The sequence below is a fragment of the Myiozetetes cayanensis genome, unplaced genomic scaffold, assembly GCF_022539395.1.
Source record: "Myiozetetes cayanensis isolate MyiCay16 unplaced genomic scaffold, myiCay2020 scf15, whole genome shotgun sequence".
NCBI lineage: Eukaryota > Metazoa > Chordata > Aves > Passeriformes > Tyrannidae > Myiozetetes > Myiozetetes cayanensis.
In genome coordinates, this window is record NW_026087159.1 from 63,093 (window position 1) to 348,523 (window position 285,431).

The following is a 285,431-nucleotide window of genomic DNA, read 5'->3' on the forward strand; positions in this document are numbered from 1 at the left end:
TCACCTTTTTGATGATTGCACTCTCAAGTGGGACCGGAGGCATCTGTATTTCTGCAAATATGTTTTCTCTCTCTCGCTTGCCTTTAATCAGCTCAGAGCCCTGGGGAGCTGCTGCTCACCCATTCCAATTTTATCCCTGGGGAGCTGCTGCTCACCCACCCCAGTTTTATCCCTAATTTCAAAGGGACTGTCCGAGATCTGGAGTCTGCAAAGGAGCAGCATTTGGCTAAATGCTCAAGTGTGCTCTCAAGTTCCCCTGGCTCTAACAGGTCCTAATTAATGACATGAAAGTGCCTTTTCTCCAGGACCCAGTGGGGATGTAAATTCAAGTGTCTGCTGCCAGGGTAAAGAAGTGCAGGATGAAAGGTGGATGTGTTCCTACCACATGGAGAGAAGATGGAGGGTGCCCAAGAGCCTCTCCAGGCCATGTCCTCCAGCAGCACTGGCACTGACAGCACAGTGGGAAGGACAGGGATGAGGGTCACACATCCCTCCCATGGCAAAATGGATCCATGCTGGGGGACCTGGAGGATCCATCTCGGAGAGCTGTGTGGAATGAAACACCTCCACGAGCCCTGCAGGACACTTCTCCTACCCCGTGCTCTCAGCCCCAGAAGATCCACCTGGAATTGCATCCAAGGGAAGGGGCAGGGATGCTCCTGACTCAGTCTCATGGAGAATACAGATCCTTTATGGAGAGTTACAGCTCCACAGGCCCTGGAACATGAGATTTTCAGTTCCTTCCAAAAGTCCTCTCTGTTTTATTGTAACCTGTGGATATTCTTGTTATTCCTGTAAATAATCTCCAGTTCCCAAGGGCACAGTGTAACTCACAATAAATCAGGACACAGGTTTTTATTCTTTATTTGATCGATGTTCAGTCTCTACTTAAAGTCAAATTTATTACTTGATGTGTGGCAGAGATTGGAAAATAATGCTTGACTGGGACCAGCCACATTTTGGGATTAATGCTGTATTTACAAACACAACATTATAGAGGGATTAGGTGCAGGTTTAAGACTCAAAACTCATATCAGAGTTTTGCTTTTATTTTCATTCATAACAGACAACAAATCAAGAACAGAACAAGCAATATCAAAAGCTGTTAAAATAACAAAAAGTCATGCTTTGACTTTCGTGAGACTTTGCTAAAAGTCAGACAACGTCATTTTCCCTGATTTTCCTGCTTTGGGTGTTTGTTCACAGAGCTCCCAGTGATACCAGTATGAAATGGTGGGCTGTGCTAAATGGTCTGTACAACTGTAAAAATGAACAAACCTGCTTTCTCATGCTGTTTCTTAGCAGTTTATCTCACTATTTTTATTAAAAAACAAACAAAAAAAAAAGAAGAAACTTCTGTTTTCCTTTGGGAGTCCTTATTTCCAAGCCTTCCCTCATCATCAGTGGTGACTGAATTCCCGTGGCAAATCCACTGCTGGCCCTGGACAGGCTTGTCCAGCTCCCTGTGGGCTGAGTGACCACGTCCCACCCCCAACATGTGGTTGTACTCTGGAAGGCTCTTCCAGCTCAGTCATGGATCCGTGCAAGGGGGAACTTCCAATTTTCCAAATCCTCGCGGTTGCGTCAGATATTCCAGAGTTGCTGGCCATGGGCTGCAACCCAGCAAACCAGTGGCTGGTTAAAAACGTGGCTGATAATGAATTGAATGGATGTTTTTAGTGTGGTGATCTGCTCCACCAGGAATGATGCTCTGCTGATTCCAGTGGAATTGGGTTGGGTTTCGAGGCGCCTTCGTGGGTCCTGTGGGATCGTGGGGTTTGCCACCCTTCCTGATCACAGCAGCTTGGAAAACACACCCAGAGCCTGGTCCCTGCACGGTATGAGCGTGTCCCATGGGTGCCACTCTTTGGATGCTCTTCAGGCAGACCCATAAATATCAATTTGTCCATACGAAAGGTCATCGTGGCTTGAGAGGCACTGTCTGATCCACATTATCTGAGGTTTATTTCCATTCCCTTTGCCTTTATCTCCTGGGTTTGTGCTTCCAAAAATCACTGCAACTAATGAGAAAGATGATGGTGGTGTTTTCAGGCATTTGTAGCTCTCTGTCCTGTGCCACTGTGGTCACCTCAGACCAGCCAAAGCTCACGGACCCACATTTTCCATACCCACAGAGATGATGTCAGCTGAATGGCTCACACTTCAACATAGATGATTTTATCTATTTGAGAAAAACTGTGCCCAAAACAGCAGATAATCTCCACACTACACTCTCAGGGTGCTTTGTAAAACAGCCATGGCAGGGAGGCGAGTGGCAGAACTTGAGAGAGGAAGACAGAGTAATAAATATTAGTTATTAAATGTGCAGCTGGGAGAACAGAGGGTGATATTTACAGCAGGATCATGTGCCTGTAAATACAATTACTCATGTGCTGCTTTGTATTTCCTCCCACAAACATTATTTGAAAACTTGTGGCAATTTTAAAGTCCCCAGTTCTTTGGGCTTAGTGGGCAAACACATTAGCCAGTGTTATGGTGCTATTTTTATATGGGAACAGGGGGGAAGTGATCAAAGGGGTTTTTTTAGAGATTCAACTTGCTAAACAAGCTCAGCTATTAGTCATTTGACTTTTCCCAAGAGGAGCTGGAAGTTATTTGGGAATATCTGACCCCATTTATAGCACTCAGCAAATAAAACTGGTCGTACCAAGGGCGTCATGTCCATACCCGGCGCCAGGATATGGGATGGAATCAGTGCTGAAACACTGGGGGTTGATCTAAAATCCAAGGAGACAAAAAAAAAGAAACCCCAGCAATAATGTTTTTAATCAAAGTGCAGTTTTACTCTCCAGTTTCACCCAAATTTAATACATCCATCGGGGGAGCCAAAGGCGTGGAGGGAGCGTCGGATGTCGCTGTTCCCGATCGAAGTGCCTCGGTTTGCATTCGATCTGCTGAGGTTTGGGCTGTAATTAGATGATAATTTGTATCACAATTATGCAAAGCAAACGAGGATTGGATGGCAAGATAGAGCAGAACAAATAAGCACCCAGACCATTTGAAATGCATCCAGTATGGAAACGATGTCCATGTGTGGCTGGGCCCGGGGACATGTTGTTCCAATAAAGCTGCAGAAAGGGAAAAGGCCGGTATCGGTTCCTACAAACGTTTCAAAAGCTCATGTTTACAAATTTGTATTGCACATTAATATGTAAACACACACTATTGGAACCAGATGAGTCTGCAATATTTACGTGTCCTTTCCTCTTAGTTCTGGGTGTCTGGTTGTCCCAAGGAATACACAAAATCTGTGGTGACTCTTCTAGAAAACGGCTCAGAAAGCTACAGGAGAGGTACAGATCATTGTAAAATCAGATCATGGTAAAATGATTGTGGCAGCTCTCTGAGCTCTGGATGGATTTTGGATTCTGGGTGCAGGGGGTGCATCCCCCAGTTCCTGCTGGGTTGTGGTCCGAGCACTTGGTGGCTGGGAACACATTTTGCAGTGCCACAAGTAATGCCTCCTTCCTTGGCATTCACACTCTGAAGGAATTTTATCATTATTGCTGTGTCACTTGGAGGCCTTGGAGCTGTGGCATTGCTTGGACCATGCAGCAATTCCATCTGTGCCCATTCCATGCTCCAGCCACCAGGTGCTGGGAAAAACACATATAAAACACCCAGAGGTACTTTTTACACAGTAATTTCAAAAAGGAAAAGGAAAACCATCTTCCTTGCAATGTGAATAAAGGCTTTGACTTGTTAATCACTTTGACTGATTTATTTGCATTTTGGGATGCAAGCTCCAGGCAACCCTTTCCACGGGACTCACTCTGATCCCAGGGAGTAAAAGCCAGTGGATGCAGCAGTTGGGGCTGTTGGGAATTCCACTGGCTGTGAGGACTTTGGCAGATGTTGGGTATTGCCCTACAAGCTGTTCGTGCTTAATAGAGCTCTGCTCTCCCTGAGCTCGTGGAGTTCCTGAATTTTGCAGTTATTTATAAACCCACTTCTCTGCCGTGTCCCTTCAGTGACATTCCCAAGAAGGGCCTGCTGTCTGCTTCCATACATCAAACAATTTCCTCCCAGATTGTTTCTCCTAAAGCACAAAGATTTCAGTTTATTGTAGCAATTAAGTACAAGAAGGAGTCCAGGTTTTGAGAAGGACCCCTTGAGCTTATAAATCAAATGACACAAACCAGTGAGTAGAAGTCAAGACCTTTCTGGAGAGGGAAACACCAGCAATAAGGGAGATACCCCTGGAAAAATTATATTTGCTGTCTAAGGAGGCAGATCCTGAACAAAAGCAGAGATGGGGCAGGGGCTGAGGATGGCTTCCGGCTCTCTGAAGTCTGAAGATATATTAGATGCACTTTTTTTCAGATATTTTCAGATATTTTCTCTTATTTCAAAAGCCTCACTCTTTCAGGTTTTAGAGAATGGCTTTTTGGATAAATTCACTTTTTCCTTCTTGGCACTGGCTCCAGATCTCACCTCAGAGCTGGGTCCCAGCTCCAACAATTTCCTCCGGGCCCTGCCCAGCAGCTGGGAGCACTTAGCAGCTCATCCACCCTCCACTCACCTGCCTGAGCCGGCCCTGACAGGTCCATCTGCTTCCAGTCAGGCCTGCAAATAAACGGGGCTCCAAGGGGAGGAAAAGAGTGATGGACTTGTGTGGTGAGTTACGGTTACCCTTGCAATTACTCAGATGATGCCCTGAGGATGGATGGTGCCTTCTGCTGTGGCCACTGGTCCAGCAAGCTGCTGCCTCCCTTCCCCAGGGACCTGCTGCCTGGAAAAGCAAACAGACCCTTTTTTAGTCAGGTTTGGGTGGGTTTTAAACAAGATTCTGCCCTGGCTGTGCCCACCTCACTGTGGGTAAGTGATCACTGAGTGCTGTTCCCAAGCACTCGGTGGTTTTAACCATCACCTTCCATCCTACTTTGCTTTGGACACACGGTGTGTTTAAGGCAGTTTGGTAAATTCTGAGGGTGGGATTTTGTTTCATGGGTGTGTTCAACACCAGGACAAGATGGAGCAATCCAGGAGGCTGGACTGGTTTGTCCTGAGTGGCACTACAATGTCCTCCTGCCATTTTAAACTTTAAAAAGAGCATAAATGCAGATACAGATCAACATTTCAAATGCTAAATGGTTCACATAGAGAAATATAGTGAATTAGTATTAATAATTAATATCAGGTAATGGAGCACAAGGAGTGAAGTCTCCAAAGCTGTGGGGACACTCAAAGGCACCTTCAAATGAGTCCAGTCCCCATCCTCTCACAGGACTTGAGATTTTGGGGCTGGAATTAGGGCTTTTTCTCCCTGTAGCAAAAGCATTTCAAGTGTCTTTCGCTATGAGTATTTACCATGGGCTTTACAACCACTGTCTGTGCACAATAAACAGATTTAATTGAAGTTTACAGTACCTGCATTTCTCGCAGCAAATCATTACATCTGAAAGTGTCAATAAACTTAAATAGGAGAACTAAAAGTCTTCATAAAATTTGATTACTGACTATTTTTTCTTCCATGGAGGACAAAAACATGTTCAATGTCCAGCTGCCCCGCTCAGGATGTGCAGGTACCTCAGGTCTCCATCCACCAACAACGCTTTCAGGTTCAGCCCTTTGCTGAATTCTTCTTTTATCTTCGTTAAAAGTCTCACTGTAAAATTAATCGAAGTTGATAAGCTATTTCCTGTATCGTATTTCTCCCAACGTTATCGATATTGCTAATAAAAACAGATTGAAACAGCATGTTGTAATGTCCAGGATATAAGCCAGATCCTGCTGCAGCTCAAATAAATATGAATTTGGCCTTTGGCTTTCATAAAAGCAGGATAATGTCTCTATCTGGGCTCTTCTAATGGATAACATCAGCCCCCTTTGCTTTGCTTCTCAAAACTACCAGAATTTGAGAATTTAGGCTGGTAGAAGAAATACAACTCTGTGTCCTGGAGATTTTTTGAGATTAAATCAAATCAAAGTACAGTAAATCCCTAAAATTCATTCCCAGCTGAAACAAAGCCCAACATTTCCAAAGCCCTTGTGCTTTGGATGTGCTGACACTTGCTGTGCTGGACCTTGGAATTGCAAATGAGAAGCTCTTGAGGGCTGTGATGGGAAGGAGAGGACAGGGCAGAGCCCACCTAGGTTTGAACAGGTCCAGGTGCTTGGTGCCATCCCTCCTTCCCAAGCTGATGTCCCCACTTCCTCAGATGGTTTTCAGTCAAATTATTGATCAAAGAATTAGGAAGAAATCCTTCCCTGTGAGGGTGGGGAGGCCCTGGCACAGGTTGGCCAGAGAAGCTGTGGCTGCCCCAGCTCTGGAAGTGTCCAAGGTCAGGTTGGACAGGGCTTGGAGCAACCTGGGCTAGTGGAAGGTGTCCCTGCCCATGGCAGGGGGTGGGACTGGATGAGCTTTAAGGTCCTTTCCCATTCAAACCATTCCATGAGTCCATGAAATGGGTTTGTGATGTGTTTGAGCCACATGTGCCAGTGAGGGTCTCTCCCCTCTGACCAGCTCTTCTCCCCATTTTGAGGATCCTGTGAAGAGCCAGGATTTCCTCAGTCCAGCATGTACAAACAGTCCATCTGGGAATGCATCATGTCAGCTCCTGATCCAAGCAGGGGAGTTGCCAGGGCTGGCTGGTGAGACAGCCAGAGCACCCTGCTCCAAACTGGAGCTCCCCAAAGGACCGGCAGACCACTTATTCCTAAATTGGTTTTGAGTATCATTCCTGCATCTGGATCCAGGAGCCATAATGAGCCATAAAAAGGAGGAATTTCACTGGGTAGGTCTCCTGGACACAGAACAGAGCAGAGGATGGGAATGAGATCCAGCTCTGCCCAAGCCAAAACTTTTCAGAGGAGCTGGCGATGCCTCTGTTGCCCATCCCGCCTCAGGTCTGTGGTGCAGGGATGCTCCTGCATCCACTGACGTCTCCCATCACCCCACATCAGATCCAAACTCTGCTCAGAGTCTCAGTGGAAAATTGCCTCCAAATCTTCTGGGGCTCCTTGGACTTGCATCCCCCACCAGAGCCACGGCTTGGAGACAGCAGGGATGGTCGATGTCCCACCGCTCTCCCCGTGGATTTGCTCCTCAGCAGGTGAAAACACAGAGCAGATTTTCAGGTAATTCGTCAGCCTTAAAGAAAAAGAATAATCAAAACATCCCCTGGGCTGGAGAAAGTGTTTTGTTTGGTGAAATTGGGCTTGGTCAGTTTTGATCCCGACATTCCTGCCCCGCCAGCCACGTGGCCCCTGCGCTTCCATTCTTCCTCCTTTTTCCTAAAATAGGACACACCTGTGAGGAAGGCGAGTTCCTTCAAGACATTCCTGATCTGGAGCGTATTAAAGCGATATTTTTGTTTTGTATTTTTGATGATTTGCTCCAGTGATAACATAATAGCATGAGATTCTGCCTGGGACTGATTAAAACATTTCTTTTGATCAGCGCAGCAGATTGGAACAGTTGTTTATTACTGGACAAAGCCCGGAGAGAAGGAATTAAAAGGAAAAAAGAGCAGAAGAAAGGCACGGCGCTGGGAGGCTGTTGGGGTTGGGAAAATCCTCTGTTCCAGCCGGGGTTTGGGAAGTGAGAGAAGGGAAGGATGATCCATCACGCTGATGGACAACGGCTGAAAAGCTGGGCCCTGGCTGTTAAACCACACGTGGGGGGAATAAAAGTCATTTCTCCCTCTCAGGACATACCAGTCGCCCAGATCGTCACTGATGAATTTCTAGATCCAAATTTACCATTTCCCAGAAGGAAATTTCTCAGCTACATCAATCACTGTGCGTTTCAAATCCACCTATGTTTTAAAATATGAGACCTAAGTTAAAAAAAGCCTCATTTTATTTAATTTATATTGTTTATATTTATATTATATTGTTACAAACCTACACCATCTGAATGTAAACGTGTTATTTTGCTTTAAATCCAGTTCCTCTAAAGGCTTTCAGGACTATAGATTTTAATTACGTGAATATTTTTAATAAAATCCCTTCTTTAACTGCTGGCAAGACTGTAAGGGAAAAAAACAATAATCTCTGGCTCTGTCTGTTTGACAGAATAATTCTTCAAGTTGCATTTGCCACATCGCTGCAGCTGCGACCAATAACCCTCTGTCTTTATGATTCTCCAACGATATGAAATGAAAATGAACTGGAAATGTTTATGCCACAAATGGTGTGCAACACATTAAACAGATAACACAGCAAAGGCTTTGCTTGAAACAGGGGGTTCCTCCTCCAGCAGAGCCCCTCTGGAACTCCATCTCCCTTCTCCCAGGCAGCAGAAAGCCCTGGACACATCCCAGTATCTTCATTAGAGAGGAATTACTCCCATCTCGCTGTCCCCAGGTGCCACTGGAAGCGGAGCTTTGTTTCATGTGGCCAGTTCCAATTCCTGTGTTTATAGCAGAGGATTCCTTGGCTTCCTGGGACATTCGGAGATAAATCTATTTTGGGGCTTGTTTGCTTCCCCCTGCCTCTCCCCGCAGCGTGTTTATAAGCTGCACATTAATTCCTCGCTCATGCCTTTGGAATTTTTCACCGCTTTCAATAAAATAACCATCTCAACCCGCCATGTTTCTGCTTGTTTGCTCCGATCGATGAATCGAGCTAAATCAGGTTCTCTCAGGTTGTTCATTCCGAGGGGCTCCATTCCCAGCGCCTGCACCTGCCCCGTGTTTTCCTTGCAAGGCGACACCCCTGCCCCGCTCCGCCGGGAAGTGCCGGGAGCGGCTCCTGACATCTGTCTGCAAATCCATCCCGGGATGGGGAGAGCCCGGGGAGGGCAGAGCTGCAATTTGGTAATTTGTTTCACGTGTCCCTCCATGTCCAGCCCGGCACCGTCAGCGCCTCGGGAGTGTAAAGAAACAGCTTGTTCCTAATTCGTGCGCTTTTCCAGTGCTCCCAACGCAACCCGCGGGATTTCACCCCCCTGCTGCTCCCCGGACACCAAAACCTCGGGGTGGGTTGGGCTGGTAGGGACCTTAAAGCTCATTTTGTTCCACCTCCTGTCCCCTTTACTAAACCAGCTCCAACCTGGCCTTGGACACTTCCAGGGATGGGGCAGCCACAGCTTCTCTGGGCAACCTGTGCCAGGACCTCCTCACCCTCACAGCCAGGAATTCCTTCCCAATATCCCATCTATCCCTGCCCTCTGGCAGTGGGAAGCCATTCCCCTTTGGCCTGTCCCCCCATCCCCTTGTCCCAAGTCCCTCTCCAGCTTTCTTGGAGCCCCTTTAGGCGCTGGAAGGGGCTCTGAGGTCTCCTCGGAGCCTTCCCTTCTCCTGGTGCTCCTGAACTGCAGATGGTCAGAACTGCCCAAAATCAGCCCCAGTGTGAGCAGAACTGAGCTAAAACACAGCAGTGTTGGCATTTCCTGCAGGGTGGAACTAGAAATCACCTGGGGCAGGCTTGGAAGAAACCCCTCCTTGTTTCCTTGATCTGAACATGTCATATTATTTCATCTCCTAATTCACTAAACTAGTAGAAGATTCAACACTCTGACTACTGGGAGTTATTAATTTTAAATTGCCTTCTTGTTTGACTCTTGCTGCCGACAGCAGGACACTCCTAAAGGCAGCAGCTCCATGAATCCTCTGATGAATCTCCTTTAGGAAGCTCTTCTGCCCTTTCCATCACAGCATATTGGCACCAAGCTGTCTATAATATATAATATATACACCCATAGAGTGCATCCCCAAGGGATTTTTTCTGCTCTGGAAGCCCCTGGAGGTTGTGCACAGTGTCCATGTCCTTCTGGCACCTCTAAATTGCACTTGGATAAGAAACCAAGAGCTGCTCACAGTGTTCCTCTGCCACCACCAGCCCAGGAGCTGCAGGAGACTCATCCCACACCAGGAACATTCCAATCCCACACCAGGAATATCCCAATATTGCCTGTCCTGGTCAACACTCAAATTTCTGAGCTGCTTGCTAATCACTTGTTCAGGAACATGCTTTGCTGCAGCTTGAGGAATGGAAAGTCCCATCAGCTTTGCTTGAATATTTCAAAATGTTGGGAATCATCACTAATCGTCCTCCAGAGAAACCCAGCCCCTCTGGATATCACCTGCAGAATAAAACAATTACATTTAAAGGAGCACATTGTCATTTGGGGGTGGTTTTTTTACTCCAGGCTGCTCTCAGAGCAGAGTTTATCTCCCACCCTCTGCCTGGCAGCGCAAATCTGGCCGGGGAGGGAAGGAAGGGAAGTGTGGTGGGAGCTGTCAGCACTCCCTGGGATCTGACAGGGCCCGGCAAAGGCTCCCCCCACCCTGACCCTGCCTGTCAATCAGCTTTTGGGGGGAGAAGCCCCTTCCCACCCTCCCCCTTGGCGAGGAGCAGCAGCTCCAATTGTGAGGAGCTGTCATTTATCATTATTTCGGGAGGAAGGGGCTGGGAGGGTTCTCCTTCACCCCCAAGGTGCGGGCAGAGCAGAATTTGAGATGATGGGTGGGGATTTCCCCCGGCACAGATGGGAATGAGACCCGGAGCTTTCCAGGCTGTACCAAAAATAGTGGCCCAATTTCAGTCTCAATTAGAGCCTGGTAACCCCAGAGTATAATTCAGGAGGCAGCTTCTAATATTTCAGTTCAGGATGAAGAATAATATCCCACTTCCCGCTCCGCAGCCCGAGCGATTTTCATTTCATAGGGGCTAATCCTGACTCCAACATGTGTTTGCTGAGATACTCAGGGATGTGAGGGTGCTAAAGAAAATATGGGAAAAAGCTGTGTGGGAATGGCTGTGTTGAGGTCTGTGGAGGAGTCAGCATAATAATCCAGCTCCTTGGAATCACACAATCGTGGAATGCTTTGGCTTGGAAGGGATCCTAAAGCTCATCCTAAAGCCATGGGCAGGGACACCTTCCACTAGACCAGGTCCAACCTGGCCTTGGACACTTCCAGGGATGGGGCAGCCACAGCTTCTCTGGGCAACCTGTGCCAGGGCCTCCCCACCCTCACAGGCGAGAATTTCTTCCCAATATCTCATCTAAACCTCTCCTTTTTTAGTTTGAAGCCAAATAATGCCTTTTATTTATTCTTTGGATGTCTCTATAACCACAAAGCCCCTCCCAACAGGCCTTATGGAGGGGGGGGGAAAAAGCAAAACCCCTCCCAGATTTATTCTTTATTTTGGAAAACACTCTCTTTCTGAGGCTTCTAGTATTATCATCCTAATAATAAATTCATTTCAGAATGAATATTTTTAAAAGGCTGCCTGAAGATTATTTTGAATTTTAGAAGAAAGTCTCTATCTGATTTCATTCTGATGACAAAGGAAATTGGCTTTAGCATTTAAATTAACATTATTATTTCATAAATATCATATTTATCAGTTACATGATTCACCTGTGAGCACTTTTTTAGCATTTAAAAGGACAAACTTGTACAAAGGGATTGATGCCTTGGGTAGAAAGAGAGGAATGCTAGAGGTGCAGGCCAGGCATGTGCTATTCCAACAGCAAAATACTGATTTTCTAGCCCTTTTTTAGCCTGTTACTGGAGATTCCTGGGGTAGAAAAGCTCCTTCAAGGTTTCTGTCCATCCATGACCCTTCCTGCAGCTTTGGCTCATCCCTCCAAGAGAGAGGGCTCATGGAGAAGTGCCCCTTCCCTGCACCACAGGCTTTCCCCCTTTGCCATAGGAATCATTTCTTTGTTACTTAATCATCTGTAATTATCTCCTGGAGTAAATTCTGTTGGTGCATCAATTTTCAAACACAACAGTCGTTTTTATCAGTCATGTTTATTTAATTTTAGCTGATTAGCACAGAACCTAACAAGTGGCTTAGACTAACAGTGTGTCACTGCCCAAGTATTTTGTAGGTAACAAGAAGACATGGAATAGTGCACATGTTGCTTTGTCTGCATTAATCTATTTACATTGTAATTCTTCAACTGTTTTTAATGGCTGGTTCAGCTGGAAGCAATTAGTTGTCTAAATTAAAGCCACATTTCTCACTTTGTGCGCTGGGAGGGGTTTTAGCCGTTGTCTTTCCCCTGCTTTTTGTTTCCCAAATCAAGACGGATCCCATTTGAAAATGCATGAAATCCTATTGAGGGGATTGAGCCGGGTGTTTGGAGCCCTGTTCCTGTGTGTTTGTCTGGAAGCCAAAGGCTTGGATGGGCCACAAAACGCCGTGTTTGAAGTTCAGCTCTGCTCAGGGCTGTCAGCAGGAGCCGACCCGGCAGCCGGGGCAGCTCCGAAAGGAGTGGAGGAAAGCCAGGAGGAGACAGAGCACTGGATGTTCTGGGCTGCCCTGCACAGGCTGTGGCCCTTTGTTTATATATTAATTACATTAAAAGATAGGTTTGTGTTAAGCACAACTTAATTCATACATGTTGGATCTCACCTTGTTTTTTAAGGAAAAAAAACAAGTCCCATTTTTAAAGCAGTCATGGAACACCTGGAGTCAGGTTGGTGGTGCTGCTGGTGCTCATCCCATCTCCACTCATCCCCCTGGCTCAGAATTTTCCAGGTCTGGCCTGAACACCACACTTTTCTCCCAGATATGTGTCAAATCTCACGAGAGACCTTCAGCTCGCTGTGGAGACTCACAAGGCACCCAGAGCTGTGGGATACGAAGGGCTGTCCAGCCCTGGCACAGCTGCTCAGGGAAGTGGTGGAGTCCCCATTCTTGGAGGGGTTTAACAGATGTTTGGATGTGGTACCTGGGGACATGGGGTGGCCTTGGCAGGACCCAATGAACTTACAAGTCTTTTTCAAACTAAACAATTCTATAATATTGCAATCCAATGTCTTCCATGCGGTTTAGACCCTCTGTGCAAGGTGAGAATTCTTCCTTAAAATGTACTATTTATTAGCATTTGTTAAAAAAAATAAAACAAAATGCTGTCCATGCAATGACTTTGAAATCAATGCATGAAGTCAATGATTTATGAGGGCAAGGAAAGAAGAGCCCCACTGTGCCCTCCACTGACTTCAGAACATCCTAGAAAGTGGTACCCCAGTGCACCAGCCTGGGAAGGGGACACCTCCAGAGAAAACCAGGATTTGAGTCTCTCTCTCCCGTGGCAATGCCTGCAGGGGCCATGGGGCAGGTTTCTGTAGGGGCTTCACTGAATTTGACACATTTTCTTTTCCTTTCAGCGACAGAAATTAATAAAACTCACAAGTGGCCCCATCCAAACTGAGTCTTCTCTTAAGTCAGTGTTAAATAAATCAGGTTTGGCCCAGATTTACTCCTGGGGAAGTGCTGAGCTGGTGGTCCAGCAGAACAGGGTGACAGGAGGGAAGGCCACCGCCCTGCTTGCTCCTCTTCCTGCCCAGCTCCAAACCCAAAGGCAGCAGCCCCAGTGTAGAGTTTTCTGCTGCCTTCTGCTTGTCCCAGCCTGAAAGTCCCTGGAACGTTTGTGTTCTCCCCTCTCCTCCCCGTCCCATCTGTCCCTCATTACATGCTCGGGCTGAGCCCTGCGCGGGGTCGGGTTGCGCCGAGGCAAAGGTCAGAGGAACCTCCAGCCCACATTTTGCCATCAGTTGATTATTCAGATAACAAACAACCTGAAGACTGAGAGGGCTTCAGACTGGACCCTGTCACTGCAGCAAAGGAAAAGACAATATCTAAATCCTCCTGGCTCCCTGCTACCCTGAATCTCCCAAAAATAATTAAGCAACCAGATGGTGTTTCGAGGAGCTGGTGCAGAGCTGCTGCCTGGCCGTAGACTTCTTGCTTTTAATATACTGCCCAGCATTAATCAAGCAGTTTAGGAGCATCTCCTGTATCAGTTGTGCAAACCAGAGCTTCAGTGATTTACTGTCAGATTCTTTCAGCTCCTGTTGGGCTCCTGTTTTCCTTTCATGTGGGGAGCAGGGTCAGCAGCAGCACAGTCCTGCTTTCACTTGGGCAACATTTGCTGCTGTCATTCCGGTCCCCGCCGTGTTCATGCTCCCAGCCCTGGATGCTAATTGATTTTAGGGAGCCCATCCATCAGTTAAATTTAGGAGATCACCCACCAGGTTTGCTGCTCACTGTCAAAGGTAATTCAATTAAAACTCCACAAGTGTGACTAACCAGGAGATGGGGAATATGTTCAGCAGCTGTGTTGCTGTGCCTTCTCCATCCTATTGTGTCTGTGCCCCAGCTCATATACCTTGGCTGGTTAATGTACACAACAGTAGAAAAAAATTAAGCCCAAATGGTGCCTTCAGGATGCAAAGGTCTGAATTTAAGAGCTTCAGTGAGGAGAAAACCCTCAGATGTGTTGAAAGGCAGCAGTGTTGCAAACGCTTGAATTAACTTGTTGCATCTATAGGGGCGTGGGGTTTTCAAAATGACCTTCAAAGGAGTCCAATTTAGATTCTAAAATACATTGCTTGTTTGGTTTCTCCTCATTCCTTCCCAGTTTCCCCTCAGCCCTCACTCAGAGTTGATATGAAAGGATCCAATGGTTTCCAATCATGGAAAGATGTTTCCATTAAACCCTCGAGGCTGAGTGAGGATCTTTGGGCTCCTCCTGTCTGACACCCGGGATTTGCCTCTCCTGCTGCTGCCATCGGCCACTCAGATGTGGTTTGGCAGTAATTAAGTGCATCGTTAACAATCCCACTGCCCACCGCGGGACAAAATGGTGTGTCTGCTTAAGAGATTACAGGAAAACATTCCCTGAAAAGCACAGGTAAACAAGACACTCATCCCTCAACCTTTCACCCTCAGAGACCAAGGTTCACATCCCACTGGAGCACAAATAAACAGGGTCTGGACTCCCCTGAGTCACTGCTGGGGGTTTGTGGTCATGGTGAGGCTATTTCAGAGCCCAGCAGAGTTGGGGATGGGAGAGGATGGGTGGGATGCAGGCTTGGAAGGGGCTGGGAGCAGAGAAACCCCTCAAATCCCTGCCTGCTCAGAAAGCAGCTTGGATTTACTCGCAGTAAACACAGCACTGACAGTGGCTCCCTACAAGTATTCTTATAAAATTAATTAGGCACCAGTGGGAGTTTCCAAGAGCTTCCCCTGCACAGGTCCCATTCCAGCAGCCCCTTCTGCATGAGTCAAACCCCACACAAACACTGGGGTTTCCGGCTGGTTGTAGAAAATAAATGAGCTCCAGTGAGTTCACAAACCCCTGTCCTTCCTGCACATCTTCACAGTATCAGTATCCTGGGAAAACATCCAAACTTCCCAAACATCCCCAGAAACCTTTATGAAGAGCTTGGGAATACCTGGCCTATTTATTACTCCAACCACAGGCTAAATGAAACTGTAAAACTTCCCAAAAGCATTAAATTTTGAAGAGGAAGCAGAATATTCTGTATTTGCTGCTTTAAACTTGCCAGACAACTCGGGGTTGGCAAGTATTTACCCTTATATTTTTCAGATATTTTGATGAAAAAACAGTGCTCTTGTTAAATGTAATAATTGCCACTAACATATTATCACTTCTGCTATCTGTACACGTAGAATTAGCCTGCAGAAAATGTTGTAATTACATATTTTGCATGGAAATACGAAGATTTTAAGCAATGTTCAAATACTTACAGCAACCTAACTGAGTGAGGAACTGCTTTGATATACAGCTGCTGCCAGGAATCCTCTTCTTCTTGTTGCTGTTGAATCTCTCCCTTCCTCTGGCATTAATAAATTAAGGCACCTGCTGTACAAATCAGCAGGAATCTGGAAAATCATTATCACTCCAACACGGAAGCGCTGCCCATCGGGACAGAACAAATGGGGTATGTGGCCTACATGGGACTGCAAAAAGGCTTCTATTTGTCAAATTACCAGAGGAAAAGCTGATCTTACTGTTATGGACTTTATCCACTTCCAGGTCATATCAATTAGTCACAGCAGGCTCGTGGAGACTGGAACTAATTTACAACACTCCGAGCGGGTCCCGCTTCTCCTCTGGATTTCCAGGCACATGTTGGGGCTTCCAGACAGAACCTGGGACTAAAAAGCCACCAGCAGCAGAAACTGAGCTTAACAATTCCAGTACTGACCCATTTTACAGCAAGAGAAGCAAAGCCCTGCCTGTGATAAAGTGAAACAGAGACTCCAGGATTATGTTTATCTAATCTTTGTTTAAAAAAAAGAAGTCTTAAAAAATGTAATTAAAAACCACTGAGTGCCTTTAACAGAAGTTTTTAAATGTTTTCCTATTCCTGACAGCTCATTTTGACAGAAATTGACAGTAATAAAGAATTATGAATCAGATAGCAGGGAAATTAAATTAAGCTGATTATTATCTTGTCAGATACACGTAGCAGTTGATACAGAATGTTCACTGCTTTAGACTTTCACACAAGGATCGCTTCATTCCGTAATAAATTCAGAATATCCTCAGCAATACACACAGGAAAACAGCTTTTAGGTTAGAAATATGCAATATGAAATATTTTTGTGGTCTGAAATCACCCTTATCCAGACAAGAGATGGTCCAAGTCCGGCTGCTCCTCACGGCGTCGGAAGACCTTGGGAAGCTTTTCCAAGAGCTGGGATCCTGCAGTGCAGTGGTGTCGTGTTTTGAACCGTGTAGCACAGCCCGAGATCCTTAATAAGGAGCAGCAAAGGGAAGCAAGAGCCGGCAAAAACTCCCTCCCTGCATCTTCTGCCGGGCTCAACCAGCCCAACCGGCACAGAAATGAGTTACAGATTGTTCGTGTCGGTCCTTTCCCTCCTGGAATGGTAATAGAGGGACCTGCTTCCGATACAAGCAAGGCCACTGACCCTTCCCAGGGCTTCAGTGGAAAAATATTGTTTGGAGAAAGAAAGTAGGGAGTGGAGTGCTGCTGTGAGCTCAAAATGGGCCCGATGAGAGGTGGAGGCTGAAAACTGCAATGAACTATAGAGAGATTTAAAATTATATAAACATATATATTATGCAAATATATATTTATACAATATCATTCAAATATATTAATATATAATAAATATAAATGTGAATATCTAGTGTCTGATTCATAATAAAATTATTCTACATTTCTATTACTACTCTATTTTATATAAAATATTATCTAAATATATTATCTGAATATTTAGAGTGTATATATATTTATATTATATATACACCATATAAATTATATATGATATATATCTAAATATATAAAATATCTAAATATATATTATCTAAAAATATAAACTAAATATATATCTAACTATATTATCTGAATATCTATTATCTAATTATATACGATCTAAATATATACGATCTAGATATATATGATCTAAATATATATGATCTACATTCATATTAAAATATAGATACTAGAAAATTGTCCCTTCCTTATGAAATTATAGTCAATACTTCATCAAATCAAAGCTCATCAAGCCTCCAATAAGAAAATTAATTTTACTAATAAAATATATTTCCGTCAGCACACAGTTGTTTACTTCTGCACAAACCAGAATTATCACAGGACAAAAGCAGAACGAGACAGTTCAAAAACGCACGGCTTGACTAAAAATGAAATTTAAAAGGAAGTTTAAAGCACAGAGTTACTCACTCTCACACTCCTAACGGATCTGGAAGACCCACATTAATGGCTACAGGCAGCATTTGAGGAGGGTTGAGTGACACGAATCAGCCCCTGCCAAGTGCTGTAAGGCTGGACCTGGGACAGCCCAGCAGTTTTTAGGCCGGGATTAAGGGCCCAACACAGGCACATCCTCCGGGAGTGGACACTGCCCAAAACAAAGGTCCCACAGGAGGCAGTTCCTTAAACCAGCCAGGTTCCTCAAGAATCCCAACCAGGAACTCCTGCAGGACCTGCGAGAGCAAAGCCTGAGGCTCCCTCTGCTGGTTCCCGAACAACAGTGGAAGGGAAACATTAAAATTTGAGAACTTTAGGTCTGGGAAGGACAAACCCAAACTCAAACCCACACCATCTCCTGCCGCTTTTCCACGTGACCCTTCATTCTGTATGTAAGCACAGAAAACCCTCTGAGATGTTTAAGCTCGAGGGATCACTCCATATCAGACTAAACATTTTAAAAAAAATCATTAAATTGTTAATAATTAGAGTTGATGTGGTTATACTTAATATTAATTACTCCCTAATTGTGCCAAATCTCTATCTCAGCAGTTCCCACTTTATTTTCTTCTTGTTTTTCTCCAGCAATATTTCGTTTTCTGGTTATCTTCTCAGAGGAATATCGTGGCATGTGCTTGTTTATCCCTGTAAGAGACCTGAAACAGCCACACACTCAAAATAAGTTGTCTGTACAATTTTATTTACCACCTGCAGTTACATTTACAAACTGTCCCATACAAGTAAAGCAGTTTTCAAAGTGAATTTCACCAGAGCTACAAAAGTTATTCTCTTCTCTATACACATCACCAGCTTCAGAATTTGTTTCTATGCACAACTGCTGATTATATTTAACAAAAAGTCGCTATTTTTTGGCTCTGAGGATCTCCACGAAGGCAACTGGGTCGTCTGATCCCATTGCAGTCATGAAATTAAAGTTCTTGTTCCGATTTTCCTTCCCTCTTCTTTCCTCTGAAGCTCTTCATGGCTTTGTTTTGGATTTCTAACAGAGACAAAACGTTACCACACACCAGCAGTAACAGAGGAAAAATGCTGAGCAAAACCATCCAGCAACATTTCAAGCAATGTTTCACTTTAGATGTTCCTGCTGGCCACATAAATACTGAAATATTAGCTGGGAATAAGTTCCATAAAAGCACATAAACTGATTTAACATGAAATGAACTCGTACAAACACAGACAATTTACAGGAGACAAAACAAGGTCGGAGTGAGGAGCCAGAGCTGCTCAGGGAAGAGAAATGTTTTGAGGAGCCTGAAAGGGAGGAAGGATGAAACTCAAATATTGCTCTAAGAGTAAATTTGTTTGAAGGATTTTCAAAAGACATGATAAAAATATACATATTTGAATATATAACTGTTAGAACTCGGTGAATGCAGCTCTCAGACACCACTTCCCCAGGAGAGGGCAGGAGATCTGTACGTAGGAGCTGCCAGGCCCCAAATCCTGGCTTGGCTGGAACACACTAAAATTCCTGGAGTGAAGCCAACAGGGCAAAAATTCCCTGTTTCAGACACCTATTTCTTCCCCAGGTCAGCCAAACCTGCCTGGCTCTTTGCATCACAGTCCCCCAGACTTAACCTTAATTAGAACGGACTTAATTAAGTCAGTCAAGCCTTTATATTTTAATTCCTCTAAAGGAACAACACTGGAAATCTATGGTTCACCAGCCTGGGATAAGATCAGAACTCCAAACCAGGCTGTGCATCACCAGTAAAATAATGAGTTTATTTAATATTTATCTTGCAGCAATCTCAGTCTCAGCTCTTTATTTTTAAATTCCTCCAAGGCTCAGAGGAACTCGGAAAACCAACCATGTGGGAGCTCAGTTCCAGAATGGCCCAAACCCAGCCTAAGAGCAGCATAATTTTTAACTTTAAAAAAAAAAAATTAACATAATTTTCAATTAAGCATCTTTAAAATAAGCCAGGCAAGGCAGCTGGAGCTGTCATACTGAACACTGAAACCCTCAGCACTTCAGGGACAGCTCCAACACACCACAAAGCTCAACCAACCACAAAGTAACTCTGGTGTGGGGTGATTCCACTGCAGGAAGTTTCTAACAATATCATGATATGAAGGAACTGAATGTATTAAAAAAAAAAAAAAGAAGTAAATCCAGCAAGGCAAAGGCACACACACAGTTACCTCAGCTGGGGGTAACCTGTTGCATAGATACACCATTTTCTGGTTACACTGTTCAGAAGAAAATGTAGTAAATAGTCCCTGTCCTAAAATGTTTTTGTTAATAATTTGAAGGGATTGTAGCAAAATTATGTGGTTTTTAAACATCTTCCAATTTCTCCTGTTTACAGGAGGAACACTCAAGGTGTTTACATTTATTTTCATTTACACAAGTGAAAAGATCACATTTTAAACTAGTTGTTTTAGTTCTGGCTGCCAGCGTGAGAGAGAATTCCACAACATTTTAGGTTGTTTTGTCTGTCTTATTTTCTTTATCTTATTTTCACAGTAGCCTTGATCACTTCAGTATGTAACACCCTGCTAAACCTTTGGAGTGAGTTGGGTAACACATTCCAACTAAAGTCTGAAACTGCTCTGAAATGTCTCATCATTTTTGCACGTTTTCACTGAAAAATCCTGCCTGAATAAAAAAGTGTTGGGTTTTTTTTTCCTCAAATATTTCCCCAACACTGGAAAACCCATGTGACCCTGAACACCAGGTGATTAAAAACCAATCCCAAGCCTGATGCTTCACACCTTCCCTCACCCCTACAAAGACAAAAACATAAAAATGAGCCCAATATATCAGGAAGATAATTTGAAGACACTGTTTATCACAACACATCACAAGTGGTCTCAGCTACAAATTTCTACAACCATTTTTTACTTTACAACTGCAGCAAGAGTTTGAAGCTCCTGAGAGCAGCCAGACTCTCCTTCTGTGCAGAAATAGAAATTGCTAAAATGGAGCTCCTCCATACAACTGGAATATTACAAATCATGGTATTTTATCTGCAGAGAGCAACAGACAAAGAGTCAAAAAATATATTTAAGTCCTTCTGTGTTCAAGTGATGCCACCACAAGTCCCCAGTTTATGAAACCAGCTTTTGGTAACTTTTTTTTGAATGGAACTATTAATTTTAGCACAATTACCTCACCTTTAAAAAACCTCAAAGTCCACTTATTTGTTTCAACAAGTGCATTTTCCACGAAATCCATGCTGTCCACCCCTGCGTGTTCCAGGAGCTTGGCTCTGTCGGAAAATTATCTGAACTGAACCATCAGTTCTCCAGCTGTAAACAGTTCCCTTAATTTTAAAAAATCACCTCTTAATTTAAAATATATCTCAATGACACTCTACTTGGCTTTTGAACTAGAATGTACCAACATCAGTGGCTGAATTGGAACATCGACTTGAATTTGTGAAAAAAAGCTCGCAAAAAATAGATCAACTTCCAAATGTACAGGAAAGGACATTAGAGCTGATATTTTTGGGTCACTCAATGTATTTTAGAAAGAGTAGCAAGCGAAGAGTGAAGTACCCTATATTACAGATATTCAAACACTAAGCCAGACTGTTGACACCTCCAGTGTAGTGCAGGGTTAGTTCCAGAAGGGAAGTTTGGAAGCAGGAACAAAGAACTGCAGCTTTGTTGAACTACACTTGATCCCGTAGGCGGGCGAGTCTCTGTGACAGCTCATCCTGCAGGACCATCAAACACAAAGAAAGCAGCCATCAGCAACATCAAAAACCAATCTCTGCCACCTCACGTCCAGCTGATATAAAATTCTTTCACGTTTTAACAAGATTTGCTGAAGGATGGCTGTGAGGGAGGAGTTACAGGCCACAGAACTATGAAAGAACGAGGCAAAAATACACCTGGACTTTCGTCACTGAGGAGACAAATATATCATTAAAATTATTTTGATAGCAAGGCTGTTGTAACTACTGTTTTTTGGGATAGCTGAAATAGAAATAGCATTCAGTAACAGTGCCTTGGCAGAGTGAAGCATTAATTCTCACAGCACTTCTCTAGAAAACACTGATCTCAGGCAAATCTGACATTTACCTGTTCTGCTGAGGCAACGCTTGTACCAACAGATTCTGTCTGTCCTTGAGGTAGTTCCATGTTCAGATCAAGACTAAGAGGAAAAACAGAACAAAAACCAAGTCAGGTATAGGTGGATAAAAGGGAAGAATAACTGACAAGCAGAGGAGGAAAACACTGGGGAATTCTGAGACAGCACCCCATGAACGCTGTACTCCAGCTCCTTAGACAAGCTGGTGAGTAATTTTGACTCACTACCAAGTCATACATGTCCAGAGGTGAAAGGAAAATGGTGTTTTAACTATGCTTCCAAGAGACAGACATAAAAAACAAGGGTAGCTGACCTTAAAGAAAACCAGGAAGGTTTGTGGGAACCAAGATTTAGTCAAGAAATTGTCACTCAAAATTTTACCTACCCCGCTTCATCTGCCATTTCCTGCAGCAGCATGTCCACCTGGTTCTGAGGGAAAACAAAAGGGATTGTTGCATTTGGAGTTTCTGACAACTGTTAAATCTTCTGAGAACAGGAATTATTTGAACAAAACTGATTTAAAGGGAAATTCCTTTTGCAGAGCAGTTTTGTGCTTGACCACCAGAAGGTATGAACCCAAAAATAAGGAGTAGAGGTGACATTAATTGAACTCTGGCTTGGGAAATGATGCTTCTAAAGAATTCAACTTCTCTGCAAAAAATCCCAAACATATGCCTGAGTGTTTCAAGTGCTGATTATGAGCTACTGTTTTGCACAACATGGAAAAAAGCCCATCTCCAATAGATTTGGTTTATAGGATCTGGGTTTAGGTTTATTTTATTTATCTCCAGTAAATTTATCTGACAAATGTTCTATTACAAAAGCACGTTTAGGTCCTTGTGGAACAGCACAAAGGGACAGTTGCTGGGAATTCTTAATAAGCATTGTTTAAAGATTTCTTTTAGTGAACACATGTCCATAAACTGGAAGTAGGTAATTACCAACCTCTCATTGCATATACCACTACTAATTTGGTGGTGACTCATGTAATTTTGTTAATATCAGTGAGTTAGAACTCACAGCATATTCTGCTTTGGCAATGCTGCAGTATTCTTTGGTGCAGAAGTTCATTAAGAACTCATGAAAATGCTGCTTATTCAGTAGGAAGGTTAAATTTTTCAAGATATAATATAAAATAAAGCCTGCAAAAACAGGCTAAAATACATCTTTGTGATCCTCTGCACTTGTAGCGACAATTTGAAACAGTCTCTTCATCACAAAGGAACACAAAGCAAAAAGGCTGCAGTGGCTTTCAGCAGGCAGAAAGAAGAGGATCAGACATTTCCATCCAGTTTAGACACGTAATTTCAGGTCACCTTGTTAAAGATATTTGACTATTCTTACCTGTGGTGTTGTTAACGTCGTAGTGTTGCTCATTGTGTCTTCCATCTGTTGTGTCTGAACATCCAGTGTTTCAAACTGATGCTCAAATTTGTCCATTAGTGCAGAGATCTATAAAAAAATATGAATCACATCAATAAGCTGCAGATAACAGAAGAAATATATCTCAACAAAAACAGAATTACACAACAAGGACAGGCAGCCTCTGGAGATCAAAAGCTTGCCCTCCCTTCCCTCCCAGGCTCACTGTGAAAACTTTTCTCTTGATGGAATTTTCCCTTTTTAAAACTTCGTGTCCATTGTTCTTTCTGCTTTGGATGTGCAGCTCTATTTACCTTTTCCAAGTTCATGCTCTTCAGTGTGGCATCCATGGACTTCACCACCCCTGCCATCGACTTTGTCACCTGAAATAAGGGCAGGGAAATTATTACAAAGAAAAATGAGAAGTTTGGGAAGAAATCCTACCCTGTGAGGGTGGGGAGGTCCTGGCACAGGTTGCCCAGAGAAGCTGGGGCTGCCCCATCCCTGGAAGTGTCCAAGGCCAGGTTGGACGAGGCTTGGAGCAACCTGGGCTAGTGGAAGGTGTCCCTGCTCGTGGCAGGGGGTGGGACTGGATGGGTTTTAAGGTCCCTTCCAACCCAAACCATTCTGGGGTTCCATGATTTCTTACCCAGCTCTCTTATCCACAGAGCTTTGGCAATACCAAATAGCAGGAATAGCTCCTGCCATTTCAAACTCTATACATTAACCACTTGAAATACACATCCTAAGGCAAAATCCACTAAAAACTGAGGTTTACATGCCATTAATTTTGGTGGACTTGAGACCTGTGAGTGCTAAGGGATACACTTGGTACATAGGTCACGTGGCACAATAAACTCTCAACACAGCAGTTTGCCCTAAACAAATATCTGTGTTAAGAAGGATCTCTGGAATCCCAAGCCCGACGCCACGACTTGATGTGCTGGGAAGGGAGAAACGTCTCAGCAAAACAACCTTCATCCAGAGAGCAGCTGCCAGAGAAATCCCAGTACCTGCTTTACTACTGGCCACACCTAAACCAAAACTGACAGTGCCCAGCTGGTTCTGGCCAGAGCCTGAAGCAGCTGAGGGGTGTCCCTGCGGGGAGGGCTGTACCTTGCCCATGGTGACAGCCGTCTGCACCCGGGCGGCCACGGCGTCCACGCGGGCGCTCATGCGCAGGAAGTTGATGGCCTGGTTCTTCTGGCGGATGGCGTTCTCCGCGTGGATCCGAGCCACCTCCATGTTCCCCTTCTGGATGGCCTGGGAAACGAGGAAAAGAGTGGGGGGAAAAAAAGAGAGCATTTTAGCCTTCCTTCCTCTTGCAAATACGGTTTCTGAGTAGCCTGTTCTGGTTTTGAAATAAAAGCGTTGATTTGTCACTATGTTGGTTTTTTTCCTATTAAAAGAGAAAATAAACCTTTCCCTCCTCCCCCAGACATTTTCAAGATGTGAATCCCTAATTTCTTTATCTAGAATGGTCATCAAACAGAGGGGTTTACAGAGCTACAGGAACATAACTTTCTATTCCTCAGACCCTTTTCAGTCTCAAGACCCAAACACACCAACTGTACACTCAAGATACAACCACACCAACTGTATCTCATGGACAAAAACAGAGTTCAATAAATTTCTTCTCTCTTCACTACCTCAGTGACTCAAAAGCTATTCTGAAGTTCCTCTCCATAAGCCCTTTTAATACAAGCTGAGGAACATGAAGTATTTTTAACTTTGAGAACAACAGTCTCTAACAAAATGCATACGAGACAACCCTCTTGGGATGCAAATTCCACAAGCTGTCCAGGAGGATACACAAGAATTTATCCTCATGTTTATTAATAAGCATGGGAAGATTTACAGTCATTACTTTAAATTCCAGACATTGACCACTTTATTATTAGCATGCACACCAGGGAAATGATAAAACAGATCTAAAAAGCTTGTTTCACACTTACCTTCTTAATTTTGGCTTTCTCAGCCTTTTCTTCTTTGTCACATTTTTTGGAGTTCCTGTTGAGCTCCTTTGCAGCAAACTTCAAATTAAACAGGTGTTCTGCAGTGCAAGTTAAGGCTCAAGAACATGATTGATTCTTCAGCTGTAGTATTTTCTCTCCTGTTTGAAGTGCTACCAAACCCTGCATATGCTGTGCTTCCCCATTAGTGATATTAAAACTTGGAAAATGTTATTTAAGCCCTTGAAATCTGCAGGACAAGGAGATCTACCAAGCTGCTTTACAGTGCCACTTAAATACCTTGATCCAAAATGTACAGCCATAAAAAAAGTTCAGAACCCAAAGTGGCTCCATTTAACAGCAGAGACCTCCTTCAGACTGATAAATACAACCAGTCAAACATCCTCTAAGAACTGAGAGTTCTTCTCTGCCGTTTACTTTCACTCACACACCCAGATCCTGTGACTCTCAGTGAAATGATGTGGTTTAGTGGCCGACCTGGAACGTCCCTATCCAAAAAACAAACCAAAACAAACAAACAAAGAAAAACAAAAAACCCACACCAAAGTCACTGAGGAACAGGACAAATGAACAGTTTAACAGCAAAGTAGCTCAGCTGGCCATGCCCAGGCACAGCCCAGCAGGCAGAGCTGCCCCTCCCAGCCACAGGAGGATCCCAGATTTAAATTGCTCATCCAGTTCCTTCCCAGCCCTGGGTCATGTGAACAGTCCTGGACTCCCTGACAACTCCATCATCTGACTTTTGGGCAGAGAATACTTAAGGCAGGAACAGAAACTTCTTAAAAAGAAAAGTCTGAGTCCTGCTTAAGCTGAGAGTTCTAAGGAAACAGTTAAGCCTTCAACATGACTTAGAATGACTGCATTAAATGTCACTGACAGAGCATAAAGTGTGTGCTGTAGATATAACAATTAAAAAACATTCTCTTAAAATACTGTCGATGAAAACTTCCAAATAATACTAGCCTTTCTCAAACAAAATGGAAGTAAAAAGCTTTGTAGGCTTCTTTGCTGCCACCTTTGCTACCCCAGGAGGAAGATGCAGCAGGTACTAAGATACTTAACAGTTAAGTGGAAGCACAGAAGCTGAAACATTACAAGTACTTGAGGCTTCTTCAATATTTCAAGTATATAAATTATTCCAGAGCTGTTCATTGCCTGTAGACATGAGGAATGTCTTTGATATCCTATAAACAATCAGGTAACAGATGATTTTGCATTTAGATTATCTATTAAGGTAGGTACCATAAAACTGCTACTTGTATTTATATTTGCTTTAAAACCCAGGTCACCTGAGCCACAGACCAGGTAATTACCAAGCAGGAAAGCACTTCTAGGTTGTTCACTCTGGTCAGAGACCAGAACCACCAGGCAAAACATGACATCACACTGATATAGCACTTCAGAGCAGCTTATTTTGAAGTAACTTCCTCAGTTACTCACTTGGGGCATTCAAACATCTCACCTGCCACCTCCTCAGCTCTCCCATTCCTGAGCAGCACATTCCTGCTCCTCCCTTGAAGTGTCTTTCTCAACGTGCCATAACCCAAGTGAAACACAACCTCCAGCAGGGTTTGTGACTCACAGTCACCTGCTCCAGCCTTCCCTCAGTCCCCACAGGACAACTGGCAACTCCAGCACTGCCTGCACATTCCACCCACACCAAGACCTCTGGGATCCACACAGAGACCCCTGTGATCTTTAAGGGGTTTCTGTCTCCCTGTCCATTAAGATGGTTCTGTACATCAAGGAAGTTTAAATCAGCCCACACAGTGTTTTCTCTGGGTGTAAACTCTTCCCAAGAGCAGGAAGCACAGCCAGGAGTGTCCACGGAGGCTGTAGCGGGGGACAGCCCTGTTGACACCACCCCAGTCTATACACACGTCTGGTGTCCCCGCTGCCCAATTTGTACTGTTTATATATAATTTATTATTATTATTATTTCCCACCACAGCCCTGGGAGCAGCAGCACGGCCTGCCCCTCCTCTGCGGAGCAGCTCAGGCCGTCTGGCCATGCCTTGGGAAGAGACACCGAACCTCCCACTCACTTCCTCGGCCCTCCAGGGCAGTCAAACCACAGGATCACAGGATGGCTGGGGCTGGAAGAGGCCTCTGGAGATCATCCAGTCCAAGCCCCCTGCCCAGGCAGGGTCACCTGGCACAGCTGGGTTTGGAATGTCGCCAGAGAGAGGGAGACTCCACACCCGCCCTGGGCAGCTCTGCCACCCTCGACATAAAGAAGCCCTTCCTCATCTTGAGGTGTTTTAGTTGTGTTTTCGTTTCTGGCCATTGCTCCCCGTCCTGTCGCTGGGCAGCACCGAACAGAGCCTGGCACCGTCCTCTGACACCGCTGGGAAACATCTGGATGGACTGATGAGACCCCTCTCAGCCGGCTCTTCCCCGGGGGAGAATTCAGAGAGCTCAGCTCCTGCCAGTGTCACACCCAGCCCTCCTCCTCCTCCTCCTCCTCATGCCCCTCGGACCCCGCGACCACCGACCTGAGGGGCTGCAATCGCCTCCTCCTTCCCCGGGGGCTCCTCCCGGGCAGGGAGGCCTCTCTCGCCGCGTCCCCCCGCGCCGTTCCCGTTCCCGTCCCCAGCCCCGGCCCGGCCCGCGGTGCCCCCGAGGATACTCTCCATGTTGGACATGCTGGCGGGGCGGAGCGGGACCGAACCGGGCTGGGGCAGCGCTGGGCCCGGGGCGGCGGCGGCTCCTGGGGCGGCTCCGGTTCCGGGCCCGTGACGCGCCGGGCGGGACAGGACGGGGCGGGCCCGGGGCGGGGCTGCGCCTGCGGCCTCGGGGGGGATCGCTCCATTCCTCCCCTGCCCCGCGCAGGAAACCTTCGTCTGTCTCAGGGTGCTCCGAGCCCCGTCCAGCCTGGCCTTGGACACTTCCAGGGATGGGGCAGCCACAGCTTCTCTGGGCAACCTGTGCCAGGGCCTGCCCACCCTCACAGGGAAGGATTCCTTCCCAGTATCCCGTGTAACCCTGCCCTCTGGCAGTGGGAAGCCATTCCCCCTTGTCCCTCTCCAGCTCTCCTGGAGCCCCTTTAGGCACTAGAAAGGGCTCTCAGGTGTCTCTGGAGCCTTTTCTTCTCCCAGCTCTCCCAGCCTGGCTCCAGAGCAGAGGGGCTGCAGCCCTTGGAGCAGCTCCGTGGCCTCCTCTGGACTCATCTACAGCATCTCCGTGTCCTTCTGCTGTTGTTCCCCAGGGCTGCAGGCAGCTCTGCCGGTGGGGTCTGACCTGCGGGGGCAGAGGGGCAGAATCTCCCCCTATCCTGCTGCCAGGCTGGGGATGAGCCCAGGGCACATGGGGGTTCTGGGCTGGGGCATCTCCAGCCTCTCACACACCATAATAAATACATAATGATATTTTCAGCACCTCATCAACCCTGCCAAGGTAGTGATGTATCTCTCTCAGCTGCTAGTTCCTCACAGGGAAGCTGCCTGTAGGAATTGTGGACAGGGTAATAACACAGGAGCGCACATAGCAAATAAATGCACGCTGCAGTAAGTGTGGCACAAGACTCTTGAGCCAAGCCAGTAACTTAATTATTCTTGCCTGTGTCTCAGGAGCCTGAATTCATGATGCTGAGGATCTCTGCTGAATCCCGGCTATAAAAGCTTTGAAACCCAACTGGTGACACCTCGGCGGTGACACACTCTGTGCGTGCAGTGGGAGAGGTCTGCAGGAAGGACCTTTTTTCCGAGGAGATGAGAAAAGATGAGATTTTCTGGACCTGATAATTCTCAGTATCACTGGTTCACAGAAGAAATGTTATTGTCTGTGGTTTTAAACAAAAGCTGTGGAGAGCTGTAGCAGATATTTCATGTATTTAATAGAGTCTGCTTCTGCTCGAACAGCCCTCCTGCATTCAGCCTCCTGGACACTTGCACAGTAATTCTCATGAGTAATAGTTCCTTAAATGAATAAGGTTTCCCAGGGTCAGAAACAGACACTAGATCATTGAATATCCACCTTTTTTTTACCTCTAATATTCCTGGAACTCTTTCATTAGGCCATGCTTTGGAGGTGGCAGTGATATTAGGTAGGAAGTATTGGAGTGATCATCTACTCTGAAAAATAATTATTTGTTTCAGTGCTGTCAAGGAGAAGTGAACCTGACCTAATTATCCACAACAATGTTAGAGAACAAAGCAGAAAAACCTGCTCAGAAGCAGGAGCATGTAATGTTTTACCCCAATTAAACCTGGAAAAGCATCAGCCAGGTTCACACTGGTGATACAGGAGGGAGAAAACTGGGCTGCAGCTGCTTAGGACATCAGCTCACAAATTCCAGCTGAAATCCCTCTTTCCTTTTGACTGCTGGGGAAATATCCTGGTGGTGCACCTTAAAAAACTACCTGAGCTAAACAAGAAATACACTTTATTGTTTGTTGGGTTCTTTTTCCTTGACAGGCATCACTGAATTTTCATGATTAAAAAAAAAAAGGAAAACGCAAAGAAATTTGGAAGGAACACATTACCAAGTAATTATCTTCAGCAACCTAAATTAAATATATTATCTGCTGTGGGTGCAGGTGTAGAGATACACCAAGATGTTGGCAAAGATTGCAATGAAACTCATGTAATTTCATAATTTAGAAATACTTTCATTACAATAACATCCTGAAAATACATTAGAACACAGAAATTGCATATTCTCTGCATCTTCCATTTGTAACTTGCTGTTTCCTGGAGGAGGGAATGAATATTGCAGAGCAAATTATATCAAAAAGAGATTTTTTTTTAAATGCTGCTCTTGCAGCGTGGGGGACTCTGCGAGTCACCCTGCAGTGCCACTGCCAGGGGATAATCCTGGTCTCATTCCACCTGGACAAGGGGCTTGGCATGGAGAAGGTTGAACCTGGCAGAGGTGTGGGAGGGGACTGGCCCTGCTTGGACACATTTTCCCCCAGCAGGAACGTCGTGTCTGTAACATTCCAAACCAACATTCCCGTGTCCTTGGGTTTCTCCAGCTCAGCCCCATCCCAGTCCCTCCTGAGCTGTGTTTTGGGGGCAGAGTGAGGCAGCACTCCCAGCAACTCAGTGCTAAGACCCTCTTGCCTCACGCAGGAGAAAGGGACAGGGATAAATGGCATTTGAGTCACTGTTCTTTGGCCTCTGAGTGATCAACATTTGGAAGTGAATAAACCTGTTGACTAATCCCTGAACTCTCAGTACAGACCTTCTGCCTCTAAAATGAGAAGGGCTTTGCTGTATCCCGAGTTCTGAAAGATGAAGATGCAGTTGTTGGCTTTTTCCAGCCAATAAAATTGTAAATAAATTGCTTTACCTTCTCTCAAACAATCGTAGATGTCCAGTGCTGGGCTGCTTATGTCTCATTAGGCTGAAATCACCTTTCACAGCCACACTTTTCTTCCTGCTTTTTGTACTTCAGTTCTTGATAAATCCGTTTTAGAAGCCTCAGCCATTTTGTACTAACTCTCAGTTCTCAAACCTCTCCCAAAAGCAGTAATTTCAAACCTGTCTCCTGCTTCCTCCTCTCACCTTCCCTCCTACACAATCTCCATCTCATCTTGGATGCAGAAAATATTTATTTTTCCTTAAATTTTATTGAGCTGTGGGTTATATGTTGCTCCTGTCGTAGCACTTTGGAGAAATAAAACTGATAAACTGAGCTGCACAAGGGGATGAGCTGAGAAAGAATTGAACTGAAAATATGAAAAAATCAGAATTATTAAATAAAAGTGCTGAAAACTCAGCAGAATTCAATTTCCAGGCACGATGGAGGTGTATGGATTTGCCAGTTTAATGTGAATACTTACAGGTGGTGATGGCTTTTAGGGCAGGAAGGAGGTGATGAGGCTGAAAATACTCATTACATAAAATTCTCTCTCTGTGTCTGTGGTGTTTCAGCTCAGTTTTTTTTTTTTCTTTTTCTTCCTCCATCATGCTCTTTTCTCTCTCCTTTTCCCTTTTCTGTGTGTTTTCCCAGGTATTGATCAGCACAGGAGTTGTCACAGGTTGGTTGATTTTAATGAGCTCTTCAGTGATGCCTTTCAGCCAAACCTACAGAAATATTCATCATGTTTTGTAAGAGGGTACAAAGATACATTTTATTTTCACAATACCTTAGATCCCATATTGCACAAACCTCCCAAACATTGTCTATATAATGGCATTTTTGCAATGCATTCAACCCCAAATATGACTTTGCCACGGGGTATAAAGTACACAGCTGGATTTTTATTCTCCTGATGATCAAATACTTTAATTTTGACATCATAGCAATAATTTTACTCTACTCAGTGAAATTCTTCCTGTCTGAAATGGTTCCAAGCCCAGGCCAAATGGGCTCGTGTGCCTCGGCTTGTGAGCGGTGACACCAGGAGAGCATCGTGGGGAGGATCAATTTTAATCACAATAATTGATCTGTTCCCTTAGTCATTCCTGGTGTCAGTCATGTGTGTTGTGCAGAAGACAGCAAATGTTAAATTCAGGGGGCAGAACATTGGAACAAGTAAACCCAGGTGAGATACAGCACTGCTGAGAGCTCTGATGCTGGGGGAACACTTGTAATTAAAACAAAGTTTTCTTAGTGCACTCCAAGTAAAAGCAAGACAAGGATTTGAGTCACATTGTCCTTAAAGTCTACATGTAGCAAAAAAGGAAATTAGAGTGATGAAGAGCTTAGGGGATATGGGATCTTGGCTACATCTGTGAAGCAGAAGCAGTTGGGAGGCAGGAGGATGTTCATCCGTGGGATGAGCCAGGCAGCTTGTCCTCCTCCCTGGTTTTGGATGTAGGAACTCTGGCACCAAAACGTGCACTTGTTGCCCACTGCCTGCTTTGCTCTTCTAATTGCAGCAAGATTCATTCCAGCAGGAGGGCCCTGAAACTCAGCATTACTGAGGGCTCAGAAGTGCTGGTGACACACCAGATTCCACTGCAAAGGGAACTGCAGAGTCCAGTTCAAAGAGGGAACGACAGATTAGCCCTGGCTCAGTGTGGAGACGTCACAAAATCTGTGTCTGCCCACTGTCTGTACTGGGTAAACAGAGGCATTCTGGCTATAAGGGGTCAGGGACCTGTGGGTGTAAGAAGACTGTTAATCCCAGCAGGTTTTTGTACATTGTGTGATTATATCCCAAAATGAGCATTTCCATGATTCCATGAATCACTGTGAGTGTGAGGCAACAGCAGGAGACAACAAGGTTGCCTGTGATGATGATTTAATCACAGAACCATAAAATGGTTTGGGTTGGAAGGGACCTTAAAGCCAATCCAGTTCCACCCCCTGCCATGGGCAGGGACACCTTCCCCTAGCCCAGGCTGCTCCAAACCCTGTCCAACCTGGCCTTGGACACTTCCAGGGATCCAAGGGCAGCCACAGCTACTCTGGGCCACTGAGTGTTGCTTCATCCAGAACTAAAATGCTGGTTGTTCTTTCACAGAGACAATTCAGTAATATTTTCACTTAAAAGATGCTACTGAAAGTGGACAAAACTAAGAGTTTCTGTTCCACAGAAAATTAACCAAAAATTGTTCTCATTTAGAGTGCACACCAGAAATTAAATTTTCCATGGAAAGGAGAGTCCAATAGTTAATGTTTTAGAAATAGCTCATTTTATGACTTTTTTTTTTAGTTTTTAATATTTTTTTCCCCAAAAAAACTCCTCTTAGTCATATTTCATGCTCTTTAAACATCATTGCCTTTAAAACCTTCTGGCTCTGCTTTGAAATGTCACTCTCTCCTTCAGAGTTTCTGTGGAAAGAAAAGTTCTTGCACTGTGGGCATTATTTATCTGAAATAGCAGTGGGATTTCTGTCTCTTCGTGGAACAATGAAGGAAAGCAGGACTGTAAAGCCTCTGTCCCTGGATGAAGTGTTGAGGAATTCAGAGTGAACCTGCCAGGATTTCAAAGGCAGCAGCCAGAGGGGATGAAAGAAATGGTTCAATAAAACCATTTAACTCTCCAATACCCTGTCAATGAGCTGATTCTGCACCTCTGAGCTCCCCCACATCGTGCCATTTCAGGAGAATTGGTGAAAATCTAAAGTTGGGTCTTTTCAAAAATAGTAGAGTGAACACCAAAGGGCTCCACATCACTGGGCTGATTTATTTTTAATAATAAATTTTCCCCTGCTCTATTACCATGGATTTCCTGAATAAGCTTCATTTCCAGCTTACCTCTGCCAGTAGCAGTGACACAACCTTCTACTGAGCTGTACTGGTTGTGTTCTGGAATGGGATGGGATGGGGGTGGTCAATTTAAAACAGGGACGTTGCATTTCACTCAAATCAAAACCAGATTGAAGTAAACAGGCTGCTAGTTCTGACAAAGATTTGAAAGTTGGGGGGTTTTTTGTAGTCCCTTGAATGCTTCATTTCTGTTCTTAAATAGATTAATATTTAGACTTTGAAAATACACTGCCAACCACTGAGCAAATGAGAAGTCTGGGACAGATTTAAGGCAAAAATTAAACTTAATGTGACAGAAAAGTGATTTTTCTTCTGAAAAGAAAAAGACTGGTGGAGAGAGGCAGTTAAAAGAACCTGCATGGAAATTAAAAATACAAAATTATTTGGGTTTTTTTTTAATAATCTCTTTTCAATAATAAATCAATACAATACCCAGGGATGGCTCTACCACTTGTTAAGGTTGTGTGGCTGTAGTTAAATTCAGCCCATGCCTTGGAGGAAGGCAAGGACCTCCAAAGGCTGATGGAGACTGCAGGACACAAAAGCTTTTTTATGGAACAGCAATTTTTTTAAAATTAAACCAGGATTTTTATGTTCTTGCTTTATATTTTTGCATTTAATTTCGGGGCACTTCTGGGAAATAGTCCTATGCAATATTATCAGGGTTTTTTTTTTTTCCCAGCTGAAATCATGTGAGGCCTAGCAGAGCCTCCCCTTCTCCTCTTCCAGCTTCTCCAGCCGTAGGACACAGCAGCTGCATCCTTAGTGCTCCTTGCTGTGCATTTTAGATCTCAGCAGGAACTGCCAAACTTGTCTGGGATTTAGGGCTGAGCTGGCAGTTTCCTTGTGCCACGAGGAGTCCCAGCACAGCTGGCACGGACAGCTCGGAGGTTGGGCTGGTGGGACAGGGAGGCACCGGAGCCTCCGTGACTGCTCCCTGCTCCAGGATTCAGGGTTCTGTGCTCTGCTGAGTATTTGAAATGTGTTTTCTCCATGATGAGCAAAACAATCTTTCCTCCCTGTAGAGGTGTTTACTGGAGTGGTTTATTCTCTAAAGGGATCGCTCCTGCTCTGCATTTGTCATTCTTTTTGATTGCTGCAATATTGCACAGCACAGTAAATAATAATACCAGGCTCCACTCCAGCTCTTTTCATACAGAGCACATGAATCCTACTCCAGAGCCTTGCTGCTTCCCTGATAAAAATACCATCAGATCTGATCTCAGCCTCTTCCACTTTGCAAATGTGGAAACTCCTCCTGTTCTGTTCTGTGCCCTGGTGACTCACACTGCTGCCGTCACACACGGAGCAGAGCCGAGCTCTGAGGTCAGTGTGTGCAGCCCAGCAGAGCTCTGAGGTCAGTGTGTGCAGCCCAGCCCACCCTCAGGTCTGTCCCCTCCTGATCTGTCACAGCACAGACACCCTGGCACCAGTGCCACTGTCACCCTCTGCTCTGGGGCTGGGACACAGGATGAGCCCCCAACTTCTGTCCCACTCCAGTGCTGCTGGTGAGGAAAAGCCATCTCAACTCTTTTCCTCCTTTCCTTACAAAGTTATCACATGTATTACTCAGGCAGCAGCAGATCTTGCTCCAAGTCATCTTCTAAATTAGCAAATTCTTCCTTCCTTACCATTCACCCTCCCTAATTTCTTGATGTGCCTTCCTATGCTCCTTGCCAGCTCTTACTGCTGCCTCTTTCAGGGCTGTGTCCTGTTCTCCTCCTCTGTCCTCCCATAAAGAGAAAAGTTTAAGAGGCTGCTCATCTCCAGAGTCACAGAATCACAGGATGGTTTGGGTTGGAAGGGACCTAAAAAACCACCCAGTTGAACACCCCTGACATGGGCAGGGACACCTTCCACTAGACCAGGTTTCTCCAAGCCTCATCCAGCCTGATCTTTCTTCACAAATCATCATCCTTGAGGTATTTTTACAGGACCTTTAGTCCCACTCCTAATCCTTGTGCCAGAGGACAGCCAAAGGTTGGCACGCTATGACAGCCTGCAGTGCTCAAGGATCTGTTTTGTTGCAGGAGAAATCTGTCAGTGGATAATGTGAATTTACAGGCAGTTGGTGCTGTTAAAACAGCACCAACAACTGCAACAAATCTACAGCAAGGTGTGCACCCAGGTGTGACCTCAGCTGGGGACGCTGCTGCTTTCAGAGGCAGCTGAAGTGCCTTGGCCAGGCAGCAGAAGGTCCCCAGGGTGGGAGCAGCCCCTAAAGAGGGACGCGGTGCTGCTGCAGTCCTTGCACTCCCCTCCTGGGATCTGGGATGGCTGGAAGAGCCCTCCAGCAGATCACAGAATGACAGAATCTTTGTGGTGGAAAAACCCTCCCAGCCCATCGAGCCCAACCTGTGCCCAATCCCCACCTTGTCCCCCAGCCCAGAGCACCGAGGGCCACGTCCAGTCATTCCTTGGACACCTCCAGGGATGGGGACTCCTGGACACCTGGAAACCTCCCTGGGCAGCCCCTTCCAATGCCTGACAAAAAAAGTGTGGAATGCTTCCCCAATTTGTGTGTCATCACCTGAGCCTAAGGGTGAGCTGCAGAAATTTCCTGATGTAGTTGGAGCACTGATGCAGGAAGGCATTTCAGCAGCTTCTCTGCTCATCTACAGTATTTCATTCTCATCCCTCAGGTGCTCCCGAGTGCCCTACACACACAATCAAATTACTGGGGCTTTACTAGGAGAGAAGATTGGATCAGGAGCTAAACAAACCAGATCAGGTTATAGATTTCTGTGCACTTTTATTTTCTTCCTACCACCACTGGGATATGTGTAAACAGGCACATGTATAAACCCACCAGCACATCTTCTTAAAGCAGCCACACATTTCTGAAGTGTAAACATTTTTATTTGGGATCTGATACAGGAGTCAGAGGTGAAGGGCACGTACAGAACTTGTCTTTCCTCCTGACCAGACAGGCAGGAAATAGAATTTTTCTGAGCTTCCCAGCTGTCCATCGATGACAAATTACTGCTTGTTCCCATTTAGCCCAGCTTCAGCTGGCCTGAATACATTCTATTTACGAGTGCCCTGGGATTAGTTCAAGTTGCTCCAGACTTCGGCGTGCTGACGTTGGAGGAGATTAACAGAAGTCATTTGCTGATTCACCATAACAATTTTCATAAAATATGAGTCAGGGTTTTCTTCTTTCATGTAAGGCTGAAATTAGGTTAACATGCTTTGCTGAGCACTGTGCTGTACTATGTGTGTTCCCAGCAGCATCTGATGTTCCTGGGGTATATTTTTGGAAGTATAACCAGATTTATGAGGCCATGTCTTTCCCTCAGCTTTCCAATAAACTGACCTTCACCAATCTGTGGCTTGAATTAGAGACCTCTTCTTCACTCCAATATAAAGTCGTGATGCCAAGTGCATTTTCTGCAGCCTCTCACCTGTTGGACTGCTAAAGCCCTGTTTAAATCCTGTGCTTATGTGAGCTCCTCCAAACCTGGACATCTGGAGCAAAGCTTGCTGAATGTTCATGGCAGGGGGCTTGGAATGTGATGATCTTCAAAAGGTCCTTTCCAACCCAAACCATGTCCCAGGATCCACCTCAAATTCCAGACTAGGGAGACACCTCTTCCCTCAGACTCTCATGTGGGAGCAGGGTCTTCTTGCCACCCCTTGCATGTCATCACCCCTTCAATGTGTCTCACAGTGTCTCTGCCACCCCACCATTAAACCTTCCCCTCCTCGTGCCTTTCTAGTTTCACACAGTTAAATTGAAGTGGTGACTGTAGAAAATGACATCAGCATTTAAATAGATTTCCTGAGGAAATGTTTTAATGGTCATTTTTAAAGCTTGTTTTGTGCTTTTTAACTTTTTCCTCTCTGGTCAAAATCAAGAAATCATTTCATACAGACCAGTACAGGAAAAGAGCTAATTCTGACTAATCTCAAGGGTTTGATTGTTTTGATTCATTTTCATTCTGAGCATCGATGGCAGAAAAAAGCCTGAATTTCTTTCTATCTTCAGAGAGTTTCTTTGGATGAATCAAAACATTCTCCACTCCTAGATTCAGGCAATACAAAAACTCAACAAGTCTCTTCACATTTAAGAGTAGAATTCCATAAATGGCAGCAGAATCTATAAGCCCCCTCACACCACTTTGGAATTTCTTGAAGAGAAGTTTACACGGCAAGTGGTTCTCAGCACTTTTATTCAGTGACATCTGACTTTCCCACTGGGGCTACTAAATTGGATATAAATTCCTTCTGAATCCTGTCAGGGGGCTCAATCCACGGTGCCTGGTGATGAGAGGAAGAGCTTCCAGTACTCTGACAGTCATGTGTGCAATCTGGATTCAGCCTGGTGGGCTGGAAAGGAAAATTCCATATCTTTCTCCTTGCGTTTGTGTGTGCAAAAGTGAACGCCCATTTCACATGGAAAATGCACTTTTACCCACCCTCATGTTTGTCTCAAAGCTCACGCTCAAAGTTAAGGCCGTGGGGAGTGCGTTTTCTGAGGTGATTTCCTCTGAGACAGAACATGCATCATTCATGACATGAAATTCTGGAGTTTGGGAAGGAAAACGCAGCCCTGAGCTGGAATTTTCCAAAGGTAAAGCTGATTTTCCTCCGCCTCGCTGAACTGCCGAGCGCAGAGCTGAATGCCCAGGGTATCTGAGATCTAAATACAAGTGAGAATTGGGGGAGTGTAGATCAGGATCTGACCTTTGCAGGTCCAAGCTCGGTAATCTTCAGCGTTTTACAACTGCCTTTATTGCTCTCAGAGTTTCAGCTTGTTCTGCACATCCAAATCCCTGGGAAATTTGATAAATTCTCCAAGCAGGGCCGGATCCTGTTGTCGCCCTGCAGGATTTAGGTGCTGCTATTCCAGCAAAACGTGACCTTGCATCGGGTTATCCACGGCATACGATGGACCTTGAGCTCTGCATTCATAAAACCTGGCAAAGGGCACAGTTCCAAGCTCTGTGAAAAATTGGCTGTGCTTCCACAATTTTATTCAGCAAGAAATCAGTGCTGTGCGTCACTGGTCAAAAGATGACTAAGCTCTGGTTATAAATGATAGAAATGATAAGGATTTACAGCCAGATTATGCCTTTTGACTCCTTTTGAGTAATACCTCACTTCTTCACCAATGAATTAGAGATAAGCAAATCTTTAAACTAGGTGTTTGCTCAAGAGCCTGGCTGGCTGGAAATGTATTTATGGATATATTAAGTGCTTTCTGGAATTAGGGCCAAAGCAGGAGGAGGCAGCAAGAGTCCAGGTTTAGGGAGCGTATCTTGTACACCAGCAGAGGACACCTGGCCTTAGAGGTTGCCTTTAAAACCCTCATTTCCAAACCAAACAAAGTGAGCTGGGTGAAATCCCAGCTTTACTGAACTCCGGAGCAGAAATCCCAGCAACCTCCGTGGCCCTGGGATGTCATCAGACAGATGTCCTTCTCCTTTCTCCACTTCTCCAAGTGGAGAATACAGTGCTGCCAGCCCTGTGCTGGTGTCCCTGACCTGCCCGTGGCCAGTCCCAGCAGCCTGGTGACATCACGATGGCACAGATTTGCATCTGCCTCCCTGAAAATACGCAAAGAGGTGAAGGCATAATTCCAAGAAAACCCAACCCTCCCTGCCTGACATTAAATTAGGTTTATCACCCATCAAACATGAGCTTTTCTATGTATATTAAACACTTATTCCCTCACCCAGCCGTGCCGTGGGGCTGCAGCTTCCTAAAGAGTGAAAAAAAAGCAAGATACATAGCTTTTCTGAAGTCATTCACTATTTTCCAAGTGCAGGAGGACCATTAACTAATTAATTTGCCCAATTAATCATTCAATGGCTATGTATAATGGTTGGGCAAGCCATGGGCTTCATCCTGGCACAGGCTGAGTGAGCAGCTCCCATCCTGTCCCTCTCTCCAGCAATTCTGTGTGCCCATGGCCACAGGGTTGCCTCTGTCTTGGCTGTGGTGGCCCAGGATCAGGAAACTGGGAAACACTCTCATTGGAGCTGAGAATTCATTTGTGTTGGAGTTTATGAGGATTTCAAAAGTCTCATTAACTCTTTTTCTTGATTTGTGAACTAGGAAGAAAAATTAATATAATAATAAACAAAGAAATAACAAACAAAAGAAATAATCAGCTAATATAACAGTATAAAGTAATTTAAATAGAAATACTTTTCACAGCTAGGACTATCAAGTACTAGAAACTAACTCGGTGTTTATGACATAAAATGAAGTCATCTCACAAGTTGGATTCTTTAATCATGAAGTGCTTTGTGATCGCTGCAATTGCTCCATCATAAAACTGTTCCCAAGAGGAAAGAGACACTGAAGATATTTTTAAGGGCCCTAAAGAATAACAGCTGGTTTGGGATTTTTATGTTCAACAAGGGTCGTATTTCCTTGCTGTGGATTCTTTTAGGATAAAAGGTTAAAATCCTGGTGTAATACCCCAGAGCCAGCCTAGAAGTACCTGGGTGCTGGAAGGTCAAGCACAGACATGGCTATTTAAGGTTATTATATATTTCCCTATGATAAAATGCAGTTTAAAATACTTTCATAACCTTTTTTTGCTCATTGTTATGAGTCACTGTAGTACTAAATCCTGACTTTTTTTCAGAAATAATCGTGGCTTACCCATGTGGCATATTTTCTCAGAACAGTTAAGTAAATTATCTCTCATTTTAGGTCTGTGTCTAAGCAAACTTAGACAACCCCGCAGCAGCAAATGTGAAGTGTTTAGTGTTACTGTGGAATGGAAATGACCAAAAATGGCACAAATGCCATAACCTCACCCTGGGCAGGGTTTTATTCCATCCATCCAGTGAAGTAATTGATCAAAGCTAATAATTTTTAGATACCCAGCCTGGTTTTCCAAGTCAGATGCTTAGAACCAGAACTGAGTCTGTGACATCACATGTTGCACATGAAGGAGCACAAGGAATGTTTCCAGCAGGACACTACAGTGGAGGAGATCCTGCTCCCAGAGCTGAAGTGACAGAGCAGCCAAGTGTCTCTCACTGTGAGAAGGGCTGTGCTGCAGGTGAGGCAGAATTTGGGGGGGGTTGAGTGACCAAACTGCAGGTGCTCGTGTCACCGTTAGGAGTTTAATCAGCTTAATCCTCAGTCTCAATCCTTACAATACTGAACACATCCCTGAAATGTAGATTTCCTTGTTTAGATTCCCTTGGCAATTGCATCCTGTGCCTGTGTCTTGCCCAGAAAAGCTGTGGCTGCTCCATCTCTGCAAGTGTCCAAGCCCAGGTTGGATGGGGCTTGGAGCAACCTGGGATAGTGGAAGGTGTCCCTGCCCACGGCAGGGGATGGGATGAACTGGGCTTTAAGGTCCCTTCCAACCCAAATCATTCCAGGATTCCATGAAATAGTGAGGCAAAAACCACAGACTATTTGTGCAGGAAGAATCTCAAAACCAAACAAGTTTAGTTCTGACTCTTCTTGGGATCTGAGAACTGGATCACCAGAAGATGAAACCATTTGGCACCAAATGAGTGTCACCCTCTTTGCCCAGGCTGACAGGACCTAAAGTTGCACTGGGGAAGGTTCAGGTTGGATATTAGGAAAAATGTCTTTGTGGAAACGTTTGTTAAAGTGTTGGAACAGACTGCCTAAGAGAGTGGTGGAATCATAGAATATGCTGAAGTTGGAAGGGACCCACAAGGATCCTCAAGTCCAACTCCTGGCCCTGCATGGGACACCCCAACAATCCCACCCTGTCTCTGAGAGCGTTGTCTAAACACTCCCTGAACTCAGTCCCCATCCCTGGGGGAATTTAACAGCCGTGTGGATGTGCAGCTGGGGACATGGGTTAGTGGTGGGCTTGGCAGCGCTGGGGCAACGGTTGGACTCGATGGTGACAGACAGCTTTTCCAGCTGAAACAATTCCACAATCCCTTGATTTCATGCTTCCCCCATGCCCTGATTTTATGATTCCCGCCATCCCCTGAGCCCAGGATGTCGTTATTCCACGATGCTATGACCCCACTGTTCCACGGTTCCATGCCCATCCTGCCGGGGCGGCGGCCGGGGGGGATGCTGCCGGTGAGGGCGGCGGCGGTGCCCGTCCCCTCGCCGTGCGGGAGCGCCGGCGGCCGCTCCGCTGTGACGAACGGCGGCCCCGGGGCAGGTCTGTGTGTCGGACCCTCCTCCGCGGGCCGTGCAGGGGATGCGGGCTCGGGGGGCTCTCCGTGGCGGTGCCCGTGAGGCGGCGGTGCCCGTGAGGCGGCGGTGCCCGTGAGGCGGCGGCGGGCGCGGCCCCCCCGCTGCCGTTGCCATGGCGGCCGCGTTGCGCTCCGCGGGGGCGGGCGGAGGGCGGGGCGGGGCGGCCGCTTCAGCACCAGCGCGGCCGCGGACAGCGGCGGCCCCGGCTCGGCGGCGGCCCCGGCTCGGCGGCGGCCCCGGCTCGGCGGCCCCGGCTCGGCGTGGGCAGCGCGGGGAGCGGCGCTCGGGGCTCCGCACGGTGAGTGTCGCCGTCGCTGCCCGGCTCCCCGCCCCATCCCCGCGGGTGCCCTCGGGCGGGGTCGCGGTGCCCGCGGTGCCCCCGGGAGCTGCGGGGCCGGGGCGGGCGGGGCCGTTGCGGGAGCGGTTGGTCTCGGTTAGGAAACTTGGCGAGCCCCGGAGCGCTCGGCTCGGGCCTTTCTCCTCTCCCCGTAAGGCGTTTTCCTCGCAAACTTCGGGGATAAACTTAGGGAAAGGGCGGTTCGGAGAGCCGGCGGTGCCGCGGGGGGTGCGTGTGTGTGTGTGTCTCGCTGCACGTGAGTTCGCTCTCGCTCGGGTGTTGCTTTGCACGAACCCTGAAAACTCCCTGGATTCGGGCAAGCCCTGCCTCGCCACATCCATAGTAGGAGTAGTAGGAACGTGGTATTCCCTACTCGCTGGTGGAAGCTCTGTCACCCCATGTAGAAGATGACAGCTCTGTCACCCCGCATAGAAGATGATAGCTTAGGTAGCTTAGGCCTTTTGTAGGTGTTCAGCAAGGACCACCGGCGTTTTTGGGGGAGGTCACAGCCTGGAGGTGACACTGACAGTGACAGCGAGCTTGGGATTCTCTGCCCTAAACGATTAGGAAGTGCCTGTGTGCAGTGCAACTCGGGGCTGGAATTCTGCGTCTTCCCACGCAGGAATCACTCTCCTGTGCTCCCTGCCTTCTCCCACAGGCGTCTCTGAAACATCTGTTAAGCTACTGCAAATCTTTAATGATATTTATTGTTCCCTCTCAAAGAGGAGGGCTGGCTCTGCAGGCTCACACACGTTGTGTTCCATGTGCTGCGTTAACAGAGACAGTCTGTCCGTGGCTCCCATAAAAAGCAGCAAGGTGGGTATGAATGGGGATGTGTTCAATTCTCCGCTAAAGGCCGAGCAATGAATAATAAATGAAAGTGACTGAGAGCAGGGACTCTCCCACACTTCATGCTCTTGAGTTCTCCCTCAACTAGAGTCAGATGTGTCTGTCCCATTCAGAAATATAAAAACCATCCCTGTGTCCTTTCATCCTCCGTGTGCTGTGCCTGCAGCATCCAGGAGTCAGGAATAAGGGCTTGATGTGTGGAGCGGGAGTAGCTACCTGCATTATACCTTCTATTCCTTATACCTTATCCCTCTTGCATTCCCACAGCTCAGTTCAAAGAGAACACTAATAACTCCTTTAATTTGCAGTGCTGCAGACCTTTGACCCCTGGGTAGTGTTGCCTGCACACCATCCCTGCCCAGCTGTGCATCCTGGGCATAACTTTACAGTAAATTTAGTTTTATTGCCTCATTAGGCGTTAGAAATACAGCTCTGGTGTGCTCTGTAATGATTCAGCTGCCACAAAGAGAGATGTCTACCGTTGACCCTTGTGAGCAAAGGCCTGACCCTAAATTCCTGCCCCTGGGTGTATCAGCAGCTCAAGTTCGGGAGTAGCTGCTGACACCGTGGAGTCCGGTAATTTATGAACTCACTATAAATCAGGGAGACATAAGTAGACCAAGTTCCTTGAAAGATCACATTGAGACTGAGTTATTTTGGAGAGTCAATTAAGCAGCATTTAGGCTGGCAGTGGAAATTCATTCATTAATTAATGCTGCTCGAAGGAATGAAATTCTACTCGTGTTTTCAAAACACTCCTAATCCGGAGCGGTTTTGTGGCCTTCCTGGTGCTGGGCTCTGATGATCAGACTCCAGGATGGGCTTGGGCTGAGCCATCGGTGCTTGGCCATGGCAAGGGGTGAAATGTTGGTCCCTCGTGCTCTGCTTTGCCTCTTTGGTTCGTGTTGGGGAGCCCTTGGTGGGTCACCCTGAGGTTATTGACAGTGTTGAGTTCCCAGTAGGCTGATGGTCGTCTGCATATGGGGATAGACCTTGTCTTATGGATTTAAGACATAGATATGTCTTGCACATCATATATATCTTACATGTCTCTGTTTAGCCCCTTGGTTTTAATGGGTGAAGGTCAAGGAACAGCTACAAGATTTGGAGGCAAATTCCAAATCAAATTTCACCACCAAACCGCAGGTAACATGGAGTGAGGGACAGTCCACATGGAGTGAAAATGAGCTCAGGTTTATCTTACAGAAGTCAGAAGCTCAGCCATGAATAGACCAGGCCAGTTCTGCTCTCATTTACACCAAAGCAATTCCTGGCCCTGGCACAGGCTGCCTGGAGAAGCTGTGGCTGCCCCATCCCTGGAGATGTCTCAGGCCAGGTTGGGCAGGGCTTGGAGCAACCTGGGCTAGTGGAAGGTGTCCCTGCCCATGGCAGGGGGTGGGACTTGATGGGCTTTAAGGTCCCTTCCCACCCAAACCGTTCCATAATTCTATGAATTTACGCCCTTGGGTTTCAAACCTTTTTTTAAAAAGAAGTATTTTGAAAGTTACAGTCTGGCATTTCCCTTTTGTCACCACGATATTCATGCAAAAATAATTATTCAGAGCATGAATACAGAATCTGAGATGCCACAGGGAATCAGCAACATACCTATTTCCCGAAATTAGTGTGGCACAGAAAGGGAGAACACAGAGAGCTGCAGAATTTGAGCACAATTCTGAACATGCTTGCTTCATGTTTCAGAATTGCTCACAGATCCTTTCAGTTCTTCCCTAGCCAAGATATTTTCGTGGCCCTAAAAACTGTTTCTTTCAGCGCTTATTACCAAAAGGAGGGTTTTCCTCCATGAACCACCACAAATGGGTACAGCAGATGCTGATTTATGTCAACATCAGCTGATTTTCTTCTCCATTACCCTTCCTGCTGGGTCTTTGCTTAGCGAGCAGGTCCTGTCGCCTTGACAGCCGGTGTCACGTTGGATGTTTTTGCACATTTGGGGAGAGCTTGACTCAGTCCTTCTCCCAAACTTGGTGTCGTCATGCGCATGATGGTCATTATGAATTATTGATAGTGATGGAAAAGTCACGAATACACAGCTTTGCTGCAGGGCCTCAGCCTCTTCCTTTGGTTTAATCATTGCTTTATCTCCTCTCCGTGTTTTACTAATAATGTCAACAGAGACATTTTGTGCTGCCTTCCCCACCAAAAAGTAGCAGTGCTGGTGCTGCAGCCACAATCCTTTTTGCTGATCTAGTTTGACTAGTTATGCAGTATTATTTTTTTTATATCTGCAAACTCTAGAAAAGATTTCAGTTATCAAAAAACTATTTTCCAGGGGAATCCTGGCTCTTACTGAGGCAGAATTAAGAGTAAACTCTTGTACAGCAAGTACTTTGAAGATAATGAATAATTCATTTATTTTTCCCCACTTTTGCAGTGTAACTCATAAAATTGGGAAAACAGCTATGAAATGAAACCCTGCTGCTGTATTGTGTAGTCAGAGAACAACTTTCTAATATAAGTATGGAAATTAATTCATAAAAATACGAATTCTGTATTAACATTATAAACACAAATAGTAATATCAATAAATAGTGGAAGACATAGTAATCTTTGAGTAGATTGGGAGACACATTCCTGTGGCAGTGCCAGCCCAGCTTGCCCCAGAAGTTTTTTTCCAACTCAATTTAAACTCCCCACTTGCTGTAGCAGCCAGGATGAGCCTTTATTTGAAAGGATCCTAAAATGCTTAATAAATCAACCTGGAGCCTGTGCCCAGAGCTCACAGCTTCTGCCATAAAATGAAAATACTCCTGGAGTGAAGCAGGATAATTGTCTAATAGCAAACACTTTTCTAAGACATGCAGAGCAGCGCAGGGGTGATGCAGAGGGGCCTTCATGGAACACCAGTTCCATTTGTCTCAGTTTTCTGGCTCCTCCCAAGGCAAACTCTCCCAATCCATTCTATTACTGTGTGAAAAATCAAAACCCACCCTCGATACTCCAATGGCTCAGCACTGGTTCAGAGAGGGGAAAAAAACTGATTGAAGGAATCGAATGCAGCTTCCAGCAAATGTGCTTTTTTGGGTATGATCAGTTAAAAAAGAGGAATCCATTCAATTTGCTGTGTGTGTTGTGTTGGAACCCTCTCCAAACACACATTAATGTGGTCCTGGAAGTGTCCTCTCCTGGTTTAGTGAGCAAGGCTGTCCCACAAGGCAGGTTCTTGGGGACATTAGATGGTTGTCCTTTGGTGTAGATGAGGGGAGGAAGGCTCTGCAGAGTTTCTGAGGAGAGCCTTGACTTTGTAATGCCCTTTTTCCCCTGGCTTAGCCCAGACTCAGGGCTGTGATGGCGCGTGGCATCCCTTATCCCTCCTCCTCTGGCATCTGAAGAGGAGAACGATTATGAAGGTGGTTAATAGATGGGAAAGGAGGATTGTTCCATTCTTTACCTTGCCTGCTTTTGCTGCAGTTTAGTCATAATAATGAGAGTTTTTGATAAGTGAGCTTTGGATTGAGTCACTGGGATCTCAAGTGAGTAAACAGATGTTGGATTAGTCTGAGGAGCTGAGCAGAGCAATCATGTGCTGCTCGGGGAAGCACACGGAGATGGGGGGAGGCAAGGATCTCTTGGATCCCTGGCTCTCATTCCTGCCAGTTTGGGGGCAATCACCTTGGAATGCCCTGGGTCAGCTGATGAGGTGTTGGAGCAACCTCCATGCTCAGCAAAGCCCGTGGGAGGTGTGGGCACTTGAGGGGTTTGAGGGTTGATCTTCCTGACGGTGGTACCTGGGAGTGGGGACGCCCAAAGGCAGTGACCAGCTGGGACCAGGCAGTGACCAGTGCTCCCAACCAGTGTTTGTGGCAGGGAGGGAAATCCTCAGAGCCACATGTCATCTCCCAGACCCTGCTGGATCTCAGGAGAGTCCTTTGCTTGTTAGGCACGAGGGGGGAAAAAAGCTTGGAAATGTGTTTGTTGTCACATCTCACAATTCACGTCTCAAATGCAGACACAGGAAAATACTACCTTTGAAACACAATTGTTGACACAGTAATTTTTATTTTTGTTTTTCCTTCAGTTGGAAAAATCATGGGAACCACAGGTGTAGGATAAGGGAATGATGCTCTTTTTCCTGTGATGACAGAGCCAGGCAGCAGTTGGGAAAAATGTCCCAGCAGCCAAAGCAGTCCATCAATCTCAGCTGCTGCTTCTATGAACATATTATATAATAATGGCTCTTCTTCTACAAAAAAAAGCCATAAAGGTCTCTCTTTTCTCTCCCTAAATATCACCAGAGGAAGCCATTAATTCTGCTCTAGAGTTAATCTGTTCCATCGTGGTGATATATCCATTAATGGATATCATCTATCCATTAAACCTTCCCCCCATGCACAGAAAGAAATAACAATATTTCATCGTTAAAAAGAATTTTGTATTTTGTGTTTTGCTGCAAAGTGACTGATTTGTCTGACTTTTCCAGACTCCACATGCTGAGACTTTTATCTAAGCAGTCCAGAACCTCTTTTCTTTGGCACTGAAGGCCTAACTGGGCTCTCCCTCTCAGACTGACCAAAGCTCAGCCCTTGCCAGACTTAACCCTGTATTCCCAGGTGCAAATACGAGCCATCACTGCATGGATTTGGGGAACAAGTCAGGGAACACACATTCATCCAATTAATAGCCCATCAGGAGTTGGAAAGCAAATGAAAGCTGCAGACAGGCCCTGGCACAGCAGCAGGGTCCCCACAGGGTGAGCAGAGCAAGTGCTGTGCTTCTGGCAGCAGTAAAATGGCATTTTCAGGGATGAAAATCTGCCTGCTGTAGCATGGAGGGAAAATCCATCTTATTCTGAATAAAATTAATAACACAGTGCATACCTGCTTGGGCTATAATTTCAGCTTTTCCTGCAGATTATGCAGATATTTACACTCAAATCATGCTTGCAAAGTTACCTTTAATCAGAACCACATATACTTGCATCATGAAAGCTGAGATTGTGGAACACAACTTATCAACAAGGAGTAAATTCACGTGGATATCAAACCATAGAGTGGACAGGGCCCTGCTTGGGATAGTCAAGCAACACTGTGTGGGTGTTGTGGACTTTGCAGGATGGGGTTCTGGAATGGGAGGTCTTTGAAGGAAAGCCTAAAAAAGGTTGCCTAGCTGTCAGCATGTCTTTGAAATGAGAAACAAATATAAGTGCCTTTATGGTAGCACAGGAAATGTAGAAATATATTTAATTCCAGCATAGCCAGTCAACAGGCCACTGGAACATGGAAATTCCAGCAGCAGGGATCTTGGGCTTACTGTAAATGAACCAACAACCTCTGAAACAAGACCTTCCTGTCATCTGCTGTTATAGAAGCAATAGAAAGCCACTACACGATTCATTGTGTTTCATTTTGCTGGGTTGTTATTCATTCTGGTTTTTAAATGATTCCACTACATCCCTGCTAATTTGCATGTCTATTAATAATATCGAATTCTCACTCAAAATCCCATAGAGGAAATGACAAGTCTGTTAATATCCTTGCAGGGGATTAAGTAGGACCTGAAACCCAGAGTCTTTATAAGCACTTTGGTGCCTTTCCACTGCTTTTACCTTATCATTCCCAACTTGAAAGGCTGCTGTTATTCCTGCAGGACTGCCAGGGCTGTAATGCATCATTTATTATGTACAGCAGGTGACTGGTAGTTAACATTGATCTCAAAATGAATGTTATTGTTTGTTGGGTTTTATTTCCTGCAGCTTTCCCGGGGAGCTTCGTGTTTCTGTCAGTGACAAGATGACAATTCATATTTTTACCAAATGATCCAGTGACTCATCCTATTAACTCCGCTGGAATACACACTTCCAGTCCTCCTGCCACGGTAAGTCCGTGGGATTTTGCATTCTTTCTGGAAATATTGCTCAGGAGTCAGTCCACAGTATGTATTTGGTAGAACAAATAACCTTTGCCTAAACCAGGAACTTCTCAGCGATGACCCCAAATAGACCAAATATTGCATGTGACACCTTTTTTATTTTTTAAAGTTATTAAAGTATTTTAGAGCAATTGAGAAGACTGTGCTTCATCCCATGTTATTTACAGGGCTTGGTTTGTTTGGACATGGAGGCCCTGTAAGAAGGAACATCGTGTGTTGTGGGAGTTGATGTAAACTCAAAAAATATCTGCCCTTGAAAATGCTGCCCTGTGAGGGGATCCCCATCCAGCTCAGAATGACTGTACCATGAGTCATGAGGCAAAATCTGTCATCCAAAACCCCCAAATATCCAGGATGAGATAATATGGATTATGTATTCATACTGCTTGCCCAAATTAAACTGCTCAGTTTGTCCCTCCTGAGAACTCCCAGCTCATCGAGCCCATATCCTGCAACATTCCAGGTGTTGGCTCCTCAGCTCCTTTTCCCAGTGTTCTACTGCAGGGTTGGGCTCTGCACATCCCTCCCAGTTGGGAGAAAGGGCATTGGAGGCTGGTACATGACTCTCCTGATTCTCATGGAAACATGGGATCACAGGATGGTTGGTGTTGGAAGGGACCTTAAAGACCACCTCATTCCATGGGCAGGGACTCCTTCCACTAGGCCAAGTTGCTCCAGCCTGGCCTTGGACACCACCAGTGTTGGGCAACCTGTGGCAGGGCCTCACCACCATCTTCCCAATATCCAAATTCCTTCCCAATATCCAATCTAAATCTGTCCTCTTTTCCTTAAAGCCATTCTCCCTGTTCCATGGGTTGGGGAAAAGTTAGAGCTTATTTTTGTTGATGGCGTCTCTTCCTCTGCTCACTTCTTCTGCCCCTGCAGGTGATATTCTGTGGCATGGTCCAAGCAAACTGCTTTTAAGTGCATTTTGCCCACCTTGCAGCCTTATCTCACCAGAGAGGAGCATCTGGCCCTGAGTTATCATTTGTTATTTCAGGGTAACTCGATGGCAACTGTACTGAAAACTGATGGCAACTCATGCGTGATCTGGCGATAACAGGATAAACAAACACCACCTTCCCACATGCATTAACAGTAATGGAAGGAAAAACTCGTGAAAAACACTGTCAAACCAGTTTAAATATTTCCCCATTTAGGTTCCCCAGATGCTTTACTGCTTCTACTTGTCTCGTACGCGTTTAAATTACGACTGGAACTCCTTCCGCGTTTGACGTTCCTGCCTCCGGAGCTTATGCCAGCTGCAGTCCTTAAGTGAGTGAGTGAAATACTTCCAAATGCCCGGCTGAACAGAGAAATGTAGCTTTGAATTTCAGGGAAGCTTCAGCAAGGGATCATGGGAGTCATTAGTGATGCATGTAATGTGTGTGCAAGGAAATCAGGGCAGGCATTGAGGGGACAATGGCAGAATTTCTGGGAGTGTTTCCGGAGTAACCCCCAAAACCAAGGCCACCACGGCAAGACATTTTGCTCCATCTCTTTTTAAGCCTTTGCTCCCAGGTAACAAGAGACAGGACGAGAGGAAACAGCCTCAAACTGCGCCAGGGGAGGGTCAGGTTGGACATCAGGAGGAATTTTTTTCCTGGAGGTGGTCAGGAGTTGGAAGGGGCTGCTCCCCTAGGGAGGTGGTGGAGTCCCCAACCCTGAAGGTGTCCAAGGAACACCTCTGGTTGAGTTGACAGGATGGGGATTGGACTCGATGATCTCTGAGGTCTTTTCCAACCTCAGTGATTCCATTATTCTGTGAAAGGTCCTCGTGAAACCAATTTCAAGTGCAAAGTAAAGAGAATTAGAGCAGTCAAGCATTCCCAATCTTTGCTGGAAAACAGGAAAACAGGGGAGCAGATCAAAGGGAAGAGGATGGAGCTACCACAGCTGCACAAAAACCCTCTCCAGTAAATTACAAATATTGATGAGGTGAGCTAAAAACCACCCTCTTTTGAGTTTCACTGATGTTTGTGCAGCCTCCATTTGCTCACGGACTGACTTTAAGGCAGGAAAACACTGAATGTGGAACACATGAAATGCTTTTGGTCCCTCCAGGGATCATGGAATCTCAGGATGGGTTGGGTTGGAAGGACCTTAAAGAACATCTGCTTCCACTTCTGCTATCCCAAGTTGCTCCAAGCCCTGTCCAACCTGGCCTTGGACACTTCCAGGGATCCAGGGGCAGCCACAGCTTCCCTGGGCAACCTGTGCCAGGGCCTCACTACCACCCTCACAGGGAAGAATTTCTCCCTAATCTAATCTAAATGAACTCTCCTTTAGTTTAAAACCATCCTCCCCATCCTATAATTATCTGTCCTTGTAAATGGATCATCCTCCATTGCAACCATCACCAGTTTCCAAGGAATAAAGTGATTTTCCAGCCTCTTTTCCCACTAACCAACCCAGCACTTGCTTGTGTCTGGCTTCATCCAACTGCTGTGGTGACGCAGTGAGGTTCCTTCCCTTCTTGTTTCACACAACACTTTAACTAATTTTAGTCTCAGTATGGATGCTGATTTATTGTAACTGAGGTTACTTACATTAATAATAACTCCTGACGTTGGCCTGAACACCTCAGTAAGTAAATTTGCCACAGCTTTGAGAAATCAGGTCCCTAATGAGTATAAAATTACCTGGAAATTGTTCTTGTTGCCAGACAAGATTGAGGAAAAGAGCAAGAGAAAACCCTTCTAGGAAAGTGCAGGGCTGTGTATTGGGTTACAAGCTGGATGCAAATTAGTAAATAATAATAATTAGTTTATTTAGGTTTAGCTGCAAATTAATTACATTCTTGAAAATTTAATTCCTGTTTTTCCTGGGATATTTTCCTTACTTGTCAAATTGGAGGTGTTGTTTCAGCACAGAATTCTTAGTATTTATCATAAAACATTAATGTTGAGGCTCTGAACTCCCAAAGCCTCCCCAGATTCTCCAGGAATCACTTTAGAGAAATGACATTTTGAGGTACATCTCTTCAACACAGATGAGAGATTTACTGACATTACCTTTTCCTGTCAATTTAAAATCTCAGTATATTGCAATAACATCTGAAATAACTAAAAACATGTAGCAATAAAGGAGGGATTTCTAAGCTTATTTAGGGATACTTCCATCTTCTGACTTTCCAAGTGTTTGAAGAGGGTTCCTCTGCTAAAAGAGGGGATTGAATTTCTCTGTGCCCTTTCTGTTACATCACAACATTAACCTCAAAAAGGTCAAAGTTTTGCAATATCAGACAAATTCCATCATAAAAAACTGCTTAGGCAACATTTCTGGCAACTGTAAGTTTTCTGGTGAGTCCATCATAACCTGACATATAAAAGGCTGGACTTGATGATCTTGGAAGTCTTTTCCAACCTTAACAATTCAACGATTCTATGAATGACACAGAGACAACAGGGCAGCAAAAATATTTGTACAAAATATTTTGCAACCTTCTTGCTCCACCCTGGCTTGTCCTATTTTCAAAATTCACCGTGGCTTTCTGTAACAGCTGGGTTTTTTTTAGGATTGACTTGTTGTTAAGGGATGTGGAAAAGGCTCTGAAGGATGGGTGCAAGTTTTTCGTGGTAATAGTTTTAAAGGAATGAGCATGGAGTTACAGTAGATATTTAAAGGTGAAATCGTAAGAGTGTAAAACTGGCAGTGCTACAGATGGCAGTTTGTCTCCTTTTTGGTTCAAAATGTCATGTTCTCTAAATTCCTGCAGGAATGTCCATGTTCCAGAGTACATGTGCAAACATACACGTGTTTGCATATTATGTAGGTGGAGTTATACGCTACATACACAGTGCCAGGAGCTACATGGGACTGATTCCAAGATTTTAAACCTTCACACTGCCAATTAAATTCCCAACTTAAGCCCTGCTTTAGCCGACTTTTAAAACATTCATCCAACTTCAAACATCCGGTTGGTTCCGTTCTTTGTAGCGAGGCCAGAAAGGTACCTGGAACTCCATATGCTCCTGATCAGTTTACTGGGAGATGAAATTATAGCAAAAGTATGTGAAATATAACTCTGTCATATTCCCAAGCCATTTGTCAGTTCACAAGTTACTTGAAATTACTAAAATGTTCCAGAATGTGGAATCTGAAGGCGAGGGAAGGAGAATACATGACAACGTACATATGTAATCACTGCTGATGAAGAAACAACAGTGTAGACTTTTCAGTGGTGTTATTACTCAGTAGGAATTTATTTTAATTTTTATTCTTGAGGTTTGGCTGAAAGAATCTGTTTGAGCCATCTGCCCGCAGAGACATTGCTGGTGTTTCAGTAGTAGCTTCTCAGTGTTGGCAGATTCCCAAAGACCCTTTTTCCACCCTGCTGGTGACTCACTGAGCCGGTTCACATCCCACCTGGATGCCACCTGAGTGTCACATCTCATTGCTATATATGAGGCTACTAAGTCAAAATATCATTTTAAACAAGTCAGAGCTTTCTCCTGTGTATTCCACAGGTGCTTCTTTACAGGCTTTCTTGGGAAATTGTTTCTCCACAAGACTGGAAGGGTTTTTCTCGTGGTTCTGCAAACCACAGTTTGCAGCACTGCTGCATTAATGTAGGAACACAGTTAATGGCTTAGAAGAAAATTTTTTGCCTCAGGAACACGGTGGAAACAGCTTAACCATGATCAGGTTCCTAAACCACATGTGATATTAAAGGATGTGTGTTTATAGATGATCCACAGGGACCAAAGTTCATCCAAGGCACTCACTGGATAAACAGTGAGTGTGTTCCTCACTCCTGCTTTTTACAAAAACTTCCTGCTCATTCAGTGATTTGAAGTATTCAAGTCACTGAAGATGAAGGAAGATTTCTAGACAGGACAGAAAGAACAAATTTGCTCATTTTAGCTCCTCACGGTGAAATTTATTTGGAGTTTCATTAGAACCACCAAGTATTTGGTGTTATTAACCTTTGAGTAGTTTTCAATTGGGTCTGGATGCTTTGCTGCATTTGCTTTGAGTCATGGGTTATACAATAACGTGATGGCTTCTCAGCAGGATTAAAACCTGGGTGCATTAAAATTCAATTAAAAGACTGCGACAAGTGCAGTGGTTGACTCAGACTATTAACTGGGATTGTGTCACTGGAAAATGAACTGGCTTTGTCAGTTCCTGCCAAGGCAGGAAGAGACAAGTTTGCTACAACCCAGTGAAATGCCTGACTCTCTGGTATTTCAGGAAGTTCTAACATTTGTCTCTAATTTTTCTTTCTCCCTGTTTAGCTCACTGACTTCACAATGACTGAGGAGGACTTAGACCACAGATTCAGTTGTCTCACCTGGGATCAGATTAAAATCCTGGATCAGGTTTTAGCTGAGCCCATACCTATTCATGGGAGAGGAAACTTTCCAACGCTGGATGTGAAGCCGAAGGATATCATTCATATGGTGAAGGACCAGCTCATTGAGAAGCAGATCCACGTCAGAGACATCCGCCTGAACGGCTCCACAGCCAGTCACATCCTGGTCAAGCAGAACGGAACCAGCTACAAGGACCTAGACATCATTTTTGGGGTGGAACTTCCCAGTGAACTGGAGTTCCAGATTGTTAAGGAAGCAGTCCTTAATTGCCTTTTGGACTTCCTGCCAAAATGTGTTAATAAGCAAAAAATCACGGCTCAGACCATGAAAGATGTGTACGTGCAGAAGATGGTCAAAGTCTCCACCGACCACGACCGCTGGAGTCTCATCTCGCTGTCCAACAACAGCGGCAAGAACGTGGAGCTGAAGTTTGTCAGCTCGCTCCGGCGGCAGTTCGAGTTCAGCGTGGACTCCTTCCAGATCGTCCTGGACTCCATCCTGGCGGTGTACAGAGCCTCGGACCGCCCGCTGGCAGAGGACTGTCACCCCACCGTCATCGCCGAGAGCATGTACGGGGACTTCAACGAGGCCATGGACCACCTGAAATACAAACTGATCTCCACCAGGAACCCCGAGGAGATCCGAGGAGGTGGCCTCCTGAAGTACAGCAACCTCCTGGTCCGTGACTTTAAGCCGGCAGATGAGGCTGAAATTAAATCCCTGGAACGCTACATGTGCTCCAGGTTCTTCATTGATTTTCCAGATGTTGCCGAGCAGCAGAGGAAAATCGAGTCCTATCTGCGCAACCACTTCATCGGGGAGGAGAAGAGCAAGTACGACTACCTGATGACCCTGCGTGGGGTGGTGAACAAGAGCACGGTCTGCCTCATGGGGCACGAGCGGCGGCAGACTCTGAACATGATCACAATCCTGGCTTTGAAAGTACTGGGAGAGCAGAACATCATCCCCAACGCGGCCAACGTGACGTGCTATTATCAGCCCGCTCCGTATATCAGTGACAGAAACTTCAGCAACTACTACATTGCTCATGGACAGCCCCCCGTGTTCTACCAGCCCTACCCATTCCACATACAGATCCAGAGCGGGATGGTTTAGGAACAACGCCGACCTCCGCAGCACCCACTTACACTCCTCCCTCTTCCCAGTTCTTAATAAAGGCCTCATTAAAGCGAGTTTTATCAGCACTTCTGAGTTAAGGACATATTTTTGTGCAAGTTGCCAAAGTTCTTTGGTTGATCAATGTCTAAAATCACCGATTCAGCACGTCGTGAAACAAGTGAAGCGTCCGTCATTCGTGTAGTGTTTATACCTTGGGCTGTATTTTTTTGCAATGAAAAGAGAAGGGTATAAATTGTTCTAATTTTATAAAATGAAATGCACTAAGTTCTGGGTTCTAAAAAAAAAAAAAAAAAAATTCTGAAGCAAAATTTAAATAGTGTAAATGAAAAATGAAGCCAATGAAATACCTCTCAGTAGAAACGCCTGATGTTAGAAGTGTTAGATCATCTCTCCGTTATATCCATGTGGTTCCAGCAACATTTACTTGCAGCACCTTTGAAAATACACATTGATGGGTTGTCTCTTGGTGGTGTGAGCTCTGCTTCACAGTCTGATCGTCCCTCAGGTGCAATCAGAGAGGTCCCTCTCCTCCCCAGAGTACTGGTTAGTGCTGGGGAGCAGGAAACACCCTCACCAAGAGCAGCCTCAGCACTTCCTGTGTCCAAAATTTCCACTGATCCGAGTGACAGATTTGGCTGCTCAAGTCATGCAGCATCAGATCCCGGGATCTGCCTCCCAGATAACGAGAGTTGTAAGAGATACAACTATTCTGATTAAATTGTTCTTGAAAACCAAGGCAACAGAATGAGAGAGAAGGTGAAAATTGAGCACACAGGGCTCGCTTTCTGTTGCTAATTTATTATCGATCTGAGCTGCTTTAATGCGCAACAGTCAGGAAAAAACCAAAAAGCCCAGGACTGCATTATTTTTAGGTGAATTAAAACAAATCCTTGGCAGTGGCATTTGAAAAAAATATTTCATATTAGCAGCATCCTGTGTGTGCTGAGATTCCTGCACACACACACCAGTAGCAAGTGAGGATTTAACGATCAGGAAGCAAAACATTAGTTACGAGGTTTATTTTTTGTGTGTGTGTGTGTCTGTGTGTGAGTGTTTACCAAAGATAAGTTTTAAACATGTCACATAAGTGCCTCCCTGTGCCAGTTGCTCCATGGAGGTTGTGGTGGTGTTGGAAATGGTGCCAGAGAGCCCCTGAATTAGGGAAAGGGAAACACACGCCCTTGGGTTGGAAAGTGTTTGTAGCAGAGGAGGTTGGAGAGGTGGGAAGTGTTTGCTCCGGGATGAGCAGGTTTGGGACAGGTGGATCTAAGGTGGTGTCACCAAAACTGAATCTGGGACAAGGAATAGCACGAAAAGGAGATTTAGAATTGGTGTGGATGTAAGATTGGAACAGCAAACTGGTAATGCAAAGCTGTAGAGTTTCTTACATCGATGCTTAACGTGTTGCTGTGTCATCCTGTGAGTCCCCTGTGGGTCCTGTACCATCCTCATCCTCATCCTGTTCAAAAGCAGTGGCTGCATTTTATTGATTTACTGAAGTGTCAGGTCTTGGAAGTTTCTTCTACTTGGGCATGAGCGCTTGATTGATTTTACTCACAAATACACTACATAAATGTGCTATTTTAAATCAAACATTTCTAAAATTTCTATGAAGTCCTACAGCCAGTGAAATGTAGCTTCCCTTTCCCCTCTGATATTCCTGTACAGTTGAACAAAGAGCTGTTCAAAGACAACTTTGCTGACCATCATCACTACAGTCAACTGTTTTCTGTAAAATATAGTGCAAAAATGATGTTTCTGCAACATAAGAAGGGTTTGCCAATGATGCTGATTCATTTTGTGATGCCTCTCATGAATATAGTACTGTTACTTTTGCTGATTTTTCAGGTATGTCCAGTTTTGTGTCTAAAAGCACACTTGGTTCCACTTCCACGAATATCTTTCCATTGGCTAAAGTCTATTTAATAAAATCATCAATCCTAATTGCTCTGTTATCAGCTGTGATAACACCATATTTGCATGAAAGCACTTCTAGGGAATTCCCCATCAGGAGCGAAATGGAGTGAAAATGGTGGTTTCATTTTACTTATTAATTGAACTCTTTGGATGATAAAGGGAACCTTTACATGTAGTTTGGTATTTGCCAAATTAAATAACACTGTGAAAAATCTTGTCAGAGCCTTACATGGGTCGTGTCCCTGTGCTCCAACGCTTGTGTGACCTGCAGGGAGGAGGAGCCAAGAGTTGGACTGGGGAATCTGTGGGAGTCAGGCATCCAAATACCTTGTGTTTCAGGAGGAATGGGGCTCCTAAACTCCCTGAATTGATTGGAAAATCTCAGTCCATCTGCACTGGCCTGTGACCTTCATGCAATGTAGCACATCAGTTCATTACTCCTCCACTCCTGGTTTCCGTGGTTGGTGGGTGGAGAAATGGGTTGATCTTCTCAAGAAGCAGGAAACAGGTCAGGCAGGAAGGAGCATTTTAAATGTGTCTGATCCATTACCCTGAGAAATACTTCAAAAAGTTGGTTTTAACCAACAGGTAGGAACACTTTTGAATCAGATATTGTGAAAACTATCAGGAATGGTGAAATCACTCTGGATTTGTGTAAACCAGCCTGTCCACTGGTACAGCAACTGTTTATTTAAATGTATATTATATTCTGTGAGGTCTCTGTTTATACATGCAGGTAAGGAAGGGCTCAGCCAAAGCCCATGGAGTTGGTGGGAAGAATCCACCCAACTGCAATGGGCTTTGTACCCCAGAAAAGAGCAAAGGACTTAGGTGAGGACCTACAGGTAAAGGTACAACAACATCAATATGCAAAAATCTCTCAGGTATCAATAAACCCTTTAAATTATTGAAAAAAAAAAGGTCTTATATTTCATGCCTAGAGGTAGTTAAGTTCTGAAGGTTCAGTGAGGTTTAGGATTCTGTATATGTAAGTATTTATATGTCATTTATTTATCCTTACATATATGAAATCTCGTGTTTCTACACCCACGGGGCAATTACCAAAACCTGATGGTTTTAATTATTTCCTTCCAGATGTTATATTGACACCTGGCAGCAGTATTTGACCTGGAGATTTTTTTTCAAGGTCATAGTGACTCTGTAAAGCAATTTTAAAAAGGGGATGATGAATTGACCGCTGCCTGCAAAACATTGATATCAGTGTGTGAGATGAAATATTGAAACATTGAAACCTCTTCTCCAGTTGTTACTGATTTTACCACGTGCAGATATAAATCTACAAAGAATTGAGAGTTTTCTCAGTCCCAGTCTCCTGAGCTTCATACCTGCATTATAATTATATCTCGTTGTTGCAATCTGTTCAATGATTATTATACCTGGAAATTGTAATGCTGATTTTATTTAATCACATAAAACTTAAGGTTTACGGCTTAAAATAATAGAATGTTTGTCAGGGCCTAAGTGTTACAGTTTCAAGTGCTTTCCTAAAAAATGTCATTTGAATTTTGTGTTACGTTGTAAAAGGTCTATTTGAAGCAAATACTTTATGGTAGTTCCTTTAAAATGTATTTTGTGAGCTTTATACTTGACATGTCACAATGGTCTTTGCAATGGGTAAAGGGAATGTAAAGTTGTCCTGAGTCGAGGTGTTCCCTCTCCTGTGGGTCTGTGGGTGATTTGACTGCTGTTGGAGGAGTTACAGCGACATAAATCGGGAATTACACAGGTGTGGGCTCAACATGGTTTGCAGAAATACCTGGAGGGAGGGCAGCAAAGAGAGCTGGGCGGGCCAGCACGATTTTCACAGCTCAGTCTCGGGCTGATTCTTCTGTTAAACAATCAAATGGAAGGGTGCTCAGGACAAAGCTGTGGCAGCTGAAATATTTCACTCAATGTACCACCTTGAAGCTGTTGAAAAAAATGTTGTAACGCCAAAAACGTGTGTGAATGCCACCAGGCTGTGGGTGGTTAGTCCTGTAGGGGGTGAGTGGTGCCTTTGGGTGTTTGGGGAGTGACCATTAAAACAACATTTGGTTTAACGGATGGTTTATCGGAATCCCTTCCTTACTCCAGCTGGACACCAACTGGAGCAGGGAGGTTTTGTCCAACAGCCCAACCTGGGGGGGGGGGGGTGCAACTGCAAGAGAGATACCAGTTTGGTTACATTTTCTTGGGTGGATAAACCACTGACTCCCAGTTCATCAGGGGTCCACTGTCTGACCCACACGGAAGGTTCCCGTGGATCTCCCGATACGCTGGAATGGCTCTGTCTAGTTGTCAACAGGCTTGTGTCAAATATTCCCATTTGAAGTGCCTAGATATATATATTTATATAATGAAAACATGACTGTCTGCTGGGTGAATAAAATTAATACTTAAATGACAAATGATTTGACTTTACATCTGCCTAAAAGTACATTTTACCTGCTCTGAATGCACATTGCCATAAATCTCATCATGTTTTTATCCAGGCTGTAGGATTTCTGTTGTACATGAACACGGCCAATGCTGGTGATTTTGGAGCAAATCCTACAAACTCAGAGTTTTCAGCTCATCACAGTTACATTTATGGTTGTTTACTTGGATTTTCTGGGTTTTTGGGGGGCTGGGTTTGGGATTTTTTGGTGGTTTGGGTTTTTTTGTTTCATGGACTGGGTTTGAGCTGCTGCTCATTAATTCAATCATAGTTTTTAAAAAGGACAAGACAATATTGTTCTTTGTCCCTGTGGCTGTCATATGCTGTTATATCCCATGGACCCTCCAGTGCCTTACAAGGAGGGGTGGGGACATGCCAGGGGTTTCAGCCCCACCTGAGAGCTTGGAAATTCCCGATTTGGCCTCTTTGTGTTGACTGTGCAGTAACAAGTGGTTCACATACAGCAAAGGTGCTGCCATTTGGTGGGAATGGGGAGGAAAACCAGGCTCAGAAATCCAAGGATGCTGGAGCGGGTCCCTCACCAGCCCCTCTGAGCTGTGCCCCAAAGCCCTTTGTTACCCAACACTGATGAGATTAATGGGATGGGAAGGGGGATCTGCAAATCTCCTCTCTGTTGACTCAAAATGGTGTTCAGTGTTTTCCCCCTTTGCTTCCCGGCTCCCTCAGCTCTTCCTTGAGCACCCAGTGCCATCCCAAGCTCTGGATGAGGGAGGGAGGCAAGACCCCCACACTCTGGGGAGTTCTTTCACCTGTTTTTCACAGTGAAATGGATTTTTTTTTTTAAAGTCTTCCCATTATTTTAACCAGTAAACACCATTCAATAATAATTTAATTTCCTGACCCTTTTCTTTTCTACAGCCAGATTTTTAGGAGTCTGCCTCTTAATAAAATGAAAAGTGGGGAAGTGGGAAGGCAGCCCACATAGGGGGCTTAATTTCCTCAAATATCCACCGGATGCTTTCCTGGGGAACTCAAAACCTGAGGAAATACATGAAGCTGAGGGAGAGCTGTTTTGTTCTAGTCCCTGCCACCCCCATTTTTTCTGCTCCATCAATCTCCATCATTAAATACTATTTCATAAGCAAGTGATTTTCTTCTTACCAGCTGCTTCCATATTCAGCTCCATTTCATCCTGTACCATTGCAGAACCTGAGCCTCGGAAATCACAATTAGTTACCATGGAAAGCAATTCAATACCGCAATAAATGCACTCCAAGGCTGCTCACCCTGCTACATATTACAAAATAAAAATAAAAATAAGTCCTCCCGAGAACTGGCTGCAGACCATGGGTGTCTGTGTTTGTGGGCAAGCGTGTGCTCCTGCACACACGGGGTAATGTTATTTTTAATGCAATTTTCCTCGTGTTTGGGTGTATGTGAAGAGCAAACCCCTCCACGATGCAGCCCTGCTCCTTCACGAGCCCAACCCTCCAGTATGAACCCCCTTTCCCCCCATCCTATAGTTCATTTTCCCGTAAATATTCCCATCCTGTTGTTGACACGAGTTTATTTCTCACTCGTTCTGTTTGCTCTCTGGAGCAGACGGGGACATGATGCCGCCCATATGTTCCTGTATTTCTGCACACACACAGCCAGTGGCATTTCAGTGTCCCCAGCAGCCTCCCGGTGCCTCTTTGCCACCCCCCGTTCCCTGAGGAGCAGCAGCGGTGTCGGGAGGACCACACGTCCCTTCTGGAGACGATGTGACCCCCTGGTGCTCCCACCACTAATGCCAACAATTCCTTCCTCCAGAGTTTTATCAGCTCCTGACATTTGCCAGACAAAAGGCTGAAATTGCAGCTCGTGGCTTCGCCTAAAAGATAAAACCAGATGCTGGAATATATCCCCTTTTATTGTATTGCAGTTCCCAGGTAATGACATTGTCCAAGGAGGGATCTGGATTCTCCACCTGCCTTGAATGGTTTATTTACCCCCCAGGGCAGGAGGAAGAGCTGGGAACTTCTTGTATTAAAGTACCAACAACTCGTTACGCTTCTCTAGAAGTTGATTAAACTGCAAGTTCCAGCCCAAACACTCAGTCATAGAATCATAGAATCGCTTAGGCTGGAAAAGACCTTTCAGATGATGATTTCAATCAAGAGGCAGAAGGATGTCCACGAGAAACAGCGTCACAGCTGTTGAACTTAATAGTGTGGGACAGGCACAGCTGCTCTAATACTGAGCACTAAATCATTTGTGGCACTGATCAGCTCTTTCAGGCAATGAATTTCTCAATTCTTATTGTGGGCAACCAGAGTGTCACAAGTCCTTCCACCCAAAGAGTGAGCTGGGCTTTCACTGGGGCTATCCCAGAGACACCTCCCAGACCACATTTATGTGCTTTTCTCAACTCAAATGGGATTTCTCCCAATGGTTTCTAAGTCAGGTCATAACAAGAAGACAGGACACAGTACAAAAACTAAGGAATACTGTGGGAGAGCGTGATGTAAGCAAAGCCCATCTGTGCTTCTGCGAATACACAAAGCAAGGGCTGCACAGCGCCTGTGGAAAGCCCAGGATGAAGGATCCCAGCCTGGAGCTGCTCCCTGTGTCAGGGTGAGGTTTGGTGACCTTGACTTTGGTGGTTTGGGAGGCAGAGTGGGAACTTTGGCCGTGTCCATCTCCTGCCCATTGACCAGGAAGGACCTTCTGTCCTGCTCCAGCCGGGCACGGCGGCTCTATGGAAACACTGCTGGACATCATTATTTATGGCACTTCAGTCACCCTGGAAACAAAGTAGATGCTACCAGACATGACTTTTAACACAGCTAATTATATCATTAGTGTCAGTGCCTCTTAACAACTGGCATATACCTTCCCTGGGCTGGTGCTGGCGGCGTTGCCACGGCAATGACCCCGCTCCGCACCCCGGAGGTGCAGGGATGTGCCAGGACCACGGTGAGGTGGCTCAGCTTTCTGCTGCTCCTCCCAGGGCAGGTTTGTTGCCTAATCCAAGTTTTGCATTGGCTAAAAAAGACCATTTGGAGGACAAGAAACGGCTGATGATGAATTCAGTCTGGTGTTGGGAATGCTCTGCCCTGAAACACTTCCCGTGCCGTCCCTACCCGTGGCACTTGAGCCTCTCGTTTCTCAGCTGTGCTCCCATCTCAAGATCCACTGAAGGAAAAGAATTCACTAAACAAAGTAATTAAAAGACAAAGAGCAAAGTGAAAGCTTTCCTCCCTCTTTCCCAGGACTTCCTGATTGGTCCCAGCAATGCTGATCAGCATTTTAAGGTTTCAGAATGACTCAGAGGAGATTTTGGTGGGTGTCCAAACCGTTCATCACCTGGCACAAGCCTCTGGCTCCATAGGGAATGTGACCACATCCAAGAGCCACGTCCAGCCAGGATATGCTGCAACCAGAGCCTGCCAGACTCCTGAGGTTCACAGGCCAGCAGGGAAAACGCTGCTTTTTTCCTCTTCAGTTGTACAGACCTGGGGCCAAATCACTGCTGAGGGGTTTTGGTGAAGTTTAACAGCACTTCAGCCACACACACAGTTTCTCAGTGAGAAGCAGACAGCTCTGAAAAGAGCTAATAAATGATGCTTGGAAGAAAAAACCCATTAAATTATTAAATCCCTGTCCCAAGGGCTGCACACATCAGCTCTGCAGCCTTACTGGGCTGCTTTGCCCCAGGAGCACCGTGACCGATGATGGGCTGGTGGGTCTTGGGCTGATCAGCAGCACCCAGCTGTTCCCCAGAGGTGTTGTCACCACAGCCCAGCCGTGCTTGGCAGCATTTTGGGGGTGATACATGTGTTTTGAGAGGCTGATCCCCCCTCAGAGCGGCGGGAGGTGGTTTCTGAATGAGGGGAAATAAGACGAGGTATGGATGGGGCTTTAAAGCTGAAAGCTGACAACGGTGTGTTTGTGGATTTAAAATCATTTAGAAAATAATGAAAATCACTGAACTGCCACTGAGAGCCACGTGTGCCTGCTCCCCCTCACCTGGGAGAGATGGATGGCTTCGTTAGCGGGTGATAATCGGCACATCCAGCACGGCCGGAGGCACAGCTTTAACCAGGGAATAGGGAAACTAGAGGGGAGATGGATGTTACAGGAATATGCCCAAGGCCCCAAGAATAAATCCAAGCCCAGTGGATGTTTTTCAGCAGAAGACAAATAGTGCAACTGGGGACTTGTTTTTCAGGGGATTGGGGGTTCAGCTCCACAGTTTAAATGCAATGGGAATGTTTTACTCTTTTGGCAATGATTAATATTTATCCCCTCTGCCCATAACCCAGCACCCCACATGGACACGTCCATGCACACACCTCTGACACTCTTTTACAATCACTGAAGTCCTTGAGGTTCCTGGGGCTGCTCTTTGCTGCAGCTGTTTCGTGATCTAAAGCAAAAAAATATTGGCAAAATGATGTGTCTTTGTAGAGGAAACAATGTCAAAATGACTCAGGGCTGGAAATAAAAGGAAGCAGGTGGCTCTTGACTGGAAACCCTGTACTGCAATCCCTGCTCCTGCCCCATCCCTTTCCACCCTGGCCCTGAGAAAGGAGGCAGGAGAGGAGGTTGGGCGCTGTCACCCCAGTCAGCAGAGTGGGTTTGGGCTCTTCTCCCTGATTCCTGTAGGGAAGTCTTCGGGGGGAAGATGGGGCTGAAGGGCTCCAACACAGCAGCAGAATGTGTTCATTATCATTGTCCTTCATGGACTAAAGGGAGTGGGGTGGGGAATGCTTTCCCACTGCCAGAGGGTAGGGTTTGGTGGGATACTGGGAAGGAATCCTTCCCTGGGAGGATGGTGAGGCCCTGGCACAGGTTGCCCAGAGAAGCTGTGGCTGCCCCAGCCCTGGAAGTGTCCAAGGCCAGGTTGGATGGGGCTTGGAGCAAGCTGAGATAGTGGAAGGTGTCCCTGCCCATAGCAGGGGGTAGAACTGGATGATCTTTAGTGTCCCTTCCAACCCCAGCCATCCTGTGATCCCATGGATGCTCAGTGCTGTGCCCAGGGTGACACTGGCACGGATTGAACCTGCCCCTGAGGGAGGAGTAAATCCAAGGACTCTTTGCAGTACCATCCCTGATCCCAAAATCCACTGGCAGACTCTGCCCCAGGTGTCAATCGGTTCAAACCTGACTCCAGCTGAAGAGCACCTGCTCATAAATATCCACAAATCCTCCCACATCCTGTTTGCATCATCCTCCCTGTACTTTGCTGGGAGAGAACATGAGTAAATGACTGACTCACAATGTCTTATTTCCCAAATTTCATGCAGTTTTTGAGTTTTCCTTGTATTTTGCATTAAGATGCTTTTATAACCTTCATTACACGGAACGAGCCCCAAATAGCTCTTGAATTCATAAATATGGAGCAATCAATGTATTTTATTTTGCAATTATTGCCATAAACAAATGGGATATTTCAGTGCTGCTCGAATGTGCTCTGTAAGTAATGCCTCTCATTGTCCTTTAATTGTAAGGATTTGGTAAATGAGCTTTAAGGGGTCTATTAGTATTCATTAGGCAGAAGCTGCCATACATTTGCTGCAAAATTAATGAAATATAACTGTTTCCTCTGATCATGACATAGCTGAGTTGCAGCCCAGCTCAATGCAGGTTTATTACAGGTATGTTTTACTGTTTCTTCCCAAATTCTGCTTAGGAAGGTCACAAAGTGGCTCTTTTCAGTTCCTGGCTGTGCCATGAACAAAGGTGTAGGCACTCACTAATTTTCTTATGATTTTCAAGCTGAAGTTCTCTGCCCAACTGGGAAAATGAGACTTGAAATCCAACTGAACCTTGCTGTTGGGGTTCTAAAAAACTTCTATGAGCATTACCAAGCTTTGGGATGTCCAGGTGCTCCATCAGCCCCGAGGTGCTGCCAGTGATGGGGCAGCAAAAGAGGTGTCCAGCCCCTGCATGGGAAGTGGATGGAGCTCAGTGGATCTTTTCCCCTCATTTTATTTTGCACTGTTTTACATCACATGCATTTAAAGGTTTGCAAATGTCAAAGTATTATTATTTTTGGGTTGGGGTTTGAAACTTGAAACCAAACATTTTATCTGAAAACTAAACCAACCTCAACAAAAAGCACAAAGCTGAGCTACACAAATGCAGAAGGTTTTATAAACCCACATGTTTACTGAGGGCATTTTTCCCAGCAAATGGATGGAAACTTGACTGAATGAGGACTTTTAGGAGTCTCACGTAGTGGAAGGAGGTGGAGAAGGTGAGCTGAGGCTGATCCAGGCTGTGCAAAGGGGTGAAAATGCCACCCCCAGCACACCCACCAGGCTCATGGATTCATGGTGGTGAAGAGGAAATTCTGGGAGAATCAGGAGCAGGAGGCAGCTCATGGCAAGAGTTGGATGCAACAGGCCATGGGAAGAAACCTGCTGGAAAAAATGCCCACTGCTTGGCAAGGTGGGGGGATACAATGTAATAAATATCTATATTTAATGGAGGATGTAAAAGAAAAACAACCCCAAACACGCATGGGGAGCTCTGCTTAGAGAATTATGGGCTTGTTGTGGAGATGCCAACTTGGATCCTGCCAAGTGATTAATAACCTGGAATTGAGAAGATCTATCACCCATTTTGAGGAGCTGAATGACAAATGAGCGAGGGCAGAGCAGGAGCTGAGGCTGCAGAACCCAGCAGGTCCCTTCAGACAGACGTGAAAAAAAATGACTGAGGGGAAGTGTAGTGAAAAAAAAACCCAACTCAAAACCAATCAGGAAAGCTATAAAAAAAGAAATCTATGAAAACATAATGAAGGCTGAGAAAATCAGAATATTACAATTTTCAGCTTCCCAAAAGGCCTATTAAATCAGCAGAGATGAGGAGCGTGGGCTCTCACTCCTGAAAGGCAACTCTTGTTTGAGTACAGATCCATCAGACAGTGGGAAAAGTTCATCACCAGGGGATTACTTATGGCAAAATATAATGCCACCCCTCAGCTCACAGCAAACTGTGGGATTTGGCTCTGAATCCCAAGGGAAGCGGAAGAAGCCACGTTCATTTAGCAGGATATGTTTAATAAAAGAGGGAACAAGTCTATTTAAATATTTAAATGGCAACAGAGCAGCCCCTCGAGGGTGTTGCCCAGGGGTTCAGGAGAAATAAACGAAATTGGCCTTTCCCACCTTGTCCTCTGTGAGTTGGTAAATATTTGGGGTGCTCAATCACAAATATTTTGGGAATAAACCCACACCATGCATGAAATTCAACAGCAAATAACTTCACGCTCCCGGACTTGGGGAGAAGAAATGATTGCTGGTTTCTGGTTAAGTCAGAATAATGAAGAATTTAGTTAATTTGTTGCTTAAAGGCATCTGAAATTGCAAATAAATTATGTAAACTGAAGTGTTATTGATCTTTTGATCCGTTCCAGGGTCAGGCGAGGACCAGCAGATACAAGTTGATGGCACGTGATGTTAATCGCACGGAAAGACAAACCTGAGCCTGCTTCTCCTGAAAGCACAGGAGGAACTCTGCTGGGTTTAATGGACTTTCAGGCATCTTGAGAATTCCATTTAGGAGCTAAGATGTGGTGTGTAGGTGAAGCATGAATGATTCAGGTGTTTTTCTCAGCTGGAGGAGGCACAAGCACCTCCTCTCTCCCTTCAAGGACAGAGCAAACTCAAGGAGTTTGCACATCTCCATTCAAGACAAAATCACTAAAATCCTGGTGTGAGTGTGTCTGTGAGCCCCAGCCAGAAATAGAAACACTCCTCAGAGAGCCTGAACTCGCTGTGCTTCCCCAGCCTTTGCCTCACGCAAGGGAAGGGCCACAGAATCATTGCATAACTGTGCTGGAGCAGGAGCTGATGGGCTGCAGGATCCCTGGAGAGGTGGGGCTGGCACAGGAGGGGATGAATTCCAACTGGAAATTTCCAAGTGAGCTGTCTGGGATTCAGGCTGGTGGCAGGAGTGAAGGGGAGCGTGGTCCAGGCCACGAGCTGGAAGTGCCCAAGGGGTTTCCCTAAAAAGCAGTTTTAAATGTTATAGTTTTAGACACAGTGCAAAATAAAAGTTGTTTCGTAAGATCATAGAATGGTTTGTGTTGGGAGGGACATTAAAGCCCATCCAGTCCCACCCCCTGCCATGGGCAGGGACACCTTCCACTAGCCCAGGCTGCTCCAATCCCCATCCAACCTGGCCTTGGACACTTCCAGGGATCCAGGGGCAGCCACAGCTTCTCTGGGCAACCTGTGCCAGGGCCTGCCCACCCTCCCAGGGAAGGATTCCTTCCTTCACAAGTCCCCCATTCCCCAAAATAGAGCCAAGTACAACCCGCTGTGACCTGGGTGGTAACAGCACAGGGAGAGAAAAAACACCTGGAAATGTAACTCCAGTGACTAAAACAAACCTCTGAATACACCCTCTGGCTAGACTGAGGCAACACTGCATCGAGCAGGTAGATCCATTTATCAAAGAACTAATATTGGGAATAATTTGTTGGGATCAGAATTTACCCCACTGGATAAGGCACCCGAGGTTTGGCAACAAAACTCCTTTTAAGTTCACTCCATGGTTCCACCCCCTCTCCTTGGAGACTGGATGGGGAATTACATACTATTGATTTAGATCCTGCAGCTTATTTCCATCAGAGGAGCTTTGCTAGTTCCAGTCAATTATCCATTTTAAGTCTCAATCAGAATTCCTTTTAGGGGTGGGAAGAAAAGGGGTTTGTATCACATTAATGATTTAAACGTGATCCTGGCTGCTGCCAGCAATGGTATCTCACCCATGGCCCTTCAAAAATGGAAATAAAATGGTGCCAAGCCCGGAAAAATAATCCTGAGAGTATCCACAGCTACAACAGGGTCTGGTTCCTCCCTTCCCAGGGCAGCCCTGCCTGGGCTGGCACAGTCAGGGGTGGATATGGGATGTGAGTAAAACAACTATGCATCTATAGTAATTGGGTGATATAGAAGATGAGATTTCTCCGAAAATGAGCCTTCCCAGCTCTATGACGTGTGTAAAAATTCACTCTGAATGGGAAAAAAAATAAAATATCAGCACTGTGAGTGCTGCTCAGAGACTCCTGCAAGAGCTCTCCCGAAATGCCACAGTTAGATGAGCACAATAATGTAATATTGATAAATGAACACAATAATGTAACGTCCCTGTGCAAAGCCTGGGAGCAGATACAAAGCATTTAAATGAGAAATAACTACTTGAGGTAAAACACTGCACAAGGTAAGTTTTTCATGCCAGTTGTACCAGGTCGGGTTGACAGGAGGTGACCGTGGCAGATAAATGTGTCCTCCCTGACCTGGCATGTGGTTCAAGATACTCTCTTGTGGCATTTAGGTGTGATGGGGGAATCAAATACACGGGTGGAGATGCTGAGTGGCACCCAGGAGGCATCTCCTGCCCCTGGTCTGGCCCCAGACTGAGTCCATCCTTGGTTCTCCTCACAGCCAAACTCAGCTCTGCCACCTGTGCTGCGAACATCGGGGTGGTTTTTCCCATTCCCCCTTTTGCCACCGCTGCCTGTTCTCAGGAACATCAAATCCTCCAAAGTTTTTATAGTTGGGTTAGCACACAACATTTACAAGGAGAAAAGTCCTGCACTCACCATGTAATTCTGTGAAATGTGCTGAGAGAGGAATGAAATGAATACAGGGGACTGCCTTTACAAAGGGGTAACAGAGAGCCTGGGAATCTTCTGTATTGAAGGAATTTGCACTGGGAAATTATTAGAAATCTCATGTTTCATAGTTTCAGGTGCTCACGTTGTGGGGTGTCTTTCACCCTGGAATAGCTCAGACCTGTCACACTTCCACCAGAGTCCAGGCAGGAGAATGAAGAGACAACTCCCCATCCCTTAGTGATTCACAATCAGGTGTCTGTAACAGCTGAAATGCTCCCCAAATTCTGGCTGGTTTGGCCAGAAATAGTTAATTTTCCAGTGTACGGGACCCAACCCTGCAGGTGGCAGCACCATGGGTTGTGACACTGGAAACAGGAGCTGCCTGGGATGACCCCGGGATCACCTCGGCCAGCCAGGGATAGTTTGGGGGCTGTTTCATCCCTTGAGGGGTATTTGCTGTTTGTCCTTTGCTTTAACTCCCCCTAAAAACCATTTCCTTGCCCAGATTTTGGGAGCTCTGGGCACTCAGAGGATTCAAAGGCAGCACGAGGGTTTGCATGCCATGGAGGAGGATGATTATTTGGATTATTTCTGCTCATTTAGAACTGGAATGAGGGGTTTTTTTCCCTCACCTGGAACACAGAGGTGTTTTTATCACCCCAAATGCGATGGGGTGCTGGGCAGGTGAGGGTTCCTTCCCCAGCCTCATCCTTCTGGCTGTGTTACCCTGACAGGTAACAGAGACAGACAAACATTAAGCATTTCCAGCTCTTTTAAGGTATCAAAGCTTCCTCCTGATTTCTTGAGCCTTTTTTTTTTTTTTTTTCCCCAAGGAAGAAACACCAGAAGATATTTAGTTCAGTTCAAATAAAAGAATTCCAGAGAAAAAAAAAAAAGAAAAGAACATCTGCCTGCAGACCCAGCCAGGAGACAACACTGCACCCAAGACACAGACAGGAAAAGTCTAATGAAATAATTATGATTTTCTCAAAGTTGAAAACAAAGAATCATCCCTACACCCTCTCGCTGAGAGCTTCACTCAGCTGCCCCTCCTGCCCTCTCTGCCAGCTCTGGGAAAGCTGAGAGCCGGCCCAGCCTCTCCTTTTATTTACTCAGAACACCTGGGAGCAATTTCTTGCAGAACATAATCAGCTTTTAATTAACAGGCAGGTCATTTTTCACCTGAACCTGCTGAGCAGCACAGGGGTGCTCGTCCACAGCGTGGAGCGTTCCGTCCTCGCTACTTAAGGGACCTTTGCTCCCGGGAGCTGAGGTTGTGTTTGAGGCACTACTTACTACTACAAAAAAAAAAAAAAAAAAAAAAAAAAAAAAAAGAGGTTTTAATTCAAACAGTGTTTGCGGGGCATTGAAAAGATTGTGGCCGTCCTTTGTCAGCTGTGCTGAGAGGTTATGAGTGGTGAAATAGGGGTAGTGCTGCTCCAGGTGGTAAAGTGAGGGTTGTCCGGGAGAAGATGGGTGTCTGTGGCACGGAGAGGGAATGTTGGGAGAGCTCTGCAGCCCCACCATCCCCTGCTCGGCCGGTTTGTCGGCTTATTGCGGGTGTGCCCACACGGTCTGAGCTCTGCGTGGAGCGGTAATTAAAGGAAATTCTGCTCCAAAAGCAGCCTCAACCAAGGGGAGGAGCGGGGGATGCTCATTCGGTTCTTTCTCACGGTTCCCTGGTGTGTCACAGGCGCGCAAGAGGCTCTGCCGGGCGCTTTTCCTGCCCTGCTGCACGGAGGGATTAGCTGGAAAACCAGGGCGTGGAGAGGAGCTCGGGGGAAGGGGCTGTTTTAAGGAAAGCTGTTTGTTAATCAGGGTGGAAACGTGCTGAGCAGAGGGGACCTGGGCACCACCGGCTGTGCGTTCCCAGGAGCCTGCTTGGAAAACACCCTCACAATCTGGGTTACAAATCCTGTACCATCTGATTCACACAAACACTTGAAAGCTTTTCTCTTCAGTGTTTGGAGGGGGGAGAGGGGGGGAAGCTGAGTAAGTATTGTATAGGATGGTTAGGAAGAGTAAATTTTATTAGGCAAGGGGTTTATTGCCTTCCTGTGGGGTGGCTCTCTAACAAACTGCCCTCTTCCAGAGCTCCTGAGCTCCTGCCCCAGGTGTGGGATCCCTCACAGGTCCAGACGGTGCAGGAGAAAAGAAAACACAAAAGTTACAGGAATGCCATGGAGAACTTTCTTCGTTGATAGCTCTGGGCAACAAAATGCTTGCTGACGTGTATTGACTCAGCAAAAGGTCTATGATATGTAATAATGCCACTTTGTCATTTTATATCCAATTATTTCTGCTCCACATCCTTGGGATTTCCCAGCTGAGCCTTATCAAGTGGACAGAGAGCAGCTTCACTTTCTTTCTGGCTTAAAATGTAGAGAGGAAGCTGATGCTGGAGTAGCTGCTGAAATTCTTCAGTTTAGGCTGGGCAAGAAGTCACCTCCAGTGGCCAAAATGCCCTTTGCTCACATCTGGGGTTCCCCTAAATGTGTTCTTCCCTAAATCTGCTCCCTGATTTTCCTGGTCTTTGCTCCTTTCTCCTTGCAGGAAGCTGAGCTGGAATGTACCCCAGGTTCCTCCCTGCAGCTCAGCACTGCATGACAACACACACCAGCCCCTGAAAACAGCCTCATGTGAGGGTTGAGGGCTCAGCCCCCTCAGGAAGGTCATTATTTGCTGCACAGATCATCATCATCATAGCCCTGAAATTCAGCTGCTCTGACCTGGAATAGCTGCAGTGACTCCGAAGTCTGAACTCCACACAAATAACCCACATAATAAGTTCTAAATGTGAATCATTATTGATGCTCAAAACCACTGCAGGGAGACCTTGTGCTTGTGACCATTGTTCCAATTAAAGTCTCCTGCTCCTACAATCTGAAACCTGAGTTAGATTAAAAAAATAAACAGTGGAGAAGACTCCTCACAGCACCCCGTGAGTTGTTCCTCGTGCAGCTGGACAGACGTGCTCTGCAAATGGTTTCAAGATGAAGAAGGGTAGATTTAGATTAGATATGAGGAGGAAACTCTTCCCTGTGAGGGTGGGCAGGCCCTGGCACAGGTTGCCCAGAGAAGCTGTGGCTGCCCCTGGATCCCTGGAAGTGTCCAAGGAGAGGTTGGATGGGGCTTGGAGCAACCTGAGCTAGTGGAAGGTGTCCCTGCCCATGGAACTGGATGGTCACTCAAACTGTCCTGTGAGTCTATGAAATAATAAGAGAAGGTCTGAGGTAAAGAACACCTGGAGCCATCTGGGGAAAATAGAGTGGCCCATCCAACATTCCCTTGTATTCCCTTTAACATTTCAGTCCTGTCAGCTGAAAATCCCAGACGCTGATCCTTGCACAGGACAGGTCACCTGCACCTCTGCACTTCCCTGCCATCCCACCTTTGGCCATATCCCATCCAAAGACAAAAATTCTACCATGCAGAACTTTCCCATTAGCCCATCTATTTATTTTCCCTTAATTGTTGCAATTATCACTTCTACAGCACGATGACTCCTCTGCTTTGGGCAGTCATTCACATGCAGAGCACGGGCTCTGGAGGAGCTGTTAACATTCATTAGCTCCTCGGGTCCTAAGGCAGAGCCAGCCTTGCCTGGGCTCACTGTCGTTCATGGGGATGACAGTGGTGGCACCAGGGACACGCCAGGAGCCGGGATCTGTGCGAATTCCTACGGAGGGTTGGCTGGGGCTCAGGGCTGACATCACAGCCTGCGTCACCGAGGTCCTTCACAGCTGTCCCTGGAGACAGGAGAAGGCTGGGGTGATAATTATTTAGATTCCACTTGATCTCCAGAGGTTTCTGAAGGATTTTTCCTTCGCTGTCCTGTGCAATCATGTTGTCATGGTGACCAGAGCAGGATGCTGGACACCAGCCTGGCTCCCCTCCTCAGAGGATGGGCTGGCTGGTGATGGAGCTGACGGTTTCCAGTGGAGTTTTGCCACACCTGAGAAGAGAGAAATGTTACAAAAATTAGGGACATATTTTCTAAAAGAGACTTGGGAATTTTTGCTTAACCAGAATGATCAGAAATTTGGATTTTCATTATTTTCTTGGAATCCTGGAACGGTTTGTATTGGAAGGGACCTTAATATCATCTACTTCCAAGCCCCCACCATGGGCAGGGACACCTTCCACTTTGTAGATTAAACACAAAGGTTGGAAGCCTAATCCTGGAACTGGACTAAAGGAGCAGTTCTGGAGCTGGCACTGGCCAAACCTGAGCTGGGGCTTCTTCATGCACTGATTGACCTCCCTACACAGCTGATCATCACTCCTGTGACAAGTTGTCTCAGCAGGGTTGAGGCTCTACAATGTGCTCCATGCACTGAGGGTGCAGAGGGAAGGTGTCACGCTCCCTCCACCCAGCTCTGCCATGCAGATCCGCTGTCATTTCCATGTGAAAACGCGATTCACCTTCCAAAAAAGGGCAGAACTTTCTGTTGCAGTGTCAGGTCTCTGACAGGGCCACGTGTCCTGCAGGGCTGCACCGAGGAGACGTTCTCAGTGGTGAGCAGGTGACCCTTTGTGACCCCTTTCCTTCAGAGCAGCTCAGCTGACGTCTTTCACTGAACACAGTGTCCAAACCCAGCTGTTTGTGGAGCCCAGTCACTGCACTCATTAAATACAAAGAAACTGGAAGAACATAAATTTTACATTATCTATTTACTCACATCTCCTGGGCTGACTGTTTATTTTGGTGGACTTCCAGTGTCCTGGGCAGGCAGGTCATTCGAGCCACTAATTATATTTCTTTCTCCTCTGCTCAGCCTATAATAATTATCTTCTTCTCCTTTTTTATCTCTTCTTCTCTGTAGTAGTAAATTTCTTATCCTTCAGTTGTACCTGAGGGTGTCTGACCTACAAGGGAGATGCCCAAGGGGATGAGTGGCCACCACAGGATGCGTCTCCAGGTGAATTTTTATGGGATGTTGCCAAGTCAACAACAAACCTGCTCTTTCTTGCTGGTCAGATGGAAACTTTCAGGCAAGGGGAGATGTCACATGATGGAGTGGGAAAGCAGGAGCAGTGCTGCACAGGGAAATCCTCTGGGGGCATTGGTGTCTCCTGGACTGTGCGAAGTGAGAGGAGATGGACCATGTTTGCAAAGTCTCACCCTTACTGGCAGGCTGACATTGTCCACATGGCCAAGTTTATAGGGTGGTGATCGTTGAAACACCTTTGTGTTGTCACATTTTGCTGTGTTTAGCTGTGGAGGGTGGAATGCCTGGAGAACACTTCCCTCTTGGCACATGTTGTCTCCTGTGCCACCCCCACATCAGCTACCACCATCAACCCCCTGCATGCCACAAGGCTTCAACAAACACCTTTTGCTCTCATCCAAAAGCCTCTCCAGCTCTGGGGTCTCTGTGTTGGTGCAGGAGCACCCTTGGAAGAGCCATCACTTCAGCTCCACTCCTGGTTTGCCCCTGGTCTGGAGTACCTCTTGCCGTGTTTCTGGGCTGCTTGGGATTCTCCTGTGCCTTCTGGGAAATGCTGAAAGCACCTGCTGAAGTGATGATCAGCCCAGGGTCACCTTCCTTTTCTGGATCCTGGACTACCCCAGGCTGCCAACTCCAGGGATGCCAGAGAGCTGAGGGCTTGTGCTCCATCACCCTCCAACCCCTGGTGCTCCATAAGCTCCAGGGCTTGACCTCAAAACACCCCAATCAATATCTCCTTGGATCTGTATTGCACAGAAAACAGACAAAATACCCCAAAGCTATAAAGGGTGTTTATCTAAGGGAAATTAGTGAAGGCCAAGTAGCTACTTTCGTGTTTTTCTACTACTAGACAGATGTTAATCCTTAATGAATTATGTTTGCCTGAATCCAGGAGCACCATTTATCCCATCTGACCTTTGCTGCCTTGAGTTATTAAGTGTTATAAATAACTACTCTTAATATGCAGTCAGTGCACAAGTGCCTTTCATAATGATTCAGGAACAATCACAAACTAATTCCCCGCAAATAATTCCTAAGATATCTGAATAAAAAGGAGACTGCATTTGCATATCTACCCAGAAGGAAGTAATCTCCCTGAAAAATATCCTGGTTTGCAAACTGCATTAGTCAATGGCTTTAGCACAGTCACTCTCATGAGAAATTATGCTAATCCATGTGGGAGATTTCATTTTCCTTAAAAAAAAAAAAAAAAAAAGGAAGTGCAGTAAGACAGAACAGCCCAAATGACTGCAGAGGGATAGACTGCCCTGAGAAATTGATTGCAGGATCTACTCAAATAAATCATGCTTTGTTAGGGAAAAAATATTAGGCAAGTTTAAATCAGATATAGCTGTAGCTTAGTCTTCAATAAACAAATAGCATTCAGGATTTAATTAAAATATGCATCCATTGTGTCACACACAGCAGGGACACCTGCAGGACTCGCTGGATTTGCTACTGAAAAATAACCACTTGGAAATACCCAAGAGAGAATCATGGACTCACAGGGTGGGTTGGGTTTGGTGGGGAGGGACTTTAAAGCTCATCCCATCCCACTCCCTGCCATGGGCAGGAACACCTTCCACTAGGCTGGGTTGCTCCAAGCCCCGTCCAATCAAAAGAGCTGGAAAACACCTTAAAATCTCATGGACTGTTTGGCCAAGCCACCCCACATATCCCTACAACCATCAGGGTGGAAAATAATGCAATAATCTCCAGGCCATCCATCCCAAAGCACTGGATTTTTTTTTTTTTTTTTATGTGTAAACATTTACACATCTGGGATCCAGCTCTGGCGTCCAACATCAGAAGGATGTGGAGCTGCTGGAGCGAGTCCAGAGGAGGCCACAGAGCTGCTCCCAGTGCTGGAGCCCCTTTGCTCTGGAGCCAGGCTGGGAGAGCTGGGGGGGTTCCCCTGGAGAAGAGAAGGATCCAGGGAGACCTGAGAGCCCCTTGCAGAGCCTAAAGGGGCTCCAGGAGAGCTGGAGAGGGACTTGGGATGAGGGATGGAGGGACAGGACACAGGGAATGGCTTCCCACTGCCAGAGGGCAGGGTTAGATGGGATATTGGGAAAGAATTCTCCTATGTGAGGGTGGGGAGGCCCTGGCACAGGTTGCCCAGAGAAGCTGTGGCTGCCCCAGCCCTGGAAGTGTCCAAAGGGTTGGACAGGGCTTGGAGCAACCTGTTCTAGTGGAAGGTGTCCCTGCCCATGGCAGGGGGTGGGACTGGATGAGCTTTAAGGTCCCTTCCAACCCAAACCATTTGAGGTGATTCTCAGATTTCTGGGCTATTTAATTTTGTATTCAATGGGGTGGACTTGGAAAACCAACATGCCCTGAGTGCCTGGTGCTGCTGCCCCATGAGCTCCACGTGGCTCCTCACAGAGCACTGGGGTGACCTGCAGAGCTCAAATCAGTGTTTACTCAGTGAGACAAACCCCAGTGTGAGCACCAAGTGCTGAATATTTCAGTGGTGGGGATGTGATGCCTTTGCCAAAATCCCGAGTTCTTAATTGCCAGCTTTGAATGTTGTATTTGTTTCAATAGGACCATCAAGCTGTGCTTCAAACCAGCTTTTTAGTCAAAGGAAGATACAAATATTGTCATGTCCACGAAGGATACCATTAACTGAAAAAAATCATGAGAAAGCCTCTCCTGAATGAAGCCTGGTCTGGTTTGTGAATCTTTCATATGCATTTCTGCAGCTCCTTTCAACACTCAGCAAATTCATATTCTCTCTGACAGAGCAGACATTTTCATGAAGTATTTATAGCAGCTGAGCAAAATAACCCTATTCCCTTCTTAACAGAGGGTTTGGGTGTCTGCTCCCAAATCCCAATCTCCCTTATTTACACATAAACAGCAAAGAGAATCAAATAATAAAATGGGAGTGCAATTAAACTGGTTTTCCAGGGGAGAATACCTTCTTTTGTAAGGATACACGTGTAAATTGTGGCTGTTCTGTACAACTCCACTGTTGATGAGCCAGGAGGATAAGTGAGAACAGGGAAGGGCTGAGGCAGGAGGAAAGGGCAAACCCGAACACATCCTCTGTCATCCAACACAGCCCATCCTCTGGGAATGCCCTCAATGTGCAGAGAATGGCTTGTTCTTCAGAAAAAAATGGCTTTAATCCATCAGTTGATAAAATTCACTCCATGCCACAACTGACAGACTCCTGTTTTTTCCTCAGCTCCATTCCTTTTGGCAATCCAGCAGTATTTAAGTGAAAGAAAGCACTACAGTAAGACACTATTAATGTATATTCCTGGTTATCAAGCATCATTTCCATTTTTTTTCAAATTTCTCTTGGCACTTCCCAAATGCAGATTTCTGAGTGGAAATGGCAACTGAAAATAATGGTCCATCTCCTTTTTCTCTGCCTGGTCTGCACAGACCTGTTCAAGGCAGGTTGACGTTTGGTTTCAGCCCAGCACCAGTTTTAGTTGCTGGTTTCAAGTGGTCACATCCCTCCTCAACATCCACCAAACCCACTTTATCCTGACACAAAGCCAGAATCAAATATTATTAATTGTCTCTGCACAGGCTCCTGCAAATGCCAACCCAGAATGGGTTTGGTGGTTTGGCTTTTTGATTTGTTGGTTTGGTTTTTTTCTTCCTCTTTGCTGACACAGAGGTTTGTTGTTTTGGTTTGGTTTGATTTGTTTTTAATTTATGTTTATTTTTTTTAGCCAACTCTGACTTTATCAGTGACTGTGTGTCACTTGAGCTCCTTGTGTGATGATCTTTGAACAGGATGGGGAGATGCTTGTGAAAAAACATGTTTTGCAGTGAAATCTGGTTTGTTTTTTTTTAAATGACAGAGGGCAGGGTTAGGTGGGATACTGGGAAGGAATCCTTCCCTGGGAGGATGGGGAGGCACAGGTTGCCCAGAGAAGCTGTGGCTGCCCCATCCCTGGAAGTGTCCAAGGCCAGCTTGGACAGGGTTTGGAGCAACCTGGGCTGGTGGAAGGTGTCCCTGCCCATGGCAGGGGGTGGGACTGGATGGGCTTTAAGGTCCCTCCCAACAGAAATCATTCCAGCATTCCATGATCCCTCAAGCTGCTGCCTCGTTAGCCACAGGGGCCTTTCAGGTAGCCATGGTGAGTGTTTTTCATGAGGTCTCTGTTATTTTTCACCTCTTGCTGACTAAACTAAGGAAAGTTTAATTGAACACATGCAGATTGAGGCCAGACTTTGTGTTTCAAGCCAGGCTGTGCAGCACCCACAAACACCACCCTGCCTCTGGCATTTCCAAGTCATTAACCCTGGTCTGTATTTTCCCGTGGCTCAAAGCCTGTTCTCTCCACTCCTCCAAAGGATGTCCCAGCAGAGACAACACAGACTCACAGTCCTTTCAGATGAGAATCATCACAATGGGTTATTTAAGGTCTGGTCCAAACTGCAGAGGGGAAACAACTGATGTTGGTGGTGTGAATTTTTTTGCTCTGTTGTTTTTTTTTTTGTGTGTGTGTGTGTGTGAAATTTTGCTCCCAACCACCAAGTATTTCAGGCTTTGGACTGATTTGCCCCATTTGCTGCAAGCTGATAGCTCACAGGGATGCCATTTGCTGCCATTAAAGTTGTTGGGCTTAACCAGTGGCAGAAAGATGAGATTCTACAAATGTGAATCCTCTGCCTCAGCTTCTGCGTTTTATAAGTCACTTGATATTTTTCATTTGAAATTACTCCAATAAATGTGTCTTGCTGGTCAATTTAGCAAGACAAGTGTTTCTGGTGAGCTCGGAGAAGACAAATAAGCAGGTTTCAGGAATATGACTCGTAATTTCATAGAAATTATTAAAAAATCATAAATGAGTGTTGCTTCCCACTAATTGCCTGTTTAGAGCCCTGTTCCCATTGCTTCCTTCAGGAGTTTCACCAGTCAGGCCTTTAAAAAATATACAGGGAGCTTAGAGAAGACATTTGCTATGATTGATTGGATGCAGACACCTATAAAGAATAGAATATGGGAAAAGAGGAGCAATATCTCTGAGTTTTCCTGGGTTTTATGGGCAGCAGAAGACCCAGCTCTGTCGTTACTGAAATACCCTGCCTGGAGGCAAAGATTTCCATTACCACTGAATCAGTCACATGGGCAGGGAAAGAGATAAAAATTGGTCCTTTGTACAATGTTCAGCCGAGGTAATTAATTGGGGATTGATTCGGGAGAAATCCAACTCATTTGAAGTCTGCAGTGCTAAAATCACGACAGATGGGGTGGAGCAGGAGAAACTTGGAGTGAGCTCTGGGAGGGGGCCGTGGTGGGAGCAGCCAGCCTGCCCCAAGGCTTTCCCAAGTGTTCCTAAGCATGGGAATTGTCTGTTCCCTGTGGATCCCGTGGCTGCTCCCACCATGAGGGCTGAGGTTGCAGCCTCGTGCCTGGTTCTGCTGGGATGAGACTCAGAAAGGGTAATTATTCATACAGCACTTTTATAAGCCACAGTTTTTTACTTTTTTTCCCATCACCACAATTTTTCCTGCTCTGAAAGACAATCCAATTAGTGCTGCTCCGTTCCCAGACTGTCCTGCCCCTGCCCATAATCCTCATGGAAAAATTGGTGCCATGTACTCCAGTTTTTCCAGCACAGCACCCCTGAGTGCTGAATTCCTCAGAGGATTATTGCTGAGTGTCTGCTCTGCCAGCTCAGCCCACTCCCTCTCTTCCTCTTTTCCACACAGCTTTGCTGATCTTCTAATTGGGAATTCCCCACTTCACACCATCCTTTTTCCCTCTTCCAAGCTACCTGGAGCTTCATCAGCCTGAAATATTCCCTTTCATACCCACTTTTGATCCAATCATGGATCAAGAGACCCGACAGGCAGAGCAGGAACCCTGCTGATGGTGCTGAATGGAGCAGACACCAGTGGGATGTCGGGCACCTGGACACACACCACTCATGTCCAGGACCATGGACCTGCACCTCATTTGGAACCTGGGGATGGAAAAGAGAGAAAAACCAGGCAATGAAGTCCTGCCACAGGATTTAATATTCCCATTGCCAGTTTTTTAAGGCCCTGGTGCAAAAATGTAGTTGTTTTCCGTGTTACTCCACAATGAAGAAGGATCAGGACTGAGCAGGAGCTGGGCTGGAGGTTCCCTTTTTGATTTCATGTGCAGCCTTGGCTGCTCAAAGTAACCCATTTCTTGTGAGTTAAATAAAATAATAAAAAAAAAAAAATTAAGTTTCGTGTTGGCTCCCAGGGGAAGTTGTGGTGGAAATGATGGATTTGTGTATTCCCTAAAACAGTGACACAGCACTGAAGGGAAGGGGCTGCCAGTGCAGTGACTGTTGCAAACCTGGCCCAGAATTCCCTGGGAAAACTCCCTGATTCCCTCCAGATACCCAGGAGAATTCCAGCCCAAATAATCCTGACTCCTGCATTTTATCTGACTGATATTTCTCCTTCACACTCAGATGTTTGGTGCATTTTGGTGCATCATCAGCTCCAGTGGCTCAGAGCTCAGGTTTTTCCAGGATGCAGGAATGTGATGTGTGGATAAAGGACAGCCTTTTAGAAAGTAAGTTTTTTGCCAAATCTTGGGAAAAACACATCAAGATAAGAGGGCAGCTCCTGCATCTGCAGCGTTGGGGGCGATGGAGGCTCTTCTGTGTAAGAAAAAAGAGGCTTTTTCAGTTCTGAGTTTAATTTGAATATAATTTGAGTTTGTGTTCCTGCATTTTGAATCGTACACGAAAACACAGAATATCAGCCTCCCTTTCAAATAATCACAATCCTCCCCCATGTGCTACCAAAGTAAAATACAGCCATTTTTGCAAGCAGAGAAGTGTTTTGCAGCTCTAGGTAATAAAAATACTTCAGCCAGAGTGAACTGCCTCTCTCCAGAGACAACAGAGTCATTACAACCCTCTAACTTTATAGGTTCTTATTTTCATTAGTTCTTTATTTAATGAAAGAATAAAACCCACTCCCTGGAGTGCTACAGCCCCCTCACACACAGTCAGTGCAGAGACAAAGCCCCAGGAAAGTCTGTTTTAAATAAGAAAAAAAAGTTAAATTTTGCAGCACAACCCTTCATCCCAGTCTTCCCAAAATCCTGCTCTGAATTACAGATTTCAGGTGGGATACTGTGGCTATGAGGAACTCAGGGTAGAAGATACTTTTATATATTAAATACTGTATTTTATCATATGATCACAGGGTGGTGTGGGTTGGAAGGGACCTTAAAGCCCATCCAGTTCAAACCCCATGGGCAAGGACACCTTTCACTAGCCCAGGATGCTCCAAGCCCTGTCCACTCTACCCTTGGACACTTCCAGGGATGGGGCATGTTATATATTGCATATATTTCTATATTAATCATAAATTATATACATAGTCCATGATTATAATCCATAACTGGAGATATCAGACACATTCCCCACAGTCATCATCCTCCCCCTTCTCCCTGGTGAGGTGTTTGGAAACATCAGTGGTTTCTGTGCTCCCTCTGGGAAGGTTTGGAGCCCTCTGGATGTCATGGAAGCCGGGCTGCTGATTTCCTTGTGTCCCATCTGAGCTCTCCTGGATGTGCATCCCTGGATGTGCTACAGCCCTGCCTCCCTCCTGGAAGCCACCACCAGGCTCAGTTAACACCTTGTCCCCTTCCCTGCCAGGATAACACTAATTTTAATTTTTAATTTTTATTTTTTAATTATTTTGATTAGAAAGTGGGATTTTCCTGGACATCTTGGATTTATCCATGCAGTAATGTCAGCATGGTGTAAAAGACTTCCCAAATATTTGCCTGGCACAGGCGACCCCACGACCTGGATTGCTCGATAAGAGAAGAATAAAATTACTTCCCCTTCTTATCAAGGTTGTCAGCAACGAGAGGAATCATTTGTGCGTTTTGAGTTGGCCTCTAATCTCATTTAATGGGCTGCAAAGGGCTCCTCTAATGGGAAATAAATAGATCAGGATCGAAGCCCTTCTCCAGTGCTCGGAACAAGAGAGCACCGAGCAGATTTTTACCCCTCAAATAGGAAACCATACCAAATAAAACAAGTTTCAGGGAGCCCCTTCCCCTCTGACCCCACAGCAGAAAGGTGGGTTTGGAGTTAAAAATAAGCCTCGTTTGGCCTAATTGTGCAAAGTGATGAGAAAGCTTTGACCTATCGATCCAGGGCTTTGATGTGCTGTGACGATCCATCTGGGGGCTCCAGGGCTGGGTGTGGAATTTAGGAAGCATTCAGCATCCTCACACTCCTCTGGAACTCTCCCTTCTTTCCAAAGTGTTTTCCTGGGTGTTTGTATGAATTGTGCCCGTTGTTTCCCTGCTAGAAAAACCCACGGAGCAAAAGTGGTCCCAACACGGAAATTATTTGCTGTTTTATGAACAAAATGATCTCCTTGTGTTCAGGGAGGGGTTCCAGTAAAAGGGCTTTTGCTGTAATTCTATCACTCTCCTTTTCCCCTCTTGCAGTGCACTTTTCATGGCTTTGTATCCCGGCTTTCTTCCCAGTGTTATCAGAGAGGAAAACACCCCCCAGGGCATAAATCCCAGCTCTGCCCTTCTGCAGAAGCACAACACAAACCCCGTTCTAAGGCTGTCCAGAAACAAACCTACTACCACCAAAAAAAGTACATTTTTGCCCCGTTTTGCTCCTGATATAAAGTTATTTTCCAAGAAAACCAGGAAATAGGAAGGAACAGCATCCAATATTACCGACCTCCTTCCTTCTGAAGAGAGGAAAAAGCATCTCCCATCAGCAAAATCTGCCTTTTTATTTTCCTTTTGCCTTCCTTAATGGTTCCTAAGTCACTTAAAAATAAAGTTTTGAGGGTAAAAATTTCTTCCTAAGCAAAGCAAAGACCATCACAGTTCTGAGGGAATGTTTATGACCGAGCTATAAAGTGGTGGTAATGGAAATGCTGACAATCCTTTTGCCACAGTGATCCCAGCTGGCCCCTCTGATAATAAATTTTATAAAATGAGGATTAAAAAGGACTTTCTGATTCACCAGAGGCAAAAACAAGTTGGATTTTCAGCCCTGTTATGTAGTTTGGGGTGGTTTTTTTTCCCCCAAGTTTTCATCGTGACCCAGTGGCTGGAATGTTTTAAATTAGTGTTGAGGGTGTGTTAAGATTTTATATTGTGAATATTTCAGCATATCTGAGTCTTTAATACTCTGCTCTTTAAACCTCTGCTCTGCTTAGCTCAGGAAATTGGAGAACTGATACAGTTGTCCTAAAAACATTGTGATTTGATGCACCAGCACAACAAACCAGCTTAAATTTGTCCTAGTGCTGGCTGAGCTCTTGGGATCAATTCAGCTTTGTACACGTGCAAAAATGCTCCCCTTGGGAATGGAGATATCAGATTTTCCCAATGCCTGTGAAGAGATCAATAGTGACCCAAACAAGCAGGCAGATGGATGTTTCACTGCACAGCCTGTAGAAATGGCCTCAATTGAAAACAAGTAAAAATGCTAAATGGCTAAACAAGTAAAAATGCTTGAATACCCTGAAAAAACTGTGGATCTCCCAGTTTTGGAGCAGCGGATCCCCAGGTTTGCTGGGCAGAGCCCGGCACAGCCAGGCAGTGACAGCCAGCCACGAGCCTCCCCACTTACAGCCTATGCTAATGAGCCTCGTTATTTAATAATGAACAGCGACATTTAATTAGCGCAACCATCGCTGCACACAACGCTCTGTGAGGAGGCTGAGGGCTGAGGGAATGAGGCAGTCCGGGAGAGGCTGGGTTTGCATTGGAATGTGGCCCCTGGCAAAGGCAGGGATGGGGTTTGCCCTCTGTGCTTTCGCTCCCTCGTTAATTGTTCACTGAAAACTCCTCCGGTTTGGGTTTCCTTGGCAGAAGGTGTCCCTGCTGCGGGGTAAGGAAGGTGTGTGGATGGCTCCAGCTGCCCTGGAAGCTGCCCAGGTTGTCTGTGACACCGCTGGGTTGCTGGGACAGGTCTGCACTCTGAATTCCAGAGCCAGGACTTCCCTTCACTCCCTGCAGGCAGAGCCTGCAGCCTCCCTGCAAACCACCCATGTGGCCCCAGTTCCTTCCTCTCCCTGGCGTGTTTTCTCTCCAAAATGCATCCTCAGACCTGCTCCTATTTTCAGCCAAGTCCTCTTTCCCACCTGAGGGGTTCTATCCACCTGCATGGGCTGCAACATCCCTGTGGAGCCACGCGGAGCCAGGAGGAGGCTCCAGCCTGCAGCTCCTCCAGCATCCCTTGCCCAAACAGTTGCTCCCCATCCTTGAGCCCAGGAGGTGTCTAAGGGAGGGATTTGTTGCTTTCTGGAGAGATCCTGTGAATCCACACACAAATAACACCCACTGGAGTCCCCAGAACCCACGTGGCAGATGGGCTGGAGGAGCCTCAGAAACGTCCTCAGAGCTGCCAAGCAGTGGCTTCATGTGCTGCCACTACAGGAGAGTAACTCTGGGTCACTGCGTGTCTGGCTGAAAAAGGGATGAGATGGTTTAACTGGGGTGGGATCACAGCTCGGAGTTTATCCCTCGGTGGATAAGTGGATGTGGGATGTGAACCCTGGGATGGAGCCACCAGAAAGCACCACGCGTGTTTTCCTTCATTCCAGAGCCTGTGCTTGTACATCCACCTGCCCTAAAATTGGCCCCCAACCCCAGGAGGATGTTTAAGTGCCCAGCAGTGAAAAGTATCTTCCAGCTTTGCTGATGTTTAAAAAAAAAATCAGTTAATCAAATATTTCATAGTTAATTTTATTTAGTACATTGCTTTTTTCAAGACTGTGTTTTAAAATTGTTGCAAACTTTTATTGTAGCCTTTTTCTAACTGAGAAGTCACCACTTAAAGAGTAAAACAACACCTCCAAATCAGCCCAAACCACATTCAGCCACAACATACATGTGAAAAAAACAGATTATGATGAAAATGCTTCAAAGAAATGGAACTTTTTAACTTTCTGATACGTGCCAGGGACATTTCAAGACATTAAAATGTTGGTGGAAGGAGAATTTAACACCTGCCAACCCCTCCTGGTGTCCAGAATTGGGGGAGATGGTGAAATGTCTGGATGGCCATGGTCCAATGTACCAGGTCCAAGGTGCCCCCAGCTCTGTCCTGACCCACCAGCTCTGCTGGTTCCTGCCTGGATGGAGACTGAGCAGGGGAGAAGAGGACATGGATTGTGCTCAGGGCTGTTGCACACCCATTAATTATAAGATTTTGGTGTCCAGGCTGCACATCCCAGCACAAGGACATGCTGGGCTGAGTGACTTCACCCACCTTCTGCTCCTCCAGCCTGAGTCATTTCCAACCCGAAGGATTCCATGCTAAGCTTTAAAAACACTGAAATAAATTCTAAGTGTCTGGTTTTATAACAAATCCATACTTTGCAAGCTGGAAAACTCGTGTTTCTCGTGGAGCACATTTTCTTCTGGAACTCTGTGCCTCTGCCTTTATTCATCAGAAGTGTTTTGGTCTTAATTTAACATTATTCTGTGGCTGCTTTATGGACGAGAACCACGTTTCCCCCTCCCCTCCTTGCATCTGCCACGGAGACAAAAAAGCTGATACTCTGCACCTGTCCCCGCTTCACAAGCAGCTGAAACGAGATGCAGGCGCTGAACAAAGTGCCAGCAATGACTCAGTATGGAAATAAGACTTGTTTCTTTTAGACTCAGTATGGAAATAAGACTTGTTCCTTTTAAACTCCATTATGTGGCGGCACAAGGCAGCAGGCACGCGTTCCGCCGGCGCTGCCGACCCGCCGGGCCCTGCTCACAATCTTCTGCCAGTGCCTCCTCAACAGCCCTGAGACAAAAGCAGAAAATACTGGTTTGTCTCTCTGAGGCTGATGCACATCTGCTCCCGTCCCTATTTACATTTTTTAACGTTAAAGTACAAGGAAATGGGGCAAAAATAGAGGAGATGTCGCGAATCCCAGGCTGCGTTTCAGTTTGCCAAGTATCCACCAAAATTTTGGTAGAAACTTGTTTAATAGACCCCCTGAGGGCTGATTTCCCAACATCCCTGAAGGTTGTTAAGATCTGGCTGAGCGAAGCCCCAGATGATGCTGGACTGGATGAGCCCTAAGGTCCCTTCCAGTCACCACAGCCAGGATTTGGATTACCTGGGGCTGCTGTTTTTAACAGGGTTGAATCCAAACCAGTGCTGTGAGTGTGGGTTATAAATACTGTGGTCCTCACGTGCTGCTGATGGTTTTGAGCCATCAAATCTTCCCTGGGAGGGTGAAGAGGCCCTGGCACAGATTGCCCAGAGAAGCTGTGGGTACCCCTGGATCCCTGGAAATGTTCAAGGCCAGGTTGAGCAACCTGGGCTAGTGGAAGGTATCCCTGCCCAGGGCAGGGGGTGCGAATGGGATGATCTTTAAAGTCCCTTCCAACCCAAACCACCCTGTGATTCTATACTGAACTAATGCATTTGGAAACATCTGAGGGAGGTGGGGCAAGAACTGTGAAAACTTTAAAAAACTCAGGAAAGTTCTGTAGCAAACTCACTGATATCTGCTGTCCACCCTAACCAGCCCAGCTTCCTTCTTCACTTGGATTATACTGTCACTAATTCAACAAAAGTTTAGTTTCCAAGTCTTTTATCTGTTCCCTGTCTTTAAAAAAAACCCTTTTCTTATGGTGAATAAACTCCATCCATTCCTCATCACAGTAAACACGGCAATTTTTTTGCAACTACAAAATCCAGCTCTTTAAAAAGTGCTAATTGCTCCTTTTGGAAAAAAGGGCCTGAATGTTCTTGTTCCAGCCCAGAAGGAGCAGCATGTGCATGGTGCTCTCAAGATTGTTTCTCTTCTCCGCTCCTCTATTCTTAATATTCTCCACTTCAGTTATTCTGAAGCCTGGCAGGCTCCATATAAAAAGAAAATGGGTAAATGATTTTAAAAGTAGCCATCTTAGAGTTGAGCTGAGTGTAAAACAGCGAGTGAAATATTCTTTTTATCACCATCCTAGTGTGCAAAGCCACGGAAAGACCTTGTACCCTCCTCAGCAGGTCATCTTCATCCCTCAGAGAGGCACTGACACGATTATTTCTGTCCCCATTTCTACAACATCAGAATTAAATGCAGAAATACCCAACTCCTGAAGGACACAGGGCAGGGAATAAAAGGCAGTGAAGGTCTGAGGACGTGGCTTTGCTGAGGTCCACAGAGTGTCATCCAGGAGAGGAGGGAGAGAATTGCTCTCGGAAACCACACTTCCAGTTTTCCAACCTGTTTGATTCACATCTCTGTCAAAAATTAAAGACAAGTAAAAGCTGCTCTTTGTGGCCCATAATTTAACAACCAGGATTTGTGCTATTGACTGCTCCTCTTTGGTGCTTTCTGCCACAATTTCATCTGAAATTCAGCACCAGCAGCTCCCTCGCCGTCAGCTGATGTCTCCAAAGCTTTCTGCAGGTTTATTGCCATCCTAATATTTGGAAAATAGGATTCAGTGAGGAGGAATATAAGGCAAATGATGTCACTTGCCCTATTTTTGTGAAGAGTAAAAAATACTGGGAGTTTCCTGGAGGAGAGACAGGCCACCTCCTTTTCCCATAAAACCAAGCACAGGGTACATCCTGGAGACAGGCTCCTCCAAGGCAGACAGCAATCTGAGCTCTAAAGCACTTTCTCATCCCCAGTGGCTTTGTGCCATTGCAAACAGGAAGTAAAACTCACTTTAAAGTGCATTTGATCCGACAAAGTTGAGTTTGACCCATTCACTGGTTTTGAACAGTCCAATTTCCCTCTCATTGTTAATTCAACCTGAAAAATTCCCTATTTAGAGTGAAAGGCTTTATTTGAGACTCCATGGAAAGGTTGGAGGGGTTGGCTACCTGGAGTGCATATGGATGGACAAAATTATTAGAACAAATCCCATTTTCAGTGACCCAGGTGTTGATCCAGGAGCACAGAGCGGAGGAAATGTCGTGTGAAACAGAGTCAAAAACTGCCTGTAAGGTGAGGATTGCACCAGGACTCTCATTTTGGGGCCATTTAAAACCTCCCCATCATGAGAGCTTTGCCCTCCTGGGCAGGCACAGCCTGTAAATTGTCCCCATTGAAGAACATCTGAGGCCTCTGCCTGGAAAAACAAAGATTTGTGCAAACAAGGTTTCAGGCTGCAGAGAACAGGAATTTCCAGTCAGAGCTGCCTGTCAGGCTGTTGGCACAATGGTTTGGCACAGAGTGACAGGACAAGGGGGAATGGCTTCCCACTGCCAGAGGGCAGGGTTAGATGGGATATTGGGAAGGAATTCTCCCCTGTGAGGGTGAGGCAGGCCCTGGCACAGGTTGCCAGAGAAGCTGTGGCTGCCCCTGGATCCCTGGAAGTGTCCAAGGCCAGGTTGGACAGGGCTTGGAGCAACCTGGAATAGTGGAAGTTGTCCCTGCCCATGGCAGGGGGTGAAACAAGATGAGCTCTAAGGTCCCTTCCCACCCAAACCATTCTGAGATTCTGTGATGATGAATTATTTCTGGTAGATTTTTCATTACTTGCCTGCAGGAAGAGACAGGGAGGTTAAGCTTCATCCCTCCCAGGGAAATCCAACAGCAATATTTTAGCCCTGGAAAACACAATTTATTTCATGCCTGGAGTGAAACAGCCTTAGAAAGGACCCAAAATTGAGATGGGACCTGCTCCACGCTGCCCACACGGATCAGGCTGCTGGGACACCAAAGACATCCAGTTGAAGCAAACACCCAAAACGAGCCCAGTTTGTTGACAAACCCAAGGATGGAGCTTTCCATGACAAGCAGTGTCTCCCCTGAATTTCCTGGCAGTGATCCCTCCTCCTGCAGAAAGGCTTGTGAGCCAGATCTCTGCGTTTTTCAGAGAGGCAGCAGCAGATATTTGATGAGCTCTGTGAATAGAGTTGTTGATTCACTGGAAAATACAGCAAAAACTGGGTAAAACCAAATCAAGTCAATTTAAACTGCTGACACATTCCTGGATTGGGGAGTGAAACATAAAAAGGGTTTGGAAGCGAAGCAATAACTTGGTAACCCACACAGAAGAATTAATTTCTGATTTGATATTAAGTATATTTGGAACAAAATTACTAAGTGTGATCTGAGAACTTAAAAAAAACCCTTTTTGAAAAATTTTTGGAGATGGAAATACTGAGTGATGGTTTTAAAAGGGAATAGTCTGAGAAAAATGAAAATATAATTTATTAAACCTCTCCTTTTGATTTCAAATATCTAAATACTTTTAATTAAGAATGTATCCTTGCTCTTTTGCAACTGGGCAATAAAAAAATGGAATTACAGTTCTAAACATTGATGCAACTTTTCCCATAGTTTTGCCAATAAATGTACATGTCCAGAGGTTCAGCCAAAGAGATGCTGCAAACTGGACAGAAATGGGGGGACTTAGTCCCTTTCCAACATTTAAAAAGCTGCATTTACAAGATATTATTCTGTTTGTGGGTGTTTGTTGTGACATGAAAAAACAGCAGCGTTGAAGGGATGGAAGTTCAGAGTTTGAGCTGGACATCATGAACCCTCCTGGGGTCCCTGAGCAGGAACTGTTGAGCTGTGATAACCCAGCTCACCTTAAAAACCAAGCTCTAGAGGGTGATTAATTTGGTCTGGAATTATTTACTTGTCTAAATGTCAGGAAAAGATTTTGTATTCTTAAAAATAAATGTATTTTCAGTGACATTTCGTCAACTGAAAGACTTTGCAAGTGCAAAGCAGCGTGTGCTGCCAGCACAGTTACAAAGGCCTTGGGCTTTTAATCCAGCTCCTTTTAATGCATTTTACTAAAAATTCCTCTTTCAGTGCCTCTCGTGTCAGCACAGAGCAGAGCTGAGGGGTTTGTGCAGCTGGATTTTTAACTTTGCCTCTCTCTTACTTTTCCCCTTAAATGTGAACTTCTTACATTTGTGATGCTCCTTTGGGACATAATTAAAACAGCCATTAGAATAGTCTTAGAAGGTCCTCCACCTTCATCATCTGCAGGAATATTCATGAAGCAAACGTGTTCCAGGTGAAGTCCCAGCCTTCACTGGGAAGAGAAAGGAACCTTCTCCATCCTGTTGAGCGTTCGTGCCCACATTACAATATTATTAATTATTTTGCCAGGCAGTAATTAGGTTCTGTCTGAGGCCAATATGTAGCGGAAGGACACCAAGCAGCAGAAAAAAAAAAAAAAAAAAAGCCACTGTTGGGAAGATCTGCTCTGAAGTGTAAAGTTTCTAATCTTCTCTTCCTTCTTTAACTCCTTAGAGGTCTTTGTGACACAAATTAGGGTTATTTTCCTGTTCATTCCATATGCAGGAAGACACCACTGGCTGGTGCAGCTGCTCCATGCCGGGCTCTGGAGGAGCTGTGCTCCATGAAATCCCCTGCAAATACATCCTGGCTGGAAGCACTGAGGGTAATACAGGGATTTTTTTCCCTGCACTTGATGGATAATCCCCTCTGGAGCAGCTCAGCCAGTTGGGTCAGTCGCTGCCCAGCCACCCAAGGCTCCAGGGAGCTGTTTGTGCAGGGAGTTGTTGTGAGGGTGATGCATGAAAGGTGGTTAAATATGTTTTACTGCTCTTGGATTTGTCACCTCCCGACCTCACTGAGGGTTATTTCCTTTCTCTCCATGTCCTGGGAGTCTGTAAAAAGCTTCAGTGCTTCCCAGGAGGCTTTTGCAGCCACACATTAAATGTGGGTTTCCATGCAAGATGCAGAGGGTGTTTCCAGTGGTCTGGAAAGTTGGGGGTTTTTTTAAAATGAAAATTAAATAAAGAGGTAACTTCTATTCATTAAGTTTTGAATGAAAAAATGATATTCATTTAGACCTCACAAACGTAAAACAAAGAATGAGGAAGAGGGCAGGAGCAGAGACTGCTCAGCCTGGATCCCCAGGAATCACAGCTCTTGCAGGGATGCACATTCCTGATTCCGGGGGGCTTCCCGAAAATATCCATACACGAAAAAGAAATGCACTCATCAGCCTGAAAATTAAGTTTTCTCAATTCCTAAGAATTTAATTCAATGAACATACCAAGAGGTCGTTCCCTTTCTGCTTTTCCTCAGCTTTGGGTCCCTGCAGAACCACGCACGTTGTGCCATCGAGCACGGTGGGCGTTGTCCTTACCCAAATTATACAAGGTGAGCCTGGTCCTTGAATGATCATACCTGGTCCTTCCATCATTGTCCAAGGTGTTCCTGGTCCTTCCATCACTGTCCAAGGTGTTCCTGGTCCCCGTGTTGCCAGGTGAGGTGTGCACGGTCCTTGCATCATCAAGCAAGGTGTGTACGGTCCTTGCATCACCAAACAAGCTGTGCACGGTTCCTGCATCATCAAGCCAGGTGTGCGCTGGTCCCTGTGCCCCCGTGCAAGGCGTGCATTGTCCTTACACCCTTAAACAAGGTGCCCGTGGTCCTTGCACCATCATACCGGGTGTGCATGGCCCCTGCAGCGCCGTGCAAGCAGCACAAGACAGCAGCAGCCTCCTGTGCCACCCTTCCTTGCCCAGAGCGGGGCACCCCCGGTGCACCCCGGGCTCAGCGGAAGCCCCGGGGGCCGGGCAGGCAGGGGCAGCAGCCGCAGAGCCCGAGGGCCGCGCTGAGCAGGGCCGAGAGCCGGGACGGGCGCTGGTACCGCTGGGCCCTCTTCACCTCGGCCTGCGCCGTGCAGTCGAGGGAGCGCAGCACGTGCTGCTCCACGCTGTCGGCCGCCCCGTGCTGCTGGGCCAGCAGCCCCTGCAGCTGCAGGAACAGCGCCCGCAGCTCCGCCATCTGCGCCTCCAGCTCCAGGAGCTGCCACTGGCGCACCTGGGCCACGCTGAGGTGCTGCTTGGCCTTGAGCTCCTCCAGGTCCTGCCCCACGATGCGCGGCCCCCCGGGGCTCTCGGCGAGCTGCTCCACGTCCTGGGCCCCCAGGGCGATGCCCGCCAGCTCCGCCTGCCTCTGGATCTGCTCCCTGAGGCGCTGGCGGTAGCGGCTCTCCCGGGCGTAGTGGCGGGCGAGGACGGCGCCGAACCTCCTGACCAGCAGCCAGAGCTGGGTCTGGCGCACGCGGGGCCCCGCTCGCCCCGAGCCCCCCGCCGGGCCCGCGGGCAGAGCGCCCAGCCGGGGCTGCAGGGCCGCGGCCTGGCGGGCGAAGGCTGCTCGGGCGGCACCCAGGCCTCGCTTCTCGCGGGCCATGCTCTGCTCCGAGGTGCAGCACAGCACCGTCTGCTGCGTCCTGTCGATGCTCTCCGACAGCTGCTCCAGCCGGTCCAGCGCCCGCCACAGCTCGGCCGCCTCCCGCAGCACCCGCCCCACGGGGCTGGCGTCGTCCCCGGCCAGCGCGGGGTTGTCGAAGCCCAGGGTGTCCTCGTGCGGGTCCCCCTCGGCCGCCACGCGCTGCCGCAGCTCCGCCAGACGGTCCCTCATGGCGCTCAGGGCCCTCCGGCACCGTCCGTGCGGAACATCGGCCTGGCAGGGCAGGCGTGAGGAGCCAGAGCTCCTGCGGCAACAGCAGCCGTCCGAGCCTTTCCCTCCCGGCACCCGAGCAAATATTGATGGAGGAGGGAAGGTGTCCTGCGTCAGCTCCGGGCAGGACGGGTTTGTCCACGAAGCCAAGTGGTGGGAAGGCCTGAGCGGGAGCACTGCCAGCAGCGCTGGCACCTGCGTCACGGGACAGGCTCTGCTGCCTCAGCACCTCACCCGAAGGCCTCACACAAAGACACTTTTGTTCACTCAGAAACAAAGACACACAAAGGTGCTGTCTGGGAGTAGGTGAGGGGGACACCTGCCCGGCTCCTGAAATGCCTTCACATGGCTCCAAAGGATAAAGGAGCACAACCACACCTCGGACCTCACAAGGTGCCCCCAAAACCCGCTCCCAGGGAGGAGGTTACAGCTGAAGGGCAAATAACACAGGATCACTCGGAGTATGCTGGGTTGGAAGGGACCCACGAGGATCATTGATTGAATCCCACCCTTAGCCCTGCACAGGACACCCCAAGAGTCACGCCACGTGCCTGAGACAATTGTCCAAACGCTTCTGAACTCAAATCATCCCACTCCAGTGCCTGTTGTGAACTGGAAAGGTGGGATGGAGGCAAAGCTTGGCCTCCCTCTCCTGCACAGGTCAGGAAGGTTCCAGGGGCCACCGACGGCACAGGCAGTGTGTGAAGCATTGTGATGGTGGATGGAAAAAGGTCCTTCAGGATTTTCCAGGCTGGAAATGAGCACTGGGTTGACCAGCTGTCCTGCACATTCAGGGAAGAGCAGGGTCTAGTCCATGTGCTGCTGAGATGTATAAAAATCACAATTAAATCTATAAAAATTTTCAATACAAATACTGCTGTAAAATGCATTTCTAAAGAGCACAGGAGGAATAACTGAATTGTTCTCTACCACTCTGGTATTTTATATCATGTATTTTAAAACATGTATAATCACATATGACCTAAAGCTGATTACATATATTATGTATATAATAATACCATACTATAATATCAACACAATATTGACAGAGGGACAGCAAAGGGGCATTTGACAAAGGTCAAGCAGCTCTAAAGGGAGCAGAATTCCTTCCCTCCAATGCCATCTGACGGATGTACATAATGAGGGGGCTCCAGTATCTCTGCAAAACAAGTTTAAATTTGTTCTCTGTAACCAACGTGGCCAAGAAGAAAAAAAAAAAAAAAAAAAAAGCCCTTTTGTTCCTGGGGCTTGAAGGATGAGTGTTGTGTTAAAAAGCAGATATTCATTCCCATCGGAGAGGAAATGCCACTGGAATCAGTGCAGCAAAGTGAAATGTCAAATAAGTCACAGGATTAAGGAGAAAAGCCAAAACAGACTCACAGAATCACAGAAACATTGAGGGTGGAAAAGAGCTCTGAGATCATCAAGTCTTATCTGTGCCCGATCCCCACCTTGTCCCCCAGCCCGGAGCACTGAGTGCCACGTCCTTGGGCACCACCAGGGATGGGGACTCCACCTCCTCCCTGGGGAGCTCCTTCCAGTGCCTGACAATCCTTTCCAGGCAGAAATTCCTCCCAGGTTTATTCGGTGTATTTGGTGTCAGCACCTGCCCTGGTCGAGCTCGGAGCCCCCACCGGCAGCTTTACACAAACCCAGCCCCACCCACCCCCAAAAATCCCTGGTTAAACAAGAGGGCAAGAACAGAGATGGAAAAGGAGTGATTGTTTTGCAAGAAATAGCCCTTAAAAAACAGGTAAAACCTCCTGAAGCTGAGTCTCACCCCCTGAACCCACCCTGGGTCCCACAGTGATCACATGGTCCAGGAGCCTCCTCCTCCTCCTCACCTGCTCATTTCATGGCATTTTTAGCCATTTCACAGCATTTTAAGGCATTTTTCACTTCTTCTTCCAAGAAATCGTTACTTGCTCCTCTCCTTTTTTCCCAGAAAAATGGTATTTTGGAGCCAGGTCAGGTGGTGATTGGGGTAACAGATTCCCAGTGAGCCCCCACGCTCACCTTTGGCTAAGGTGAGGGTCTCCATCCCATCCTGCTCCACACCTTCCCAGTTTTTAAAAGCTTCTAGATCTATTCCCTGAAAGTTTCTATATCCAGTTTATAAAACTTTGAAAAGCATAAAATCATTCAGTTGAATGAAAAAGCGATTTTCTTTTTACACTAAAAAACTTGATTTCACCTATTCCTTTATATCTTTTTAACGTCTCAACTATTCAGGAAACAATGCAAACCCAAAAATAAGAGTTTCTCTTTTTATTTTTTTTTTATTAAGACAATCCCACAGCTGGAAAATGAAACATCCTAGATTACATCAGTGACTTCAAAAAAACTCTAGAAAAAAATCTTTACAAATTTACATTTGTACAATACAAAAAACTAACAGCTCATTGCATATAAATATTACATTTGGTCTGCCAACACGTGGCATCAAAATCCCTGAAGTATTCATTAAAGGGACCTGAGATAGCAGATGTGAAGATATGGGCATAAATATTACCTGAAAAAAAAAATTAATATAGAAAGTAGACATAATTCTAATAGTTTTGTGCATTTTTTTGGAGTATTTTAAATCCAGAAAACGACCTGGAGAGCCTAAATCACGTGAATTCCATAGTATTTCTACATGAAATCTGCTCTAATGACTCATGGAGGAATGAAGAGCCTGAATTAATATTTCTACAGAACAAGGATCCTCAGACGTTGAGTTCTGAACACACACGAGCAGCCACTGCTCTGCCAGGAGGCATTTTAGGAAGAGAAACAGCGGATTTGGATTTTATTGGGAATATTCTGGCAGGATTTCACCCCCACTCCCCACCCAAGCAACAACTCTCCTACCTAAAAATCAGGAAGATCTGCAGCACTTGCCAATTAAACCCCCAAAACTGAGGAACTGCTCCAAAATGTCCCCTGGTTGAAATATCCCCCAAATATTTCCACGCTTCCCAGTTCTCCAGTGTGGCTCCAGTTACTAGCAGGAGTAGTAACTCCAAACACTGGCTTTCACTTGGAAATCTCACAAACTCGTCCCAGGGACCCACATCCCCTCACATCAAAGTATTTCAGCACCATTTTTCTAACACTAGAGTTAAGGCTGGGACAGCAATTCCACTGGGAATCTCATTTTTCAGGGATTCGTAAGTACAGTTGTGTAAATTCACCGTGGGCCCAACAGGACAGAGTAAAAATCTACAAGCTTCCAACAGGTCTTTGCATTTCTAAGACTAAAAAAAAAAGGTTTTAGACTAAATTTTGCAGGTTGTTACTTACTGTACAGAAAGGAGTTCTTTTTCCCTGTGTAAACCTTGGATACACTAAAGAGTTGGGAATTATGTCTCACTCATGCACAGGAATTTTCTATAATACACATTGCAAGAACACAATGACAGCTCCCTACCTACTAAATATAGATTAGCTTTGGGTGGTTAACTGCTCTTTTAGGAAATAATCAGAGTTTTATAAAACTCTGCAGGGTGGGTTTGAAAGAAAAAGATAAAATTAAGAAATGCAAACACACAGAGATATTTTTAACCCACTAAATCCATGACAGGACGCTCCAGGTCAGGACCTAAAACCTACAGTTGTTCACTTTTCCCTGTTGTTCTCCAGTCAAAGATGAAATATAATCAAGTTCTTATCAAAATTAACGATTTTTTAATCTGATTTTCTCACATTAATACTCTGATTTGGAGTGGTTGGTAAAAAACATTCCTGAGACAAGGTAGGAGAAGCTTTTCCAAATGCCTGGCAAGGTTCATCTTGTTTCTAGGGGTCAAGGGAGCCTCCAAATATTTTAATTTTTTAAAAGAATTAAAAACTCTCTACTACACAACCAGTGTCAGCTCTTTTCCAGTACTACTCAGTCCTTCCACTTCCATGCAGGAGAAGCAGCTGAGGTGGACATCAAGGAAAACATTCCAGGAAAACGAAACTACACAACAGGATGCAAAATTTTAAGTGGCCAAAGATCCTCCAAGAATTATTTCTCCATGATTTTGTTTAGCTTTTGTGTCTGCAGGGCAGTGGGGGTGGTTGGGATAACGGGACAGCCTCTGCTTGGCGATGGAGAAAGGAGTGATGGAAAGAGGGAGGAGGGATAAAACTGCCCAGGATCCATGGAAATTCAAGCACCAACACAAAGGTTGTTTAGAACAGGAATACCTGGAGAGGCTGGAAGCACAAGAATTCTACATGGGAGACATAAACCCAAGCCAGGACCACAGATATTCCAGGATCCCAAGTGGAACTGTGTTTTCCAAGGCTGAGGGAAGGATGTGCTGCCCCATCTGACCTGGCAGTGTCCCCACTCTGGGTATGGATGGCCACAGAGGTGCAGCCAAGAAGCCAATCCTCAAACTTTCCATCTTCATTAAATCTGCCTCCAGACATTTAGGAATGTTGCTGGTAAACACAAAAAGGCAGATATAAAAAAACATGGAAAGTCTTGGGGAAAAAGAGGGATAAAAGGATTAAACCTTCCAGCCAAGAAGTCCAGCCAAAATAAAATTCATCACATACATTTCCAAAAGAGAATCATAAATAGCTTACAAAGGGAAGCTAAAGGAGAGAGGTGGGGCATGGCAAAGAGGAAAATCAAAGGAAAATCAATAGAGAAAATAAAGAGCAAGCAAAATTTGGGCTGAATCATGGAATCATTAAGGTTGGAAAAGCCTTCCAAGATCACCTTCCAAGTCCAACCTTCGACTGAATCCCACCACAGCCACTGAACTGCATCACCAAGTGCCACATCTGCTCATTTCCTGAACACTTCCAGGGATAGTGGCTCCACCACAGCCCTGGGCAGCCCATTCTGATGCCTGACCACTCCTTCCATGAAGAAATCCTCCCTAATATCCAAGACAACAGCACATCACTACTGCAAAATAAGTTTTGTCATCCGTGCCCTGGTCTGGGCAAACAGGGGAGCACTGCAGGGACAGCAGATTGGAGCTGGGAGAGGCCAAGAGCAAAGACACAAGACTGCAGCCCTATCTGCAAGGAGAATGGAGTGTGTGGGGCTGAGGCTCCATTTTCCAAGGTGAAGTGCCCTGGAAGCTCAGGATCGGGATCATGCCAGCCTGACATCAAAGGGAACAGAACCACCAATGTCCAAACATCTACAACAGCAGAGGAGCCCTGGTCTGCCTGCACACCCCCAGCAATCCCATAAAAATCAGACCTTACATCCCATTCCTTAGGCAGAGTTTGGAGTTCTCTGTAAAGAGTGCAAGGAAAGGCATCAAATTCCTGACTCCACAGCCTGCCTGGAGCTCGGAACCTTCTGGAGCCGCTGCCTGAGCACCCAGGGCCTGGGCCAGGGAGACTCTGAGATGGTTTCAATCACTTCCCTGCTTCTGCTACACCTGATGGGCTCACCCTGAGTTTTCTACGACCTCCTGACAGGATTTGGGATTTGAGAGAAAGCATCCAAGGTCCTACAAAAGTGTAATTATTCCCTGGAACGAGGCTGCGAGGAATCAACTGCCTAGCTCGGAGGAAGAATGCAGACACAAACCAAGCAAAAAGAACAGTTCTAAACCCAAGTTATTTCTGTCATGCTTATAAAAGGTTCTCATGCACCAAAAAAAAAAAAAAAAAAAAAAATTTTTTTTTTCAATTTTTACACTAAATTCTGTTGTTCCAGCACATCCTGCTCTAGCTGGGAATCGTGGGACACATGGAGTAATACTTACGCCACAGCAAAGTGATGCTTCACTGGTATCTTCACAGGACATAGAAAAGATACAGTTAAGAACATATTTAATCTTACTCTAATTGCTTGCTAAAATACACCAGCTTATAAAATGGTTTCTCTGGAATCCCTGTGATTTATCTCTCCCCAAGCCTTACACAAAATAAATAAAGGAATAAGTGGATTTTCAACCAGTCAGAAAGAGAGGGGGAAAAAAAGCATTTGTTTTGCATTTCAAGCTTTACAGGCTTTAGGACAGAACCCCTAGTGTTTACATTAGCTCACAGGACTCATCTAAGGATATGATTTTGACTATGGACTGATGCATACATGCTATTCCTGGTTACCATATGTAAAAAGACCAATCAGTCAAACAAATAATACATTTCTTATAAATATAAATGCGTGTATATATATACAGATATATGAGAGAGATGATAGGACAGGTGTTTATACTTCAAAGCCCAGCACAGATCTAGGAGAGCCTTTGCACTTGTTTCCCCACCCCCACCCCCCCATCAAAACCAGAATCGAGTCCAGCAGTGGATTACGGCTGATTCCAGCCATTCCTTAAAAAATTAAAAGTGTGATTTTTGTACTGTACCATAAATTCATATTAATGAGCAATTTAGGATATACTCTCCTCCATCACAAAACTAAACCTCTGTTGGTTTTTTTTTTTCCCCAAGTCATTTTTGCATCTAACTAGAGTTGATTTTTTTTTTTTTTTTTTTTTGGAAAGCGAGATAAAATAGCTAGTGCTGAATATAGAAAGTCAAAAATTAAAATTCCTTCTGCATCTGAGAATATACATGGGTCACTCTTTGCTGCCTGAGGTTTTCCAGAATTATTGACCAAGCTGTGCACAGAAGAACTTAAGGATATTGGATGAAAGTTTCCAAAAAAAAAAAAAACCAACCAAAACTAAAAACTTTGAAAAACTCCAGCGGAACTTTGTAGCCTCTTTTTGTTTGTTCTCTCTGTGACCTGACTCACTCTCGGAGCTGTCAGATCCGTTTGGACAACGGGAGGAAATTGAAGTCCCATATATATTCCAGCCAGAGCCCAGGAAGGAAGGAAGAGGCCGCTCAGCTCCAGCTCAGCCCACGCCAAGCGCCCGGTTCAGCTCCCGCAGGAGCCACAGCACCAATCTCCTCACAAACTGCACCACCACTGCCCAAAGGGTTTCAAGTCAGCATTTCCCAGGATAACAAGAGTACAGTGCAACAGGAACACTCTTCTGGAAGCTTGAGATACGAGAGTCAGTCTGGAGGGTTCTGTACCAGCATCACCACAGGGAGCGGAGCTCCCCCAGCCCCTCATCCACACCCACATTTTCACGGATCAAGGGGCAGCAGGAAGGAGGGAGCCACTCAGCCCCTCTGCACAAACAAATCCCCACCTGCCCAGAACATGCTGCTTCTGAGAACTCTGGTAACGAATCAGTTGGTTTTCATGGTGACAACAGAACGAAGATACAGTTACTCTACAACTTCCACCCCTCAAGCTCCTTCTCGCCTCTTCAGCACGCACTGAATAACAGCATCTATTTTCTTTTCAGTTTCCAGTAGTTGTAAATAAGAGGTAGCTGAGCTACTATTAAAAATCACGTTATGCTTTGAAGAGGAGGAACCTTTCAAATGTTGAAGTCACCCCTTTAGCTGCACAATCTCAATTAATACTATAAAAATATGAGAGGACAAAAAGAAAATAGATGCAAGTAACTTTTGCATTTGGCACCTTTTGTCTAGATATTCATACTTCTCAAGTATTCTCTTTTTAATAAAGTTAATGCACACATAGGACACACCACATCAAAGGTTTGCTACATATTTACAAGGCACCAACCCTTTTGTCACTTTTTTACACGAATAAAGAACCGATAGAAAGCACATCAGGACCCCCAAAACTGTAGTATAGACATACTTCAGTTCAGCACAATTCCATCAACGTTTGGCCTGGGAAGATTAAAATAATCCAGATCCTTCTTACAATATAGAAACTGTAAACATTTTATAGCTGCCTTTAGGATTGGTGTATTGTGCAAAAGTTATAATTATTACTGTGTCTAAGGATTTATGGCAGAAACCACATAAAAACTCTGTAAGAAGGTGCTATTTCTATAATACAAAAACAAAACGAGGGAGAGAATTCATAAGCGTGACTCAAAAATGTCATGTTCTTACTGAGAAGCTGGAAGCCTCTTTAATGTGATGAACTCGTAGTGTGTGGGGAAGAATTTCTGTAATTTAAGGCCTAATGACTAAGGCTTGTTTTGACCAATGAAGTGTGGAGAGCTGAAGCTTTAAAACAAACACAGACTGACAGGATGGAAAAGCACCACTGTGAAAACGTGAGTGGAGTCCCCGCACAACTTGCTTGGTAGAATTTCTGGTAAAATCCCTGCAGTAGAAGGCCATTGAAGTTCTTTTAAAATTGTTCCAAAGTTTTCCACCTGTCAATAATTCCATCCCATGAGATGGCTGACCCTGGCTTTTTCTGTCATTTTCCGCACCCTGCCTGACCTGGAAGTACCGAGGTTCAACGGATCCTCGGTGTGCACGAAGGTGTCGTTGTCGGAGTCGTCGTTGTACAGGACAGTCCTCCTGCCCTCGTTCCTGGTTTTGATCCGAGGGGGGCGGCTGAACCTCCCCCCAAACACGTTCTCTCCAAACTGGCCCCCGAACAGGTTCTCAAACTCATCGTCGGCGATCCGGGCGCGTTTCGCTCTGGTGGCTCCTCGCGAGGCCCCTCGGCCTCCGCGGCCTCTCCTTCCTCCCCTGCCGCCGCCTCTGCCTCTGCCGCAGCCTCTTCCACCTCTCCCCCCTCTGCCCCCTCTGCTCCATCTCCCCCACCTGCCCCATCTCCCCCTCCTCCCCGTGCCCCTGCCCTGCCAATTCCGCTTCCCAGCGCTGAGTTTCCGTTTGATTTTCCGTTTGGGCTTTTTGGATTGCACCACTTTGCTGTAGTCGTGGTCTCCGTCAATGTAATCCTGATCTGTCCTGGAGGTTGATTCCGAGTCGGAATCAGAGCCACTCCTGCTTTCGGAGCTGGAGCTGGATCCCGATTCCCCACTTTCTGATGAAGACAAGCCAGACTTTTCCTTTAATTCTCTCTTCTTTTCCTCCTCCTCCTCCGCCTCCTCCAGGTGCTCGTCCTCCTCCGACGCGCTCAGTAACTTCCTCTTGACTCCTGCCCGAGGCTCTCTGCCATCTCCATTGGTGAGGGGTCCATCAGGAGAGTGATCTGAGCAAACACAAAAAAGCCCCATCAGCATCACACCTGAGCCAAACAGGACACAAAGAGTGGGATTGGCCTCAGCTGCCTCTGGGATTCTCCTCAGCTGCCTCAGGCGTGCTCTGGGGATGATCCACTGGGAGCTACTCACCCTTCACGTGCTGGGGACATAAACAGGTGCTCTAAGGGGAAAATTTATCAAAGTAAACATAGTTCTTATCTGGAAGCAACAACTTCAGACTCTCCTGACTAAGAGTTCAGTGAAAATCCAGGCAATAAAAGGAGCCCAGAGTGATAAGGTTGGACACAAACATCTAAAACTCAATCTGGTGAATCCTACCAAGGCAGGAAAACCTCTCAAATCCATTTCAAAGCTATATAAATGAAAATAACACTCTGCAAGAAGGATTTATTCCCCCTCAAATGCATGTTCTCAAAAGGCTGAGTCCAGGGAAGCATAATTCAGGAGAGTCAATAACCCAAGAAAGCTCACTAGGATTGCTGGGCATCTTAACTTAAAAATACATGAAGTATCTTGCTGGCATGGGACCGAAAATCCTACATGTTTTGAGAGTTAAGAATCTGACAATGATGATTAAATATCTTCTTTAACACGGGAAGAGCTCACCTGCAGCATCCAGCATGGCTACAGCACAGGGATGTGGATTTGGGAAAGGCTCCAGGGTTCAGGCAGTGCCCACCTCAGTGCAAACTCTGAGTGACATGTCCCAAAGACAACTCACCACAGCTTCAAGCAGTGCTTCCCTTCTAATCATAACCACTTTGTCTTCAGTAGGACAAAAATATTTACAATTTTTTGGGAAACTTGTTTTCATCTTTGGTTTCAACTTGATTAATAAAAGGAGGTTTTGGGGTGGGGATTCCTTTGGTTTGTTTGCTCTTTCCTGAAGGAACTGCAGGAGTTTAAGAGCAATCAAGCTTTTCCACCTGGAGAGATTTTAAAGGATCTCATGAGGAATCATGTGCATTCCACACCTCAGACAAGAGACCACAGAACTGTGAGGAGTAAAGTAAACTCCACTTTTCTTGTATGGTTTGGGAGTATATACAATGCTACACTCAGGCAATAATAGCATCAACATCAGAGAGAGGGAACATCTTTCATTTCTAGTGAAACCAGGCATTCAAATAACAGAATCTTATTATTTCTCACCTTGTTTCACTGGTGTGGATTTACTCCTGACTGGCCTGCTTTTCCCTGGATCTATGGCATTTCCACTTCGGTTCTGTGCATTGGAGCCTGAGGAAGATGGTTGACCCTCCAGCTCTTCACCAGTGGCTGAACCCAGAGGTTCTTCTGCTGTATCTGAAACTTTACACAGGACAGCACAAGGTGACAGTGATTTTTCTCCTCTGTTTACAGGGCTGGGGAGGTTTTGTATCACCTGAGTTAACAGCCCTAGTCAGGTTCATCTCACCAAGCTGCCTCTGCAGCCATGAAGAGACAGATTCCTTTTAGTGTAATCCAAAGTAAGATTAATTTATCCATAATTGCTGAATGAGAGAAGCCCATGTACAGGAAGCCCAGGCTCTGGTGACTAGGTTAATTCTCACTAAGGTTCCCAATTCCCTGATCCTCACCCATAACTTCCTAACAGCCAAGTTCAGCTAAAACAACCTACAGACAACACATTTCCGTGACCTTGCCACTTGCTCCCTCCACAGGTGTGTTTAGCATGTGCCTCAGGAACATCAGATCCAACCTGCACATACAAGTGGGTTGTATTTTAGAACATTCCTCCTCACCATGAGATGAGACTGAAGAGCTTGTCCTGGTCAGGGGCAGTGAGGTATTCTGGTTGGGTTTAGGTTGAATCTTCATTTGCTTCTGCTTCCCTTTGGGGCTGAAAACACAAACACCCCAAAGAGATGAAACTGTCAGCGCCAAAAGACTCAAAGACAAAACCAATTTCCCCTGCAAAATGCCTTGAATTTTGCAGTGAATTTATCCAAACAAATGTCTTCTCCCCAGTGCTTACACAGGTGTAATGACACTAAAAATAGTTACACCACCATGTGTCTGCTAAAGCAGATGAGTTTGCAGGAACAAGACTTTATGTCCTTTTTTAACCAATACTCAGTTTACTTAGATAATGTATCAGACAGAAGGCTGATATACAGGGTTACACAACACTTTTTTCAGCTAAACAAAGGTGAAGAGACAGTTGGTCTTTCATTTCCTCCAGAGGGAGTAATTGTAACCACACAGTCTTTCACTTACCAGAATTATGCACAAACTACACTTGAACATGATTTTCTCACCCAAAAGAGCAGCTGCAGCAGGAAATGAGCAATACTCTTGCTGTCTGGAATGCCACTGCCAGGCAGTCCCTCTATCCCACATTACCTGGATGCTCTGCTGGTTGAGGGGGAGCTGCTGCTGCTCCTCAGCCGTTTTCGGTACCGTGGCCTCCTCCTCTTCTGACACTGCATTGCTGCCTTGTACTCAGAGATGATGTTTTTCATGTGATTCTCAAACAAGGCAGAGAGTCGAAGGGTCATGCTGTAAATCTGGAGTGAGAAAGCACAGTCAGACTTAGCAGAAGTTGAATAACTTGGAAGAACAACCGAGAAAAGCAATCAGCAAGATGTCCAGACTTTGTAGCACAAAGGAAGAATTCACGGTGACATTTCACTATACGAGGTCCTTTGCAGATAATTTCCTTCTCTATTCTCACAACAGAAAAAAAGTGTTTTCATGAAAAGATTTACTTCCAGTACAGAATATTTCGAGAGTAAAAGGAAATTTGATATCTAAATTACTGGAATACAGCCTCCTTTGTCAACCCCAGAAAGCATGGAAGAAGCAACCCATAAGATAACTTGAATACCAAGGGAAAAACAAATGAATTTTGCTGTGCCCTCACCTTTGTTTTTTCCTTTAATTCCCTGGTGAAATGTCTTTATTCCACCCCTACACAGCAGCACTCAGAAGCCAACTACAATGTCCTCATTCCTAATTTCTGTAAACCAGATGACAAAATCTTTAAACCCTTTTCCTGCCCTCTCTCTAGGCCTTGTCTCTGTAGCCTCAGGCACAGTTCACTCCTGGCTGTTCCTCCATTGCAATTATTACAAATTTATGTCTGAAAACACGGTCAAAACTCTGTCTGCTTTTATACCATGAAGACACCGACCACTCTAAGTCTATTTTTGCACCAGCAGTGGTAAAATTGCATCTCATCCTGGTGTCACCTTGTGATTTTTTTGAGGATAAATATCATTAAAACACTTGAAAGTTTTAGAGTAATTTGATCATTTAACAGCTTAGGAAATGCTGACATAGGAACACAGATCAAACACAGCCATGTTTACACGTCAGTCACATACCAGTTGTCATTTTACTTTAGTTCATGCATAAATATCTATATTCCAACATTCTGATCTCCCTTTTCCCTCTTGCCATATCTTGCTTAGGGCTTCAATCCAATACATTTTTTATGCCTCTAAGTCCAAGCAGCAAAAGGCAGGATTAGCACCTGAGAAACACAGGCAACAGTGTGCAAAAGTACTGCCAAATGTTACAAGTCAACTAGAAAAAAATAAGTATCTCATCTCCTCTGGTAGTAGAAATATTGCATCATATTTCCATTAACAGCAAGATTTAAAAGGGAGCCTTTTGTAGATAAGATGGACAGAGATAAATATGCAGTTTTCAAGCTGATAGCCTTGTTTCCAGGAATAAATTATTGAAAAAAAAATAAAAGCAACTTGTGATCAGTTTTCTGCTGCAAATATTTAAAGAAACAGCTGCAACATCTCAGGAGTGTCAAGTTCAGAAAGTTCAGATGAGAATGAAAGTTTGAAGTGATCTGGGTGAGCAGAACAAAGCAAATTTATCAGCACAGGCCCCAGAACTGATGTACACTGGTTATTTTTATTACACCAAGCAATGCTTTGCTCTTCAGACCTTATTCCATGTGTTTTATTCATGTAGGGCCGAGGTCTTTGTGGAGAAAAAGGGCATTAAAATTTATTACTTACACGAGACTTTTTATTAGGAGTGTAAGCCTTAGAGTTGCAGAATATCAAACGAATGTCTTTGTAGAATTCCAAGGGACTGGTGTAGTTTCCTGCTTCCAAGGTTTCTTTCACAGTGCTGAAGTCCATGGGAGTGTCTACGATGTCTCGATAATCCTGGAAGAACAAGAAAACAGTAAAGGCTGAAGGAAACAGTAAAGGCTGTCAAATCCTACAGCAATAAAAGCTCCTCAGTGTTCATCCAGCAGCTCATGAAATTATTTTCCTTTAGAGTTCCTGCAGATAATTCTCTGCTCATAAAAGGAGAGCACAGCCATGCCCAGCACGGATGTTTTACCAGAGGATGAACCGTTCTGGATGTGGAAGCTGCACTTACAGGGTAAGAGAAGAGATCAACGGGCTGCCTGAAAGGCTCCGAGTCCTCCCGTTCATAAATCAGGTTCAGCAGCTGCTGGCACTGCTCCTTCCAGGCATCAGGACTGGCCTTCATGGGCTGCCTCTTCACTCGTCGTCTCACCTGTGGGGAAAGAGGAATTCCAGAAATTTATCAGGAAATTCTGATTTGCCCCTTCCATTTCCTATTAATTGCCCAGCGTTCTGATTCAAAGATCTCCACAACTTAAATCAGAAATCCAGGAAGATTCAAGCAAAGCTCTTGGCCCAAAATTTGGCTTTTCTGGTCCTATGTAACACTCAAACCCATGAGGAATTGCAATATTTCAGCCCCAGCCTCGCTATTTTTATCAGTTTTATCTAAACTTGACTGTTGTTGATGTTTTTCAAGTCTAATATTAAAAAAAACCAAAAGACCAAAGCAGAAGTTTTACTCACTCTTCTTTTCCCAGAGGAAGTTCCTGGAGCGTCTGAATCCACATCTACTTCTGCCACCTAAAGGCAAAGGGAATGATCACACACAGGGCCTTGGATGGACCCTCAGCCATGGAAAAAGGGTTAAAAACCCAGCCAACAACAACAACAACCATTTTAAACTACTCAAATGCAATGAATGGCTCAAGAAAAGCAGGAACTAATTTCAAACTAGAATTTACGTAACTCGATCCACCTGATTTTAAGCTGTCTCATACTTTTTCCAAGTTTGCTTCCATAAAAAGTGATATATAAAAACATGTGAGAAATAGGAATGGCTGATTTTCAGTCCTGAAGACTCAGCTAAGCTGCTGCCTCGCAGAGCTTCATTCCCCTGCCTCAGTTGTCATGCTCTGAGCAGCTGCACTGAGTTTACTCAGGTTTCATGAAGTGCTTTACTTACATCAGCTGGCTGTAATATTCTTTTCAGAACCTGGATTTAGGAATTACAACAAAAATTCCTTTGTACACAGCTTTTACCAGTAATTAAATATAAACAGTTTTTGAGAGGACTCCACTATCCCAAACTGCTCCATCCAACCTGGCCTGGGACGCTTCCACGGATTCAGGGGCAGCCACAGCTTCTCTGGGCAACCTGTGCCAGGGCCTCCCCACCCTCCCAGGGAAGGATTCCTTCCTAATATCTAAAAAAATATTTAAACTTTTAAAATATTATAAAGCAAAACATATTATAAACCAGCTCTTTGGAAGGCTGGAGAGAGGAGGGTGATATAGGGGGAATTTTGGTCACTTCTGAGATTCAAAACTGAGAGTAGAAGGTTGAGTTGGAAAAGGAGGGTCTGCTGTTTCACCATGGAAGTCTCTCACTTTCTTCAAAATACTTTTTTAATAGTCTGTAGAAACAGATGGTGTTATCCCAACTTCAGTTTTATAAAATAATGAAATTATTTCATTGTAGCACAGACTTCCATTTCAACACATACCCAAGACAGCAGCACCAGCCCCAAGCAAACAGGTGCTCAGGCAGCATCAAGTGTTAACTTCAGTATTTCCAATTTGCCACAAAGGAGAATGTCTTAGGGAAGAAACCTCCTCACTAAACCTTATACTACCTCATGAATTAGAAAGTAACACTGAAAAAGTAAACCCTGAGTGATTTAGGTTGTCACAGGTCACTTTGCAGCAGGAACTACAGCACATTTCAGACTGCATTGAAGGGCAGAAGGTGCAAGGAGGGAGAAAAAGTCAAGGAAGTGATATCTAACCTGGGCTCTACCTGTCATTTCACTCCAGGGAACAACGGATGGGAAATGACACAGAATTACACAGGAAAACCATCTCTGCTGCCTCGCTGGCAATGGGGAGTTGTCATCCTCTGACTGAGTAACAGCTCCACTTCTCAGTCCCCTAATCACTCATCCTTCCCCACACAACAAAACACCATGTACTGGGAGCAGATTAAAGACAGGCAGTTCCAAGAATCATTTTTAACTACTTAAGAGAGCTTATTGTCCCAGGTGAGCCCGAACAGGCTGATCTCAAAAAACTCGGTGCAATTACCCAGAAAATAAAGACTCAACACGAAGCAGATTTCTTGCACGTGTTGAACTTCAGAAGGCAGGAAAATGATCTTACCTCCTCTTCTTCATCAGTGCTGCTCAGGTCTTCTGCTTTCACCTTGTTGTAGATCTCTAAGATATCAGTACAGCTCTGGTCTCTGCAGGACAGTGACAAAAACCAAGATACACAATCAAATCTGTCAGGAACTCAAAGCTGTGGGGGCTGTGAAGTCCAAACCTACCCAATGAAGTGCAGTAGGACGTCTGTCACAATTTTGGCTGCTTTGACTATGGGGCTGTCTGGCTCGTTGAAGGTCCTGGCATTGTGTTCAATGTATCTGACCTCCCACATCAGTGCAGAGATTCTCCTAAAAATACAGAAAAATTAAAGAAATGGGATGGAGAAAAAAGTGTGGATTGTTCTCCTTCTGAGATCAGTAGGATTCTTCAGTAAAAAGAGGAATTGGGAATTCAGAGCGAGGCGAAACAGGTGGTCCTCAGAGGGGAAAGAAGAACAGGATGTTATTTATTCCCAAGTTGACTGGAAAAGCTGAGATTTCCTACTTTACAGCATTTAGCCCACTTCTGGCAACTGCAACACCAGCAAAACCTCTGGTTCAAAGGCAGCAGGGATGGAAACAAAGCAAATATGCTCTGCCTCCCACCACAGAGCGAGGCTCAGGACGTTAAACAAACACTCCAGATCCAGCCATACCAGCTTTTGCCTTGACAACCAAAAGGAATTTATTATTCAGGAAGACTCACTTTGCCCAAGGCCAAACAGAATCTGATCTTACGCTGTTGCTCACATTGCTGGAGGGGCATTACAGACTATTCAGCTCGAGATTGTTCTCCATGGGGCTGTAATAAATGTAGATTAGAAACAAATCGGAAGCCAACTGACCTATAAAACCTGTTTTCAAGTCTCCTCCTGATCGTGGTGAGGTCAGTTGGATAAGCAACGACAGTGCAATACATGGGATAGGCACTAAGGTCCACTGGGACTGCAAAGGGATTGGAAATGTCTGCAAGACAAAAGAGCAAAATCCTTCAGATGCCTCAACGAGATGTTACACGGTATCAGGATTTCTTTTAAGGCTTTCTGGGTTTTCTTTCTAAGAATTCAGCAAAAGCAACCCAGACCTACGGCTGGAAGTGTCATTACACAAAGGGTACAGTTCTTCCCCTTGTGCCATCTGTTACCACTCTTCAAAAAGCACTTTTTGGTTAAGAATCACGTCTGAGGTTTGCCTGTCAACAGCCTAATGTGCCACTGGAAAGAACATGCATATGCACTTACAACAGGAATACTACAGCATGTAATATAAATTAGGAATACAGACACGCCCTGGGTGTAAATATAGGCAGAAATTAAATCATAGTGTGCTATTAAGGGGCTACAAATCATTTACAAGGGATTTGTCGGTGAGGACGTTCAGTGAGGATTTGTTGGTTGGTTTTGAGGGGTTTAATTCAATGTTTTGCTCATTCACATTTCGATATGACCCACTGAGAACCCCCATTGAAAGAAATCAGGTGAACCCCAGGAAAAAAAAGGAATATAACTTAAAAGGAAATTGAAACATGAAATTTAAAAGGCTCTTTTCACTAATTTAGTTTACATTTCAAATACTCCACCACCAACTCCCAACACTCCATCCCACCTACTCTTCAGTCCTGTGCCACCACATGATATTCTGATATTAATATACTGATATTCTTAATCCTTCCACCCCTTCTCTCCAACCATACCAAGGGAAAGAAGCTGCTCAATCCCCCGGATCACTCGTTCACATTCTTCATCTCTGGAATGGGCCCCCCATTCTCCTTCCTGGGGTTTGTAGAGAAGAGCTGTCAGCTCCTCTGGAGTCACAGGAACTCCAGCACCAACCTCCTCTGGATAGGCAGCTGGAAAGGGAGAATTCCACAGGCAGTGAGTCCCAGCAGTGGGAAAAGCTGCTTACTTTGTGCAGGGACGTGAGTGCAACACTTACTTCCTTCTGGGATCGGTTCCATGTCCCATGGACTCATCCTCTCTCTTTCATTATTGTCCCAGCTATTGAAAACAATACATCCAAAATGCACAAGTTAGAGCTGAATATAACAATGCACCTTTTCTTTATCAGATTTACACCACGAAGGTCATCCCTGTTAGGAACAAGACCTGTCACTGATGACATTCCAACTCCTTATCTTCCTCTTGTATCCCCTATATAGGTCACTGCACTGCTGTTTACACCAGAAGTGTTGCTTTAGGAATAAATTCAGAACTAAACAGGTAAATCAAATGGCTGGTTATGTATTTAAATGGAAAAAGAGATGCTGGTGCCCGAGGTACACATTATAGTTGGATGTAAAACATGTAAAAACTCACTGGACACTGTAGCACTGGAAGGAACTATCAGGATACTCTGCCTGGAAAGGCTGCTGACTCTCCACAGTTCCAAACCACCAAGCATCATCTATTATACTGCGAAATCTATCCCCTGGAAGGCAAAAATATTCCATTCAGCACAAGAACCAACATGAATAATTATTAAATATTTCTTTTTAGAGATTCAACTCCATCTTTCATGAATGCACTACTTCAGTTTTTACACTTTGCACTAAAGGAATGGAATCCTAAAGGGAGGCCTTGGACAACTCTAGGAATTACCCACAGCTGATTCCATGCCTCAAATCACCACAGATCAGCAAATTCTCCTGCTCTCACAGGTTTGAGGACAGTTTCTCTTATGTATTTTTTTTTTCTGGTACAGGAATTGCAGCAAAAATCAGAAGTTTCCAACGACCTCTATAATATCATGGTGTGACTCTTGGGAAAGGTCCCGGGCAGGGCTAAGGGTTGGATTTGATGATCCTTTTGGGGTCCCTTCCATAATATCACCTGTGTATAGTCCTTTACATGATGTAATGAAGACCCTGTATCCCATTAAACAGCTGCAGAAATGGTGCAGAAAACATATGGAAGTGAGGAAAAAAACCCAAAAAACAAGGAGTCACCTATTTGCCAGTTCCTTTCTTTGGCTTCATTATAAAACTGGTGCAGCACAAGGAAGTCAATAACATCTGGCATATCATGGTACCTTCAGGAAATGAGACAAAGAAAGTTACTACTACCCAGAAATAAAATTCCACGTGCACAACACAGTCCCCAAATTCCACACATTTGGAAGGAGGAGGAGGGAGAAGCTTCTACACTGCAAAAAAAAAAACCCCAAAAAAATCTCTTGAAGGGTGTCATCAGCGTTCCAGTGACTTACTTTATGGAGAAGGATTCTCCTGTCATTTTGCCCGTGATTGGATCCAGGAATGCAAGCTTCAAGCAGCAGAGCGTGGGAGGCCCAACTTCGTATTTAATCCCTACAGTCTTCACAAATTCTTGTTCCTGTTTATCAGTAAATATGGAACAGCATTATTTTAACTTGCTGACCACAAAAACATCCACTTTAAGGGATGAAACATATTAATATAAACCAGTGTTTCTACTCTACAGCCCAGGCAATTTCACCCATAAATTTTAATTTTCCAAATACTAAAAATCAATCACTGACACCTTAAAAACAACAACAAGGAAGGTGTAAGATGCTCATTCCTTTGGTAGATTCGTGAATAAGATTCCCACAAATTACTTAAGAAGGTTCTAAGGAACAAACCCACTCTGGTTTTAACCACACTGATGGCACCAAAGTTTATCCCTGGCCTAATCCAGGGCCCCTCACTCTTGTATAGGGGCGGGAAAAGGAAATTCTTCCTCTTAACACAGAAGTTCCACAATAGCCTTTATGTTCACATCCTGTCAAACTCTATCCTAAGTGCAAATGCTGTTTCCTTTTCCTTACAAGCTGATGATGCCCTGGAAAATTACAGCTGGAATCACTGAACACTTCGGCCTAGTAACTGGGTAATGTTCCAGTTAAGCAATCATTTTCACATAATAGAACCACTGGCATACACATGTATGAAAATTAGCACATGTATGGACTCCTTTTTGATATAAAATTGGGAGTAAGGTGGGAAAAAATATGGCAACACTGTGGATTAAGTATTAGAGGACTCTGGTTCAAAGCAAGATCCAGTGTTTAAAAGAGCTTGTACACACATTTAGGTGTTTACACCATAATTTTTTCCTTCTTACCACAGCATTAAAAACAAGAACTAGAACTCAAATGTTCAGGTCATTGTAGAGCTGTGAGAGAACTATAAACAGCTTTGGAGTGGTGGGTTCTGAATGAATTAGTGTTAAATGAAAATATCTGTGGAAAGTGACTCCTGAGAACCAAGTCCAAAATCAGGAACTGAAGAGATGTAAAGACTTAATATTTACAATGTAAACTTTGATATTAACATTTTAAAGTAATTCTGGCTTCATATTTTCCATGCTGGTTTTTTGTGTCAGTTTAACATTACAGAGACACTCAGCTCTTTGAAGTGTTTCTTCAACTTACCCTGAGTTCCATTTTGTTCCATGGTTGTTTTTGCATGTTAATACTGTAAATTTTGGCTTTCCTTACTGCCCTCACGTAAGCTTCATGGCCTTGCCTAAAGTATATGATCTTAAAAGGGAAAAAAGAGAAAAGAGAGAAAAAAAGAGAATGTTATTTCACTGAGAGCTCTCTTCCCATTCGTTCTAAAATTTCTATGAACACACAAGGCCTCAGGGATGAGAACTTACTGCCCACTTATTTATTTCATTATAAAACACTCTTCTAGTTAAAAATACTTCTATCAGCCTCCCAAATTGGCACTTTCTCTGTGCTTTATAATTGGGATAATGAAGAAATGGCAGGTGAGGATGAACAACCAGCTCTTCCTGCTACTCCCCAGTCACCAAAGCAGAAAAAGAGATGCAGGACTATCTCCAAACAACAAACTGCCTGAGAATTATCCCAATTCAGCCTGGTTTGGGGCACAATTCACTGCTGGATATATAGTCCTGACCATCCCAAGCTCTCCAGCCCCTGTGGAATGTGGGAATTGCTGCAGGCACTACCTCATCTCCCATCTGTGGGACGAACGGGGAGCGCCGGGGAATGGTGTCCAGGATCCACTGAGGAGCAAGCCATTCCTCACTGGGCTCCCCTTCCAGGGACAGCAGGCCACTGGGCTTCTGAAATATTATTATATTTAGAATACAATTAATACAGTATTTAGAACACCTTTAATGTAATATTTAGAATGCAATTACTAAAATATTCAGAATACAATTAATTACTTTGGCAGAACACATGAAAAACTGACCACACGGCAGTTACTGCACATAAGAGATATAAAGCCAAGGAAATACTGGAATGTCAGCCTTCCCAAACCTCCTCTAAATAGTAGGGAATAAGACATGTCTATTATAAATATAATAGAAAATTAAAACATTCATAAATTCATCAAAATGCCCATGGAACAAGGGTGGACTTTAAGGTCCCTTCCAGCCCAAATCAGCCTGTGATTCTATGATAATAAAAAATAAAATAAAGAGATTGTACTTTTATAAATCTTCTAAACAGCTCTTTAAAAACAAAAAAATACCAGGAAAAAGAAACCTGGCAATGTAGTTACAATACAGATCCATAGTAATTTAAAAAAACCCAGACACTAAAATATTACAAATGCCAACCTTTTTTCTAGGCTGTTTAAGTTTCCTTCGCTTTGGCTCCAGTCCTTTTGTTCCCTTCATATTTTCATCTTCAGAACTACTACAGATTTTCCGAGCTGCCTGCCTGGTTTGTCTCTTTGGAGGCTGGAGATTAATTCCAGCATCTGCTGTCCAGTCTGAGTATTCACTTGATGAATCACTGGGAGATAAGAAAAAGTTGTAAGAAAGAGAACAGAAAACTTCAGTTTTCACACAATGGACTGAAAGGGCCCAAACATTCAACCTGTGCTCCTGTGGAGCAGACGTCAGGATTAGCATAGAATTTTATTATCACATGAATTTAGAGAATTTGTGATTTCAGCAAATTGTTTTATCAGTTTGAAACTCCCAGTAAAACTGCAGCTATGGCTGATAGCAATTTTCATACTCATCATCTTGCTGATTCATGGACTGATTTCAGAAGAACCAGCAGCAAAAAAATGCTTGAAAAACATAGGAAACCACAGCACTTCCCTAAAAATCCAGTTTTCACTTCTTGAATACCAAGTAACACACATACATGTGTGGATTTACATGGCAAACTGGCTTTGATTTTTTAGAGCAGTTCTTAATTAAAGACAATATTTTCTTACAAATGGTCTTTCAAACCTGCTTTTGACTGAAAAAAAAAAAAAACAACAAAAAAACCCACAACATGTTTCATGAAGAACTGGGGACCAGAAATCAGTCTTCAAAATGAATTCTGAGTATCACAACAACAAGTGTCTTAATTAAATTCCACAATAAACCAGTATTATCAATTCAGAGCCCAGTAAAGGTACCTGGAACTGCTTTCACTTTGCCAGGCTGCCACGGGATCATCCATGGAGGCATCACTTGTGCCAACAGTCTCATCTTCCTGTGTTAAAAACAGAAGGTTTCACTTTGGGGCCGAGGGTAAAATATGTCATTCCTGTTTGCAAGCAAGTTGTGTCACCTGAGGAAAACTTTGTATTTAAGGGTTGGTTTAGACTTTAATAAGTAGGTGCACAATTTCTTCCTGTATCTTAGGATGACACTGTATGATTTTGTAATCCCTACTTAAGTAGACAACTTCTTTCTATGTAGTAATCAATATTATACTTTGTCCTTTTTGTCCCTTATAGTTATATAACATAATATAAATAATATTATATGCTATAACTCCTATAGAAACAGATGTGAATTTTAATTCTATCAGAACCATAACATGAGTTCTTATTTAAGGGTTTGGTTAATAAATTTTAGTTGCCAAATGCCCAACTTTTTTAGCTATTCTGTACATACAGTGCATCTACAAAGCAACAATGTTCAGCCTCTTCCCAAAGGACAACAAGTTATATTTAATCTGGGGTATTTTAAGTTCTTCCCTTGCCAATATCAATGATTAATACCAATACTCCATCTCTTTCCACAGCAGTCCACAGATGCAGCTGAAATCAAAGCACTGCAAAACGAAATCAAAGCCCTGCCCCAAATCCACGTGCTCTGTGAGATCCCAAAATAGCAAGCGGTTTAACACAACCCAGTTAAATTTACTTAAAAACGTTTTGGGTTTCCAAAAATACATGAGCTGTCTCGAGCTCCTTTTGAACACTGTACTGGCACTGAGGGGAAAGATCCTTCACCCTCCCAGACCAACAGGCCCCAGATCCCAGGGAATCAACGAGCCGAGTGCTTGTCCCTGCACAGGGAAACTCGGGAGTGCTGCTGTGCTGGGAGATTTGGGAGCAGGGAGGCTGTTGGGGGGTGTCTGGGGGGTCAGACCTCAGAGGAGCTGTCGGATTGCTGGCGGGCACAGGGGTGGTGGGTGGCTCCCTGCGGGCTGTGCTCGATGGTGGAGCGGGTCTGGTAGGCGTGCTGCCGCCTCCGCTGGTTCCTGCGCAGGGATCTGCCGCTGCCAGCCTGGAATTCGCTCTGCCAAGGGGACAAACAGCACAGGATCCGGGAGTTAAGGGTGAGTTACACACTTAGAAGACGCCTTGTTAATGTGACTGAATGTTGTATTCCGATTACAAACAGGAAATTGCTGTAGGATTCTTGGAGGCATCGTGGCTCGTTTTAGGGCACTTCCAAACGTGGTTTTTGGTTCAAAACCAATTCTACTTTATGAAGTAGAAAGGAAGTTAGGGAAAATATAATTTTTTCTATAAAGTTCCTGAAATCTCTGCGTAAGGTAATTCCAGCCACTTCTAAAAGTGTGGCACCTCTAAAGTTTCTCTATTTCCACAGAATCACAGGATATGCTGAGTGGGAAGGGACCCACACAGGTCATCAAGTCCAACCCCCAGCCCTGCACAGGACCATCACCATTTTCCACAAGTGTTCTTTTTCTTTTCCAGCATCTTCCCACCACTGAAGCCTCAAGGATAAAGATTTACCACTATTTGCATATTATGGACAGACAAATCACAGTTACAGAAGGAAGACAGAGCCAGAGGAACAATTAGGAGTATCGATCTTCTAAATAATTTAATAAAATTGGTTTGGTTTTTTTGTTTCTTTTAGTGCTACAACTCACCCGTTGTAAGGTGTGGGACGGCTTTCTCTTCTTTTCAACAGTGTACAAACTAATTTCTATTTCACCTTTGGCAGCTCGACATTCTTCCTGGACCCTAATTATGCATAAGAAACATCCCTTTTATTCAGTAAATCCTCATATAACTCGACAGTCTCATTAATACACACATAGAAATACTTGTTCTGTTGCTATAAGGAATCTGTGCACAAGCAGCATCACTCCTGCAATCACAATTTAAGGAAGCCAACTCCTTAGCTGAGCATCCATAATTATTTCCAAGTAGACTGGAATGAATTAAAATTATTTTCACAGGATTTTTTTTTTTTTAAATAAAACTTCGAGGAAATGTGGTATTTGAACTACTGAAGAAAGACTGAATTGTGAAAAGAAGGAATTATTATTCTCAACTCCCCACCCCAATCCTAATATTCCAAACAACCCAATCAACCATCTCCCAAAGCCAATGCACTTCTGAAAAATCACTTCAAGGGGACTGATTAATTATTAAATATTATACAATGAGATTCCCTCCCCCCCCTCTGGTTCACTTAGCATCTTACTTGCTGACGCCTGGAGGGAGCTCATTGACCACCACCCTCCTGCTCCAGGCCATGAGGTCCCTCTCGGTGGCCATCTGGCTGCGGGGCGCGTTGTGGTGCATCTGCCGCACGCCCTCGATCTGCCCGCTCCGCCGCAGCCCCACGTTCGGCGGGGAGGCCACGTCCAGGGCCGGGCTGCGAAGGGCTGAGGGAGGCAAAAACAACCTCTTCACTTCCATAAACCGTCAGTGGAATCATGCAGTTGTGGCTGGGCTGGAAGGGAGCTTAAAGCTCATCCTGTTCCACCTCCCTGACACCTTCCACTAGCCCAGGGTGCTCCAACATGGCCTTGGACACTGCCAGGGATGGGGCAGCCACGGCTTCTCTGTGCCAGGGCCTCATCACCCTCACAGGGAGGGATTCCTTCCCAGGATCTAATCTAACATTTAAAGCTTAAGGACCACACAAAGATTCTTTTTTTGGCAATAATCAACACTTATTCTACGTGAAGAGGCTTTTCTTTTGCTCCAGGTGAACACTTGTGCGTGCTGGTCTTAGGGACATGTTTGCTGCTGCCTTGAGGTGCCTCAGAGATACCTGAGGCACACAGAGAATGTAATTCATGAGGAAAGTTTTAAGGGTGCTTAAGTGAACTTCAAATTAAAGTCTTTCAACTGCTTAAAGGCTCTAAAATCATCAATCTCAAATTCTGTGGAAGAAGACACAAGGTTGACATCTAAAATAACAGACTGCTGCAAGGTTTAAGTTTTCTGTTATATCATCTCCATTTGTTCTGTGGTTTTAAGTCTTATTTGCTGTGCCACAGGCACTGCTCTGCTCTGGCCTTCTCATCAGGTGGCCCAGCACAGTGAAAACACACACTTTAGGCAGCAAAGAGACACAAAAAGGCTGCTAATAATGGAATCACTGCCATCATTGTTCTTGTTTAGCTCACCAGCACGACTCCCACATGCTTAAATATGGTCAACCACATGAAAATACTGCAATTTATGGTTGTGCAAACCTGCATAAAAATATTTGGCTATTTAAAGGCTTTATACATACTCTAATTAGCTTACATCAACTGGGTGATCATGTAGCAAAGCCAGTGCTCAGTGCAAGTTCTAGAAGGGAACTGCTTTAATTTCCATACCATTCATACCTGGAAATTCCTTTGTACAACTACAGGGACACACAAATAAAATGGGAGCTGGGACTGCACAACACATCAGCCTATCCTATGATGCAGAAAAGACTGCATGTGAGTTGAAGGTGCCTTCTAGACACCCTTCCTGACATACCAATTTAGAGGAAAGCAAAAGTTTATTTTCAGCATTTTTCACTCATATTTTTCCTATTCCTTCTTGAATTTCAACACAAGCAAGTCCAAATCCTAATGAGCTTTTGTAGGAAACCTACTTCAAACATGTGTAATCAGTCACTTAACCTAGAACTAATTTATTAGCAGCTGTAGATTTCCCAGAGCTCAGGATGACTTGCAGCTCAGGTCCTCAGCATCTGCTCCCCTTCCATCAGCTGCACTCACTCAGCTCTTCACATCTGACTGAGTTACGTTTAAATTTTTAATCACTTGGTGTATTAAAAATAAAATCACAGTAGCAGAACATTTACCAGGAGAATAATCTCAAGCTTTCTAAGGAAACACTAAGGCAGAGCAACATGTTTATTTTATTACCACTGATGCTCAGCCTTCCGCTGCAGCAGGAAACCATTAGTCTGTCACAACACTATTCACTGACAACCTCTAATTATATGCTGTTATTTTGACATTATGCAGTTAGGAAGTATCATCTCTGCAGTGATATCAAGATAATACAGTGAATTTTACGTTTATTTTTCAGGAAAATGGTTTATAACAGGAATAGTTCCAGTCTAATAGCTTCAGGTAATCAGATACAGCCCAGTCAGACACTCTGTGCCCTCAGCTGCACCTTGAACTTTTAATTTCTCTGTTGGAATCCAGAGAACATCCAACTGCTCCCCACAGGTTAACAAGGGGTACAAACAGGAGAGAAAAGCATCCTCCAAGACACATGAACACATTTTGATCAGTACCTTCTGTGATTAAGGAAAGAACTGCTGGAGACAAGGCAGGACACTGACCTCCATTGACAGAGAGGGATCTGTTGAGTGGAGGGTTTGGAGGGGTTTCTCCTTCATTGATTAGTCTCAGATCTTGTTCCCTCTGGAGCTCCCTGATCATTCCATCAAGGATGCTCTCATCCTGGTCATTTGTTTGCTGCCCAATGACTTGCTCAACTACTTCACCATCACCTTGGCAAGAACAAAGCCACAAATACGAAATGATTAATTTCTGTTATAAATTAATCGCTCTTATAAAATGATTTCTGTTTTACTAAACACCACAGAAACAATCCCATTTAAAACTCTGCACTACTATTGGTCTGCCCTGCAGAACATCTGATCACCAGCTGGATTTCTGCTCTCATGGAATAAATGGAGGCAAAGTTTAGAAGAGAAGCTACAATAAAAACCTGAAACTCCAGAGCACATGTGAAACATAAACACAAACCCTTAGAACCAGCAGAAAAGAAATTATGTTTCAGTGGGTAATAATGGAAGGTCTTTTCTGGAGAATGGCATTTTGCAAAAATTTATGTCTGCAAGAAAGAAAACCCCTGTCTTAAAAAACAAAAGCTGTTTTTAACATGTCTTTCTCACCTTCCTGGTTCCTTCCTCACATAGGGAGTTGCACTGAGGTTAATGGGACAATGCTTTAAGCATGTGCCATATCTGGGAGAAGCCCACAGATTGTGGAATGTTCTTGTTTCCAGTCAAGTGGATTCCAGACACTTCCTTCATGCCACAAACTCCCTCTATCTCCTCTTCTACCTCTCTACTGAATTTAAACCATTAATTTATAAATCCTTCCATCACCACCCCCCAGAGCTGCTGCTCAATCCTGTGCCACACGTGTATTATTCAGGAGGTTCAGACACAATACCATTAGCTACATATCCCAGCTGAGGAATGAGCTGCTCATCCTTGCAATTCTCCCTCCCTGGGACCAGGCGCTGGAATCTCGTGGGATGAGGATTTCCATCAACATCCACCAGGAATGGAGGAGGCATCAGATGCGGAGCCTGTTGGGTCTGTTCATCCAACACGTAGTTATTGGCATCGCGGATCAGAGGCCTGTAATCCGTATGGAAGAACATCTGATCTGGAATCTGAAAAGAAAAGCAATTTAGGGGATGAATCAATGGCCATTTGCAGCTGTCTGGCTGCTCTGGAATTGCTCCATACCCATAAACCACAACTCCTGCACTCAGGAGCAGCAGCAGGAATGTTGTGACAGAGAACAGATTCCTCCACAAATGTGGTTTATTACCAAGGCCTGGTGCAGAAACTCAAGAGTAAAATAGGCCAAAAGAGGTGAACAGAGAGAAGGTAATGCTTTGTTCCCCTGCCTAAGATTCTCTTGTCTAAATCTTTTTGATTTAGGTAAAAAGCAACTGCTTCGTGATCTAATTATTATTTTGTGTGGGGCAGGGTGAGGGAAGAAATTGTAACACGAACACTTCTGAGACAAAATCAGGTCAAGACAGGGAAGAGTTTAAAATTCATTCAACCCACCTTCTCATAATATTTATTGCATCCAAAACCAAATAGTAGCAGATGTCCATGAGAGTCTGTGCAGGCAAAATGCTGCCCATCTGGTGAGAACTTGCAATCAAAAACAGCTCCGTGGCCTTGGCCCTCAATCTGGATCAAGCACAGAACATTCCCCTCACAACCATATATTCACTGTAAGAGTTTTTTTTACAAACATTTCACCTGAAACACGTGTTTCACACTCATTCTGTAACTTCTCACCTCACTCAAAGACTGATTTGCACTTTTGTGTATTAAAGTTAAACTGAACAATGCTGTAAAACTTCACATTTTCTCTTTGTTCTGAAATTTCAGCACAACTTTTTAAATGCATGTTCTGAAACAACCCCCTGGAAATCTGTGTTTTATCTCAATGGCAGACACCGGGCAAGCCCACGCCGAAAATCCCAGACCTGTGCTGGCTCTGTAGGTGTACAGTGAAATCTGCTTTCGTCTCAAGACCAGTTTTAAACAAATATGAAAATAAAACTCCCTCATCCTTCTTACCATGTTGAAGTAATTGCGAATTTTTGTTCCTTTGTCTATATCCCAAACAAAAATATTCCCATCGTGGCCCGCCGAAAGCACAATCCTTTGGTCAAAGGGATGAGCCTCCAGAACAAACACTTCATCATCATGACCCTACAACGACAGCAGGGGGTGAAAGGAACTTGTGTTTCTCCATGTGGTACCTCCAGGTGTGTTGGTATAGTGTGAGGACACGTCAGATCAGGGAGCAGCTCAGTGTTGGACAACACCCCTTGGTTGAATGGGGAAGAAGGAGAAATCAGGGCACAAATGGAGCCTTCAAAGGGCTCCTTGCCAGCCAGAAATCACCAGGAGTTTGGCCATCAGCTCCCTTCCCCAGGATACACCCTCCTCCCAACAGGCAGGGCACAGCTGGAGACTTCCAAGGCCAAACACTCCTCCTCAGGGGGAATGATGACGCAGTTTAGCCTCAAATCAGTCTCAGAGCTGAACTACATCCATTTGGGATTCCCCCCTGTTATGTTACTCACGGATAAGCTGTGGAGAAGCTGCCCTGTGGACGAGTTCCACACTTTGAGAAGGAAGTTGTTGACTGCAGTGATGACGGTGGCATCGTATCGATCCCAGGCCACCATGGTGACCTTCAGCTTAGTCACCTTGTCCTCCCCAGATGCCACATTGTTTCTACGGAAATCAATAAGTTAAAAAGGAATAAATCAGTGACTGCCTATGGAAACATCTCCCAGTGCTAATTCACTATGGAATTCAGGGAGGATGGATGTGACTGTGACTCTGGCTGAGGCAGGAGAAAGAAGGATGGCTCTGTGGTGGCATAAACAGGATACAGGAAATATTCAGTGCCACTGAGATTTATAGGTCTCTGTGTCCTTAAAAAGGACGTTTTCTCCTCTGTTCTGAAGCCACCACCCTCACCTACCCCAATTTTTCCTTCCAAGCTCTTCAGATCTATTAAGCTTTTTCCTACAAGGCATTTTTATCAGTCATCAATATCAGTAACTCCACAAAGAGCAAGAATCTATTAAATAAATCCAAATCACACCTCTGACAGCAAACACTGCAAATGTAACCATATGAAGCAGAGAATTCTGCCAAGCAAATGCCTAATGGGTTTCTGCTCTCTGTTGTTGTGCATATCCAATTACAAGGCACTTACAGAAGTCACTTGAGGATCTCAAAAAGGAAAACTCAAAACCCTAATTGAACCTGAGAACCAAAACACCACATTTCACCTCTTACTTGGAAAATTAAGGAAGAAATAGAATGTTAAGAAACATTCTGGATATATATATGTTTACTAGCATGTGATCAATGGGGTTCTACTAAAACCTCTTTTTGTGACATAAACTGTTTGACATTCTTACTACATATGTAAAATACTAAATATTCCCCAAGTATTAGGTAGGGAACCACCAATGTATTAATATTTTCTTTGGTGGGCTAATTAACTGCCTGTAAATTAACAGGCAGAGCCACAGCACTGTCAATAAAAAAAATGCACAGAAATTAATTCAAAATAGCAGTAAATAAACAGTTTTCGATAGGATGGAGGATTTAGTTTGCATGTAAATGTGGCCACGAGGTGTGTTCTGCTTGGTTTGCTTTACCCTGTCATTTTAGTAGCCATATCCAGGACCACACTCTTCCAATCATGCTGATGGTAGTGCCAGATCCTTGCTGTTCCATCTCTGCTTCCACTGACAAACCTTAAGCTGGGGGACAAAGAGGAAAAAAAGCCATGAAATTCCCACAAAGGACGGTGTAAAACCCCCATGTACACAAATACATATACTGGAAGTGTGTAGTTGTGTGCCACTGCTCCTCTTCCTTGCGTGGTTCCAATTTTCAGATCAGATATTGTACAGAAGAGTTTACAACATTAATTACATTTGGCTCCAGCAGGCAGATGGCCTTGGAATGACTTCAATGTCGTAATTCATCCGAGCTGCACGTTCCCTGTTTCATGACATCAGCAAATCCCTGGAGCAGCTCAGAGTGGCAGCAAAGAAAGAGCAACTGTGTGCCAGGAGTGTGGCATAAATTACAATACGTTAACTCGGGGAGGGGGTGAAGACAGGGAAAGCAAAGAGCCAAATTTACAAGTAGGTAGCTCTGACTGGGAAGCAGAACACGAATATTTTAATTTTTAAACTCCTCCTTGTTTAAAAATGTCAAGCATCCAGCACATGTATTTAACCACTTCAGAGTGTTTGGCCATCAGTGCCACAGAGATCACTTCTGTTGAGAAACTGGAAAAGAGCTCCTCAAGTAACACATTTTCACAGGATGGCCAACACCTTCAAAAGCATGTTCCATTTATACACAAAATTACACTTCAAAGGCAAATCTACTCAATTTTATTAAGTGATTGTTTGCCCCTTTTCAGTTTCCCTGAACTGAATCTTTTCGCTCTAAACGAAAAAGAGCTTTAAAATGCTTTTGACAAGTTTTATTTTCCTCTTATTTTTACTTCTTTATATTAAAATAAAAAGGAAACTACTTTTTCATTCAAAGCATCACTGTAGCATATAATTTTCAGTGATTATATGACCTAAACCCTCTGACATGGCTTAGAAGGAACTGGTGGCACAATTACAGCACCACATTCTCCCATAATTTCATGTGACAAAGATCTCCAAGTACAGGTGCAAAGCTGCAGTTTGGAAGGTTCCTGCTTCCACACATCCCTTAAAACTCCTGCCCAGCAAAATAAGGAAACAGAGAAAAAAGCTGGGAAAAAAATCTAAATTAAGTTCTAACTTTTGCTTCTAATTACAATTATTACAATGCTCTTATTATCATATTTTTTTATATATATATATTTTATAACTCCCTCCAGGGGAGTTACCTGGGAACTAAGACACTCTTACAGAAAAGGACACAAAATTTGTGTTCCAATTTACTGTTTTAAAGGAAAAAAAAAAACCAAATTAAAAGTATAATTACAGAATGTTTTTGTTGTTACAGCAGAGGACAACAAGCTGGGGCTTGTAGACATGACACACATCTTGCAACACACTTAAACAGTTTGTCCAGGATTAATCAGAGCCCACTGGCAGTTTTCCTGTTGTGCCAAATTTTCCATGAAATGTTCTTTGAGCAATTAAATATCAGCAGTCTCAAGTGCAAACCCCAGGGCAGCCACTCACCTGTCCCCGTTGTTACAGAACTGGACTGCAACCACCTTGTCCTGAAGAGGAAAACACAGCAGTAAGTGCTTTGTAAGCTGAAACACTCACCCTGAAAGTTCTTAATTAGTTGATTCTTGATTAGTTTTTATTTAGCAAACTGTATCTTTCCTACAACAGCCTTAAAAATTCACGTGCAGAGAAGTTGTATTTAAAGCTAAAACTTCCCCAGACTTGCTGTGTCAAACACTCAAACAGAAAACTTCAGAGAGGTGATGGTTTCCTGCAATTTTTAGACCTAATATTAAAGTGCATCAAAAAAATTTAATCCAAAAATTGAAAACCTTGGCTTTATTTCCACTTATAAACTCTTCAGAAACAAATATTATGTTTCAGACATGGGTTTGTCTTTTTTTTTTTTTAATTTGCTAAATACTTGTGTTTGCTCCTGGTACTTGTATCCTTACTCCCACTGGTGTCTCCAGCTCCTGATAACCCACCTGGGATTTGTTGTCCACAGGATTAAGAGTGGATTTCAAAAAATTAAAGGAATTACAGCTCCTTCCAACCCTGCTCCATACAGAAAACACTCTTTTGTGAGCAAAATACTTGTTAGATGGGTTGGTTTGGAGATTTAAGTGAACTCTCACTTCAGTTCAGTGAATGAATTTAGACTTCAGGCTTAATCCATAAAATGCTGTTAAGGTGGGAAGTTTGAATTTTTATGGGAGTCCTTCTGCCTTACCTGAAAAAAGATGCTTCTGAGCTTGATTTTCTAAAGGAAATTTCCATCATGATCCAAACACTGACTGCACACTCTAAAACCTGAATTACTTTGGGTTTTTTGTATGTAGGTTTGTGGTCACAACTGAAGTTAAATACTCAGCAGGAAATTTAATAGGAAAAGAATAACATGGTGCATTAAAACCGCTTTAATTCCTCCTTCCAACCCAGACTTTCTTCAGGAATATGGGAAAATCACCTGATCCCTCAGTTTTCTGGGAGAATAAAATATATAAAAACCTATTTTGCACCAACCTCTTGCCTCAGAGGGATTTAGAAACAACCAACCCCAAAATTTCCAGGCATTTAAACACCACAGTGTTGAGAGCCAAATACATTCTGGAGAGTTAATAAATCAAAAGAGATGTAAAAACCCAAGTTCCTGAAATCAGGTGAAGGGGGAGGAAAAAAGATTTGCTTCCTGATTTGCCTCTTACCGTGTGAGATTCCAGCTCAGCCATTTTCTCTGGAGATTCTGAGCCCAAATAATAAATTCTTATCACATGGTCAGTGCTGCCTGTTGCAATGAACATGCCACCTAAACAGAGGGTTTTCCAAGAGAAGAAAAGTCATCCAAGGAACAACTTCTTTGAACTCTGTTTATCTGAATTTGCTGCTTTCTTGTCGAAGCAGCAAAGTCGTTCGAAACAGAAAATTTCAATGTAAACCGGTAGATATAAAATAAAATATTTAAGTGCATCTTCCATTCTATTTGACACAAACCAGAGAAATTATTGCTGAATCAGGAGTCAGTGATTGCTGAGAAACTGGGAAAAAGCTCCTTATGTAATACATTTTCACAGGGTGGTCAACACCTTTTGAAAGTACATTCCATTTATATACAAAATTACATTTCAAAGCCAAACAAATTCAATTTTATTAAGTGACTGTTTGTCCTTTCCAGTTTCCCTAATCTGAATTTTCCCACTGTGATTAAAAAGTGTTTAAAAATGCTTGTGACAAACTTACACTCTTAGTCTCCCTTTTCTTGTAATTTCTTTACAGTATTGCCCCAAAAGGGCACTGTTGTGTGATTTACTGCATTTGAAATGGGTTTAGTTATTTCAGGAATTCTGGTTTGAAGAAAGGAACGTGGCTCTAGAAGAGCTCTCCATTTCAAAAAGGCAAATTTCATGAGAAATTTTCTTTGTAAAAATATAAAAAAGTATAAAAATATAACATATAAAACGTCTCTGATGTGCAAAACAAGAGGCTTTCAAGCCTTTGAGTTGGTCAAGATATTTTAGCTTAAATTACAGGAAAAAAGGGAAAAAGCAACTTGAGGCAGACACTTGGCATGGAAACTTTCAAACAATCCCAATGTGACAGAGCTAAAATTACCTGGAAAAAGGTTTAATAGTATTTGTATTTAAAGAGAAGTAGCAGAACTGTCACCAAAGTACCCAAGTCCATGGAATACCTGACAGGACACGTACCAGAACTGAAGGATGAACAGGAGATCTGAACACCAGGCCTGGACCTCTCTGCAAACTTTACAGGACGATCCCTACGTGCAACAACACAACATTTTTACTGTTCATTGCTCTAGTCAACAAAAACATCTCCTTGCACCTCAGGCTGGGGTCAGTATGCTCACCTTAAATCTCTTTTATATCACATATCTCTTTTATTCTCACCTAAGTTTCCTAGAACTTTTCATTTGAGGCATTTTTGTCCTTAGTTGAATAAGAAAACCATAATTTTCTAAATTGAAAGGAGTATTTAACTGATTTATCACGATACTCACCAATTCAAATCTATTTAAAACAGAACCTGCCAAACCACTTGTCTGATGGCATTTATTAAATATGGGTTTGGTGACATTTACATATGCATGTTCTTCTGATTAAAAGCAAATTATGTCTTCTGCCATTTTGGACAAGGATTCTATTCCTTAACAAAAGAGCTGGAAGTTCTTCCACAACTTTGCCTCGCAAGGCACAAAACCCCAGAAATAACAACCCCAATCTCTGCCTCCCCTCTGGGTTCCAACAGAATCCCTGCCCCCCACACCAGCTTACTGAGCAAGAAAACACCCTTATTTAATTATCTCAGCATTCCTCCTCAGGCCAAAACTCAAAATAAATCCCTCCTTGAGTCAAAATAATTATAATTATCTAAAGAGTCTTACTTAAATTTCATGGTGTTCGCATGCCACTGCCAGAAACAGATTGTTCCATCGGCACCAGTGGAGGTGAGGTATCGTGTTGTTCCTTTCCTTGCTGGAGAGAACTAAAAATAAAGTTGGAACAATTAAACCAGCTAATTTCTTTCTCTTCTTTCATGCTGGAAACCTGTAAAAGATTTTTTTTCACATTTTTTTTTCCCCAGGAGAACGGGGAGCAGGGATGGGCACAGAATCTGAACTTCCATACAAAACAAGCTGAGGAAATGGAAAACCCCCACATTTTGAGGAGGAATTCTTTATTTCTACCACACAAATGAGGGTAAATGGGAGAAATGAAACAAGCCCAGACCCTTTTAATGGGGTATCAAGATGAGGAAATAGTTCTTTTGAGGACAGAACTGGATCAAACATGGCAAAAATGATTCCTGCATCCCAAAGAAGAACAGCAGCACAGCAGGATCCCCACTCCCTCCCTCTTCCTGAATGTCTCCTCTGCCTCTCTAAGGAGCGGGAAAGCTTTTTATTCTTAATTTCATAATTGCAGAAATGCCTTTAATCCTCTGGCTACCTGGTAATTTGATAGAGGAATTGTTTCCTCTATTTGCATTGTTTGCACTGGTTCCTCAAAAAGCCACCACTGATTTTATTCTAAATGTATATGTATATATATATATATACACACAGAGATATGTAAAAAGTAATATACCAATTATAACAGCACGTTGCAAAATATGTTTCCAAAACAATCACCTTAATATGACTGAAATCAGACAAAATTGGAATTGTTTCTCCCCCTCTTCCCTACAAAGCTCCTGGGGACCACTGGCATAATGGAGAAGCCTGTGCTGAATCCAAGGAAGCACAGCTCCCAGAGAGAGGGATTCTGAGCCAAACAGCCCCCCTCACTCTCCCCTCTACATGCATCACCTGCCAAATTGCAGGGATTGGGGGTTTTTCATCCTGGAATTTTGATTTTTGGAGGTTTCTGGCAGCTGTGTTGTTTTTTAAAGAAAATCTGCGCTTTCTACAAAAGCCAGAACAGCTCCTTATGCTACAAGTTAAGGTAACAAAGAAACAAGAGACGTGGAATAAGGAGTTTTAGCTGATTCTTCCAAAAAATAAACGTCCTCCACAAACACAGGACTGTTGGCTCAGGTACCGTGCCAGGACCAGCACCAAAGATGCCAACCACGACTCCTCGGCTCATTGAGAGCACCAGATCTATCGTTTTCTCGACCCAAGGCAGCAGCAGTGGGGTCCCACAGCTAAAGGTCCGTGGAAGCAGCAGTGGGATCCCACAGCTAAAGGCCTGTGGAAGCAGCAGTGGGGTCCCACAGCTAAAGGCCCATGGAAGCAGCGGGATGAAGCAGCAGCGAATTTGCCAAGAAAAAACACCCTCGAGTCAGGACAAACCATTCCAGAGATGGAATGATGAATTTTATCTCGGATTGCCAACCTCGTATCACCATTTGAACCCAAACCCAACGGTCCCTCACCTGTATGGAAGTGATGGAAGCTGAGTGGCCCTGCAGGACGGCCAGGGGGGCGCAGGTGCGGAGGCACCACACCCGCACCACCTTGTCGCAGCTGCCCGCGGCCAGCAGCGTGTTCTCGTAGTTCACGGCCATGTCCGAGATCTCGGCCGAGTGCCCCCGCAGGGTGGACAGCAGGCGCCCGTCATCCGTCGCCCAGATCTTCACCAGACAGTCATCTGAGCCCTGGGAACACAAGACACTCCCAAAGATCGCCTCAATCCAGGCATGTCACCCACGTGGCACCGCGGGTGGGCAGGGACCTCCAGCACCGCGGCCGTGCTGGAAGCGCTTCAGTGGGACTGCACTGCTGTATTAGGAATAATTTCTTTACTGTGAGGGTGGATATTGGGAAGGATTTCTTGGCTGTGAGGGTGGGAGGCCCTGGCACAGGTTGCCCAGAGAAGCTGTGGCTGCCCCTGGATCCCTGGAAGTGTCCAAGGCCAGGTTGGATGGGGCTTGGAGCAACCTGGGCTGGTGGAAGTTGTCCCTGCCCACAGCAGGGAGTGGGACTGGATGGGCTTTCAGGTCCCTTCCAACCCAAACCAGAGGCACCTCCTGCCATGGGCAGGGACACCTTCCACTAGCCCAGGTTGCTCCAAGCACCATCCAGCCTGGCCTTGGACACTGCCAGGGATCCAGGGGCAGCCACAGCTTCTCTGGGCAACCTGTGCCAGGACTTCCCCACCCTCACAGCCAATAATTTCTTCCCAAAATCCCATCTAACCCTGCCCCCTTCACCTGAAGGCCATTCCCTTTTGTCCTGTCACTCCATGCACAGGGATTAACATTAACAGCTAAAAATGCAGCATTAATTTGAAAAATCTACTGATTTTTAAATATGCCCAACAAAAAGCAAGGGCAGTACCACAGAAATGGATAAATGGATGCTACTATATTCTGGAGAAAATCTGAAATTAACAGCCATGCATTCACTGACAGACCACAAATTCTGAAAGGTAAATTTAGTAGAAAACTAACTTGCAGCTGAATTAAGTTGTGTCTGCATCTTAATCAGTGAGGAAAGGCTGTTGAGGAACTCACGAAACAAGGAAATCAAACCAAGCAAAGCAATCTTCAAAAAAAAAAAAAATCCAATTTTTAAACTTACTGTAAAAATTCTCCTCCCACTGCGGTCAAAGGCGATACAATAAACAGATGAGAGGTGCCCCAAAATCCTCTTATGCATCTTCATGTGTTGGTAAGTGGATGTTGGGAACAAGTGGCTGAAACGGCCACATCCAGTTAACTGCCTGGCAGACAGGATGTGAACTGGGAGAGAGAAAAACAAAGCAGAACAAAAACTGAGACATGGATTTTGGACTAGAACTCAATGTAAATAAGTATTAAATCAAATACAACGTTCCTTAACAACTTTGTTGTTATAATCCGTAAATCTGAGCCTCTTCCACCTTATCAGAATGTTCTGGATGATGTTATAAAAAGAAATCCCACTCCTGATAAAGCCTTTCAATACACACCACACCCTGCACCTGCTTCCTCACCAAAAATTACAGCAAAATTAAAAGTTCCCACCACAAGTAGGAGTTGTTCCAATGTTCAATTCATGAACAGGTACAGATACACTTACTCTACATGGATTTGGGAAATCTGCTTTATGGAAATTAGATGTTACCAATAACAATTACAACACGTTTAGTTTTACAATATAGTAATTGTTTATTTTAAAGTGCTTTTTTGGTGATAAAAATCTTTCTTTGGAATGGCTTCTAGGTCATATGGGATGGTCAAAGGTCTTCCATGTGTTCAACATCAACATCACTGCATTCCTTATGGCTGTGGAATTGAAGAATAAGAAATATGTGGCACTGATGGAAAAGTCTCACTCAAAAGAATGGCAGGTACAAGAAATAAACTGCAATACCCAATCATTTCCCACTGCTACAGACAGAAATCCTTCCAAGAACAGCCTGAAATCTAAATCCACAAAAACACCAGGTAAAAAAGCCCATCTTTGATTTGATGCACAATTTTAGCTCATTTTGGGGGTATTTAAATTTCACCAACCCTCCATTATTACTATTTTCCCCGACCCATCCTCCTTCATAGCACTTGAACTTTGGGGTTTAAAGTTTGGAGAGGTTTTTCCAGTGGCACTTGAGGCTCCAACACTGCTGGGCTGGTGGGTTTGTGGAGCCCCTGCGATAGCAGATCCCCTGGAGAAACTCCTTATCTTGCCTCCTGCACCTTGAAGTAGGTTGGGCTTCACAGGAGCACCACCAAGATCCTTCGAGCCTTTCAACCCCTTAGTTTAAAACTACAGTGCAAAACTCAGCCCACTGCTTAATTGTCTCATTCCCAATCTCCAAAAAAAAAAAAAAGGAATACAGTAAAAAAATTAACCTACAAAGTCAAGAAGTTCCATTTCAAAGGGTTACAAATCCGTAAACTCACTTGTGTAAATTTGTACCACTGAAGCATCTATTAATAAATACACTTATTTCAGCTTTACAGAAAGTATTTTTGTCTCAAATTTGGAAACTTAGATTATTTTTAATCGCTCAATATACCTGAAACACAACCCATGAGGGAAAAAAGCTGCATAAAAGACACTTGCAAAAGCCATCAGGCTCCAGCGTAACCTCACCTTCAGTCAATATTTGCTTTGCATGTAAAAGCACATATTCAGCAGTACTAAAAAGCAAAACACACTGAAGCAAATTAGTTTACTATCTACCCACTACTGAGTTGCTGCCTGGCATTACACAGGGCTGTTAAACAAAACTGTCTCCTCAAGCAAAGTAAAACTGAATTTTTTTTAACCTTTTTTACACCTCTAACACAGAGATCCCACAGTGCTAAATGCTCTACAAAGGTGCCTCAGGTTTTCCTATACATTATTTTATTTACTATGTAAGTGTGACAGCTTAAAAGCCGAATTTTTAAAAATATTAAACCTCCCTGTCCCCCCACCCTGTGGACCCTCTGTGCCAATAGAGGGATGGAGTCATTCAGCAACCTGGCGATTCTGCTGTGCTTTTCAATGCTTAAAGCCTTTAAATACATATATATTTATAGATTTAAATACATAATAACAGTGTATCTGCCTTTAAGCAATTTCAAACAGCTCTGAATAATGTTTTAGCCACACAAAGAACTGTGTGAATCAAAAAGGTATATTCACATTTCAAAATATTCCCAATAATGGTGGTATTTTCTGTGTCTCCATGCAATCCTTCTGAACATTTTCCCCTGATTTTTGGTGTAAATCACATGAAGGAAACACTGAAAGGTATAAAGAATATTCAGGCACTTAAATCCCAGTCTTGGCACCTCACTTTTCCGGTGGATTCCCAGCCTTGCAATCAGTTCAGCTCCAGCGGATATGAAAGTGATTTCACTTTTTTTTTTTTCCTGTGTTTATTTCCCTATTTGCACAATGAGGACAAAACTCCTCAATCTCCCATGGATAATTACAAAATAAAAAGCCCTGTTTATGAAATGCTTCAATCAAGAGACACCCAGAACTTTGGTTGTGCCATGAGGAGCAACGAATTTATCAAAGCAACAGCATCTTTGGACAAAAAAAACCCTATCAGTGCTTCAAAGGGACAAAAAAACCATCCCCAATTCCAGTTCTTAGGAAGATTAATACACAATATCCAAATAGGGAATTACCCCCACATGACAAAAATCCCTGTGAAGTTTCCTTTCTTCAGTACAATGAAGTCCTTGTACTCCTAAGGCCCCAAAGCATTAAAAACCAACAATTCCCACCCGAAGAAAGAGCAACTTAGTAACCTTAAAAGATTTTAGGAACCTATCTAATTAACTGATGTATTTCATGCCATACTGGGTGTAAAAGATGCCAAGTCCACCCTCTCACTATTCCCTGCCAGGAAAGACTTTCCAGACAGTTATTTCACAAAAAAAGGGAGCAGATCTTGTCTTCTTGATAAGAAAAGTTAGCTTTGTCCTCAAACTGAGGGACCATCTAAGCTCCTCCAACTAACAACCTGTAAAATACAGGCATTTTTCTCTTTACGTTCCACAGTCCTTGGTCCTGGAAGATCACACCTTCAGGAAAATTAAGAGTTCTTAATGCAAGCCATATATGCTGTACAACAGCAACTCATTAACCACAATTTACCTCACGTTCTACCAGAGGTAACAGCACAAACGTAAAAACCCCTGTAAGAAAGTTCACCTAGGAAGGACAAACCCCAAACCCTGCAACAACAACCCACCAGTGTAAAGGAAGTTTAAAAACCAATCACCAGACAGCCCAAATTTCAAAGTTAAGTCACAATTTCAAGAGGAATTCAAGCGTTTCAGATGGCAAAGTCAGCGAGGCAGCACCTGCTCGAATTCTTCCTCTCCCTACAAACCCTTGTGCTGCTCCACTTTTTGCAAGGAAAACTAAGAAGACAGGAAACTGGTGCAAATGTTTGGTTTAAAACCAGTTTCTCAAGGGTGATGAGTTCACATCAGACTGTTTCACCCTCTGCAATAAGCACTGTAACTCTGGAATGAGGACTTAAATTTTGCTCTCATAGCAGGGCCAGAGTGAGCAAGGATCGGGTACCACTCACAGAGTGGGGGAGAAACACAGGTCAGGATCTCATAAGAGTGCTGGGAATTCAATACAGTTGGCTCACTCGAGGAAAATAGCATCTCAGAGTGGCCACAAAGAGAGCTGGACCCAGGAAAAGCACTGAAAGCACGATGTTCCAGCTCTGGGAGCCACTGACCTCATGGAACTCTTTTACAGCACGAGACACCATCGATTCCTGACCTCATCCCAGCGCTGCTCTCTGGCACGGCCAAGGTAGCTGGATCACCTTGACTGTGAATTTCCATCCAGCTCAAATGCTTGCTCACTGAGACTGTGCTTTCTGCTTCCAAATTCTGTGTTATTTTCACTAACAAGTTACCTACAGAAAGATTTTCATCCTCATGTTAGAGCAGCTCGTAAAGAGCGAAAATAACCTTCTTTCTGATCTGCATTGAGTTGCCTCCAAAAAACAAAGCTCTGACAAACTGAAGTAGCACCAAAAGCAGGGTTATCAAAGGGGAATAACTCCCAGTGCTGAGGTACTGCATGACCAGTCTTTCCACTTGCTGACTGGGAGAGCACAAACGGAGCCCTAAAAATCCCACAACTGCAAAACCTGCCCACAAAGGCTCCACCAGACCATCTCCAGGGTTCCCCAAGTTGTCCTGGCAGCAGGACATCCAGCCAGTGTTTCCCCTCCCTCTCCTCCCCCAGCAGATCCCCACAGACTCAACAGACAGACACCACATCCTTGGGAACAACTTCCACAGATCAGCACTTTCCCGGAGACTCCCCCAGGCAGAAGATTCCCAGCTCTGCACAAACACGCTGGGAAAAGGCAACACTGATTTCCTGCTCCAGTTCCACCAGACCTTTCATTTTCAAGTACAGACCCCAAGGTCCCATCCCAACCAACCCCAACCACATGGAAAGGCAAACCAACGCAGCTACCAGCTCTTCCAACTGGACCCTCCCTGTTGATCCCAGCTGGACAATCAGCGATCCTGTTCTCCCAGCAGAACAACACACTCATGGTGGAAATCTTAAATCCCTATCACTGGAAGGGCAATGATACAGGAAGACTTTCAGCTGCTCATTCTATACCTTATTTACCAGGTCACAGAGGTAACTGCTCAGTCTCACTCCTGAACACACATGACCATGGGTGTCTTTCCCTTCAGCCCAACTCCTTCAGCAAGTAATTCCAGAAAAATCCCTCTGACTGAGCCAGCACAGTGTGGGAATTCACAGTTATGCCAAAATCCCAAAGAGGTCAGACACTGCTCTTCATCTTGTATTTAAAACAAGACATGCTGACTGGCACTACTCAGGAGAGAAAAACACCCATTTTGCACAGATATATACAGAATTTTGTGACTTCAACTTCAGGATTAACAATGAGGAATCCAAAAACCAAACTGCTGCCTTAAATATAGCCAGCTCCTTGTTTTAATCTTCACACACATTTTCTTCTCTTACGAGTAGTTTATGTAGATACACCAAGCAGGGTTGTATTCCTGTATTCTTCCAGGAATCAATACTTATAGAAGTTAATTCCTGGCTATAAAAGACCCTTTTCCATATAATACCTTTGCATTTATTAAAAAAGCAATTAGGAAAACACCAAACACAAGAAATTATTCTGTTTTTTTAAGTCACTAAATAATCACCAAGCGAGCAGCAGAAACATTTGCCATGAAAACTTGATAAATGCTGAAGCCCAATCTGCCAGGTTGGTTCATTAATAATACCACATATTCCAAAAACACCCAGTCTGATGAAAGAACTGATCCAAGAATCCATACAGAAATACAGCTGTAGAAGTTGTGTGCAACAAATCTACAATCTAGGTTATTAGTAATCCATCAGCACAACTGCTCACACTAAAGGAACTGCAGAACCCACCTAAAATAATAAATACAAAGATATGGCAAAAAAAGAAAATTGCCATCCCTTTACCTCCAAAGGAAGGGAGTGTGCACATCTGAAAGGATTCCCTGACAAACCAGCAAAACATTTGCACAGAGATAAAATACTCCAAGAAGAACCAAACCAGGATCTACATTTATGCCTGCAAGAACCAAACTTGTTTGCTATAAAAATAGTTAACCAAAGCTCAGACCATACAAGGAAAACACTTCAGTTTAAATAAAACAGAGCAGCTCTGTGATGAGATGTCAGCTGAGAGCCCACATATTTTTACACAAGTTCTTTATCTGTGTGGACAACTGAGTCTGAAGTAACACAAATGTTGCTTTGGTGATTATTTCCTTTTTGGAGAGGGATGTTGCAAGCAGTCTGTTTTCTGTCATAATCAAACTAAAAGGAATTCTTGAGTCAAAAAAGCTCCCTGGGAGCCAGACACTTGGTTCTGGCTAAGATTCCTGTGATGATTCCAGGATTCCATGCTCCTGTGGCCGTGCCTATCCAATTTTATAAACAAATGTATATATTATGTAGGCGTATCATAAAAAGATACTCAAACCTGTTGCCCTCCAAACAAGTCAACGTGCAAACCTTGCAAAACATGTCTACACACACTGTGGGAGCTCCAAGCCTGAACAACACAAAAACCATTCTACTGTCAGGGAGAAATCTATTCTAGATTAATTCACGGTGTAACGTTAAAAAAAACCACATTAATTCAAACACACAGAAGTGTTTCAGTCAGTGAGAGCAACTTCCAGCAGGACAGGAATAAATGCAGTTCCAAACTCACCCACGTTTGGTGGCTTCCCGTAGTTCACGGGGAGTTCTGGGGGTCGGCCCCTGTGCAGAGCTGCGAAGGCAGAGCCTTTCCATAGCGTGTGTCTGAAGTCTGCACCACAAAGAGAATAGAAATCACCAGCAAATTAAATAATCAGGAGATCAAGCACCGCTCCCAGCACCCCAGAGTAAGATCTGCCTTGTTAAACAGTTTGCCAGAGATCTATCACTTAAAGCTACTCTGACTTCCAGTTCCTAAGCAATTATCACTGTAAATGGTTTCAACTTATTTTTGGTTAATTTGGGTGACTAGTGAGTCTAAATTAATGGAAAGAAAAAGAATTTAAAAAAACACTTTATACTGAGGCAGCACTGAGCTTTGCCATGTTTTCAGTCCTGCAATCCCAGCACTAAAAGCACCTCGCTTAGGAACCGTACATTTGAGAATACACAAACACACACACACACATTTGCTCCCTGCAAGTGGAGAAGTGAGTTTTTATCCAGTAAATCTGTTTTCTTGCAATTGGTGGCAACATGCCCTCCTTTCAGATTGTCCTCTGCACCCCAACCCCCCAAAAAAATCATTGTTTTAAAGTGAAGACTGCTTGCTTTAAAGACTCTCCAGCTCTCTGCTGCCAACTGGCCTCGGAGAGCCTCCTCTCTAGAACAATAGTGATTTTTCTGAGTGCCTCAGAAATTAGACCTGGATTTCTTCCATTTCTGGCCATCTGGAAGGAGAGAAATGAGCTTCCACGGTGTGTAAGTAGTGAAACTGAAGCACAGTGCCACAGGTTGGTGGGTCTGTGTAGCACCATCTACATCTCTGAACATCAAGAGCACAAGCTTAGGGGACTCAGAGCTCCCTGAGAGCACCTTCCTATTAAACCCCAAACTGCAGCCCAGAGTAACAAATGCTACTCATTAAAAACAGCACTCAAGACTTCCCAAAATAGATCAATACACCTCAGAAGTTCTGTCTCCCTGCATAAAAAAGTTTATTTTCTCTCCATGTTTCGCTGCTGCTTTCTGCAAACTGAGTGTGAAATGAAGGAATGTTTCTCCGCAAACCTGAAATTCTCCACCCAATTACAGCAAAAGCACAGGCAAAACAAGACTCAGTCCCAAAACTCTGGGTGTTTGCAAACAGCACATCCCTCCAGGAGACATCCAATGGATCAGCAGAAAGCCACAGTCCTCGTTAGCATCAGTGTGACTTCACAGGATGCAGGGAATTAAGTGCTCGATGCCACCCAAACAGGAAGGTCCTGCTGTCTCATCCATCCTCCTCTGCCAGGATGGTGCTCCTGTGTCACCTCCAGCCCTCTGATCCTTTTCCACCAACTCATTTAATGCACTACAACAAATTTTGCAACATTTCAGCTCCCTGAATCAGCACATTGCAGGATCAAGGAAGTTGTGGCTCCTCCAGGGAGGAAGTGTCAGGGGAATGGAGAGAGGAGGGAAGGGAGGAATCACTCTCCAATAGCAGATGGTTCTCAGATCTGTTTAGTTTTAACACAAAACCGCTCTCAGGATCATTCTCTCAAGCAGAGCAGTTTTTCAAAGGCAACAGGACTGTTCATGAAAGGACTGGGGGCTTTCAAATTCACTTTAAGCAAGGACAAGCAGGAATTGTCACTGAAGAATCAGCCTCACCTTCTCCCACGCCCTAAATGCTGCCCCAAATCCCACCTTGTCCTGTGTCTGCACAGCCAGGGAATCAAATAATGGAAGAAATAAGGCTCAAAAATTGCCCAGCAAAACACATCGACTGCTGGGTGATTTTAGACACAGGTGTGTGCAAATGTATATGAAAAAATGGCATTTTTCAGATGGATCAAAGCCCTAATCCAGTTCACATCATTTACACAACCACCAGTCCAACACAGTGGGGAGAGGAGGCAGAGAAAGCAAGTAACAAGATCAGGCAAGAACTGCTTAAAATGGCACTTTCAACCACAGAAAATACATCCAACAGGGCCAGCAACAACTGCATTTCAGCAACAAGAAAGCTGCCAAGCACAGGAGACAAAGCAGGGCTCATCAAACACACAGATAGCACAACTTGAATCGAAACAAGAGAGTTTTGATCATTAAAATGGAATTCAAACACAAAGAGATGGGGATTCTTACCTTTTGCTGCCCTCAGGAGAGACTGGCGCCCGACACCCAGCAAAGTCTGCACCCCTAAAACACTCTGGGGGATTTCCTTGTCTAAGAGGGGTCCAAGCCTCTCACAGATCCTAAGAAGATAATCCGGAGGGATGTGTGCATTGACAGCCACCTAAACACACGAACAAGGCAGACGTTGGAAAACTGGTTTGCTTTGGCTTCTCCTGGTATCTCTTTGGTTTTAGTCAAGCGTAAAGTTACTGAAATCAAGTCTAAAAACCCCTTCAAAATCAATTATACCAACTGTTAAAGTGATGTGGAGTGTTGAAAAAGTCAAACCAGAAACTCCAGGTTCTAGCAGCTGAATTGTAATTTAGGATATCCCTTAATAAGAAAAAAAGATCCCTGAAACTCAAGAGTTCCCAGTGCAATTCTCTGCTCAAGCAACTTTTTTTTTTAAGCCTTTTTTACCTTCCAGTTCATTCTTTTGCCATTTCTTGCTTAGCTGAAACACCCTTACACTGACATTACTGTATGAAGCACACGTGCTAAAACCTAAAAATCCTTAAGTCTTACCCTAAAAACCCTAAACATCACCCTAAAAGCAATATCCACTCTCCAGCTCCTGGGAAGAGGTGTGTTTAAGACCCACATGTGTAGGCTCCAAATTTGTCATCTTGAGAAAACATTCTTGTTTTTTCCTTTGTTTTCTACTGAGAGACAATAAAAAAACCCAACAGTATTTTTTATTAAAAAATTCAAACAAACAAACAAACACACACCCCCAATAAAAAAAAGTTTTTCCAACAGTCTGTTAACCAGAATGTCCTGCACTTGCCTGACTTTCATATTTACTAACTGGCAGGAAAAACTCCCCATCAGGGCTCATTTAGCTCCTTCAACGCAGGCCACACAGGTAAATCCACCTTCTTTTATGGATCAACAGCATCCTGCCTTCCCAGATCCCGAGGATATTCCCAGTTCCCACCCCACACACCTGAGGGAGCGGCAGGAATCGGGAAGGAGGAAAAGGTGTGTAATTCACTCAGCCCTGCTGCCAAAACACTGTTCACTCAACTGTGTCATCAAACATCATTAGCACACGGCACTGGGAATTTTTTCATTCCAATTGGGCAACAGCAGTGGAGATATAGGACACAACATGGCCAGGCAGGGGGTGGGTAATGTCACCACCTGCACCATGAGCAGGGACACCGCCATCCCAAAAATCAGATTTTAACCAAAAATAAAAAAAGAAAAGGAAGGCTTTTCTAACAATATATACAAATTATCATTTAACTAAGGCCAACTAAAAACTCTTCCAATGTGACTGAAACTCCTTGAGGCTTCTCCCTCCACGCATCCTTCAGTCACTGCAGGTTAAAGGATCATTTAGTGAATGCTCTCCTGCTCTGACAGGTTTCTCCAGCCATTGTAACTTCTTCTTCCCCAAAGTGGAGTTCCAAAATTATATTGGCACCTTCCCAACATAATACAGCCAGTGTGGTTCAGTGTATGAGCACGAGTTGCCTTCCATTGTAAATGACAGGATATAACAGAAGTCAAAATGAGATGAAAGAATTACCCCAAACTTTGATATTTGCCTCTTGTACTTACTCATCCCTGAAATACTTTAAATGTGTTAATGCCACAAAATATTTTATTACCCTCCACGAGCCTCCCTTCAGAGTGTAGGGGATCTGAAAGGGTCTGGAACAAGGGAAGTTCTAAAGAGAAAATCTTCAGCTAAGTAACATCTGAGTATGAAATCCTTATTTACATCTCTGCTAACCAGTAACAACCTTCCCAGTCACCAGCTGCCAATAGACAGCAATATATCAAGCTTAAGATTAAAAGATTAAAAGGAGTAACCAGCCCACAAGTGTGAAATTTTACTTCCAGGGTAAAAAATAAACCAAATCATAGCACTCTCTCTGGAAATACAACATTTCACGTAACAGTCCAACCCATTCTCCCAGTGTAACAGGACAAACACTCCTCTTTTCACCCCAGAGCTGGTCTGGGAGCATCACCAACATTCCATGTCAAGCCAAGCCAATATCCCACTGCAGAGACAGAGCACAAGTTACTCCACAAGCAGTCCTGACTAACTCCAAAATGGAAAAGGACTTCCTTTGTTGTTTAAGGATGAAGCCACAGTTTTATAGGGAACAGCAAAGAGGGAACACGGACACAGGGGCTGGGACAATGTTCCCAGAGGAGGGATGGCTGGAGCAGCCTCATGGAGCACAGGGCAGTCCTCTGCACATGCCTGGTGGGAATTTCCCTGGGATATCCAGAGGTCGAGCAGTTCAGGATACCAGACCTCTGCTTGATCACTGCCCAGACCAGAAAGGCTGGCAAATCCACCACAGAGCCACAGTTAAACAGGCACCCGTGAGCTGCTGAAGCTTCTACATTTTAGTGCAGTCTTACTGGATTGTAAACTTTCCTAAGGAATATTTAATGTGGAGCACATTGCCCAGACCAGGCATGTACCACAGCAACCAGTCCCTCTCCTCTGGATTTGCAATCCAAACCATGCCACAGCACAGAGAAGGCTCTATCACACTTCTTTCCCTGCACAATTCCATGTTTCTACGAGCCCCAACAGCCCAAGTAAGTGGCCCTTAATCTGAATATTATTACTGTTGTTACTACCAAACAGCTCCAAAGGCAGGCAGCAACACCAGCAAATTCTCCTGGAGGCTTTTTCCCCTAATAACTTCCAGATAAAATGCTTAAATCACAGCCCAGAGCTAAACAAGCAATTCAGTTTTCAGGTTTACAAAAGAACTTGAAACAAAAATCCTTCCTTTCGCCCTTGTGTGAGAAGCTGTAAATGGATTTTAAGTACTTTTCTAAAACATGAAGTTGCAAACATCCAGCTGAGAAAACCAGTCTCTCAGATCAGATTTCCCTTAAAAGAAGGATGGAAAAAAGCAAAGGTATAACCACACCTCTTAGTCTGTGCTTGTCCAAACCCTACATGGCAAAATGAGACAACAGCAAGGATGTTATCAGCTTCTCAAATATATTAGGAAAATATTTTTAGAATGCATGAAAATATTTTAGAAGATAATTAGAAAATTGGAAAAAATTAGAGATGAGTAATACAGGCCCAAACCAGGCATGTTAAAATAATGCAGAAGAACTGAAAATGTGCTAAGTGAGAACAAATGCTGCACCTTGGGATAAATTATAAAGACAAAGTGTTTTGTTGCCTGAAGATGTGAAAAACCCTATAAAAGTTAAAATGTGAGAGCACAAGAATACCACAGTACCATGGAAGAGTTCCCTGACACAGTAACCACACAGTTATAATGGATCTAAAAAATGAAGACTTGAGTAAAGTGAATCCATTCTTTACAAAAAAACTCTTTTTAAAAAAGTCCCCCAGTCCTGACTGCTTGAGTCAGGCTGCAGAGAAGTTGCTACAGTGATAAGCAGAGGAAAAGAACTGTAAGTGAAGTCATGTCAGGGTTGGGAGAAATTCAACCTCCAAACCTGTTCAAGGTTCCTGTGGTTGGAAGCATCAGAGTGTCACCTCAGAGACCATGAGCAAGGTGTCCTGTGATTCCCATCTGGACACCCCTCCCAGGCACAGGGTGGGATTTTGGGGTGTCCTGTGCAGGGTCAGGAGTTGGACTCGATCATCCTCGTGGGTCCCTTCCAACTCAGGGTATTCCATGACTGTGATTCTATGACTGCTGACAATTTCCCCTCCAAGGAAGGTTTCAGCAAACAGAACTCTTTGTGATGACTGCTCAGGATGTCTGTCTTCCCAGAAGTGGGAACCAGGGAGCTCAGAACCATCTCTCTTGGGAAGCCCAGGGAAACATCTCTTCCCAGCACAGATCTGAGGCAGGAGGTGCAGACTGAAGGGAGGCAGCAACGTGACCCTTCAGAGGCTCCTCTGCCCCATCCCACATTTCTATCCTCCAGGTAGTCCCTACAACACTTCTCTCATTCGGAAAATAACCATCAATTAAGAATCAATTGACAACTGTATCAAAAAGCAAAGGAGGAGGCCAAGAGGCCCAGGACAGCTGAGCAAGCAGGAAATTACTCACGACCTCAAAGAAGGAATCTCAGCAGAAGGAATCTCAGACACTGGACCTGCACAAGATGCCAACAATGTGCAAATAGACGTGGATTTAAAAAGCCTCTACCCACTTGGTTCCCCAGAGAGAACAGGTTGGAACGACCATGTTACCACATGACATTTTCCTGAGGTGACAAAACTGTAACATCTCTGCTCTGCTAATGCTGGGATTGGCAGGATCTATAAATACCAGCACCTCAGACTCAGGGCTAGTTTTAAATCAATGCAGATGGGCAAGGCAACAACTCAGAGCCAAATCCCATAAGCTGTTCCATACCAGCACAGCCGTTCATGGATGCAAATTCCCCACTGTCCAACAACAGCTGATTTTCTGTTTTGCCTGAAATTACACATATTTCAGCACAAAGACCAAAACAGGCTGAGCCAGAAGACACAGCCCATCAGAAATTTCTTAAAACCAGAGCAGAGCCAGTCACCTTTATCAGGAATAAACAAAGATAATGTGGAACAGCAGGTCACTGGAGACTGCACTGATAATCGGAGTCGTTCAGCCTGACTCATCTGTACAGCAGCTGAGTCCTCACCGAGGGCTGCTGCTCATTTAAAATCACAGCACTAATTACCTGCAAGTTGGACACACTTCAGGCCTTTGTAAGGCCAGGCTGGATGGGGCTGGAGCAACCTGCTCCAGCAGGAAGGTGGAAGGTGCCCCTGCCCATGCCAGGGGTGGAACGAGATGAGCCTTAAGGTGCCTTCCAACCCAAACCAGTCTGGGGTTCGATGATTCTGTGACCCTCCCCTTCACAAACACAGCTCATGTCTCAAGACCACCAGCAGCCAAAACCAGAGTAAAACCACTTTGGAGCACACCTGGATGATTCAGCTGGAGGAGACTGAGGGGAGACTCATCGGGGTCTGCAGCTCCTCCCGAGGGACAGCTCTGATCTCTGCTCTGTGTGACAGTGACAGGACCTGAGGGAGTGCCTGAAGTTGTGTCAGGGCAGGGTCAGGTTGGATCTCAGGCAAAGGTTCTTCCCCCAGAGGGTGGTTGGCACTGAACAGGCTCCCAGGGCAGAGGGCACAGCCCCAAGGCTGCCAGAGCTCCAGGAGGGTTTGGTCAACACTCTCAAGGACAGGAGGGGATGGCTGGGGTGTCTGTGCAGGGCCAGGGGTTGGACTGGATGATCCTGGTGGGTCCCTTCCAGCTCAGGAGATTCTGTGATCACCTAGACAGGCAGCCACATGTTGCACACAGAAAGTGCTCCAATGTGGAAATAAACAGGAAAGACAAAGGGAACACAAAGGCACATGAACTTGTATCCTCTGCGTGGTTTTGCTCACTAAGTACAATTCTTATTAGTGTGTCTTAAATTACTCTTCTGTCTTGTGGTACCTGACATTTAAAGTAAAATATTAACTTTAAAGAAAAAAGAAACAAAGAAATCTCAGAAAGAGTTTTCAGATCCTGACTAAAAACTCGAGCGAAGTGGGAGTAAACATTCCCCAGATAACAACCACGCAGTAGCCATGGGGTTGTTACATCCCTATCATTTCCAAAAGCCCAGGAGCAGTAACAACGTGCTTAATGGCCACAATTGGCATATTTTCTGAAAAACACCACTGCTGACCTGAACAGCCACACTGAGGATGGCAAACAAAGCTGAAACAGCAGAACCAGAAATACTCTGTAAGAATACTGAGCAAACAAACAAACAAATCAGACTTCTCCGGGTTGTAAACTCTCATCACTTCAATTACCTCAGGCCTGCCTGACCAGAGGAGTTGCAACACCCAGCTGAGATTGTAAATAATTTTGGTTTTCTGTCTGTAAGGGTTCAAAAAAGCAGAAATAGGTAGGAAAAAAACCTTTAGCACCGATTGCTGGCAACGAAAATTTAATTTTGGTTCATTACGCGCCTGAGATAATTAAAATGAAGGGCGGAGAGATCTGTGTCCTTCACAACCCTGGTCTGTCCTGAACATGGCATTCAGACATCCAGCCAGCCCTGCAGTCGAGGAGTTTGGGTTAATAAACAATCATATGGAGCCAAAGGTCCAAATTCCAAACAGAACAGACCCCAAGCACAGAGAGGGGGAAAAGCCTTCCTTCAGCATCCTCAACCCTCTGAGGATTAACAGAGAGAAGCTCAGCTCATTCCACCTGGCATCAACCTGTCTCACTGTAATGATTCATTTATAATCCTGTTCCTTCCTGTAAATCATGAGAAACAGTTAAATGATCCTAGAGAAAAGGGCAAACTAAAAGGCTCGGTTAGTGTTGATTAGTTTAAGACAGAGGAAAAAAATCTTAGGACTTAATTTTGATAATTTTATACAGAAAAAAGCAATTTTCCATGAACTCCAAAATTCACTCCAAAATGGTTTGTCTCCATTTCTGAAATTTTAAAGAAAAAGACATGGTTTCAACATGTAATATACACCCAAAAAAAAATGTTTTAAGGTTTTAAAGCTTTTCTATCTATACCATGTAGAATGAAAGGAAAAAATGTGTATGTTAAAAATGTATATGATTAGGCAAAACTAGTATGTCTGACACCAGACTTTACAGTGGCACTGCCAATATTCCTCTTGGATCCTGGGTGCAGTCACAGGCTACACCTGAGACAGCCTATAGCTAGATTTCAGATTCTCTGGGAAGAGAGAATCAGAATTTATTGAATGCAACACTTACTCTATGTCTGCTCACTCAATTTACAGTCCCAGAATTATCCACCAGAGGTGTGATGAAGCACTACTTCCCTGAAATTCTGATTATGCCTTGGAAAGGGAAAGGCAGCGGGTCCAAATGTGGACACAAGGAGCTCTCCTGCCTCCACCTGAGCTCCTACAACGTTGCTAAAGTGGGAAACCACGTCTTGAGCAAGGCACAGAGGGGCTTGAGCAACAGCCACGGGCAAATCCCACATCCCCAGTGCTCCGTGGGAGAGGCCGGGCCGTGCTTCCCATTCCTTCCCGGTGAGGTGACAGTGCTGATCACAGATACCGGTGCTGTGAGAGCTACTGGGGAAGTTCACAGCATTCCAACGGCAAAGCGCCGCACGGCATCACCCAGAGCTCCCAGAAACGACACCAAGGCCATCCGGACCCTTTGGAAACGCACTGGGACGGTTCGGGTTTGTCCATCCCACAGTGACACATCCCGGGGAGGGGGCGAAGGGGCACGGGCCACCCCCGGCCCTGCCGAGGGGCCTGACCTTCCTCAATGACACACATCCATACGTTTATATCTCAGCAAAACCCGCCGCTCCGTTTATTTCACCGGCATTTACGAGCCACAACACCCCCGTCCCCGACCACCCCCCCGCCCCTTCCGCGCTTCACAGCAGGCCCGACCGCCGCGCTGAGGGGCGGCTTTCGCGCAGGCCGCCGCAGGCCGGGAGTGCCTGACCCAGCCCGGCGGCACGTCCGGCACGTCCCCCCGCGGGGCTGCGGGGCCCGGGCGGAGCCCAGCGCGGTGCGGGCAGCCCCAAGGGCCCGGCTCGGCCCCGGCCCCGGGGGCTCCGGGGGGACCCGCGCCCCCCGCCCCGCCGCGGCGCCGCCGCAGCCAATCAGCCGCCGCCTCACATCGCGGCGCAGCGCTCCGCGCGATGTAAGGCGCGGCGCCATTGGTCGCGGCGGGCCCCGGAGCGTGCCCTCGGATAACCCCCGGCCCCACAATGGAGCCGGGCCGGGGGCGCTGCGGGCGGACTGGGGTCTCACCGGGTCCCCCCGGCCCCGCGGAGCCCACGCTGCCTCCCACGCGATCCCCTCCGCGCTCCCGGCCCGTCGCGGCCTCGGCGGGGCGCAGCCCGCAGCGCCGTGGGGGACACGCACGCACACACGCGCACACACACACACACATACACGGGGAGGGGGGGACGCGGCGCCCGGTGCGGCGGCGGCGGCGCGACGAGGGGGGGTGGATGGGAAGTTGCCGAGAAAGTCGGGAGCGAAAGTTGTCTCACCAGGTCCTCGAAGCTCCGGCGGTGCTCCTTGCCCTGCCAGTCCAGGCGCCGCGGGATCAGCTGCGGGAGGGACACGGGGCCAGGGGCGGCCGTCAGACCCCAGCGACCCCTCCCGGGAGCCCCGCCGGGGCCCGTCCGCCCCCGGGAGGAGCCCCCCCGGGCAGGAGCCCCCCGGCCCTGCCCCGGCCCCGCCGCGGAGCCCCCGCGCTCCTTGCCGGGTGTCCCGGGCGGAGATGGGCTGGGTTAGACGGGGCAGGGCAACCCCGACCCCCCCCGTCCCGAGGGCTTCCCCCGTCCCGCCGGGGCAGGCGCCTCACCTGGTGCTCCTCCAGCTCCTCCACCAGCACCTGGGGACAGACGGACACACAGACACACACACACAAAGGACGTGAGCCGGGCGCCCGCAGCGCAGCGGCTCCGCCGCCCCGTCCCGTCCCGTGGCCGCCCGCCCGGCCCGGCCGGCTCCGCTCACCTGGGCGGATTTCTTGCAGGGTCCGGACTGCAGGAACCGCGCGATCAGGTAGTAGAGCTCTGCGGAGGGGCGGGGGAGAGGGCGTTAGACACAGTAAGAGCGGGGGGTGGCGGAGGTGCTGGTGGTGGTGGTGGGGGACGCGGAGCGCAGCCCCCGCCGCCAGCGATACCCACCGGCTTCCAGCTGGGTCGGGGCGGCCGCCGCCGCCATCCTCCTCGGGAGGGGGGAGGGGAGGCGGCGGATGGCGGCCCGGGGGCACGGCGCTCCTAGAGCGGGCGCGGCCGCATGCCGGCGCGGCGGGGCGGGCGCGGGGCGCGGGTCCCGGTGCGGGTGCGGGCGCGGGTCCCGCCCGGGCTCATCGCGGCTCCCTCCGCGCACCGAGCGCCGCCGGCACCGCCCGCACCGCCCCCGCCCGCCGACGGGGGGCGCGCGCGGCCGCGCCGGGCGGGACGGGCGGGCAGGAAGGGCGGCGCCGGCTCGGGGCGGGCGGCGCTTCCGGCCCCGCAGGGACCGGGGCGAGGAGGAGGAAGAAGAAGGAGAAAGGGAAGGAGGGGAAGGGCCCGCTCCTGCGGGGCTGGGCCGGGGGGCTCTGAGCGCCGGCCCGGGGGCAGCGCTGAGCGGGGCTGCGCCTGAGGGGGGCACGGCCGCCGTTATGGGGGGAGCGCTCGCGGGCTCGGCCCTCGCGGCCTTCAGGGCCTCAGCGCTCCCGGCCATGGCCCTGCCGGACTCGGAGCTCCCCGGCCCGGCCCTTGGGCTCCAGCCCTTCCAGCCCTCACGGTTCAAGCCTTCGGCGCTCACCGCCGGCCCTCCCGGCCCTGCTGCTCCCGACCTCAGACACCCGCGGCCTCGGTGCGATCTCCTCCTGCCCACCAGCGCCTGGGAAATGGAGCCCCACCGCGGACCCAAAACCCATCAGTTTTATTTAAATGAGAACGCAGGGACTCAGGAATCTGATAACGTCCTGTCATGGGTAGGGGCTCGGAGCCCGTGGGTGTGCTGTGGAGGGGACACACCGCACGGGGGGAGCTGACAGCCCTCACTGGCTCCCGGGAAACAAGGCCTGGATGTAAGGAAAGGTCTCATGTTTGGGTGGCTTTAGGAGCCAGATTAAAAGTGTTTGCTCCCAGTGACAAGGAAATAAAAATATGATGGATACAGCACCTGTACTCCCCAAGGAAAAAAGGTTCAGTATCAATGTAGAGTTTTAATGGAAATAAATATTTTTCCATGGGAAGTATCTTGTCAGAGCTCGAGAATTCGGTGTCACTTCAGCAATAAGTTGCTAAAGCATGAAGTGAATTGACAGCATTCCTCACTGCAAAGTTGTGTTTTGTCACCTCGAGTACCTGACATTTGATGTTGGGACTCCAGAGCCTTGGCAATCTAACAACCACTGCACCACAGGGAATAACAAATGACAATCACCCTCATGCCTGGAATACCAGGAGCTGAATCACTGCGGATCGATGCTGTGGAAACATTAGGAATAAATCCAGTTTGAGCTTATATTTAAAGCAGCTGCTCAGGACTGGGCCTGCTGTGAAGTGCTGTCTCAGAGTTCCCTGCTGTGCAGTCCTTCCTGCTGGCAGCTCCTTGGGATGCTTCCAGGCACTCAGCCAGTCTCTCGAGAAGGATTTGGGGTTTTGACATTGAGCTGCTCCACATAATTCACCTCCACTCCCCTGTTCCTCATCCACAGGGGAAATTGTTTTGTGCCAGGAGCTTGGAATGACTGCGTGGTGTGTAGAGCCCACTTCTTCCTCATCCTCCAAAGTTCTTGAGCTGCCAGTGACAGTTCATAAAATTATGGAATGGTTTGGGATGGAAGGCACCTTAAAGTCTCACCCTCTCCCACGGGCAGGGACAACTTCCACTAGCCCAGGGTGTTCCAAGCCCCATCCAGCCTGGCCTTGGACACTTCCAGGGATTCAGGGGCAACCAGCTTCTCTGGGCAACCTGTGCCAGAGCCTCCCCACCCTCACAGGGAAAGATTCTTTCCCAATATCCCATCTAAATGTACCCTCCTTCAGCTTAAAGCCACTTCAGACCCTTGTAGAAACTCTCTCCACCTCTCTTGCAGGCTCCAAAACATTACTCTTGGAGTTTCTTCAGGGCATGTTCATTGCTCAGCTCATCAGTAGCAGACACGAGGTGCCACCTCACCAACTGCAAGTTCCAGTGGCTTCCCAATAGTAAGAGCTCTCCCAGCTTTCCAGCAGGACCCCAGAGCCTCTGGGGCTGGAGCACGGAGCTTCCTGGGAGAGAGACAGTGCAGCTCCCAGAATAAATCCCAGCCAGGAAAAGCACACACCGATCCCCCCTTGGAGAGGTCATGCTTCCCCCACCTGCCTTCAGAGCCCAGAACTGCAAGCTCATCTTTTGATGCATGATGGAAAGGCACAGGAAAAAACAGGGATGATGTTTTATAATGTGCCCTAGAGGTACAAATCCATCTTCCTGAGCTGAATAAAATTCCACGTCAGGGGATAAAAAGGCCCCACAAACACTGCACAGCGCCCGCCTCCTGGTGCATTCCGGTGCTAACATTCCCTAATATTCCCTGCTCAGGTAGGATCCCACCTGCAGTGCTGCCTCCAGCCATGGGGTCCTTGTCTTCCAGCACGGGAAGGACAAGGTGTCCAGAGGAGGCACCAAGATGACTGGAGGCTGGAACACCTCTGCTATGAGGAAAGGCTGGGAGATTTGGGATTGTTCAGCCTGGGAAAGGGAAGGCTCCAGGGAGACCTAATTGTGGCCTTCCAATATCTGAAGGGAGGCTACAGGAAAGGTGGAGGGGAATATTTACAATGTCATGGAGTGACAGACGAGGGGGAACGGCTTTAAACTGCCAGAGGGCAGGGTTAAATGGGATATTGGGAAGGAATTCTCCCCTGTGAGGGTGGGGAGGCCCTGGCACAGGTTGCCCAGAGAAGCTGTGGCTGCCCCTGAATCCCTGGAAATGTCCAAGGCCAGGTTGGCCGGGGCTTGGAGCAACCTGGGTTAGTGGAAGGTGTCCCTGCCCATGGCAGGGGGTGGGACTGGATGAGCCTGAAGGTGCCTTCCAACCCAAACCATTCTGGGATTGCACGATTCTGTATTTCTGTAGGAATGTGGCATTTTTCCTTGGCACCTTTTGATGTCTTACTGAGTCTCTCCACTCATGATTTGCTTTTCTGTGAGCGTGGGGGTGGCACAGGTGAAGCTGCAGCACCACCAGGCAGGACTGTTCCATTAGGGCCCATCAGGGGCCGATGGGGATTTTAAGCAGTAACTAAAACGAGCTCTCAAAAGCCTGGGATAGCAAATGCTCCCAGCATAAGCTCATTCACGCTTTGCTTGTGTCCTTCCCACAGCATTCCAGCTGCAAGCCCGGCCACATGCTCTTTGCTTAATGCCTATAGATCCACAGCCATGCTCCGCGTTGCTCCTCGTCGCGGCTCGGGTGGATTCGTGGATCGGGAGGAGAGGAGAGTGTTAGGAATGCCCCAGGTGTGCCCTGTGTGTGCTGCAGAGCACAGGGGTGCAGGTACCTGCACTGGGGGCAGGCACAACCAGTAGCCCTGGTTCCCAAACAGCCCTTGTGGATCATCCCCCGGCCCTGCTGGCACGGCCGTGGCTGTGCTGGGCTGTGCTCTGCTGGGCTGTGCTGCTCGGCAGTCGCTCCCGAGCCTCTCCCCAACATTCCCAGCTCCCTGGCAGCTCAGCTTCCTCCCCTTGCCATTCTCCCAGCTGCTTTATTACTCCCTACGCGTGCTACAAGCTCTGTGGTCGATACGTCTTCCCACCTGTCCCGGGTTTTCCCCTGCAGGAGTCCTGTCTGCTGAGTAATGCCCATCCTGTCATTCCCCGGGAGCTCCATTTCCCCGGCACACGCGGATCTTGCATCTCCGTGACTCATCTCTTTCCGGATCCTCTGCCTCCGAGCAGCAGCATGCTGGGGATGATAGTAAATCTGGGAGTGAAGGCAGGATTTCATGGATGTGCTGATTCATCTTTCCTCGGAGCAGAGCTCTGTTATGTAAATGCCAACGGCAGCCTCGGCAGAGAGGAGGGAGAACGGACTAATGAGCCAGAGAAAGATTCAGGAGCGGAGATGCTTTAAGGATTGGAACAGTTTCCTTCCATACTGTTCTTTAAATAAATAGAAATTGAAGGTTTTAAGGGATTTTAGGAAGTAACACTCAAATACCCATCACTTCACTCCGTTTGGTGTTGTAGGAAGATTTAGTCTGGGTTGTAGTTGAGAGGAAACACAATCCTCTGTTTAATTTGATTATGAAATTAAATCATCTTCCCCACAGTCAGCTTGGAACACCAGGTAAAGGTGTCTCTCTCGTATTTTATTTATGATTTAGTGTCCTGATGAATCAAATCCTGACCTCTGCTTTAACACGATTGTGGTTTGTCACAGCCAGAAATGTACATTTACAAATAATAAAAAAACCCAAACCAACAAAGTTTAGAGTGGAATTGTGCAGGTGTGGTGGATTGTACTTGGATTGTACCTTTCCAATAAATGTAGCTGGGGATGCATATGGCTGAATCCAGCTGGATTTAAACACTGGAACAAATTAAACATTTTCAGCTTTTTTTATAGAATATCCTGAGTTGGAAGGGACCCACAAGGACTTCTATCCTGCCCATGTGGAGCTAAATGGTAAACAAGGATAGTAATTAAATTAAATCCAAAGTTTTATTTTGCTGATAAAAAAAACCAGGAGGTGTTTAGAAGGAATTTAGAGGTTGGTGCCTTGAGCTGCACAACTGGGAGCAAATTGAAAAGTCATTGCTTTAAGATCTCTAAATACAACAAAATCAGATTTTGATATCATAGTTATTTATTCTAATAAATATATGAGGTGCAAATTAATTAGCACTAATTACAGTTGCTGGAGTGCAGGGCTGCTGTGTGCAAACCCACATCCTGTTTTGCAGGACAAATATCCGAATTCCTGCTTCTTCCTGGGGGTTTTCTCCCTCAGTAAGAGCTGTAAATAATAAATAAATAGCTGATAGATATTATACAAGACATGCTCTAGGGTTTTTTTGCACGTTTTAATAATTTAGTGTTTCATTTCCCTGCTGCATCATTCCAGCCATTCCTCTAGATGGTGCCCGATATCCAAGAGTTGGGTGTAACATTATCCTGTAGGAACGGCGATGGAGGAGCAGCCAGGACGCCGCTCGCCTTTGTTTCGGAATTCTGTCACATAATAGTTCATCTCCTTGATAAATTACTCGTTCTGCGTGATGCAAATAAGATGTTTCTGCCTTTTGAGAACCCTCAAATCCACTCAGCAGAGCCCAAATTCCCCGTGCCTGCCGCGGTGTCCTCCGGTGCTCTGTGGACGGATCCCTGTCTCCTGTTCCTTATGGCAGCCATTAGTGCGAGCTGGGAGCAGCTGGATGGGCTGGACAGCCCTGCTGCAGCTGGGGGGGCTAAACCCGCCTGCCTCGCAAAGAAATTACATTCCTGACTATTCCTGACACGTTTTCCCTGTCTCTGTTTTACCCAGAAATGCACAATTTCAGCTATGGATGAAACGCCCGGGAAAAGGGGCGGCTCTGCGCCCCTGTGCGCTCGGGGCTCTGCCAGCAGAAGGACCAGGGGAATAAACTCAGTGTCAGGTCCGTCCTCGGCATCTCAGAATTCCGACTTTGTCCCCCAAAAGTGCCTGGAACCCCCCCCGGTGTTACAGCAGGAAAATCACTCCTGGTTGTAAGCGATAAGGTGTGTTTTGTTCCTGTTGGTGTTACTGTTGCAGTCAGCACATCCCTGCCTGTCTCAGGGATTCTGACCCGTGTCCCCAGGAGCCCCTGGCTGGGATTAAGCTCCCTGTTCCCAACCTTTTCCAGCTTCTCCCGAGGTGCCCATGGCAGCTGCCAGGCCGGGGGTCCCCCGCACAGGGGTCTGATCCCAAAAATACCACCTGGTATCTCCTGCTGGGCTGACTCAGCAACTTCACGTCATGGTAAATGTTTGAAAATAAGCCTTACATGTTTGGTTCGTGATTTTTGTCAGTTTTAGAGCCAAATTCTGCATCTTTGACTTCTCCTGGAAGTGTGAGCACACAGTGCCCAACTGCGACTGGGAATCCATCACCTCTCTCCCTGAACATGCAAATTTTACTGCAACTCCCCCAGCCAGGTATATAATTTTAATAAAATTACATCCCTGTGTATTCCATACCCTTTCTTCATTAGGTTTTGAGGATTTTTATGTTTTAATTATATTTTTTGTTTTACAAAAGCATTAGAAATATTGGGAAGGGGCATGCCAGGGTTGGTTAAAATCCCTGCTTTTATTGTAATAAAAAGTTTTGAAACAGTTTGATGTATTTTTTTATATTTATTAATATCCCTAACATGCAGACATTGTAAATAAGCTCATTAATACTCTTCAAATACAGTCTCATAAAACTAAATATCAATTACTGCATGAGGTGATAGATTAGAAAGCTGAGCTAAGTTTTCCCAAAAGAAATGTGAGTTTATGATGATCTTTCTGAGTTATGAATCATGAAATCCCAGGATGGGATTTTGGAACATTTCTCAAAGTGCTGTCCCATACAGGCATTTTTCTTCCCATTATTTTTATATATTCAGTTTAAAGCCACTTCGAGTGATTCTAGTTTGAGGTGATTTCTCCCTCTTATCCCTCATTAAGGAAGGCTTTAACGTGGAAGCCTCCATAAATTCCTCTGTGGAAAAGAGACCCCCATTTTTCATTTAGTTCTTGCACTTCCATCATTTGCTGGACATTCACATCCCCCTGTGGCCTTCCAGCTTTGTATCTCTGGGAAAAGTCTTTCCCCTGATATCCTGAGTTTTCAGATTTCAGAATCCCTTTTCTATTTTTGGTCTTAAATTGTTGGGGTTTGAGGCATAACCTGCTAGAATATGTTTTCTGTCATCTCCATTTGGAGAGGACCTGAACTCTTGGAAGGCCCTTTAAAGGTTTTTTTTTTTTTGATAGAAGGACTAATTTAATTGAACCTCTGGTGAAATGGTTTCCAACACCTGCAAGTTCTTGCCTTGCTGGCTGTTCCCTTTCATTTCTTTTACACCAATAAAAGAGCTTTTATTTAGAGTTTGGGGAGTCCCCAGGTTCTGTGGGTTTAGTTTCTGGTGGAACCTGTGGGCCATAGGTGGGAGATGAAGCTCCCGGTGGCCATAAAATCAGAATTGTGCCGTTGGTCCTTATTTCCCTGAGGTGCTTCATTGTTCTCCCTGGGTTATAATAAGCATGGAATGCAATTTCACAGATTGTAGGGGTGGAAAAAGTCACCGCTTGATATTCTCCACATTGCCCTTGGAGTCTTGAGGGTCCTGCCATTTCCCATCGAGGATTCTCTTCTCTCCATGTGTTTCCTGCTGTCTCTCTGGACACTTTTGCCTCCTCTGTTCCTGTGGCCATCAGCAGATCTCAGTCTCTTCAAATACTTCCCTTTCTTTGCTCCTTCCTCCTGTTTGGTGACTGAATTTGTTACAGGTGACACCTTTCAGACCTTGAACTTTCTTCCAAACCCTCCTTCCCATCTTGACTTTGCTGTTCCCTGTGGACTATTCCAGCCCTCCATCCCCTTGTATTTGGATTTTTTTTTGTCCTTGCTGACTCCTGAGATGCTTCTGGAATGACTGGGGAGTCATTCCACGACTCTGGAATTTCCAGGGGAGATACAGTGCACCCTGAAATGGGGCCTGGAAAAATCCCGTGGGGAGCAATGCTGACCTCTTGGCACAGGTTTTCATTCACTGCTGGCTGAATGCATCAGGTTCCAGCAAACACTGGAGAAATCCTGGGAGCTGAGCACCAGCCAAGGAATTTCAGGAGAGCAGAGGCTCGTGAGGTGCTTTGATGCTCTTTAAACACTCGTTTTGTCTTTCTTGAGCATGTGGAAAGCAAGCCAGGCTGCAGCACTCCCTTGCTGGCGGGAGAAGGAAGCAGCAGGACAAAAACTCTTGCTGGAACTTCCCTCCTGCAGCACTTCCATCCCTCCCAGCCCAGGGGAGGTCGGGGTGAGCCGTGCCCACATCTGGGGGGATCCATCCTGGTGTTCCTGAGCTGGGGACTCTGCTTTGTTGCCTCAGTCCCGGCCGCCCCCTCAGCCAAAAATGCCATTTTTCCCCAACAGCAAAAGTCTCCTGCTCCTGTTTAGCATTATTTTGGCCGTTTCCAGCCAGACTCTGAGTTCCCTCATCCAGGAATCCGCGTGGCAGCGCCGAGCTCCAGCCCCATCTGGGTGACAGAGTTTTGTTTCCTTTGGCAACATGGATTTGAGTGCCCGCCCTGGGAACCGTTTCCCTCAAATAACTGCAAAATAAAGGATGGGCCGTTTTCCAGTGCAGAGCTGCAACCACCCAAAATGCCACTGTGAAATTCCCAGAGGCCACGCAGAGCCAGTGCATTAAGCAAGGCTTAGGGGGATTATGGAATTAAATTGGGAGCCCCTTCCACCCTTCCCCCAGTCAGGGACGGTCGGAAATAAAGACAAAAACGGGTGTGAAAACAGCACAATGGGCTTGGCTGAAACCTCTGAGAGCCAAGAACCTCGTGGTGGAGGCTGTTTCTGTGCTCTGGGCTGCTGTTGGATCAGGCAGAGCGCTGGGTTCCAGCGGGATTCCAGCAGGGAGCTGGAGGGTGTAATCCCAGAGACACCCTGGAACACTCTGGGAATGGCTCTGCTTCCCGAATTCCCTCTCGAAGGGGGAATGCACAGCACGGGCCGTTTCCCCGCACCTCTGGATCATCTTGCCTGTCTTTGGCATTCCTTATTCCCAGCTCTGTCCCTTTCCCAGCAGCACGAGCATCCTGCTCCTTCCAGGGAGAGTTTGTGCAACGAAAGCTTTGCTCTAATCTGGGCTGGATTTAGCCAGATGCAGCAATCCCGGGAAGGCTTACGTGGAGCTCAGGACTGCTCCAGCCACAGAGCCGTGATTTGATAATCTGGGAATGGTTGATTTAAAATTAAAAACAAGAAAAACCTTTAAAACTGTTTTTTTGAGGGTTTTTTTTGAACTCTTTTTGGCCTCTCAGGGCTCTCAGTCACATTTAGGGGCTGGAAGCCCTGAAATAGGTTTTAGGCTAATGAGGCACACTCTGCCTGCTTTAATTAAACGAATTATAGCCCAAGAAAGGCATTTCCCATTAAGACAAAAAATTTAGCATCATGATCATACAATGCATTTAAATATTTAATATATACATATATAAAATTAAATATTAATTTCCACTACCCTTACAGAGCCCATTTCACCCAAATGACCCCAGGACTATTCCCTTACAAGGAAATCCCTTTTCTTTGCATCTTTATTAACACCCCCTCAAACATTCATGATTAAAAACCTTTATTTTAGTGCAGTTCTCTTGGTAATAAAATAAATTCACAGGACACCTGTGCAGCAAAAACTACATATAGGATTCACAGAGATTTTGGGGGCAAACACACCCAGTTCATCCTTGCCCATGTCGGAGCCTGGGCGGGATCGACGTCACTGAGTGTTGTTAATCAGTGCTAATTAATAAAGCTACCAGGTTATCTTTGACCTTCTCCCAGCTCATTGCAAGGGATGGGGAGGAAGGATAAGGGATGAGCAAAGGAATATCCCTGTGCCTTGAGTTTTTCCATGAGCTCCCGGCTCTCCCCCGGGACTCCCCAGGATCCCGTGTCCCGCCGTGCCTCGGCAGGGCAGCTCTGACACCTGGTCCTGCAGGTCGGAGCTGGAATTCCAAGGGATCCTGCGGCACCGTGGGGAGCTGCTGCCCGGGAAGAGCCTTTGGGATGTGACTGCTTGTGGCGAGTGTTGCCTGGGAGAAAACCAAGCCGGCAGCGGTTGGAAACCTGAGTGATGTCACTATGGCAACAAAATAACTCACCTTCCAATAAAATGTGCCTTGGGAGCAGCCTCACGTGCTCGGGGAGCAGGGAGAGGAAGCTCCTAGATTTTATGTGTACATATATTTATATATATTTTAATATATTTGTAATATTTTTTAAATATTTTGTTTAGCTTCCTGAATTCCTTCCCTTTCACCAGAGGCTGATGCAGATATTAAAAAATGCTTTAATTTCTCTCAGCAATAAATGAACCTGAACACGACCAAACCTCCTGAACGAGGTAAAATGTGTTTGCTGTGGGGCAGGAAAACCCTGGAGCTGCTGAAAGTTCTTCTGATGGGTGTGGGATGCAGAGTATCCAGATCAGGGCAATGAGCAGGGACTAATTTTTGCTAATATTTCTCATGGGCATAGTCCATCCCTTTCCAACGATCCCAAACACCATTTCCATGTTTGGTACTTCCAGCCAGGTTTGTTTTCCCATTGTTTCCTCATTAAATAAGAACAACAGGTGGAAATTTAGATGTTTCTCTGGGAATGCCAAATGCTCTTTTCATCCCACGAGCATCCCAGCAGGGTTGGGACCACGATGGCTCCGTCACAGAGCTGCTGGTGAGATATTCCCAAGTTTTCTCATAATCCTGGATGCTTTTTAGACTGGAGTGGGTAACTCTGACCATCTCTATGCCAGGGAAGTGGGATGGGAAGTGCTGTGGTGCTGAGCTGGAGCAGCACCAGCAGCTGCTCAGGGACCAAACCCTGGCAGCAAAGAGGGGTTGTCCTGTCAGGGGGTGTGTGCTGGGGCCAGACACAGCATCTGCCTGGAAATGGGAACAGAAGTGCCAAAGGCTCCGGAGAACCACGGGATTTTCCCATTTTTTTGGCAAAGTCCGGCTGGTTCAAAGAAGGAATGGAAAGCCCAGACAACATCCCAGCAGGAACCGCCGGCACACCTGGCTGTGTGAGCAGCTCTGCACTTGTAGTTCTTGCAGAGCAAAAATGAACACATTTCTGTAATAATTATACTACTGTTTTATAGAATAAAATAATTATATCATATAATTCATAACATGTAATTATGCATTATTATATTATATTATATTATATTATATTGTATTATATTATATTATATTATATTATATTATATTATATTATATTATATTATATTATATTATATTATATTATATTATATTATATTATATTATATTTTCCCCTCCATATATCCCACTCCCTGAGAGCTTTGCACCCAGTTTGCCAGCGACAAGAATAATGTCTTCCCAGCTGCTTTTTCATAGGAAACCAGAGAAAGTGGATTAAAAGGAATGAGGTTATGGAGCACAGAAAATTGCTCCAAAACAACTCCCAGAACTGAGGAGGAGGGGAGAGGAGGTTTGGCTCCGGCACTGGGAGAGTTCAGGTGGGTGCATGGAATAGCTGGGTGCCAAATCACGCTGGTAATTGGGAATGTCACGTTTTAACGTCACCGGCACAGCATCCAGACGCTGCCTCTCCCCTTCCCGTCGGTGTTTCGCTGCAATCCCACGTTTTAGGCATGTGGAGAACAAGGAGTAGCTGCGGTTCTGCTCCCGGAGCGCGGGAGGGACGAGCCGAGATGGAAATGATTCCCAGCGCGGATGTGGGGACAGCTCCAACAGCAGCTCCGGCTCCATCCACCCGCCCCTGCCCCATCCCAGAGCCCGCCCAGGAAAAGGAATCACTGCCTTACCTCGGGGTTAATTAGTCCCTACTCCAGAGCTAATTAGCAGCGCGGTCCGGCGGGGTCGGGGCCGGAGCCCTCCCTCCCCTCCCTGCCTGTGCCATCTGCCATTGCCATGACACTGGCTCTGCTTTCACGCCTGGCTGGGCACTCTGGATGCACCGGGGGAACTATTTCCACCTCCCCACACACACACTATGGTCTTTGGAAAGGAAATAATAATAATAATAAACCCGAGAATGGTTGGAGCTGCTGAGCGCTGCCCTTCCCTTCCCTTCCCGCTCTTGCAGCTTTTTAGCATTCAGTTTTTCCAGTAATTTGGGAGGAAAATTGCCCTGAAAGAAAGAAAGAAACAAAAAATCTGCCTGATTTTTTAACACACACACACACACACCACCCCCCCCCCCGCGCCACACAGGCAGCTGCAGAGAATTTCTCTTCCAAATGGATGATGTAATGGGCTTTGTCAGCCAATGCTGGAATGAATAAAACCCCAGACCCGAAATCCATCCAGGCTTTTGATGAAACTCCTAAGGTTCCTGGAGCAAGTGGTCGCCAAAACGGGCTGGAGCCGGTGGTTTTGTCCTGCAGATCTGGAGAGTCAGGATCCAACCAGGGGATAAACCAAAACTGCTGGGTTTGTCCCTGCTGAGGGAAGGGGACCTGGCGTGGGCCATCTGGGGGCACCTTCTTGTGGAGTGCACAGCCCTGGTGCTGGAATATCAACCCCGGCTTCAGCATCCGCCACAGAGTCACTCCTGCTCCAAAAAGGGGACCTGCAACCACACTTCACAGACCCATGTGTGTTTATATTTTATATTGTATGTGATGTGATATTGCTGCCCAGAGAAGCTGTGGCTGCTCCATCCCTGGAAGTGTCCAAGGCCAGGTTGGACGGGGCTTGGAGCAACCTGGGCTGGTGGGAGGTGTCCCTGCCCGTGGCAGGGGGTGGGACTGGATGGGCTTTGAGGTTCCTTCCCACCCAGACCACTCTGGGATTTTGTGATGTTCTATGATATGTATGAACATAAATATATAAACTATACACCAAATATTGCCAATATCACCAATTCCTGCTGCACCAGTGGGCACATCACTGCTCTCCCACAGGATTTCCCTGGATGTGAGGCCGGGGGACTTTGCAGCCGGTGAGTTTGGGTGCCAGCTGAGGAGGGGATGATTCCAGACACAGGGGACAGTGCCACACCTGGCAAACCACAGAGGGACGTTGGGGACAGAGCTGGGAATGACAGCCCTGGGATTGGGCACATCCCTCCCAAGTCATCACACAGCATGTGAGGCACCGAATCATGTCATGAAGTGATTTTAGTGCTGCATCCCGAGGGAGAGCGGCCTGGCTGCCCAGCACTCACCCTCTGGTCCCTGATGGTGGGCCTGGAGGGTGAAGACACACAGCCCCCGAATTCCTGTGCAGTAGAGGCTGCAGGGCAGGCGGGAGGAGCACCCGGCACTCCAGAGCGTTCCAGCTCTCCCAGGGATGTCGCGCTCCTGAGAGATGGTGGAAATCCATGGATACTTTTTCCCTTGGCTGCCCTGTGGTCCAGGCTGGCCTTGTGCATCCTCACGGGGTGTTTCTGCTGAGGGAGCTGGGACAGAGCTGCTGCCACCACGTCCCCCAGCCCTGAGGAGCAGCAGTTCCAGTGCCACGGTGCCACATCCAGCGATGCCCTGGGAGCTGCAGGCTCTGCTTCTGCCATCCCTGCTCCTGCCATCCCTGCTCCCGCTGTACCTGCTCCTGCCATCCCTGCTCCTGCTGTACCTGCTCCTGCTGTACCTCCTGTGGGTCCCAGTGCCTCGCCCCAGGCAGCTGGATCACCCCAGATTCCCGGGAGCTCCCGCTGCCCTGGCTGTGCATGCAGAGCACAGGAATCCCCAGCCATGACCACCACCTAGAGGCTACAGCACTAAGTGAAGCCAGAAAGATTTATAGCCCAGATGGGCCAAAAAGGGGGTTGGAAATATTTCCCAAGCTCAAATCGAGCAACACGGGGAGCTGGGAGTCTGGGCCCCCTTCTCCAGCTCACCTGGCCTTGACCCTGGAGCCCCCAGCAAGCCTGGGCCCCAGGGTGGGTGTTAGGGAGGGAGTTTTGCCAAGAGCAGAAGGATGTGGTGCCCTTTTCCTCCTGGGCACCTTCTGCCACTCAAGGGCATCAGGAGGAGCCCATCCTTCAACTCCAGTGGAGAATATTCCTGGGAACACACTTGCCCAGGGGATGTGCACAGCCCAGGTGGGCAGCACAGGGTGTGTCCACAGTGTCTGTCCCCACCAACAGCCACGTGCAGGGATAGTGGGCGAGTTTCCTCCTTTGGAGGCTCCCAGAGTGTGGCCAGAGGGGCTCAGACCAAAGGTGGGTCCAAACCTGTGTCCCTTCACCCCCAGCTGCAGCAAGAGGTGACAGGGAAGGGCAGAGCCAGGGGACAACTCCAGGTGCTGTCCCACCCCCCCAGTTTGCTGGCCCTGCACTGGGGACAAGTCTTTGTGTCCCACAGCCCCACTGGGTTGTCTTCTAAGAATCTGCCCAATTTCTTACCAACCCATCATGATTCTGGGGCTCCATTTGGGCAGTGAGTTCCGTGGCTTAATTACACATCGTGTGAAATATGTTGGCTTTGCATCTGCTGCTCAGTAATTTCATTTGGGGCCTCTTTGTTTGCTTTGTGTCCCCACACAAGAGCCACCGACCCCTATTCACTGTCCCGGTGCCGCTGCACCAGGGAATACAACTCAGGGAATGCAACTCCCACCTCCTTGTTCCCCCTGTCTGTCAATCCTTTGCAAGACAAAAAGGGTGATTTATGTAATTGTTGCTGATACAACGTGCTAAAACCCCCCTTTCCCCTCCAACAGTTAATTACACTTGTTAATTATTTTAATTATTCCCAGGGTGATGCTGTAGGTGTAGAGGAGCCCACTGGGATGCACACGTGGGAGTAAACACGGAGCAGAGGAGTCAGAGTTTGTTCCAAGATCTCCGTTGGTAACAGGTCTATAAACCACAAGGGTGAAACAGCAGGGAAGGCTTGGCCTGGATTTGGAACTTTCTGTTTGCAGCATGGAAAGATTTATAGGAGGAGAAGGCAGATCCTGCAGGATTTCCCCGGGATGGGGCAGTCGGGGCTTGGAGAGGCGGCTCCAGCCTTTCCCCGGTGCAAAATGGAACCACGACCTGGCCAAGCAGTTCCGGGCAGCACCCCTGGGGCGGTGGCTTTATAGGAGGGAAGGAATCAAACCAAGCGAACTTCCAGCCCGCTGGAACGCCGAGGCTCAGCCCGGGGCTCGGGCACAGCCCACCTCCATCCCAGCCGCGTTCCGGGGGAGCGTTCCCGGCCCCGCCAAACAAAAAAGCTGTTCGTGGTCTGTGGAGCAGCCCCTGCCAGCGCCCTCGGAGCCAGGGTGAAACCCGAGAGCAGCCCCAATCCAAACCTTCCCCGCAGCTCCTTTTATCTTCCTGGGGGGAAAACAAACAGCGCAGAAGCCGAGGCTTTGTGGCCGGGATGTCGCACATCTGGTTTGAGCTCCAAGAAATGCACTTCCACCCCCTCCCCGAATTGTTCCTGTTAAACAAATAAAACCCCGGCGAGTTTGCGAGATTTTGGCTCTGGGGTAACTTTGGAGCAGCTCTGACTGTGAGTTCCAGGCTTGTGCTTCTTTCATTCCTCCTAACGCGAGCGGCTCACGTCGATCCTGGCAGGGAGGCACTTCCAAAGGGGGTCCTGGGACCCCCCATGCCGGGAATGCCGAGGCTGGGAGGGGGTAGTGGTCTTGACCACTCTGTGTTTAGGTTTCAGTCCAGCATTTTCCCCTGTGTTATTCATGCTTCCTCCCTTCCCCCTTTTTAAGAACGTCTGGAATTGTTTAAGATGTGTCCAATTGTATTAAGATTCCTTTGAGAGCTTTATGGTGTCAATTGGATTCCAACTCTTAGGAAAGGAGTTTTCTAATTTGCTATTTTTTTCCTTTTCTATCTCATAAAGCACCAACTTCCTCTCCGTCCTTTCAGGTGTTACCTCTGCCTGAAGTTCACCCTAATCCTTGGACATCACTTACAGATTCCCATTTGACACATTTCCAGTGATTCCCTGGCTGGTGCTGCGGGAGGAAGGCAGGGAGTCATTCCGGGGGGGATCCTCTCCCACTGGCCCCTCTTTCCTCTTCCAGCAGAGGTGGATAAATCAGGGCAGATCACAGAACATGGAATCACACGATGGCCGGGATTGGGAGGGACTTTCAAGATCATCTCGTTCCACGGGCAGGGACACCTCCCACTATCCCAGGTTGCTCCAAGCTCCGCCCAACCTGGCCTTGAACACTTCCAGGTATGGGGCAGCCACGGCTTCTCTGGGAGCAGTTGAAAGGTGTGGGATGAAGGGGGTAGGAGCAGCATTCCAATGCTCTCCCCATCCTCTCCTGGACTCACCCAATCCCAATCCTAATCACGCTCCTTCCAAAGCCGGGCACGGTGCCCACGAGTCACCGGTGATTCCGTCCCCACCTCCCCCCTCACTGGTGACCAGCTCCAGCTGCTCCAGGCATGGGACAGGCTCTGGCTGGGAACCACGTCCACATTGTTCCCTCCAAACCAGGGAGGCTCCTCGACAGCCCCGGCAGGGCCTGGGGGTGTTCTGGGCTCTCTGGAGCCCGTCCAGGGCATCAGGTTTCAGAGCGGGGGCTCCGGCAGCTGCAGGGGAAGGAACAGCAGCGGGGACAGGCAGAGGGGAGGAGCCATCCTTGCCATTCCAGGCATTCAATTTGCTTTCTCCTTCATCAGACTGACGCCAGTGTAACTCCATTAACTGCCAGGGAGATGCTCAGGATCTGAAAACCAGACCTGTTGGATTTTCATAGAATCCCAGGATGGTTTGGGTCGGAAGGGACCTTAGAGCTCATCTCATTCTACCCCAGAACCATTAACCTCTTCACCTCGTTGCATCAAGGTCTCTGACTGTTCTGATTAATAATGACAATCAGATTCACAGCAATTCCATGGATCTTTCATAACCAGTATCAGAACAGGTAACACACGCTGCCTGCACCCAGAGCCAGCCAAGGACCTCAAGGAAGGTGCTTTCTCCACAAATTCCCAATAAACCTGAAAGTAGGCTGACTCAACAGGATTTTTTTTCCTTCAAAACCTCTACTTTTTGGACAAACTAAGCCAAGCTTGGGATACACCATGGAGCTGGGCTTTGATTCGGTGTCTACACACCAAGCCCAGCCCATGAGGAGGGTTTGGCAGAAGCCACAGAATCCACTGAGTTGTGCAACTCCCTCCATCCCCCATGGCTGCAAAAAGTTCTCAATGTGAGTGAAGAAGTTTGTCTGAAAAGTTCTTGGGCAATTTTCTGTACTTATTTGAATGAGGAATTTGATCACAACAATAGTTATAGAATTAAGACCAACTCCCACCCTGGCACCGGAGGAGGAAGAAATAACCAGAACCAAACACTCAGTTGTATGTTCTGGGTGACAACCTCAGGACTCGTGTTTGAGGGACACGACACCAGTGACCTCAGTGAGCGTGGGATGGGCTGGTTGTACCCTGGCAGAGGGATGGGCCTGTGCTGGGAAGGAAATACCGACTATACCCAGCATCTGCTGCTCAAATGACAACGTTTGAGACACTCAGGGTCTGGGGGCTGAAGCCAAAGAGAGAAGGTTCAACAGCATCAGGAGCTGGAGAAGGAACTCCCCTTCCTGCAGAACTGGGTTTCTGTTTGAAGCCCTTTTAGGGAAACAACAGGCTGGGGGAAAATGTATAAAACATTTCATTCCAGTGTTTTCTCCCTGGAGTTCAGGCCTATTGGGATTTCTCATCAGCTGCAGGCAAAACTCATGGAATGGTTTGGGTGGGAAGGGACCTTAAAGATCATCCAGTGCCATTCCCTGCCATGGGCAGGGACACCTTCCACTCGCCCAGGCTCCTCCAACCTGGCCTTGGACACTTCCAGGGATCCAGGGGCAGCCACAGCTCTCCCAGCCTGTCCTTTGTAGGGGAGGAAATTCAGTGCATCATTTTTAGATGTGAAAGAGTCAGGATGAGATTTGAACTACTGTTGGACCATTTTCAAACTGGAACAGTCAGACTCCCCCTGGTTTTACCCACATCTCAACACTCATCCAACCAAGCAAAGGGAGTCCAGTTATTTATGTCCGGTTTTCACCGGAGGAGAGACCAGAGTACATCCCAAAATGTCTGCTGGATTGATGGAATACACTGCCAAGGAAAAGGCCCCTCAGAACTCCCTCACCTTTGCTGCTGAGGAAGCTGGAACCCAGTTACCCCTGAGCAGTCCTACAGAACAAAAGCAGCAGGAATAAAAATTCCCAGCACTTCAGGCCTGGAAAAATAAAACCCACATTAAACATTCTCTAGTAGCCCGTGCCCTGGGGGACTGATCCTGAATCCCACATTTAATCCAAGACACTCTGCCCTGAGCTGCTGAGTTGGGGTTTGGATATGAGATAAAATATTCAAGCCCCTGGAATTTCCAGGCTGGGCTGCAGAACAATTTGAAGGCAGAGATAAAGTTTCTGCATTGCAGACATTTTTCTTCTTATTAAATACATCGTGCAGTTGGTCACCAATGGGATGAGACTTCCTATAAAAGGAGGGTTGAGCAGGAGAAGTCAAAGTGTCCTTGGCAAAGCTGCACAGAAAAGCTGTAGCAACAAAACTGGGACTAAACCCCCAGTCCACTGCTCTGGTCCAGCTGTTATTCCCAGAATAAGGAAGTCTGGATTAATGGGAAGTCACACAGGTGAAGCAGAGAGGGGCTCAAGCCCCAAAGCTCTCTGTTCTCTCCCTGTCCCACTGCAGCTCTCCTGGAATGTGGGAGCTTTCCAGCAGCACAAGCAACAAACCACAATCAGCTTTTGAGGAGTCTTTTTTATTAAGATAAATCCAGCAAAATTCCTAACAGTGGGTACATACAACCAACCTGCCCTTTTTGAAAAGAAATGTTTGTATTTCATTTAAAAACAGGATTACACTTTTATTTATTTTTTTTTTTTTTTTTTTTTTTTTTTTTTCAAAACTGACAAAATAAAATTACATTTGGGAAACAACAGATTTCCAGCTCTTAAGTTTTTTTTTTTTTTCATGAAAATAGCTCACCTTCTTTATAAAAGCAACCCACAGAACCACTGGAATGTTTCACACAGTTATTTGTTTTGAGACCTCCCCACTTTAAGAAACCATACAACACATACAAGGGAAAAATTAAAATCTGAAGTCTGTAAGCATGACTTACACAAAAAGGGACACACTGACAGAAGTCAAAAGCTACCACCACTTATTCTTTCCATGTACCATACAAACTATTACAATCACAAAATTTAAAAACAATGACTTTTTTTTTTGTTTTCTTTTGTTTGTTAGGGATTTAATTCCCAAGTAACCGAGATGAAGATGTTCCATAATTAAATTCATGCTAAAAAAACCTGCATTTATAAAATAGTTGATAAAAATATTCCTCTCTGTTAACAATACAGCATGGAGGTACGGAGACCAAATGATGGAGATATAGGGCAGGGTTAACATTACTCGGACTTGGCTTCCTTATCATCAGATGCTTCAGCAGCTGGTGCCTATAAAAGTGTTTGGGAAGAATAGAAATATTATTGGAAATGCTAATTGGATTCCAATCTAACAAGCATCAAAGAGAGAGCAGTTTGTTAGCAGAGACACGGACACTTTGTGTGGATAGCACTGACACAGCAACGAGGCTGAGAATTGTAAAAATGAAAACAACTTGAGGTAATTTTGGAGTAAGTGCCTACAGAGAGGCAGAAGTTGGGAATGTATTTTAGATTAGGATCAATGCTATGACAGGGGAAGTTCAAGCCCTCATTGTACAAGGAAGTCTCAGAGTTACACATCAGCCCCTGGTACGGTTGTTCAGTTTTGGGGGATTCAGTTCCCACCTGTTCTCTACAAAAATGTGCTTTAACTTTTGCAGGTAACACACCAAACCTGCAAAGCTCCTCTCAAAGACACCCTGAGCCACATCAGCCATGTATTGTTTTAGCAAAGCAGCTCCTGATCTCGTTTTAGAAATGAAAGAATAAACAACCGGTTGAGTGATGGTGACACTGAACCCGTGAGGAGAGACCAGAGTTCTCTGTCAGTCAGAGAACTCAAGGGCAAAGAGAGCCCTTGGAAAACTCCGTGTTCCTACTGCCAGCAAGGGATCTGCTGGGAAAATCCCACCAGGATGGAGCCTGCAGCTGGTCCCAGCCAAAGGCAGCTCTGAGGCAGGAGCTGCCACAGCAAGGACCTGTGAGAAGAGGCTGCAGATGAAGAGACAGGACCGAGCTGACTCTGCAGATCTCTTGAATTGTTCGGAGGGAAAGGACTGTTTGAAGAAATTGTGTAAAACTGAAAACCAGATTTCTGGCCCAGCACCAGCCCGTGCTGAGCAGCAGAGGGAAGCCAGCAGCCCAGAGAGGGTGTGCAGAGTCAGCTCAGGGCTGCAGAGCTCTCCCTGAGCTCCACTGTTCCCAAGCACTCGACGCTGCCTGAGCCAGCCCTGGAGGGACCCCGGCACAGCACAGCCCACCTGTGGAAGGGCTCCAGCACAGGGCAGGAAGGAGCTGGAAGGACAAGGCTGTTCCTCCAGGCTCTCTCTGTGCAGATCCCCAGCTGGGCTGTCCTTCCAGGGTGGCAGTGAGACCCCCCACCCTGTGAGGAGCCCAGGGGAGCTCCTGCAGCTGGATTCCCAGCACATCTGGCTGTATTCCCGTGGTTAGTGCAGCTAAAGTACCTCGTTAGTTTTGGTATCTCCGTTTTCAGAGTGGTTTTCTTCTTTAGCATCCTCCTGTTTAGTTTCTTCTTTGCCTTTGGCTCCTTTCTTCCCTTTTGTTGCTGCCTTTTTGTCCTCCTTTTTATCATTTGCTGCTTTTTCTTTCTGTTAAGAAAACAGACCACAGTTTATTAAGTCCTTATTTCCACCTTGTACATCTGCATGTCTGTAAACTCCCAAACCCTCCACACAACCTCCTTCCACACCCCAAACTTCCCTCTGACAAAGATGAGATCAAAGTTTTGAAGAAGTGTTTCCTTCTATGCTCTCCTGAATGTGCTACTGGGAAGTGCATAATAAAAAAGCAACCATGGCTGGGGTTAAAGGAATTCCTATTTTAAATAGGCATTGAATTAAATCAGCTAAAAAATGTTGAACTGGCCTGTATTTGTACCCTGCTGCTGAAAAGCAGCCACAGAACAAAACCAACATGCACAAGTAGTGGAAATACCAGAATCCTTCAGATGTGCTGTTAAATGCTTATTTAGAAAACTGTAACAAAGCTGTAGTCCAAGGACTTCCCCTCTTCCCTGCCAAAAATATTCCTTATTATAATAAACCATATGTGTGACAGAAAAACTGGGGGCTCAACAGCAACACTTCGATAACAACAAGAGCTTTGCATTTATTATTTAAGTGCAGTTTCTTATATGTGAATCAGGCTAAATCAAAACAAAACCCAAAACCTGATGCTTCTGTAGTAATAATTTTCCATAGGCAAGGTCAGATCCCGACCCAAATACACGACTCTCATTAGTTTCACTTCCAAGGATCTGCCTCTTGCTGCCAGTAACTGAACTAGCTCAGCTCCTGCTTGATTAACCTACTTCCAACAAAGCAACCATGAAACCTGCAAAATCTACACACAGGAATGTGAAGAGAAACAGAAAATTACTGAAATACATACATATATATATATACATATATACTCAAAAGATTTGTCTCAGCGACAAGAAGTTACTAAAAGGTTACAAAAAGTTTACTTTATTATACCAACCCCTGGCTGATTAGTGTAGAAAACTAATTCACCTTAAAAATGAGCTGCTGGTTCAGGGCAAACTCATGAAATAGAAGGTGAAGGCACCTGATCCTTCAATGATACTGACGATTAAAAATTCACCAAAATTAACAGCAAACCCTACAATGATGCAGAACATTTAAGACAGGGAGTCAGTCTCTTTCCTCTTTAACTTCCCACATTCCAGTCTCAGGGATTTCAGCCCAGCTGGGAAATTCTGCTACAGTGTGGTGTCAGGGATTCCCTGGACTGGGAATATCCAGGTGTTCTGGTGTTTGGCAGTGAGATTTAGAACTACAGTTCCACTATGGCAGTGGTTACCTTTTCCCTCACCCCATTAAAAAGAGACAACAAAGTATTTACAGAGCTCAAACTAATTCTCTGTAGCCCCCCTGTGCTGGTAAAGCCCCTCCTCAGAAAGCATTTGAGGAGAATCCAGGGAAAATGGGTTCCATGGCTGGATGGAAAGTGTCTCCCAGGACACAGCATTGTATCCATGTTCCTCAATAATTTTGCTATAGAGATGGCAACAACAATTCAGTACTAAGGTCACGTGTACTAAAAGTGACAAAACTCCTTTCCCGACTCTGGTTTTCAACATTGGCAAAGTTTAAGAGGTGAAATCTGTTCTGAAGCACACAAAGCCATTCCAAGAACCTGAAGGTTGGCAAGTAAAGCATTTGGGGGCAGATGGGAATTAAAAATGCCTCCACAATTGTTAGTCCATCCCGTTTTTCACAGGTATTGGTGCAGTATGAGGAGCTGTAGAGGGCCAAAAATGCAGCTCAGGTATCCTGGCTTCAAACAGCACCTCAGGAGCAATAGGACCAAGGCTTCCAAGTCCAGCTGGGAGCAATTCCCAAGGCACTGCTCCCAGGGGTTATCCCAAAGGGAGACCACACCACACAGTTGTGCAGTGAGGGCCCAAACTAAGCTTTGACAGCCCCTTATAGCCCTAAACTCCTGCATCCGTGTTCCTACAACTTTTAAAATCAGTTACAGCAGCTTTTGTGTTTAAACTTGAAAAAATAAGCAAATCCCAACCCTGTGGATGACACACAAATGCCCTGCTCCTCCTGGGGCAACACCCACTAGAGGGGAGTGCAATCCTGAGTGTCCAGTGCTCCATCCACCCAGGAATGTGGAGCTGTGGAGTTCCCCATGCTCTGGAATGGACCTAGAAATCCAGCTGCAGCAGCAGGATGGAATGTGAGCGCCTTGCTCTGCGCAGCACTGAGGTCACAGAGCTGAGGGATCCCCAAAATGACACCTGGGGTTCTCCCTCTCCTCCATCTCTCATGGCATCTCTGCTGCTCCACACAACAGGACTTGGAAATAGTTCCCTCACCTGGAAGTCTGCTGTGCCACAGGAAACTGCAAGGCATTTTAGATGGAAAAGGAAAGAGCTCCTGGTTCCCACTCATCCTCCCCTTCTGCAACCAAAGCATCTCTCGCTCCTGGGCTTTGCCCACCTCATCATCCAAACCCACAAGGGAAACGTGTGATGGGAACAGGTTAAAAACAATCACTAAAATTTTGTTGCTGGGGTGTTTTGGGGTGTCCTTTTTTTGGAGCTGCAAAATCCTAAATATTTACAGAAAAATAAACAAACAAAAAAAAGGCACTGCAAACTGACTGCTGGGAAGGCTGTGACAGGAAAGGGGATGCAAAGAATCCCTCATGGATTGAGAACTGTCCCCCTTGAAATTCAAACTGTTGCTCCAAAGCAAAAAGGAGCTCTAAATAGCTTTTTTTAAACTATACTGTCAGACATGCCAATATTTTTGACATTTCCAAAAACATCCAGCTTAAGGAAAGGGGTCTGCAGAACTCTCTGTGCTTAAAAAGTGATAAACTGATAACTAACTGCAGAGAGGGCCTTGGAATGGAAATATAGTGAGGAACTGTAATTAAAAGCATGATTTTCAATGCCTTCTCTAACTGAGTCTCTGATCTCTATTCCAAGCATCATTTTCCCAACAATGCACTATATGAAACTTCAGAATGGCCTTGCAAAGCCTCACCACAAGGGATCTGAAATCTGCTCAGTTTACCACATTCCTTGGCCAGGAACTGGATAAAATTCTATCTTTTCATTCACATAATTCCACCTTAAACATTTAAAGATAATTATGAAAAAACCCTAAAGTGGTTAACTGTGGGGGTTTTTTTAGCCCTATAAACACCTTGAGAAGGAAAACATAACTCCAAGAGATTCCCCAAGACTTACCTTAGGTGCTGCCTTTTTGGGCTTTGGCTCCGGTTTGGGAGGAGCAGGTTTCTGTACAAAACACACACAAGGAACAGGGTCAGGTGAAAGCCAGAAATAAACATTTATACTTAAAACAAATATTTATAATTTCTATGTTGGTAACTTTTGGAAACTCTTTACCCAACAGTTGGCCCTGCAAAAATCGATGGGCAAATTACCAGGCTAAGGAGAGAGCAGGTAATTTATAGAGCCATGAACATTTCTATGGACAAATCCATCCTCAGATCAATATTCCTTGACTCTGGACACTCCTGTGTCCAGACTGAATGTTCACTAACACAGATGTACCTCACGTGAGAAGCCTGTAATGTGTGAATACATGGCAACATGGAATGGGAATTTTAAATACTGAAGACTCAATTCTGGTGGAGAAACCCCAGTAGTTTGTCTTGAACTGCCCCCATCCCATGTGATGTGATATCCAAGGAATAAATAAGGATACTCACAGCAGATAGTCTGGCTGACCTTCTCTTTGGCTGTATAAAGAAAGAGGTGTCACTAAAATTCAGAGAGTACATAAAGCAGAGCTTTCTCAAAACTGCCACCCAAAATAACATGGTATCATGAAACCCCACAGAAATCCCAGGTTTTATGAAATTATGGGCATTATGGTGTGGACTTGATGACTCCCCATTCCTGGGAATATCCAAGGCCAGGTTGGAAGGGGCTTGGAGCAACCTGGGATAGTGGAAGGTGTCCCCCAGGGGGTGGAATTGAGATGATGTTTAAGGTCCCTTTCAACCCAAACCATCCTGGGATCCCATGATCCCTGTGGGTCCAGCCCAGGACATTCTATGACTCCCCAAAAGTGCAGCTTTGCTTAGCTCAGCTTTTCCTCTGCTGCTGCCACTTCACCCCACTGAGGTGGGGAGGGGTAAAGTTTCTTTACTTCCAGGAGCTGAAAAGGGACATAACCCCATTGGAAAGGGACATGTTCCTATTGGAAAAGGGAAATGTCCCCATTGGAAGGGGAAATGTTCCTACTGGAAAAGGACATGTTCCCATTGGAAGAGGAAATGTTCCTACTGGAAAAGGACATGTTCCCATTGGAAAGGGATGTGCTCCCACAGAAAAAGGATGTGTTCTCATTGGAAGGGGACATCTTCCCAGTGGCCTCTGGCTTCTGCCACATTCCCACTGGAACAGATGATCCCTGACTTCAGCCCTGAGGAGCTGAAATCAAGCACCCACCTCAGGCAGGTCACCTATCACCTCAGGCGACAGAGACGGCCCTGAACACCCCAAAATCAGTGGCTGGGCCACCCCCTCGATCTGAAACTCCCCCCCACACCCCTCACGAGCGGCGCAGACTCCCCAATTTTTGCAGAGCCCTTGGAAGTGGCGACCGCAACCAGCTCCTACCTCCTCCTTTACCTCGCCTTCAGCTGGAGCCTGCAAGGGAAAGCGACACGTGAGAGGAAGAAACATTTAACCCCTCACCAGAGACCCTGAGGGGGTGTCACAATAACCCCCCCCACACACACACAAACCCACCTCCCCAGTACCTACAGCAATGGCGGCCCCCCCTTCCCCGCCGCCTCACGGACTACAACTCCCACAATGCCCCGCGGCCGCCGTCACCGCGCCGGGTTCGAAAAGTTCCCGCCAATTTTTTCTCTTTCCCCCCATCCCCACCCCACCCCCTCCTCACACAACAAGGTCGCCGAGGGCCCCGCAAGGACAATGAGGGACAACCGGGAGAGAGGCGATCGCGCCCGCCCGAGGGTTTCGGCTCGGTCACGGCCCCCACCCGTACGGGGCCGTGGGGCGCCGTTATCAAGCAGCGCTCGGACACATCGCGGGAGCGACCGCGGCCCCGCCGCCCCCCACTCCGCCCTCAGCGTGAGGGAAGTAGGGGGGCGGGAGGTGGACGCCGCCTCGTCTTCCCGCTGCTCCCTAAAGTTCCCGATTACGGCGATAAATCCCCCCCCCTTCCTTTTTTTTTTTTTTTTTTGTCTCTCCTTAAAGGCCAGTTTTTCAAATTCTGCGCCGCCTAATGGCCCCAAATTACCATTGCACAACCATCTGGTATGACAAGAAGTGGGAGGCAAAAAAAAAAAAAAAAAAAAAAAAAAGGAGAACAAAGGCAAAACGCAGGAGAAAGAGGCGACGTTTAAAGGCGGATCGTGGCGGGGATGGCGCGATGGGGATTAAAAGCCTGGCGGAGGTGGCTGGGGGGGTGTGGGGGGGTCGCGGCGCGGTTTTTTTTTTTTTTTTTTTTGGCTGCCCCGCGTTTCTCCACAGGGGCAGCACAAGCGCTATGGCTGTTTGTAATCCAGCATGGAGACACTGCTGCTCCAGCCTTCTCCTCCTCCTCCTCCTCCTCCTCTCCCAAACAAAACAGCCCAAAAAGTGAACTCGCCGCGCCGCCCGAGCCCTCCTCTTTCCCCCCTTCCGCTCCGCGCTCCGCTCTAGGACATCCACCAAAAAAAAAAAAAAAAAAAAATTAAAAATGCAAAAGGGGGGGAGAAAAAAAAAAAAACCACCAAAAAAACCCACACACACAGACACACACGGAGACACACACCAACCCAAAAAAACTCCACACATACACACACACGCGCGCGCGCGCTAAAAATTTTTTTTTTTTAAGCTAAATTTCCGCGATTGCCGCTTTAATCTCTTTCCCCCTTCGCTCCCCATCTGCCTTCCCTCGTTTTTTAATTGGTTTTTTTTCCCCCGTACTTACCTTTCTTTTGGGCATAGTTGCACCTTAATAGTTGATTGCAAAACCTAATAGAGATAAGATATCGAAAATAAATGGAAGCGGCGAAAAAAAAAAAAAAACTGTTCCGACCGTCCTGCAGCAAAAAAAAAAAAAAAATTGACAGGAAAAAAAAAAAAAACCACGAAAACCGAAAAAGCCCCGAACCCCCCCTCAAAAAATTAAAAAAGGAAGATGTTTAAGGGACCAAGAGTTAATTGCGGCAGAAACTGAACAAAAAAAAAAAAATCCCCCCCTCTTTATTGCAAACAGTAAAATACACCAACACGCAACCAAACTGCATGAATGGGGAGCGCGAGATGGGCCCGGCCGCTGACTGACGGCCGCGCGGGCCAATGGGCGCGCGGGGAGCGGCGCGGGGGCGGCGCGGGGGGCGGGGCCGCCGGAGCGCGAGCGCCGCGCGCTTTCCGCGTGTGCGCGGCCCGGAGCGCGGCCCGCCGCCCCCCGCGGCCCCCTCCTGCCCGCCCCGCGCCGCCCGCCCCGGCCCCCGCAAACTTCCCCCGAAAGTTCCCGCAGCCCGCGGGGACTCAAACATGGCCGCCCCCGGGACCCGCGGCCTGCGGGAGCGCAGCCGCCCGGCCCGGCCGTACCTGCCGGGAAGGGCCGTTGCGCGGTCGCGGAGCGCGAGGGCTGCGGCCTTTGTGCGGCCCGGCCCCGCGCGGGGAGCGGCGGTGCAACCGCCCCCGCGGCTGTTGGAGCAGCCCGGGCTCCCGCCGGCCGCGGGGCTGGGGCAGGGCTGGAGCCTGCGAGGGTGTCCCCGGAGCGGGGCCTGCGAGCCTGAGGTGGTTCAGAAGGTGAAGGCTCGGACTTGGGCACGGATTAAGGGAGATGAGCTTTGTCTCCATCATAATGGCAGGGTCTGACAGCGTTCCCACCACGTATCTTGTGTATTTCCATAGGGAAAGCACAAGGTGTGTTAATCGCACCTTCAGGGCCAAAGCACTTCCACACTGAGAGGGGAAACGGGAGGTGTGACTGGTCCTGCCCAAAGCCAGTCCAACCCTTTCTAAAACCTGCAATAAAGTGGATTCTGCAATCTTCCTACCCAGCCTGTTCCAGCACCCAACTGCCATTAAACCCCAAAGTTTTCTCCAGCATCTAAACTGTACTTTGGCTATGAACTTCCATTTCTTTTGTGGTGCCCAGCAGATACAAAGAACGATTAATAAGCATCAAATTCCACTAACATTTCAGATACTGTGTCATTTCACATAATATTATAATTTTGTCCCTAAAACTTCATTTTTCTAGACTAAACAAATTCTCAGAGGCCTCATGATCTCATAGGCCATATTTTGTCAACCTTTTACCATTGCTGGGCTGCTCCAGACTCCTCTCAACTTCGCATTCTTGCTCAGGTCTGTGTCCAATAATCAGGTTAATTAGGTAACGGCTCTCAGCATGGTATTTGCAGACTCAGCAGCAGCATCACCACGTTGGTTCAGACTCTTCCTGATCCCCTGTAATCCCTGGATCTCTTTCAGTGCTGCTCCCTGAACAGCTGTTCCCCTGTTCTTGACAAATTCATGGTGACTTTTTGATTTGTCACTCCTTACGTCACACCCCTCTCCAAGGACCGGGATGTCAATACTTTATTATCTTCCTGCACTTTGCAGTTAAGCTCAGCAATTTTCCATCCATGGATCCACCTTTCTCCCCCTTCCTCCAGTCAATGTTGATCCATCAAATGCCATGATTATTTTGTTAAAACACACCAATTATTTAAGGATGTCCCTGACTGGCCTCCTGCATCCTGGGGAGTGCGTTTTCCAGGCACTGCCGGCCCCAGTGTAGCCACATAACCAAACACAGTCGCTTCCCCTTCAAGTTCTCCTGGGGTAATCAGGATTTTAAATAGTCTTTCCAATAGTTTTCTCCATCTTCTGAACTATGAATGGCCTAAAACACATTTCAAGAGCACTTGGTCTCCAAGTTCTCCATCAACAGAAGTTTTGTGCTCCAGTTGCCTCAAGAGGTTTCTCCTCTCTGCCCACAGTTACGGTTTTATCCTTTCCATGTTCTGTGAGAAGTCTGTGGAAGAGAAACAGTAATTTGTTGGAGGGTCTGTCAACATCTTCTCCTGAATAACTTGCACAACCAACAGTTTGGATCAACATGTGCAAGTGAAGCACAGATTTGAAAATTCACAACTTAATTTTGGTTGTATTTGCTCTGCCTTCTCTTTCATCTTTACATTTTCTCAAACACTTCGACTTTTCTTAAAATGTCCCCATTAAACCACAAACTGGCTTAAATAACCATTAGTGAGAAGATTGTTTCCCTCTGAAGAAACAGGATAAGCTGCTGTGAGATGCTGTTGTGTTGCAAGGATAAGTGGCCATAACCATGCAGGAAATTACAGACCTGGCTGGAGCCAGGAGAGTAAGTTTATTCTGGAGCATTAGTTTATACCATGTTACTTTTTTGGTGCTTTTGCCACAACTGGCATTTTTTATTCAGTACAAACCCACCTAAAACTGAATTTATGATATCACCTCACCAGACTACCTTAGGAATAGGTCAAAGCAACAAACCAAGAGTTAATCTTTTGTTTGTGCCACTGTTTCCATGAGAAAATTTCGTGCTAAAATTTAAATTTCTGCTGTTGTCCAAGGCAGGGATGTCCTGCAGGGGAGGGGAGCCTGTTCCTGATGTCAGAGATCTGTAGTTCTTGAGGAACGTTTTCCTTGACCACATTTTTGAACTGAAGCAGATCAAGACATTCCTGAATAAAGGAAAAGCACATCAAAGTCACTCTTGGGTGACTGGCTTCCCACCTTCCCCAAGCAGGCAGGTAGATATGTGTTGCTTTCCCATTCCTTTGTGCTAAAATCCATGTGAGGTTGGAACATTAGGAGATTCTTTTCTACACATTCCACTCTCAGCCTGATTCATCTAGATGTGCAACAGCCCCACAGTCAGAGTTCAGAGGCATGGGAAATTAGGATTCTGTGTGCTCATAGTAATGGCACATACAATAAGTAACATTAATACATATTTTTGAGACAAAATACCACAAAACACATTTTTTGTGTTCTGTACCTGGTGTACAAAGTGTCCTTCAGCCTTATTTTATATAACTTTTGGGATGAGCTGATTATCAATCTATAGGAGATGTTTGTGCTTCTTAATTTTATACTTTGTGCTGGGTGATTTTGTGGTTTGTCCTGGATAAAAATTGATTTTTGTGTCAAATTCAGTATTGATTACAATGAAATGTTTAGAGCTTATTAATTTGGGAAGATGAGGATGAGGAATTAAGGATTCTCATTGAGTCTGTTCATCCTCACTTCAGTCAAACCTTTGACTTAGCTCCAGTTTCTGACCCAGTCCTCAATAGTGAAGGGGGTGACTGCACACACCAGGCCTGTATTATTGAGATTATTCACTGGTTTGGTGAGTTCTCAACCTAAAAAAGAAGTGGAAATGTCTATTTCTGCTTACAACACACTAGTACAGGTTGCCCAGAGAAGCTGTGGCTGTCCCTGGATCCCTGGAAGTGTCCAAGACCAGGCTGGACAGGGCTTGGAGCAACCTGGGCTAATGGAACGTGTCCCTGCCCATGGCAGGGAATGGAACAAGATGAGCTTTAAGGTCCCTTCCCACCCAAATCACTCTGTGATTCTATGAAATGAAACATAAAAATAGTTGTGTAAAAGCAGATTTTGGCACACGACTTACAAACAATTTAAAACCACCGTAAGTAATTTTTCAGTCTTGGCTGGAACAGGAGGCCTGAGAGATGATCTCGAGAACCAGCCTGCTATGGAGGGGTAAGGGACATGCAGAAAAGACAAAATCAGGGCAGAAACCCCATGTTTAAGGGAGGGGGCTGGGAAGTTCCCAGACAGGAACTCAGGAGCTCACCTGAGGATCTGTCCTGTGCCAAAGCACTGCGCTGGGTTAGAACCGATGGACACAGCAAATTGTAACAACCTGACCACTGCCAGATGGTCCCCACTGCATGCCCGGGGTGGGCAGAACTGCTTCCACACACAGCCTCAGGAGATGGATGGTGCTTGAAAAGCTCCCAGCTTTTCAAGGCCATTCCCAAGGAGACTTGGCGACTGGGATGGTTGTGATCAAGAAAGGTCACAATCACGCTGCCTTTAGCACTTATTTTGAACTTATTTGATTGGAAGTCTTTCCAACAGCTACTTGAAGATTCCCAGAGAATCTGGGGACAGAATCCTATGAGCAGACTCTTTGACCAACATTGACCTGGTCCCAGGAGACCCCAAGGCCTCTGCAAACCCAAAACTGAATGCACAAGCCATCTCTATGTATATAAAGACTTCCAATACCTTCATGGCAGGCAGCACATTCTGATTTGCAGCTCCACTTCCCTTCTTTCAGCTTGCTCCGAGCTCACAGCCAGCAGGAACTGCAGGTTTCTCACTGGATAGGCTCAGGGAGGGCCAGATTTAGTGTTCAGAGCATGAAATATGTTCTGTCCAGCCCAGGTCTTAGAGTCAGAGAGAGCCAGAGACCAGGAGATGGTGTTGTCAGATTTTGGGATTGTGTCTTCTGCCTTTCAGGGCAGCAGCCCTTAATGAAGGCCCACTTGAAGTAAGTGGCCTAGAACAGCATTAACAGAATGATTATTCCTATTATTTGGGCTGAAATCCTGGTATCTCAGAGAATCCCAGGATGGTTTGGGTTGGACAGGACCTTAAAGCTCATCTTATTCCCCCCTCCCCGCCATGGGCAGGGACACCCTCCATGGGACAGGTTGCTCCAAGCCCTGCCCAGCCTGGCCTTGGACACTTCCAGGGATGGGGCAGGCAGAGCTGCTCAGGGTAACCTGTGCCCCAAAGTGTCCCAGAGCCCCAGGAAAGTTCCTTGTCCTCGCCTTCTCCTCCTGCCAGGCCGGGCCCTGCCCGCGGTCCCGCCGAGCGCCAGCAGGGGGCGCCCTCCGGCAACAACGCGGGGCCGGGGGCGGCGGGGCCTGGGGGGTGAGCCGGGTATGGGGGGGTGAGCCGGGTTTGGGGCAGCTGAGCCAGGGCCGGCGTTCCGGGGATGCTGAGCCGGGCCCTCTGCACTGCCCCGTCCCTCAGCAGTTCCACGGCGCGGGTACGAACAGCAGTCACAGAGTCTCTGTGCCCTGCCAGTGACTTCCTCGTACCACTCAGTGCCCTGTGCCTTTCACAATCACACATAAATCAAGGAAGCCTGGCCTTGCTCAGGTTCCAAATGAGAAGCAGCAGATCTCTTGAGCTTCCCAATCCCTTTCCACAAACTCTTTGGAGCAGGGGAGCAGAGTTTCCACCTCCCTGGATGCAGCAGGACAAAGCTCTAAGGGGATGGCAAAGCCAGGAGACACGCTCTGAGTCAGGGTTTGTCTTCTGGCTCCAATTACTGCCAGGCTGGGATTGGGAATGAAGGATGGATTCCTTATTTCCTACTGAGAGTGCTGAGCTGACGTCCCTTACCCATCACACCTTCTCCATGTCGCACAGATCCAGATCGTCTGCTCCGGCACAGGCAGGATCCGAGAGCCGCCCCTGGCACAGCCTCAGGTTGCTTGCAGGTGGATTCTGGGTGGATTTCTCTCCGTGGTTACAAAGCAGCCGTGGAGCATGTGGAGCACGTGCTTCCTGACCTTTTGGACAAGTGGGATTTTGCAGTTGATTACTGGAATATCTTTCACTGTGAGTTTCCCCCACATTTCTTTTTCTAAAGCAGCTTAATTTGCCCACACTTGGAAGGCTCCATCCTTGCCTGTGCTCTAAAGAAAAGTGAGTGGATCTTTGCCATTACTGGCAACAATTTTACCTGAAATCCCTGGATGATTCCAGGCTGGCCAGTCCCTTGGGCTCCCCTTTGGGGAGCACCTAAAATTTATTCATTTTGTTTGAGGTTTTGTTCTACCTTGAGAAGGATAATTCACAACTTCTCAAGTGTTTAATAGTGAAAACAAAACCAACACCGTGGATTTTACAGGAGTAGCCTGGGAATAGAAAACATTGTGCTTTTCTGCCAATAAAGTAGAAAATTTACTTTTATGAGTCAGGAAAACCAAGTTGTTTCAATGATACCTGATGTGTGTATTGCTTTTAACTTAATAACTCTCATTTCATGAAGATAAAATGCCTCCTAAAGTGCACGTTTGAGAGTAATGATTGTATCAGGGTTTTTAGGAGGTGGAAAAATGAGGTGCAGCTCGCTCCAAGTGAATCTCACCTCCTAATTCTAACTCTCCAAGGAAAGGAGAGCTGCCAGTGTGACAGGGGAGCCCAAAGTCCAAGTGGCCCTCCCTTTCCCGTTCTCCACCTGCATTTTTTCCTTCTTTCTGATAAGCTGTGGTTTCTCCCTCCCTCATTCCTTGCCATGAATCAGGTTATACACTGGAGGCAACAGGAATTCCCAGTGTATTTCTCAAACAGCTGGGAAGGGGTTCACAAACACATCTGAAGAAACATTCCTTGAAGAATTTTAATCTCCTGGACTTAACTAGGTTTGTTTTAAAGAGATTAAAAACTACATCATTTGTTTTATAACATTTTGAAATTCCCTGAACTGAGGAATTTTTATTGTGTAGCATCATCCTAAATAAATGTTGGCTTATTGCTTTTTCAAACATAAAACTCAGGACAGGCTTGAAGACTATATAAGTATCATAATTAATATCAAACTTAGGCATGTCATTCTCAAAATAGTGCTTTTTCTGTTTTTTCTTTTTACTGTTGGCAAATTAATAAAACAAATATGGGTGACAATTCAATAATTTTTAATTCAATGCGATTTTTAAAAAAATAACTTCTTTGGTTAGGAAAACCACCTTGTAATTTGTCAGAAAAAGGCTTGTGGCTTATATGGAAAACTCATTTCAGAAATACCTCCTTGTTTTTTGCCAACAGCAGAACAAATATCTTTCTTTCATCTTAGCTTGTAGGTGGTAAAATTGCAGCTTCTTGTGCTTATCAACCTAAGTATTTTCCATTTTCTGTGAAGCTGTTATCAGAATATATAATACAATATATATGAGGTAATACTTGGAGTACCATAGGCAAGTGGGAGATAGGTGCTGGATAAAAATTTCCCTAAATAACGTGTCGCCATGACTATAGCTAATTAAAAATGTGGGGGTTTTGATGCTTTATTTGTGTGGGTGATACTTTACAATAACGATGACAATGGGAAGAACTCACTGGATGCCGTGTGTCTTTTGTCAGGGGCTGGCACATCGCTCGGGCGGTACTCTGGAATAAATTTTTAAAGGAAATTCTTAATTCAAAATATAATTTCCCAGCAACATCTCCCCATCCCTGACTTCTTCTGCCGCCTGTGCCCTCACATCGCGGGCACGGCCATGGCGGGGGAACGGGGTGGGAAGGGGGAGAGGTACCGGGGGAGCCCAGGGCGGGTCGGTCGGTCCCAGGGAACCGGCCGTGAGGGCAGCAGCCATGAGAGGAACGTGAGGGGAGCAGCCATGAGGGGACCGGGACCTGAGACGAGCGACCATGAGGGGAGTGGCCATGAGGGGACCCAGCCGTGAAGGGACGGGGACCTGAGGGGAGCGGCCGCTGCCATGGCGGCTCCGCGCCGTCGGCTCCCTCTCTCCCGCCCCGGTTGTCTCCGGTTCGCTCCGGTTCTCCCCGCCGCGCCTCACGCCACAGCCCGAGGCGGCCGCCCCGCCCGGTCCCCCCCCGTCCCCTCAGCGCGGCTCTGCGGCCATGGCTCCCCCGCCCCCTTCCCCGCACGTCTCGCGCGGCTCGTCGAGAACGCGCCTCCTCTCCCCTCTGTTCTCCCACCCATTTATTTATTTAATTTTTTTTTAAAACCATTTTCCGCCCTTCCGGGCTCGGGCGGCGGCAGCGGCCGCGAGGCGAGGCAGGGCGAGCGCTCCCGCCGCCTCCCCGCGCCCGCCCTCCCGCCTCAGCCCCAGCCCGCGCCCGAGCCGCCCGCACACACCCACCGCCCGCCCGGCTCCGCATCCCGCCGCTCCCAGCATGGTCATCAAGGTCTACATCGCCTCCTCCTCCGGCTCCACGGCGGTAAGCGGCGCCCCGGGCAGCCGGTGCCGGGCGGGGGGCGCAGGGGGAGGCCGGGGCAGCCGCGGTCTCTTCGCGGCTCCCGGCGCGGCGCGGGCGGAGCTGCGGCTGCCGCCGGGGGAAAGCGGCGTTTCCTCGGTGATTCGCACCCCTCGCCCTGCGCTGGGAAGGCAGAGCCTCCAGTATTTGTTTTTTTTTTTTTTTTTGTTATTGTTGTTCTTGAAGTTCGATTCTAAATGTGTCGCCCATCGTTGGGTTTGGATGAGTTCACTCCTCGTGGGTGGTGGCAGGCGTGTGGCCGCTGTCCCGGTAGCTGCCGGTTCTTGCCGTGTGGGAATAACTGGGTTTCGCTTCTCGTGGCTCCAGTGTGTTGTAGGCAGAGCTCGGACTGTGTTTTTCAAAAGGAAAATAGGCAAATAGACAGAAATATTGGGAGGTTTGCCTACGTTCAGGTGTAGCTCAGTCTCCTCAGGATCGTCTGTTTTCTGTTTGATCTGTGAGAGATGCTCCAAGGCTGAAATGCAGGGGATTTGATCTCACTTGGTAGGGATGTGCTGGAGCACTACAAAATGCCAGAGACTCGGGAAATGCCAGCTATTGCAGTTAATGATCAGTGACTTTTACTGCGAGGAGATAAAGAGATCGAGCTGTGTCTGTGCGATGACCTTTCCCTGTCACTGTTAGTGCTTCAGGTGCAGGTCCCCAAACTTTGGGAGGACAGTGATGTGCAGAAGATAGAAACAAACTGTCACTGAATTCTGCTCCTCTGCCTGATCGCAGCCACAGATCACTGGTCTTCAGCGGATCAAATACCGGTTGGTAGCTTGTGGGGATGGGGCACAGATGGCAAAGGAAGCTGTGCCTCAAGTGTCCCTGCTGTCCCTCCCTTCCCGGGTCATCTTTGTTAATCTTGATGTCAGTGCCGTGCTGGTGCTGCTGGTGAAAAGCAGATGACTCTCTGATGCTGCTCTGGGGAGGGTCTTGAAATCGAGTACTTCATTCATGAAAGGGATCCAGAGGGTTTTCTGTGGGATTCATACAGAATGATCATCTGGAAGGAAAGAAGCAGTCATTAGCAGATTGGAAGAGTAGTTCTTTCTTTCTAATGCAGCTGTTAATAGGTTTCAAGTTGACTGCTTCAGTTGCTATAGATTTTTATCAGTGCTCTCTTCATGGCACCTATTGATTTGTGTCTCTGTGGTGATACGGAGCTCCGGGGGTGCACTCACTGATCTCAATCCTGACTGCGTTTTCACAGTTTTAAATGAAGTTTTTAATTATTAGCTGAGCGGTTTCTGCGGTGCTGCCTCGTCCTTGTGTGGGTTGTACACGTTACAAGTCAGGCTCCAGTCTGACTAACTGCTGCTTTTTAGGCTCCTTTGTGCATCCCTGACTGTGGAATTTGAATGTAGCGTTGGTGTAGTCTGTTTTTGGGGAATTTGAGTGTACCGTGCACATAGTTGCCAGTTTTATGACGTGTATATATACATATTTTTTTATATACTCATGCCTGTGTCTAAAGCTGGAACAGCTCAAGTGATGTTGTGGTAATGAGCAGGACTCGCACATTCTCGGTTTCCTCTGTTCACTGAGGGTGTTTCTGTTGGCAGGGACCAGCCAGCACCTCACAGGGTGATGTTTTCTTTCCAGTATAAGAATTTTAATCGATCTTTCAACCTAAAGTAAGACAGAGAGGCACCTCTTTGGAGGGAAATGTGCTCCATGGGAACGAGTCCGTTTTGTGGGTCTTAAACTGTTGGTGAGACCGGCTTTGCTTGGAGGGCCAGGGGAACCTTTCCTGTGCTGAATTTGAAATAACCCACTCCAGGAATGGAAAATCCACATCAGAGGAGGCTGCTACTGAGAGATGGAACAGAGACAAGGCTGTTTGCAGCAAAGGGACTGAACTGGGTAACATCAGCCCTGGAAGGGCTCTCTCTCCTGCTAAGTCAGCTTTGTACTGTCAGTGAAGCCTGACACTGTGTTAATTTGGGGTTTAAAAGGCTACTTTTCCTGAGTAGAAGCAAGCCAGCAATAAGTATCAAATCTTCTCCTTCCAGCCTCCTGTTTCTGTAAGATGGGGAAGCTTTTGTGAGACTGGAAAGCATCGTCTCCCACTGAAGGGAAGAGGGTTGGGATTGCTTCACACCTCACACCCTAGGGCTGTGAGTCTTGGAAGATGCCCAAATTTTGTGGTCTATTATTGGCAAAGTCCTGCTTTGTTATGTGGTATAATCTGCCACAGGATATAAAATGTTGCCCCAAGGAACTGTGCTCCATAATGTTTATGTTCAGTAGGATGTATCACTGAGCAAAAAATACTGTGAGAAGCTCATGTCTAAGCAAAGGCATTTTATGAGCGTGTTTCAAGGCATTTCTGGTGAAGTATGTGTTGTCTGGCCTTCTATTTGAATTTCAGCCCATGATATGATGGTTACTTCACCAGTTTCCTGCTGTTTGCAAGTCTTACATGGGAAGTTGCCCCTTCTCTTTAATCTTTCTCAACATGGGTGTTGCACTGGTGAGTTGTGGGCTGGGCAGTGGCACCTGGGCATTGAAGATGAGGTGAGGACACCCAGTGTGGGAATATGCATGGGTGGGGAGCTCCTGTCCAGGAGCCTTCCTGGGCGACCTACAGTGGAAGTGAACAGTGTTCCTTAGCCTGAGACAGTGTTGGAGGCTCTGGACATAATGACAGATGCAAATGCCCCTGCGTGGCAGGAGCAGGAACTGTCCAGGCTATTCAGATCCTTCCAGAGGCAAGAGGAGGAGAGGCCTAAGAGTCATTAGCCTCTTGCTCCTGGAAGAAAAGGATACAAGGAGGGAAGAGGCTGAATGGCTCAAGTCCAGTCCGTGATTTTCTCCATAGGATTTTGGTATTTGGTTGGGTTTTGGGTAAGACATTGCCCAGCCTTCCTGCAGCACCAGAATCCCTTTCTTCCTGGAGGCAGCTGGCCTGCCAGCTTTATTGATCTCCCGTGGAAGGGAGCCAGCTGTTGAATTCTTGTCGGTCTTACGAGTGTGCATTTGTTGCCAACAACTGCACCGGACTTGACGACGGACTTTGCCCAAGAGAATTGTGTTCGTTCATTCCCCATCCCCTTCCAAGCTCCAGGAGCGTGGATGGTGAAACTGGAGGCTGGAAGCAAAGTGCCAGCACTACAGATGGTGGGCTGAGCTTTCCCCTGTGCCACTGCCAGTGCTGTGGGCTGTGGAAAATGCCACATCAAACCTCTGGTGTCCAGACACTCCTCAGAGACAGGCACTTCATCTCTGTGATGTTTCCATGTGTCCAGGCTCTCCCCCTCCCTTGTTTTGATGGCTGTGTGGGTGGTTTTCCTTCCTCACCTCCTGCTGTGGCTGCAGGCAGGGCAAGGAGCAGAGATGATCTCCAGAGTCAGAGTTCCATGTTACACAGACTTGCTGCTCTTTAGGGCTGGTTTTAGAGAGGAAGGGAAATTTTAGTTTATTCTTTTCATTCCCACAGTTAAGGATGTGGGGGGTTCATGTTTTTCTTGTATTGTTTTCTTGCTTGGAAAAGGGTTTAAGTCTTCTCCCCACCCACCAGGAAGTGAAGAGCAAAGTGGCCTGTGGTCAGGGGAGTGAACATTTGCTCACAGTTGCTCTTTTCCCTCATAACCCAGTAAGGCACTGGTGGACTTGCTGGTGCTGCTGGGGATATACAGCCAGTGGCAAGAGTTTCCTATGGCATTCCAGGGGAGAAGAGCTCTGGAGAAGAGCAGCTGGAAACAAGCAGTATGTAACACCATCTCTTGCCCCTGCTCAACGACTCAGGGCTTTGGGAGGGCTGGCGAAGCCGCTTCGTCCTGCTGAAGTGTGAATCCCAGGGAAGTAACACCTGGAGATTGTATGAAAAAACTCTGTCTTGCATTGGAATCCCTCAAGGGCCTTTTTCCTCAGCTTAGCACAACAAATGCATATCTTGCCACCCTAAGATGGAACGAGCAGAGTCTGTGTGGGGGGTGTGTGTGTTGCTTGGCTGCTGTGAGGTTCCATGGAATCAGAGAATCGCTCAGGTTGGAACAGACCTCGAAGGTGCTGGGCCGTGGCAGGAGGTGGCTCTTAGGGCAACCATCAGGGTGTCTCTGTGCATGCAGTTGTGACCAGTGTGCATCACAAGTGTCCCTTGCTCTGCTGCGTGGGTGAAGACTGACTTGTTTGGCTTGGTATTGATTTGAAGCCCCTCTGTTGTGGAAACGTATTATGTGAGAAGGACTTTTTTGGATTCTACAAACTGGATTCCTTTCAATCAAATAGTAGGAATTGTTCTCAATTAGAGCTCTCGGGGTGGAAGACAAAATCCGTAACGTGGGTCGAGCTTGGATGTGTTCCATCTGTCTCCTGGGTTGTTTTTTGCTAATGTCATTGTTCCAAACTCTATAGATAAAGTCAAACATTTTTCTTAAAATATTGCATTCAAGTTTTTAATAGAGCCAAAGATTAAATTGGCTGCAGTTGTTTCAATAGTTTTAATATATCAAAATAGAAAACATTCTACTGTGCTTAAATAAAACCAGTTTTTTGACAGCAGGAAAAAGATGGAAAATTGCACTTCCACAGGGTAGGCTGGGAAAGGCTTTTGGCTGAAAATTTCCATAGATTGTATATGCAGGTTGGACAGTGTTTATTCTGAGGTGGTGCATCAGGATTATGTCTCTGCTTGGAGAGAAAAGGCAGATTTTGGGGAGAAGCTGGGTGATGTCAGACTGGGCTGGCTTTCCTTGAACTCTGACCTGCAGCACGTTCTGAGATATGATCCACACAGTGTCATGTCAGGGCTAAGCACTTGGGGGCTTGAAACAAATATTTATAAAGTTGAGCAAGGAACTTTGCTTGTCCTGAGGCAGTAAAGTTACACTCAGAAAATTCCTACAGAAGTCAGTGAATTGGCATGTGTGTAACGAGCAGAGGGTGCCAAAACCAAGAGTCTCTGCAAGGTTATTCTTACTCCTCCCAGAAAAGAAGGAGCTGGAGAGACAGGAGACAAATGGAGCTACACAAACATTGATAGAATTCAGCTGTTCCAGCTCAAAACAGAACTAAAATATTCCCATGTATGTTAAAAAGCAGAACTAAGGATGTGTTGCCATAGCCAAGGGAGGTGAGCTCTGCCTTATGTCCCTGGGCTTTGTGCTCCCCAGCCCTGGAACTGCTGATCTCAGTTCCTGGCGCTGATCAGAGGGCTGGAAACCTGAACCAAATCCCCAACTCATATCAATATTCTGCTATTCAAGAATGTTTCTGCTCAAACATGAGCATTTGGTGTTAATGCCATTTGTTTAACCTCAGCTGTATTCAGGGGAGACCTTTGGTTTATGATTAAATGTTAAGTGCTTTTGTTGGTCAGATATTTAATCAAGCCTGAAAGAGTTTTAATTGTAATGTTTATCTGCTGTTATTTGTCCCAGAAAAAAAGGCTCCTTGCAGGAGCAGGTCCTTCCCAGGGCAGCACCTCCAGCTCGCTGCCCAGGCCATTTTCTGACGTTCAGGAGGCAGGAGGGTGACTGAGCTTTAGGGCACCAGAAGGGTCAGCATCCAACTGGCCTGACTGAGTGAGTGCTGTCTGGATACATCCTGACTTACAACTCCTTCCTGCACTTATTTCCCCTGTGAGACGGGGATGGGACGATTTATTTCTTTAATTAACTCTCTGAAGTGCAGTTTACCGGGGGTTGTTCCTGTGCACGAATCAGCCTCTCTGGAAGTTTCCAAAGGCGCTGGTGTGTGACATGGAACTGTTACCTGTTGTTTGATTGCTGGGGGTTGGAGTGAGGAGAGGAGCCAGAGGCAGCTGTGTTTCCCCGAGGATCTCAGGGAAGTGGGGGAGCTGGGAGCTGCCTTCCAGTGCTGCACAAATGGATGATATTCTTTGTTAGGCTTTTTCCCAGCGAATGCTTGGACAGAGACAGAGCAGGGAAGAGAATCAATGCACTGTCAGAGGAGAAAGCTGAGCCTCACACCTGAGCTGCCTGGAGCATAGGAATGAGAGTGATCCCTTAATAGTGAATCCCTGGATTTCTAGAAAGTTTCAGAGAAGCTTTGGCCAGGTTAAAAATGTTTTTTCATAACAAAACTCCTGTGGGATAAAAGGAAAGGATTATTTATTTTCTTTTTGATTTATATAATTAATTACACATCAGTTGCATAAAACAGATAGTAATCAAGATTTGGGAATGTATCAGCTGCTTTTGCAACATGCAGAAGTTAGAAGGAGGTTCCCACAGAACTCTAAGCAATCCCAGTGCCAGAAGGGCCTGCTGTAGCTGTTCCAGTTGGGAAACTGGGAAGAAACAATCATTGTCCTGTGTAATCAGGTTTAAATTGCTAAAATACCGTTTAGCAGAGAGGTCTTGGAGCTGCACTAGGTAATTCTACAAAAATACCATATTTGTGGCCATAAAAAGCAAACAAAATGTCAGGAATTTTTAGGATTGGAATGGACAAAAGAAAAAAAACCCCACAAACCACTGTATAAAAGTATGGTGAGTCTGTATCTTTAGTAGGATGGAATTTTTGTTTTTAAAGGATATATAAAAGTGAGAAAAGGGAAGAAAGTAGGGTGAGGTGATCACTGTGGGAGGAACAACCCAATAAGGTAGAATTTGTGGATGATAATTGGAAGCTGTGGCTGCCCCATCCCTGGAAGTGTCCAAGGCCAAGTTGGACAGGGCTTGGAGCAACCTGGGGTAGTGGAAGATGTCCCTGCCCATGGCAGGGGGTGGAACCAAATGAGTTTTAAGGTCCCTTCCAACTAGTCCATGATCCTGTTAATTCTGCAGTTGATAAAGAAAGAAGTGAAAAAGTCTGAAATGTGATAACAGCAAATGAAACATGGGAGAACAAACAGGAAGGGATTATTCATGAACTTCCCCAATGGAACAACTGGGGTAGAACAAGTGAGAGTGGCAGGTGGCAGGTTCAGAGTAAATGAAACACTTTGTTTGCCAACAGGGATTTAAGGGAGAAACTCCCTGCCCGAGGACGTGGTGTGGAGCAGACAGTGCACAGGCTGGAGAAGCAGTGAGACAAATTAAGGGGAAAGTCTATTAAGAGCTATTAAACATAATTACTACACCTCTGACTCAAAACTGTGCATTACTGGAGTCTGGGAAGAAAGCATGATGTGGTGTAGCTCTCTGTGCTCTTCCCTGGGATCTGTGACCAGGGCAGACAGGATACAAGTGTTGGATCCAACCCAACAGAGCTTTCGTCTATTCTTGGATGAAATTGGCTCTGCTCCCAAAATTATGTTAGCAGTTTGCATTTAAAAAATTAATTCCATGTTGTCCAGGAAAAATGTTTGGTGGAAAGGAATTGTATGTGCGTGTTTGGGATGTGCTGGTTTGGTTTTAATTTGGAGGTGATTATAGATACCTGCAAATTGTAGAGGTATTGGAAGGCTCTGGACATTTTGGTGTACCCTTGCCATTAGATCCTCTATTTTACATGTAATGAAGGGATCCAGCTTGGGATTGGGATATTAGTGGCTGGGATAGTGGGCATGGAACACGCTCTGCCAGGTCACAGCCAGCACCTTGTTTGGGTTGGGTGTGACTGGGAAAAGGTTTCCATTAAACCAAGCTGAAATGTCACTGTTTTCCTGGGCTCTTGGGCAGACAGGGAGATGGGAATGAGAGCATACAGGAGCAAACCTGGCTGTTCTTCATGGGTCTCAGCAGTTCTTACCTACAGAACAAGCACTTGGTGAGAGGAACAGCAGGTGATTCCAAGACCAACAGGATTTTGCAGATACTGGCAACCATCACATTTAGGGGTGTGTCCCTAAATGTTTAGGGACCTGTATCAGACAAGCCCTCCTGCCTCAGGCTAAGTCAGAATCAACTGGAAAAGCCTGATGGAAACAGCAAAAAGGAAGCCTCTGGGAAAAATAATCATAGTTTTCACATAAAGCCACATTTTTTAAATGAGAATAGTAGTTTCCAGGCTGGTTTAAACAGCACATCTGTATTCACCTCATGGGATCTATCTCTGGCTGTGCTCATGTCACTGGGAGCTTTGCCATGGACTACAGCAGGACAAGATCTTGTTCCTTAGGAAATACTTAGTGCTGCTCATCCAGGACATTCCTGTGCACATGTTGTAAATGTATTTGGCCAGAGCAGCAGCTGCAGAACAACTGGCAGAGTGGGAGAGGAGCAGAATAACCACGTGAATGGATTAAAAATACATCCTCAAACATTCTCACTGGACATGGAGAGGAATGAAGTTCAAGTGGAGCTGGTGTATGCACAATAGATGTTTGGGGTTTTTCCCTAGGCAGGAAATACAATGTATGTGAATAGAAATACACAGGGTCAGGTTTGCAAATTTCCTTGTTAGTGACCTGATAATCCTGATTAAGAACTGGAAATTCCACCCTGTGATGGCAGAGAAACAAGTCCCAGGGTTCTGGTGGCTCAGTCCATGGAACTCTGTGCTTGAGCACTCCTGCTCTGAATTTCTGTTCCCTTCCATCACAGTAAAATGTACCAGGAGGTCTCTGGGAGAGCCTCCCTTCACCCACAGAGGGCTGAGCTTTGCTGTGCATGCTGTGGAAAGATCAAAGAAAAACCATAAAGCTAACCTGGAGAATGTTCCTCCCAGGAATTAACCTGTATAAACTGAGGAGAGGCTGGACAGACATCTGCATCTTCCACAGAATGATCTGGGACCAAAATTAGGCTTGGAAGGTGTTAGGAGACCCGTCACCTCACAGTGCCAGCCACTGAGCATTAGGCTGAGACTGAAGGACATCAGGGGAATGAAGCTATTTTGGCTGCCTGCCCAGGCCTGGAGAACCCCATCCTACAGCAAATAAACAGCTGGAGGACTTCAACTTTTAAAAACTGAAATGCAGGGTGTCTCTCTCTTAGTTTCTGATGGGAGGAGCAGATGCTGGCTTGCACTGAGGCAGAAGGAAGCTTGTGGTTTAGAAAAAAACCCCAGGCAGATACCATGGTGACAAGAGGGATCTATAAAACTCAGAAAAGACATGGGGGGGTTGCAGAGGTGGCTCCAAGGCATGGGCAGCACCTGGAATAGTGCTCTTGGGATGGGGTGAAGGTGGCACTTCCCTTTGGGATGCAGTGGGTGAGAACAGCTGGTTGATGGGAATGACCTTAATGAGTTGGAAAATGCTCCATTTTGTTAATTCCTATAAAGAGTGACTTTAAGGTGCCTCCTGAGAGCAAAGTCCCGGGCACTGACCCTCCTGGCTACGACAAGAAGTTGGCCAACTCCCCTATTGCTTCAGCTGCCCAAAGGATCAGAAACTGCAGTGTGGCCAGTTCTAGTGAGAAGAATTTCTCTCCCCCTCTGGAAGACACAGTTTCTGGAGTTACTATATTTTGTCCAAGTAAAATAAAGAAGGATCTGGGGCCTCCAGGGTGATTTGCACTTGAAATGTTACCCAGGGCAGTTACCTGGTTGGTCAGAAAACTGCTGTCCATACACACTGTGCTCTGCTGAACCTTTCCACTCTCCAGGATGATTTTGGGATGCTGTGCTATTTCAGTACAGCCTGACTTTTCCTGGAAAGAGCAAGAAAACTTGTATTTACATCCACAGTTTTTTCTCTTCCTTTGTATTATGACATTTATGTTTTTAGTTCAGGAAAAAAGCTTTGTTCTCTCCAAAAAAAAATTCATTGGTTTAGTTTTAGAACAGCAGTCAGCAAAAAGACTCCTTTGTTAAGTAATACCTGTGGCATATGAGTTCCTCAAAGATAAAAAGCAACACACATCAGAAGCACCTGGATCCCTGAGGTCATGTTATATTTCTTTTTAAAGTAGTTTTTTTATTTAAAGAATAAATGCCTGGCAGTATAAAGGCAGTGAAACAGCAATTAATGCTGTAAACTTTTAGTCTTGTTGGTTAATTTAGCTCTGTGTGCTAAACCATACAGGAAATAAACCTTCCTTTTATTGCAAACCACAGGGGCCTCCTGCAACACTGTCTGTGCTTTTAACTCCTTTTCTAACCAGAGTTCACCTCATCACACAAACAAAACCAAACCTGTTCTCCCTCTGCTCTCTCTGTGCCACGCAGGGCCAGCAGAAATCCACAAACTATGGAAAATAATTACAGGAGCAGCTGTTTCAATAAACAGCCCAAACTGCAGCCCTGGGGGTGTTATCTCAGGCTGGTTTCTCCAGGAAATATTATCCCAGTGCTGGGCAGATGTGGAGGGTGAAGTCTGAGGGGGCACCAAGGTGGCACCTGTGCAGTTTGTGCCGGTTTTCACAGGGTGTAGTCGCATCGACCTGTCCTGGGGTTTCTGTGAAGTTGAAGATGAAGGAGGAATAATTCTTCTGGCTCTCAGAAAGAGACTGCCTGATAAAAACAGATTCACTACCTGACAACAGGGATGAGATCCAGATTTTCAGGACTTTTAAAAGCTTCTAGAGCAAGCAGTCAGGTGGTCAGTGGCACCCTCAGTGTCTTTGCCCATTTTTCTTAGCCACATTGAGAGTGTGAGTATTTAGGAATATGTCATGTTCCAGAGGTTTCTGTACTCGTGATACTGAGCCTGATTATCTTGCTGGAGATCATTCTTCTGTGTGGTGAATTGCTTTATAGTCCGAGTGTAAAGCCTGGCTGTGGGGCTGGGCTGTGGGGTTTGTACAAACAGCCAGAAATGATCCCTGAAGGTAAACAAGCAGTGATTTGAAAAAAAAATTATTCCTACTGACTAACAGCTTAGGAAAGGAAGCTCTGAGTGGTGAAGGGGAAATTGTTCAAGGAGTGTCTGACAGAACTAGCCTGGATTTAAGGACTTTTTTTTATTTCCACATAACAAAGGCTCCCCTTTCCCTGACTGGTGTCTCAGGTGACAGAGTACAGGGAGATGCTGAGACTGTGGAGACACCAGGAATGCACTGACCAGTTGTGCCAGGAGAAGGGGCTGCTGCTGGAGCTCCCTCTGCTCAGCCCCTCTCCGAGGTGCCCATTGACCATCCCAGGCCTGAAGGAGAGGGTGAGCACAACTTCCCCTTCCATCATGGCTATCCTGGCTGGCACTGCCTGGAAAAAGGGGCATGGAGTGGTCTGGGAGAGCCCAAGTGCAGGCTGAAGGGTGGGAATGCTCCCAGGTCCTGCCACTCTCACCTCTGCACTGCCCAGGAGTTGTTAATTTTATGCTGGGCTTTGGGAGGAGCACATCTGTTTGTTTTCATTTAACCAAGCACAGAGTTTGGATACTGTGAGACTTCCAGGGAAACTCAGCCTGCCAAGCTCCACGTCTGCTGCAGAAAACAACTGTGTGTAATAAATGAAGAGCTCCTATTCTGCTGCTGCCTGTGCTTTGTTAGCGGATAACCAGGATAATGGAGCCTGTATTCTGCAGGAGGAAGCTCGCTCTGTGTTGGTTTTGGAGCAGACAAGCACTTTTCAGGCTTGTGAAAGGCAAATGCCACAAGACTGACTTAGAAAATTGCCCAGGGTCAATTTATTTAGCGTTGTAATGGTGGTGTTTTCCTTTAGATGGTGCCAATTCCGGGTGCTGTGATGGTTTGTGGATGGTGCCAGCGCACGTGGTTTAAGCTGTGGTTTCCATACATCAGTGTTTCTTTACATCCTCACCTAAAGGAAGAGAAGGGGAAGCTTAGGTCTGGAAGCTTCATTTTGCAAGCTACACTTATTCTGGATAATTCAGTAGTCCCAAAAAACCCTAAAAAAAATCTGGATCTGGGAATATTTGCACACAAGCGCTTCCTTTTGCTGAGTGAAGCAAAGGCCTGAGGCAGGAATGGCCTGAGGCCACGGTTTGATCCATGATTTCAGTCCTTATTGCTGCTGGGAGAGACAGTGCCTCTCCTGGCTCTTTCTTCCCTTTCCTTGTGATGGCATAAGAATCCTCATGCTGTGACCGGGAGAGCTTCCCCAGCTCTCACCTCCACGGAGTTGCCAGGGCTGGCACCCAGCTCTGCTCTCTGTGACCCGGGACAGGACCCCGGGGAATGGCCTGAACTTGTGTCAGGGGAGGCTTAGGGTGGATCTCAGGCAAAGGTTCTTCCCCCAGAGGGTGGTTGGCACTGAACAGGCTCCCCAGGGCAGTGGGCACAGCGCCAAGGCTGCCTAGAGCTCCAAGAGCTCCAGGAGGGTTTGGACAATGCTCTCAAGGACAGGAGGGGATTGTTGGGGTGTCTGTGCAGGGCCAGGGGTTGGATTCGATCCATGTGGGTCCCTTCCAGCTCAGGAGATTCTGTGCTTCTAAGAAGAGGTGACTCCATGCTCAGGGACACGCCTTTGGAGTTCATGGAGAAGGTCCATGAGCCTGATTTCTGCAGGATGAGTGTGTACAGCCCCAGTGCCGAGCTGTGCTTCCCCCACGGCCTCTCCTGCCCGGACCTGGCGCTGCAGCAGGTGAGGTTTGGGGGCAGAGCCCCTCCAGGAGGATGGACAGGCTTTGGATGCTGGAGAGCTCTGGGTGTAGGAGTTTGGAGCTGCTACCAGGAAGTGCCCAGAGACTCCCCAGAGACTCTCCAGAGACTCAGGCTGCTTCCAGTGCAAAGTTCATCCTTAATCAAACACAGCTCCTGGTGGGGCTGTTTGCAGGGATCACATGGAGGGAGGGGAGACTCCTGCTGCTGTCTCTGCTCCTGGGGCTGCTGTCCCTGCTCCTGGGGCTGCTGTCCCTGCTCCTGGGGCTGCTGTCCCTGCTCCCAGGGCTGCAGGACCTGGAGCCCAGTGGGAACAGAGTGAAGCAGGAGTCAGGGCATTCCCTGTGTCTCCAGTCAAGCCTTCCTTGTGCAAGAGGACAGGTGTCAGCCTGACACCTCTCCAGGTCTGGAATGCTTCTCCCAGTGTTCAGCACTTGGAAGCTTTGGGTTCATTCACTGTTTTATTGTGTTCAGGCTCTTGGGTTATCCACAAAAAGTAGGTAGGGAGATTTGGTGCCTCTGCCAGTGACAGCTTTGGTGCTGCCAGTCCCTTCCTGGGGCATTTGGGTTTTAACTCCTTTCCCTGATGGGAATCTCGTGTTCCATGTGCATGGAAGTGCAGTGTAAAAAAGGCTCACAGCCAACCCATAAGCAAACATCTCTGTTTTTTTGGTTGATGATGGAATGAGATTTTAGATTAGATTTAGTTAAAACCTTGTATTAAAATCCCTGCAGATGGAAATTTTGGCTGTGTGGGGATTGTTTGATTTGAAATCCAGGCAGATAATCCCACTGGGCATTGCTGTCACTTTTCACAGAACTTTAAAAAAAAAAAAGGAAAAAAGGAAGGGAAGATCCCAAAGAAACAAAAAAACAGTCCCTGGTTGCACAGAGGGTCTGTGTTTGGGGAGGTGGCCTTTGAACAGGCCATGACTGCTGTGGGGAAGAGCACTGGCATCCTGACCTGTGCATGACTTGGACTGGGCAGTGCTGACCCTCCTGAAGCTCTTGACAGAACAAACAAAGCATCTTCAGCAGAGTGGAGGGAGGGTTCCGTTCTGGTTGGGGTGAGGACACATGTCCTGACTGAAGGCACAGCCCCCCAGAACTGTGGGGATTTGTGCTTGAGGCTGAGCTGGAATCTTGGGCAGAGCAGCTGGATGCTGCCAGTGTGATCCAGGAGCCTGAGCAGGCCAGGGAATGCTGAGGGGGCAACTGAAAAAGTGTCAGGGAGCAGCAGGAAGGAGGAGAGCTAAAGGGGAATGCACTGTGTCACCCTCCTTCTCATGAATCAGGGAATATTCTGAGTTGGAAGAGACACACAAGGATCATCCAGTCCAACTCCTGGTCCTGCCCAGGACACCCCAGCAACCCCACCATGTCCAAAGGCTCCTTGAGCTCCAGCAGCCGTGGGGCCGTGACCACTGCCCTGGGGAGCCTGATCAGTGCCCAACCACCAGAGAGAAAGATTTTCTTCTGAATTTGGTGCTTCAGTAGGAAAAGAGGTTTGGTTTCAGCTGACGCAGAACCATTTTCATGTACTGGAACAAAATGTGAAGTTTATTAAATGGTACTTTACACCCAGTCTTCAGGCTTTGCTGATGATAAGATGTTCTGTGTTAGAATCCTGGTGGCACCACAATAGTCCTTGACAAGCAGGTGTTAAAGGATGAATGGATTCACTCCCACACAGTCCCCCAGCACTCGGGAATTGTTTGTTAAGAGCAGAATTTGACTGAAGCTGTGATAATACGTTGATCCTTAAGGTGCCTTTATAAAAAGTAAACCTAAAACACATTAAAAAGTCATCAGGGCTTCATTAGGCAGTGCTGCTTCTGCTGTTTGCCAGAAGCTGAGGAGATATAAATAAGGAAATGTTACTTGTCCTCCTACTTGACTAATGGGTAAAGGAATCTGCTTTTGGCCACTGTGGGAGAAAAGTAGCTAAACAGACACTCGAGAGGATGCAGCAAGTCAGTTCTGCCCTATTTATGGCCTTTTAGTATCTTGTTAGAATTTGACTGTAGTAGAGCTGTGGTGGAATTGGCTGTACTGTGTGTCTGGCACCAAAGTAGTGACACTCAAAACCTCTGCTCCAGCATTAACTCAAACCCCGTGTACATTTAAATGAAAAAAAATCAATACCATTTCTGTCTGAATATTCAAATCAACATCATTAAAGCCTTGAGTTTTGGCAGCAGATGTCTGTCTGCTTTTGTAGGTCCAAATGACGAATACCCCAAACCTTTGTGTGGTGTAACTGCAAAGAGCCTCTGGAATTCTGTTCCTGAGCAGTTGCTTTCCCTCCCTACTGCTCTCCTGATGGACTCAGCACACACAGACCTCTGCCTGCAGGGGTGTGACAGAGTGCTCACCTGGGGGGAAATGAGAGTCACAGGATCACTGGGGTTGGAAAAGACCTCCAGGATCATCCATCCCCACATTGTCACCCAGCCCAGAGCACTGAGTGCCACGTCCAGTCCTTCCTTGGACACCTCCAGGGATGGGGACTCCACCACTGCCCTGGGCAGCTGTGCCAGGGCTGGACAACCCTTTCTGTGAAGAAATTCCTCCTGATGTCCAACCTGACCCTCCCCTGGCACAGCTGGAGGCCATTCCCTCTCCTCCTGTCCCTGTTCCCTGGGAGCAGAGCCCGACCCCCTCCCAGCTCCCCTCTCCTGTCAGGGAGTTGCAGAGCCAGAAGGTCCCCCCTGAGCCTCCTTTTCTCCAGGCTGAGCCCCCCCAGCTCCCTCAGCTGCTCCTGCTGCTCCAGCCCTTCCCCAGCTCCATTCCCTTCCCTGGACACATTTCTCTGGAAGGGCCCTTGGCTGCATTGAGAATCCTGACTGCCTCCAGACTTTACTCCATGAAGGTGACATAAACTTTCCTATTTGGTTCTTCTGGTGGGAAAAAACTTGTTGCATGCACAAGGATCTTCAGACTTGGGTTTTGTTGGTGTGGGATTTAGCAAGTTTTCAGGCCTTGGGTTATTGAATGAGTGCACTTACAATGGCATTGTAATCCCTGAGAGAAGCTTTTCTTTTTGTTCTCATGAATCAGCTTTTTCATTTATGTAACTTTCTATGCTTTCTGGAGCAAGTCGTGGTCTTGTTTTGGGAAGTGCAGACTTTGTCCTTTGTTCCAGTTATACTCCTGGCTTGTACCCCAAAATCTGGTCAGTGGGCTGGTACCTTAGGCCTGGCTAAAGCCTCGCTGCAGACAGACCACGTGCTTCCAGACGTGATGCAACCTCCAGGGTAAATTGCAAAAACCTTTTGGTGGCCTGGATTTTTCCCCCAGCCTCGCCCCTGAGTGGTGGTCCCTTTGCATCCTTTCACACCAAGACTCTTTCCTGCTTTTAAAAAGCATCTCCCAGAACCACATGTGAGCAACAGGAACGTGGTTGTTGCTCTCAGTGTGAGCTGGAGCCTGTTCCCTCCTGCCCCAGCTCTTGGGATGGTGATGCTGATGGAGCTTGGGGTCAGTGGTAAAAACCATTCCCAAATAAACAAATTTTAAGCTGTTGAGGTGTAACCACATCAAACCAGGGCTGCTTTGCAGGATACATGTGGATATGCCATGGGCTTTCCCAAAGGGAGGCAGGGAGTACATATGGAGCCCATCTGGACACTGCCTAATTTCTGGAATTAAAAAAAAAAAAGAGCAACTCAAGTCCAGCGTGAACTTTTGCAGCCTCTTGTGAGCAATTTAGGCCACGGGAGTTGGTGGTGGTTTTGCTGTGTTTGTCCTCGATCTCATTCCCTGCAGACCAGAAGCCAAACATCGAGAGAGACAATGATGGCACTGCTATGCTTAAAATAGCCAGAACAAAGAAGTGCTTTGAGTTCTGTGATGATAATTACCCAGGCCTAAAAATAGGCAGATGTTCTACCAGGCAGAGGGAAGTAACAGTGAGACAGGAACTGCTGGGAGACACCTGGCAAAGCTCTGATCAAGCAGGTCATTGCTGGAGGCACCTCCGGGTTTCCCACCCTCTGATCACCATTCACAGTGGCACCACCAGAACTGGCACACTGGAATTTTAAGCTAATATGAGGGGAAAAGACTTGTTCATACAAATAAAATCAACAAAAACACTTAGACAAAAAAATAGGTTCTGGAATATTAGAGTAAAACCAGGGAAAACTCCAATGGAGGTCAGGGATGAGGCTGCTCAGGGGTGTTTTGTCTTGGAAGGGGAGGCCTCCTGCAGTGCTGGCATGGAGAATAAGCTTAGGGTGCTGTCAGGAATCCCTGACATTTAAATCCATGGCTGAGCTGCCGGGCTCTTTAACTCCTACAAATTGTGTTGTACTGGGAGGTGAAATTCTAAGCGTTTTGCAGCTCATTTGCAAGTCTGGGCTGCTGCATTAGCAACCCAGGTGGGGAAGGCAAGATCATTGTAGAAACCAGGTGAGAAATGTGAAAAGCAAAGGAAAAACCCAGAGTGTGTTGTACTCCTCCCTGCGGGCAGGGGCAGTGGATGGCAGCAGTGCCGGCCAGGACCAGCAGCACAGGCAGGAGCTCCCAAAGGGCCAGAGCTCTGCCCAAGTTACTTGTCTTGGCAGCAGCTCCACATTCCTCGTGCTGCCCCATCCCTCCAAAGAAAACCACTTCCTGGGGGTTCTCCCCTTGCTCCTGGCTGCCCGTGGGGTTTGCTGAACATTTCTTACGCTGCACTTCTTCCATCTGCTGTTAAATTGCACCTTGTCGATGTTGCAAAGGCTCTGAAGCCTTTGAAGAACGGGTGGCTCCAAGTCTGGCCACCAGCAGTAGCATCACCTGGAGTTTGGACTTCACCTCCTGCACAAATGGTGAAGCAGCTTCTTTAAAATCATCAGTGGCATAAAATAGAACTGTTTTAAAGCTGTAGTTGCTTTTTCTTATCTAGAACTCAGAAAGCTGGAATTGGTAATGGCAAAAAAAACCCCAAAACCTTTTAAAGCTGTTTTTGTCTTGAAACTAAATTGAAAAGTGTGTAAGATGCAGATCTGCTGGAAGGTGTGGCTTTGCTGCTGTCCTGGTGCTGGATCCCACCTGTGGGGTTGGGAGAGGCAGCTCAGGACACACGTTCAGCGGGAGCTGGAGAGAATCATGGAATTGTTAAGGTTGGAAAAGACCTTTGAGGTCATCAAGTCCAACCATCAGCCCAGCGCCACCGTGTTCACCACTAACCCACGTCCCAAGTGCCACATCCACGGATGGTGACTCCATCACTTCCCTGGGCAGCCTGTTCCAATGCTTTGCAACCCTTTCCATGCAGAAATTTTCCCCAGTATCCAATCTAAACCTCCCATGGTGCCAGGACAGCAGAGCCACAGCCAGCAAGTTTGTTTTGTGACCAAAACAGCAGCACTCAGACTGTAAACTCACTTTGGGTTCCAGTAGTCCTGAAATAGATTTCCAAAACATGTCTATTGTCCAACAAGGGATTTATTTATAAACTGAAAAAATAACAAGACTTTAAAAAAACAACCCAAGCCCCTTCTTGGCCAGCTGTGCAGACAAGACTGTTCTGTGTGTGTGCCTGTGCACAGCAAGGAGATGGAAACTCCTGTGAAGTTGGGTTCAATAAAGTGCTTAAAATAAGTGTTTCCCTGCAGTTGGCTGGTGATAGGAGGGGTTGGCTGTTGGACAGGCAGCACAATCCTGGCTGGAGCTGAGGATGGAGTGTCCTGCAGCATCATCCCTGCCTCCTTTTTGTTATCTTGTTCCCACTTTGGGGTTAAAACTCTCCTTTTGATGGACTGATTTGTTGGAAAACATCACCTCTTTGTACTCTTGGCAGCTCTGACGTGGTTTCTCTTGTGGTCCTGACATCACTGATGGAAGTTAGATCGAAGACCAGTAAACTGAATTTTTGATGTGTATTCAAGTGAGGGACAGAACTTGTTCATAATTTGATACTCATTTTTATAATGTTCTCCCGTGCCCATGCTCCACTGAAAGCTTAATGTTTCTTGTTTGGCTTCTAACTGGAAAGGAAGAGAATCTGGATTCCCAATGGATTTTGTAGCAGAAGGTCACAGTGTGGGGCTGAGACTTCACTTAACCACAGTAATTTGCCATAAAACTATTTCTGTCTCTGGAATAGACAGTGAAAGCCAAACCAAAGAGAAAATGGATTTATTTGGTTAAATGCTCCTTTCGATATCACTTTGGGAACAGCAGCAAAAAGGATAATGCTTCCACTGGACGAGCAATTGTAGCTGTTTTTCTCCCAGGTGTGTTCAGGCCCAGAATCCAGGAGTGTGTTTCCGTTCCTGGGACGGGGGTAAAGGCACTTGTGAGCAAAACTGGCTTTCCCAAGGGTATCCTTGTTTCCCAAGCAGGGCAGTGGGGAGCTCCAGCACAGCAGAACTGACTTCTGCTCCCACCCCTTCTCCATTCCACCTCCCCCCTGGGATTCCCCCCATCTCCATCCATCCATTTTGCTCATTCCCATCCGCTCCTGCCTGCAGGCTCTTCCCTTCCTTACAGCTCTGTGCCCATCCCTATCCTTGATTTCTTTGTTCTGGTGCTCTTGAGTCTCCAGAGTCCTCGTGCCCCCCCAGTGCCTGTCCCGAGCCTCCAGACCCTGCTGTGCTCTGCAGTTCCTGGGCTGACTCTGAGCACGTTCCCAGCTCTCCTCTGGTGCTCTGGGCCCCGCACGAAGTGTCAGGAGCACTCGGAATAAACAAGGATTTTTGTGTTTGCCAACTGCAGGGAGCTGCAGTTTAAAGGCCAACATCCCTTCAGACATGACAGTTGTTTACGTAGGGCGAGGTGTGGGATCTGGAGAGGCGCTGGCCGGTGTCCAGGCCTGGTCAGGCAACCAAGAGAGGACTTCTGGGAAGCGAGGGCTGTGTGTTGACAGGCGCATCCTGAAGGAAGGCTCCTCGCTCCTTCCCAAACATGGGCAGCAGGAACCATCTCCCAGGCTGTCCTGAGGAGAACGTGCGCCCTTTCCAGTAAGACAAAACACCCTGAAGCGGCAGCAGACGTCTCTTGCTCTATTTTCAGCCTTTCCTTCCCCGTGGTATTCCACTGCCTGGGTTTATTGGAAGTTATCTAAATAAAATCCCATAAAATAACCCGATCTGGCAGCTCGGTGTCCGCTCTGCCCCATGGTTGGGGCCGTGTTTCTCTGGAGCATTTGGAGCTCTTGTGTAAGTGTTTGTCACCTTGTCTAAGGAACTGGGAGGACATCGCTGCTTAATATCCCAGCTTTTTTCCCCTCTGGCCAGAAAACTAGGATTCACACTAGTACTCCTCATGCATCAACACCAGCTCCTTGGTTTCCTGTAGAGCTCTTTGGGGATTTACCTCTCTTGCCCACAGATGGCCCGAGAGCGACACGGAGACCAAACTTCCATGTTTGCCTTCCAGCGGTGCCTCTCCTCGTGGAAAAAATACATTTCCAGCTTTGCCAGCTCTTCAAAAACAAGCAGAGAGGGTTGTGATGGCCCTTTGGAGCCACAGTCCTGACTTTGGGATCTGGTGGTGCTACCTGGAGCTGAAAAAACAACCCAGAGACTGTCCTAGTGTGAGGTGCTGCATGAGGAGGTGTGGGTGGCTGGCAGGCAATCCAAGAGTCAACAGGATTAAAAAAATAAAGGCACTTCTCAGGAGATCAGAATGCTGATTACTATCCAACTTAGAGCTCATGTTTTTCGCTGCAGAGTGTATAGTTTAATAGTAGATTAGGTAAAAAGTTGGTCTTCTTTAATTTCTTAATAATCCTGGGACATCTCAAAACGTGTTCTCATTAAAGCAGCAGATTTTGGATAAGTTAAGGGACTGAAGACTGTAGAAAATTAGTTGGATCTGTAATTTAGACGTTGTAGGAAATGCTTAATTAAAATCTGATGGGCTCAGGGAAAAAAAATTCCATTTGTTTGCCAGGTCACCCTGGCAGAGGAGTTTACAATTCCAAAGACCTTTCCCTTATTTTAGCCCTACAGAACAGTTCCCGAAGGAAGTGCTTGCTCTTTTTCCCCTCTGAGCTGCAGGAGAAAAGCTTCCCCTTCTCCTCCCTCCTGCTGTTGTTAAAGGCAGGGGGAGAAACCTCTTACCCTCAGGGCTGAGCCTGCTCAGAAATGTTCTTCTCTGCAGCCTCCCCATGAATTATTTCCTGGGGCGGTATTAATTCCTCCAGCTTTATTTATTTTTAGCCATGATGAAAATTAGCAACATCCTCCTGTTTGAGGGTGCTCGCACATGGAGCCCAGCGGCTCCTGTGCCAGTGTGTGAGGAGGAGGAATTACACCTTGGCTTTGCAGCCCTGGGCAGGCAGTTCCCTGCTGGAGCTGGGGCACCTCTTCCTCCTTGGGAGAGCAGGATCGGTGCCTTTGTGCTACACCAAGGTCTAGTTGAGCCTGGCCATGGATAGAGCATCTAAAGACGCATCTAAAGACTTCAGGGGATGCCTGAAGATTCCCTCTTTGGATTTGCCGGGCGCTGCTCCCCAGCCCACCCCCTTCCAGGGCAGCGCTTTCCCCCTCTCCCTCCTCATCCCCTCACCGCTCCCGATCCGGATGGGTGCTATGGATCCGGATGGGTGCTGTGGGTGCAGATGAGTGCCGTGGGTCCGGATGGGTGCCGTGGGTGCAGGTGGGTGCCGTGGGTGTGGGGCTGTGGAGCCGGGGCTCAGGCTCCATATTTGGCTCCGGGCTGGCTGTGCCCTGACCCCGGTGCTGCTCTGTGTTTTCCCGTGGCCGTATATGGAGCGGCTGCTCCGGGAGCTGGGGCTGACCTGAATTAGCACCAGTGCAACATCTGCATGAAACGCGGCTCCTGCGGCTCGCAGCTCATTATGTTAAAGACAGGCCTTGGACTGGCTTTGGAGTAAAGGGAGTAATTTGAAGAGAAGGAATTTCCCATGAAATCCCTTTTTTTTTTAATTGTTTGCCAGGATGTGCATGGTTATAATTTCCTTTATGGTGGTAAAGTCATGCAGAGGGAGAGCAGAACATAAGCAGAACATCTCTGTGTAGGGAAGTCGGTAATTCAGAATGACAGTAACAAAACCCACCTTCCCTGTGCAAAGCCAGCACAGTGTTTGCTGCACAGATCATGCTTTTCCTTGGATGCTGTGTGAGTGCACAAGGACAGGCAGCATCAGGTGTGGGACCTCAGTCAGCCTCCCTGACACCAGTGGGAATGGGGGATGAGGGATCACAGCTTTCCAGAGACCGTACCTGCCTCTGCTGACACCCAGAACACAGTGCAAGAGGGATTTTTTTTTGGAAAGAAACATAAGCCAAAATTGCTTTAGGATCTTACAGTTAATGGACTCTGTGAGATTTCTGTCCTGGCACCAAGGTGGATAAAAACCTGAACTCTGAGATGGGGATTCAGCCTGTGCTGAAGGAAACAGGTTGTACCTCAAATGTGCCTCAGCAAACTCCACTGCACCTGAACAATATTGTCCCGAGTCAGCTGCAAAGCCCGGCCAGCACAGCCTCTGCAGGGCCCTGCTCACCCCTCTGCTTTTGGGGGGCACTTTTAGGGTTCACAGAGGGACAGAGTCTTAGGCTTCAGCCTGTTCAGTTATGTAGGAGCCAAGTCAAAGCTCAGATCTGACTCTTTAGAGATACTTTTGGATTCTAAGAATTCTCTTACCACTTCCATTGTCAGCCTGTTTCGCACCCCCTGGCTTCTGTATCGAACCCTGCAACTGCAGGAAAGACAGTTTGACTGATCTTGTTTGCCTTGTCTCCTCCCCTCCCCCTTTTGTGACAGATTAAAAAGCAGCAACAAGATGTGTTAGGCTTCCTGGAGGCCAACAAGATCGAATTTGAGGAAAAGGATATCGCTGCCAACGAGGAGAATCGGAAATGGATGCGCGAGAACGTCCCCGAGGACAGTCGGCCCGCGAGCGGGAACCCCCTGCCCCCCCGGCTCTTCAACGACAGCCGCTACCTCGGGGTGAGGCTGCAGGGCCCCCTGCCCCATCCCACCCCTCTTCCTCACTGTCTCCCTGTCCCCATCCCACCCCTCTTCCTCACTGCCACAGCCTGTGCTTCGCTGCTGTGACCAGCAAGGCAGGGCTTGGCCAGCTGTACCCCCGGGAAAGGTGTGGAAGGTGTCAGATGTTTCCCCTCCTCTCAGGCTTTTTAATAATAATTGATTCTTGAATATTCCAGTTCTACCATAAGAGGGGTTAAAATTTGGATCTCCTGTTCAGATCCCACCTTGCAGTGTATATATAATTTTTTTTTTCTTGTGGGTTTTTTCCCCATCCTGCAGCTCTGAAAGTTCAGAGGTTTTTTTAATTCTCATGATTGTGAACTAACACCTCACAGAAACTGGCCCTGTTGCACCACCCTTGCATTCTATGGCAGTTCAGAGATCTGTTCTGCCCGGGTGCAGATCCCAGATCATTTAAAGTCATGTCTGCCATGATAATAAATCAGTTTTCTTCTTGGGATCAGCTCTGTGTGCTGCTGGCAAAAAGGAGGGCTGCTGTGGTCCACTTACTGCAGTGCCTTGGACAGATTAAAACTCGTGTTGCAAACACAAATCCTACTGGTAATTATTTTAATGCTTGATCAAAAGTAAGTTGCCCTGCAGTACTTGTACTCACCAGGCCATGCTTGAATGATTATTAGATTAACTGTTAGTTTTATTTTTAAAACTTAATATGCTCTGAACAGAGCTCACAGTGTGCATTCCTCTGGCCCTTTTGAAGTCTGGTTCTGACCTGCAAAGTCTGTAAAGTCAGAACCTGCCAGTGCTGGACCTTTGTAAGGAGATTCTGTGGCTACTAAAAGCAATTACTCTCAATTGTGTCAGGAATTTTTCTTGCTTGTAATAGAAGCAGAACTTGAAACAATATCTACAGCGAGCTATTGTACCACTCAGCTCTCAAAATTTACTGACTGTGGTTGTGACATGGAAAAAGGTTGTTTTGGAATGACAAAGGTGAGGCCAAATGTCAGCACAGATTCTTCTCATGCACCCCCACTGCACCCCAAGAGAGTTCTGAATACAGGAATTTTGGGGAGGGCTACAGGTACTTCACACCAGTTCTTGCTGTGGGTTTATGTCATCCACAAAATTTTGCTTAATGTCACTTTGAACTTCTGAAGTTCAGTCAGTTTGTGTTGCTGAATCCGAGTTGCTCCAGTTCAGCTTCCAGGAAGGTAAAAGTTAATTCTGTGCCCAGAATTTGAACCTCTTTCTGTCTTTATCTGATGCCTCTCAAGCATGAACTTCCCCGTTTGTTCCATCTGATGCAGCACAACTGGCAGAGGAAAGAGCAAATTGACTTTCCTGGCCCGAGCACAGCAGAGAGGCTGGGACTGGGGATGCTGTGCAGGCTGGCAGGAGCCCCGCTCCTCGCTCCCAGGAATTCCTTTCCTGGGAGCTGCAGTGGTGCAGGCTGAAGGACTGTGCACCAGCAAGATAAACAAGCCCTTTGTTATCAAGCAGCCCCAGTCCTGTTGACGGGAGGGCTTCAGGGAGGATTTTCCATAATCATCCACATTTTTATCAAACTGGTACCCAAATGCTGCGTGTGCAAATGGAGCAATAATTTGCCATCCCTGATCTCCAGGCAGCTGGAATCCTCTGCTCCCTGTACTTTGTTCTGTTCCAGCTGCAGCAGCCTCTCCTTAGAGCTGTCTCTCTCTGCAGTCTGCAAAGAGCAGTTGCTGTTCCTTAGGCTGCTCCCTACGAGCCAGCCAGGAATCCAGAGCAGTTTGTGCTAAACAGCAGCTCTAACAGACCGAGACTGAGATGCTGCCTCGCCTTGGGCTCCCCAGCCAGGAGTCCTGCATCCAAATTCCATTCCCAGGAAAGCTGGAGGAGGCTGGTGCTGTGCTGCAGTTCAAAAGGGAGAGCAGGGAAGTCACAGGAGAGATGTGTGCTGAGTTCAGAAGTCAGAGTGAGGGAATTCTGTGGTAACTCAGACAGCACTGGGCTTGCACAAACCTCCTGGGTTCCCTTGGTTGGGGTTTGGTATTTGTTCTTTTGTTTAATTGTCCTGTGTGTGTGTTTAGCACACCTGTAGTGCCCTGTGGGTACAAGGAACAGTGCCACCCCTTTGCCTTCACTTGCACAGACCAATCCTGAGTGGGAAACATGATGGGAAAGGTGTACTCTGAGTGTAAAGGTTTCACTTGAACTTCTAACAGGTTTAAGAGCTGGAGTCCCCAGCTGCACAGTTTCCATCATTAATCAGGAATTAGCAATGACATCTGGGGACAGCAGTGGTTGTGATGACAAGGTCCAGGCTCAGCCTCTCCTGCAGGAGGGACATCCACACCAGGCCCAGTCACAACTGCCTTGGTGTGGAGTCTGTCCCTCTGGGAAAGGCTGGAGCACCTCACAGCGACATCTTATTGGGACAGAGAGTGAAATTCCCAGCTTGTCCCTTCCCACCAGAGCAGTTGGTGTGGTGTTGGTGCCAGTGACACTTACCTGAGGTGACACTGCCTTTGTCATTCGGTCACACAAAGCAGTTTGCTTGGTGAGAGTTGGGTGACACCCCAAGCTGAGCTGAGATCATTTCTGACAGTTCATCCCTGTGTCTTTATCCCCTCCCTGGCTCCCCCGTGCAGGACTACGAGGCTTTCTTCGAGGCGCGGGAGAACAACGCGGTTTATGCGTTTTTAGGCTTGACTGCACCCCCTGGTTCAAAGGTAGGTGAACCTCCTGGTGAGCCCCAACCTGTATCTCAGACCTTGTTCTTCTCTGCTCATAGTGGGGTGTGCTGTGGTTGCCCCAGTCAACCTGTGAGATACTCGGTCTCCAGAGGTTTTCAGGCTTCAGCTTCAGAAGACGAGTTAATATTTGCAGTGAGGAATGCATGAGAAATCTAGACGAAAAAAACTGCCACAAAATCAAAGAATGTTTTCAGTTCAGTGAAAAAATTTAATTCATGTGAAATTTTGATGAGATTTTTGTACTAGAAAATCCCTGGAAACCAGAGTCACTGTTTCTGAAATAACATGGTCTCGCTTCAGAGTATTTTTTCCTCCAGCTTGTTATCCAAGGCTTGTTTTCCTCTGCCAATTACAAACTGGGCTGCTGCTTTGCAAATGCAATGGGCTGGAATTCTCCTTTTGATTTTGATAGGATAGGACAAGCCTGCTTTATACGTTTCACTTGACAGCAGCAGGATCCTCCAGGTCACTTCCAGCGTTCTTGTTCCATTGGATAAACACGCCGCTTCCTTTCAGCTCTACTCAAGTACGAGTCGAAGGTCGTGCTGTGCACATCACCAAGAGACCTAATTTTAAGGGTGGATGGTGACCCATCAGCAGTGAGACCTGCAGGTTGTGGGCCAGACTGAAGGCAGTTTTGGGAGCCAAACTAATTTCCAGCAGTAGCTCTGCTGATGGGAATGGTGCGAGGAGGAAAAGCTGCCTCGTGCGGAGAGCAAAGCCTGGGTGGGATCTGTGCCCCAGCGTCACACACTGCCCGCTGCACACAGGGCCACAGTCCTGGGAATCTCAGGGAAGTTCCTTGGAGCAGCTGCACAGCAGAGGTGCAGGATGGAGCCAAGGAGGGAGGAAGCAGACTGTGGGATGCAGGGAAGCTTGTGCCCTACCCCTGGGAAGTGCAGCAGGACCGGAGAGCAGCTGCTGCCATAACAAATCAGGTCACCTGTCTCCATAAGGTGCGTGAGCAGCGCTGCTCCCCAGCTCTGCTGGCTGGCAGAGCACACAGCAGGGTGGCAGTGCTCTGACTCTGTCCTAAGGGATGCTCCAATTCTGCCCTCACCTAAGGAAAAGGTGAATTTTAAACAGGAGGAATAGAACACACTTGTGCTCTGCTGAATTTCTGTCTAGCGCTGGGCTGAGGATGATAAACAACCTTTGCAGAACTGACCTTGTACCCCCTGCATCCTGCTCTTGGGCTGACTTTGGGAACCCCTCCCACAATTAGGATGTACACTCAAACTGATTTCCTGCTGCTGAGGAGGAGACAAGGATGTGTAGGTGCTGCAACTGGAATTTACAGTGTAGCTGGGTGAAGCTTGGCTGCAACACTGTAGGGAATGGCATTGCATCTGCATAAAATGGAAGGAGTCTGGGAGCAGCCTGTGTGTGATTGGAAGGAGGGTCTTGGCAGGAAACCTCCATTCAATGCCATTGTGAGATATCTGGGAAGTTAGTTGACTCTGAACACAAAGGTTTCATATAAATGCTAAATAGAAATGGCTCAGAAGTGAGCATGGAAAATCCAAGTAACTGTTTTCTGAGCCCTAGTGATTTGGTTTGTGCTTTGGGCACTGAGAGTCCAATTGGATCTACAAACCCTGGGAAAGGCTGGCATTTAATTGATCTTAAATATCCTTTTTTTGATTTTAAAGGGAGAGGAATTTGTGAATTAAAGGCCGTGCTCAATTATTTCTTTATTAAGAATTTAAGGACTGAGAGGATGCTCAGTGAGGGGCCTTGAGGGAGAAATAAAGTAGAGTATGAGAGAGGGACAGTGTCAAAGCTGGAAAGCTGAGCCTCTCCCAGGTAATGTGCAGGACCACACCCAAGGAAATGGAAGTTTGACCTTCAAGAAAAATAGATCAGCAGGTTCTTTGAGTTACTTGTACCCACCTTCCTGCCTGTTCTGAAAAGAATTCCTTTGTCTTGCAAAAAAAAACAGAGCAAGGTGTCACTATTGCAGTGCCCAGGATGGGTAATGGAGCTGTTACAAAGCCTAGGGAACTGATCCTCTTTCTCACCATTCAAAGAACCACTTGTCTTTCAGAAAGTATCAAACACCCTTGCTTTTTTCCAGGCTGTGTAGTTCTTTTTGATCTTCCCCATATTCTTCACCTGCCTTTTGTGCCCCAGAGGCACAGGGTGTCCCTGCAGGAGCAGGGGGTGCCCGATGCCATCCCGATGCGCGGCCAGCGGAGCAGGGCACGCTCCTGGAGCGCTCCCACAGCCCCAGTTCAAAGGCAGGATGAGGGCAGGCAGCCAGGAAAACCACAGTGATCCACCACCTCCAGGGTAAGGGAGATCTGCATGGGACTTCCTACAGACTGGGCTCACCCGCTGGGTCCCCTCTCTTGAAAATCTCATGGACTTCTTGGAAATGGTTTGTTTAGCTCATGGTAACAATGGTATTGTTGAGTTTGTTAGTTCAGGGCAGTCACAAAAGCAAACAGCTCCATTACATAAAGGTTGAGTTTGGCAGATGTTGAACTTTGTCCTTGCAAATAAACCAGGCTGAGGGCACTGGGACTGCAATTCTCTCTGTAGGCCGTGTTGCAGCTAATAGGTCATTAAATTAATCTGCAGTCAAAAGTACACTTGGAGAAACCATCCAGAAGGAAATTCCTTTTGTATTTCCCCTGTTGCCATTCCGTTCCTGTTTGTGATCACTTAAAAAAGGCTGAAAGACACCTGAAAAATGCAGGTTATTGTTTTATAATGTTCCTTCTGAACACACCGAGAAAGTCCTAATAATACATGTAATTCTCTTTTGCTGTTTCAGGAAGCTGAAGCACTGGCCAAGCAGCAAGCGTGAATTTCAACTGCCTTAAATGTCTGTAAAGGGAATTTCCACAGCTTTTTATAAAATAGTCCAACTGTCTCTGCTTCAAGAAATGTAGATGTGATTTCTAACATTGATTGGTGCTTGCAGCATTCACTGTACGTAACCCAAACCGAACACAAGTGGAGATGGGAACTCGAGGTGGGGAACAGGAGTGGGTTGGGATGGGTTGGAGGCTGAGGAAGCCCAAGCAATCAGACATGAATGATTTCAGTTAGTTTAAACTGTCCTGGCAATTCGTCCGTTTTGTGGAAACTTAAAGAAACTATTTTAGTACTAAAAATGCAGGTGGGTTTTACCCAGAGATCCAACTATTTAAACAGCATCTAAAACCTCGTCAGATACTAATTCAGTGCCTGAGTTGCCTCAAAATTGTTACTGAATTACACAGTAATTTTTCAGTGTCTTTCCCGGTTTCAGATGGAGTTGTAGGTGGTACTGTGTAGTGTAACCATTGTAGTTGCTTTGGAAAGTTGTGTTTGTTCTTTTGTAGAATGGATATTTAAGAGTTGCATTGTTACACGCTGTACAGATGATACAAACCCAACAAAGCCGTGCATTTCTCATTGAAGTGATCCGTGTGGGCTCCTTTACCAAAAAGGGATGTGGGCCGTGGGCACAAGTCCCTCACAGCTGCCTAAGCACGAGCGATGACACGTCTGGGGGCAAGACTCAATGTTGCAAACAAGCCAAAACGGCCAGAAATGGCATTTCCTTACCTGTGTAAGGTTGAGAGCCTTTAATGTATTTCTCTAAAAAAATACCAGTTCACACTGCTTAGAGCATTTAACATCTCACTGCATGTTCCAGTAGCCATTAGGTTCATATAGTATTTTTTCAAACGAGGAAATAAATGTTTGAATAGGAAAAACTATTATAATTAAGGAAGACTTTTTTTTTTTTTTTAAGGTTTAAAAACTTTTTTTCTCCACTGTTATTGCCATATCACAAAGCTATTACAGGAGTTGCAGACCTGTCAAAAGTGTCTTGTACTGGTGGATTTACCACGTGCAATATTAACCTGTGCGTTCTCCCAGAGGCTCAGGAGGGAGCCTGTTATTCCTGGCCATATTTTAATTCCTGATTTATCTTTTTTGGGAGCCTGGGAGGCAGTTTGAAGCTTGTGCTTACAAAAGCACCCCAGTATCATAAGGCAGAGGAATGGAGGGATTTTGCCTTACCTTAAAGAAAATACACCCAATTGTGCTTTTTTATTAACAGGCTTTCTCAGGAATTACTGAAATCCTGTGAAATTTAAGACCTCTTGGAAATAAAAGTTTGGTTACATTTTAAATCCAGCATCAGATTTTTCTTGTTTACTATGATTTCATCTTTCTGAACGAGGCGATTTTTCTTTCTTAATATTGGCTTAGACTTTCTCTATGACTAAACTCCTGCTCAGATTTTTGGGAACTGTGGAATACTAAGTAAGTGGGATTTGCCACACGAGTCCCTGTACCCACACCAGCTTGCTGTGTTTTTCCTGTGCAAGTTTGGTGAATTGCAGCCATTATTTTGGAGAAGCTGTAATTAAAACTCGCTGCCAAATTCTGTCAGTTCAGCGACCCAAAACGTTCGGAAACGAGGTCAAATCTCTGTCTCAATGGTCAAGAAAGTTTAAGAAAGCAAAGTCACTCCCCTCATCTGTCCCCCCCCCCGCCATATGGGAGCGTTCAAACTGTATCAGCATTCCTAAGCCAGCTCTGGGAGCCAGGCTGAATTATTCCTTTGTCTGGGGAACAAGGCACCAACACAAACTGAAAATACCGAAAATCTCTTTGTGGTGTGTGTAAAACTTGAGTTTTTTGATGCAGATCTCTCGCATGACTTTAGGAGTGCCAGGAATCTGTTACCTCTGTGCTGTAGTTCTGTTTCCATGGGTGCAAGAACTGAATTTGTTCCTTTCTTTCTTATTTTTTCCTCTGTAGAGGGCAGGCATTGAGGTTTTAAGCTGTATATTAACCATTCCTGTATCATTCCAATAAAATTGTTTTAGAAAGCTTTCTCACACCATCGGCTTGTTTGCATGTTTTGTTCACGGTTGGAAGTTTTAGGTTGGAAGAAGAGGAGTTTTCAGATGAAAATCGTGCCTTTTAAAAGCTCAGAATTCATACAAGGTGAACATCATTAATCCTCTGCTGCTGTGGGTGAATCTGCTGGCTTGGATCTCTCATCTGTTGCATCTAATGGGGTTTAATGACTAAATGGGATTTAATTTCAGATACACCTCCCCAAAATTGTCTGTAAGGTTTGAGGTTTTTCCATTATTAACTCATTTCCCAAGGCAGGCACAAGTTGGAAGCAGCCGAGGCAGCAGCTGCATCCCAAGCCCAGAGAGCTCTCCCAACCCTCTCCCTGCTCTTTTACAAACTGTAATTAATTAGCTTTATGCTGCCCACAGCAGGGAACTGTGGTATTTAATATTTGTGTTGCCACAGAGCAGTGCAGGAAAAATTTAAAACTCTTATTTTTACCTTCCCTGCTTGCCTGGTACATCAGCAGGTTCCTCCTTGGCTGGACGTGCCCAAGTTTTGCGCCACCTGGAAGATCTGCAGAGCTCCAGGAATCCCATTCTCAGCTCTAAACTGCCCCGGGATTTGCCCAAATCCCAGACTTCAGTTCTCATCCTCTGGAGGAAACCAATAACCTGATTTTTTTAAGGAGATTTGTGATTTTTACAGGATCAGATTCTTTGTGTGTGAACAACAACAGCCCAGCCAGGAGCTCTCAGTCACACTGAGGTGCCTTTTCAAGGTGATTATTGCCTGTCTCTCACACTTGCCTTTCTTTAGTGTCTTAAAAATGGTCCATAAGATGGGAAAAGGGCTTTGGATGCCATTTCTAAAACGCAATGAATCCCATTTCCTTCCCCTGTGTATCCACTTCTCTTGTACAACTCAGAAAAAAAATCACTGGTTTTCTTCTTTGTTTATAAGAAGTCTTAAAACCCCAACTGTTGCTCATTAATTTAAAGCTCAATACAAATAGTTTTCCAAAATCTGTTTGGAAACCCCGCTCCACGTGTGCATACAATGTGGCCTTCACTCGCTGTTCGGGTTCCAACGGTGTGTGCTGTAATAATAAACTTTTCTACCAATTCCTGTGGGATTTTACTCATTTCTCATTTCATATCCTCGGTCTCCATGCCATGGAAAGTTCTGGGATGCCCCATTATATCCCTCAGCTCGTGTTGCACCTATTTCATGGAAGGGTTTGGGTTCCACCTGCTCTGTACCTACACATAATAATCCACTCCACAAATAAATCACATATTATTTGTGGTTTTTTTCCTGCAGAAATACTCTGTGATTTATCCATATTACGTGATCTTGCTAGAATGTTTCAGATTGAAAAGTTCACTAGGAAAACTTTGAAGTTTATCATTAGAAATGTGGACTGAATGGGTAAACTTTTGGAAATGCAGAAGGATTGTGAAAGTCAAAGTGATGAAGTGTAAATTGCTGTGTTACTACACAAGGTGAGCACAGTGTTGCTGTGAGTACTGAGTATCCAAAATACAGGTATTTAGTACAAAAAACATTTATTTAGGGTGTTGTATTCATGACATATCAAAATTGCTCATGTATATACTGTACTAGTAATATACAGTAATTCCTTATATATGTTAATTATATACAATATACAAACCATACAGCAATATATAGTGATTCCCTATATATGTTAATTATATAAAATACATATACATACACAATATAGCAATATATAATATTTCCTTATAGTAATTCCTTCTCTCACAAACTGGCTTATTGAAGATATCATCAGGAACCTGGCGATTTCCTCATTTTAAGTCGCTTGGTGTTTCAAAATCCCTAAATAAGAGGAAACGGGCACATTCATTAATGCAACGTGAGCAGCACTAGAACGCCCAGCTCCTTTCAGAGCCCTTTATTTTGTGTTTATACAACCCGAGGTTATCAGATACAGGCGTTATAACCGGGATCATCCACGGAACCCCGAGCTCCAGGCCCGGCCCGGTCCCGCCGGGAAAGGCCTCAATGGCGCCCGCGGCCCCTCAGCGCCGCCGCCGCGCGCCGTTGCTGGCGGTAACCGGCAGCCACTCAGCGGCCGGGACGGACCTGCCCCGCCTTCCCATTGGGCGAGACCACTGTCCGTCAGCGCGAGTCCCCGCCCCTCACGTACTTAAGCCTCGGGGGCTGCGGCAGCGCAGAGCGGTGATGGCGGGCGGGCGGTGCTGTGTGAGGGGGAGAGGCTCCGGCCCTTCCCGAGCTCTCCATCGCACCGGCCCGTGCCTTCCCTCTGCTCGCTGCTGTGTGGGGAAAACCGGCGTTTTTCTGTTAATAAAGCCTTGCCCTGTGTTAGCAGCGCTCGCCTGGGGGTGGGCAGGGGCTGCTCCGCGACGGGGTTTGAGGGCTCGGCTGGGCTGCTCAGGGAGGCGCTGGCAGCTTAAATCCAAACTAAAGGACTTGCGGCAGCTGTGCTTGGGAAACAAACAAACAAACAACAACGAAACAATTAAAAGAGTGTCTGTTTCATGTTTTATGCATGTAAAATACACAGGCTGTACTGAAAAAGAGGACGTTGCTTATGTGCAGCCATAGTTGTGTAATACAGGTGTGTGGGGTAACGTACAATGCTGAGTATTTATCTTGTGCATATATATATATATACACCTTTTTCATATATTCCATAGGTGTCGAATGCTATAGTAATTTTTTTACCTGTGTATTCAGATATCCTTGCCTTGTTTCTCCCGACTGTGCTCAGCTTCTGAAGTAACTTAGTTCTGATTTTATTTTCTGGCAGTAAAAGGGCATTTCCTTTTGATGGAATTGATAGAAATGCATTGATTTCCTTGGATATTGGTGCATTTAACACCTGGATCCCAGAATAGTTTGAGTTGGAAGGGACCTTAAAGCCCATGGCAGGGACACCTTCGCTAGACCAGGTTGCTGACTGCAACTGAAATGGGAGGTGATTTGGTTTTAATCACACAAGATTAATTATCTGACTTGATTTCTTTGTTACTTTCGAGTTTTGTTGAAACAGCTGCACAAAAATTCCAGCTGCAGCTGGCACTCATTACAAGCTCAGCGAGGTTTTAAACTGCTTGGAATTTGAACCACCCTGGTTCCTGCCCCCCAAGACTCTGAGCAGTGGCTCTGCTGAAGTCCCAGCCATGCCTTCTGCACAGAAATGAGTAATGTAAAATGATTAAATACGAAGTCATTTTAAACAGCCTTTAAGTGGAAAATGGCTATTATGTAAATTCGGTAGGAATAAAAATAGCTGTAATTCTGCCTCCACAAAAAGTGGGGTCTTTTTTGAAATACGGGTGAGAAGGAAGGAAGAAGAGTAATTTTGGAGACTCCCTTGGACCTAAATGGCCGGAGTTACTTCAGACCTTACATTAATTAATTTCTAAGGCACAACATGGCTTCCCACTGCCAGAGGGCAGGGTTAGATGGAATATTGGGAAGGAATTCCTGGCTGTGAGGGTGGGGAGGCCCTGGCACAGGTTGCCCAGAGAAGCTGTGGCTGCCCCATCCCTGGAAGTGTCCAAGGCCAGGTTGGACAGGGACTTGGAGCAACCTGGGCTTGTGGAAGGTGTCCCTGCCCATGGCAGGGGGTGGCACTGGATGAGCTTTAAGGTCCTTCCAACCCAAACCATCCTGTATGAACATCATTTTACTACCAAAACATGTTGAGTGATGGGTTGCCATCAATGTGCTGCTGTGAGGTTATCTTTACACTCCAGTTTTATTTAATATTTGTGTCTTGCCCTGGCCATTAAACAGTGTCTTTTTAAGATCTTTTGTCTGTTACTTGGATGAGATTCAGCTTCTGATTTATTGTTGGTTTTGTTGTCTTCTGAGAAAAAGGAAATTTAGAAGAGGCATCAAAGAAAACTGTGCAGTCTGTGTATGGACTGGATCTTGTGCTGAGCAGTGGGATGGGTCAGGGATTGAGCTTGGCTTCAGCTTGAAAAGGACACCCTAAAACCACCCTGGAGGAACCTCAGAGGTGCCATTGAGCCAGAGACAGCTTTTGGGCCCAGAAAAAGTGGGTTTGTTCAAAGAGCAACATGATTGTCCCCAGCTGTCCCATGGCTGTTGCTTTCACAGATTCTCATATTTGTGTGTTATAAACATGGGGTATTTCATCAAAATCTTGATGGCATGAAGTTGTCAAATTCTTTCCCATCAGCAGGACGTCACAGGAATCTAAATTTAGCCGTGTCTCCGAAGGGGAAGTGGTGTGAATAGCACAGTAAATCAGCTGGGTAGTGGAGCAACTCTCAGCTCCTGTCAGTGGACGTGTTTGGTGGAATTTGGTTCCCATTTCGACCAGCACAGGCCCCTCTGATCCCTCCCTGTGCCCTATTATGGCAGTCCCAGCTCGCTGGCATCGCACCGTGGTCGGAAATATCTCAGCCCGGTTTCCAACATCCTCCTTGGGGCTGGGCCTCCCTTTGCGTTCAAACCCCGCGCCCTTTCCCGCTGGGATCGCTTCTGTTTTTACGAGGAACAAAGAATGGGGAAGCGCATCATGTGTGTGTCAGGCTCTTTGCTCAGAGCCAGCAGGGAAGGAGGAGTGTGTGACAGTCTGCCCTGCCCCAGCAGCTGGAGTGGGACAGCTCTGGGCTTGGGGAAATCACCTCGGACCCCACCGGGCTTGGTAAGTTGGGCTTTCTGTGCCTTGTTTTTTCCCTTATGCTTCGTCCCAGAACGCAGGAGCCACTTATTTAATTTGAAACAGAGCAGTTTTGTTAAGATTACCCTATTTTAGCTCTGTGTGAGCGTTTTCAGAGCAATAAACCAAAATTTGTTAGCAGGGAAGGAGCTGGGTACCTCGAGCTCTTACAGACCAGGGTAAGGACCTGGTTACACATCCTACAAGGAATGCAGCATTCCAAATTCAGCAAGATTTAAATTGCCAAATATTCTGCTCTCTTTGGAAAGTGGTTTCCTAAGTGCCTGAAGTGCTTAAGATTATGTTGTCCAGCTTTTTGCACATGTAAATGATTCTGTAGATAACCAGCTATGCTGATGTAGCCAAGTGTGCTGTCTTTGCTGGTCTTCTTTGGCCTCAGAAATTCCAGGGTTCCCTTCAGCACTGGACTTGTGCCAGTCAAGCTAAAACAACCCCCCAAAAGACAAAAACACCATTTCAAACCATGAGCACGCTATGGGGGTGTGAATGCACTTGAATTATGCAGTGATTCAAAAGATATACTGAAGGACAGAATGATTTTCTTTCCCTTCCCTCCACAAGGGAGTGGTGATGATCCCCTTGGTGAGTTCAGGTCTGACTTTAAAGGTGAAGGTTCCCATTGATTTTAACAATAGGTGAACTGAAAAGGAATGATAAGGAATCATTAAATGTAGGTTATTTTGAGACACTTTTCACTCCTTATCACTTCACTAGCGGAGAAGACAAATTAACTATGTCTTTTAAATTCATCACTAGGAGGGACTCTAAACACCTCTGTCCGTGTGAGCTGCATTTTGGGTGCAGTTTTATTATACTTGCAGACCTCTCGGCATCTTTTGAAGCTCCTTGGTACTTCAGGAGGTACCTCCAGGTACTACAGGAGGGCTCAATTCAAAAACAACCTCCAAATTTGAATTTGCTCTTTATTTCCTTCCTGTGTCACTTCTTCAGCTCTTAGAAATCATTATCTTTCAATGGAAAACATTGATTTGCAACTGCTGATGGTGACACAGACAAGTGAAATGAATCTGCTGATTTTTACAGACCTGGGAAGAGAATGGATGTTACAGATGAAAAGCTGTTTAATGCCCTCCCTTTTATCTTCAGAATGATTTTTGTGGGCATGGTAAAGAAGTTTAGAAGAGGGAAAGCTTGTAGTTTGATGTTTGTTAAAAATAAATACTCTCGAGAAAAAAGTATTATTGTTATTGTTGTAATTGTTATTATTATTATTATTATATCTGCCTGTCTTTCAGTCCCAGGGCTCCATGGAACTCTGGTGATCAGGCTGTTACTCCCACTTGTCCTCATGTTGGCAGAAGGCACCTTAATGAGGCTCATCTATAAAGAAAGCTGTCATCAAGATAAGCCTCAGAAATCCCCTGCATCCCAAAAGGCTAAAGAGGGAATCTGGAGACAGAAACTTGTAGACATCCCAAAAATCTTTGCTGATGGATGTGAGAAGCAGGATGAGGTCTCTGCTCGAAGCAGCAAAACAGAGCCCAGGAGTGGCCCTGGCTGGGGATGCAGAGAAAAGGAACCTGCAAAAGATCAGGAAATGCAGCTCAAAGGACCTGTATCCCCAGCTTTACACATCCCCAGGAGAGGCCACAGCCTGGGCCAGCTGGATTTGTACAGATCCTGGCCACGCAACAGCATTTACCAGAACTATCCCGACCTGCAGATCGGGGGGGACCGCGTGGGGGAACACACGTGTGACTCGGGCTGTGTCTTGGACCACGTGTGTGATGAACTCCCTGATGGCCCTGTCCTGCTGTCCATAGATATTCCCCTGGGCCAGTCCCCTCCCTGTGAGCACCCCGAAAAGCCCACTGTGACATCCCTGGCTGGGGACGAAGCTGGAGATGAAGCTGCAGAGAGGAGCATCGTGCTCTCTGAGGAGCCTCTTTCCAACTCCATGCTCAACAAGTACATGGAAGCCAAGGTGGCAGAGCTCTACAAGCAGTTTTTTGAAGAAAGCCTGGCCAGGTGTGGCTCTGTAACCAACCTCCAGACATGCAGCTGGCTGAGGAACAGCCTGGAGCAGATAAGCTTCCAGATCTCCCAGGAGCAGAACATAGAAACCTCCAAGGCCAGGGGAGCCCTCCTGCACTCGCTGGCTTTGTTGAGCTGGCGAAACGCTCCCAACAGGAACAGCTCAGAGTTCAGCACCCCAAGCCTGCAAATCTCCAACCCAGTGGGGGTGAAACGGGGCTGCAGGGTGCAGTTCACATCCTGACTGAGCTGGGCTGAAAGCTTGGATGGGGTTAGGGTATTAATATTTCACTCCAGGGATGAGTTTGGGAGGTGGGAACATTTACACACTACACTCTTTCAAATCGGTGGTTTAAGGCTTAAAGCATAGGGGAAGTAAAAGTCACTGGTTTCTGGTTTTTAATACAGAATTTGAAATTAATTTCTCTCTAAAATACTAGTTAATAATGTTTTTATAGTGTCTATAGAATCATACATTTGTTAAGGTTGGAAACAACCACTAAGATCAAGTCCAACCATCAACCCAGCAGCACCACCAACCATGGTCACCATGTCCTCAAGTGCCACATCAACATAGAAAAGTGATTAATTTTTGGCAAAATAAGAGAGCAAAAATGACTGCAGCATTCCTGAAAAAGTAGTGCAAGATTCCTGCATCTCTGGAAATCTAAATACAAGTTTTGATATGGAAATCTTATTACTTTCAAACTCATTTTCTTCCCTTTCTCTGACTCTCAGTAAATACAGAAATGAATCACTGTGTCCCATTGTAAAATGAGAAAGTTTTTTTCTAGTAAAGAAAGTTTTTATTGTGGTTTTCTTTTTTTTTTCCTCTGTGGTTTTGTTTGTTTGTTTTAATCCAGCATCTTTATTTGTTGGGCATTTCTTAAAGTCATCTCTGAGCTGAAAGAAAATACCAATAGGCTTGAAAGAACATTGAGAAGATCTGAATTCACAAGAGATTCACTCTGAAACTCCTAATTAAAATAATTTAACTTATTAAATAGTGGCATTTACTGTAATAGAAGCTGTGTGATGGGGCTTAGAGTTAAAACTGGGCCTGTTTTGGCCTGTGCGGAGTTGAAAATTTGCAGAATAAAGCAATATGGACCTTTAGTAATTGATTTCCCTCAGCTGCCTTCTCAGATGTGATTCCTGCTCTTGGTCTCATCTTGAACACCCAACTTTCAGTATTTCATGATATTTTTCAAACAGCCTTCACCCTGAGGCAGACTTTGCCATGATATCCTTGTGGTAGGATGGGGATTTTCAGATGGAGGACAGAAAAGAGGGATGGCTGGAGTTTGGGTGGCAGGATTGAGAAGAAGCTGCTCCTGAGGGAAAAGGGATCTGGGTGGCCAAAGTAAGAACTTCTCTCTCGTGAGTAAAATGACAGGCAAAGACAATTCCCACTCAGCAAATAATTCCATAAAATCAGACTTGTACACATCCAAGACCTAACTGATCATTGCCTGCTCAGCAATTCCCATTTGATGCTAAATCTAATACTAAATCCAGTCCTTGTTTTCCAAGAGGGTGACAGGGAAAAAAGGATGACTTGCTTCACTATGGCTTGCCCTAATTCCACACGTGCCTCATGCCCTTCTCAGCATTCCAAATCAAGTCAGGAGTCCTTAGGAAGAGGCCAGATGACTTCATTAAACTCCAGAGGAATCCAGGGCGGGCAGAACTCCTCAGTTTTCCTTGGGAGAGCAAATAAATTAACTCAGGGTGAGGGGGAAAACCCAAGGGCACCAGTAACCCAAGGGTGTGCAGTTAACTGGGGAAAAAAGTGCTCCCTGGCATTTGAGCTGCCTTTGCTTCCCCCTGGGATCTATTTATAGTTCCAACCAAAGTCTGGAAAGAAGTTAATTGCACAAGGTTCTTCCTCAGGAAATGAGAAAGTCAGAGGTTAAACCTGAGGCCCATCCAGACTGGGGTGGTTTTCTGTCCTTCCCAGCGCTGAGAAATGCGTTGGAGAAGCCCCACTTTGCTCTTCTGGTTCCCTCAGAGCCAGCCCTTGGTATTAAAGTCAGCAGATCATCAACAGCTATTTCAGTGGGAGAATCCCCTGATGGATCTGCTGCTCCATCGCCGTGGCAGGAACGGGGCAGCAGAGAAGGATATGGACACCAAAAAGGAGTGTTTGGCACAAGCTGAGGTTACTGGGAAGCTCCACCCATCCCATCCCTTCTCAGGGCTGGGTTCAGAGCCCATTTTTAAATTAGTTTTGTCAAATGTGTGGGCAATTTTATCTGGAAAATGGAAAGCAAACAACACAACAGCAGTGTTTTGAGGGAAATTAAGTCATTTATGTGGCCGTTTAGCACAATGATCCCTGTTTTCACAGCACAGGGAAGGTGTGGATAAATACACTTTGTTAATGTAAAGCACCCCAGACTGTGGTTTTGTATTGATTTTATGTAGTTTTACCCGTGGAAAAATGTCATCCATGTGCTCTTTCCACCCATTATTTGTGACTCTGGTTTAATCCAAAATTTAACTTCTCAAAAATTAACTTCTCCTCATAGAAAGATAGCTGAGATGTCACCGCAGAGTACATTTTAGGAGCCAAATCTGGTAATTTCGGGAAAGATGAGACAAATCCATTTGTTACTCACTTAAATACCATTTTTATTTAAATTTTATTTTAATTGACATGTTAATTCCAGGTCGTGGGAATTAAGCCCCTGTAGAAGGTGACTTCATCTGCCTGGAGGATAATTGGGGTTTTTACACTCCAGATCAACATTAACAATTTTTCCGAGATTTATTCAATAGTCAAATGGTGATATCTAGTGGTGGTTTCCTTTAGTACCTTTCAGGTCAGGATTTCCAGAGCTTTACAGCCATTTTGCAACTAAATGTCAAAATCCACATTTTTTTTGAAGGAGGGATTCATTCCCACAAAAAGGATGCCCAGGCTTTCAGAACAACAGTTTCCATCAGTTGGTGTTCTTCTATTCTGCAGGTTAAAATCTAGAAGGACTCAAAACCTGGAAGGCCAAACCCTTCCCTTTAGGACTATAAAAGATGGAATATCAGATAACCAGAAAGATCTCAAACACTAAATACCTGTATTTTTCATTCATTTCTCTTTTAAAGGGGAAAATGCCATTTGCTTGTCAAGTTGGCATGAAACTAAATCTGAGTGGCTCATTTTGCCACCCAAAATTTCAAATACTGAGCTGCTTTTAAAGGGCTGAAATCTACTTTTTAGCAGCAGTTCCTTCTCTCCCTCCACAAGTTTATACATGACATTGCAACACTGATTTTTTTCCTCTCTGTTTTCCTTCTGCTTTACAGAAAGGTTTCCAAAAATCAGCTATTTGATTGTAATTAACCTAATTTTCTTCCTCTTTAGGAGAAGATCCTCACAATGTAATCCCTGCCTGCTTTTCCTTTGTGTTAATTTATTTGTGGTAACTCCATCGATCTGCTGGGAATATAAACCACTTGTGAGGGGCAGTGGTTGCTTGGTAAATGAGTGCCCAGGTGGTAACAAACCCTCCCACTCCCACAGGTGACGTCCTGGCTGCCTCCTATAAATCCCAAGAGACCGTAGCTCTTCCTTTTCCCATCCTGTTCCATGTGGGGATTGTGGATGTTCCCTTTCACCTGGGGGAAGGCAAAAAGTCTGGAGGAATATTTGATGCAGTGGAGCAAACTGGAGGGGGGGGTGTGGAATTTGTCTCTGGAGCTGAATTACTGGCACTTCCCACAAAACGTGTTGGGAATCCTGTGTAAGTATGTCCACCACAGCTTTGTTTTCCTTGGGATGCTTGTTTGGGGCTCTCTTTAGGGAAAGCATTTGTAGCTATTGTTACAACATTTAAATTATAATTTCTTGGAAACAATCTGGTATCTCCCCACTTTCCCTGGGGCTTTTTTTTTTTTGCTGATGTTTAAGAAGGTGAGCAAAGGGTCGAAGAGTTTCCTCTGGTGAAGGGTGACTGCAGGGGGCCTGAGGAGCTGGGACTTTAAAACCAGCCCCAGAAGGCTGAGACTTGCAGGGGGTTCCCGTGTCTCACCACTGCTGTTCCTCCCTCAGGAGCAAGTGCAAACAGCATCAGCATCTTTCCTGAACACAGCCCCAGGTGTGTGGAGTTGAAATGTGGGCTCTGAGCTCTGTGGAACTCTCAGGGGGAATATGAACTGTGGGATGGACAGGCTCAAAGAGCTGGGGGGGTTCACCTGGAGAAGGGAAGGCTCCAGGGAGACCTGAGAGCCCCTTCCAGTGCCTAAAGGGGCTCCAGGAGAGCTGGAAAGAGACACTGGGACAGGACAAGGGGGAATGGCTTCCCACTGCCAGAGGGCAGGGTTAGATGGGATACAGGGAAGGAATTCTTGCTGTGAGGGTGGTGAGACCCTGGCACAGATTGCCCAGAGAAGCTGTGGCTGCCCCATCCCTGGGCAGTGTTTCCCTGCCTCTCACCCCTGTGTTGGGGCACCAAGGCTTTACTTCGCTGGCCTCTGACTGACTATTTAGGGATCCTTGATCTTCCTCAAAAAAATTCTAATTTTGTGCAATAATTCAGTTTCTTAATCTGCTGTGCTGCTATTTTTTGTTCCCATTCCCATCTGTGATCACACACTTCTGCTTTCCAGTGCCAAATTTGTGAGGCACACGGACCGTTTATTCACTTGCCCCGTCTGTTGCTCAACTGTGTAAAGTTGATGTTTCAATAATTAATTACTAATTTGAGAGGTTAACAAAAGTTAACAAAGAAGAGTGAGAGAAAATCCAGACTCTTCATTTCTTGCTTTGTGTACATAAACTGTGTTAGTGCTTTGTTTCAAATGAATGAATTTGTGAATGTAATGGAACAGGGAACAGGACTGCGAAGTAATTTGCTGAAAATCGCGGCTTGAGGTTCGAAATTAACAAGTTTTGTTCCTCTTTCCTCTGAGTTGAATCATAAAAACTTTCCAAAACTTTCTTGGAATAGAAAGTGATAACGTTCCTGTTTCATATGCAACACTGGTGCAAATTAGGCTGTCAAATATTCCGTGTGGATACTTGTGCTGGTGATGCTTGGAATGGAAACCAGCACAGCTCCCTTTCCTTCGCTGCCCAGGCACTGCTCCAGCCCAGCCATCAAACATCAGGGACAGGTCACTGATCACAGGCAAAGCCATGGCACTGAAAGGGCTTTGGGCCAGATTTATTGAATATTTTTATATAACAAATACACGCCAGCAAATGGCCACCTGCTCGTGTTTATCCCACAAGGAGAAACCAAAGGCTGCATCCAGCAGGACTTGAAGGAAAGCACAGCCAGCCAGTAGAGTGTGTGGGACCAGAGTGGGTGTCCAGAGAGCAGCTCATCAGTGGAGACTGATCTCCACACTGAGCTGAAATCCATGGGGAAATATCCGTGATATCACTCCAAGGATCACCTCTGAGGTGATTGTTTTGATTTGTTCTTACTAATGTTGCATTTACTCAGTGTATTTTTGTTCGAATTCTCACTAAACCCGGATTTTTGAGTGAAGTCACTGATGTTACAATTAAACCCCCATCCTGCCTGGGCTCTGGGGGGGTCAGCCCCCTTGCTGCAGCACAAAGTTACTTCTCAGTGTTCTCATGGCCTGTGAGCTGCTGAGAAAAGCCCCTGTTACAGCTTTGGGTTTTCAGGGTTTTTCCGTTCCTGCTGCCCAGAATAGCTGTGGTTGTGGTCCTGCCCAGAGAGGGATGTGGGATGAGGGGCTTGGAGGCTCTTAGGGTAATCTGAAAAAAAGGTTTACTTCTAAAACAAGGGGAAAAAAAATGGTAACACTGCTACATCATCTGGTGGATCTCAAAATTAATTGAGTTCAGCAAGTCCCACTGAAGGGTTTCCCAGGGAAAGCCTGGAAACCCTAAAATGTGGGAGAGAGCATTCAATTAGGGGGAAAAAAATGAAAGCCTGTCCATAAACACTGGATCAAATAGTGCTCACATGAAAAAGTGGTTCAATAATGTCAATAACCACTACAAGAGGAACAACATTTGTATTTTGTTATCATAGAACTTTGGGGAAACATTTTGTCCTTGGCTTTGGGTTTATTCATAGCTAGTGTATAATGGACAGGGGCAAAAAAAAAAAAAGGATTTAAGGGAACCAACAAGGTTATTTGGATAGAACTTTAGGGTAAAATGACTCAAAAGGGAATACAATGAGCGTATTTTAATATTATCCTCTCTGCTGACCTTCCCCAGGTACTGTCCCCACTCTGAATTTTCTGGTTCCATTATCAAACAAATATTGTTTCTACAAACAAAACCACTTTCCAGAGCCCTGTTGAGCTCCCCTCTGCAGTTTTTTTTTTCCCCTTCAAGATGCAAAGGTTACATTTTTGGCTTAAGGGAAATGTAGGTGAATATTAATTTTCTTGCTTTTTTCCCAACAAGAACAGCAAAAAAAATTGATTGTTTGGGGGTGGAGGGGGGTGGGAGGTTGCCAGAACTTCTTCCGTGCCACCAAATGGAACAAGTCCTCAAACTCTTAAATTTAGCACCAAATATTTCAGCAGGAAGAGGAAATATTGGGATGTGGGAAATGGCTTGGGATGTGAGCCCAGGCTCAGAGCTTCCGCTGCTCTTCGCTCTGGCTGAGTAATTTCTTAATTACTTCTTAATTGCTGTTAAGGGCACTGTGTTCTCACTCCTTCACAGTAACAAGTGATCCCTTGTGAGATATTGGGAAGAAATTCTTCCCTGTGAGGATGGGCAGACCCTGGCACAGGTTGCCCAGAGAAGCTGTGGCTGCCCCATCCCTGGAAGTGCCCAAGGCCAGGTTGGACGGGGCTTGGAGCAACCTGGGCTAGTGGAAGGTGTCCCTGCCCATGGCAGGGGGTGGCACTGGATGATCTCTAAGGTCCCTTCCCACCCAAACCATTCTGTGATTCTGTGAAATTCAAATTACCCACGATAAAGTAGAAAGAGGTCACTCAGGGAGGATATCTCTGCATCTCCCCCATCTTCCAAATGTTATCCTCCTCTTCCTTCACAACTGGCATCAGGAACAGGGAACTCCTGTGCTGCTGAGGCCCACGAGCTGTGTCTGGGTGATGCTGGGCTGTGACTCCCACATGGAATTGGGTCACCAGCCTGTCTCTGGCAGCTCAATTTTGGTGTCATTTGGGTGGCTGAAGGGAACAAATAGGCCATCGATCCGTCTGGACACAGCCCCAGGCCCCTGTTTTAATTGCCTGTGTTCTCTGCGCTAAATTTATCCCTCTTGAAACATCATCAACCTAAAAGGAACTTCACAGCAGAGCAATTTGACCCCGCATGTTGGTTTTTTTATTAAAATCTGTTAAGTGCTGTTGCAAATAATTTTATTTTTCCATCTCTCCCACTGTTCTGAAGCAGCTCAGTTTTTGGTGCCATTTTCAAGTGGTGTGAAGAGAGATGAAGGGAACTTTTCCTGTAAATCCTTCTTATAGGAAGAAGCTTTAAGGAATTGTTGAATCTTATTTATCCCATGCAGGTGACTTCCACCTGCACGGGTGACTTCCATCCCTGCAACTCTGTATTTAGCACAACAGACTGGGTGCTTTGCATGATTTGCTGATGAAAACTGATTATCAGAAGTGTTACTGCCGTGTTTTCTCTGGGTGGGCACCGCAGAAATCCAGGGAAGCCCACGGTGAGATGGAGCTGTTTCTGGACAGGGCTTTTTTATGGGACCTGTTGTGCCAGGTCTGTCTGCTCTGACAGTGAAGATTATTTCTTCCCCTCCAAGAAGGGTTTTTGAGAGACTGAGAGCCAAAAAAATGCCCAGAGTTAGGACTAAAATGCCCCTTGTGCAGTTGGTCTGAGGGCTGACGAGGCTTTCCTTCAAGGAAGCATCCACAGGGGGAGCCTCTATTTGTCCACATCGTTCCAAAGGGTGCGAATCTCCAGTGGGATCTCCCAGCTGGAAGCTGATGGAGCAGGGAGGGGAGTCCAGGAGGGTGGAGCATTTGCTCCTCCCTTTGCAGCCACCCACACGATGCGTGCGTGTCCAACAGCATTCCCAACTACTCACCCACCGGAGCCACCAGCTGGGAGCAGCCAGAGGCTTCCAGGGAGATGGAGGAGCAGGGAGCAGCCACTGTCCTGGCTGGGTCCTTGCTCTCCTGCCTTCTCCAGGTCCCCGGGGTGGGATCCCTGCAGGAGCCGCTGCTGGAGGATGTGACCCTGGAGAACATCAGCTGGGCAGCTGAGGAGGCCCCGGGAAACGAGTCCTCAGAGCACACCTTCTTCTCCCTGGATTATCAGCATGTCCAGGTGCCCTTCGAGATCACCCTCTGGATCATGTTGGCGTCCCTGGCCAAGATAGGTGAGGGCTGGACAGAGGGAGCAGGGATGGGATGGGGTGGCCTTGGCTTCAGATCCTCTCCTGTCTTGGAGCCTGAGATGATGTGCCCAGCCCATTAGTGGAAAATATTGTGTTTTATATGGATACTTCTATCTATAACACTATATATATAATTTAATGTATTATATAATTCTGTCAATCATATTCTATATAATATATAATTGTTAAATATATATTTTGTAAATATAAAATATTATATAACATCTATGCTGCTGTGTACACTCTTATAATTATCTTTACAATAATTATTAATTATACTATAATATAATTTTATAAATTATACATTAGAATATTACTATAGTGCAATAATATTAATATAATAATACATAGAAATAATATGGCTAATATAATATATAAAATATGTAGATTTTATATTTTATATTATATATATTTATATATTTTTATATACATTCATATAGTTATATTATGTATATATTAATATATATATTATATATATTATCCATAGACACATATATTTTATATATATATTTCTGAGCGACTTCACCTTCACTGGGTGCATTTATTTCTGCTGCTCCAGGCTGTCATTTGCTGATGGTGGGAGAACGGGGAATCTCCTGACCCAACGAGGTGAGACAACCCAATTTTTCTCTCTCCATCCCCTCCCAGGGTTCCATCTCTACAACAAGCTGCCTTCTGTGGTTCCCGAGAGCTGCTTGCTGATCTTCGTAGGGCTCATCATGGGGGGGATCATCTACGGCCTGAACGACAGGTCCCCGCCGGTGATGGACAGCGACATCTTCTTCCTCTACCTGCTGCCCCCCATCGTGCTGGACGCCGGTTATTTCATGCCCAGCCGCCCCTTCTTCGAGAACATCGGCACCATCCTGCTCTACGCCGTGGTGGGGACCATATGGAACGTGTTTGGGATCGGCTTCTCCCTCTACGGCATCTGCCAGGTGAGGGCCTTCCGGCTGCAGGACGTGTCGCTGCTCCACAACCTGCTCTTCGGGAGCCTCATCGCCGCCGTGGACCCCGTGGCCGTGCTGGCCGTGTTCGAGGAGATCCACGTCAACGAGAAGCTGCACATCCTGGTCTTCGGGGAGTCCCTCCTCAATGACGCCGTGACAGTGGTGAGGGCCGGCCTGGTTTGGGGGGTTTAATGGTCCCTTAGTGTTTTAAAAGAAGGGTGGGCTGGGGCTGAGGGGTGGGGTGTGACATCTCAGCCTGGGGAAAAGGAGGCTCGGGGGAGGAACCTTCTGTCTTCTGCAACTCCCTGACAGGAAGGAGAGCCAGGGGGGATCAGGCTCTTCTGCCTGGGTACAAGGGACAGGACAAGAGGAAATGGCCTCAAGCTGTGCCAGGAGAGGTTTAGATTGGATATCAGGGAAAATTTCTTCATGGAAAGAGTGGCCAAGTGTAGGAACAGGCTGTTCTGGGCAGTGGTGGAGTCACCATCCCTGAAACTGTTCAGAAATGTGTATATGGACCTTGATAAAATAGTTTAGTGGGGAACATGGTGGTGGTGCTGCTTGATGGTTTGACTTGGTGATCTTGGAGATCTTTTCCAACCTTAAGGATTCTCTGATTTGCTGAGGGAAAGGCATCAGCAGCCTCTTCTAGCAGAGGGCTCCTGGTCCAGTTCTCTGTCCTGAGCAGCTTTCAGGTGAATATCTCTTTTTGTATGTCTGGGGACAGGAACGCCCAGGAGTGCCACAGCAGGCCCCTGGCAGGCCCCAGACCTCAGGGAAGGATGGTGAGCCTGCACTGTCAGAAATGCCAGCAGTGCATTTGGTGTCATGACTACGTGCGGCCGTGTCTGGCGAATGTCTCATCAACACCCATTTCTCTCTTTCATCTTCCCCCCAAAAGGTGCTCTACAAGCTCTTCCGCTCTTTCTGTGAGATGCCAACCATCAAAAGCGTGGATGTTTTCGCAGGAGTTGGGCAATTCTTCGTGGTTGGGCTGGGAGGGGTGTTGGTGGGGCTGAGTTTTGGGTTCACGGCCGCCTTCACCACGCGCTTCACCAAGGACATCCGCGTCATCGAGCCGCTCTTCGTCTTCCTCTACAGCTACCTGTCCTACCTCACTGCGGAGATGTTCCACCTCTCGGGGATTGTGGCGTGAGTTCCTGTCCAGGAAAAAAGATAAAAGTCTGTCCTGTCTGAGAATGCCCTTTCTCTGGCTGAAAAAATATCAGGCAAAGCTTTCAACTCTGCTGAGCTGGAAATCTGAGCGATCAAAGCCCGTGGCAGAGGCCTCTGCAAGTGCAGCTCCGTTTCTCAAATTACACATCAAACTGCAAGTCACCAGCAATCCTGCTGGTGGATTTATGTAGGTTGTTGGGGAATGTTTGTTTGAGCTCCATGGTTTTTGTCTGCAAAGCCTGCATGTTCAAGCAGTGAGAGTTTGAGTAGGTTTGGCAGAACCAGGGGAGGCTTTCTTGGCTTACTTAGTTATTTTCCATGTGGCCCAGTCAAAACCAACATGGGAAGGGTTACAAGGGTTTAGTCAGATCGTTGGGAAAGGTTTGGTCCTGGTTTGCAGCACGTCTGCTCTCGCATCCCCCTCCCCATCTGCACGTCCTGCCATCAGCCAGCTCTGGATGGTGCTCCTGGAGGGTGCACAGCCCCTGTGGGCACAGAGCAGAGAGGGACAGGGTGGGAGCTCTGCATTCCTTGTGGAGCTGAAGCCTGAAATATTCCTGCTCTTTGGGAGCAGAGGGATCTAATGGAAACTTTGGACTTGGCACCAGAAGCTCAGACACAGCTCATGGATCTGTCTGGGCTCCTGAGGGTCTCATCCAGCACCTCCCTGGAAATCTGCCTGTTTTCAGTTAAAGTTGTCAGAGATCATTCAATTAATTTATTTTTCTTTTTACTGGGTAGGTCTTTCAATAAAACAAAGGATTCGGGGCCAGATCCTTCAGTTTTAAGAAACTAAACTTTGTGCTTGTCTTGTGCATTTCCCTGGTAGAGCTGAGATAAAAATTTGATGAACATTGGGATCATTATATCTAAATCTCACCTTGGGAAGCAGAGAGAGATGAAAACCAGAGTGATCCAGCCCTCCTGGTTCCTGTGGGCTGAAATCTGTTGTGTTTGGCTCTCCTACCAAAACTGAGTCAGCTGGTGCTGAGGATCACAACCCCCTAATATTCCCCCAAAGGCTCTGAGCCTGCATCAGTAGCTGCAGTGTAAACAACTGTGCAGCTGAGAATAACGGAGATGAAAGGAAAATGATAAAATGAAGTGGGTTCTGAGCTCGGCACAGGAGGATCTGGGAGATCTGTTTTAAAACTAATGATGTTGCTTTGGATATAAACCATTCCTGTGTCTTGCAGATTTTGTTTCCTCAGCTGGTTAATAGGAGCAATATTCGAGTGTTCCTGCAAACAATTCTAGCTCTGGGAATAGGTAGGAAAAGCCTATTTATAGGAGTGCAAGACAGAACAGTGAAATAAATATGCTGCATAATCATCGTGGAGCAGAAAACATTCAATCCTAATGGTGTCTCCTTCCATCAATCACAATCTGCTATACCCATTATGGAACCCATTTGCTGTTCTTTTGAATAATGCATTTTTTTCTAAAGCCAAACAATGGCAAAGGCAGCTGATTCCTGCCCTGTGCCCTTCTAATTGCCAAATTAGAAATGCCTCTCTTACATATCTGGAGTTCAAACAATTCATCCCGTCGTGCCCAGGGAATACTGGATTATAAAAACCAGCTTTTGGCACTTTGTTTCACTGGAAAATAATTTGATTGCCAAAGAAATCGGTTCTGCATAGCCCCAAAAATATGAAAACGGTGAATGCAACCCAATCTGGGAAACAGTTTTGCAAATGGGTTTTAGTTTGATATTCCCCCCTCCCCTCCTTTCTTCTTCCCTGTTTTCCCTTGTCCTGGTGGCAATGTCCATCTCTTGAGGCCCTGACAGGTCAAGTTTATTCCCTCTCTGTGTCCCTCCTGTGACGCCATATCCATTCTCCAATAAGCATTCCCAAACCACAGCTCTGGAAGTCACTTGCTTATAAATACTTGTTGGATTTCTTAGCTTCTGGCTGGAACTGTTTTACCCACTATTTATTGAGGCAGATACAGAAACTGAAGAATTTATTGTGTTTTTTAGGCTGTGGTTCAATCCCTGCTGCTCTTTCTGGCAAAGAGGGTCAGTCTAAGTAGGATAAATCAAAACAGACCAGTTTTGGAATATCTTTAAGCATCTGTACATTTTCTTAGGAGGTGAGAGACGTGAATTCAAACAACATTTGGTGAAAAAGGGATTTGAATCCTTGTCTCACGCTGCTGGATAACTCAAGATCTCTTTCCACAGCAAGAGCATCTCACCTTTCCCATTTTTAATACAATAAAAATGTGGATGCTTTACAAAATAGAAGCCCTGGAAATCAGATCTTGGAAATTTAGAGCCATTTTGTTATTGCTGCTACAATATTTAGAATGAAATATTTTAGTCCTGATTAAAATGTAATAAAATGGGGCTTCAATGCTTCGAGCGCTCGATTGTTTTGACCTTCTAGGATTGCTGGCCTTAAAATGTATTGATTTGGAAAGCTGATGAATTAGACTAGCCACGTGTTCCCTGGAACTTGAAGAACCAATTATCCATGAAAAATTACAAGGCAATTGCAAGGTCAGAGTTTGGCAGAGTTAAAGAACCGAGACCATCGTGTTGTGATGGGAAGGGTTGGGTGTTGTAGGTGTTGCTGTGTGCTCTGATCAAATGCAGCAGGTGAGGAGTTGTTTATCTCTTCAAAACCAGATTCAGACAGTTTTGGAAACCTTTAAAATATTTTATTGTCCTGGTGGTCCTCTTGATGTCCTTCAGGTAGGAACTGAGATGTCTGCAAGCATCCAAGATTTGATGAAACGTATTTTTTTTATGAATGACAGTGAGTCGACTTTCAGTGCTTAAATAGAAAAATTTATTGCTTGTTTTAACTTTCTCAGCATCATTGCCTGTGCCATGGGCATGAAGCGTTATGTGGAGGCCAACATCTCCCTGAAGTCCCACACCACAGTGAAATACTTCATGAAGATGTGGAGCAGCGTCAGCGACACCCTCATCTTCATCTTCCTCGGAGTTTCCACCATTGGAGAAAACCACGAGTGGAACTGGCCCTACATCTGCTTCACTGTCATTTTCTGCCTCGTTTGGAGAGCTCTAGGTAGGGCTAATTATGCATTTTATTCTTTAATGTGTATTATTGTTTCTGGGAGTGAAAAATGTGATTTATTTAAGTAAGAGAATGCTCCTGCCCCTCCATCATCCTTTCCTGTTCGCTCTGCACGTGTGATTATCCCAGATGGGAATGCAAGGCCTGAGCTGGGACATCCCAGCCAATGCTTCCCTCATCCATCCTACTCAATTCCAAGCCTTTCACTGTACTGCAATTTCCTGCTCTGGGCACTGACTGGTGTTAAATAGAAGTGCTCGTGACATTTCATCAATATCTCTGTCTTTGATCCCTCCTCTGTTCCCACGATCCCCTCTTCCATTTCAGTGCTTCTTGGTCCCTTGTTATCCTCACAACAGGAGGGAAATTGCAGGTGCTCTGGGCTCAGAGATGCATGTGGCATTCTGCATGGCAGAGATTGAAGGCAGTTAATTCATAACAAGCTCATGTACAGCAGCATCTTTCCATGGCAAAGTGGAGGAGCCTTCCAGCAGCTGCCCCTGGAGATGCTGATCTGATTTACAGAAGAGCATCTACCCAGCTCACTGCTGGAGAGGTGAGATCTGGGACCTAAAATGTGAGGCTGCTTCTGCTCCTACTCAGGAAACTTCAGGTCAGGGCTGAGAATGGCAGAACTGGGGAACTGCTGAGGTTGGCAGGGACCTCTGGAGATCATCTGGTCCAACCCCTGCCTGTGGCAGGGACTGTCTCCAGGTGGATTTTGATTATCTCCATGGACAGAGACTCCAGAGCCTCCCTGGGAAACCTATTGGAGTGTTTGACCAACTTCAGAGCAATAAAGCCACCAAGACTTGGTGATAAGAAGAGAGAAAGGTGTGAAAAATAGTCTCCTAATGACTCTCTCAAGGGTTTCTTTAGCCTCAATTATAATCAAAACACAAATCCTGGTCCCAGAATTCCCTGGGATCCCATTTTCATGCATTGTAAATCACCAGAAAAATGGATACTCTGTGTTTCTGTCACCCCCTGTTACATTTTGAGCTGATTTAGTGTTTGGAGAGGCTGAAACGCCCTTCCCCTCACAGTGTGCTGTCACCTAATGAGTGCACAGTGCCTGTCTCCTCGTTTATGGATATTTTTATATATTAACTGTATTTGTGAATGTAACAGCACCCACTTTTGGCAAAGGAATTCCAGAGCTAAAAGACGTTCAACAGGATTTTGTTTACAAACCACTGAGTCAAACAGTGAACTCGAATTTGACAGACACTTCAGGAAATTGTATAAATAGGATGGGCCATGATTAGCAAGACAGGGCAGAATGGGGTTTATTAGCTGCTAATCCATGCCAAGGTTTGTTTTAATAACTGCACCATCCTTGGAAATGTGCTCATTAGTTATTTGTACATTCAAGTGTTTTATTACCATTGAGTGGTTTTCTCTTAAATCATTTGTTTAAATAAAAGGAGTTCTGAGCCAGTTTGACTTTTTTAACTCAAAAATTCTTCATTGCAAGACATAAGGAACATAGTAATGCTACAAAAGCCCCCCCAAAATTCTCTCTAAGCCCTTCTGAGTGCAGCTCAGATTATGTGGAATGTTACCAGGGAAGGTTCAGGCTGTAGCCAGGAGAGAAAAGCCTCTTTCTGGTCAAAATCCCCCTGGGAATTAAAGAAGAACACACAAACCAGGGCTGGACACGATCTGAACAGTCCCTGTCCTGCAGCACCTTCCTGGGGAGCTGTTGGGGAGCTGGGAGTGTGAGAACTGGGCAGGGGCTGCTCCAAGCTGGGCTGAGAAACTCCTGCCTTGGAGATGGTGGTGGAGATTAGACCTTGACCTTCTCAGAGCCATCCAGCAGATCTGGATTAATTAATAGTTAATTAATGTTTGGATATCAGGAAAAATGTCTTCACTGAGAGGTGGTCAGGCATTGGCACAGGCTGCCCTGGGAGGTGTGGAATTACCATCCCTGGAAGTGTTCAAAACACGTGTGGATGTGGCACTTGGGGACGTGGGTTAGTGGTGGCCTTGGCAGTGCTGGGGGAGTGGTTGGACCTGATGATCTGTGAGGGCTTTTCCAGCCTTAACAATCCCAGAGTTCTGTGATTCTGGAGGTGCTGGAGGCACTGACCCCGAAATGGGAGGTGCCACTGGAACTGTACTGGGGACTTTCAGGTGGGCAGGGCTGGGATTAGTGTGCAGGCAGTACCCCAGCCCTTCACAGGACCCTCCCAGAGCTCCTAAATACTTGAGAAATGGTTCTACTGAAGTTTGGGAAGTTACTTTGGTATGAGAGAGAGCACCTAAAAAGGAAAATACAGCCATTGCAGGACAGCACTTGTATTACCCAAGCACTGGGGAGATTTCCTCTTGCTCTTCCCTAAGGTGTATCTCCAGAAGAAAATCCACTCTGCTCAGAGTGATTAATTGTATGTCATCTCTTGCAGCAAACTGGCCTTGAATTAGTTTAGGGCATGCTAATAATAATTTATGAGGAAGGATTAAATTAAGACAAAGGCCAGGATATCAGCTTGAGTAAATTTTATTCCTTTAAATCATCAGCACTGCTTGAGCTGTGCAGTAGGTGCAGATGTGATCCAAGGAATGCTTTATTTTATTTATTTGGTTGGTTTTTAAGTTTCAAAGAACCTTGATACTGAAGAACTGCTCTGGACACCAGCTCTGTGGAGCTCTGGAGATGGGGGAGGTGTTCCAGGGTTCAGTAAATTGAGTTATTCCCAAACATCCCCAGCTTTTGTTTTCTTCAAAATGGTCTGATGGGCACTCAAAATTCAGCTATTTTTAGCTGTAGGTATGTGGGAAGATGTTTGATATGTACAAGTGCACTGTTTTTATTTCTTTTACAAAAAAAAAGCAACAGTGCTGTGGATACAGCTCATTCCTGACAAAATTCAGTGTCAGGCTGTGCCATCACTTCTCAAAATGGCCGTTAATCTTTGGGAAATGAGATGTTTATCACGTCCATTGGTATGGAAATCACGGCTTCCCGATTTAAGGCCTGATTTTTGGTACCTTTCTGCATCTGTTTGTGTATTTGCAAATGGCTTTAAATCACAGCAATTGTTGTGTCACCTCACACAGCCTTAAATTCATCCTGTATAAATCTTTGAGGGGAAGAAATAACATTAACAGAGGTGGAATGTAGCTACTTATCGAAGCTACTGCTGGGAAACTTTTGGAAGGAGGAGGGCAACTTGTGGCTAAATGGTTGCTGATGATTTTCCTCCAGAGCATTTATAACCCAAGCAATTCAGTCACTTGTTGCCACTAATTGGAATAAATCAGTATTTCAGGACTGTGGCCAGGCAATATTTGTAATCTCCTAAACCAGAAATATGTTGGGGATTAATTTTTACCTGGACAAATCAAATTTCAGCCTGTTGGACCAGGTTGGAATTAAAATTCTCCAGTGGCACACTGGTAATGATACACCCTGGGCAGTTCCTCCTGGCTGGTGTTGAGCCATCCCACGATATTTTACTGTGAAACAGAAGATGATGAGTTTTATCCAGTTGTTCTGTTTGTTTGCTGTGCCTCACTCTTCTCTCCTGCCTTCCAGGGGTTCTGGTGCTGACTTTCTTTGTGAACAGATTCCACGTCAACACCATCACCAGTAAGGACCAGTTCATCATCGCCTACGGGGGGCTCCGGGGGGCCATTTGCTTCTCGTTGGTTTTCTTGCTCCCTGAATTTCACAGGAAGAAGCTCTTCATTGCAGCAACCACCGTTGTCATCCTCTTCACCGTGTTTGTGCAGGTAAAATTAACACTTTGAATCCATTCCGACTTGGGACCCCTCCAGGTGTACCATGAAGAAGGTTCCTTTCCCTCAGGTTGGGGTTGTAAGGAGTTCTTGGGGTCCAGGGCTGAGTTTGTAAGGAATTCTGGTGCTCCGGGGCTCGGGAGGAGCAGCAGCAGCCTCGGCATTGCTGTGACATCTAGTGGTAAAACCATTCCTGCAGCCTCTGTGGGATCTTGGATGTGTCTCCCTGCTCTTCTCTGCCCAGTGGAGTCTCCGAGGGCTTCTCCGAAATACACCTGGCAAAGGGGGGAAAACGGTTTCCACCACATTTAAAGGAGGATGTGGTGGAAAAATTGGGGTCCTCTCATGCTTAAGTGAGCAAGGCTGACATTGCATCCCAAAAAATTAAGTGTGGGTCTCGGTAGGGCTGAAGCAAGTGAGATATGGGGGTCTGGGAAAGTTGCTGTGCAGAAAAACTCCCTGGCAGCTCCTGGTCAAGGACATGAGGTCCACGTGGAGCTGCTGACCCGGGACTGCCCTTCTCCTGCCCTGGGATGGAGGGAACAGAGGGGGTTTCTGGGGCTTGGGGACGTGGTGGCTCGTGGTGACAGCTAACGAGGGGTTCTGTGGCTGAGCATCACCCTGAGAGCAAATTCCTTCTGCTTGGGCTCACTGAAAACCTCAGTGGGTGTGTTGGGCACCTGGGCAATGTGGAGGGTTGGGGTTGACTCTCTGCTTCCCCACATCCACCTGAGCTCATCCTGAGCTGAAAAAGCGGTGCAGGAGTGGGACGTGCTGGTGGGTTTGAAACCAGGACCCACAGGGCACAGCCTCAGCCTGAGAGGAGAGAGCAGGGGCCAGGGCTGAGGGGAGCAGCCTCAGATAGAGGTTGACAAGTTTTAAGATGCAAATGTGGGTCAGGAATTGAAAAGACCCGGTCACCAGGCACGTCCGCTCATGCAGAGACGCTCTTGAGCCTCACACAAAGGTTGTTCTAAGGCAGCAGCTCCTTTCTGCTGAGGCTTCGGGAAATCCTTCCCAGGACTGGGAAAAGGGCTTTTGTGGAAGCTCAGAGCTCGGCTGGTGATGTCACCTCCTTGCAAGAGGGTGAGAGTTAAACAGGGTCCCCCCTGGGTACGTGTGGACAGAGCGACCCCTTGACCTTCAGCCATTCATTTGGGAGGTGGTGTCTGCAAAGCCAGGCTTTGCCAGGCTCCAGGAACCTGCAGAGCCGAGGGGAGCTGAGGCCACCACCAGAACAGGGAGGAAAAAATCAGGAAACTTGCCCAAAAGCTGAGGCAGAAAGATATTGGTGCAGCTCAGCACAGGAAAGGTGGGGAAATGTAATAGGGGCAGGAATTAAGATGGACCTTCAGAAAGCTGGGTTAAAGTCTGTGCCACTGCTGTCAGACACATGGATGGCTGCAGGATTGAGGAGTGGAAATCTTCAATATCCCAGGGTTTTTCGGGGTGCACATCCCTGGGGGTGGAAAGGACAAGAGAAACGTTGGGTAAGAAACAACTTCTGTGAATAGTGGACATTCTTGTTGTTGTTGTTTTGTGCAGTGAGCTTTATATTCACAGTGGTCTCAGCACAGATTTGGGGGGATGTCTGTGTTAAAATAGGACAGGAACTAAGGGGGCCCTTCTAGGCTGGTTTGGGCCAGTGAAGCATCTTGTCAGAGCACAAACCCACTTCCCTCTATTTGGAAATCCTGACCACGCTGCTACAGAGGAAGGACAATCCTGTAAAATAGCTGAGCTTGTCCATCCATGGGTCTATCAGGGCATTGCACAACCCAGGAAACTCCTCTCTCTTGGCCTCTCTAACCCACTTGCACAAGGCTCTTCCCACAAAAGGCCTGGTTAATAATTTTGAGAAGGTTGACTGAGCAATTGTCAAATCCTCAGCGCTTCCAAGCAGGCTGGATATGAGCCATGTAGACCAGGAAGCCCTCCAAGGAGCTGTGGGCTTGGCTGGAATGTCACAAAAAGCCCTCATTGTTCTGCCTCTCGCTGTGGTTTAAAATGAAATGCTGTCCTCTCTGTTTGAAGTTCACTCTCCCAACTTAGTGACCTGTGACCCCTGCCATGGAATTCTTAGCAGATATAAGAGTTGTGAAGAGCTGGGTGGGTATTGTTTGCTGCCCACATTGCCCCTTTGGATGGCAGGAGGTGGAAAAGGTTGTGTGGGCCACGACAGAGCATCAGGGATGTCCTTGGTTGAGCTGTCCCCAGTGAGTGGAGGAGCATCACTGGGGACCTCCAGGTGTGCTGGGACATGGGATTCCCATAATGGTCCCAAATGCTGCTTTATAAATGCAAACAACTGCAGCTGATTGTCCAAGAGGACAAGCTGCATAGTCTCCACATAATTTTTGTAATATCTGTTATTTCTGAACTTGTGAGTTCTGTGCTATTGACCCTGAATAGCAACGCGTTTTTTATTGCTGTTAGCTATTAAAATGACACATTAATTGTTTCTGCAATTAAAAATGTGTTCAGCTTTCCTCTGCACCAGCATTTGTGACATTCAGAAGTCATAAACATCAACTACTCCATCATTTTTGCTGTAAACATGTCCTAGAAAAGTCATCTCATACCGAAGCCGGACTAAGAAAGACACCACAGCAGCGTCTTGGAAATTCCCTCACGAGGCTTAAAGGATGTTAAACTTTTTCCTTGACCCTTCCCACCAGGTGGATGCTTTGATTGGCAAACTTAGCCACTGGCTGGCCATCAGAGATCGCTGGAGTAATGGGCTGTGACACATAAAGCTCCACAAGTGAGCAGACAGTTGCTGGCGGGGGCTCCGTGCTGAGAAACCTCAGGGATTATCATTGTGTCAGGCATTTGAACTTTGATCGTTCCAAGCCCCTCTCCATTGGGGAGGCCACAAGCAACAGCAGACCACAGGCTTGACCTTGGAATTATTGGCTGGCTTTCTGTGGGCTCTGAGCCGCCAGACAAGGCGAGTGGAGCGTTCCCTCTGTGCCTCCCCCATCCCGAATTCTCCTCGTGAGCTCCCGCTGACAGGCTGCTCCCAGGAGCAAGCCACGTGTTTGGTTTGCAGTTGGGAGAACAGTTTCTGGTCTCACTGAAGCTCTGCAGGTTGTATCTTGCCACTAAAGCAGAGCAGGTGAGAGGTGCTGGCTCAGACAGCGGAACACAGCTTGTCCCCGTGCTGGTGGTTTTGTCCCACCAGGAACGTTTGATGGGGAAAAAGGCTGATTTTTGTGTTTGTGGTTGTTTTGCAGGGAATGACCATCCGCCCTCTCGTTGACCTGTTGGCTGTCAAGAGGAAAAGGGAGAGTGCTCCCACGGTGGGAGAGCAGATCCACATCCGGGTAAGGATCAGCACGTGGCCAGAGCTTTCTGATATCTTTGCTGATAGGATGGGCCTTCTAAGATGGGTGTGTCTCCAGGGACCCAACAGACCTGCAGTTTGACCTGAATCCTCCTCAGGTCAGTCCCTTTGCAGGCTGGAAGTCCTGTGCAGCTTCCTAACCATGGGTTGTTGTTTGCTTTGGAAGAGCAGCCACCGATCAGGCTGATGTTCCATCAGGTAATGCACAAACGTGATAGAAAAAGATGATCCCTTATCCAAAACTTTAAACTTTGACTTAACTCCAATTTTTCTGCTTCTCTGGAAAGAGAGAAAGAAAGAAAATGAGACGTGATTGCTTCCAGGTTGGATCTTCCATGTGTTCTCCAGTCCCATCACCACCAATGGTTGGGATATTTTTGAAAAAGAAATCAGGAAAGTGAGAATAAGGTTGGGGTGGAGGGAACCTCTGAAGTGCCCCATCCCTTGGGATTGTTCCAGGCCAGCTTGGATGGGGTTTGGAGCGACCTGGTCCAGAGGAAGGTGTCCCTGCCCATGTCAGGGAGTGGAATGAGATGATCTTTAAGGTCCCTTTCAACCCAAACCATTCTATGATTGTAAATCCATAACCCAAAGGTGGGATTTTGGGGTTTCATTCATCTTGTTCTCACCATCCAGACATCAGTATTTCTAGTCATAGAGGACTTCAGAGGGAGGCTCAGCTCCAGGAGATCAGGGGATTCCACACATCCAGCTGATGCTTTGCATTTGCATCCAATGCACAGATAGGATATTTCTGAATCCAATTGTTCAATCCCGCTCACGTTCCTGTGGCTTTGGCTCCTTCAGCAATATTATTGTCATTGTCTGCTTTAGAAATAAAGCCATTGGGGCTGAGGACATTTACAAAACCTGTTTGGCACCCTCACAATGAGGTTGTTCTGCAGGGCTTTGTCTGAGGTGAACAGAACAGCTCGAGAGGCTGAAGAGTCTTTTCCTGCTGTGAACAGAGAAGACTTTCTTCTTTTGTTGCTGTGTGAACAGTAAATCATCTCTGGGGATGTGTTTATTAGGAGATGGGAGCTTAAAATGGCCGTGTACCAATTAAGTTGAGAAGGTAATAATGCAGATAGTTGGAAATCAGGGATGCAGCAGCCAGGACAGCTTTCTTCCTCAAATTTATTTCTCCATCTGGATGGTCGGGACACTGCTCCTCACAGGAGAGATGATCAGCTGTGTGGGTTTGATGTCATAGAATGGGGCAGATGGGAAGGGACCTTAAAGATCATCTCATCCCTCCCCCTGCCATGGGCAGGGACACCTTCCACTATCCCAGGTTGCTCCAAGCCCTGTCCAACCTGGCCTTGGACACTTCCAGGGTGGGGCACTCCAGTGGTTCCCTCCAATATGTTGGTTTTGGAGGCCCTCAGAACATGCAGCTGCCAGTGTGAGCACATGAAACCCCACCAGGCTGCAGGGATGAGGGAGCCACTCTGAAATTTTCTGTCTTTGACCCAAGAAAAAATAATTAAAAATCCCAATTAGAGCTGGAGGAAGCTCCAGGGACGTCAGTTCCTGAGTGAGGAGGGGCAGCAGAGCAGAGCCCTCTCCCAGTTTAGAGATGCTAGAAGGAGGGAAAACAATTTAGGAAACTACAAAGATTTAAGTTCTAGGTGAAAAAAGTCAACTTGTCTGGCATTTTTAATATGATCTTAATATTTTAAACAATAATAAAAACCTCTATATGAGGCATAATATGGCCAGTGATTAGTGGGAAGTGTCTGGGGGAGGGCAGTGTTTAGTATTCAAGGCAAAACATCATTTATGAGTTATCTACATTTATATCCTGATTTCCTGAGTCAAATTGTCCTCAAAAATCCCCATAGGAGCATTTCCTGCTTCTCAAGGCCCAGTGGGCAGGACATTTGGGTCCTCAGCCATCCTGCACGTACCAGGTGCAGGTTCATGTCCCTCAGCATTTATTCTCTGCTTGTCCAGACCTGAAAGAAAAGCACTTATTGTACTCCAGAACCAACAGATCCACGTGGGTGACTGGTTGGGGAATACCCCAAAACCCCTCTCCTTGTTTCCCAGCTCCATATTCCGAGCTGGAAGCATCCCCTGTGTTGTGTGTGTGGCTCTTGCTGTTTGCTGGCTGGGCCCATCCCTGGGGTACAGCCAAATCCTCTCTTCTCTTCAGTTCTTGGATCATCTGCTGGCTGGCATTGAAGATATATCTGGACACTGGGGACAGTATTACTGGAAAGACAAGTAAGGATGTGCCAAAATACAACTGTGGACATGTGTAGAAAAAAAGAGGAGGCTGATTTCTGTATTCCCAAAGTTTCTGCTGTGGGCAGCTGAGCCTTGTCCAACCTTGTGGCACAAGGGAGGTGACACAGGGGCAGCTTTTCCTTGTCCAAGGTGGCTCCAGGTTCTTGGGAGCTTCCTTGCTTGCAGACACCTCTGGTACATCACCCCAAAAAGATCCTTTCTCCTCTCCTGTGTTGTTTGTCCCTTCTTATCCAAAGGAATCTGCTGGAAGTGGAATGGCCATGACACACAGCCCATCCCTGCCCGTGCCCTCCTGGCTGTCTGGCCATGTGGGAGCTGAGCTCCCCAACCCAGGCTTGGCAATTAACATGAAAACGTTAAAAATTAACATTTAAAATACGAGTTTGCAGCACTGCTTGCTGTGGACTGAAATTACAGAGGATCTCTATACATTTCTGTAGCCAAGTGCTCAATTTTCATTAAATTCTGGTAGTTTGTACGTTTCAAAACTTAAAGGAACACAGTGAGATTTAAAAAATAACCTCCACAAATAACATAAAATATACTAATAGCAATCTACCAGGTTTAATTCCTTGGCTGTGCAGACACAGATGCCGCTGGTAGATTTTTTTTTGTTGTTTTGGGATGCCCATGCTTGGAAGTGCCACTAGAGGGTATGGGAATCACTGCTACAGAGGAGCATCCTGACTCCTGTAGAGATACCGATTTTAGAGGTCTTTTCCAACCTGAATGATTCTGTGATTTGAGCTGAAAGCAAGAAGAAATGGCTCAAAAGGGAATCTGGAAGTGTTTAAATCCAGGGCTGCTGCATGTGCTTGCAGGACTTAGAGTGGAGTTCATGCTAAATCTGGCATTTGGGGGAGTTTTTACTGTACTTGGGAAGGTTTTAATATTCTGGCTGGACAGAAAGGGATGGGATATAATATAATATAATATAATGGAATATGGAACAACTGTGGGCTAGGAACCTGCTGCCTTGCTCAGGTCTGGTTTGGTAGTGGGGAGTCCCGGAGGAGACTAAGCCCACCTTGCTTTGTCCCCAACCAGACTGGAATATTTCAACAGCAAATACCTGCAGAAGATCCTGCTCAGGGAATATGACCAGCCCAAGTCCAGCATTGTGCTGCTCTACGAGAAGCTGGAGAGGAAACATGCCATCGAGCTGGCAGAGGCTGGGCAGCTGGGCCATGGGCCTGCCCACCCCTCCCTGCTGTGAGTAAACCCTCTGAGACCTCCTAAATCTCCTCAGGGCCAGGGGGTGGGTGTTACAAATGAAGGGGTGGATGGGGAACCACTGACACCGATGACGTGGAGGCTCACCTGAGTTCCGTGGAAATGGTGCTCTGAGGAAAAGGCTCTTGCCCGATTTCTGAGGGGTTTGCACCGGGAAGTGTCCTGGAGAAACCACCAGTGGGACAGCAGGGATGAGTGTTTGAGTGCCAGAATGGGCACTTCACCCCTCACTGATGGTTCTGCTCTTGCCACAGCTCTTTTATCCACCGAGGAGCTCGTGGACAGCACGGCTCTGATGCAGATACCAAATTCCCCCTCTGCAAGGATGAGCTGTTGGTCAAGCTGGCTGTGGTGGGATCCCAAAGGGCTGCTGGGGGTACTGGGATTTGGGGGTGCACTGGTTGTGTCCCTTCTAAAATAAGAGGTCCTGCTTTTCCTTGCAGCAGCAACGACAGGACTGTCAGAACAGACCAAAAACTGGAGGATACTCAGAATCCTGATGTCCTGGATAACATGCAGGAAATTCTGGCGAGGAACCTGTACCGGATCAGGAGAACGGTATAACTTTTCCCTCCATCTGTGTTTTAACTGTCCAACAGCACAAGTTACCTCAGTTATCTGAGCAGCCTGAGCAGATGTTATGAATATTTCCATAATTACCCATGATGTCTCTTTGTGAGCAGAGAATAGTTGGCTGTGTGGAGCCAGATCCAGTTTCCAAGTCAGTGGCACATTTCTGTTTGCACATGACAGCTTTTGAAAGGTTCACCCAGTCAGCCTATAATTTCCCGGAGTATTTTCGGCATCAGTACCCGGCAGCAGAAAGGAGAAAGGAGGAGCACATGGAACTTCAGGCACATCCAGCAGCAGTTCCTGGTTTACTGACAGGGCAGAGCAGGGATGGGTTATCCTCACGCTGCACTTTTCCCTGTGGAAGAGGACACGGTGGGTGAGCTGTGAGGGGGAATTGATGTGCAGAGGTTTTGCCATGGAACTGGTGCAGCTGGTTAAAGAGCACAAACCCCGCTTGCTGTTTACAGAACCACTCAGGGATCGTGTCCTGGGCTTTACATAGCACCAGGGCTGTGCATGGTAATTGCTGTTCACATGGAGCCTTATCCTTAAAATCCACCTAAGCCTTTGTTTTACGGATTACAGGCGGAATTCAGAGCCCTTGGGGATGGGGCTGGTGTGGGCACTCAGCACACGGGGATCAGCCACCCCCTCCTGTCCCTCTGCTGAGCCAAGGGAAGCAAGGAAGTAAGGCTGGGAGGAAACCTCTAGACATGGGGAAGGGGATGAGGATAAAGGCACAGCTCCTGCTTGCACTCACTCCTGCCCAAGTGCAGCCTCACCCCTCGTAGTGACACAGTTATCCCAACTCCCACTGATTTCAGTGAGAGATTTCACTTTGGGATTTATGGTTCCTGTTGTTTGCATGATCTGTGCAGGAAGGTGAGGCTGATATAAGATATTGTGGGGCTGGGGCTGAAGGTGCCTCCAGCAGAGTCACTGCACTCATTGCATGTGTTACCTGGACTATCAGAGCTGTATCTCAGTCTTGTCACTCAGTGATTTCTTGGGTGACCTCACCTGAAAAAAGCAGAGTTTGGAGCCCCATCTCCCCTCTGTGGCTTTCCCTCCCTCCCCACCTCTAATGGATCAGCTTATCCCCACAAACAGGAGGGATGGTTGCAGTGCATTGACGGCTGGGATGGTCCCGCATCCAGCTCACCTCTGGTCCCTCCTGCAGGGCCCGGCGTACAACAGGCACACCCTGCCCGGAGAGTCCGAGCCCTCGGAACATGCCAAGGAGATCCTGATCCTCCGGCACAAGAGCCTCCTCGTGGAAGTGAGCGGGAGCGACGCGGGCAGCTCCAGGAAGGAGGTAAGAGGGAGCAGGGATCATGCCCAGGCTGCTTTCCCTGGGCAGGTGTAACTGCAGCCTGTTTATTGCCGAGGGTATTTCCTTTAAAAGACAAATCCTGGTACCTTACATTAAAAAAAATAAAAAATAATAAAGGATATCTCAATCCCAAAGTGCATTCCAGTGAGTAGGAAATAGGCAGAAGAATCCAACCCAGCTCCTGCCAAACCAAGGAGCCATCCTGAGCACAGCCTTGTGAACACAGCCTGCCATGCTAGGAAGGTTATTTACTGAGCAAATGTTATTAATTGGGCTTCACTCTGTGCATTCCAAAGTCTGTTTTTTTCCCATGTTTTCTGGGCAGTTTCATCAAAGGCAGGAATTTGGTTCCCCCATTGTCAGTGGTCCAGATGGACTGTAAATATTTGAAGCTGTTTGGTGCTTCCCCACCTCCCCCCAACTCTTTTGAAAGGACTGCAGCATTTTTGAGAGCTTTCTTATTTATTCTGGAGGTGGGGTTTTTGTTTTTAAAAGCAGCTACAGTTCTGGGCAGAAAAGAGAGGGAAGTTTTGCTCACCGGATTCCTGGGAGAACCAAAACTTTTCCCAATTTACTGCTGGCACAGTTGGCTCATGTTCTGAATCAGAAGAGAAACAAGGTGAATACAATGTCTGCTAAAAGCTTTTCCTGACTTCTTTGGAAGTCAGTGAGAGAAGCTGGGCCAGTTCCCTCATGGAAAGACAAAATAGTCCAGGGATGGTGCATGAGAAGCAGGTTTGGTCTTTTCAGTTCCTCCCATCCTCTGTAACTCCTGTTCTAGAGGAAAAGCATTTAACCCCTGCCACAGTCTGCTCCCAAACCTCCAGGTCAGCAGCACTGTAGAATCATGGAATATTCTCAGTCAGAAGGGACACACAGGGATCATTTAAGTCCAGCTCCTGGCCCTTCACAGGACAGCCCCAAGAATCCCACCATGTACCAGAGAGTGTTGTCCAAACACTCCTTGAGCCCTGTCAGGCTTGATGCTTGCAGTAATTGCTGAGCCATCCCTAAATTTCACCCACTTCTCCAAATTTTAGGTTCTGATGGCTGGAGCACTGTCCAAGTGGGAACTGTGATCTCTAACCTGGGCAGCAAAGCTCCATCATTAAGGAGAACAAAATGACCTTCGAAAAAGAAATAGATTACTTTTCTTCAGACAATAATTTTCCAGGGCAGCACAAGAACTTGGGGCTGTCATGGGCTTTCTTCCACTCCATTTTCCTTGTGGAAATGCCACTGGTGGAGGAGCCCACCGAGAACAGCAGCAACCCACCAAAAGCTGCTGCTTCGCAGCCCTTCATTCACAGAAAGGTGCTCCAGCTCTTGCAAACAACTTAAAAGCTTTAATTTGATCATTTACATGCTGATTGGTACTTACAATTCAAAATAGATAGGCAAGAACATGGCATGTTCCTGTAGAACATTTGGTATAATTAAACTTCAAAAGAGCAACATCAAACTCGGGCTGATTTTCAGCACGACGTTCCTGCTTTAAGGATATTTGATTGTTAACCCTTCTGCTGCTCTCCCCTTTTGCTGCTGCATCTGGTGGCAAATTTAGGAGCTTTGGGAAGGCTGTTTCTCCTCTTCCTTTGCATTCTGACAGCTGGGCTCTCGGGGAAGAGAATGTTTTTGGGGAATGGCAAAGGCAGTAGAATTCACTGTCTCTGACTCGTGGATGGTGTTTGGTGGTTTGAGGGTGGAAAATGCCCTGTGGGTCATGGAAAATGCCAGTTTGATTGAAAGGGACCTTAAGGACCATCCAGTTCCAATCCCTTGCCATGGTTAGGGACACCTTCCACTGGATCAGGTTGCTCCAAGCCCTGCCCAACCTGGCCTCGAAGGGAGATACTAAATGTTGGGAGCTGATCCCAGTGACACCTGCAAGAGTGACTCTAAGCCAAGAACCATCCAGCTGTGTCCAAAATAAGCCAGGCCTATTTTGTGACATCAGCAGCTTATGTGGTAATTTTTAGCAATATCTGCCCTGCTTTACTGTGAATAGAAATAAGGCAATGCCCCAAAGTGATGGGAAAATGTTCTAACAGAGCCCTGGAATATTAATATGATATTAATTTTATATATATGATATTATATAATATTAAGGAGGGTGGGTGAACGCTGCTGCTTCCTGCTGTAGGAGGACAGATTGCAGAATTTATCAGCAGAAAGAAGGAACACTGTACTAAAAAGTAGATTTTAGCCCATTATGAGCAGCTCCATACTTGAAATTTTTGGGAAAAAAATCAGCTACTTATATTTAGTTTCATGCCAAGTTGACAAGAAAATGGCATTTTCACGATTAAAAAAAGAGGTGAATGAGAAGAGAAGGTAGCTAGTGCTCGAGATTTTTCTGATTGTCAGATATTCCATCTTTTCTAATCCCAAAGGGGAAGGGTTTGGCCTTCCCGGTTTTGAGTCAGCAAGAACAAACTGGATGCTGTCACTCCCCACGTGCTTCTATTCTGCCTCTCGCCACGAGATGGAAGCATTACAACTGTGTTGGCACATCCAGCGGGAAAGGCAGGGATGGGGAAGGAACTTCCAGCAAAGGGCCACTGAAACCCCTCTGGGGCTGGTGAAACTCCTGCAGTTCTGTTGCCAGGCTGTTGGAAAAAGCTTTGGTGATGCACTCAGTCGGTTAAGTGTTGGCAGCTGAGGGAATAATTAAAGAATCCCTTTGGTTCAGGAGAAACCCCGTTTTTTCTGCTTGCTGAGTGTCTACATATGTCTTTTTCTTTCTTAATGAAGCTGGTTAGTGCTTTGCTGTTAAAGATGATGTTGTAGCTTGGATTCATCTCATAGTTTATCAAGTGCTGGTTGCTCTTTATCGTCCTGTGTCACTCACCACAAAATAAGGGATGGGTGGAACAGCTTCCTTCTGTGGGTCTGTGGCTTCACCGGGCTGGGGAGGAGCCAAATTCCTCTTGGCTGATGGACAATCCATCTCCTTCCACAGGAGAAAGCAATGCCCAGGCCAGGCTGAACACCAGGCTTCAGCCAGGAGGGACTGGCATTGGAACTGGATGATCTTTAAGGTCCCTTCCAACCCAAAGCATTCTGTGACTATGAATCACCTCTCCTGGGTGGCTTTAGGGGTCTCCTGCACTTTAGGTGTCTACCCGGGCTTTGGCAGTAATGAGAGGGGGTTCTTGGGCTGCGTTTGGAGCCCCTGCCAAGCAGAGGTTGGAGAGCAAACCGGGAAAAAGCCCAGAGAAGCAGCAAGAAAAGCACAGTCCTCATCCCCCCGGAGCCAGCGGCGCAGGTTAAATGATTTACACCAGGCAGAAAAACCTTGGCAGGAGCTCGGGGTGACTTCAGAGCTGAACTGTAGCCCAGAGGATTAACTCCAAGACCATCTATTTCCAGCAGAAAGTTCTCCTTCCTCCGCCTCGGGACAAAATTCCTGCCGAAGGCTGCCGCTTCCTGGAGCCGCGCATCCCGCTGGATCCCAGCGCCGCCCGCGTTTGGGGCTCGCCTTATTTTAGGCAGAGCTCCAGCACAGCCTAGGCTGGCAGGGCGGGGGCCGGGACACGGGATAGCCTTTATTGACCGCTGAACACCAGCAAATCCTTGCACCTGTAGCCAGGCAACTTCGGCCTCTTTTCTTCTGCCCAAACACGGGGTGCGCTCCCCCAGAAGGAGCCGATTTGGAGCTGCCTGTGAGCCGTGTGCGTAAATGACACACCGCCTTGGGTAATTATGCCCGAGCCCTTTCATGGAGCAGGCTGCGAGAATGTTAAATGCCCCTGGGAATGGCTTTCCAGGGAGCCGGGAAGGCATTGTTATTAAAATGGTCAATAAAAGGGAGAACAAGGGCTGGAGGGCAGCGGTCCTCGTTAGGGGAGGGAGGAGAACGAACCGAAACAAAACAGCGAACCAGGCTGGGAGGTGTCCAGAGTTATTTTGGCAGTCTGGGCTGCTGGACCGGGTTGCCAAATCGCAGCTGCAGGAGGGACTTATTCCCAGTTTACGGCGGCACCGAACAATCCAGGCAGCATTGTGCTACCTGATTTGGATTTCTATTTGTTTTGTCCTGGAGGGTGGAGATTAGCGCTGGAGTGAAAGGACAGGGAGCTCGTTAGTGCAGCTCGTTACCTGCCTCCTTGGCCTGCAGCCAAGGTGGGGAACAGCCAAGGTGAGGAACAGCCACATCCTGGGGACGGCTTTGCTTTCCCTGCCCCATCCTCCCAGCTCCGGGGCTGCTCCTTCCCACTCCTGGAGAGCCCAGACCTCTTCCACCAACTCAGAACACATCACTGTCTGTAAATGTTTCCTGCCATCCATTTGGTCTGTGTTTAGCAATACTTCTTTTTTTTGGGAGGGGGGGGAGGTTCATGGCAGAAGTTAAACAAATGGGAGTTGAATCCTCGGGGATTGTAAATGCTTGTTTATGAGGCAGGAGTGTGGTTCCCAGACTTGTAGCCATCTCCATAAATGCACTAAAGCCCTTCTCTCCCTCAGTCCCAGAAGGATGATTCCTGCTCTGCACAGGGTGATCCCACCCCCCAGCCCAAGCTCTGCCGCTCCTTCACAGGTAAGCTGGGGGGGCCTGGGGGTGACTCCCTGCTCTCCCTGCCCCCTCCTCCATTTGGGATGACCCAACAGGTTCAGGGAGGATGTGGGGACACAGTGGAGCTCCATGGATGAGCATCATGAATGAGCAAGAAGAGCCTTCCCAGCCCTGGGGCCCCTTCTCAGCCCAACCCAAGATCAGTGGTAATGGTTTGGGTGGGAAGGGATCTTTCAAGGCCATCTAGTCCAACCCCTCTGCCATGAACAGGGACATCTCCCACTAGACCAGGCTGCCTCATCCAGCTGTTTTAATCCACAGCTTACTCTGAATATTTAAATGGTTTTCTTTCTGAAGGAAACCATGAGCATAAGCAGAGCAAAGGGATCAAATCACAGTTTCTGGGCAGGCTTTTTTCACCCTGGGGAAAATGTGGAGCACCATGGCCCTCTGACACACCCTGGTGACAGGACTGGAGGAGACTGTAACCCTTCCAGCGTGGTTGCATGTACATCTCCCCCATCCCTGCCCCCATCCCTTAATGTGGCAACGTGACATTCCAGGTGCTCCTGCACCTTCCAAAGCTGCTCTGAGGTGGTTGCTGATGGGAAATTTTGTTTTGTAAAGTTGCAGGTGGGGACCTGACAAAAATGGTGATATTGATCCAGATATGTAATGTATTTCAAACTATAAACCAGAGGTTAAATTATCTTTGTTTGGGGAGTCTCCTTCCATTGAAACACTGATCTTTGGTTTTATAACTGAGAAGTAGCCTCATCCCCAGTGATCATATGGCCACCTTAGCAGCTCCTGGGATTTCCCCATTCCTGTTGACCCACAAAGATCAGTGTTTCTCCTCCAAGTTGCTGTTTTTTTCTCTTCCCACAGTGGGGAACACGGAAAAGGTCCGGGAAGGGAAGGAGAACCGGTCGAAGTCTGTGTGTGTCATCCCCCCACCACAACCCGGCGGGACCTGGGGGAGGGGAAGGACCTGAGGAAAGGGCTGAGTCTGGAGATATACAGGCACCAGTGATGCTCTGCCTTCCCAGGGGGTCTGACTCCTCCCTGGGCAGCTGCTCTACGTGTAGATAATGTAAATAAGATGCATATTGGAAAGGACAGCATGGACAGGGTGGAATATCCAGAGTGGTTTGCAGGGAAACTTGGTCTTGTTGCTCAACACTGGGTGTTTCCCAGGGAAAAGATGCTGACCTGAGTGTTAGCAATGCAAGGGAGTGGCTGAGAAAGAATTTCTAAGGAATTTCTAGGAAAAATGAGCCTGTTCAAATTGGGACAACTGCTGAAACTGCCTAAAACTGCAAGGAAGGTGTTTTAATGAGGTGGGATAGCAAATCTTCTCGTTAGGTGGCAGGGATGGACTAAACAGCAGGGAGAAATTTAGGTCATAGGTTGGGAAAAACTTGATAATCTCAAAGAAGTGTTTTATTAGGGGGTGGAGGAAAGAGAGCAGAAACAGCAAAAGATGTCCTCTGCTCCTCGGGAACTGATGGATCCTGGCTATGAACATTCATCCTGTGAAGCCCAAAGGTAAATGACAATTAAATAAGGTGTTGTGTCTTACCAGAGGGCCTGTCCCACATCTAGAGCTCAGTTCTTCTGATGAAAACTTAGCACAGCTGCATTAAAAGGGAGAAATGTATTCTTGCTGATCTTCAAAAATTTATGTAAGAGGGGTTCACCTCAAAAAGTAAAGCGAGGGAGCTCCAAATCCAGTGGTGATGGCAGGAGATGAGTGTACCAGCCCTTAAATAGGTGGGAAAGTCCTCTGACACGGTTGGTTGGTTGCAGCAAGGCTGTGAAGATACTCTTAGATGATCTTTGCTGCCACAGCTGTGGGGTCAGAGGGGGTTTAAAAGTGTCTTCTTAAAAGGTGCAGCAGAGAGGGAGCCAAAACCTCCCTGCTCTGGAGCACTTCTGCCTGGAGAGGTTGTGACCCCTCTGCTCAGCACACATGGGTAGCTCCAGGGACAGGGCCTGAGAAGGACAGAAATCCCCACGTTTGGGTGCTTTTCTTTGAGATTCCTGGTAAGTTCAAGCCTTTGAATTCTTGTCCTCAGCTGAACCCAGCAGGGCAAGTTTTAGCTTTGCATCAGCGTTTTTCTTTCTCTTCCCCTTCCCCTCTGCATGGAAGGATCGAAGAGTATTTAAGCTGAAACAAGTTTTAATTTGAAACGAAATGAAAAGGAACTGTAGGAATTCACATATTTCCCTATGTGATATTTTTGGGCTTTCAGGGCAACTTCCTGTGTGCAGAAATGCTCCTTGAGGAGACCACTGCCTGGTACACCCGGGCTTTCATTTTTAATTGGAGACACAAAATTGTGTGTATTTGCTTTGCAATGAGCAGAGGTCTCACTGTCACCCCAACAAGCTCCTTTACAGTGTCCTGCCATAAACTGATGGAGTTCTTGTTGACTTGAAGGCCACTCCTCACTGTCCCATCCATGGAAATTCACCTCACTGAAAAGGGAAATTGGCCCTTTTAGGCTTGTATTGCATTTCATGTGTGTATATACATAGATGTACATATTTATTGATTGTAGTGTAAGTTCTTTGTCATCTTCCGTTACTTTATTAAAATTTGGGTTTGTTTCCCAGTTTAATCCATCTGGAATGGGAACCACGTGGATTTGGCCGTACTTTGTTTAGAAAACTGCCCTTCTTAAATATGTTGTAATATAGGATACATATGACATAATATATAACATATATGAATATATTGAGGTGTACCATGGCTTTATTTCAATTAAATGCGTTGTGTTATGAGCTCCTCTCAGACTTATTGCCTCCTTGTACCCCAAACATGGTTGTGGTGATGTCACTGGGGGCTGGTGACACGTGGGAAGGTCTCGTTCAGCTCTGCCTTGTTCAGCCAGTGATCACACGGTGACGAGGGAGGAAAGGGGTTGTGATGAGGGAGAAAAATGGGTTCTTCATTGGCAAAAGAAACAAAATACTGAGTCTGAAAGTCCTCAGCTCTCTGGGGCTGAAATGTCCCTGTTCCCCTGCAGTTCCATGTCCTCAGTGTTCAAAGTTTCTCCTCAAGTTCTGCACAGGAAATACCTAGAGAAGGATTTTCTAGGTGGGTCGTTTTTTATTCCGTAGGTTGAGAGCTAAAAGGAAAATAAATCAAGTTGCTTGTCTAGGAATCTTCAGTCAAGGACAGAAACTGTGAATCCCATGGCTAATTCTTGCTTGGTGGTTTTTTTTGTTGTTTCATTTTGGTTTTCTGGTTTTGCAACTCAGCTGCCTTGGTTTTGTCTGAAATACCTGGGTGTCTGAGCCATCTTTGTCTGGTAGAGCATCCATCATAATTCTGGGCATCAGGTACTTAAATAATGAGCTTTTCCCAACTGAGTTTCCCATCATGTGAAATCAGTTTTCTGCAATATCGTTATGAGCTACTGAGGACCTTGTCAAGCAGTGGCTGTTTTGGGATTTTGTAATACTGTCGTAGGCAACAGTGGGAAAAAGGGGGATGTTGCCAGAAAATGGAACTGAAATTTTATCTGATGGGGGAAAAAAGGAAAAAAAAATGCCTTACCTTTGTTCAGAATGATACATTTTCACCTCACTTCAGTACAACAGGAGACATTTTGTTGGCAGGATCTCCCAGGTTCTGACAATTCCTGATGTTGTGGCTCGTGGCTGTGGAAGCTGCTCCATCCAGCCCCACATTCCCGGGCACTGGCTGGGTCCTGCACAGATCCCAGCCCACCATTCCCTTCCAGCCCCACTTTGCAGCACTGGGTCCATAAATACCCCTCAGCTGCATTAACCATTTGCTTGATCTGCAAAGACAATATTCCCTGCAGCAAATGCTTTCCCAATGAGTCACTCTGCCCCAAATTTAACCTTCTGGGTACTCTGGATTTTTTTCTGAAAATTTCTTTAGAAAATATAAAAGCCCAGCTAAAGCTTTCATGAAGCATTTTCCAGCTGCTTAGTGGCCAAGCCCTCTGACTAGTTTGTATTTCAGCCCAGAATACCTTTGATAATCTTTGCCAGTATCCAGTGTTGGTGGTCTTAAAATTCTACAACCGAGTGGAAAACTGTTAAATGCTCAGGCTTCAGAGCGTGCCTAATTAATTCTTTCCAGGGATTTAGTCCTTTAAAAAGTGTTGAAAACACGGATTCAGTGTATCATTGAATATTGCATGGTTCTGTGGAAATAAATTGCATCAGTTTGATTCCTTCAGGAGTTCAGAGAGTTATTGCTCTGTGCTTACTCTGGAAGTTTACAGGAGTCTTTGCAAAGTTCGGGTTAAAACAGGCAGAAGTTGTTACTGATGGCAAAGTGGGAGCCCAAAAGCCACGTCAGAGAACTCCAGGCACGCAGATCAAGCAGCCCCTTCAGAAATCTCCTTTGCACTGACAATTCCAAAAGGCATTTCAGCATATGGACTCCTTTTAATATTTGTATTTTGGGCAGCAAATCACTCTTGTGTTTATTTAATTTCACAACTGCTTAAGGAGATTATAATGGCTTAATCCTGGAAAGGCCCAGCAGTGCTTAAGAAGCAGGTGAGGCAAATTTGAGCTTTTTTTCTCTCCTGAGATCAAGTCCTGGAGGGGATTCAACCTCCCAGGAAACATTAAGGATCTTTCAACATCCAGGCTTATGTGCTTCTTCCCCGAGACGTGGAGACGGGAGACGTGGAAAAGGAGCATGGGATGGAGATGGACTGGAGATTGTAATTTTAATGCAGAATTAAAGGGGCAAATGTCAACATGGGTGTCTGTTCCTCTCCCTTCCAGCACAGGTCAGACTGGGGGATTGCTCTTTGCCACCACCTGGGGATTTTGGTGGCTTTTCCAAAGCAAAGTTGGAAGTGCTTTGCTAGCAGTGGTCATGGTCTGGTTGGCTTTGCTGCCTTTGGTTTCTCCTTGTTCTGAGGTTTGTGGAGACAACAGCAAAGGAAGGGACTCATGAGAGATGTTCACCTCACCTGCTGCTGGAAACACTGCGTGGAAAATCCTTCAGACTGTGATAGATCATGGAATGATGGAGTAATTTAGGTTGGAAAAGACCTCTAAGATTGAGTCCAACTCTTTCCCCAGCACTGCCAAGGCCACCACTAACCCACATCCCCAAGTGCCACATCCACATGGCTGTTAAATCCCTCCAGGGATGGTGATTTCACCAGTGCCCTGAACAGCCTATTCCAGGGTTTGACCCCCCACGATCATCAGGCCAAGCTCCAATGCAGAAAGGTCTGCAGATCTCCAAAGGGACTTGGGGAGTCTCCACAAGCTGCCCTGAAACCTCATCTGTTCATCAGATTCCAAGTAATTTCTGCTTTCAGCAGGAAAAAGTGAAAATATGTTGCTCTATCTACATAAAATGTAAATTTTCCTGTGAGCATGGATCAAACTATCAGAAATAACGACAACACAGACTGTGCTGATGGAGCCTTTGATCAGTCGAAAGGTAAAACACTGTTTCTGTGAAAAATCTGAGCTGACTTGCCTCAGCTTCTTGCTGGAACATTTTTGTTTTGGAGATTCACAATTTCTGTTGAAATAAGTGGGGAAAAAAACATCAGGATCAATTAGGAAATAATGAAATGCTCAGGGTTACAACTTTGCCTTCCTTCCACTTAAGTTCTAGGGCTGTCCTTGGTGGCACCAGGGTTTGATCTCTGTGGATCAGAGGATGCTGAAGGCACGTCCCTGCTGGCACCACAGGAGGTAAGGGAGGAAAGGGTGGGTTTGTTTTCCTTGGGAATTAAAGGGTCATGGTGGTGGTCAGTTAATACACCTCCCTAGCTTTGGTGTAGCATTCCAGAGATCCCAACACAGGCTGCAAAGGACAACCACGTCATTATCACTTTCTACAGGCTGTAGGAGAGACCACATGGTCTCACTGTCCATCGTGTCCAGGAATTTTTCAGATCCTGAAGGTGACGAGCACGTGCTTGGGGCTGTGCCAAGGAATCGTGGAATCATCACAGAGTGGTCTGGATTGGAAGGGACCTTAAAGATGACTCAGTACCAATCCTCTGCTATTGGGGGGGGACAGCAACCACTGTCCCAGGTTGCTCAGAGCTCCATCCAACCTGTCCTTGAAAAGAAACACCTGCCAGGAGTGGGATGTTCATTGCACTGAGAGACGCTTCGACCTCGTGAGCTCAGTTCCTCTTCCAGGAATGTGGAAGATGTTTGACTGGGCACAAGGCAGCCCGTGAGGAGCCAAGGCTGGGCACCAGCAATGCTCTGCCTCAGCCATGCAGGGGTTTCTCTGCCAATGGGACCCAGAATTGCCGAGGACACCTTCCAAATGGCAAACAGCACTAACTGGGAATGTGCATTAGCATAAATACAGCAATGCCAAACACAGCTGACTCAAAACACACCCAGAAATGTGGAAGTGTGCATTAATCCCTTTTTTTTTTTTTTTTTAAACACACAAGTGCCCACTTTGCATTTTAATTCCATGCAGTTGCAGGGTGATCTACGAAAATGCAAAGCCTTGTCTTCGCTGAGCTCCTTCAAGCGTTGCCAAAGCTCCCCAGTCAGTCGTGTCCAGCTTTGAGGTGGAGATCACAAGGATTCTCCTCGTCTCTTCAGACAGGTTTAGCCAGAACTCCAGGTTATTTAGGTGGAACTGATTGAAATTACACTAATTGATGATTCAGGTGATAGATACGTTGTGATTTGTATTTCATTGACCCTTTTATGCTGAATGCAAGGGGCTCATCTCATTGCAGTTGTGAAGTAGCGGATACCTGAGATGGGGATGTTATGGAAAAAGAGTGGATGTGCTGGGATGGATTGGGCTGGGAGAGGGTTGATATGTGTAGGAATGGGATGAGTGGAGGTGTAGGGAGAGCTGACCACAAGCACCTGCATGGGAACCTGTCACAGGATCGGGGAGTGCTTCCAGTGGAGGTGGCAGCACAACATGGAAGGGTGAGTTAAGTGGCTGTGGAGGGGCAGTGTGTGTTTATTCCTGCAGAATCACAGGACTGTGGCTGAGTTTTGACCTGTCCCACCTTTCCTTTCTCCCTGAGTCAGTTTGGTGACTTCTCTGGGCAGGGATCTCACTCCTGGATCCTATGGGATGCCTCGTGCTCACATTCAGGTCGAACAAACAGCAGCTCTGCCCCTGTGACACTGAGGAAGAGAGGTCTGATGTGCTGTTTCACAACTATCATCTCTGCAACATATAAGTAAAAACAATGCAGACAATAGAAGAAATGATTATAATTTGTCTGTTGTGCCTATAGAAGAAGGTTGAGTATATTCATCAGTCCATATGCCACAACAGTTGGCTACAAATTTAGTCAAAATTATACCCAACCCTTTTCAGGTTTCATTACCAGTGTGCAGTTGCTTTAAGATACCCATATGATTACAGGTAACTTTAAATATTAAATTGATTTGGAAATTCATTTGGCAATACAAATTCCCGTGGGATAGGGAAGTCAACATCTTCATCCCTCCCCTGTTTAGAACAGGTCGTGACTTAGGCTAAGGTTAGAAAATCAGAACTTGATTTTCACTGTCATTTGAATTTCCTCCCCCAGCCTCCTGGCATGTCACAGGAATATAGTTATTGCCCTACAGAAATTATGATTTTCCTGCTCTGGCATCCCATTCCTGGCAGTGATCTACAGCAGATGCTCCAGCAGGAGCCAAAAACGTTAGGAACCAAATGGCAATGAAATTCCACTCAGGAATGTCCTCGTCCCCAGGAGACACTTCTCCCACTGCAGGCTGGGGTGGTGGCAGGGGAATGGAGGCTGTGCAGGCCACTCTTCCATGGCAGGAGAGGGAACATCATCCCACAGCTGCACAGCGAGACACCCCAGGAGTGTTGCTGTGTCCACAGGGTTGGTGTAGCTCCAGGTGGACCTGCCTGATGTAGGGGTGTTTGCACTGGTTGATTGCACCTCTTCCAAGAGGACCAGGATACTGAAGATGTCACCAGTATTTCAAGGTTATTCTTGGATCTCTGGGGTTTCTCTGTGTGGCAGCTGCATTTTGTTCAGAGGAAGAAGGAGAAGCACGTTCCAGAAGTGCCACTTCTACTGCACTTGTGAGGACACAGCTGGAGGTGTCTCACAGCAAAGGCTGAGGACACTGAGGGCTCCAGGGCATGGTGAAGATATTTTAGTTCATCTCTGCTCACACCAGGCTCATCTTCTGTTAATCTGTGCAGAAAGGCAGTTAAAAACTCCCTGGTGCCCTGCGAGCTGTGCACCGTGACTGAGGGCTCCCTGCTCCTCTCCTCTGACACGAGCAGCCATGTGTTCCCTTGGAACCCTTCCTGCTCTGCCTCCAGAGCGATTTGTCATGATCCTTAATGCCACAGCTGTTTGGTTCCACCAGGTCATCTGCTTTTCTTAGTCCCGTTCCACCACCCCCTGAAACTCACACCAGCCGGGAGATCATCCCCCCCACCATGGCCAAAAATAGCACTTCTCTCGCCCCTCTCTTCCAGCCAGCTGGGAGAAATCAGGGTTTTTCTTCTTTTCCAAATTCCCCCTTCCCTCGTGGTGTCCCATGAAGGCCGGCATAGCTGCCCTGGCAGCCGGGATCCTCGGCGGCACCGGCGTCCTGCTCTTCCTCATCGCCTTCGGGACGGATTATTGGCTCCTGGCTACGGAGACCTGCGGCGTCTTCCAGCCTGAGAACAGCACTCTGAGCCCCAGGGAGGTGAGCCCTGAAATCTTGTCTTGCTCTGCAAACACTTAACTCCTGTAAATAATTTAAAATTTTTACGTCCGGGACGTTGTTTTTTGCTCAAAGTGACCTGTTAATGGAAAACAGCCTGAGCCAAAACTTTCCGTTTTTAAAAAAGCAAACCCAGCTTTTCCATAGCATTGAGCATTTTGACTGAAGTAAAGTGTGTCTAGGAAACATTAAGACAACGCCTCTGTAATCTGGCAGATATGAACATTAGAGAATGAAAGGCAAAAATGTAAGAACTTTAGTTGTTGACAGCATTTCCCTCTAAAGACAAAAGATATCTGCTGATATTTGCCATTAAAAGATTTCTCCCTCTGTAGTTTCTTCATTTGAAACTGGTTCATATTTAAAAGTGTGGGGCTTGGCAATCACATCTGAAGTGATACAACTGCAGCAGAGACAGAAAACAAAAGGGAACATCAAATGCAGAGCAGTGTAGACAAGTTCCTGCCCATCTAATAGGAGGAGATCTGTATGTTTTCAAATTAAGGTTTATTGAGGATTTTAGTTGGTGGGGAAATGTAATTTCTGAAGGGCAGTTTGGTGTTTTGGTGCCAAGGACTGATGTCACTCGCTTACAGATCCTTTCTAAAGGTGGATTCTCGCTGCACTTGCTGTTGTCTGACTCCTCAATGAAATCACAACCAGCTCAGTTCCTCGAGCCACCCACTCCTCCAAAATGTTTTTGTGCTGATCAATGTGTGGCTTCAGTTACAAAATGACAGGAAGATCCTTGTTGTGTGCAGACTTTTTGTTACTTCAAAGTTCAATCCAATTAGGTTTGATTTTTTTTCCCCGGTGTGGTGACTCACCCTGGGTGAGCATCATGATGCCAGCAAGAAATACTTTCCTTTCATTTCAGAATCCCAAAATCAAATGTGGGGCACTGTTTGCTTGAGTCATGGTTCCAAATGACTTTCTCTGTTGAGAAAAAACACACATTATGATGGAAAAGCTGCCTGAAGAAGTGAAAGAGGGACGGGGTCTTTACCATTTCAAGCAGCACAGTAAAGCCCTGGAGATGGCAGAGGGTTGTGGACAGAGAAGTGCTGCTGGTTTTGAGCACTTGGGAAGTGCCAATGTTAATTGTTTCCCATTTTTGTTGTCCTTTAAAGTGGAGAGAGCAGAGATGGTTCACTGCACGCCACCAATAAGCATCTCAAACATTTCAGATACGCTCCTGGCCAAGTGTTGCTGTGCCTGTTACCGAGGCAGAGCCACTTCAAAGGCACCAGGCAGAAATAGGAGCTGCTCTTGCTCTTCCCTCTGAGCTATTTTATTTCTATTTCAGACACCGTTTCTATTATTTCTATTTTTATTCCTGTGTTTTTACCTTCTCTGTCCTTTCTTAAACTGTCAAATGCTGTTCCTCACAGATAAGGATGGGCTGAGTGTCTGCAAACAGTGAAATTGCTGTGGATGCACCAAGTCAGCAGCCACCCAGCTGAGGGGGTTTCAGGGCTGAATGTTATCCTTGTCACAGTCAGGACCAAAACCTTGTGCTCACAGGTCTGGTCTGGGGGTTGAAGGAAGGGGTTTAAGAAGTTGAACACACCCAGATGCTCAGGTCCCTGCCATACCCATCCAGCTCTGGGCTATCAGTGGCTTAAGGGTATTAAAGAAGAAGCTGGTTCGTGCAGGCCTGGATTTTGGACAATTTGTTATCAGAACATTTTGGAACTCTGATACAGAAAGCCAAGAACAGCAGCTGCCTCCTTTTTCCCCCAAACCAACTCAAACAACAAATGAAAACTCCATCAGAAAATGAAAGCAACACCTGTCCAAGCAAAAAAATACACACTTTGTGCCCTGATCTTCCCTGGATCAGCTGGACTTTCGTTCCTCCACAGGCTGAAACACCAACGGAGACCAGGAAGGAGATCCTCACTTTCCACCACGAGGGCTTCTTCTGGAGGTGCTGGTTCTTTGGTGAGGGCCACCCAGAGACCATCTGGACCTTCTGGTACAGTGAGTATGATGCCACCACACCGTATCCACAGCATTCACTCACGGTCTGAATGGGAGACAATTGCAAGGAAGGCTCCCAGGGGTGCTGAGATGGTTTTATTTCATGTTTTTCATTCGCATTGTTCCCCTCCCAAAAGCAAACCTGGCTCACCCTTTCTGTGCCCTTTCTGTGCTCTTTTTTGAACTTGGATTTTGCTCTCAGTGGGCTGTTCACAGAAATGTAGAAACATTTTTATGCCATTTAATAAACCATTTTCAAAGTCATATGAAGTGGTGGCTTCATAACCCACTTCACAAAGCTCCACAACCCTTCCTCACATACCTCTTGATGTTTGTATTCAGCTAAATTTGCTACACTTGAGCCCATGCCCTTCCTGGTCTTCCGTTTTCCACCCCGTTTTCCACCATCAGGATGCTGAGCATTCCCACCTCCCACTGATTTCAGCACAGGGAAGGCTGGACATGCACATGTGTGTGGTGTCTGCATGCCCAGGACCAGTGGTGGACTGTGGAGGGCCATAAACATGTGTTTATGCTCTTTATTTTAAGATCTTGCCTGCTTTGCTTTTATAAGGTCATCGAAATTACACTTAAGAATAATCAGAGATATAATTAATTTATTTTTTTCTGAAAGCACATTTACTCTTCCAAAAAAACCCAAAACCCTGAAGGAGAAGGTGAAACCTGTTCTGACACCCCAGCCGGTGCTGACTGGTGGCCCTTGTGCAGTGAGGGGTGTTGGATTTAAACACCACTAAAACCTTGACCCTGTGCCCGCTGAGGCTTCGGTCCCCTCAGAGGTGCTCGTGTGGTTGTGGAGCAGCACAGTGGCCTCACAGGGCTGCAGATGATGCAGGTTCCCACAGTAAATCTACTCTGCAGTGATTAAAATTTCAAATGACTTTGCTGTCTCCCCCAGCCCCTGACCTGTTTCCTGTAAAATCTGGCAGGAATAGTCGCTGCCACCGCTCAACTGAACCGCGTGAGGTTTCTCCCACAAAGTTTTTGATATTAAAAAAAAAAAAGAGGACAGGCTGGAGAGAGGGAGTTTGCTATCAAATTACATCATATAAAAATACATAATATAATGCCACCTGAAGTGAAATGACTTGCTCTGATAACTGGCAAATTTGTGCTACTTCTTTAGGTATTTATTATAATAGGATTGATCATGGCAAATTAATTTGCTGCTCTCATGGATGTAATAATTAATTCAATAGGTATTCCATAGTCAATTTAGCATGAACTAATGTCCACCTATTATAAAGTGTTCCTTTGAGCTGGGGAACATATTTAAATAAGTGGCCAACCATTAATTAATTCACTTAACATTCATTCTATTACTGTTAATCACGATAAGCCTCAGTGGTATTAATATTGATGGGGCACTTCCATTCTAATTGTGCTTTCCCTTCTCACCAACTGGAGGTCTTGAAAAGAGCCCTGTTCTGGTACCCAAACACCTTTGCCACTTCCAGGTGTTCTGGCACATTCTCTGGAGGAAAACAGCAATGGGAATATTTACACTGATTTCAGTTGTTCCATCTTTCATGATTTACGTCCACCTCAGACTCAGGTTATGAACATGAGAAACGGTACCAGGAGCAGACTCAGATCCTCTGCTATTCCCCCTCTCTCACCATTTTTCTTTTTACTGATTTGATTTATCTAACCAAGATTTACCCTCCTTCTTTCCTCCCCAGCCTTCTGATTTCAGTGAGGGTTTTGCAGGTTTTACAAGACAGCACATCCCCATCTGCATGCTGTAATGGTGATTCTGCAGAAAACAAAAGCAAACAGGGATTTAATGATTTTTTTTTTACTTTTTTTTCAGCCAGCCAAGCACACCCCAAGTTCTGCATGCATGGATACCTGTTCCCCATGCCCATTGCTCTTGGACCTTTCCCCCACCCCTCCTATGACACAACTGCAGGTGGGTTTCTGTCCTCCTCCCCAGCAGCTCCTTTCCCAAGGGATTGGGTAGAGGTTTGGGATGTGTGTCAGTGCCTTGGAAATGCCTGTGGCCAAGCACGGACTTTTGGAAAACCCCAGACTGGGGGCACGTCAAGATGTTCCCCCACACCTTATCTGCTCCAGACCCAGCATTCTTGGCCATGAGCTGGGCACCCTCCCACTGTGTGCTCAGCACCTACTCCGATGAGCAAGGCAGCAGATTAAATCCACTCCCTCCCGCCTCCTCACTCACTGGGAGGAGCTGGAGACAACGGGCGGCTTCATCCAGAAAACCCAAACCCATTCCAGTGCTGACTCATTCCCGCAGTCAGGCTTCTTGGGAGAGCTCTGGGGTTGATTTAGTGAAAAACAAAAATAAACAAACACTGGAAAATCAGTTAGAGACCAAATTGTCAGAAGATCCCCGTAAGTGACTGGCTTATGTTTAATACCCCGAACACGGCGTGGTTGGAGAGCTGCCTTTCAACCAGCTCCCTTTTTATTTATGTTTCTCTATATTTTCCGAGTTCTTTAATGAATCAGCTGCTGCTAGGAATTTTAATTTGCTAAATTGGTGGCAGCAGCTAGAATTAATTCAATGATCTTTTTTGAAATGAATTGATTTCTTTAAATAGTGTGCATCAGTCTGCACTGCCTCCGGGGATGCAGGGCAGACGTTCTGCACAAACAAACATCTTGACCTTTTCCTTAGCCTTTAGCAGTACCTTTCTTATTTTTATTCTTTTTTAAATTTTTTTTTTATGAGAAATTAATTTAAAAAAATATTGTCAGTAGGAGAATGTGAGGGAGAGCAGCCAGTTTCCCTTGCTGTGCTGTGCAGAATTCCTGCCCCGGGGAACACGCCCGGGTGGTGTCAAATGGCTACGAGGGACATTGTGGATGGCAGGAGGTGAAGGAGCTGGGTGCAGGATGTGCAGCAAGCACATGGATTAAGCAGTGGGATTTTTCCTGCTTAGCAGAGGCAGGAATGATGTTTCTGAATGGTCTTGCTGATAAACACACTATTTTTTTCCGTCCTAAATAAAGGGCTGGAGGCATCTGCCCTTGTCTGTCAGCCCCTGCTATGGAACCCTGCCCAGCTGCCTCTCTCGGGACAGGTCCCGGCAGGATCCCGATGTTCATTGAGATCTTTTCCAACCTTAAGGATTCCATGGAGGTGCTGGGAAGGGGGCTGTGCCCGCCCCTACCCCTGTGATCCCTGGGGAGACGAGGGCATCTCAGCTCCCACATTTAGGGCAGTGGAAGCGCCGGGGATCCTCCAGTGCCCCAGCTCCCTGCAGAGCCCCCGGGGGGGCGGGGGGGGGAGCAGTTAACACTCCTTTCTTTCATTTCTAACCAGTCCACCCTCATTTGCAAGTGCTGACAGACCAGGAGGCTGTCCAAGAAGGGTCCTCCAGCTATTACCTGCTCCAGAGATAATTCTGCCTTATCTGCATCCTCCGAGGCTCCCTGAGAGAAACGGGTGATGGGAGGTTAAACATGAAAATGAATTCAGTGGTTTTGGAGAGTTCAAGATACTTATCTCTGCCTAAGTGGCTCTCCTGACAAAATGGTTTCAAATGAGGAAAACGCATCTCCTCGGTATCGTTTTTCTTTCAAGTGTGAATCATTTCAGCATTACCCACTTGCTTGTGCTCGGCTTAAATCTCTCGAGCTAGAGCTCCTGAAAAACAACAGGCACAGCGAGATGGGGTGGTCTGAGGGGATCAGATAAATCAAGGGAGCAGGGAGTGGGGCATCAGGGGTTCTCTGCTGGAAAACCACCACCTTTGGCTAAGGTTTATAGCAGTGACTGGAAGAGACTTGGCTGCAGGGAGACTGAAATTAGTGGACTAAATCCCACCCTGACCCATCTTTTGGGGTGTGATGGACACAAGTTTGCTCGGCTCTGGGTGGGGTGGTTGCCTGAAGTCACAGCAAAACCCCAAAGTCAGTGGGTGAAGAGGCAGCTGTTCCCCTGCCCTGTTCTGCTCAGTCACAAAGGCCATTAATGGGGGAAATCAGGAGCTCCCATTTTCCCTGCACTCCTGCCAGCAAGCACTGCCCTTCTTTTAAACCAGGAACCTGGCACCTTCCCTAAGCGTTAATTAAAACAGAACAAAGCTCTGGGCTGATTCCACCTCTCCAAGTTTTGCTATTCTCTTTCCTTTCTTGCCAAGCTTTTCCATCCCCCCCCCCCCCAGGACCAGCTAAGCACAGTGTCCTTTCCTCTCCACCCTTTCGTGGCCTGCTTCCCTGGCAAACCCTCCCAACCCCTTGTACTCATTCCAATCCCATTATGTAGGGCACGACATTCAACCTGAACTTGCACCAGCCCCAGGCAAAGCAGGAGCCTCAGCTCTGCCTGACACACTACACATGGCAGGTGGTTGTTTCTGCTGTTGGTTAAACACAGAGTCATTAAGGTTGGAAAAGAACCCCAAGATCTTCAAGGATGGACTGAAGAAAGCCTCTTTTGCTGCCCTTTGCCTGACTTCCCTCTTGTTGTGCAGTGTACAGAGGGTTCTGGACGGCGTTCATCCTGCTGGCCGTGGCTGCTGGGCTGGTGGGGGGGCTCCTGCTGGTCTGTGGAATTCCCTTCGTCAGCCCCCGCTCCTACAAGGTGGGAGGCGGATTCCTCCTGCTCTCAGGTAAGGGCATGGAATGCAGGGGAGGCAGGTGGGGATGAGGTGCTGCCTGGGGCTCTGGTGGGAGCTGCGCTGCTTGGAGTAAATGACTTCCCTCTTTCCCCTCTGGAATTAAACCCCTATGAGCTCTGAGCCTGATGAGTGGAAGGTGTCCCTGCCTATGGCAGGGGATTGGAAAGAGATGGCCTTTAAGGTCCCTTCCAACCCAAACCATTCTGGGATTCCATTATTCTATGCTCAGTCAGGCCTTTAGCAAGGAAGTCCTTCACAGAATCCTAGAATATGCCAAATTGGAAGGGAGCCAAAAGGTTCATCGAGTCCAGCTCCTGGCCCTGCACAGGACCATCCCCAGGAGTCACATCCTGTGCCCCAGAGGATCATCCAAACCCTCCTGGAGCTCTGGCAGCCTTGGGGCTGTGCCCACTGCCCTGGGGAGCCTGTTCAGTGCCAACCACCCTCTGGGGGAAGAACCTTTCTCTGAGATCCAACCTGACCCTACCCTGACACAGCTCCAGCCATCCCTGGGTCCTGTGCCTGGTCCCCACAGAGATCAGTGCCTGCCCCTCCTCTGCCCCTCACAAGGCAGTTGTAACTGCAATGAGGTCTCCCCTCAGTCTTCTCTTTTCCAGGCTGAACTTAATCCTATCAAAGCTGAGATTTTTGAAAACTACTTTTTTTTTTTTCCCCCTACTCTTCTATGCAACCCAGACAGACAGAGCCTTTTATTTGAGTAAAGCTGTGTTAAGCCTGTGCAGCATCAGCCCCACTCTGTTCCCCGAAGTCAGGCTTTGCATTTAGGCTGCTCCTGCCTCTGTTGTTAACATCTGGAAACCCACAGAGGGATGAAAGGCAAACCCTGCCATCCAAAATGGGAGGGCTGGCTTAAGGAGACCTGAAAAGATGAAGCGGTGGCACAGCAGGAAAATGAATTAAAAATAGGCATTTATTCATTACTCCCGCTGCAGTTACAAATGATTCCATTGAATTATCACTTGGGCTTTTTCCTTTTCTGTATTTGAGAGGAATAACTGGCTTCACTACCAGGAACTCAAACTCAGAAAAAAGCTCTTTTGCCACTCAAGCAGCTCCAGGCTGGATCTCAGCTGAGCTGTGCCAAGTGAAGGACTTGGTAATGAAATCAGGCCTTTCTCTGAAAAACCACAGCTTAATTACAGATCCTTCACCGGGTCCTGCTTCCTCATATCTGGCATAAATCAAACATGAGGCAGTCTCTTTGCTCTCAGTTTAGGCTCTGAGTGTGCCCGAATTTGGGGAGGGCTGAAAACGTTAATGAACGTATTTAACGAGAAAGATCCCAACATTTATCTGTGTCCCCAAGTGCCACATCTGTGTGTCTTCTAAAGCCCTCCAGGGATGGGGACTCCACCACTGCCCTGGGCAGCTGTGCCAGGGCTGCTCAGCCCTTTCCAGGAAGAAATTCCTCCCAATGTCCAACCTGAACCTCTCCTGGCACAGGTTGAGGTCGTTTCCCCTTGTCCTGTTCTCTGTTCCCTGGGAGCAGAGCCCGACAACCACCTGGCTCCCCCCTCCTGTCAGGGAGTTGCAGATCCAGAAGGTCCCCCCTGAGCCTCCTTTTCTCCAGGCTGAGCCCCCCCAGCTCCCTCAGCTGCTCCTGCTGCTCCAGACCCTTCCTCAGCTCCATTCCCTTCCCTGCACACGCTCCAGCCCCTCCATGTCCTTCTTGTCTGAGGGGCCCAGAACTGGACACGGGACTGGAGGTGCCCCAGCAGTGCCAGCACAGGGACAGGCACCAGGCCTGTGACACACTATTCCTGATCCAAGCCAGGTGCCCTTGGCCTCTTGCCCACCTGGGCTCACCTTGCCTTGTGTTCAGCCACTGTCAAGCACCTCCAGATCCTTTTCCACCGAGCAGATTTCCAGCCACCCTGCCCCGAGCCTGGAGCTTTCCATGGGATTGTTGTGACCCCACAATGGACAAAAATCCAAGGGTTGTACCAGGGAAGGAATCTTTCTCTTCACCCCTGTAACCCAGGCCCCAGGGAGGCAGCAGATGTGCCCAGGGAGTGTGTCCACTCTGCATGTTGGGCAGAGATATCACAGAAAAGGCTGTCGAGTGATACCGAAAATCTTCCTTCTTTTTTTCTTTCTTTCATTGTTTTTGCACTTTATTTGACTACTTCTTGATTAAAGGGCTGGGGCGTAGAATGTGACACTTTTTAGGAGAGCTGATTATGCATCACATAAACCTCTTGGCATTAGACAAAGATGCTGCTGTTAAAACTGAAGTTTGTATTAATGCAGCTTCAATGTGAACAGCAATCATTGTTATTAACAGTCGTTAGGGGAACGAGTTCAGCTGGAAGACACTTCCTGCTGTATTTTCAATCCAAATGAGAGCAGGAGGATGCAAGATGTTTTTCAGCAAAGTTTCCTTAGTGTTCCAGCTGTTCCTTTTATTTTTTTGGGGGGTGGGGTGGGGCTTATCCTGATCTGGATCCTACTTGGCCTTGGCTTCCTGATGGATTCAGCTTCCATCCCTCCGTGGCTATTTTCTGGTTATCCTTTCTAAAAATCTTTTGCATAATTGCACTCAGCAGTAGGAACAATAGATTCACCACAGCTTCAGCTCCCCAGCCACCCCTCTCCCTGGGACAGCGGGATGTGGAGGGAGGGATGAGGCAGGAGAAAGCGCTTCTTGTCTTCTAATCATGGCCTGGGGGTCAGTGTTAATTAACCTCCCTTGCAGAAATGATCTCTCCTTGAGGAAGTGTGAAAATGCTGGCGATTTGTGGAGTGGGAAGGTGGGCTGGCAGTCGGGTGGTGAGATGATGGGGCACCACGTCGACCCCTCAGGGAATCCTCTGTAGGCACCTTCATTCTGCCCATGAACCCTCCTTTTGGCAGAGGTTGTGACGGCACAGCCATGGTTAATCACTGCAAAAGGATGTAACTTTTACTACCACCAAAGGGCTCTAAAGATATTGAAAACTCACTCTCAAGCATTCATGGGTGACCACCCTGACATGGTCTTGAGGAGTGGTGTGTGTCCCTCTGTGCCAGGGGAATTCAGAGCCACCTCCCTTGATTTCCTCTGCTGGGGGACTTGGGAGAGGCAGCCAGAGCCCAGCTGGCATTTGCTGCTGCTGCTGCTGCATTTGCACATCCACTGTCCCAGCTGGGCAGCTCTCCCTGCCAGCCTGCTCCCAAAACCTGGAATACACCAGTAAATAGCCAGTGTGCTGCTTCCCTTCCAGCATTTGCCATCCCAGCCTGAGCTTCAGTGCTTCCGAGAGGGTGGCAGATCCTGCCTGGTGACTAATTGTCCCCTTGTTTCAAAAGTCAGATGACAACATGATTAATTATCACTACAGTGTCACTGAGAGGGGTGGGTGAACTCTGTGCTGCAGCTTCTGGAAACTCTTTGAAGTGCTGAGACAACTTTGCTTGTGCTTCTTCCTTTTCTCTACCTTGTGCTCCTCAGTTTTCCTTTCTTTTGGGCATTAGAAGGGAGGCCCTGGCACAGGTTGCCCAGAGAAGCTGTGGCTGCCCCATCCCTGGAAGTGTTCAAGGCCAGGTTGGACGGGTCTTGCAGCAACCTGGTCTGGTGGGTGGCATCCCTGCCCATGGTGTGACCAACCTGTCCTTCAACGTGACCCAACAGCATGAAAAAAAGAGGCAGATTTTCCAGTCCTGTGGGTTAAAGTGCTGATTCTTGCTCAGATCTTCCCAAATCCAGCAGCACTTTGGCAGTCTCAGGCTCCCCACGTGCAGTAAAGGCTGACAGTTCTGTAAGGGCAGCTGAAGGTCACCCCTCCATTTCCTCGTTATTAACATCCTTAAGAGGCAACTGGTGAAGGAGGAGAACGAGTCAAAGTTCATTATTCTCGTAATTAGCAGATTACACAAAAGTTCAGCAGCTTCCACAGAATAAGAGTTAAAGATTGAGTTCACTCACCTGTCCCTACAATTAGCAGCTATAAAGGTGTCACAAGGAAATAAAGTGAGAGAAAGGAAAAGCTCGACTCCAATTTACCCGCAGGGAAGGTGCAGCTCTGGGAGGGGGGGATGGACCACCAGGGTCCCCTGTTCTGCAGCGTTCAAAGGAGACAGATTTAATACCCCACTTCAATTTGCTTGCAATTAGCCCCTCCCCAGAAGATGCCATTGACCTCATCAGCACCGAGATGGAGTTTCACAGTTAATTTTTTTCCTCTACCATCCTGATGAACAGAGGCAAAGAGGGAGAAGCAGAGAAGGGAAAAGATCACCTGGGGAATTTTCCAGCAGTAGAAACCACAGGGATGCTGAGAGGATTGTAAGGATGGTTTGGTTTGATGAGGTCTTCGCTTCCCCTTCCCCAAACCCAACATGCATCCTGTCTCACAGGTGTGGGTGCCAATGCCAGTCTCATTTTTAGGGCAGAAAATTGTGGGTTTTTCCAGTTTTTCGTGTTACTGCCCAAGGCAGGAGGGAATGAATCTGTCTCTGCACACCAAAAGCTGGCAGGAAATGAAGATGACTTTTCACAGCATCCAGGGAAGGAGGTGGTAAAGTGAGACCTGTCCAAAAGATGAAAAATCCAAAATAAAACGGCATTTTGAAACAAAAATGCCAAACACTTTGGCAACATGGAGGTGAAAGCTCCTGGTTTTGTCGTTGTGGAGAGTCTGCTGGTGGTTTTAAGGGTGACAAATTTTAGGCAGTTTCACAAATACTCTTGATTGCTCCAAACTGGCATTTTTGGCTGAGCAGTTTTTGTTGAGCTGCCCTTTCTCTGTGTTCCCACCGTCCTTTGGCTGCACCTGCCCTTCTGATTTTCTCTTCTCGCTGAGGACATGGTGCAAATCCCAGGGACTCTTTGTCACTCAGCTGTAATTATTCCAGGGAAGAAGGCTGCTTACTTTACAGTTTCTTGTCATTTTCCCAGAGTGTGAAAACATTCTTAATTTAGATGCCATGGCTGTGCCATCACCTCCAGTACCTGTTTAATAATAAATCCTTCTCTACCAAGGCCTGACTCTCCTCCTGGGGCAAGGGGAGGGATCAATCCCAATCCTTAGCTCCTGCCGAGGTTGGGGATGGGGCCACCCCTCGTGGGACTTTTCGCACCCTCCTCAGTAAGAAATGGAAGGTTTTGATCTGATTACTTAAAAATAAAAAGAGACTTAGACCATCTAAATTGTCCTGGGTCAAGTCAGCACAGAATTCCTGGTTATTTAAAGAAAAACAGGAGGATTCCAAAGTACTTTACCAGACCACGTTCTCTCTCCCACTGGGGCTACGGTTTCATTTGTGTCTCTTACCATAGGTATTATAAGTTAATGAAATAGAAATTGATCTTTAAAAGAGCACTTTTCAAGGTTCAGTTGCTATCTAATTAATTTAATTTTAAATTACATCGGTAATAAAGACTTAATTGCCTTCTTATCAATACATTGTATTTTGTAAAGGACATGCGACTATTTAAACACACGATGGTTTTCTTACAGTAGAATAATTGGTATTTTAAGCATACAACTATCATGGTAAGTGTAAAATATTTATTTGTGCACTTAATTTCAAGTGGTATCAAAACCTCAATGAACATGCAAATGTTGCAGCAGCTGCTGTTTAACTCCTCGCCTGCCTCTCCAGCGAACACAAGGACTTCTCCACATCAGGGAAAAGGAAAACCACTTGAAATAACAGTGGAGGGTGAGGTGAAGAATATTCATAGGGTTAGGCTGATTTTTTTGTTGATAAGATTCCATTTTTTAGGGTGTGGGAGGCAGTGTAATGAATGTGTTTAGGATGGGTAGCTCCAACTTCTGTATAACTTGTAGTGAGGACTTTGAACCCTCTGACCTTCCTGTAAATCTCATTTTTGGCTGTTTATATCCATTATAAACAGAATCACAGTGAAACACTGGCATGTTTTATCTGACTGAGGATTCAGTAATCACTAAGCAGATAAATCAGCATCAGGCTTTACCCCCTTCCTTTCCTTGGCAAAAGAGCTGGATTTTGGAGTGTTTAAGCTGCCAGGAAGAATAATGAAATACGCTACAACTACCTTTGATTTAAAAATGGCAAGGGGAGAAATGAAATCCTGCAGAAGCCACAACACATCCACAGAGCTGTGTGGTAACTTGTCAACTGAATTAATTTCGAGCTGTTCACTTGGAACTATAAAAATATTATAAGCTGTGATGTATTTCTTTCATATGTGTGTGTGTGTCTATATGTTATACAGCACCTTTTAAAAATAGCAGCTTCTGGCTGTGAAGTACCAAGACCAGATATTACTGAAGTGCTTTCAGACCTGTCATCACACCATCACTACTTAGCGCAGTTTAAATTCAACATATATTAAAACTAATATGTATTTTCAATTACACGCAGTAAATAGTATTTGGGCCACTCCAATTTTTGTCATCTCCTTCCTATGGGGGGGGAGACTAAACCTCCAGGACTTGGATTATGGGGAAAGGAGGTTCCTATTAAGGCACTGAAGGCCCCAAGTCCAGGAGGTGTCTGTTCACCACATGCTTTTCAGATGTGACCAAGCTCTTCCCGCTGACCTTCGGCGGGAACGCAGCTGGAAATCCGAGATGGGGAGATCTCCTGGGAGACCTGTTTGGGTCATGGGCATCCTGCGAGGGCAGGGAGGCTCCCGGGAGAGCAGACCCCTCCAGGAGAGATGCTGACCCTGCACTCAGTGCTCAGGCTTTGTGTGACCTCAGCTTTATCTGGCTCCAGGAGGACCAGGAGGTCTCACTCGCCCACGTGAAGTCTTTGTAGCCTTCTGGTAAAAGCTGCTTATTATTTTTTTTATTATTCTGTTATTTTGTAGCCCATCTAAGATTGATATCTCAGAGCTATGTGCCTTTTGCACTTTATTATGTGTTATTTCCTTGCAAAATAGGATCATCTGCACCTGCTGGGGGTGGCAGGTTCAGTTGCCATTAGCAGGACCGATTCCCACATCCTTGCTTTTCTAAACTGGGAATTGGATCTGACACTGCTTGGAAGGGTAGGTATAAAAAAGGAATAGTGAGTCTTGGTGTCTCCTCATTCATCTCAGAGAAATTAATAAGGCAAAAAGGCACCCTTGGGAGAGGAATTCAGGTCCCTGCTGAGAACATGAATCGTGTCCACGATGGTTCCTCATGCCCATCTCCAGCTGCAGCAGAGCCAGCTTCTTAAAGCACAAGGGCAGGAACTGGTCACAGTGGTGTGGGTCTCCTCCAGGACAAGAGGGCTTGGCTTCCACAGGAACCTGCAGAGCAACATCATGAATAACAATTCTGCAGCAGTAAGCTTTGGCTGAAGGACCTGTAGGGACAACTGGAGATCTGTCGAGATCTCTTCTTTACTTTTACTCCTGTGTTCCATGTGCAGGCAATAACTCCTCTCTGTCTCTCTTTCCAGGAGGTTTATTTCTCCTGCTAGTGTTTCTCTTCGTGATGTGGAAGGAGTTTGCTGCTGACTTCCAGAAGTACATCCTGCTGGAGAGGAGCGAGAGGTGCCTGGACGATGTCCCCGTGCACGTCTACTACGGGTGGTCGTTCATGTTCGCCGCAGCCGGGGTGCCCCTGGTCCTACTGGCTGGACTCCTCTTCTTCCTGGTGGGCAGAGACATTATGAAGTCCCTGGAGTAAGACAAGTTTGGAGAAGGCTTTGGTGATGTAAAGAAACAGGCACAAGTTTTGAGGACTAGATCGTTTCTGTAGCTATAATTGTCAGGGTAAATTACACTCACTCTTACGGGGAGGCAGGGATGGAGCACTGAGCATCCATAGAATGGTTTGGGAGGGGAGGGACCTCAAATCCATCTCATTCCACCCCCTGCCATGGGCAGGAACACCTGCTACTAGCCCAGGTTGCTCCAAGCCCCATCCAACCTGGCCTTGGACACTTCCAGGGATGGAGCAGCCACAGCTTCTCTGGGAAACCTTTGCCAGGGCCTCCCCACCCTCACAGGGAAGAATTCCTTCCCAATATCCCATCCAACCCTGCCCTCTGGCAGTGGGAAACCATTCCACCTTCTCCTATCCCTTCAGGCCCTTGTCCAAGGTCCCTCTCCAGCTCTCCTGGAGCCTCTTTAGGCACTGGAAGGAGCTCTGAGGTCTCTGTGGATCCTTCTCTCCAGGTGAACCCCTCCAGCTCTCCCAGCCTTGCTCCATTGCAGAGCTGTCCCCAAAACCAGCCCCAGGTGCAAATCCAGCTCCAGCATTTTCACCCTTTGGAGAAGTTTAGTGAATGTCTGTGGGCTTTGTATGAGATTTCTCTGCAGCTCCATGGATTGTCAGCAGAGCCCCACATCCATATTCAGCAGAGCCGGAGTTTTATGGCATTCCCAGCATCCTTGTTTCTTGTAAAAGGTAATCGAATCTGGCTGCGAGGGGGACGTTCTAATGTCTGTTTCTGAAAAGCAATTAAGGATGATTTTTTTTTGCTTAGCTGGCTCTAATTGACGTCAAAGGACAACCTTTTTAATGGGATGTCGGGAAACACGGGAAACTTTTTTTTTCCTTAAAAGCCCTGATTCTGAAGATACAAATTTACCTGGACCTAACCTAACTTTCAGTAAGGGAATAAACCAATTTCTCTGGCATGAAACTTAACCTGAATTAATTGGTATTTCTTTACAGCAATGTGTTACTCCACATTTAATATTTTCCATGGGCACAGTGTTGTGGGGATCCACATCCCAAAAACTGAAAGGTGGTCAGAGGTTGAGGGAAAAGGAGGGGGGACAGTGAAACCATGGGTCATGTCTGTGCCCCATCAGTTCTTATAATTCCTCACTATAAATTCCCTTGGAATAATTTTTGTCGTTACTCTGAATTTATTATTTTCCCTGGACACAGTTTTGAGAGGTTTCTCAAGCCGAAACCAGAAGGGTGGTCAGAGCTGGGGGAAAGGGGAAGGGGGACAATAGCCCTGGTATTTTTTCTCTGCCCTGTTGTGGTTGACCCTGTCAGCCAGCTCAGCTTGGGACCTTGTATTCCACGGACTCTGCACAGGAGTCAACTCTACAGGGACAATTTCCATGTCATTTAGGTGTATTTAAATTCTTGCAATCACTCAGGTGCCCGTTGTCTGACATGGCAGTGTCAGAAGAGCAAAGCATCCCTAATTCTCCACCAAAGCATCCAGGTACTGGGTGGGTGTGGGGGGGATATAATTTACACTGAATATGTGGAGGTTTGGGAAGACACTTGAGAGATGACAAAGATTTGATCTTGTCATGTTTTTCAGGCTGGATGGTGATGCTTTGAAGTAGTTGGTGGGGTCTTTGCTTGCTGAGCTCATTTGCATAAATTTTAAATCAAACTTCCTCCAAATGTGTGCAGTTCTCCTGAATGTCAGAGTTTGTGCTAAACATACATCTCCTGAGCTTTATGTCATGCTATTGACTCAGTACAGTTAATTAATAATGGAATGTAAATCTCTTCTAGAAGATTGTTGGCAGTATAAAACTGTTTGTTAATGCTCTTCCTAAAATATTATTCAAGTCTGGCGTTTCTTTCCTTTTGGAGCAAGTTCTAATTATTCTTTTACAAGATTCATGGCATACATAGAGTGAGAAATTGTAATTCCCACATGGAAAGATTAGTTCTTTCATATGAATAACAGGCTTGGTCTCCAGTTCTTAAGCAATATTCACACTGTTTTCCCTTCATAGAAATTTTGTTTGAATAGAATTGGGATATGCAGGTAAAAATCATGGTTTTTTCCCAGGAAATGGATGTTTTCATGATGTTTATAAACACACAGATATTTCAGTGTTTTATTTGACCATTCTAAACTGGATTTTTTTTCCTGGTATCTCCTTGGGTTATGCCTGTGCCCTATCAGTTCTTCAAGGGATAATTTCTCACTCTAAATTCCCTTTGAATAATTTTTGTCATTTAATTATCTATTCAGTGTGGAGACGAACACTTATGGTCACAAAGAATAAAAGTATATAATCCAGGAGCAGAAGAGGTCAAGATTTACAGTCACTTGCCTTTCCCTGATCCCATAAAACAATCCAAGCATGTAGAAATGATGATCCCATAAGGGACACCAGGGCAGAAGAATGAGAATGCAGCAAGAAATCCATCAGACTTATTGATATCTGTGAAGCCGAGGATCCCTGAAGTTGTGAATATAGAAGTGAGTTTTATATTATAGAATGAAATATTTATTAACTTTCTCCATCTGTTCTTTAAAAAATTTAGTTTAATGTCATCAAGGCATTTATGGAACACATTGAGTTTAATCATGCAGCCATGCCTTAGGGAGCAAACCATCCCTGGAGACCTGCTCTTTCTGGATCAGCTCTAGAACAAGCAGTTTAAAACTCCATCATTCTTTGGAAACTCACGTGGCTTGGAATCAGTGTTGAGCAGAGGGTGAATTTTGGGGGAATAAGGAGCCCACTTTGGCCTCGAGTTTCCTGTGGCAAGTAGAGCTCAAGCAGACAAAATTTTGTGCGAGAGTCATCATTTCTGGAGGAGAAATTTCAACCCCCAGCCTAACGAGCTCAGTGGTGGGGTCTGAAACTGCAGAAACCACGTTTTTGCTTTCATCTGTTGAATGTGAGGAAGTTTGATGAAAGGATATTATGGAGCAGTGACAAGGACCTAATTCTGATCCAAGTTTTGTCATTATAAATCACGAGTAATTCCGAAGATGCAGCAGACCCTTATCACTGGTAAACATCTGTAAGTCACATCAGAACCGGGACTAATAAATACATTCAAAGATGCATAATTAAAACAGTGATTTCACATCACTCTGATGAATTTTAGTCAAGGATTTCTTCAAGGATGCTTTTCTCAGATTAGCATTTGATGTTAGTAAGCAATGAATAATTCCATTTTTTCTTTCCAACATCTGGGACACTTCCTGCTTTATTTGCTACTTACTGAACACTCTGCAGGAAATATTAATGAATCCTGGGTGTTGAAATGCAGGCCCTGTGATCGTGCTCAGGAGGCAGAGTTACGTAGGAGAGATGAGGTGTCTTGAGATTAAGAGGCTGGATTTTGGTGAAGGTGGATATTGGGAGATTTGCCAAACCTGAGGAAGATACAGGGATTTGAGGAGGTTACCCAAAAGTCAAGTCCCTGTAGCTCCTTCTTTCATACAAGGGAGATTTCCCCTCATATCTGGTAGGCAATAATCAATAATAAAAGTTTTTCCTCTTGGTCAGATCAGCTCTTTTACCAGAAATCTGACACCCAAGGACTCTCTGAGGCTGGGAAGGTGCTGGTGCTTGGGACCATCTGACCCAAGGAGACATGGACCAGGAGACCAGCACTTCATGAGAGCATCACTGCCATGCCCAGCTGCTTTCTCACACCCCCAGAGGCCTGGAGGGTTTTCCCTTTCTTGGTAAATTATAAAATTCTATGTTTGGAGAGCTCTGCTGGCTCTTCAGAGAAACCTGCGAAGACCTGAGGCAGGAGAGCTTCCAGAGGAGGAAAGAAATGTTCTTCTGTATTAGCGTGGAGTGACTTTGGCAGGAGGGTGAAAACACCCTCTGCCATGGAAAACAGGTTGACAGGAGTTTACCAAACTTCACTCCAGCCACGTGTATAATCCCCTCTGGGATTGCTTTGACCCAGCAGCACTGAAACCTTTCCACTTCCTCTTTTTGTCCAGGAAAATCCCCGTTGTCTTGGGCAGGTGCAGTGTTTTCCCCTTGGTCACACTCCCTCCTGCTGAACAGAGGGTGGGTCTGCAGAACAAGGATCTGCCTCCAAGAGTCCCTCCATCCTCCTCTCGTCCTTGCAGCCCCCCCCATGCAGAGAGGCTTTGCATCCCTATGGAAAACACCCAAGGAAAATTCCCAGCAGCGTTCCAGCCCCGGCCCTCATCCTGCTGAGTCAGCACCTTCCTCCGTGCCTCTCGTCCCTCGGGCACCGCCCGGGGGGAGGCACAGATGGGGGTGCAGCAAAGCAAGACCCACACCAAATTAAAATAAATGAGGGAAGGCGGGCTGGCCCCACGCTCTGAGCACCGGGCTGTGCGTCAGGGCAGGATTAAGCCCCATCAGCCCCGGTCCCATTTACAAGAGTGCGCAGCACCTCAATCCTACAATCAATAAGCTGTACATGCTGCAGCACAAAGAGCTCTTATCTGCAGTACCACTTTGAATTTGGTGAATTTATTTAATCCCTGATGCCTGCAGAGCATCAGTCCTGTCGGCTGGGTTAATTTATTTATTCCGGTGATGTATTTTTAGTCTTTCAAGTCCTTGACATTTGAGAAGCAGATTTGCTTTTTTTCTTTTCCCCCCTTCTGTTTCCTAAAAAAAAAAAAAAAAAAAATTGGAATTGAAAAAAATTATTCACAGAAATGTGGGTTTTTTTCCTAATTCATCCTCCAATTTTTCTCTTGGGAGCCAAGGGAAATACTATATCAATACTAATAACCTTACACTGAATGGGTTGGGGAGGGCTCCTTTATCCCTTGTTTGGCAGATCCTGTTCCTAAATCAGGGCTGGATCTGATCTTCTCTCTTTCTTCTCATTTTTTTTTTTCCTATGAAGATTTTCTCTTCCTCTTAAAAAAAAAAAAGAAAAAAATTTAAAAAGTTAAAAAATAACCTATTTTTTTTTTTAGTTATATCCAAAATTCTGTGCTGCATTTAGTTTGGGAATTGTCATGAATGCATGTGATGCTCTCATCTCTTGGAACTTGGTATTTCCAGGTAGGATCAGAACCTTTGGCTCGACCCAGAAGAACCAGTGGGTTAAACAGTGTGACCACTGTTAAAAAGAAATACCAAATGAAGAATACTCTACAGCCACTGCTGTGGTGCTGCAGTAGTGATTATTATCAGAGCTGTAAAAATGCATTTTAATTAACCCAACTGGTGGGTACCAAACATTTGGTTATGGAAGAGTAAATTGAAGCTTTATAAGGTTCAGGATCAGCAAAGAAGGAAAAAGTCTCACCTGACCTTGGGTGACTCAAGAACGGCCTCAGAAAAGCCAGAAAAATTAAAAATAAAGTGGCATGAAGGGCAAGTGTGTGAAAAACACGGGGTTAATTCTATAGTCCCCATTTGTTTATTTTCCCTATCCATTATCCAGTGTTTCCCTGTGTTTACATTAAAAGAAGCAACAAATACTGAGCAGAAAGAGCCACCCCTAGAACAGGGACAGTGACATTTTCTGGTAAAATATATCACATATCCTCAGAAACAGTTCTGTAGAGTCACAGAACAGGATTGTTCTTCCATCTGAGATGCTGTAAGAAAATTTTTTGGGTTTTCTTCTGTTTAAAAACCAGCCAGGGGGAGAAGATGTTCACCAAAGCATTCAGTGCTCAAAGAACATTGGCTGAACTGGCTGATTTAAGATTTTATTACTGAATAAACCTCACTGGTTACAGGCTGGAATCATTGCAGGGCACGGTGAATAAATACATTCTGAAATAGGGGCATCAATTCTAGATATTTCCCTGCCAAAAAAAGAAGGGAAATATAACAATTTAGACAAATCAGCCTTAAAATTGGTCCTACTGGGTGTTGAGGTGGAGACTTTGCATCAGCCCACCTCAGGTGCTGCCTCCCATGTCATACCTCAGTTCCACAAGGGAGGTCCTTACGTTGTGAGTCAAATATTTAGCCCCCAAATCCAACCATTAATCAAATTTATTGCACTTCTCTTGCATCACATCCCCAAAATAAGCTCAGGGGGGTTATTCCATCTCCCAGCCAGGACAGGCACCCTCAGCCACTTTGCTCCTGGTGCTTCCCTGGTGGCATTTCCGTGTCCTTTGGTGGCATTGTTTCCTCTAAGGAAATTCCCTTTCCCTTAAAAGGGAATCCTGATGCTGGGAGAGGTGAGAGCAGGTCCTACAAGCACTAAAAGAACTGTTTTGGTCCCTCTGAGAGTCAGCAGATCATTTCAACTGCATCCTCAGGAGGATGCTGAAATAACCCCATGGATGAGGGCTGGAAGATCTCACAGATCTCTCGACAAGACAGTGATTTTTTTCCTTGAGTTTTGTTCTGCAAATCAAAATATCTTCTCCATTTTCCCACATGCCTTGTGAAAATCCACGCTGTAGGAACACAAACACACTCACACACACTTTGCACATTAAATATATATAAAATGAGTGGTGTTCTCTGAGGAGAGACTCTTCCTGTGCCACAAACACTTCAAAGGCTTCAAAGCAGAGGTGCCTGCAGCGAGGGCTGGAGCTGAGAGCAGAAGTGCCAGTTTCAGCTGACACCAGAGGTTTCAGGCTCTTAGGGCATAAAGCATTTTTCACTCATTTTAAATTAATTTAATTGGGGGAAAAAAATGAAGGAGAAATAACTGGAGAATTTTTTTTTTTAAGGGGGTGAGTTTTTGTGTGTGTGTGTATTTTTTTTTATAAGTGGAAAATGCCATTTGGAGATTAAACCTGCCTTTAAGTGGCTATTTTTAAATGAAAATATCTTCAGTGTTTGAGAATTGACTGCGGAGGCCTTCTCTTTGCAGCCATCTGAGAGAGGGGTTTTTTTCTTTCTCTTGCATCTCTGCTACTCAAACCCTTTTCCAGCTCCATGGTGGGCAGTGGCTCCAGCCTTTCCTTCTGCTGCCCCTTCTCTGAGTTAATGCATTGGTTCTGCAGTAAAAAAAAAAAGAAAAAGAAAAAAAAATCGACATTTTTTGTATTCCAGGAGCCAAAGGCTGGCTGCTGGATGGAGGGATTTGCTGTACACCACAGGCAGGAGACGAGGGCTGATGCAAATGCAGTTTTACACCCTGTGCCCAGAGAAACAACTCACTGCTGCCCAGGGAAGGGTGAGATACAGGGAAGACATCCTGCTTTTATCTTTTTTTACTATTTGTTTTTCAAATCAAAGTGCTGAAAGAGTAGAAATACCTTGGTTTTGCCAGTCATGGCATGGGAATCTGCTTAAATTTTTAAATGTATTTATTTAGCTGCTTGCTCAGAGGTAGCCCCTACACTATCAGCAGCAAAGAACACACAAGGCTTGGGAGTATTTTTCTGGTGTTTTCTTGTGTTTTCAGGTTGTTGGGTGCCCAGGGGAAGAAAATGAGTGGGGTTTGGATGCTTGGTAGTGGGACAGGTAAAGATCTCTGCTCAAGGAGCTCAGATAGGGCAGCTGGGGAGAACACAGCGGTTACCCCGGACTAGCCAAAAGCAGCTCTTAAAAGAAGACGAGCTATGCAATCTTAAACCCGTCATTTCCATAAAAATATAGCCCTTATTATAATTACAAGAATAATTAAAAGTGTGTGAGCATGGCAGGGTGCAGTGCCTCCCTGACCCGCTCCAGGGCTGCATCCCACGGTGCCCATCGAAAGGGAAACGTGGATCCTCCCAGCACAGCTTTCCTGTTTTCCTCAGCCTGCCCAGCAGCCACGTTATCTGTGATTCCATGTGCCCTCCCAATGCTGTGTGTGCTGCCTTTTAGGCCAAACCCTTGGTTAGGGAGAATCTGCAGAGCGTCACGGCCTCATTGATTTAATTGATTGGGAGCGTCGGGCTCTGCCCAGCACCTCATCCCCTCTCCCAGGCAATGGTAATCAGAGCAAAAGATAACACAGCCTGCTCCAGTTGCAGCAGGGATGAAAAGATTTCTTCCCTAGGACTCCAAAGTGCCTTTGGAAAAGAAGAAATTCTGACTGTGTTTTCTGTCTCTAGCCCAGGGTTTGCCAGCGGGTGCCCAGCGCAGCCTCTGAAGGTCCCTCTGGACCAGCTCATCTGCAGTGCTGCAGGGAGGCTGCTGGAGTTCCAGGAGGTGCAGCCAGGCTGCCACAGGCTTGGAATTTTATCCCCCCAGGTTTTATTATTTTTATCCAGATATACTGTGGAAAATCACAGCTGGGTCTCAGTGACTGAAATTAGCAGCAAAGACAGAAAACCTCGTGGTGAGGGGATTTTGTTCTTCAATTTAACAAAACTTGAGCGTCTCCCCGTTTGCAATGAGGACATTGTCCATTACAAATGGATATCCATGATAAATGGACCCGTAAAATTAGGGGAAAGCAGGGCTGCTGCAGCAAACCTTAATAATTTCATATATTCAATATATAATTACCCTAAATAATTGCCCCTCCTGCAGCAGCTCTCCAGCCCAGAGCCACCGACTTCTCGGAGCTGTTTGACCAAAGGGTCAGCGTTTCCACCCCATTAATGAACAATACACAGATGGGTTTGCTCTTCTAAAATCAATTCAGAATAAAGAATCTTCTCCTGATCCCTCTTTGCTGAGGTGTCCTAGTTTGTGCCAGAAATAAATCCTCATCCTGGAGCTGCCTACTGATGGTTTGTCTGCTCGGCCTGGGCACAGCCAGGAGGGCACAAACAGACTCACCTCAAGCTTTTGTGAGTAAATACACAAGGAATTATTCAGAGGATCGTGGTCATGGAATCATAAAGGTTGGAAAAGCCCTCTGAAATTGAGTCCAACCATTCCCCCAGCACTGCCAAGGCCACCACTAACCCATGTCCCCAAGTGCCACATCCACACGGCTGTTAAATCCCTCCAGGGATGGGGACTCCACCACTTCCCCAGGCACAGCCTGTTCCTCTACACAGCCTTTAAATCCCTCCAGGAGTGGTGACTCCACCACTTCCCCAGGCAGTTTTGTTCCAGTGCTTCTTCCTTTGTCTTTTAGACACAACCAAAGCAGGGCTGGGGATGATCAAGGGCCATTTGGCCACTGCCTTCCTGTGGGTGTGTAAAGAATGGGGAGCCCTCAGGATGGAGAGTTTGGGAACAGCCTCAGCAGGAACAGATCTTTTCTTTGCCTGAGAATGCTTCTGCCCTAAATTAAATGCAGAAGTAAAACTCAGGGCAAAAGCTGAATCACTGGCTTAATTTAGCAGTGAAATCATGAGTGAGGCACTACAGTACCTGCTGAAGGGTGCAGTGATTTCTAATTATGGATTACACAGCTAATCAGTACCAATCAACATTTTATGATCTTGACTTAATATTTAATATAATGTTAATTATAATTGCTTTTGCCACAAACTGTGTCAAATACGAGGCGTGATTTCCCCTCCCGGTGTCCCTGGCAGCTCTGGGATGGGGCAGCTGGAGGAGGGACCTTCCCTCCCCAAAATCCCACCCAGCAGCACAGACCCACCTCCCTGCTCATCCTCCTGCCTTGAGTTGTGATGCTAATTAAGTGGTGGTGAGTCTCAGCATTATTAGAATGGAGGTTTTATCTCACACAAGTACCTTCCAGCTACAAACAGGGGAAGTTCATTTAATTAAAAATAATTTTAGTGTGAGTTAATGTGAACACAGTTCAATTACTCTGAAATACGCTTAATATTTTTTTTCCCTTTTATTCTTTCAAAGTCTAACAAGAAGCTACAGAAAAACAAACCCCAAACCAACAACAACAGACAACCAAGATCATTCTTTCAGGTAATTTCTGTGGGTTTAGATTCTCACGTTTCCCTGCTCTGATTTCCACCCCTTTGCCCCCAAAACGCTGGGTGTGACACTGGGGAGCTGTGACATGACAGGAGCTGGAATGTTTTGGGCCAATCAAAACATAATATTTTAAGGCATTTTTTTCTTCACTGCTTTTCCCCCCACCGTTTTATGTTTAGAGGGATGCAGAGCTCCCACCATCCCCCCTGACCAGTGCCTTTATGATTCTCCCTGGGACACTTGTCCCAGGAGGGGCTCTGCTTGCTCAAAGCAGGTCCAAAATTTTGCAGCGGGGACTCAGGCCAAACAAATCAGCTCCAGAACTCCCTCCTGGCTCCGAAATTCCACTGCCACACCGGGTAACTCAGAATCTCCTCTGAAAACCAGAGGCTCTGATTCAAACTGAGCAAGGAAAACGGAGCAGGGTATTTTCTAGGAGACAGGGCTTGGTTTAAAAAGAGTGGAAGTTCTTGCATATTAGTTAATAAAAGCTTTTAGTGTACTTCAAAGTCCTCTTTTGACATGAAGCTCTTCAGAGCATCATCACTATTTTCCCTTTCCTGCTCTCCTTCCATTGTTTCAACTCTTTGCTCACAGGGCTGAGTGAATCAGTTGAAGGGAATAATTCCTCCAGTGAATTTCACCTCTTTTTTTCACTGCACAATTTCCTTTGATGGATTCATTATTGCCAATTATTTGCTGAATAGCTTTAGTAAATAATTCTCTGGCTGGAGATGGGTGGTGAGTATCTTGCTGGAATGATTTAATGGCCAAAACTGAAGCTCTGCTGGGGAAGTACAACTGCTCACAGGAGTTGTGATGATGGTTTTCCCTGTTCACTGGCTCATGGAGGGGGGACCAGGCTCTGGACTGGCAGCAAACTCAAGCAGATGCTCCTCTATGTTTTTTTTCCAGGCTTTTTCTGGTAGTTTGAGGCTTAGAAACTTCTTTCAGGACTTGTTTTCAGGGCAGGACACAGGGCTGAGGGCTGGCAGCACCTTCTCTGCTCAGGAGTGTCCCTGGCAGTGCCACGGTGGCCAAAATGTCACTACAAGGAGGAGCAGAAATGTGTAACAATGGCAAAGTCACATTCACAGCATCATTCCTGTGATTATTTATTGAGCATCCTCAGGGTTTCTGTCCTTAAGAGCCCTTCCAAAGTCCTTTTGCCAGCTCGAGCAGTGTCTGTGCATGACAGTTCCAAAGTCCTCAGCTCTGCTGTGCACAGACCACTCAGGACCATCTTCACAGGCCTGGTAAGTTTTGATCTAATTTTAACTTTGTTTAGGGGGAAAAAACCAACAATCCAACTAAAAAAAGCAAACCCAAAGCAAATCCAGAAAGGTTAAGGACATAATTAACACTCAGGCAATTTTTTAGTATCCTAAATAGTCTGTATAAATGCCAGCAGGACTTTGCTGGCCCAGGCACCTGATTTTACCTGCATATTCCCAGAAGGCATTTCCAGCTGGGCTTGGGTTCTGGTCCCCCATCTCAGCTTGTCCTGGGGTCTCCCCTGGGGCTTAGTTGGGGTCTCCTCTCGCAATTAAAAATTTATCAACCTCTGTTTAAAAGAACAGACATATTTGATTCATATTTTGGCTTTTCTACTGTCAGGGGAGCTACAGTCCAGTGTCAGCAGCTGGAGCTGCTGGCTTTGTCCCTCCAGCACTGCCAGGGGCTGCACAAAGAAAGGAAGGAGTCCTGGGAATTAACAGGACTGGGGACAAAAGGGACATGAGCACATACTTGGGCTGAAGATCCCATAAATCAGCTGCTGGGATGTTCCATCCACAGCCCCTGAGCTGCACCTCCTGATGAGGTTAAACTTGGACCAAGTAAAGCGGTTCTTGAAAGTTTTTGTTGATTCTTTATGGCATAAAAACACCCAAAAGAAAATCTGTCTTTAAAAAGTGAAATAAAATAAAATAAAGGAAACAAGTGACCCCTGGGCTGGTTCCTGCAGGGACAGACCCTCCTCAGGCAGCAACTGCAGCCTCGTGGATCTGGTGGGACAAATCCTTCCCCTCCATCCACCCCAAAGCCTCTCACAGGGGTTTGACCTCCCTGATTTGGGAAAACAAAGCTCCAGATAGAAGACAAGGTGCTTACAGATAATAGCAAAGCCCATTGACTTTCAAATGCAATCTTGGGTTTTTTCTATATAACTCTGCTGTGTTGCATCTTGTTTACTTTCTCTCAGCACCCATTAAGTTAATATTACCATAAAGGAAATTAATTCCACCACCCCCACACACACACACATGGAAACACCTCCCATCAGGGTAACTTAACATCACTCACGTGGGCATGGAAAGTAATTATCCCACTGGAATATCTCTGGTGCCACTCCATCAGGGACTGATAGGTAAAGTCCTTCCATCCATTAAAGATCTTGTAACCTCTCATTACATATGTAGTTCCATATGAAGTCCTATTCTCAGAAAAGGTTAATTAAAACCTGTGATTCCTGTATGAGCTGATTTGGGGGGGGGAATCAGTCAGGAATTTCTCCCTTGCACAGCCCCTCATTCTTTACTTAAACATGAATTAACTTCCCAGAAGGACTCAGAAGGCCAACCCAACCTCTCCTGTGGAAAGGAGGTATTTATCAACCTCAATCTGTCTGCCTGCACAGCAAAGACTTAAAATATCTGTGTAAAACCCTGTTCCAGACCTGGAGCCCACCCTGGTGACCTGCAGGGACACGTCATGCACTCCTATGGGTAATAATTCCTGAGACTGCCTGGGCAATTTAGGGAGAGAGGATCTTCCCTCCTTTAAGGAGCGTAAAGTAAGAATACTCCAGTTTGGCCATCCCTGCTCATTGCAGGGCAGTTGGACTTGATGACCTTTAAAAAGCCCCTTCCAGCTCACACTATTCCATGGCTCTGTGTTCCCAGACTGAATTTTTAAAAGCAGATGGAGTGGTTGTCCCACCACCCACCTTTCCCACCCCCAGCAAGGGACACACTGGGCAGTGAGAGCTGGGGGAAGGGAATTTGTCCGAGCATCTTCAACAGGTTCACCTCCTTGCTGAAATTAGGCAATTAGCACAGAGGGCTAATGAACCTCAGAGTGTCTGTTTTAACACCTCCTCACTCAAATAATGCCACTGTGGGGAGGGTGGACTCCTAAACCCCCCAGAACTAATACATGGAAGCTGTTCCAGTGGGAAGGATCCCACCGATTTCCTGATGCAGGGGGAGGTTGTAACAAACACGAGGCTCCTCAGAAATATCTCCACAGGCCCCCCATGTGCATTTAATGGAAAGTAGAGGCCTTGGAGGAGACCACCAAGCTCCAAGCCCGGGTTTTGCCACTTCCCTGCGTGCTGGTGGTGAGGAATGTGCAGGGCCTGTGATAAAGGCGGCAGTGCCGGAGAACCATCAGTGCTACCTAAAAGCAAATGGAAGTGGCATAAATAATTGTGCTGTAGAAAGGCTTTCTGTTGCACCTTGCCTATCACTGACAATTTACATATCTTAGGAAAACCTTTGTCAGCTTCTGTCATTTCTGCACTATTATGTGCCTTTCTGGATAATTACCAGTTAATGTGAAAAAGCAGATGGAAAAAACCTTGAAATTTCTGATAGAGAATCCTCAAACCTCTCCCCTTATCTGTGCACAGCAGCTTCCTGATTTCAAAAGAAGTTTGAAAACCTTTGTTAAAAATGTCCCTGATTCCCAGTTTGAATGAACCAAATGACATTCAGCTAAAATTATTCAGCTTTTTCCACAATTAAATTCCATTATCGTGAACTGCCAAAGTAAAATGGAAGGTCTCTTAACTAATGTGCCGGTTGTTTGCTTGTATTTTCGTGGTGTGTATTGTATAAAGCTGTGTGAAGTAGAAGGAGGATAAACAATAACTGTAATTTTGCATCAATGAGTGGGGCATTTTTAGACCCTTCATTATGGGAACACATTGGGGTTGGTGGGTTTTCTCTCTTTTTTTTTTCCCCCTTTTTTTTTTTTTTTTTTTTTTTGGTGTGTTATTTTATTTATTCTTTTTCCCTCACAAGCCCACTGATTGGATATTTCACCAAACTCGAGGGGCAGTGTCAGTTTGGTTTTTAACACCAGGAGTGATTTCTTTATGCAATCCCTGCGTACCATGAGAGCTCAGCACTGAGCACACCCACTTCTCCTCTCCCTCTAATGAGGAGGCAGCGTAGCAGTGCACAGGGGGAATCATTCCATTTAGAAACACCATTCCCACAAGCAGGGGAATTGTCCTCATGCTGTCTCAGTTGGTTTTTCCCTTGTTCTTCTGGAACACTTCAAATTAAGCCGCCCATGAGAAAGGCAGCACAGTTAATCACAGAATCCTCGAGTGGTTTGGGTTGGAAGGGACCTTAAATATCATCTCATTCCACCTCCTGCCGTGAGCAGGGACACCTTCCACTAGACCAGGTTGCTCCAAGCCTGGCTTGCTCGTGTGCAAGATGGAATAAAGCAAAACTAAACCTCCAAAGCCCATAGGGAAGTTATTTCTGCGAGCTTCCAGTCAAAAAAAAGAGGAGAGAACTTTCTGATGACAGGGATTTTTGGTGGAATTTCCTGTACAAAATGCTTTCAGCAGGTTGGTGGGCTCAGATTGAATTTCGCCCTGCAAAGCCAAGCCTCATCCAAGGTCTGGAGGTAACATCCCCCTCAGGTGCACTCTGCAGTCAGAGAATCATCCTTTCAGTTGGACAAAGACCCTTAAAATCATCAATTCTACTCAACAGGATTTTTCTGAGCACTGAAGGCTTCTGGCATTCACAAACCCTGCGGGCAAATGCTGAGCCATCCCTGCCCTGGAGCTCAAAACCAGCTGGAGGAGGAGCACAAGGCTTGGGAATGGACAGAGGAGAGCAAGGAGAAAGCCTTGGCACTGCAATGGCACTGGGCAGGGGGAGAGAAGTGGGACAGGGAAGAGCTGTGGGGACACTCATGGTGCTGCTGGGACACCCGGTCTCCCACACACCAGGAACCCCCAGCAGCAGGTCCCTGGAGCACAGGCAGGTCTGCAGTCACACCAATCCCGCTGCAGAGGAGTCACTCCTTTGAGATCAGGAAAAAACCCCACCTAAATAACCCAATGCCAAGCCCATTTCTCTTCAGTTGCTTGAACACACCCTGAAGTCCATTTAGAAAACGAAACAAAACAGAAAGCTGACCCCATGTTGGGTGATCTGACAAAAACTGTCCTCAGAACAAAGAGATACCAGTGGATACCTCGTGGTTACTCCCTGGAATCAGAGACCGGCTCAGCTGGAGCTGTGAGTGTGCTACAGCAAAGATAACTCCTTCCTATAGAGAGAGAATGAAAGCAGAGCTGTGTTGGTGAGGATCAGTATAAAGGGAGCTGAAGCACCTCAGTATCGTGGTGTTGTATCAGAAAGCTCCACAGACAAAAGGCCACAGAGCTCTGGGGTTGCCCTGCTGGTTTGTGTTGATGGTGCTTCTCTTCCTGCCTGGCATTTACCATCTCCAGCCCATGGAATGACATTTCAGATCCTGATTAAAATCATTGTCTTTCATGGCAGAGGAAGTTTGTTCTTCAAAGTAAAGAAGATAAAAAAAAAAAAAATGCTGTTGCAAACAGTGCTGAAAAACCAGATGAATAAAAGCAACCAAAAAAGGTTTTAATTCCATTATTTTCAATTAGCTCTTTAATTTGGTTTAAGTCATTTGCACTTGTTGCTTGTTTTACATCTCTTATTGTCCAGCATTTTATTTCACACATCTAACAGTATTAAATCAAACTGTTTTCTAGTCT

At 46.3% G+C, this 285,431-nt stretch overlaps 10 protein-coding genes across 11 annotated transcripts in view; 6 read left to right on the plus strand and 4 right to left on the minus strand.

The window, feature by feature from the left end:
- Positions 1-1,309, plus strand: part of TBX22 (T-box transcription factor 22) — a 7,103-nt gene extending 5,794 nt beyond the window's left edge. Inside the window, 1 exon segment of the mRNA XM_050310424.1 lies at positions 1-1,309. This exon segment is cut by the window's left edge and continues 647 nt beyond it. The gene's annotated coding sequence lies outside the window, so the exon portion shown is untranslated.
- Positions 1,310-18,150: 16,841 nt separating this feature from the next.
- CHMP1B (charged multivesicular body protein 1B) lies at positions 18,151-27,627 on the minus strand. Its single transcript, XM_050310519.1, has 8 exons — positions 27,499-27,627; positions 24,852-24,949; positions 24,013-24,159; positions 23,211-23,279; positions 22,879-22,986; positions 21,920-21,963; positions 21,525-21,597; positions 18,151-21,157 (listed from the first exon to the last, which is right to left on the minus strand). Exons 1-8 carry the CDS (start codon positions 27,512-27,514, stop codon positions 21,113-21,115), a joined length of 600 nt encoding a protein of 199 aa, XP_050166476.1. The 5' UTR covers positions 27,515-27,627; the 3' UTR covers positions 18,151-21,112.
- A 13,779-nt stretch (positions 27,628-41,406) lies between these two features.
- Positions 41,407-55,709, plus strand: TENT5D (terminal nucleotidyltransferase 5D). The gene is made up of 4 exons (XM_050310518.1): positions 41,407-41,488; positions 48,090-48,211; positions 49,426-49,540; positions 53,506-55,709. Exon 4 carries the CDS (start codon positions 53,521-53,523, stop codon positions 54,697-54,699), a length of 1,179 nt encoding a protein of 392 aa, XP_050166475.1. The 5' UTR covers positions 41,407-41,488; positions 48,090-48,211; positions 49,426-49,540; positions 53,506-53,520; the 3' UTR covers positions 54,700-55,709.
- A 35,357-nt stretch (positions 55,710-91,066) lies between these two features.
- Positions 91,067-91,939, minus strand: LOC126637526 (syntaxin-1A-like). The gene has a single exon (XM_050310872.1). The coding sequence runs from the start codon at positions 91,937-91,939 to the stop codon at positions 91,067-91,069; it is 873 nt and encodes a 290-aa protein (XP_050166829.1).
- Positions 91,940-94,237: 2,298 nt separating this feature from the next.
- On the minus strand, positions 94,238-145,837 carry BRWD3 (bromodomain and WD repeat domain containing 3). Its single transcript, XM_050310327.1, has 40 exons — positions 145,707-145,837; positions 145,534-145,592; positions 145,379-145,408; positions 145,062-145,121; positions 137,052-137,202; positions 134,929-135,027; positions 128,805-128,965; positions 127,658-127,879; positions 126,165-126,265; positions 125,470-125,540; positions 124,471-124,571; positions 123,272-123,312; positions 121,730-121,834; positions 120,635-120,788; positions 120,123-120,257; positions 119,598-119,726; positions 118,966-119,191; positions 118,104-118,274; positions 116,001-116,184; positions 115,441-115,534; positions 114,687-114,836; positions 113,723-113,799; positions 112,923-113,100; positions 112,305-112,421; positions 111,760-111,867; positions 110,575-110,699; positions 110,315-110,397; positions 109,686-109,797; positions 109,306-109,367; positions 109,064-109,219; positions 108,216-108,336; positions 107,554-107,679; positions 107,388-107,469; positions 105,756-105,812; positions 105,301-105,441; positions 104,928-105,080; positions 103,291-103,454; positions 102,690-102,787; positions 102,097-102,255; positions 94,238-100,931 (listed from the first exon to the last, which is right to left on the minus strand). The coding sequence occupies exons 1-40, from the start codon at positions 145,741-145,743 to the stop codon at positions 100,144-100,146; spliced, it is 5,388 nt and encodes a 1,795-aa protein (XP_050166284.1). The 5' UTR covers positions 145,744-145,837; the 3' UTR covers positions 94,238-100,143.
- An 18,145-nt stretch (positions 145,838-163,982) lies between these two features.
- On the minus strand, positions 163,983-172,232 carry HMGN5 (high mobility group nucleosome binding domain 5). 2 transcript variants are annotated; one of them, XM_050310671.1, is made up of 7 exons: positions 172,194-172,232; positions 171,892-171,935; positions 170,565-170,594; positions 169,649-169,678; positions 169,161-169,211; positions 165,874-166,017; positions 163,983-164,698 (listed from the first exon to the last, which is right to left on the minus strand). In XM_050310671.1, the coding sequence occupies exons 2-7, from the start codon at positions 171,904-171,906 to the stop codon at positions 164,651-164,653; spliced, it is 318 nt and encodes a 105-aa protein (XP_050166628.1). In that variant the 5' UTR covers positions 171,907-171,935; positions 172,194-172,232; the 3' UTR covers positions 163,983-164,650. The 2 variants fall into 2 exon arrangements, with proteins under 2 accessions (XP_050166628.1, XP_050166627.1); XM_050310670.1 differs by having other exon boundaries at positions 171,892-172,204.
- Positions 172,233-179,774: 7,542 nt separating this feature from the next.
- SH3BGRL (SH3 domain binding glutamate rich protein like) lies at positions 179,775-209,821 on the plus strand. The gene is made up of 4 exons (XM_050310666.1): positions 179,775-179,924; positions 202,046-202,231; positions 204,868-204,948; positions 207,752-209,821. The coding sequence occupies exons 1-4, from the start codon at positions 179,880-179,882 to the stop codon at positions 207,782-207,784; spliced, it is 345 nt and encodes a 114-aa protein (XP_050166623.1). The 5' UTR covers positions 179,775-179,879; the 3' UTR covers positions 207,785-209,821.
- Positions 209,822-214,374: 4,553 nt separating this feature from the next.
- Positions 214,375-216,892, plus strand: LOC126637420 (TLR adapter interacting with SLC15A4 on the lysosome-like). Its single transcript, XM_050310660.1, has 2 exons — positions 214,375-214,468; positions 215,761-216,892. Exon 2 carries the CDS (start codon positions 215,814-215,816, stop codon positions 216,741-216,743), a length of 930 nt encoding a protein of 309 aa, XP_050166617.1. The 5' UTR covers positions 214,375-214,468; positions 215,761-215,813; the 3' UTR covers positions 216,744-216,892.
- Positions 216,893-224,558: 7,666 nt separating this feature from the next.
- Positions 224,559-249,724, plus strand: LOC126637527 (sodium/hydrogen exchanger 2-like). Its single transcript, XM_050310873.1, is given in 13 exon segments — positions 224,559-224,808; positions 225,475-225,938; positions 226,678-226,928; positions 229,776-229,993; positions 233,547-233,743; positions 236,986-237,075; positions 239,254-239,324; positions 240,396-240,560; positions 241,025-241,139; positions 242,335-242,469; positions 246,961-247,027; positions 247,892-247,975; positions 247,978-249,724. Coding segments are annotated over 13 exon segments (2,166 nt in total). The 3' UTR covers positions 248,037-249,724.
- Positions 249,725-255,532: 5,808 nt separating this feature from the next.
- On the plus strand, positions 255,533-270,803 carry LOC126637257 (transmembrane protein 182-like). Its single transcript, XM_050310365.1, has 5 exons — positions 255,533-255,685; positions 257,569-257,686; positions 259,521-259,619; positions 262,153-262,290; positions 269,680-270,803. Exons 1-5 carry the CDS (start codon positions 255,533-255,535, stop codon positions 269,907-269,909), a joined length of 738 nt encoding a protein of 245 aa, XP_050166322.1. The 3' UTR covers positions 269,910-270,803.
- The last annotated feature ends 14,628 nt before the right edge of the window (positions 270,804-285,431 follow it).

Coding starts and splice junctions, on each gene's coding strand:
- BRWD3 (XM_050310327.1), bottom strand. CDS start 145,743: ATGGCGGCGGCGGCCGCCCCGACCCAGCTGGAAGCCG. Junction 114,837..115,440: donor CGTCCCACACCTTACAACGG/GTGAGTTGTAGC, acceptor TCCCCTTGGCAG/AGCGAATTCCAGGCTGGCAG. Junction 109,798..110,314: donor AGAAAGGAACTGGCAAATAG/GTGACTCCTTGT, acceptor TTTGCCTTCCAG/GGGATAGATTTCGCAGTATA.
- LOC126637420 (XM_050310660.1), top strand. CDS start 215,814: ATGTTGGCAGAAGGCACCTTAATGAGGCTCATCTATAAAGAAAGCTGT.
- HMGN5 (XM_050310671.1), bottom strand. Junction 169,679..170,564: donor AAGGCGAGGTAAAGGAGGAG/GTAGGAGCTGGT, acceptor TTCTTTATACAG/CCAAAGAGAAGGTCAGCCAG. Junction 169,212..169,648: donor GGTCAGCCAGACTATCTGCT/GTGAGTATCCTT, acceptor TGTTTTGTACAG/AAACCTGCTCCTCCCAAACC.
- LOC126637526 (XM_050310872.1), bottom strand. CDS start 91,939: ATGAGGGACCGTCTGGCGGAGCTGCGGCAGCGCGTGGCGGCCGAGGGG.
- TENT5D (XM_050310518.1), top strand. CDS start 53,521: ATGACTGAGGAGGACTTAGACCACAGATTCAGTTGTCTCACCTGGGAT.
- LOC126637257 (XM_050310365.1), top strand. CDS start 255,533: ATGAAGGCCGGCATAGCTGCCCTGGCAGCCGGGATCCTCGGCGGCACC. Junction 257,687..259,520: donor CATCTGGACCTTCTGGTACA/GTGAGTATGATG, acceptor CTTTTTTTTCAG/CCAGCCAAGCACACCCCAAG. Junction 259,620..262,152: donor CTCCTATGACACAACTGCAG/GTGGGTTTCTGT, acceptor CTTGTTGTGCAG/TGTACAGAGGGTTCTGGACG.
- SH3BGRL (XM_050310666.1), top strand. CDS start 179,880: ATGGTCATCAAGGTCTACATCGCCTCCTCCTCCGGCTCCACGGCG. Junction 202,232..204,867: donor ACGACAGCCGCTACCTCGGG/GTGAGGCTGCAG, acceptor TCCCCCGTGCAG/GACTACGAGGCTTTCTTCGA. Junction 204,949..207,751: donor CTGCACCCCCTGGTTCAAAG/GTAGGTGAACCT, acceptor TTGCTGTTTCAG/GAAGCTGAAGCACTGGCCAA.
- CHMP1B (XM_050310519.1), bottom strand. Junction 24,160..24,851: donor AGAAAGCCAAAATTAAGAAG/GTAAGTGTGAAA, acceptor CTCGTTTCCCAG/GCCATCCAGAAGGGGAACAT. Junction 23,280..24,012: donor CGGCTGTCACCATGGGCAAG/GTACAGCCCTCC, acceptor CCCTTATTTCAG/GTGACAAAGTCGATGGCAGG.